A 229,663-nucleotide genomic window follows, 5' to 3' on the forward strand; every position below is an offset into this window, starting at 1 on the left:
TGGCGGGAAGGAGCTGGTTCCAGACAAGCTGGGAGGGAGGGCCAGCAGAGCTCCCTGGTGGACTGCACGTTGGGAGGGGAGGGAACAGGGGAATCGGGGCTGGGCACCTGGGTTGATGGAGGTGCTGTTTACGGATATGGGGAACCAGGTGTGGAGAGAAAATAGACAGTTGGGTTTGGATCACATTGGGCTGGAGGTGCCCATTGGACCTTGGAGTAGAGACGCTGGGTAGGTAGGAGGAAAAGAGTATAGAGTTCGAGGGAGGAAATAGAAAGATGAGGGTCAGGATGGTATTTATAGTTATGGGCTGGAGAGAGCAAGTGACTTGCCCAAGGTCACAGAAAGCCAGTGGTCAGGATTTGAACTGGGGTCTGCTAGGCTCTGAAACCCACAGGGGCTCTTTCCACTGCAGGAGGCGTTCACCCCAGCCAGCTGGGAACAGAGAGGGCTTTGTCCAAGGTACAGGGGGTGCTGCAGGACCCAGGGATGGGGCAAGGAGAAGCCCCTCAGGAAAACACAAATAAAGAAAACACAAATAAAACCAAAATAAAGAAATAAAGTGAATGTAATCCTAATCAAAATCCTGTTGGTCAGGCCAGATGCAGTGGTTCATGCCTGTAATCCCAGCACCTTGGGAGGCTGAAGCAGGAGGATCACTTGAGCCCAGGAGTTCGAGACTAGCCTCAGCAACAAAATGAGGCCCCATTTCTACAAGAAGTTACAAATGAAAAATGAGCTGGGTGTGGTGTTGCGTGCCTGCAGTCCCGGGTGTCGACATGAGATGGGAAGAGCGTGCCCAGGAGTTGAAGGCTGCAGTGGGCTATGATCACACCACTGTGCACCGGTCTTGGTGACAGAGCGGGACACTGTCTCAAAAACAAATAATAAATAAAAAGACAAGTCCCTGAGAATGAATTTGGGAATGACTGAGATCCTTCCAGCCTGGGCTGCCCACCTCCCATCCACAGCCTGGTCAGCTGGAAGAGCCCATGTCAAGCATGAGGTCCTGTCCCCTGCCCATTGTACAGATGGGGAAACTGAGGTCTGAAGGAAGGCAGGGCTGGGGTCTAGGTCTTCTGTCTGCCAACCCTGACTCTTCTGCCAGCCCCTAAGCTGGACTCCTGTCTGAGCCAACTCAATGGCTGGGGTGAAACCTTCCAACTGGGGCATTCCTGAAGGGGGTGAGTGTCTCTCTTGAGGTCCTCCCATAGATGGAACTGGGGCCTGCAGTCTTCCCCTCCTGGGTCTCCCCCAAGGCAGTGTTTGCCCATGCCAGCCTCTGCCCCTGGTCCGGCCCCACCCTGGCCTTCAAGACCCCTCTAGGTCCCTGGCAGGGCAACCCCATGCCTGGCTCTGGTCATGGTTCCTGCCCTGTGGCCAGGACCAAGGCCCCCCCTGGCCCCTGCCCAGACCACCCAGCGCCAAGGCCTGGCGGAGCCCGGGTGGCTGGCGGGCATTACTCCCAGGCTGGCCAGCCATGGTCTGGCCCCGCCTGAGGGGCTGTGGCCTGGGAACCGCCAGCTGTCTCCTTGGGGAAGCGGCTGGGATCTCCAGAACAAACAGGGAAACCACAGGCTCCCCCACCACGCCCCCAAGGAGGGGCACTGCCTCTGGCCTTGCCCGCCAACACCCCACTCTCCAGGCCTGGCTCCCCACTTCTGGGTGAATAGAATGGAGGCCTGGCGGTGAGGAGGTCCCGGAAGGGCCTGATCCCCAGGAGGTGAAATGACACGGAGTTCCCTGGACGGAAGCGCGCAGCACAGGGCACTGCACGTGGGAGGCTCCTGAGAAACAGCAGCCCTGGACTCATCCACCGCTGGCTCAGTGGGAGCCACAGCAATCCTGGGGGATTCCTGGACCTGGCAGGGCAGGCTGGGACAGCCGCCCTAATTCAGACCGGCTGGGGGATGGGGTGCATGTGACTCCACTAAAAGCCGCAATTAGAGCCCAATTGAAAGAAACGCTGTGTTAGTTCCTCCCCGGGTAGATGTGATTACAGGCTCGAAGCTAAACCGTTTCTAACAGGATGACACATGGAGAGGCCCCTTCTGGGGTCTGGCAGGATGCCCAGCCCCCGGCTGCGTGACTGGGGAAATCAAGGCCCGGAATTCGCACTGCAGGTGAAGAGGGGGCGAGGCTTGAGGCTCCATCCCCACCTCTCACTTTTCTCTAAAGGATTTCGTGCCGCATCCAGAAGCCAAGACGTTGACACCCCTTGAAAAGGAGGGCTGGGGACTGAGATGATTGACTCCCCAGGAGGAAGGAAGCAGGCGCTTCCCAGAACGACCTCGGCGTGACCTGGTCATGGAGCCAGGCGACTGCTCCCTGCCCAACCCATGGGGGCCTTGAAATGATTAATAATAATAAAGATAACGGTGCCAGCAGCAGCCGTGCCTCCCTTTGGAAGTGCTCCCCAGGGGCAGGCATCATCTCGCGCATTCTCGCAATCCTGCCAGGGAGCTGCTAGTGTAGCCACATGGCAGGGCTTGGGAAACCAAGGCTCCGAAGGGTCAATGACTTGCCCAGCGTCACGCCAGGAGCCAGTGGTGTGTTCCTGCTGGAATTGGACAAGCTGCTGAGATCCTGAGCAGGGGGCGCAGTTTGGGGGGCGGTTAGGGGGTCATCTCAGTGAATGGCAACGAGTGAGTAAGCGAGCCTGTTAGCAAGTGAATGGATGAATGAACGAATAAAAAGGCTGTTTAAGTAATTCTGCCCCTGGGGAGGCACGAAAGGGCCACAGGTCTCTCCCTAGTTGCCCCCTGCCTTCAGGGAGACCCCTGAGATTAATGGGCCACAGATAAAGGCCCAAGTCTCGCCTGCCCAGAAACAAGGACCCCTCACTTCCCGGGTTCCAGGGAACCCCTGGCTCGTCCAACGGCCTGCTAGGGCACAGGGCACTGCACACGGGAGACCCCTGAGAAACAGCAGTGCCACTGAGCAGTGCCTCTCTGGCCTGTCACCTGCCACCTTCGTCCCAGCCATCCCCCAAATGCCACAAGGGTAGATCACCTGTCCTAGTCCCCACCGCCACCTGCACCCTTGCCCAGGGCGGAATTCCCACACAGAACTGGGGTCTGGGGAGGGACCAAAATAGGGGAAAAGCTGACCTCCTCTCTTCACCCACTTCCTCCTGTCCCCTTTGCAGCTCATACTAGGGAGTCCCCAGGTTGGGGGTGGCGCACACTTGGTTCCTAAGGGCTTGGGCAGTAGGGTGCTAGAGCCCCCTGCTGGCCACACATCCCCCTCCATTCCCCAGATTCTTCATTCAGCAAATATTTATGGAGCCCCTACTGTGTGCAAGGTGCTGGGCTCAGCCATTAGTGCACACACAGACGCTTCCTTCTGATGTCTCTGGTTCCACTAAGAAGACTTTGTGTGTCATGTGCCTCCCCACCACGTTCCTGAGGACTGTCCCCACGCCAACTCCTTGTGGTCTGAAGCTGTGCCTCGCTCATCAGACTGGGATTTCTCCAGAGCATGGCTGACACTGCCATAAGACTGGCCTATGCAACCTGCCTTTCCTGAGAAACCTCCCCCTTCACTCCAAGAGCCTCCCTGGAGAGGGCTGCCAGATAAAATACAGGACGCTCAGTTAAATTTGAATCTCAGACAAACAAATAATAATTTTTTAGTATAAGTATGTCCCAAATATCGCACAAGGTATACTTAAACTAAAAATTCTTCCTTGTTTATCTGAAATTCAAATTTAACTGGGCACCGTGGGTTTCTATTTGCTAAATCTGGCAACCCTAGACCTGGAGCTCTTTCCTCCTGCTGGAAGTGGGCCTGGCCAGATGGCCCAGGTCGTGTCTGGACTTGGCTCCTGCCTGCCCAGTTATAGCTCCTGTTGGTCCCCAGGACTGGTTCCCTCCCTCGCTGGGCCGCACCTGAAACCCCAGCTCCTAGGTGGACACAGCCACCCACCACCCGGTGCACAGAGCCCAGCGCATGGACCCTTAGAAGCACTGTGTCCCACCTCCTGCGTGATGGGTCCAGGGAGAGATGGGGAGAGAGCCACAGCTGCAGAGAGAGACCACGAGTGTCAGAGACAGACAGAGGCAGAGACTCAGAGATAAAGAGACACAGAGACCGAGCACTGGAGACAGAGGGGGGACAGCCCAGAGGGAGACAGACAGAGAGCTTCGGGGCCCCTGCCCAGAGCTGCTTTGGGAGACCAGTGAAGGGGGTGAAGGGTCCTGAAAGCCCACTGGGATTTGCCTGAGTGGACTGGGCAGGAGGAGAGGTGGGGCCCCTGAGCCCCAACATTGGGCTCCAGACTGGCCGGCCCTGAGAGGCAGGGGTGGGAGTCCATTCAGAGGCCGGCCTCAGCCCTGGGGCTCTCCCCTTGCCCTGCCTCCCAGGGGCAAACACAGGGACATTCATGGCTTCCCAGAAGGGCCTATGGGGCAGCCAGAGTGGCTTTTAAAATTAGCCTCGCTAACCAGATCTGGTTATTTCAGGAGGCTCCATCCCTTTGGCAGGGCAGGAGCAGGGAAGAAGGGAGGAACCTCCACATTCCAGGGTCCCTGGCTGAGTACCCCCTGTGGCCTGGGCAGCAGAGAACGTCCAGCTCCCAGTCCCCTGGCGTGGCCAGCCTGGGTCTGTGGTCATCTCCTTGGCAGAGTTGCCCCAGGGTTGGCCATGGATGTCCAGGGACACCCCAGCTGGGGGCGGGCAGGGGAGGACCCCCTTGTACTGGGCATGCGTTCTGTGCCAGCAGCCATCCCGGTACCTTAGAGGCCAAGACAGCCTCTTCAGAGCAATAGGTAGGGGCCTTGTCCTCATTCTCCAAGTAAGGAAACGGAGACTCCGAGAGACAGGAGGCCGCTGCTGTGAGGCAGGGGAGATGGGGGAGGTCAAGTCTTCCAGACACCCAAGTCCGTCCATGGGAGGCCTCTTCCCTCCTGCGTCTGGAGGAACCCCCGGCTGCTGTTTCCACTACGAGAGTAATTTCTAAGCAGAGTCCAGCGCTTCCCGGAGCCTGGTACCCCCCGCCCAAGTCCTAATTCCAGCCTCCAGTCACAGTGTCCCGGCTCGCCCTCCCACCTCAGAGCCCAGGGCGAGCACAGAGCTGGCGCAGGCACAAGAGAAACAGCCCTGGACACTTTGATCCCAGAGGCCCGCTCCGTCGCCAGCCTCCCCTGACCCCACCTCAGAGCTTGGAGGGGTGCGGTGGGGTGAAACTCAGCCCAGAGGCCTTCCTTCCCGCAGACGGTCTGGCACCAGCTGGACAAGGACGGGGCAAAGGCGGGTTCTGCCCACCAAGCTGCCCATTTGCTCTGCCACGGCAGCCCCTACTGCTCCGTCTCAGCTGCAGGATAGAGTGGAGTGGGGGTGCATTGCTAAGTACAGGGAGACAAGCCGGGGACCTCCCCTGCCAGCTCTGTTATGGGAGCATCATGACCCCAGGCAAACCCGGCAAGCTGAGGCCCAGGGAAGCACCTGACGCCTTCCATTCCCAAAGCCTCACATCCAGGCACCTGTGCTGGGCCCAGCAGGTGTGCATCCTCCACGCACAGAGCGGACCCCACGTGTTCTGAATTACGGACGTCATTGATCCCCTCCCCCGGTACGCACACTCTCTTCTTTGAGCCCACCATGTGCTGGGGCTGCACCGAGAACGTTATGAGATGTCACTTCATTTAATCCTCATGCCAGGGTGCCAGCGAGGGCAGGGCTGTCAGCACCCCCACTGCACAGATGAGGAAACTGAGGCCCAGGGAGCCAAAATCATGTCTCCGTGGTCATAGAGTGAGGAGGCGAAGCAGCTCAGAGCTGACTCTGAAGAAGCTCTTAACCGTGGTGCTGAACTGTGGCGGCCGGCCCTGCAGAGGTGGGGCGGGAGGAGAGAGGGCAGAGGACTGCCACAGAGGGGGAACTGAGGGATAAGGAGCAGGGGTGAGGCTGGTGGGTGGGCGATTCACAGGGGACTCACTGGGTCCAGAGCAGCCTAGAGCCAAACCCAGTTGGGTGGGGCTGGGGTTTGGGTGTGAGTCACCACCCATGGGTGGCCTGAGGCATCAGAGGGTCACAGAAGGGCCCTGTCAGGAAAAGTGTGGCACTCCCTGAACAACCCCCTGGGGTGCCTGGGAAGGGGGCAGGGCCAGCAGGGGCTGGGGGGCACTGCCAAGCTGTCAGGGAGGCCAAGGCACGGCTGATCCCTTCGGAGCCCAATTTGGTGCCTGCTCCCAAATGTCCCCAAACCCACCCCGCAGACCTGCTCTCCTCTGTGGTCCTGCCCCAGAGGGAGGAGTCCTCTCATTCACCCAAGTCCCAGTCTGTACCCCCAGGAGCCTCCCGATTCTCCCCTTAGCCCCACAACCCATCAGGCGCTTGGTCCCCCTGCTCAGGCCTGCCTGATGTCCTTCTCAGCGTCCTCCTGGCTACCCTCTTACCCCATCAACAGCCTCGTTGGTCCCCTCCTGCCTCCACTGGTACAGCCTCCACCAGCAACTACCGCTGCTGCCCGGGGCTCCCCCTACCCTTGTCACAGAGCCCTGGCCCCTCCGTCTGGAGTTCAAGGCCACATTGCCTCTGGCCTCATCCCTGCCCATCTCCCTGTCCCCTCCATTGTCACCTTCCCACCATTTGGAGCTGGTTGCCACCTTCCCGGTTCCAGGGGTGCTCTGCCTCCCCGCCTTTTACTCGAGGCCCCCTCCTGCAGGGTCCCTCCTCCCTAGGCCTTCTCAGGAACGGGGAGCAACTCCAGGGACTTTCCCTGACGCCTATTCCCCCAGGCCCTGCTGGTACACACCTCTCCTGTCCCCAGCTGCCCCTCATCACCCATCATCCTACTGTCCCAGCTGTGAGTTCCTGGTAGAGGGATCTTGGACTCATCCCCATCTCCTGGGCCCCCATCGGGTCCCGTAAGTGATCCCTTGGCGCCCCCTTGTGGCCATATAAGGGGATTCACTGAATATGAGAACAGGAGCAGGAAGTAATTAATTGAGCACCTAATGTGTGCCAGACACTGTGTGCTGTATGTTTGATACCCACCAGCTCATTGAATCCTCACAACAAACCCTTGGGAGAAACACTACCACTCCTGTTTTACAAAAGGAAACACTGAGGCTCACAGAAGCTAGTAAGTTTTTCAATGCCACCCACCCAGATGGTGCCAGGACTCAAACCTAGGTCTGCCTGACAGCACAGCCATGTTCTTCCTGCAGTGGGGAAGGGGCCCAGGGTGCAGGGAAGGACAGTACCCCGGGGAGGAAACCACGGGCCGTGCTCACATTGCTGGTGGCTTGGCTTTGGAGGTGTCCCCAGGCCCAGCAACTCTGATAGGGATAGGCTTGCTCCTTGCCACCTTGGCATCCCTGGACGTCTGTCTGGGGTCAATCTGGCCACGGTTCACACAAAGCCAGGCCCAACTCTGGGTACAATAGCGATAAATAGAATTTATTTTATACAACTGTTACCGACATCCACACGGCCACAGGGGCTTCCAAAATGGGTGTTGGGGCTGGGAGGCTGGCCTTTGGCTTGGCGCCTAAAAAGTGTGACCAGACACACAAGGGCTCCCAGCAACTGTGCCTGGCTGCCCCCTCCATGGCGGTCGGGGGAGGCAAGGCCTGGACTCTCGGCCAGCTGAGACTCTTGGCCTAGAGGGCCCAGCATGGGATGGCAGGGGTTAAGCTGGGTGCTGGCTGAGGAGTCAGGTAGGTCCCCATCCCCCATGAGGGGGTCACTTGTCTGTCACATGTAGGCAGTGGACAGGGCATTGGCAGACCTGTGGCAGAACTGGAGGGTCCAGGAGGCACACTGGGCACAGCCAGCTCCCTGCCCCTCAGCCCACCTGGGGTTCCAGGGACCTCAAGAAGCAGGGTAGGGTGACAGGAGGTCCCTGGGAAGAAAATCCCACCTTCTAGGGCAGGTGCATATAATCACAGTCTTCAGTGACCTCTGAAATAATCTTGTCCATTTGTAGCAGAAGCGCCCAGAGAGGGAGAGTGACTTGCCCAGAGTCACACAGCAGAACCCAAATCGGAAACCAGGATCCAGCTCCCATCCCAGTGTTCACTCCCCGACACATCATATCCACCTCGTGCTGCCTCCAGGGGGTAAGCTCTCCGCACGGAACTGTCTCAATCTCTCTCTCCCACCTTGTTCCCTCTGAGTCCAGAGGGATGCTCAGGGGTGATGGAGGCCCTGGGTGGGCCCAAGCCAGGCCCCCAGTCCTGCTTCCACTGAGCAATCCCCGCCCCAGCCCGGACCCCCAGGCTGGGGGTAGGGATGATGCCAGCAGCTTCCCCGATCCCAGGTCTGGACGGCTCTGCCCTGCAGAGATAGCCCAGATGGGTGGACCACAGGGAGGGTGGGGAGGCAGGGGGCAGCCCACAGGCTGGTGTTGGTCTTCAGGGCAGAGGTCCCGTCTGCCTGGGCTTGACACGGCACCTTCCCCTTGTGCTTCTGTGGCCTCATCTGCAGGGCAATGGGGGATGGAGACACCATGAAACATGGCATGGTGGGTGGCTGGCACCAGTGTGCCCCAACTCTGCCAAGTCCCTGCCTCAGGGAACCCCACCCTAGGAGAGGGGCCCACCCTTGGAATTCCAGGCTCTGGGTCTTTCTATCCCATTGGGAACCCCTGAAACTTCTTGCCACCCGGCAACTGCCAAGTCCCCTTCACACTCCCATCAAATCCTCCAACAATAAGGGCAGAGGTCGCAGGGAGGGGCCGTGGCCTGCCCAAGTCACCCAGCAACTGAGTGCCAGGGGCTCAAACCCAGACACATAGCTCCCATCCCAGAGAGGTGACAGAGCAACAGGGAGGAATCACCTCAGCCCCCCACACACCCCCACCCTCTCCCACCAAACACAAGCTGAAGGGCTGGGTCTAACCTGCTCAGCTTCACCTTCAGAGGGGGTGGCCCGGCTAACAGCCCTGCAGACAGCGGTGGTGAGGCAGGCGGCAAGACGGGAGAGGCAACGGGGCGGGAGACACAGGTGTGCAAAGTCACTGGCTGTGTCCAGGCCGGGCGAGCCCCACCCCTCCTGGCCTGGGGGGACCTCTTGGTCCAGCCTCAGCTCCCAGCCTCCCCGCCAGCTCATCCCCTCCCGGGTACGGCTCCCTCAGCACCAGCCCCAGGAGGCTGCACGTACCAGCTGGGGCATGTGCTGCTCAGATGCTTCCAGCTGGATCTTGATCTCGGGACATGCAGGGTCCCCCAACTTGCCGGCGTCTGGGTGGGGTGATCGAGAGGGGCCTGGGGAGGGGGGCAGGAGGGAGCCACCTCACTGGCCGCGGGGAGGCACCAGGGAGACGGGGGCACAGGTGGGCGGTCGGCACCAGTGCGCTCCAACCCCACCCTTAACTTTCTTCCTTGCCATCCCCCATCATCCTCCGAGACCCTTCCAGAAGAAACCAGCCCTCCAATCCGCCCAGCCACCCTAAGCTGGACAATGACCTGCCCGCTGTCCTCCAAGGCAGGGGCAGTCACATCACACACCGACTGTGTGGGGCATGGGACCTGGTACCCAGCCCTGTCCCCCTCCTACCCCAAGGGTAGCCCTGCTTCGTGGGGAAGCTGCCCTGTCCTGGTACCTGGGGAGCTGCCCCCACTAGTGGTGCTGACACTGTCCTCCAGCCACGTGCTATAGATGAAGGAGTCCCGCTTGTGAGGTGTTCCTGAGGACGACACGCTCTCCTGGGGGGAGGGGGTGGAGAGAGGGAGGGAGGTTAGCCCATGCCCTTGGCACTGGCTAGGGCTCCCTCCCAGCCCCTCCCCCTCTCTGCACTCTACAATCCCCCACCTGTACCCCCTGCAAAGAGGACGGGCCTAGCCATGTCTGCCCCAGGGAGATCACAGGAGGAGAGAGTCAGGGCAGGCAAAGACCCGGGCACACACCACCCACTGCCACTCATTCATTCAACCAACATTCACTGATGTTCTCCAGGGCTTGCCACTGACATAAATCAGGCATGGGCCCTGCCCTCAGGAGCCTGGTATCTGGGAGGCAAGGCAGGCTGTGAAGAGACCATTGTAATTCTAGACTCTGTGCCGCAGCGGGCAGGGCCTGGGTCGGCACCGTTTCCAGCTGCACCTGTTGTATCTGGGGCAGTGCTTGGCAAGGAACAGGGGCCCACTGATGGTTTACAGAATGAAGAATGACAAAGGGTGTTCCGGGCAAAGCCCAGGGACTGTGAGAATGCAAAGGGGGTTCCTAACCTACCCTGAGACTAGGAAATCAGGGAAGGCTTTCAAAAGGAGGTGTGTGAGACTCAGTCAAGAAGGATGAGTCAGAGCCAGCCTCGCAAAGAAAGGAGGAGGCGGCAGAAGAGTGTTCCAGACAGAAGAGATGGCACATGTGCAAAGGGCCAGGGGTGCAGTGAGCCTGGGAGGCTTGGGGGGCCACAAGGGAGTCCAGAATGTCTGAAGTGGTGAGAGAGGAGACTAGAGAAGAAGGGAGTGACCAGATCTCCAAGAGCTCCAGAAACTGAGCTTTCTGTGGACAGTGCTGGGGAGCCATGGAAGGCTTCTGAGCAGGGGAGGGTTCGTCTGCACTGCGCCTTTGGGCCGGGTCCCCTGATCACATCTCAGCCACGCCCAGGCTCGTGGTTCTACTCAGGGCATCTCCAGGCAGCAAGGAGCCCCCTTCCAAGCTCCTGTGGAGCCCCCGACCCCCTGAGCCTCTCACCAGGCCTGTGTCCTCTCCATCCACACCCTCCGTCTCCTCCACCACGCTGGCGAAGCTGCTGGCACTGGATGAGGAGCGGGAGAAGTCCTTGAGCGCCTCTGCTCTCTGCGCGGCGGTCTCCGCTCTACCACAGACAGCGCCCCATTAGCCGGTGTCCACCCTGAGCCCCTCCTGGGCCAGGCCCTCACTCCCTTGCCCTCCCCAACCCGGGAGGCCCAGCCTGTAGCAGCCAAGCACCTTTGGGGACCCCTTACAGATCCTTGGGCCTCTGAGCCCCCCAGACTCCCCCTGCAGCCTCCTCCTACCCCCACTGTCCTTCCTAATCCATAAATCTGACCATGTCCCTCCCCTGCTCAAAACCCTCTCCTGGTTCCCCATTTCCCCAGGTAAAGCACAATGTCCTTGGCCTGATGTTCAAAAACAGCAGCGATTAGTGACACTAACGTCATCGGCTGCACGTCCACTCTGCGCTAGGCACTGCTCTACGTGCCTTTACCCGAATTATCTTATCACTATGATTATTATACCCATCTTCCAGATGAGGAGATGCCAGGCATAGAGGGGGCAGGCACACAGCCCAGGGTCACTCAGCACAGGTGGGAGGGCAGTGGATGAGGTCCAGGCAACTCCACAGTCTACTCTCTTAACCCCACAAGGTTTTCATGCTCAGGGCCTCCGCGCCTCCTGCCTGGAGTCTCAGTCCTCTCAAATCCCGAAAAGCAAATGTGCCTTTCAAAAATCAGCCTAGGGCTCCAGCTCCAGGAGTCCTTCTCCGATTCCTCCTCCCAAGGTGAGAATGACCCTCCCCACGCTGGCTCCTGCATACCGTGTCTCCCCTGCCCCTGCCATCCTTTCCTGACTCTCTGTTTGCCTACTCGGCTCTTTAGCCTGGGCTGAGTCCTCTCGATCCCCACAGAACCCAACACAGAGGCAACTCAGGCAACGGACACCAAATGCAGGGACAGCTTCCTCACTGGCCTCTCTGCTTCCATCCCACCCCACTCCAGCCTCTTCTCCAGAGAGCAACCTCGGTCAGCTTCTTGAAGCATCACCCTCATGATTAAAATCCTCCCAAGGCTTCCTGTCACACTTAGGATAAAAGTCAAAGCTCTTAGGCCAGGCGCGGTGGCTCATGCCTGTAATCCCAGCACTTTGGGAGGCCAAGGCAGGCGGATCACAAGGTCAGGAGATCGAGACCATCCTGGCTAACACGGTGAAACCCCGTCTCTACTAAAAATACAAAAATTAGCTGGGCATAGTGGTGGGTGCCCGTAGTCCCAGCTACTCGGGAGGCTGAGGCAGGAGAATGGCAAGAACCCAGGAGGCGGAGCTTGCAGTGAGCTGAGATTATGCCACTGCACTCCAGCCTGGCGACAGAGCGAGACTCTGTCTCAAAAAAAAAAAAAAAGAAAGAAAAGGAAAAAAAAAGGACAAAGCTCTTTTACAGCCTGCTAAGCTATAAGCCAGTGTCTGCCCCCCTCTCCAACCTCCTTCCTGCCACCATCCAGCACAGTGTCACAATGTCTGTCTGGGCCCAGCCCCTCAGGTACTCTTTTTTTTTTTTTTTTTTTTTAAAGTGATAGAGTCTTGCTATGATGTCCAGGCTGGAGTGCAGTTGCAGTAGTTATTCACAAGCATGATCATAGCTCACTGCCGCCTCAAACTCCTGGGCTAAAACCATCCTCCTGCTTCAGCCTCCCAGGTAGGTGGACTCCAGGCATACGCCACCACTCCCGGCCACCCTTCTTTCTGTCCCTGGAGTGTGCCCCAGGCCTCTGCACTGGCCGAGCTCCTCACCTGAATGCTCTTCTCTCTGCCGTGCCAGTCCTAGCAGGGCTGGCTCAATTCCCAATTCAAATGTCACCCCATGGAGGTGTCTCCCCTGAGGACCCATCTAAAGCACCCCTGCCCCCAGTCCTTCTTCATCCCCCCCAACCCTGCTTCGGGTTCCTCCTATCACCATGATCTGGAAACAGCTTATGAGGCCATGTTTTGGTGGACCTGCGGCCGTGAGGCGGGGACCTATGTGCAGGGCACCTCTGTGCCCCAGAGCCGGGCGCGGGGCTGGGCGTGCACAAAGCGTTCGGTGGGTATATGTCAAAGGAGGGCCCCAGAGAATGCCCAGGCCCCCCTGACACCCTGCTGCGGCAGAGTCAAGGCTCCTGGGCTGTCCCGGGCCCAGGCAGGGGAGGGGAAGGACGGTTCACCACTCCCAAGCCCCCAAGCCCCACGTGCCCTGAGCCCCAACCTGTTCTTGGTCGTGGGCATCTCTGGGGAGCTCTGAGTGGATGAGTTCTCCGACTTGGGCTCCTGTGAGACGTGCCCGCTGTCTGGGGTCTTCTGACCAGCCGGAGGGCTCTCCCTGCAGGGCACACGGGGGCAGCGGGGGGATTCAGCTCCGGGCCCGGCATCAGGGGTAGCATGAGGCCCAGGCGGTGAGGGGGGTCACGGTGCCTCCTGCCTCATACCCACACCCCTATCCTCAGGGCCAGCCCTGGAGCAGTCTTGTGGGCTCCCTGGCGAGCCTGGCCAGTGATGGGGTTGGCACTGACAGGGCTGTATGGGACAGGGATGGGACTCCTCCCAGGTCCTCTCCACAGGAGCAGGTACAGCTGTCCCATTATGGATAAGGAACCTGCCCAGGGACGCACAGCTAGGACGTGGCAGTGCCAAGACCTGAACCCAGGACTCACAGCACGTGGAGCTCCGGCAGCAGCAAGGACAATGCCCGCTCCCCTCCTGGAGCCCTCTCAGGGGGCCTGGCCCCGGCCTCACATGCAGCGCCCCAGGTCCCCACAGCAGCCCCATGCCATGGGTTGTGTTCTTGTCCCTTTTCCAGGTTGGGACAGTAAGGCTCAGAGGAGCTCAGTGACTCACCCAAGGTCACACGTGGTTAGTACCACGGAGGCAGTACTCACACCCAGGAGCTAGCCTCGGAATTCCGGGGGCAGCCCTGCTGCTGGCCTGGGCTCACTGCCCTCATGCTGCCCACACTCGCTCACCCCCAGGCCCATCTGTGGCCACCCCAAACATCAGCACTACGCCCTCCCACATGCACTGGGGCCGTGGGAAGAGCATGGGTGCTGGCCCTAGACAGATCAGGGCTCAGATCCCAGCTCTGCCCATCACTGGCTGTGTGACCTGGGCAAGCCCCTTGACCCCTCTGACCTACGGCTTCTTGATCTGCATGTGGCACGTTAGGTGACGTGCTGGCCCTGGTGCCCGACACACAGCAGAGACTTGACCACACAGCTGTCACTAGTGGGGACAGAGAGGCAGAGGGGCGGGCACTCCCTTCTGCCTGCTCTGCTTTGCCACCGAATGGGGATCAGGGATGGGGGTGCAGGGGAACGGGGCACTGTCCCCCCCTCACCCACCTCTTCTCCTGCACCTCCTGTATGTTCTCGATGCCAATGGCGCTGCTGCGGCGGGAGCCGAACGGGCCCGACTTCTTCCTCGTGGGGCTCTTCCCAGGGACAATCAGTGACTGTGGGGAGAGGCCCCAACTCAGTGCCACCTTCCCTGGGAGCCCCAGTGCCCCCCAACATCCCCTCTGGGGACCTTGCTGCCCCAGGCCCTGAAGCAGAGTTGGTGAGCAAGAAAGAACGAGAGAAGATATTCATCCCCAGATAGGCCTCCCAGTTCACAGAAAGGGAAACAGTCCCCAGGAGGGCAAGGGGCTCTCCCAAGCTCACACAGCAGGACCGCCAACACAGGCCCAGGATTAGGGCAGGGTCCTGAGGGGGCTGGGGTGGGAGGAGGCCGAGTCCTCAGAATGGCTACGGCTCCCTGCCCTGCAGGGCTCTGTGGGATCTGCAGCCTAAGGGCGGTGGTCAGAGCGTGGTGTAGCAACCCAAGCCCCACCCCGTGCCAGCTGGGGCCCCTTCCTGGAACCTCCAAATTGGGTGGGGGAGGTTCTGGCCCAGTAGCTGGAAGACCCCCCCCCCCAGCTTCCCACACACTGTGCTGGGATGCCCCAGGCCCCAGAAGCCTGCCCCCAGCTTCTCTGGAGGCAGGAAGGGGTAGGACCCCAGGCCAGTTCGTGGCGGGGAGGAGGAGTCAGGGCAGAGGAGAGGGATGGCGCTCCATGCAGACCGGCGATATTGGGGGACGTGCGGCTGGGTGTAGGGCCTTTGGGTACCGGATCCTGGCAGGGACTGGGCCAGGGTCCCAGGGGCCAAGGCAGGGCCAGAAGCCCCTGGTGAGGGGCACTGGCTCTGGCACAGGTACCAGGCCCCAAAGCAGGTGCTGAGTGCCATCGGAGCTGCCGCCACTCCATCCCGCACGCCCTGGGGCCTGTCCCGGGGGCAGAGGGGCAACGTCCCCAATATGGCCTCCGTCCTGAGAGCGAGCAGAGAACAGCGCGTGCAGGCAGCCTCCAGAGCCGGCGGCCCCGCGGACGACAACCTCTTCCACGGTTCCTATGCCTATGGCACTGCCCCGGCGTCCGAATCTACTCGCACTTTTCCCAGGAATAAGCAATGACTGGCAAGCAGCAGAGGGCGAGGGCAGAGAGAGAGAGACAGAGAAAGAGTCAGAGAGCGAAAGAGATGGTGGGAGGGAGACAAAGAGAGGAGGAGAGGCAGGGAAAGGAGGAAGACAGACAGAAAAAGGACGAGAATGGCGCAGGAGGCAACGGGAGAGATAGGGAGGCAATGGGAGAGATAGGGCCAGGGGAAGGGAAGGCGAGAAGCATAAGGAGAGACAGAGGACAGGTGAGACAGGGAGAGAGATGGACAGATAGACCGTTACCCGGAGACAGGGACACGCGTGAACCAGCGAGGGCACACCAGACAGGCACAGAAGGAAATCCAGAGAGACAAGGACGCAAGGACACAGAGACAGGCCCAGGGAGGGTCAGAGACGGAGAAGGAAGACAGGGGAAGGCCGAAAGGAAAAGGCGAGGGTGAGAAGAGCGGAAAAGGGAAGGAGGAGAGGGAGCAAAAAAGACAGGGGCAAGAAGGAAGGAGAAACAGAGAGCCAAAGGGCAGAGAGGCCACAGGAGGGGGAGAGGGAAGGGAGGAGGGAACAAAAAAACAAGGAGAGAGAGTGGAATGAAAGGAGGAAACACAGAGAGAGGGAGAATTGTGCAAAAACAAAACAGAAATGGGTCCAATTACTGCCATGGTGGGTGCTGCTGGCCTGGTCCTGTCCCTGGGGCCCCTCTCGGCCACCCATAGGAGGCTGGGTCACTCTGGTGGAGAGGAAGGGAGGGGTTGATAAAACTGGGTGGGGGGGGAGGTTGGGCCTGCTTCTCACATGACAGTGTGCTTGGTGACTGCTGGACAGCAGAGGTTGGGAGAATTCCCTCCTGCCACGTGACATAGCCTCACAGCACTGAGCGCAGGGCTTGGCATGCAGTAGACAGTCAATAAAGGATGGATGGATGGATGGATGGATGGAGATGGATGGATGGATGGATGGATGGGTGGATGGATGGAGATGGATGGATGGATGGGTGGATGAGTGAGTGGATGGATGGATGGATGGATGGATGAATGGATGGATGGATGGAGATGGATGGATGGGTGGATGAGTGAGTGGATGGATGGATGGATGGATGGATGGATGGATGGATGGATGGAGATGGATGGATGGATGGGTGGATGGATGGGTGGATGGGTGAGTGGATGGATGAATGGATGGATGGATGGATGGATGGATGGATGGATGAATGGAGATGGATGGATGGATGGATGGATGGATGGATGGGTGGATGAGTGAGTGGATGGATGGATGGATGGATGGATGGATGGATGGATGGATGGGTGCGTGGATGGGTGGGTAGGTGGATGGATGGATGGATGGGTGAAGAGCACAGCAGTGGGTGCAGTGTCCTGGGGTGGCCACTAGGCAGTGGACAGCAGTGAGGCCCACAGCCATAGGCCGTATTCATCCATGTGCCCAGCACTCCCGAGTGTGAGCAGCAGAATCCCAGAACCTGGACAACGGTCAGTGATCACACAGGAGGTGCTCCCTCTGGAGATGCTCACACAGAAGCCAGATTCCTGACACACAATAGGCAGCCACACCACAGAGGCCCTGGCTGCTGCGGACACACAGTAGGAGGTGCTCACAGAAAAAGTACCCACACAATAGCTCACTTCCTGACACACAGTAGGTGTTCACTGACATCTAGGGCTTAGCACACACAATGTGCTCATACAGCAGTCCATTTTCTGACACAGAGTAGGTTCTCACACAGCAGCCCAGGGCTGTGCACACAGTAGGCGCTCACAGAGTCGATGCCCACACAGCAGCCCAGGACCTGACACACAGTGGGTGCTCACAGGTACTCAGGGCCGGGCCCACAGTAGATGCTCACAGAGTGCACGTCCACACAGCAGCCCAGGGCCTGACACACAGTAGGTGCCCACAGAAACCCAAGGCTTGACAGTAGGTGCCCACACAGCAGCCCAGTCCCCAGCAAACAGATAATAGATACTCAATAAGGAATGAGACACAGAGGCTGCCCCAGGGCTGACCTGCGGAAAGTCACACCTCAATGTATCAGGGGCCAGGAGGAGGGGAGGGCCAAGGAGCTTGGGAAGGGGCCGCAGGCTGCAAGCTGTCAGCACCGCAGTGTCCTGGCCTGGGCACTTCACCCCCCTCCCAAGGAAAGCAGTGGCTAGACCAAATCCAGAGCCTAGGATGGGCACGTGGGCAGCAGGGCAACAGAGAGATGGGGGCCAGGCCTCAGGAGGCAGAGGAGAGCTGAGGGCCCCCCTCAGGGAGGGACAGGGGCCTGGGCACGGGGAGGGCACTCACTATTCCAGCTGCCTTGGCCAGGTCGGGGTTGTTGGGCGCGAAGCTCCCGCTGTGGCTGGTGGACACAGTGTTGGGCTTCTTGTTGCTCAGCCCCATGGCATCCATGGACTGGCTGCGGCTCCGGATGACCCTCTGTGAAGCGGGTGGCGGTGGAGGAGGCACAGGATTCCTAAGGGCCGTCCCCTTGGGGAAACCCAGGAGCCCAGGCATCTGGTCCCTCCCCGGCAATGCCACTCTGGGTGAGCCCTGGAAATCCCTTCCCCTGGGCACGTGGACAGCAGGGCAACAGAGGGAGGTGGGGCCAGGCCTCAATTTCCCTGTGCGTCACATGAGAAGCAGGTACATATGGGGCCTGCCTAAGGGTAGCTCAGGTCTTGGCTCTGCCACCAACTTGCCGGGTGGCCTGGGGGACACGACTTCACTTCTCTCAGTCTCTGGGACACACAGGCTGCTCTGTGCTGAGTGTCCTCATGTGGCTGCGTAAGGACTGCAGAAGATACTGAGTGCACAGAGAGCCCTCTTGACACCCGAGTTTCATTCCTGTTGAGGCCTCTTAGAGCTCTCCTGTCTTCTTTGTTTTCTTCCCTCACACCCTCCTTCCCTGTTTTTTTCAGACCAATCTATACCAAATGTTTGCTGTGGGACCAGTGCTTTACAATCACTCTGTCACTGGATCCCCCTGCAAGAAGGGGACTAGCAATCATGCCCATGTCACACATGATGGAACTGAGGCGGGGCGAGCCCAGCATGCCAGGACCCATGCCCTCAACTGTGGACTCTGCTGCTTCTGAGAAATTATTTGACCTAATCTAGGTCCACCGTCCAGCACCTACCAGATGTGGGACCATTGGAGCCCTCCTCAAAGGAGACACCCCAGGTCCATATTGACCCCATCTGTCCTGTCTCCAGTCTCCAAGCCTCTTTCTCAAAGATGATCTATTCCCCTCAGTTCCTGGGCAGGCCTGGGCAGCTGGACTAATTCCCTTATTCCAACCCATATCTCCAGCTGTGTGACCTGCCCTGGGTTGAGGGTGAGGTGTGACCAGCTGGCCAGGCACCTGGAAGATGGGCAGGTGGGTGGAGACGGTGGCAAAAAGGCTACCATCTGGGGCCCTGTAGCCTGGGTGAGTCCAGACCCTGTCCAGGAACTACTCCACTCCCCACACTTCTCATTTCAGACAATAATTGCTGAGGCAGACAGGTAAGGTTTTGCATTTTGCTTTTTTTTTTTTTTTTTTTTTTTGAGACGGAGTCTTGCTCTGTCACCCAGGCTGGAGTGCAGTGGCCGGATCTCAGCTCACTGCAAGCTCCGCCTCCCGGGTTTACGCCATTCTCCTGCCTCAGCCTCCCGAGTAGCTGGGACTACAGGCGCCCGCCACCGCGCCCGGCTAGTTTTTTGTATTTTTAGTAGAGACGGGGTTTCACCGTGTTAGCCAGGATGGTCTCGATCTCCTGACCTCGTGATCCGCCCGCCTCAGCCTCCCAAAGTGCTGGGATTACAGGCTTGAGCCACTGCGCCCGGCCGCATTTTGCTTTTAAACTTATATTGTACTAACCTAACTCTTTTAAAGATAACAATAACTGTATGAGGTAAGTTGCCATTACCCTACTCAACAGATAAAGAAACTGATGCTCACGGAATGCCCAAGCTGGTAAGTAGCAGAGCTGAGATTTGAAGTGTCCCTGCTCTTAAAGTAAGCTAAACCAGGGACAGGAAGGGTGGGTCACACAGGCCAGGTCCCTCTCCAGTGATCATGGTTCACACACCCCTTCTGAGAACTCTATTTCTTTCTCTCAGTCAAGACAGAGCCTCTTCCTCTCTTCTCTGCCTGCTGACCTGGCAGCCTTTGTATCAGCAGCCCTTGCTGTCTCCCAGAATCCTCCAACCTTCAGCAGAATTCCCAGGTGAATTCTCCACCTAGGCCCCACCTCCAACAGTTACTCCTCCTCAAGCCAGGGTCCCACCTTACACGCTGCTCCCTCAAACTCTACTCAAGGCAGACTGTGTCCACAAGTGTAAGCCCATTGTAAAGCCCAAATCCACCTCGAGCCCGGCCCTCCTCCCAGACTAGGGCTTCCTCTAGCCACACCCCCACGCCACGTCCATTAGCCCTGGCTCCTGACTCCACCCCCAGCCACGTCCCCTCCCAGACTCTACACCCATGCGAGCAGCCTCTAGCCATACCTCCACACCATGTCAATGAGCCCCAGTCCGGGACTTCGCTCTAGCAACACCCCCTCTCAAATACCACCTCCAATGCCAACCGCCTCTAGCCACTCCCCAGTCCGGGACTCCACCCCCTAAGCCACGCCCCTTCTGCCAGACTCCACCCCCATGCCGTGTCCATCAGCCTCAGCCTGGGATTCCGCCCTAGCCGCATCACTGCTCCCCGGCCAGTTAGACCTGGGGCCCTTCACCTTGAAAGACTCAAAGAAGCCGCCGCCCCCACTGCCATTCTCCATCTTGTCCTCGTCGCCGCCCAAGCCCATCATGGACTGGCTGTGGATGTGCAGTTCCTCATAGAGTGTCTCCAGGAGGGCTGCGCGCGTCCGCTCCTGTGGGCCAGGCCCGGGCCGTCAGGAAGGACCCCAGGGATCAGCCCTTCGGCCCACAGTTCAAATCCCGGCCACCTTTCTGAGGCACGGGACGCCTTCTCTGAATGAGTGGGGAGTGGGGAGGGCCCCTGCACTGCCTTCCCCCAGGCCACTCCACAGCTCAAGCAGCCCCCAGGGACCCTCATATGAAGGGCCCCTCATAGCCTCTTCAAGGTCTGGCTTCATGTCCCCACCCTCCAGGTTCACCCCCTACCCAGACCCAAGGTGTCCCCCATCAGCCTGCCCGCATCCCAGCATCTCCTGGGCACTCCTCACTATCCCTCCGGCTTCCTCTCCCCAACCTCCTACTCATCCATCAATCCATCCAGCCCCAAGTGTCCCCGCTAAGGCCAGGGTCTGAACATGGCTTTTCCCTTCCCAGAGACAGGACTGAAGTTCTAGGTTGGAAGGTGAGAAGAGGGTGACCCAGCTCTTACAGCCCATCCTCACCTCCAGTTTGGCAAACTTCTCTGCCTTGTAGCAGGCATATTCAGCATTGATCAGCTTTGTCAGCAAAAATTCCTGGAACTCAGGCCCCTGGAAACCCCCAGTGTGGAGGAGATGAGAAACGGAGGTTCAGATGAACACATAAACAAGAGTCTGAACCCCAATGAGGCAGAGGCTGCAGCTCCTGAACCATGCTCTGCTGGGGCCTGGGGTCACCCTCTTCACTCCCAAAAGGGCATCTCCCCGGGTTCAGCTCCCCAGGTACCTTCAAGGGGCCCCAGTGCCCTTCATGGCTGCCCATGCCCTCAGGAGAGCAAACCCCACAGATGTTAGGGTCTGAGTTGGGGCCTCGACCTACTGCTTCAGTCTAGGGTAGCTGAGCTGTGTACAGAGCTGAAGCCCAAGCTTGAAGTGTGCCCCTCCCCAAACATTTTAGAAGAAAGAAGAGATTGGAACTGTCAGAAAGAGAACAGAAATGAGGAAAGGCCAGTCTACTACATGGAAAGTATAAAACAATTGTGTAGTTTATTCTATGACCTTGTGGGGAAAAAAAAAAAAAAGTGTTTTCAAGATGAACAGAAAAGCCAGTCCCCAGTTGCAGTTAGGGGAGCCCAGCTGCCCTGGCACACAATGCAGCTTTGGGACCTCATAAGGCAGAATGTATGTGCACCCCCCAGGCCCCCACCCATTTTGTCCTGCTTTGCCCATGACTAGGGGCTGCCCCTCACCTTTCTGAACACGGCGGGGTCCGGGAGGGGGGGTCCGAAGAAGGGCACATCATCTCTTGCAGTGACAGAGACCTGGAAGGGAGGGCAGCTGTCCGTTCCTGTGGAGTCTGGGGTCTGCTCTGCCCCAGCCTAGCCAGAAACCTCTACTTTGCCTCCCTGGCCTGCCCCTTGGTTGGGGAGGCTCAGTGATTGTGGGCTGGATGAATGTTTCTTCCAGGGATTTCTGCCCTCTATCTTTTGCCCTGAATTTTAGTGGTGGAGAGGGGTGAGGGCTACAGGAATCATCGGGATGGTGAAGGCAGAGGAGGCTATGGGAGGTGGAGGACAGTGACACCAGGCCAGGAGGCAGAGGAGGGAAACTGTCCTCTCTGAGGGGGTGAGCTTTGGGGAAGACAGAGGGCATGGTGTGAACAGTGCACCACTGAAGCCTTCCATGGTCCCCCGTTACAGCTGGAAAAAGTGAGGCTCAGAGAGGCATCCCACGGAGGGCAGAGCTGCAGCCAGGGTCCTTGCTGATGCCCCTGGGAGGCTCCAAGAGCACCCACCTTGTAGAGGGGGCCATCAGGGCCCCCGCCCTCAGCCTGCACCACTACGTAGGCATGCAGGAAGTTGGATGCGATCATGTCGGGCACAAAAGGAGTGTTCTCATCCTGGAAGACCACAGCCACGATGTCGTTCCCGATGTGCCGCTTCCGCTGCAACTGAGCACAAGGCCACGGGCCTTCACGGTCTGGCCACAAGGGGCCCACTGGGGAGAGGGGTGCCCGCAGAGGTTTAGGAGGGTTTGGGGTAGTCAGAGGGCACATCTAAGGACCTGCCTTCCCCAAAATGATGTAGCAAAATAAACTTGTCTTAAAACGATTTTAGTTGAAAAATGGCCTGTTTGGAACAACGTACACTCTTCAGGTGACGAGGGTACACTAATGTCCCAGACCTCACCACTATTCAATTCATCCACGCAATCAAAACCCACTTGTGCCTGGACATCTATTGAAATTACAAGAACAATTCCTGTAGGTTTTTTGGAGTGCTGTGACAGACGATGAAACCAAGGCCGAGAGCAGTGACTTGGAAGGTGCTATAATGAGCTATAATGAGCTTGGGGACTCGAGCCCAGGTCTCTCGGTCCCTAGACCCTACCTCTCAGCCCTTCTCCTATATCAATGCCCCAAACATGGCCCCCGATTGAATAAACAGGCTCTACTTGGTACACATTCATGTTGCTAAAATGAACACAGACCCTCAGTAAAAGAAAATTAAAAGACACTAAAAATAAGGAATAACTATTTCCATTTTTCTCACATTTCCCTTTTATTCCCTTGGGCTGGGGACCTGATTGGGAAGGCAGATAGCCCTGTAGGAGGCTCAGGACAAGGGGACACACTTCTGAGTTTAGTTCCTGGAACATGCTTTGCATGTCCTCGAGTCCAGGCCTTTGCAGAAGCTGTTCTCGACACCTGGAACATTTCCCTGCCTTCTCCCAGCTCCTTCACAGTCTAAAAGTCACTTGCTCTTGAAAGCTCCCACCTCTGCCAAGACTACACGTCCCCACATGACCCCATGATGCTCTCCACTCCCCGTAAAGCACCAGCTCAGATCTGCTAAACTCTTGCAACGTACTATGAACTGTTCTAGTCCCTCTATGCACTCACACATTTATGCTCACCTAGGAGGTGGGTGCCATTCTGACTGTAGAAACCAAGGCTTTCCCAGCATTGAAGCAGCCTGTCTCCCCTGACCCAATGAGAGCCCACAAGTGGGGGCGCTGATCATTTCCATCTCTGTCCCAGGGCCCGCGCTGAGCCTGGCGTGATGGAAGCTGAACGGACAGGTGGAGGGGGAGGACAGGTGGAAGATGGGAGGCAGGTGGGGGTGCCCAGGCTACCTGCTGGGCGTCCCCTTCTGTGTAGGGAAGCTTGGTGGACACGTGAAACATGATCTCCTTGTTGCGGAAGTTGCAGTACACAGATTCGGTCCCCGTCTGCCCGTGGGTCACGTCCAGGCCTCCTCGGAACCTGCCCCCGGGTCCCCCAGGCCATGGCTCAGTCTCCAGCCCCGGCCAGGCCTCCACGGGGCCAGGACAGGGGCTCCCTCCCTGCCCAGGAGCACAGTCAGATTATACTCTGCTCAGCCCACCCTAATACTCACCCCTTAAAGTCCTGCAGTTTGACCTTCTGGCCAAGAAACTCAAGGAACTCCACGAAGGCGGGACTTTCCTCGTTGGTGCTGAAGAGTTCTTCCTCGGAGGTCTGGGAATGAGGGGCCGAGGTCATTGAGCTGGAGTTCCTGAGAAGCCCCTGCCCTCTGTCCCTACTAGGACCCAGAGAGGGCTGGAGGGAGGACCTCTGGCAGCCTCCTGGGCTCCCGAGTCCCTTGGCCGCTGTGCTGCCCTGGAAAAGGTGTCAGGCTCCAGATACGGGGCTGGGTGGGGAGGGGCAGCAGGGAGGAGGAGGTGAGCACACCTGCCCGAGCTTCTGATAAATGACGCCAAACTTGAAGTTATTGCTGATGACATGCTCGTCAAAGGTGACGATGAGCCGGGAAGCCTGCAGGAGAGGACGCCGGGTGAAGAGGCCGCATGTGCAAGCTGCCATTCGACGTGCTCTTCCCCTGTGCCAAGCACTGAGCCAGGCGCTCTACACGCATCACGTCATGTAATTCTCAGAACAAGCCTGGGAGGGAGACAGTCCAGCTGTCCCCTCTGAATCTCAGGTTCAGAGACCTTAAGTGACTCACCTAGGGTCAATGGCTTGCAAGCACGTACAGGCTTGGGATTTGACCCCAGGTCTGTTGGATCCCAAAGCTTAGGCTCATCACTCCTGAATTTGCCGTGAGTCCCAGTCCTGCCATGCCAAGCCCGCCCCTACTCCAGTCTAACTCCCAACTCACTCCTCGGCTTCTCTGTAAACCCACATCATTCTTCCAGAACAGGCCACGTCTCACCAATCTGCTGTGGGCATTGAGCAAGTTCTCCTCCTCACCTTAGGCCTCAGTTTCCTCTCCCATAAGCAGGAGGTGGGCCCTGATTTCTGAAGCCGCTTCAGGATACCTGTCCTGGACCACAGCACCTCTAGAGACCTCACACTGCTCCAGAATTCAGTCAGGGACACAAGGGTTTACCTGTCTGTCCTCTTCCAGGAGGTGCCCCTGGCTCGTCCAAGGCAGAAGCCCCTCCCCCCATCCCCACACTGTCACAGTGCCTAGAGCCCAGCTCCCAGCACCCGGGCAGGAAGTGCCAGGGCTATTCTTTCTCTACAGGTCTCCTCTGTGACAAAAAGGCAGGGCCAGTAGAAAAGACACCCATTCCAGGGGAGGACTGCGGCACAGATTGCTCTCAGGAGGGTCTCCGAACATCACAGAGGTTCCAGATGTTAGCGAGGCCAGCCTCGAAGGCAGACAAACCTAGGCTTAAATGCAGGCCCTCCTTATCTGCTGTGCACCCTGGGGTAAGGCACAGGCCCTTTCGGTGGCTCCTCTTCTGCAAATTGTGGACTTCACAGGGTTATTGTGAGGATTAAATGAGAGAACCTGGGGAAAGTACCTGGCACACAGAAGGTGCTTAATAAATGCTCAGTCTTCCAGTTACTCTCCCACCCTCCTCAGTGAGCTGTGCCCAGATCCAGTCATACCTTGGGGTAGAGCACAGGATAGAACCGATCCACATTGACGTCTTCACACACCAGCTGCAGGAGGAGATAAGGGAGGGGCGTGAGGCCTGGGGCCAGGGAGGAGAGACGGGGCTGCCTGGGCCTCCCTGGTCAAGGTTTGGGGAGGAGCCATGCTGGGAATGGCCAAAGCTAAAGCAGGACTCGGGGTTCACTGTTGCTTAGGGAACGGAGGTCCCCTGAGATCTGAGGGTGCTATAGAGAAAACCAAAAGCACACAGGCAGGGGACGGGGGCCCGGGAGAACACATGGTAGCCCAAGACACGGTGGGAACACGTGAGAGACGGCCTCAGGATAGGGCAGCAGCCCAGGGCAAGGGCCTACGGCTGAAGGGGGCACACGGAGGCAGAGCTGAAGCCCCACAGGTGCCCATCTGCGAGGCCAGCCAGGGAAGCTCAGGGGAGCGGAGGCCTCACCTTTGCCATCTGGACGACATTAGGGAACTCGGTGAGGCAGGAGATGGGGATGACATCATGGTATGTCCGGCACTTGGTCCTGGGAAGAGAAAGTCACATGGTGAAGGCCTAGGAAAGGAAAACAGGAACCCCACCCCCCACAAAGTAAGGCCAGAAGGGGGTGGACCACAGCGAGGACCAGAGGTGATGATGGGTATCAGGCTGACTCGGGTACTAACTTGCTGTGCAATCTCAGGCAAATCCCTGCCCCTCTCTGGGCCTTGATGAAGAGAGTGGGTCAAATGAGATGGGCTCTTAGATTCTAAGGCCTCAGCCCTTCCTGCCATCTCAGGACTCCCCCACCACCCTCACCTGAGCAGCAGCCGCAGGTGCTCTTGGTCCCCGATGACATCGTACTTGAGTGAGAAGACAAGGTGGCCGAGGGCAGTGTCCAGTGAGTAGTAATTGAAATGCTCCTGCAGTGGAGGTGGGGTCCAGGGGAGTGGGTGAGGCTGAGCACGGGGCTTCCTGAAACCAGGCCAGAAAGCCAACCCACTCCCAGATGGGGGGGCGGTCCTTCGCCCATAGCAGGTGTTACGGCTGATAGCAGATCCCACGTCAGACAGACCGGCACTCAAAGCCCCCCTCTGCCACTGACCAGCTGAGCAGCCTGAGGAAGTCACTTGGCCTCTCTGTGCCTTGCTTTCCTAGTCTGCCAAATAGGAGGGAGCCCTGTACTTTGGTGGCGGCCAGGACTGAAAGGGACGAAGTGCCTGGCTCAGTTCAGTGAGGGTGGGTAGTAACACTGGATCTCTGGGTGCTCATCGAGTCGGGACCATATTCGGATCTCCATGCCTGTCTTCAGCCTTGGCCCTTTTCAGGGCTGGGCACCCAGCAGGTGTTCAATGAGCAAAAGTTGATTGCCCAACCTGTGACTCTGTGGCCCCTGAAGCCAGGGCCCGTGAGAAACAGGAAGCGAAACATCTCACAACACACAGGGCGGCTGGCCAGGCAGGTTTCCGCCCTCCTGTCTCACCTGGAAGAGAGGGCGCAGGGTTGGGAAGACACCCGAAGAGTATCAGGGGTGGCTGCTGCAGGGATGGCACCCCTAGAGAGGAGCCCAGGGCTGGCACCTCCAGGTGGGGAAGTCTCAAAGCCGAGGGCTGGAAGTTCAGGGAGACACCACCCAGCCTGGCCCCGGGCTCCCCCTGCCAACCCCAGCCCCAGCCCTAGCCCAAACTCTGGGAGTGGAGCTGGCTGCCTGGCCACACCCGCCCCAGGAATCATCCTAGAAGTAAATCCTGTTCAAACATGAACACCTGTGCTCAGAGGCCAGGAGCAGACAGAGGCAGGGGCCAGCGGACGTGCCCCATGAATCCGTAGCTCAGGGGCATTCTCAATGGACCCGGGGAAGAGTCCCCCAGCCTTGCCTGGGCACAAAGTGGCAGAAACCCCCAAATGCTTGACACCGTCCAGCAGAGAGGGAGTGGCAGGCACTTGATAAGGAGGCACTCGGCCGGGAAGTCCAGGGAGCAGGGAGTTTCCCTGGACACCCCCAAGCCCAGAGGAGCCCCCGGGACACAGTGGGAGAGCAGGCTCAGGGTTGCAGAAAGTCAACGCCCAAAGTCATCATAACCTCCACCATCTGCCAGGATAGGGTCCAGTGTCTGAGCACCTGGCTGCTTCCCCCGTTACCCCACCTAGAGTCAGAAAGGGGCCCTGCCGTTCTGCCAGCCCTGGGGCTTCTCCCCTCAGTACTGCTAATCTGATCCTGGACATGAGACCTCTTCTTTTTTTTTTGAGATAAGAGTTTTGCTCTGTCGCCCAGGCTGGAGTGCAGTGGCACCATCTCAGCTCACTGCAATCTCCACCTCCTGGGTTCAAGCGATCCTCCTGCCTCAGCCTCCTGAGTAACTGGGATTACAGGCGCCCAGCAACATACCTGGCTAATTTTTGTATTTTTAGTAGAGATGGGGTTTTGCCATGTTGCCCAGGCTGGTCTTGAACTCCTGACCTCAAGTGATCTGCCCGCCTCGGCCTCCCAAAGTGCTGTGATTACAGGTATAAGCCACGGCGCCCAGCCACCTCTTCTGACCCTCCAACCTGCACTTCTTCAGATCCTACTGCACTCAAGGTCCACTACCTTCATCTGTTCCTACCTTCATCTGTCACTTGTCACTCCTTCAACAAACTTTTCTGAGTGCCAACCATGTGTCTGGCACACACAGTATCCCCAGATCCAACCACCTGCCAGACCCAGCTGGGAACCTCTGGACAGCAGATGCCTAGGATGCAGGTCTCTCTCCACCTCTAGAGCTCAGCTGGGAAGTGGAATTCCATGCTGGGTTCTGGGTTTGTTCCCAGGCAAAGGCTCCTGAACCTGGCTTGCTGGTTTAGTCTCAGTCACGATGGATCCTCCCCTAACTCCACTGGTTAGCACCAGTGTCTCCCAGAGTCAGGCCAATGCCCAGGCCCAGACTGAGGTCACACAGCTTCCCAATCCCCAAGTAGTCACCCCCTCTTCCCAACACACACACACACACACACACACACACACACACACACACACACACAATGGCTAGGAGCATGATCTCTCCCGTGCATCTTAATGGAAGGTCAGCCAAAGCTGGTTCAATTCCCAGGCTTAGTCATTGTGTGACCTTGACTAAATCATTTACCTATCTGAGCTTCGGTTTCCTCTTCTGCAAAAACAGAATAATCCTGATATCACCAAGTAATTATGAAGACGTGACAACAGCTAACATTAACTGAGTATTTACCATGTGCCAGGCATGGTTCTAGAAGCTTTGCCTGTACTTTTATTATCCCCATTTTCACAGATGAAGAAAGTTAAATAGCTTACCCAAGGTCACACTATCAGTTAATGGAAGAGCCAAGATTCCCACACATGCCATGAGGCTCCAGAGTCCACGACACACTTCCTCATTTTGGCTCTACGCTGACAAAAAGACAGCACCTGGCCTGCAACCTGACACACACGTTCCTGGCACGGGACCTCCCCTCGGCTCCCTCAATACTCTGACAAGTGGTTGCTGGACAGGGTCCCTGCTCTGTGCTGGTGGCGGGGCAGGGGCTGCATCAATCCATGACGTTACTGTTCCCCTAACTCCAAGTTGCCCGAAGGGAGGGGCTGGGTCTATTGTGTTGGCTGCTGTATACCTGGTGCCTAGAACAGGGCCAGGCACACGGCCTGTCCTCATTATTTGCCACCCCTGACTGAGCACTTACTCTGTCCCAGACGCCACTGTAAAGACCTGACAGATAACAGCTCACTGAAGCCTCACAGCAGCCTCATGAGGTGGGTATCATCACCACCAACCACCATTTTCACAGATTAGAAGATGAGGCACAGAGAAGTTAAGCGATTTGCCCGATGTCCTGTGTAGTGGCTGGCAGAGCCAGGATTCAAGCCCTGGCAGAGTCTCTGCCATGAACCACTATGCCATAATGCTGCCTTTGCAATCAATGTTTGTTGAATGAACAAGAGATTCCGCCATGCGAGTTCCCTGGGGACTGGGAGTGTGTGTGGTGGGAGCATGTTTACTCAGGGCTCTAGGACTGTCACCCAGCCCTGGCCCATGGGTTCTGCTCCCTCCCAGGCCTAGCCTCGAGTGGGGCTGAACTGTGACCCACCCCAGCCAGCCCCGCTACACCAGCCGGCCACCCACCTTGCCGAGAAAGTGCTTCCGGTAGATGCGGGCCGTGGGGTTGCACTCGAGCTTCACCTTGGTCGTGGGCGACTGCAGCGGCTCTGTCTCGGGGATGCTGGTGATTTCGTGGTTGGTGCCCTCAATCCAGTAGCCCCCAAACTGGGGCAGCAGGATGAGGGGGAAGGGTCCTTCTCGCCCCAAGACCTGAGGAGGGACTCAGCTGAGAGCCACCCCACACTGTACCCCACTGGGGACCCCGGGACACCCTCCCAACTTAGACCTGGAGCCACTTCTGTCATGGCTGAGGGATATGAGGGGACAGGCCAGAGGCTGTGTGGGCCCCAGGGTTCTGCTCTAGCCCTTTCCCTCAGCCAGACCCAGACAGTGCCGAGACCCAAGTCTCCAAGAGGGGGTGTGGGGGCAGATAGAGCTGGAGCATGACCTTGGCCCAGGAAGCTGGAACATTTGGCTCAGAAGGCCTAAGGTTTCAAATGGGCTCTGAGGTCTTGGGCCTGGAAATTAAGTCTCCAGCCTGCAGCAAGGCCCGCGGGTCAGGCTCCTAAGGAGGAGGACCTGTTTCTAGAAGCCCTGTGTAAGTGCCTCCTGGGCTCGGGTAAGGGTGGACACGGGGGTCTATCGCGTACCTCGTGCACGCTCGGGTAAGGAATGTAGTCCTCCTCTGTCTGCAAAACACAAACAGGGCAAGGGTCTCTCCATCTTTCCATCCTCCAGGCCCCCCAGCGCTCGCCTCTGCTTGGCCAGCCTCAGGGCTCAGGGTGTGGATGGGGCCCTGGCCTCATCGCCTCTTACAGATGGGCACGGGCTGAGGCAGGCTTAGCGTGCTGAGTGCTGGCATCTTCTGGGGTTCTCTTTGCCTGGGGAAAGGAGGGCTCACTGCCTCCCCAGAAGAAACCACTGGACTGCCTGGAGGGCTTGTTAACATGGGTTGCTGCACCCCACCCTAGAGCTTTGGATGCAGCGGTCTGGGCGGGGTCTGAGAATGCACATTTCTCACAGGCTCCCAGGTGGCACTGACTGCTGGTGTGAGGACCTCTGCCCTGAAGACAGCATCAGGCTTACTGCCCATGCACCCTCCTCTAACCCTCACCCTGCAGCCCTGGGCCCACTCTACCAGGCCTGGTCTTCTAGGGTCTCTGGGGTCCCAAGTCACCAAGAACCATATGCTAAGAAAAGTGGGTCAAAACTAAGAGCCTCCCCCTCATCTCCCTGGGTGCCCCGCCTCCGGTCAGTCTCCTCACCAGTGGCTGGGGGGTACCCAGGCCTGCGTCCCTATCACTCCCTCCCCATCCAGACAGCAGCTTCATGGAGCAGGAGCTCATAAGTCTCCTAGGGCCTGGGTTGGAGTCTTCCTGCAACTGCTGGTCATCACTGGTTTCAGGGAAAACATTTGGCAGCAGCTGTCTTTGAGAGATGAGGGCTTTGAGAGATGAGAGTTTGGGGTGGGGACGCCTGGAGAAGCAGGGGGAATCTGCAGCGGTGAAGAAGACAGAGAGGAGGAGCTAGAATAGAGGCCCCAGCCCTCTAGTAAGAGAGGGGTTCTCCTCATCACAGAACTCCTAGAGGGCAGGGGCTGGGTCTACCCCACTCGCGGCTGTGGCCCCCACACCTGGCACACTGTAAGACTACTTCCTGAAAGGGGATGGATTTCCTGCTTGATGGGCAGTGGTGGCAGCACTTCCCAGATCCCCTCCACCCCCTAGAGAGGGAGGCAGACTGCCAGGCCCACCTACTTTGAGGGGCGGCGGGAAGGAGCAGCGTTGTTCATCCATCCTGCTTCCCTGGAAGAGAAGGCAGCACTGTTACACTCTCCTAGGCCCGCCGCCAGGCACTGCCTCCCCTCCCCAGGGCGTGCAAGGGGAAAGCCCTAGGAGGTGGGCCACGAAGATTGGGGTACTCCCAGGGCAGGGTGCTAGCTGGCTGGGGGCCCTGGGCCTCTCTGAAGGGCTGGCTGTCCTGGTAGTGACTGGGGCTGGAGGCTGGCAGCCTCAGGGAGGGCTGCGGACTCTGCGGGAATGCACGTGCCGCTGGGGTGGGGGCAGGGGAGGTGCACACGCCACTGTGTGAGCTGGGGGGGGCTGTTATCTACACAGATATGTGTTGAGGGAGAGAGGGGGAGGGAGAGGCAGAGATGAGACAGAATGACAGAGAACTAGGAGGCATTGGAGAGAGAAGACAGAAAGAGAAACAGGAGGCATCGAAGTTGAGAGAGTATTCAAGGCACTCCCACCCCAGCACCCCCTGCCCACCTCCCAGTGCATACCTATGTGAAAAGCAGATGAGGCTGGGGGGTGGAGGGTGTAGGGGTAATACCTCCCACTCCTGCAGCACAGTCTCTGGCTGACAGGCCCCCAGCGTCTGTCCCCTCCTCCAGCTCCATTCCACCTGGGCCCCCCACCGCAAAGCCTGTGGTGTCTCTCACTGGGTGAGGGGCAGTGTGTGTCTGTGGAGTGGGTTGATGATCTGACCCCAGCCCCGTTGCAGTTCCACACAGGGATGGGAGCTGGGAGCCTAGATGGAGAGGGTTGGGCATCCTCTACCCTGACCTTCAGACAGAGGATCCTGGATAATCAGTAGCCACCATCTTCTACTGGCGTGGCCTGTCCTCAGAGAGGTGAAGGGCTGGAGATGCAGCAAGGGCCCCCCAGCCCCAGCCCAGCCAGCTCTGTGGCTCCCCAGAACAGGCCACAGAGCCATCCTCACCTGCATCTTTTCAATCATCTCAAATAGATCTGTGTTCTGCAACAGACAGAGGAGAGCGAGGTCAGCTGATCCTGCCAAGCCTCAGAGGAGCCTCCACCCACCCCGGCCCTCCGGGTCCCACCAGCTCTGATCAGTGATCGAGGCACCTGTCTGAGCAGCAAGTGGGAGTGGCGGGAGCACTGTGGGAGGGGGCTCTGTGTGGGAGACCCGCGTAGTCTGGTCAACTGCCAAGTGGGGTGAGCCCAGAGCCCAGGGCCCAGGGCCAGGGCCACCCACCCACTCAGTCCTGCTCCCTGACAGGCTGCTACCCTTGGGGAGGGACAGGTAGCCCCAAGTCCCGGCCGCAGAGACGAGCCCATCCTGGATCCCCAGGAGGGGTCTGTGCTTCTCCCCACCTCTCCCGGAAGGGGGCAAGGCTCAGTCAACCAGGCCACAGCCCACTGCTCAGACAGCCCACCCCTCTCCAAGTAGAGTGAGCTGGGGGCGCTTCAGAGGAGAGGACATTGGGATGTCCACCGGCCCAGCATCTGCGCATGAACCAGCTGAACCCTCGCACGCTCGAGCTAGCCTCTCCCGAGGTGAGCCAGGGCACACGCAGAGTTAATCCGGTGTCTGCCAGCTGCGCTTGGCAGCCCTGGCCTCTCCAGGGCCAACTCCCTGTGAGCCTTCCTGGAAGGCGGCATCCCTGCCGGCTGGCCCGGCTCAGGGCTGGGCCTGGGAAGCCCCCAGAGTCTCCAGGATGGTGACCCTCCCCCTGCCCCTCCAAGGCTCAGCTCAGGCGGCTCCTGCTGACACATGTGCTACGGAGTTGTACACCAGGAAGCATGCACACTCTCTCTCTCTCTCTCTCCATCTCTCTCCCTCCCCTCCTGCTCACACACACAGAAGCCTGCACAGCAATATTTAAAGTCCCACTGCAGCCTATACATGTTTCATGTACCAAGAAAACAACACACACAAACACATACAATGGGGACTGTGCACAGTGATTCTTAGAACTATATACTAACACACAAATACACATGTTGGCGTTCTGAGTTACACAGGAGCACACCCACTCACACACATGCAGGTCCAAGTACCAGGAGAGATACACACACAAATGCAAACCCACACCTGCACGGGTCTGCACACCAGTAACTGCACACAAAGCTACAGTAACACCACAAACCACTCTCATGTGTGAGAACAAGAGGCATGACAACACACAGCCACAGAGGCAGGCGGGTGTGTCCAGGCTGACCCAGACGCAGCCCCACTCACAGCTACAAGCCCTGCATGCCTCGGCAGGGTCACATAACAACAGTGAATGAGACTCAAAAGGTATCCAGCAAATGCTGGGGTAGATAATCCCCAAGGATGAGGGACACGGTCTGAACCTCACACAGCCCTCACCTGCACACACACACAGAGCCCTGGGAAAGGTCACAAGATACAAGCCCGTGTAAATCTGCACGCCGTGAGGCCTGCCCATAGAGGCAAGACCCACCTTGTAAAACCCACCACAGGAGTCCATGGGACACCCTGACCCATGGTCCCCTATGGTCACACCCAACACCTCTGCATTTGAAAGCGACAATTCCGCAGGCAGTTACAGCAGAAACCACAGACACACACATGAAGTCCAGGCAGACAAACATGCCCGTCAACACAACACACTGTATGACAGCAACTTTGGCTTCTGTGACCAGGTCAGCCACATAATCTCAGCTGGGCATGGCTCCAAAGGGTCACAGTAATGATGGGTGCATTAATGTCCCCCATTAAGACACCCCACTCAGGGTGACCAAACGTAGCCAGGAACACTCTAATAAGCTTTGTTGCACTGGGAATCAGTCACATAAACACTGACACATGGTCCTGTCACCCAGAGTGTACACACAGCAACAAGCAACACCCACAGCTACAGCCTCACAGGGAGCAGCAGACGCCCTGACACATGCGAGGGCTCTGAGAGATGGGGCCCAGATGGGGGGTGCCCCACATGCCAGCACCACCACAAAGTGGCCCTGGAGCATTCGGAGCCCCCCAAACGGGGCAGGGGCAGGGTAAAGTGGTCCCGACAGTAGCACGCGCCCACACATATCCTGCGGCTGCAGCCCAGAGCTACAGTGCCACTCGGGAGGCCACTGCAAGAGCCCCAGGGTCCGGGACCCCAGGGTAGGGGTGTGCCCCGTGGCCGTTGTCAGCCCAGAAGCTCACACGCCCACCATGATGGAGCCTTGCGCGCCCGCCCTGGCTGGGGCAGAGCCGGCCCGGCTCCTCAGCAGTTGGGGTGACCCAGCCCCGGGGTCCCTCCGCCACGCCGCCCCGCCCGGGTCCTCACCTGCCAGCCGGCCCCCGCGGGCAGCGAGCCCCTCCGCGGACGGCCGGGGGGCGCAGGGGGCCGCGGCTGTGCCATGCTGAGCCCGGCCCGGCCCGGCCCCCGCCCAGGCGGCACTTCTGCTGGCCCGGCCGGCTCCCGGCCCGCGCGCGCCCGGCTCCGTGCCCCACAGCGCCGAACTCCGCGCTCCGGGCTCCCGGCGGCAGCGCTGCCTGCGATGGGCTAGCCCCACGGACGGGCCCGGAGGGGGCGGGACGCCAGGTACGGGCGGCGCGGCGCGGGGCGGGGCGGGGGCGCTGACGCCACGCCCCCCGGGGGCGGCCCGGCCCGCGGCCCGGGGACGCTGCGCCTGCGCGCTCCAGTCGGAGCGCTAGATGCTTTGGGTTCCTCGGACTCCCCGCCGGGGGCCGCCCGCTCGGCTCTCCTCAGCGCGCCCCCACCTCACCTTCTCCATCTTCCCAGGCTCTGGATACCCCGCCTGAGGGCATCAAGGACGGGGTTGGGTTACCTTGCAGACAGAGGGCTTTTCCTGAGCACCTACTTAATGCTGGGTCCTTCGCATGTGTCGTAATCTCGTCACAGCCCGAGAAAGAGGTACAAATGTCATCTCCATTATACAGATGAGAAACCGGTTGCAAGAGGTGAAATAGTTTGCCCGAGACCACGCAGTCAGGAAGAAGTCAAAGTGGAATCCAGATAAAGACCTGGTGCTACTCTTTGGGGTCTCTCCCTTTTCCTCCTCCTCTCCTCCACCCTGCTTCCCATGCCTGACAGTGGCTGGCCTGCCCCGTCCCTTCCCCCGCCCTAGCTGCTCCAGATCCTGGGGTAGATGGCCAAAGCACCTAGGGAGGGGCTGCCAGGCCCGTGGTATGGAGGAAAGGGCCCAGGTAGATTTTGGGACATGTGGATACTAGCTACAACTTGCTGAGTGGCCTTGAGTGAGTCCCTGCCTCCTCTCTGGACCTCAGTTTCCCCATCTGTAAAATATAAGGCCTCTGTAGGCCCTTCCAGCTGACTCTGCACTGTGTCCTTGGCCTGGTATAGCCGTACAGCAGGGACAGGGACAGGGCCTTGCTTCTGCTTCCTCCAGACAGATGTTGGGAACACAGCAAATGCTTCCTGAACTGTGGCCAAGGAGACACAGCTGCTTTGGATGTTGCGGAGGCAGGGCTGCCCACCAGCTCAGAGCCATACCTCTGTTCAGCTTCCTGAAACAGCTGCCAGCAGCTGCCCACCACCCTCCAGCCCCAGAGCCAAGGGCTCCTGGAAGGAAAGCACTGTGCCCTCCCTTTCCCCCTAGCCCTGGCCTTGAATCAGGCTTGGGCCTGGAGAGCCAGCAGGAACTCTGGAGATGTGTGTTCCAGATACGGTGTAGCTTTGGTTTTAATAATTAACAACAGCAAATATTGATTTATGCAGCCACTTCCAGGCCTGAACACTTCCGGGCACCCATTGAAATCCAGCCAGAGAAACATCCATTCCCACACTGCCCCCGGGGGAGGCGAGACCGGCTCACAGCACCAGAGATGGCTGTGTGCCACGTGGTGTGGAAGGTGTGTGCACATATGCGTGCAGCCATGTGTGCGTGCATGTGAGACTCCACAACCGGATGTGGCTGTATATACGTGGGCATACTGTCTTTCTGTGTGTGTATGGGAATGCCTGGGTATGGGAATTTGTGTTTGGACATGTGTGTCTCATGCATGTATACATGTGCAAGTCTCTGAATATATTTACAGACCCCTGGCTGTGGCTGTGTGTTTTGTGTCTGTAACTATGTCCCCATATGTAGGTGTGGGTAGGCTGTGTACATATGTGTGTGAAGGTTTCTGAATCCCCGGGTGGAGAAACCCCCGTAGGGGGGAGGGAAGGAGCGTCCTGGGTAGCTCGATGCCTGTACAAATGTGGGGCCTGAAGGGAGGAGAATGTCCCTTCTGGGTGCCCTGTCCAGCCCTGGGAATGTAATGATAAGAGCTCAACTTCCTAATTTCTACTTTCCAAAGTACTTTCACCCAATTAATTGCAAGCTGGCAAGGTGGGTAGAGAAGAAACTGTCACCTGTTTTACAGATGAGGAAACTGAGGCCAAGAGAGGGGCAGGGATTTGCCCACTGGCAGAGGAAGGCCACCTGCCCTTCAGACAGATGCCATCAATGTTATGAATGTGCACAGAGGTAGGGGCACCGGGCGGGGGAGGATGGAGAAGATATCACAGGCCTGGCTTCCCTCAGCCCAGCATCGGCTTGCTGGAGACCCCAGATGAATCATTCAGTCTCTCTAGCCCCTGGCTTCCTCTCCTGTCAAAGGAGGATGATCCACAGACTCTCTTGATTCTGAGGTGGGGGTGGGCTGTCGGGAAGGGGAGGTTCGGAGCCCACTCTCTGAGCTGTGTTGGCACAAACGGAGGCTTCTAGCCAGACTGGGTGGAAGCCAGGAAGCCTGAGGACAGGCAGCTTTTCAATAATCTGAGAAGGCCAACCCCAGGCTGTCTAGCAGGCAGGGCCCACGGCGATGGCCTGCGCTCTCTCTAGTCTCCTGATGGGAAGACTGAGGCCCAGGGAGGGGAAGCTGTGGCCCAAGGGCACACAGCCGTTGGTGAGAACCCAGGGCTCCTCCTGAGATACTCAGGGGGAGAGGGACTGGGAGCTTCATTCATGAACCCAGCTGTCAAGTGAGGGCTGCCATTGAGCCTCTCCCTTCCTGCCAAGCCCCGGATCCACATGCCCTAGTCTTGGGCTGTTGCCCAGACAGAGAAAACAGGAGTCGGTCTCAGGAACCTCCTTCTGCTGCTCCCAGCAGCCCTACGTGGGACCCCCATGGAGGTGGTGGTCCCACACATGGACACCATTCCTTGGCCATCTGCCCTCCCAGCCTAGGCAAGGTGCCTGGCCTTTATTCCAGGCCAGAGCTCTTGGAGAGGAGCCTGGTGGATCTTGCCTCTGCTATTTTCTGGCTGTGTGACCTTGGGAAGACCACTTTACTTCTCTGAGCTCCTGCATCCTCAACTAGAGAATGCCTACTACCCAAGGTTTACTAAAAGGACCAGGTGGCATGAAGTCTGTGGATGTGCTTTAGAAACTGCAAAAAGTACTGCAAAAGTGAGAACTTATCACCCCTGCATCAGAGAGGCCCTAACACCAGGCCCTCTGGTGAGACAGCTTGCATCCGGTCGTGGCCCCACCACATCCAACCTGAGTTGGGCAAGTGACTGAACCTCTCTGAGCCTCAATTTTCTCATCTGCAAAATGGGACTGATTATAGTAGCTATCACATAATTCAAGGATGAGATGAAATACTGCAAATAAAGCATTAAGTACTCATTTGGCACACAGTAAGTCTCAATAAATATTAGCGGTTATTTCTGCTATTTGATGTTCTGCATACGTTGTTCAGTTATCTGTTGCTTTACTGGACTGTGGCTCCTTGAGAGCAGGATCTGTATCAGATTGGTTTCTGGTCCCTTGGCACCCAGCACATGGCTTGGCATGAAGCAGGCACTGGTCAAACGTTTGATTTTAATGATAATGATAGGGGCTCGTTGACAGGGCTCTCACTCTGTGTCGGATGCTGTGCCCGGGCCGCCCTGTCTGTACTTTGCAGTAATCTTCACAATGACCCTGTGAAGTGGGTCCTCTCATTGCGCCTGGTTTACAGATGAGGAGACTGATGGTGACGTTGATTGTAGAGATGATGAAGATAGCTGGGGGGCTGGTTTATTACCAGCTGTTTTGCTTAGATTTGCCCTAAGCCCTTCCCCACAACAGTCTACAGACCCAGGTTCAACCTTTGCGACTGCACCAGGCTCACCCAGGGCTCAGGAGTGGCAACCCCTTAGGAGCTAAACCCCATCAGCATCTGCCCATTTTACCTTTGCCCAAAAGTCATTCGTGGGCCTTTCCCAGCCCTGGGCATGTGTCGGAGGTAGGGGGCAGACCAGGGGCCGTAGGTATGGAGGGGGACACTTACCTTAGGGTAGAGTGAAGGAGTATAGGAGGGAACTAAGTTCACTCGTGACAGGTCTAGTGCCTGAGGGAAGCGCTGGTTCTGCCCATCACTCCTCCTGGAAGAGAAAGAGTCTGAGGTCAGGGAGAGCCCCAAGCCAGGAAATTTGGGAACTCTGGGAGAGTCACTCTCAGAGCTGGGGGATGTGAGGGGGTTAGATTTCATGGAAGAGAGGGTCATGGGTTCCCCAAAAGGAGGGAGAGGAGGGGCTTCGTGAGCAGGGCTGCCACACAGGCTCTCCTTCCCTGGATATCAAGAGACGTGGACAGGGTCTCTCCCCAAGCTCTCCATTAGGCCTCCAGCCAAGCAGTGACCTACTCTGAAGATGAGTAGACTGAGGCAGGTGTACGGAGGGTTGCTGTGGAGGGTGAGCTTTCTGGACTAAGCAGGGTGCTCCCGCCTCTACAATGGACTCCTCCCTGAGCCTCTGGGAGTAGCCGCCTTGGCACTGAGAGGCTACCGGGGCTACCACTATTATGAATGACAGTGACCATAACTGACACTCATTGGGCCTACTATATGCCAGGCCCTGTGCCGAGCCCTCGTTCCAGGCCTGAGGGCATGGCCTCCTCATCACACTGGTATTCCCACTTTACGGACAGGACCCAGCTGTGCACAGAGGTCACATGGCTGGCCGGCAGCAAAGCTAGCATCTGCGTGAGACCTGCCTGACTCGAAGCCCGGACTCTCTGCCCACACCACACCCTTCCCTGAGGAAAGAAAGCAGGTCTGGTGAGGGTCAAGTCAGCTCCTGTCACCCTAAAAAGCCTGCTGAGGCCACCTCTGGGGCAGGGAGAGGATATGCCCAGTGGTTCCTGGGATCCAGGGGACCTGGGGCTGGGCAAGCAGGCCTGGCTTGTGCTGCTGCCTCGAGCCACCCTGACGTGGCTGCACCTCCACTCAGGTCCCATCAAGAGAGGCTGGTCCCTCAAGGGTGACTCAGATGATCGCTGGTGGCCTACAGCAGGCTTGAGTCAGGCAGAGCCAGGCTGCCACACCCCAAGAGGGGAAGGACCCGAAAAAGTCTGGCCCAGGAAGAAGACCGAGAAAGCTCTGAGCCTCCCTTCTTTTTTTTGTGACGGAGTTTTGCTCTTATTCCCCAGGCTGGTGTGCAAATGGCTTGATCTCAGCTCACCACAACGTCCGCCTCCCAAGTTCGAGTGATTCTCCTGCCTCAGCCTCCTGAGTAGCTGGGATTACAGGCATGCACCACCATGCCCGGCTAATTTTGTATTTTTAGTAGAGACGGGGTTTCTCCATGTTGGTCAGGCTGGTCTTGAACTCCCGACCTCAGGTGATCCGCCCGCCTCAGCCTCCCAAAGTGTTGAGATTACAGGCGTGAGCCACTGTGCCCAGTCTGAGCCTCCCTTCTAATTCCACGCAGCCCAGCTACTCCAGCAGGAGAAATGGTCCAGAGGAACCATCCACAGCCCCACTTATGCACTAGAGGCCTCTCCACCTCCCAGGAGTGATGGCATCTTACAAGAGGGGTCTGCACTGGCCAGTGCTTGACCCAAAAGGAAAGATATGGTGGCAGTGGCATTTCAAGCCTGTGGCATCAGTGTAGGGGAGAAAGTCTCAGGCACTGACTGGCTAGGTGAGCTTGAGTTAGTGACACAGCCTCTCTCAGCCTCAGTTTCCAAAAACATTCATTGCAGAGCCTGGGCAGCTCATGGGAATTCACTCAATAATACTTTCACATCATTTGTTCATGGTAAACTCTGCCCAAGTTTCACTGTTTGTTGAATGACTGGAATGAACTTATGAAGGTTGGGGGGTCACTGAAGGATTGTGAGCAAAGGAATGTCCCTATGCGCAGGTTCCTGCATATTGCAGGGTACATGACATAGGGAGAGTCTGGAGTGGGAGGGTAGGGACTAAAGAGAGGTCCATAGAAATGGTTACAGGCGGGCCGGGTGTGATGGCTCACGCCTGTAATCCCAAAACTTTGGGAGGCCAAGGCAGGCGGATCACCTGAGGTCAGGAGTTCGAGACCAGCCTGGCCAACCATGGCCAGTATGGTGAAACCCCATCTCTACTGAAAAAAAAAAAAAAATACAGGCCGGGTGTGGTGGCTCACGCCTGTAATCCCAGCACTTTGGGAGGCCGATATGGGCAGATCATGAGGTCGAGAGATCGAGACCATCCTGGCCAACATGGTGAAACCCCGTCTCTACTAAAAATACAAAAATTAGCTGGGTGTGATGGCGTGCACCTGTAGTCCCAGCTACATGGGAGGCTGAGGCAGGAGAATCTCTTGAACCCGGGAGGTGGAGGTTGCAGTGAGCCAAGATTGCGCCATTGCACTCCAGCCTGGCGACAGAGCGAGACTCCATCTCAAAAACAAACAAACAAAAAAAACCACAAAAATTAGCTGGGTGCAGTGGTGGGTACCTATAACCCTAGCTACTTGGGAGGCTAAAGCAGAATTGCTTGAACCCAGGAGGCAGAGGTTGCAGTGAGCTGAGATCACACCACTGCACTCCAGCCTGGGCTCCAGAGGGAGACTCCACCTCAGAAAAAAAAAAAAAAAAAAAAAAGGAAGAAAGGAAGGGAGGGAGGGTGGGTTCTAGGCAATTCCACTAAGGCTCCCATGGGGTCTCTTTGGTGAAACCTACTATGTGACTGGGACTGGGTCAAGCATCCTCTCCCCCAACTACTGTGCTAGAAGGTGGGTATTATTTCTCTCCATTTTCACAGATAGAGAAGCTGAAGCTCAGAGAGGCGAAGCCACTTCCTCTAGCGAATGGGGGATGCAGCTGGAATTGAAAGTACATGCCCTTGAGGAACTAGGGATCCTGCAGTGGGGTGGAGGGCAGAGGCTGCCTGGGGGTCAGGAAGTCCTGGGGTAGAAGCAGGTAAAGCTGGCCGCCCCTGCTAGTGCTGGAGTGCTGGGTGTCGCTGTGGCTGCCCAGTGGTGGCTGTTGCTTGTGATCAGGCTAGTCCCGGTGCCCTTCTGTCTTCCCCTAGGCTCATATGATAGCCATGCAGTAGTCCCTGAAAAACCCCCTTCCAGAACCCTCTCTGCCTCAGTCTCCCCATGTGGAGGTGTCCATTTCACTCAGGATTGCTCATGTGGGTGCGGAACCAGAGTGGCCTCTGAAGGCCAGGGTGCTCTGGCTTCCACCTGGGACCCCATCCCAGGGCCCTCGGCTCTCCAGTTCCTGGTTGGCCAGAGTCCTGCTCCCCGAAGGCAACTCCACCTAAAAAGCCACTGCTGAGGTCGTAAGGGGCAGGGGAAGGGAGGGGCTCCAGGATGGGGACATCGAAGGAAACTGGAGGCTCTAGGCACCGCCTATCCATCCATCCCCAGACCTGAAGGGGTAGAAGAGGGACAGGAATGACAAAGCCACGACCTACCGGGCATCTTGCATAATCTAATTTAATCCTCATAGCTCCCCAATGAGGCAGATGTTCAGAAACTGCCTGCTCTCCACACGAGGCTCAGAAAGGTGCGTTAACTTGCCCAAGGTCACACTTGCCCAAGGTCACACAGGCAATGAGGCAGGGCAGGCATTTGGACACAGGTTTGTTGACTTCAGAGCCCAAGATCTGAACTTTATAACATGTATGGCCGATCCTGTGGACCTCCCCACAGAGCCTTACAACTTCCAGCTCAGGAACTCGACCCAGCACCTCAAGTCAAGTTGGAAAGGTAATAGTAACAACAGCAATGGCAGACACAGCTGATACAGAGCTTACTATGTGCGGGCTCTGCTCTACTTTATTGTATTAACTCATTTAATTTGCATTTTTCAAAGGAGGGAACTAAGACACAGAGAGGTTAAGTAACTTGTCCAAGGTCACACACAGTAAATGAAGGTCTGAAGATTTGACCTCCCCCAACATCTGGTTGTGGTACCCTTAACACTACACTATACTGACACTTAGTAAATAGCAGTTGCTCAATAAATACTTTTTTCTTTTTCTTTTTTTTTCTTTTTTTTTTTTTTTTTTTTTTTTTTTTTTGAGACGGAATCTCGCTCTGCCGCCCAGGCTGGAGTGCAGTGGCTGGATCTCAGCTCACTGCAAGCTCCGCCTCCCGGGTTCAGGCCATTCTCCTGCCTCAGCCTCCCGAGTAGCTGGGACTACAGGCGCCCGCCACCTTGCCCGGCTAGTTTTTTGTATTTTTTAGTAGAGACGGGGTTTCACCGGGTTAGCCAGGATGGTCTCGATCTCCTGACCTCGTGATCCGCCCGTCTCGGCCTCCCAAAGTGCTGGGATTACAGGCGTGAGCCACCGCACCCGGCCTCTTTTTTTTTCTGAGACAGGGTCTTCCTGTTGCTGCCCAGGCTGGTGTGCAGTGGCATGATCAAAGCTCACTGCAGCCTTAAATTCCTAGGCTCAAGCCATCCTCCTTCCTCAGCCTCCCAAGTTGCGGGGACTACAGGTACCACCATGCCCAGCTAATTTTAGTAGAGATGAGGTCTCCCTGTGTTACCCAGGCTGGTCTGGAACTCCTGGGCTCAAGTGATCCTCCCACCTTGGCCTCCCAAAACACTAGGATTACAGGAGTAAGCCACTGTACCTGGCCCCAGTAAATACTTTTGAAGCAATGAATGAAAGCCTCTCCTCTCCTCACCAGCCCTCTGCCCTTCTCTGCTTCACATCCTTTCCCGCTCAGCCTTCCTCACCAGCTTGCCCGTCTCTGCCCCACCTTTCCCAGCACCCCTCCAATCCCCTTCTTCCTCTGGCCTCGGCAGACCACCCACAATGTGGTCATTTCCTCCCACTTCATGAATCCGAACCTCTCTGTCCCTCCCCTTCTCTCTCCTATCCCACCCTGGTCTCTTCCTAGTCTTCTCCATTCAGTTCACATCATGGAGGTCCCCCTGGTCTCTATCCCTTCCCTATGTCTCCAAAAACCTCCCTGGCCTGGCTCAGCTTAAAATGCTTTGCATTCCTCCTGGGCGACGGCAGCTGGGAGGAGCCCAGAGCATGCTGGGACATGGGGAGCTCTCCCCTCTCCTCGTTCCCCCTGCCATGACTGTGGTCACATCTGCGCAGCACCCTGGAGCTTACACTGGCATTGTTTCATTCGAGCGCCACAGCAACTTATTAAAAATCCATGGCCGGGCGCGGTGGCTCAAGCCTGTAATCCCAGCACTTTGGGAGGCCGAGACGGGTGGATCACGAGGTCAGGAGATCGAGACCATCCTGGCTAACACAGTGAAACCCCGTCTCTACTAAAAAATACAAAAAAACTAGCCGGGCGAGGTGGCGGGCGCCTGTAGTCCCAGCTACTCGGGAGGCTGAGGCAGGAGAATGGCCTGAACCCGGGAGGCGGAGCTTGCAGTGAGCTGAGATCCGGCCACTGCACTCCAGCAAGGGGGACAGAGTGAGACTCCGTCTCAAAAAAAAAAAAAAAAAAAAAAAAAAAAAAAAAAAAAAAAAAAATCCAGATGAGGCCGTGCACAGTGGCTCACACCTGTAATCCCAGCATTCTCGGGGGATGAGGCGGGTGGGTCACCTGAGGTCAGGAGGTCGAGACCAGCCTGGCCTACATGGTGAAACCCCGTCTCTACTGAAAATACATAAATTAGCTGAGAATAGTGCCACATGCCTGTAATCCTAGCTACTTGGGAGGCTGAGGCAGGAGAATCGCTTGAACCCAGGAGGCAGAAGTTGCAGTGAGCCGAGATCGCGCCACTGCACTCCAGCCTGGGCAACAAGAGCAAAACTCTGTCTCAAAAAAAAAAAAAAAAAATCCAGATGAGATATAAACCTTTTTTCCAGATGAGAAAACTGAGGCTCAGAGAGGTTCAGTGACAAGCCCCAGGTCGCATACCAGGAAAGGGCAGGGCTGAGGTGTGACTCCAGTCCAGTGTCCCTTCCACAGCGTGCATCCCACTGCCCTCAGCCCAGGCCCTCAGTCCCGTCACCTGGCCTCCTGCCCCAGTGACCTCCCATCACGGCCCTGGCTCCTGCAGCCACTGCCAAGCGCCTTCCCTAGGCCCAGCTCCAGCTCTGCCCTCTCTGGCCTGGACACCTGCCCGCTGCTTCCTCTGACACATGAAATGGGAGCAGCCAGAGAGCAGGTGACTCGCCCAAGGTCACATGGAAAGCTGGAGCCAACCTGGAGTCTGGGCCAGGCACATTCCGGGGTCACCTTCAGCCCCTGTGTCTGTGTGGTGGCTATCTCTCCCTCTCGGGGAGAACACGCACCTTTTCCAGGGAAAGGGTGAGGCAGGGGTGTGGGGGAAGGGCCCAGCTCCTGAGTGGGATGGGCCGGGCCGGAAGCCGCTGCTGACAGCTCCCGGGTTTCTTGGCAACTGTCACTGCACCTCCTCCCCCTCCCTTATCTCTGTATCGAGGTAACAATAATAATCGCACCATCGTGAGTGCAGCTCTTTGTACTTTTCAAAAGCCTTCTTTATCTGCTCACTCCTGGGACTCTCACCGGAACTGGAGTGGAGATAAGGCAGTCACTAGGATCCCCAATTCCCAGAAGGGCAAACTGAGGCTTAGAGAGGTGAAAACATGACCTCAAAGTCAGCCAGTAAGGCCTTGGGCAGCAGATCAGGGATAAGATCACAGGCCTTCCACCAGTCCAGGGCGGGCAGATCTCAAGGGAGTTCCACACTGCAAAACAGCAGGGTCAGCCCAGGCTCCATGGTTCATGCCTGCAATCCCAGCACTTTGGTAGGCTGAGGTAGGCCATCTTTACAAACAAATTAAAAAACCAGCCCCCTGCAGTGGCTCACACCTGTAGTCCCAGGCACTCAGGTGGCTGAGGTGGGAGGATCACTTGAGCCAGAAGTTCCAGGCTACAGTGAGCCATGATGGTGCCACTGCATTCCAGCCCAGGTGACAGAGCAAGACCCTGTCTCTACAATGGAAACAAACCAACAAAACATCACGGTCAGACCCAGAAATGGTGGGGAAGAGGGGAATACCAAGCACGGGTGGCCAGACGCCTCTCTGGGGTGCTTCTCACATGTTAACCAGCTGGAGGGGTGGTGACAGGCTCCTTTTTCTCTCATCTGCAAAATGAGAGATAATGTACCCCCTTCATAGAGCTGCTGTAAAGTGCTTGTAACTATTATTATTGGCCACTCTTCCGGAGAGCCCAACCCTTTCAGGGCACCAGAAGTGTGGTGGGGCTGTCCTGGGTGGTGGGCTTGGCCCTTTGGCCCTTTGACCCCCCAGAGATAGCTGCCCTGGATGGTGGTCTCCCAGTGGGTCCAGGCCCTGCTGACTCCCTCCAGCCTCAACCTCATACCTCCCCTTTCCTGTCCTGCCCCAGCCGCCTGTCCTGGCTCTGTCCTAACCTCCCCAGGCTGCAGGCAGCTCTCCTAACCAGCCACACTGTTCACAGGCACTCCCCTCTGCTGGTGGTGCCTTCTGCTTTTCTGCCTAGTGAACCATTGATGCTTTGAAATTCAACTTAACCAGGTGAAACTCTGGTGGCCAGGGCAGGTGGAACAGGACGATCAAGGCAAGAAGGCTAGGACCGGGAGCAGGGGAATGGGGATCTGGACAGGCGACAGTGCCTGGAGCAAGAGCAGGAGGAGCCCACCCTGAGGACAGCCACCCACTGCACGCAGGCTGGGAAACCGGACATGGAAAGAGGGGGTGGTCTGGGAGGGCAGGGGAGGGGTTCAGGGAGCCAATGAACACAGGGCAGAGAAGAATTCGGTGGGGGGCAGCAGCCTGGAACAGGGGCCTGAGGGGTTCCGGCCAGTCCAGCACTGGTCATCAGAAGTCAGGAGGGGGAGGCCTGGGTCCAGTTCCCTGGGGTCTTCCTGGTTTCTAGATCAACCTGGTTCTACCAAGTTCTACCACCCAGGTAGGGTGGAGGATGAGGACAAAGGCACAGACCTCCCAGTGAGAAGGGGGCTGTGGAGGGCAACCCTGAGAGAGGCTCCTCTGGATGGGGGTTGGGGGACTGCCAGAGCCGGGTCTCCTAGCCATGGGCATCAGGTCTGAGGGGACTCGAATCTCCTGAAACCAGAACCAAGTGGCTGCCCCAGAACTGCCCCCTCCCAGGGGGGCACAGAGGCCCATTGTTTTCTGAGCTCAACCAGCCGGCACTGCCCTCCCCTTGGCTTGCCCCTGTCCCTGCCAAGGTGCCAGGGAAGGTGGCGGGGCAGCCAGTTGAGCAGGTTTCCAAAGCTAGGTCCAGGGAACCTGGCCCCCTCCTCCCCAGCCCACCAGGAGCCTAAGCAGCCAGGCATAGACACGGGAGGCTCCTGTGTCGCCTTTCCCTGGGCACCTTCGACCTCTCCCAGGACTCCAGAGGGAGTGTGGGGATGGAGTAGGGCAGGGGCGGGGACTGTTTGCCATGTGGGCACTGTGATGTCATTTAATCCTTATGACAACAACCCTGACCTCAGGCTGCTATCTTCACCCATTTCAGAGATATGGAGGCAGAGGCTTAGTGAGGTTTCATGATGGGCCAAGGGCCTCAACAGCTACCAAGTGACACAGCTGGCAGGGTCCCCCTGGGGGTGTGGGTGGGGGACTCAGGCTCCAATCTGGGCAGAGGGGTGGGCAGGAAGGTGGCACATGGGGCCTCCACCCTCGCCCCATGCTGGCTGTGTGCCGAGACACCCGGATCCCGGAGCTGGGCCAGGCAGAGGCCTCCTGAACAAATAACAGGTTGGCAGCCCAGAGAGGCGGTCACGGGACCGGTCCCTGCCCAGAGCACAGCACCTGGGAACCGGGCCACCCATTTACCTGCTGTCTGTCCAGCGTCTGTCTCCCTTGCCCAGGTGGCCCGAGCCCCACTGTGGCCAAAACCCGACCCTTCCCACCTCCCTGTGGACTTCAGTGAGGACTGACTCCTCCCCTGCACTGGGGTAAGGAGGAGGAGTGACTCTGAGATGACCTGGCCACAGGGCCTCTTCCTGCTGGACAACAACATCTGCTTCCCCAGCCTGGCAAACTGCCTTCGCCATCAACCCTCTCAACAGCCTCCTGAGGAACACACAGCAGTAACGCTATCTCCATTCTGCCCGGAAGAAAACCGGAGCCTGGACGGAGATCGTGACTTCCAAGCTTCCAGCCCGAAGCTCAGCCCCAGCTGCTCTGCCCCTTGCCCACGTCCACGCAGGACAGAGCTCCCAGTGATGGGCAAGGCTGGGCCAGGGCGACCTTCTTAGCACCCATCAGCCCATACGCGGTATTACAGCCGCCTGCGCTTTCTGTCTCTCCTCACTCCCTACATTGTCCCCTCCAGCCTCCGCAGCCCGGGGGGTCTCCCTTCTCTGAGCTCCAGGCATTCCTTCGCTCACTCACCCACTCGGTCATCCACCCACTCCCCATCTGCCCTTCATTCCTCTGCTCAGTCATTCATTCAGAACACATGTCCTGAGGTCTGCTCTGGACCGAACAGTGGTGCCGGGTGTTGGGATCAGAGATGGGGTGAACCAGGCCTCCCCCATCTCAAAGCAGAACCTCAGAGATACCTGCCTGGACTGTTCCTGAGGCACCTCTGGTTTCACTGCCTAGACGGTGAGTCCCGCATTGCTGAGGCCTTGCTTAATCCTTCCCTCCCGCTCTGCACCAGCCCTAGCTGGCGTTGGGGCTGCTGCCTCATAGGCTCCAGGCCAGGCTGGTGAGCAGAAGTCCCTTCCTCTCACAACTTCCCAGGCGGGGTGACTGCCCAGGCCAAGGCGAAACCCCCACGGGGATAGACAAGGTCACCATCTCCTAACCAAAGGTGACATGGAGAAGCCCTCCCTCTGCCCCTAGATCACAGTGTGTGCAAGATTAAGTCACCATAACCTCTCCAAGCTTCAGTTTCTCTACTGAAAATTGGGTCTCAGGCCGGCTCTCCCATCCTACAGAGGGCAAATGGGAGGAAGAGAAACTGGAAACTGAGTCCACCAAGGACTGGTTGGAAGCAGAGCCCTGGAAGAGGGCTTTCCCAGTGGAGAGGACCTTTGACTCTTCTAAGTCACTTCTCTTCTCTGAGTCTCAGTTTCCTCAGCTACAAAATGGGAGAGTAACACCAACTTTGCAGGATTGTTGTGTGGAATAAATTAGGTATTATATGGACAACCTGACTAGCCTAGAGCTGAGGACACAGTAGGTGCTCAATAAATTGCAGGCTCCTGCCTGGAGAGGCAGTGTAGCGTCAGTGTGGGCTCTGGAGCCAGATCCTTCAGTGCAAATCCTAACTCTGCCACATAACAGCTGTGTGACCTTGGACAAGTTACTTAACCACTATGAACCTCAGTTTCCTCATCTATAAAATGGGGACAGCAGTGTTGACCTCTGAGGGTTAAATGAGTGCATGGGTGTAAAGTGCTTAACATTCACCATGAGCATTTCCTGGCCTTCCCTTCTCTTCCTCCCTTTCTTCCTCTGTAGGTGCCTGAGGACTGAGACAAGACTCTGAGGTGGAAGTTGTGAGAAGGTAGAAAAGACGGGACAAACACAGCTGCCCAAGCGTAAAGCAACCTAGACTGGGCCTGGTGGCTCACGCCTGTAATCCCAGCACTCTGGGAGGTCAAGGCAGGCGGATCACCTGAGGTCGGGAGTTTGAGACTAGCCTGACCAACATGGAGAAACCCCATCTCTACTAAAAATACAAAAATTAGCCAGGTGTGGTGGCGCATGCCTGTAATCCCAGTTACTTGGGAGGCTGAGGCAGGAGAATGGCCTGAACCCAGGAGGCGGAAGTTGCAGTGAGCCGAGATCGCGCCATTGCACTCCAGCCTGGGCAACAAGAGCAAAATTCCATCAGAAAGAAGAAAGAAAAGAAAGGGAAATAAAGGGGAAGGGAAGGGAAGGGAAGGGAAAGGGAAGGGAAAGGGAAGGGAAAGGGAAGGGAAAGGAAAGGGAAGGGAAAGGGAAGGGAGGAAGAAGGGAGGGAGGGGAGGAAGGAAGCAGAAAGGAAGAGAGGAAGAAAGGAAGAAAAGGGAAGAAAGGAAGAGGAAAGAAGGAAAGAGAGAAAGAAAGAGAGAGAGAGGGAGGGAGGGAGGGAGGAAGGAAGGGAAAAAAACCAGAGCAACCTGCCGTGTAAGGTGCTGAGCTCCCCATCAAGCAAAGGCAGAGTGAGCTTCTCAGAGGTACAGCCAGGGATATCTCGAGGTGTGGGAATGGGAGGAGTGGTGGGGGGTTTGACTAGAGGACCTCAAGTGCCTCCCACATTTGAAATTATTATTATTATTATTTGGTGGTGGGGGGACAGGGTCTCACTTTATCACCGAGGGTGGAGTGCAGTGGTGAGATCTCAGCTCATTCCAACTTCTGCCTCCTAGGCTCCAGCGATCCTCCCACCTCAGCCTCCCAAGTAGCTGAGACCACAGATGCATGCCACCACATCCGGCTAATTTTTTATTTTATTTTATTTTTTGTAGAGACAGGGTTTCATCATGTTGCCCAGGCTGGTCTGAACTCCTGGACCCAAGTGATCCACCCGCTTCAGCCTTCCAAAGTGCTGGAATTACAGGAGTGAGCCACTGCACCCAGCCCCACATCTGGAATTCTATGCCTCTTGCTGACTCTAGGATCCCTGTGCTGAGGGCAGAAGCAATGGATGAATTCCCAAAAGGGAACAGACTTTCCCAGATCTGCTGGGGGCACAGAGATTGCCACTACTTCTTAGGAGGCCTGTTTCGCCTCCTATTAAAGATTAAAATGTGCATACTCTTTGGTCCAGCAACCCCATTTCTAGGCATTTATTCTCCAGAAATAGTACACAAATGCATAAAGATATATGAACAAAAAACAGTCATGAAGCAGGGTTTGCAACCGCAAACATCTGGACGCCACTTCAATGTCCATTACAAGGAGATTAGTTAAATATATCAAACCATGAAATACTATATAGCAATGACAAAGAAGGTCTTTAGTCTTGATGGAAAAGGGTGTTTGAGGCTTATTGTTAAGTGAATAAAGCGGGTTGCACACAACAGAAATCTCGTTTGTAAACATTTAAAATTACATGTCAAAGTTTACATGGTTAGCTGGTAGTGGTGGTTCATGCCTGTAATCCTAGCACTTTGGGAGGCCAAGGCAGGCGGATCTCTTGAAGCCAGGAGTTCAAGATTCAAGACCATCCTGGGCAACTAGCAAAACCCCACCTCTACAAAAAAAAAAAAAAAAAAAAAAACAAAAAAAATTAGCCAGGCATGGTGATACATGCCTGTAGTCCCAGCTACTCAGGAGGCTGAGGTGGAAAGACCGATTGAGCCTGAGAGGTTGAGGCTGCAGTGAGCCAAGATCACACCACTGTACTTCAGCCTAAGTAACAGAGCAAGATCCTGTTAAAAAAAAAAAAAAAAAAGGCCAGGCGCGGTGGCTCACACCTATAATCCCAGCACTTTAGCACTTTTGCCAAGGTGGGTGGATCACCTGAGGTGGGGAGTTTGAGACCAGCCTGACCAACATGGTGAAACCCCATCTCTATTAAAAATACAAAATTAGCTGGACATGGTAGTGCATGCCTGTAATCCCAGCTACTCAAGAGGCTGAGGCAGGAGAATCGCTTGTACCCAGGAGGCAGAGGTTGCAGTAAACCAAGATTGCACCACTGCACTCCAGCCTGGGCGACAGAGCAAGACTCTGTCTCAAAAAAAAAGAGAGAAAAGGGGTTTACTGCATATGGGATCCTAAGGCCCAACAGCGCTCAGAATTTTGAGTGGGATGAAGCCCAGTTGGGCTATGTCTATCTGTCCATCCTCTCTCTCTTTAAACAAAAACAAAAAGCAAGTTTACATGGCTTATCTCTGAGGAGCAGGACCACTAGGAACTTCTGCCTTCTGTGGCAAATACTTTTGTGCACAGTTTGGATGTTTATCATGAACACTCAGTATTTGTGTAATCAGAAAAAAAATTAAAGATTTTAGAGAGCTGAGCACTCACTCTGACTCAGCTCTCTGAGCACCTGACTGCTTTACCCTTTTCCATCACCTTGAGAGGGAGGTATGACTCACCCCTTATTCCAAGGGGGAGAAGCTGACACGAAAAGAGACTAAACACCATGACCAATGTCCCTGAGCCAGGCATGACAGAGCTGGGTCCATTCTGGCTGGCTCCCAAGCCCACACTCTTTCCACTACGTTAGGCATTAGGCAACCTGCTCCAAGGGTCAGGGAAGAACAGAGGCAGCACAGAAGCGGCCCAGGCAGCTGGACCCAGGGATGTGCCCTGAGACTTCAGCTGGCACGTCCTGCAAGCCAGGCCAGCCAGGTTAGCATGTGTGGGCACAGAGCTGTCTACCTCATTTGTAAATGTAAATGTAGGCTCTGCTCCTAGCACAGGCTCCACGCCCTGAGCTGCCCCAGGCTGGCAGGTGCCCAGCCCCACCCCTGGCACTACCCCCAGAAGCCTCAGGGTCACCAGGCAGGTGGGCACGTGCTGGCCCAGGCCCTTCCCTGGAGCTCTAAATAACTTTCTGTGTTGATCAACCTGTTTGTGGATGGATTTGCCATTGAAGGTCACTTGTCACCTTCTCACTGAGAGCCTGGGAAGGTGACAAGCACACCTGAGTGTGCCTGAGTCTGGATGGGCCACAGAACAAGACCTGGAAGTCAGATGGACCTGAGTTCAAATCCTGCCTGTGCCAAGCTCTAGCTGTGTGGCCTAGGGAGAGTCCCTTCACCTCTCTGAGCCTCTGTTTCCTCGGCTATAAAACGGTGTTGAGAGAATTTCTCCCTGCAGGGCTGCTGAGAGCATTCAATGAGAGAACAAGTGAGAAAGTGCCCCCTAAGCTAGAAGCCACCTTGCACGTGTAGAAGAGTTATGACCTCACCCGTGTGGGGACAGGCAGGGGTCAAGTGCACATCTGCGCCGATGTGGAGTGAGCAAGGATCCACCCTGGCTGGACCAGAGGGCCCTGCCGCACAGACTCAGCCGGTGGGCGGGGCGGCGTCTGACACTTTTCCTGGGAGTCGGCACCGGGTGTTCTGAAGCTCTGCCTGGTGGTGCGAGAGGGTGTGTGTGACTCTGTGGGTGAGAATGGAGATGGGAGGCCCCGGCAGGAGCGTGAATGGGTGTGGGAGGGAAAGCGCTTGTGTCGCATGTTTTGGATCTGATCACGCCACCCACCTGCCTAGAAGGCCCCAATGGCTTCCCGCTGTGAGCAGGATCCAGACGCAACTGCCTCACGTGGCCCACGAGGCCCTGCGTGTCTGCTCCCCATCCCCGGCCCCCCTCCCGCCCGCTCACTGTCTCTGGCTTCATCCAGGGCCTCTTTCCTCCTTCCCCAGACTCCTTTCCGCTCCTCAAACCCGAGGTGCTCCTTCCCACTGCAGGCCTCTGCACACGCTGTGCCCCCTGCCTGTTACCCGCTTCCCGTCCGCCTGGATCACATTTCAGGTGCTATGTCTGTATTCAGTCTTCCAGAGCTCCCTCCCCAGACCAGGAGAAGCTGCTCCCAACCTGACCAGCTTTCCCAGAAGCCCATCCTGGGCCTTCATGGATTTACCTGTTGCGTTTGCACATTTCGTGGTGTGACCATTAGGCTACTGTCCGTCTCTCCCACTAGAAATGGGGTTTCCTCAGGTCATGCCTGGGTCTGTTTGGGTCTGATGTGCTGCATGAATGAATGTGTATGTCTGTGCTTCTATGTTCATGACGTAGCTGTCTCTATGAGGGCCAAGTCTATGGTTGTGAGTAGAGAAATACGTGTGTGTGTACATGTAACGGGTCATCTCAAAGAACCTCTCCTCGGCCTGCAGGCAGGTGGGCTGGGAAAGGCCAAGGCAACCTGCGGCCAGTGCCCAGGCTGGCTGGCGAGAGGGAGAACAAGCACCAGTTCCCTTGCCCCCCCGCTATGCCCCTCCTAAAATAGGTCCAGGGTCTTTGTGCAGGTAGGTCCAGTCAGGTGGGCTCCAGGTTGGCAGCCTGGCTCTGCCCTGCAGCGAGCTCTACCCCTGCCTGCTCCTCCAGGTTGGAGCCCAGCCTCCTGCCTGCACAGCCCAGCTCACTTGAGGCTTGAGCCACACCTGGTCTTCCATGGCTGCCCACGCTCCCCACCACCCCACAGGGCCTGCCTAGTGGGCAGCAGCTCTGGGTTTTGTTTTTTTTTTTTTTTTTTTTTTTTTGAGACGGAATTTTGCTCTGTCAGCCAGGCCAGGCTGGAGTGCAGTGGCATGATCTCGGCTCATGACAATCTCCACCTCCTGGGTTCAAGTGATTCTCCTGCCTCAGTCTCCCGAGTAGCTGGGATCACAAGCGTGCACCACCATGCCCAGCTAATTTTTTTTTTTTTTTTTTGTATTTTTAGTAGAGATAGGGTTTCACCATGTTGGCCAGGCTGGTCTCGAACTCCTGACCTCAGGTGATCTACCCGCCTCGGCCTCCCCAGAGTGCTAGGATTACAGGTATGAATGAGCCACCACACCTGACTGGGCAGCAGTTCCTGATCTGAAAGAAGTGGGCTTCCAGCCTCTCTGCTTTCTCAGCCACCTCCACCTGCTGCCAGGAGATGATCTGGAATGTTCTAGCTTTAGGGCAGGGGAAGGAGTCCTATTCCTGCCCCCAATCCTTTATACTTTCTCTGCCCTCTCCCTGGACTACCTTTTCACAGCCAGCTCCTTCCCATTCAGGCCTCAGAGAGGCCCCTCCCTGATACCCTTGGCAAAACCAGCTCTTACACCCACCCCATCCGTACTACACATTGCCCATCTGAAACTTCCTTTAGCTCTCTGTCTCCTGCACTGGAGGATAATGGGCGTGAAGCAGGGACCATGTCTGTCAGGTTCACTGCTGCATCCTCAATTCTTTAGACTAGTACCTGGCATGTGGTAGGAACTCCGTAAGTATTTGTTGAATTAACAAATGGCTAATGGAAGCCTTGAAAGACCCCATGAGGTGAACATTGCCCATTTGCAGGCATGGAAACTGAGGTTCCAAGAGGTTAAGTCTCTAGCCCAATGTCACAAAGCAAAGAGCTGGACCAGGTCAAACTTAGTGACAAGCTAACTCCACTAGAACCCCAGCACATCAGAGTGCATCACAGCTGATCTTCCCATTTCATAGGTATGAAAATGAGCCTCCGAGAGGGAGGGTGATGTTTCTCTAGGTCACGTGGGTCCGAGGCACGTGTTTCTTCCCTCCTGCAGCATGGGGTCAGAAACAGCTGCATTGTTACACTGGCCGGCCGTTTAAAAGCACCTCCTCACTGCCTCTCACTCACCGTGAGGTCGGGGCCATGAACACCCCCACTGCACAAAGGGACGAGCCAAGGCTCAGCAAGGTGAGAGACTCCTCAAGGTCACTGGCCAGGACCTGGCACCAGGCCTGTCAGACTCCAAAGCCAGTGTTCTCAGGGTCAGTGCCTAGGGCCAGTGCGGAAGGCCAGTGCCCACGGCTGGGGCGTACGGTCACGTGTAGGCAGGCAGGTCACCCCCTGGCAGGCAGCAAGTTTCCAGAGGACAGAGTCTACACACCGAGTGAGATTCCGCACCCACTGCGGGCACAGCAGGTAACCATGACCACGATGATGGCAGTAACCGCAATAGCTGGCATCGATGGAGGACGTGCTCTGTGCCAGGCCCTGGTTTCAGGCCTTGGCACCCATTATCTCATTTAATCCCCACACCAGTCTTCCAGGTAGTACTTTCATTGCCCTCATTTTATAGGTGAGGAAACTGAGATCCAGAGAAATCACCCAGCCAGCTGGTGGCTGAGACAGCATCTGCAGTCCCAGCCCACACTGGCTCCAGGGCTTCCACAGCTCTGCACTAAGGGCGCAGCCAGGGCCTCCCTGAGCTGGGGACTGACTCAGTATCACACAGCAGCTCCTTGGAGCAGGGAGGAGGGTGGGCAACTGGCACCCTAGCAGGCCTCTTCCCATGGTGGCTTAGGGGTTCAGAGCTTTCCAGTGTAGCCCACAGAAGTCCCAGCAGGGCCTGCAGGGACATGACCTGGTAACTATCTCTCTTCTCTTCACCTGTCAGGCCCAACTCAGTCCAGCATGTGCCACCACACGCTTTTCTCCTCCACATTGCTGACCTGCCACCTCCTGTCCCTGGAACATTCTCCTACAGTGTACCTCCCTTCCCCACTACACACACACATACACACACACACACACACACACACACACACACACACACGCTGCCACTTGGCCCACTTCAACTTTTGAGTCACCTCCTCCAGGAAGCCTTCCTTGATTCCCAGATGTGGGCAGGAGTCCCTTCTCTGAGCTCTCAGCAACACTCACATCTCCCTAGTCAGCACATGTCATTCCCATCAAACCACCTCTTTCCTTATGACCCTCTCTAGACTCTGAACCCCAGAAGAAGTGGCCTCATCTACTATCTCCACCATCATGTCACCAGCACCCAGCACAGGATTTGGCCCTAGGAGGGTGTCCCCACACTAAATGTTGAATTAGTTGGCTGAATGAATGAATGTTGGGGAAGAACCTGAACTCAGAAGGCCTTTCCAGAATCTGGGCTATTAGAAAATCCCCTCCTTAATCATCTACTCTGCCTGTGGCCACCACAGTGCCTCAAATTCTATCATTAGAGAACCCCTCTTTGGGTGAATGAGTCTTTCCTCTCAAAATGCAAATGCTTAGTTAGAAGGGAGAACATCCCCCTGAGCATACACTCTGCACTCATTTCATTCGAAGCAATACTGTTTCCATTGTTATGGACAATCTGAGGTTCAGAGAGGCAGAGTAGATGGGGTAAGGCCACGCAGCAAGTAAGTGGAAGTTGAGCTGGGTATTTGAACTCAGGTCTACCTAACAGAACTAAAATATTCCCATGCATCCCAGACAAATAGACCAGAGTTTGAGCACCACCAGGAGGTAGGGGCACACAGGGCCAACCAGACCAGGGACCTCAGGGCTGCAAGAGCCCCCTCTTCATAATGCTGAGGATAGACGTGGGATAGCAGGGTTGTATACAAGTGAGATGGGGACCCACTTCTCAAGATCACACAGCCAAACAGTGGCAGTCCCAGAGCCACAACACATGTGGGGGGGATTTTCTCTTGTCTCCTAAAGCTATAGGGGATCCTTCCTGGAAGAGCTGGGGGGGAGGGTCTCTCTGTCACTAGGTTCATCCCTGCCTCAGAGTCTTTGCACCTGCTGCTCCCTCTGTCTGGGCACTCTGCCAGCTCCCCCATGGCCAGCTCCTCTCATCCTTCAGATTTTGGTTCAAACATCCCCTCTTCAGAAAGGCTTTTCAGGACTCCTTCATTTTCCAGCCATACAGCACGGGATGACAGGCAAACTGGAGCCTGGCTACTTCGGCTCTAATCTCAGCTTTACCAAGGGTTCTTGAACAGGTTACTTAACCTCTCTTTGCCCCAGTTTCCCCAGCCCTAAACCAGGGTTCCTAACAGTCTTGCCTCGCAGTGTTGTTGTGAGGATCAAACCCATGAACGTGTGCAAAGTGCTCTGAAACACAGCCCGGTGCACGCTCAGCTCTTGGCAAGGACCAGCTCTTGTTAGCATGTAGCCTTGCTTTGAAATTCAGTGGACCCAGCCAGGCGCGGTGGCTCACGCCTGTAATCCCAGCACTTTGGGAGGCCAAGGCAGGCGAATCACAAGGTCAGGAGCTCAAGACCAGCCTGGCTAAGATGGTGAAACTCCACCTGTACTAAAAATACAAGAAAAAAAATTTAGCTGGGCGTGGTGGCGGGCACCTGTAATCCCAGCTACTCAGGAGGCTGAGGCAGAGAACTGCTTGAACCCGGGAGGTGGAGGTTGCAGTGAGCCAAAATGGCGCCACTGCACCCCAGCCTGGGCGACAGAGCGAGACTCTGTCTCAAAAAAAAAAAGAAAAAGAAATTCAGCGTACCCATCAGAGGTTATTTCCTTGTCTATTTACTTATAGTCTGCCTCCCCCATTCCCGATTTTACAGATGAGGAAATCCAGGTTCAGAGAGGTGAAGTACTGCCCAAACCAAGCTCTCTGAGGATAGGGGCTAGGCCTGTCTCGTTTTCTGCTGAATCTGCAGTAACTAAAACCATGCCTGGCCTATAGTAGGTGTTCAGTGGTTACTGTGGCTGGATGAATAAATGATGAACAAATGACCACAGCTCTATTGCTCTGACGCTCTGTGCAGCCAGGAGCTTGGGCATTGAAGATTCTATTTCAGCCCACCTCTGCCCACTCTGGTCCCAAATGACCCCCAGCTCAATTGAAGTCTCAGCCTCTCTTAGAAGTGGCTGTTAGTGGCTGGGCACAGTGGCTCATGCCTGTAATCCTAGCACTTTGGGAGGCTGAGGGAGGAGGATCGCTTGAGCCCAGGAGGTCGAGGCTGCAGTGAGCTGAGATTGCCCCACTGCACTCCAGACTGGGTGACAGTGTGAGACCCTGTCTCAAAAAATAAAAATAAAAATAAAAATAAAAATAAAATAAAGAGAAGTGGCTGCTAGGATAGCCAGGCTTATGAGCTGGGGACCAGCATCCATGTCCCTGACCCCAGTAGAACCCCCTTACCCTGGCTGGGCCAAGGGGATGAGGCAGGAGGCCTTGGCATTTGCCTTGGGAGATCCCTGCCCAGAGGTACAGTGGCGGCCATGGGCTCAGGAAGCAGCTGCTAGCTCCCCCATCCCATGCACTGCCAGCTGCCCGCCGGGGGCCTGCCCACCAGATGCATAATAGATGAGGAGGCCCAGCGGGACGTGCCTGCTTGGCATTTCAGAGCCACTAATGAGGCCAGCCTCGTGCTTCCTGCAACAGCACACAGGCCCCAGGGCCTCTGGCTCAGTAATCGCCACAAGGAGCCACCTGAGGACAGGGCCACCCACCCCAGCCTACCACTTAGCACAAGCAGCATCCAGGAGATCAAGGGCTAAAGGCATGGCCTCAGAGTGGCACCACTGTCAGTCTTGGTTTGCCCCTCACTGACTGCATGTCCCTGGGCCACCACTTCCTCTCTCTGAGCCTCAGTTTCCTCATCTGTAAAATGGGGACGGACAGTAGTAAGAGACGGATAGTATTCTGTAAGGCTGGTGTCAGGATGGAATGAAATGATTCAGGGAAGTGCTGGGCCCAGGGCCTGGGATACAGGAAGTGTTCCATATATGGGAGCAACTGGTACCAATTCTGTTAAGAGGAAACATCTCACCAACCAGAAGGGCCTTCCCAGTAGGACACATGGACTGAGCAGTGACTCCTGTTTGGGTAGCACTCAGGGCTACGTCACTCCCCGCTCTTCCCTTGCCTCATATCTAAGACCTTCCCCATTTCTGCAGCTTCACTGTCTCTGACCAACGTCCCTTCCTCAGCAGAAGAAAGAGCTGGATTCAAATCCAGCCCTCACCAGCTGTGACTTTGAGCCAAAGCCTCCACCACTCTCAGCCCTGGTTTGGCCTCTAAACTGGGAACAACAGGCCAAACTGCAGGAGCGATGCCATGATTTTTTTTTTTTTTTTTTTTTTTTTTTTTTTTTTGAGACGGAGTCTCGCTCTGTCGCCCAGGCTGGAGTGCAGTGGCCGGATCTCGGCTCACTGCAAGCTCCGCCTCCCAGGTTCACGCCATTCTCCTGCCTCAGCCTCCCGAGTAGCTGGGACTACAGGCGCCCGCCACCTCGCCCGGCTAGTTTTTTGTATTTTTTAGTAGAGATGGGGTTTCACCGTGTTAGCCAGGATGGTCTCGATCTCCTGACCTCATGATCCACCCGTCTCGGCCTCCCAAACTGCTGGGATTACAGGCTTGAGCCACCACGCCCGGCCGCGATGCCATGATTTAATGAGACCTCCAGAGTAAAATGCCTGGCACACTGTCAGCTCTTAATCCTTGCTGGGTTCTGCGTCCACCTCCCAGGCTCCTAGTTTTAAGGCCAAAGTTGACTCTTCCCTTCCCAGAGGTATTTTTAGAACCCTCCTGCCTTGCGCTAGTTCACTTGGCCATTCCTCTACCTTGACACCGCTCCACCTCCCACCATCCATTTGAATACACTTTAAATGTCCAGCCCCCATTCTAGGACATCTGGGTCCCTTAGGGCTGCAGAATCAGAGTCACCCACTGTCCCACTGGCTCCCAACCCTCACACTGGGCCTCCTTCCTCTTGCATCTGCACACCTACTCTGAGGTCCCCCACTGCAGACAACCTGCTGAGAGGGGTTGGGGGTCCGTAGGGGAACTTAGCCATGATCACATCTGGCCTCTACCAGGACTCACTGCTCCCTTAATCCAAGCTCTAACCTCTTAATCCTGTTTTGTAAAGGGGTGGGGGAAAATCACCTCCTCCAGGAAGCCTTCCCAGACTACTGACAAGGTTTTACTCATTCCCCTCCCTGAACACATTCAATTCAATTCCACAAGCATTAAGCATTTATGGGCATGGTAGTTGTACAAGACCATGTGGAGGACAGAGACATGAGAAAAGTACAGCCTGGCCTTTATGGGAGAAAGTGGGGCTAAGTTGAGCTCAAATGTAACTCAGTGGGATGCCGAGGTGGGAGGATCACTTGAGCTCAGGAGTTCAAGACCAGACTGGCCAACATGGTGAGACCTTGTCTAAAAATACAAAAATAATTACCCAGGAGTGATGGCACACACCTGTGGTCCCAGCTACTCAGGAGGCTGAAGCAAGAGATTCACCTGAACCCAGGAGGTGGAGGTTGCAGTGAGCAGAGATTGCACCACTACACTCCAGCCTGGATGACAGAATGAGACCCTGTCTCCAAAAAAAACAAAAAGTGACTGAAGCACCTCTGCTTTCAAGGAGTTCAGAGCCTGCCCTGCACTGCCGGGTTATATGAACACATGCAGCTCACCTGAAGTCAACTTCCGGAAATGCCCTATTCAACGAGCACATGTTGAGGAGCAAGTGCGGCCCAGAGAGGGAAAATGACTTGCCAAAGTCACACAACTAGAATGTGGCAGAGGCAGATTCCAGCCCACACCTGTCAGACTCTGAAGTCCATGCTCTTCCCCCTACCCCAGGAAGATTCACGAATGCGTGCTCTATAGCAGCAGAGGAGGCATTCTAAAGAGGGAATAGGGGTGTGGGGATCAAGAAAGAAAACACTCAACAAATGGTGACAAAGGTGGGCTGGAGGTGTGGCGAAGGCCTGTGGAAATGGAAGTGGAGGGACATCAAGGGGAGGTGACGCTGACTGGGCCCATGTTCCCGTTGATCAGAAATACAGGGCACGGGAGAAGCAAGCCCCAAACTAGAAAAGGAGGTGGAGACAGGCCTTGAGTGCCGGAAGATCATGATTAATGGTCAAAATGGCCACCACTGACTGAGCACTAACCATATGCCAAGCATGGACTGGAGGTAAGCGATGGCCTTTGGCAGCTGGGAAGGGAGGGCCTACGGTTAGCACCTTGGACGGCGGCTCCAGCTAGGAGGGCACAGGCAAGGCATTTTGGGTAATGGGGCGTGTCCTGGGGGAATGGCCAATCTTTACTTGATAGATGGGTCAACTGAAGCCCAGAGAGGGGATGGGGCTCGCCCAAAGTCACACAGCTGGCCAGTTACAATCAGTCCTGGGCTGTCAACTCTAACTCTTGGCTTAGGGCTCCCTAGAGTGGGCCTTCTGGGTGGCCCCTGTCTTTGAGTCTTCCCTCAAGCGCATCCTTTGTTCAGACCGTCCCAGTGGCCTGGTGGCCCTGGGACAGAGTAGGTGAGGCTCTGGGCTCTGCACAGGGTCTGGAAGATCAAGGTTCAAATCCCAACTGCTTGTGTGACCTTGGGCAACTCATTTCCCCACTCTGGGCTTCATTGTTCTTACCTGTAATTAGAGATAATAGTCCCTAACTCTGAGGTATGGTCAAAGTTACATGAGATAACACATGTCGGGCACCTAGTGCAGTACCCAGTAGATAGCATGTGCCCAACAAGTAGCAGTTGTCAGTGGTGTTATTACTGAACTCCCTGAAGGAAAGGATGGCACCTTCCTCACCTCTGCCTGTATCCCCCACTCAGTCTGCCCCTGCTCTGAGCATAGGACACCATCTTGCAGAAGGAGGGGTACAGATGGACTAGGCACAGCAGCAGGAGACGATGCCCAGAAAGGGAGAGGAAGCGGCCTGAGGTTGCATGGAGAGCATCAAAGGGAAATAGAAAGGCAGGCTGGGAGCTTAGCCGAGGCACCCTGTGTGCCTCCTACCCCAGGCCTGGCTTCCCAAGAGGGCTCTGTGGGGACAATGGTGCCAGATGGGAGTCGCCCAGCAGCTGGGGGGTTCTGCAGGACCCACGGACCCCAGGAAGCCCTGAGCAGGGGCAGGAAGCAGGAGCCAGAGCAGTTGGGGGGCTCTCCTGCTGGAGGTGAAGCAGCAGGAGGAGCAGCCAGCCAGGCCCACATGATGCTGATGCCAGGGAAGCCAGATGCACCCGCCTGCTGGGGCATCAGGGTGCTACAGTGTATCCCGAGGTGAGGCTGCACCTCCACCCATTGCCTCTTGGTGTTGGGAAGCTCCAGACAAGGTTGCCTCATTCCCTCCTCCTCCAAAGAGAGGGCAGCCCCAGACACAGGAAATATGGGGGGCGGGGGGCGGTTCTGAGGGCTGTCACGGGAAGTAACTAGAGGATTCAGGGTCAGTAAAGGCTAAGGGAACCCTGGCCCAGCAAGGAGCCACCTGAGGTGGGAAGAAATAGAGAAGAAAAAAAGGAAGGAAGCATTTAAGCAAAAGGGCCCACAATATGTCAGGTCTAGTTTTTGTTTTTGTTCTTTTTACTTGACACCCTATTAACGGGTATTTTAATCCCCATTTCACAGATGAGAAAACTGAGGTTCAGAGAGGTTAAGGAATTGCTGAAGGTCACACACGCAGTGGCAGAGTGAAGATGTGAACCTGCTTTGCCTGCCTCCAAGGCTCTCTAAAACAGTACTCTGGGGACAGACCTGGTAAGATGGTCTGCCCACCCCCTTGCCCTGAGAGGATGCTTGGAGGCTTGGTGAGGTCTGGCCTGGCATTGCAGGGGTAGGAAGGGATTGGGGGTACCTGCAGGGACCAGTCAAGGCAACCCAGGCCCTCCTGAGAGTCCCCAGTACTCACCATACACTCCGGCGAGGGGTGAAGGACTTGTCCACCCTGAAACACAATAAGAGGGGCCACAGGTGAGGGGACATCCCTTCTCACCAGCTTGGCCCAGCAAATCAGATCCACCTGCACTGCGCCACCCTCCCAGCGAGGCTGGGGAAGCTCCTGTTTCTAAGGATACCTGATGCAGTCACTATCACCCTTAGGCTTGCAGGGGTTTAACTGTCAGATTAGGGACATGGGAAGGCAGGGGAGTTAAAGAGCCAGGAAAGGAGGCAAGACTAGGGGCAGTGGGGCAGGGGGCAGGGCTGTGGGGTGTTAGCAGGGGTAGGGGGACAGGTGGAGTAGGACAGTGACTACAGCAGTTTGGATCATGGCAAGGATGTAGGTGTGCAGCTGGGGCTGGCTTAGAGCCTTTCCAGGCAGGATGGAGCAGTTTGCTGGATGTCTATGGTTTATGGTGGGCAGAAAGAACATCAGCCTCAAGGCCCGCAGCCTGCCTCAATCCTGAAGCTGCTCACTTGTATCTACCCAGGAAGCAAATGTCTGCGAATCTGGGAGGAGATCTAGGAAGAGCTTCCCCCCACCCTCATCCCAACATACATACCCTGCTCCCCAAGACTTCAGGGGCACCCCAGACTTTGTCTCCCCCAAATCCTCCCAGATCCAGCCCCAGAGCACATGTTTGGGTAGCACTCCCGCCCTGCCCTGATTCTCCTACTGCACTCTGAGGGCACCTCGGTGCCGCTGGGGGCAGGGGCTGAGCAGCTGTTGGGACAACAAACAACTCGCCTCCTGCCCAGAGCTAAGAAGGGGACGAGGAGGGAGCCCAGCCCAACTCTGCCAGTGAAGGGCCATCCTCCGAAGGGCAGGGCTGGGGGCTCCCAGGGACAGCTGATGGGGAAGGCCAACTCTGCAGACAGGGAGGTCGGAGAAGCCAGGACTTGCCCAAGGTCATAGAACAGGACCCAGCCTGTGAGCTGCCCCTCGGTGTCGGCTGGCTAGGAAACTCAGGGCGTAGCCCAGCTGTCACCTGACAGCAAGCAAGACCCCAGATGGAGGGGAAGCCTCTGGCCTCCCACCCCACCCCGCCCCTCTGCTGGGGTCACCTCAGAAGTTGAGCGTCCACAAGGGGAAGGCAGTTTGGACACAATCCCCATGGCTCAGAGAGCACTGACCATGCCCACACACAAGCCCCAGCGCTCCACACCCCAAGGTGAGTCCCAGGGTCCCTCTGACCACTGGGAGGCAGGGCCTGGTGAAAGTCATGGAGCCGCTTGTCTGGCTGAGCAGGGGCTCTGAGCCCACTCTGTCTAATCCATCTTCCCTCCAATTTGCCAAATCTCTGCAACAGGCATAAATCCCCATCCCACCTCTGCACCCCTTGACCCCAAGATGAACCTGCTGCCACTCTGATCTCCTCCAGGCCTCCAAGCCCAGGCAGCCAGTGGCACAGGGAGGAGGTGGTTCCCGAGAGCCAGGATGCAAGGAGGGCAGCCTGGTGCCCAGGGTGGGCAGGGCCTGCTAAGGGCTTCTAGAGTCCCTTTATCCAGAGCCTCAGTGAGGCGCCCAGCAGCTGCAGAGGCAAAGTGGGAGGTCCAGCAGAGCCTCCCCCTGACCTGCCTGCCCCTACTCCCACATACCTATACACGTGAGCAGGTACGCACACATGCATGCACACACACATGCACACACACAGGCCCAGAAGCCCCGCAGCCCCAGTCACATACATAAGCGCCACTGTCATGTGCTTAGACACAAACACGGCAATGTCCACCCTGCACTCACCTCCCCCCCAGGCACATGCACACGCAATGGGAACACACAGACACAGAAACACACACACACACACACACACATACACACACACAGGCGCCGCAACATGACAGCTATGCGCGCACTGAGGTCTAACGCTCAGCCCCCATAGCAGTCACAGCTCAGGCCCATCCGCCCGAGCGCGCGCACACCCCGCACGGGCTCCCGCCACGGGCGCACACGCGCGTACGCGCCCCGCCCCGCCCCGCGCCCTACCCGCCGTAGGCCCCGAAGGTGAAGCTGCGCTTCCGGCCGCTCATGGTGCCGCAGCCGCCGCCCGGCCCGGCCCGCGCAAGCTGGAGCCGCCTTCCCGCGCCCAGGTCACCTTGGCAACGCGGCCGCCCCGCCCCCGCCCCCGCCCCAGCTGGGGTCTGTCAGCGCCGGAGCGGGCAGCGGTCCAGCTGCCGGGGGCCGCCGGCGCAGAAAGGGCCGCTTGTTCGCGCCGCCCTGGGCCGGCCGGGCGGGGGCTGCGCGGGACTTTCCGAGCCGGGCCCGGCCGGGTGGGGATTGCGGGGCCCGGGGCAGCCCCTCCCTAACCCCCTTCCCCGCCACCGCCCCCCGCCGTCCAGGCCGCAGACCCTCTGCTAGGGGGACGCCCTCCTCCCGCCCTCTCGAGCCGCCGGGCTCCTCGGCGGATCCGTCCCCATCATCACGAGCTGGGAGCTCCCTCCCAGATGCCTGGGTCTGCACGGCAGGCATGTCCCGCTCCTCCCTGTCCCTCGAATTTCTCATCTCTAAAGTGGGATTCCTGCCGCCGGCCTCCTAGGACCTGGGGATGACGAAATGAGTTCACGCACGTAAAGTGCTGGGCCCAGGTCCTGGCGTACAGTAGATGCTTAATAAATGCCGGGTACAAGAGTTCCGCAGCGAGGTCAGGCGTTCTGCCCTTCCCGCGAACGAATGAGTGAATGAAGAACAGACTCTCCAATAACCCCTCCTTGCCCACCTGTCTCCCCTTCCCCCAGGAGCCCCCTTCCCCTTTGCCCTAGTCAGGAGGAGCAAAGGGGAGGAGTGGAGACGCCGCCTCCTCTCCCCTCTTGAAAAGTCATGCAGCCCAGGTCCCAACCTTGAGAGGACACTGGGCTCTGAGTTCTGCAGCAGGTACTCATTCACTCAACAAACACTCCAAGTCCCTCTTCTGCACCCAGCTCGCCCAGAACGCAGTCCAGTGCTCTTCCTCAGAGTAAGCCGTTTCCCCCACCCAACTGGAGCTGTGTCAGCAGACACCGGGCCACTAGCCCCGACCCCTGAGCACACTGCCCTCCACCCCAACACCCACTCTTCCCCCCATAGAGGGAGAGATCCTTCCCCCAGGCTCTGCACCCAAGGAGGCAGGCTCCCACAGTCTCGAGGTTTTCTACGGGATTTTCTGTTTAAACAAACTGCAGGGCACAGATGCAGCCGGGGATAAGGGAGGAAGGATGGCCAAGGGCACAAGGACAGTGCAGCAGGGATTCTGCAGAAGCCTTTCAGGAGCTGTTCCACCTGGGACCGGGCCTGGACTTGGTGAGCTGCAGCTCCCCTAGGAAATGACGTCTCCACAGTTTGTCTCACCTAGGCAGGGTAGGTGGCGCTGCGGTTTCCCCATTTTAGACACAAAGAAATTGAGATCCTCGCTCACACCAATTACTTCTCTCTTGGGGATCTGCCCTCAGACCCCTCTCAGCTCCCACCTGGGACCTCTTCTCTGCACATTCTGGTGGGTGCAGGGGCCCTCAAGAGCCACTTGCAGGGTTCAGAGCCTGGGCAGAGCAAACATTATTTCCTCATTCCTAGAACTATATCCCTTGGTTTTCAGTCCTCAGAGAAGGGTCTGGCTCCCCCTTGCAAGGTGCTCTGGAGCCTGGACTGGGCCCCTTCTGCTCTGGGCAGCGCTGCAGATTCCTGGGGGGAGGAAGCACTCCAGGGCAGGCTCCTGAGGAGTGGGTCCTGGGAGCACTGAGGTCTGCCTGAAAAGGGAGGAACTTACTTCCTTCCCTCCCTCCCTCCCTCCCTCCCTCCCTCCCTCCCTCCCTCCTTCCTTCCTTCCTTCCTTCCTTCCTTCCTTCCTTCCTTCCTTCCTTCCTTCCTTCCTTCCTTCCTCCCTCCCTGCCTCCCTCCCTCCTTCCTTCCCTCCTTTCTAAGTAGTAGCAGCAACAGCCTCCCTCCTTCCTAAGTAGTAGCAGCAGCAGCAGGGGCTCTCAGAGAGGTGGGAGGCGGTTGGGGTAGAGGACTGAAAAGCTAGGCCTGGGCTATGGGGATGTGCACAGTGCTTGGGCTGGGGCCTGGACTCCAGCCACATCTGGGCTGCTGCATCCCTTTAGACATGGACCTATACCTCACCAGTCTTTTCAGTGGGAATGATCCCTGAGTGGGTTCTGCATGCCCAGTTGGCGGAGTGGCCAAGGGGCCGCCAATGTGCCAAGTTTCCCAGTCAGGCCTGGCCCCCGGGAGGCCCTGCTAGTACTGGGACAGTGGGCCCTTGAGAGAAGCCATGGGGGCCGCAGGGTTCCCACCGAAGACAAAGAGCCCAGTGTGGGCTCTAGCCTCTCTGCTCTGACCAGCTGCAGCTGCCTCATTGGCAAGGGATGGGGGTGGGGGTGGGAGTGGGGGTGGTTAGTGGGGGTCACGTTCCCTTGGCCAGGGTTGCAGCAGGACAGTCCCTGACCAGCTTCTGGTCCCTTGGTGACAGCTGAATTTAAATGCATCCTGTTAACCTACAAGACCACTTCCAAGAATTTACCCCCTGCATCATAGCATGTGAGCCTGGAGATGAATGGCAAGGACAAGGGACATTGAGGCATGTGCTTATATCCTCACCCTTGAAGGCTAAAATCTCAACTCTCCCACTTGTCACCTGTGTGACCTTGGGCAAGTTACTTAAGCTTTCTGTGCCTCAGTTTCTTCATCGGCAAGATGGGATTGATAATGAAAATAACAGTACCTACATCAAAGGGTTTTGCCAAGGATTAAATAAGTTACCAATGATAAAGCATTCAGAATAGTAGAGTATTTGTCACTTAATATGTGTTTGTTAAATAAAACACTTGCTGGCTGAGCTCAGTAGCTCACATCTGTAATCCCAGTACTTTAGGAGGCTGAATAGGGAGGATCACTTGAGACCAGGAGTTGGAGACCAGCCTAGGCAACACAGTGAGACCTCATCTCTATAAAAACTCAAAAAATTAGCCAGGTGTGACAGTGCACATATGTAGTCCCAGTGACTTGAGAGGCTGAGGTGGGAGGATTGCTCAAGCCTGGGAGGTTGAGGCTGCAGTGAGCCCTGACTGCACCACTGCACTCCAGCCTGGGTGACAGAACAAGACCCTGTCTCAAAAAGAAAAGAAAAAAGAAAAAGAAAGACCAGGCGCGGTGGCTCACATCTGTAATCTCAGCACTCTGGGAGGCCAAGTCGGGTGGATCACTTGAAGTCAGGAGTTCAAGACCAGCCTGGCCAACATGGTGAAGCCTCATCTCTACTAAAATACAAAAATCAGCCAGGCATGGTGGTGGGCACCTGTAGTCCCAGCTACTAGGGAGGCTGAGGCAGGAGAATCGCTTGAACCCAGAAGGTGGAGGTTGCAGTGAGCCAAGATCACACCACTGCATTCTACCCTGGGCGACAGAGCAAGACTCTGTCTCAAAGAAAAGAAAAAAAGAAAAAAAATTGTTGTAGCAACATCATTTTTATTAGGCTAAACTATATGAAGTTGCCATTTTTGTAGGGCTAGCAAAGATTTATTCGTAAGAATTCTAAAACTAAATGGCCACCCAGAGGAAATGTGATAAATTATGGTCCATGTATGCCATGCAGTGCCATGCAGCTATGGGACAGACTGGGAGAGTTCTGTGTGTGGGCATGTGGAACAGCCTCCAGGACTGACACACCCACACAGAGGCAGTGTGACAGGGACCAGGGTTGGACCAGGCTCTGATGCTTCCTAGCTGTGTGACGTCAAACACATTAGTAACATCCTATGACACTGGTCTCACTGGCCCACTGTGACGGGGACATCACTGCTCCACAGTCAGCACAGACGGGGTGCCTGCTGCCTGGCACTGGGAAGTCACTGACATCTTTGAAGGAGGTTTAGCCCTCTTCCTCCTTGGCCTCCAGCCTCATACCTAGAAAACGGTGCCAGGCTGCTTTCCAGGGTCCAAGCCCTCCTTCTGAGAGGAAGCCTCCCCTGTGGGCCTCCTAGTTTTGTACCCAAGTTGTTCAAACAGCTGCCAGACTGTAGAGGAAGAGAGAAGAGCACAAGGTGGAGGGTTGCAGAGCTGCCTTTCCAAGTTCACCTCTCACTGAACTCTGGGTATTCCACCCACCTACCTCCAGCTCCCCCTTGCCAGGGAAATGCAAGGGGAGAGGGAGGAGCAAACCCCGGGAAGATCTTAGGTCTGGGCTCTAGGTGGGGGCTGGTGGAGCCAGCTCTTGCCAGGACCCCCAATAGCCTCCTCCCCTCCCCCAATCATACTCATTGAGGATATCTGCCCCAGGCCTTCTGGGCGGGAGAGGAGGCAGTCCTGGGCTTCCTGCCCTGGCCCAGGCAGCCTCCTGTGTGGCTTTGCATTATTAATCAGTTTTCCTCTCTGGGCCTCAGTTTGCTCATCTGTTAAAGCCCTACTCTCACTTTGCTGGGTTAAAGACCTAATAATGGGCTGCGTGCAGTGGCTCACACCTTTAATCCCAGCATTTTTGGAGGCTGAGGAGGGCGGGTCACAAGGTCAGGAGTTTGAGACCAGCCTAACCAACATGGTGAAACCCCATCTCTACTAAAAATACAAAAATCAACTGGGCATGGTGGCACCCAGCTACTCAGGAGGCTGAGGCAGGAGAATCGCTTGAACCTGGGAGGCAGAGGTTGCAGTGAGACAAGATCACACCACTGCACTCCAGCCTGGGTGACAGAGCAAGACTCCATCTAAAAAAAAAAAAAAAAATGGAAAGATGCATTTGCCTTGACAGAAGTCTGCTAGCTCTGGAAGTAAGATTATGCTTACTTTGCCCATGGCCTTTCTAGCCAAGCCACACCCACCCAATCCCAGGAAGCTTCTGGAAAGAGTCTCCTTGGGGTTCCCCAGCCCCTGGGAAGGGACGGAAAGTGGGTGTGACTTGGCTCACAGCCCTTCCCTAGGCAGCTGGCCAGTGAGGTCACTGAACCAGCCTCTGCCCTGGCTCTGAGACTCCTGCTCTGTTCAATGGGTTTCTGAGACCCCTGCCTACTTAAAGGGACCCCGTCACGGACCAGGAAAATCTGGCCTGACCAGAATACCTAACCCCACTCAGGCCCTACCCCTGAGGATATGTTTCTCATCTCCATGCAGATCATGTGCCTTGAAAGGCCCTGGGAAGCAAAGCCCTTCTGGAGACAGCACCCAGGTGTATATTCTTTCATTCCTTCCCCCAATCATTCAGCAAGTGTGTATCAAGCACCCACCGTGTGGCTGACACTGTATTGAGCACCCACTGTGCGGCTGACACTGTTCAGACACTGGTGATAGAGTCTGAACAAGACAGACAAGGTCTCTGGTAGACCTGTGTGCACACTTGCACACAAACTTTCCCAGGTCACACATGCACTTGGTCTAGTACTGTGCCATGCACATGCAAAGGGACATCTAACTCATGCCCGTAGAGATCACGTCAACATCAAATGCATGCGAACAGGCTTACATGAACCTATGCTGCAAACCCACAAGCACATGCACATGCAAAGGTCAACTCCAGCTCCCACCCTCATGTCCCCAGTCAGTGCACACGCACCTGCTGACTCCGGCTGGGTTTGTACATGCATGTAAACACACACCAACGACAGCAGATACAGGCACAGGAATCTCAGGCCCACACAGCCTTACTCAAATCACGTTCTGTTCATACAACATACACAGACAGATGTGTACACACCTCACATACACGCATGGAGCATCCAGCTAACTACTGGGAAGAAATAAAGGTAGGAGACAGAATGGCTCTTTGGGGGTCAGAGAAGGGTGCAACTGCTGCATCTCCAAGGATTATAGAGTGGAGGCCAAGACTCCTCTTATGCATTACAGGCTGGTGTCTAGCCAGCCGGCCCTCCTCTCCTACCTCCACTGCTAAGGGGGTGGCCCTCCCAGCCCATTTTCAGGGGCAGTTGGACAAAGCTGGGAGACTGCTTGAGGCCCAGAGCTGCCCTCAGGAAGCTGGGCTGGCAGAGCCCTGACGTGGGGAGACCTGCCTGTGGCCGCAGCTCTGCTGGCAACCCATCGTTTCTCACCACAAGTGCCTTCTCACTTCTGGCCTTTGCTGGTTCATCTATAATGTGGGGAGAGGGTTTCCCAACAGTTCCTTATGATGCCACCCTCCCAGGAGGCCAACCAGTCTGGGGCTCTGAGAACCCCTCTCCACCCCAACGAGTCCCTCACTGAGGCAGTGGCTCTCAACAAGGGTGGCTCTGCCCCTCAGAGGGCACCAGGGTGGTTTCAGTCCTCAGAAATGATGGAGTCGCCGCTGTCATTCAGTGGGTGGGGGACAGGAAAGCTACGCTAGCCAGAATTCCACTTCAGATTTGTTGTTCATCAGCTATTCTCCTAGATATTCAGGTAGGTAAAAAGCCCGGGTAACCCATCCTAGAACCTAACTCTGGTTTACAAATGAGTATTTTTTGGTGTGGCTTTAATCCATAAAACATTTTTCAAAGGTGCAACTACTGAAGTCATTCTGAACTAGAGGTCAGGTACAGCAACATGACTTTCTGCTCTTAAATCTAAGGGTAGGCCAGGCTCAGTGGCTCACATCTGTAATCCCAGCACTTTGGGAGGCTGAGGCGGATGGATCACCTGAGGCCAGGAGTTTGAGACCAGCCTGACCAATATGCTGAAACCCTGTCTCTACTAAAAATACAAAAATTAGCCAGGCGTGGTGGCATGCGCATGTAGTCCCAGCTACTCAGGAGGTTGAGATAGAATTGCGTGAACCCAGGGGGCGGAGGTTGCAGTGAGCTGAGATCATACCAGTACACTCCAGCCTGGGCAACAGAGTGAGACTCTGTACCAAAAAAAAAAAAAAAAATCTAAGGGTAGGCTGGGCGAGGTGGCTCACACCTGTAATCCCAGCACCTTGGGAGGCTGAGGTGAGAGTACTGCTTGAGCCCAGGAGTTCGAGACCAGCCTGGGTAACAAAGCAAGACTCCATCTCTATTAAAATAATTTTATTTTTTAAAAAACCTAAGGGTATATTTTTAATAAATAGGTGCTCAAGGCTGGTTACTTCATTAGTTCTTGTGGTGTGGTCATGCCACAGCATTCACGTAGGGAGGTGGAGGGCCTTTTTCATCTCTTATGCCAGTATATAGTTGGTTTTTGAAGTCAGGTGTCTAGGCAGGCTTATTACCTAGGAATATCGTAACAGGAAAATGAAGAAGGCCTTTTTTTTTTTTTTGTCTTTGGAGACGGAGTTTCACTCTTGTCGCCCAGGTTGGAGTGCAATGGCGCGATCTCGGCTCACCGGAACCTTCGCCTCCTGGGTTCAAGCGATTCTCCTGCCTCAGTCTCCCAAGTAGCTGGGATTACAGGCATGCACCATCGGGCCCAGCTAATTTTTGTATTTTCAGTAGAGTCGGGGTTTCTCCATGTTGGTCAGGCTGGTCTCGAATTCCCGACCTCAGGTGATGCGCCCGCCTCTGCTTTCCGAAGTGTTGGTATTACAGGCGTGAGCCACCTCCCCCTGCCGAAAAACGCTTTTTAAAACATGTTCTCTAATGGGTCCGGGAGTCCGCCGCGGTCTCGGGCGCCACCAACTGGCCTTCACGAGAACTGCAGGCGAGGGCCGGCCGGGCTCCAGGACCAGGGACAGCGCCCCGAGTGCCTTTCCGAGAATGGTGGGGACCCGGAGCCGCCCGGACAGCGCCCAGAGTCGCCAACCGCGCGCTCGCCGCCCCCGACACTTCCTCACCCCTCCCTTACACGGAGGCGGCTCCAGCGCCCGTCCTCGCCCTCTCCCGGCGCCAGGCGCCGCACGTCTCCCAGCTCACAAGGGCGCACCTGCACCCGCCCACCGCCCCCTCCCGCGGGACCCGTTCTCTCGGTGCGCAGATCACGGGGCCGCACCTACGCGTTCTGGGATCTCTGTGATCCTGACAACAGCCCCGTGAGGCCGATCATGCAAGAGTTACATGTCTACCATGGCTAACGGGGGAAATTGAGGTGTGCAAACAGAGCAGATCCAGCTCTTCCGAGCTCCTCGGGACCTCAGTCCCTATCACCCGTGCACTGCGGCTCAATGGCACAGCCCCTTTTAGTTCCCGAGGCCCTGTGCCAAGCGCTTTCATCCAGTCCTTAAATCCACCCTGTAAATTAGGTACAATCATCTTCCCCATTTCACAGAGCAGAAAGCCAGGGTCCCAGAGACCTAATGACTTGCCTAAGGATCAGTGGATGCAGATATGGCTACAAAATCTCTCTGAGGTCTTCACACTGTTCTGAGTCACTGTGAGGGACGCTCCTGCCAGGAAGAAAGTCCTTCCCACAGCACTCGCTGCCCTGCCCTGGCTGCTCTGTCCTGGCATCCTCAGGGGCTTGAATGCCTTCTGGGGTAGGATGGGGGGCATGCAGCCTCGAGATCTCTCACAGAGGAACCCAATCTCCCCATCCTCACAAGCTTTAGCCTCACAAAGCGCCTCCCCAAGACACACAGTAGGTGCTTAATAAACCTGTTGCTTGGCTGAAGGCCTTCTTTCCAGGAACCAGGGCTCTAAATGCATCACTACACAGCCCAGATACCGAGCAGGGCAGAGTGAGCCAGTGAGGAAGGGCATAGGCTCGAGAGCTGGACAAAGTGGTTCCAACTCAGCCTTTTTTTTTTTTTTTTTTTTTTTTTTGTGAGACAGAGTCTCGCTCTGTCGCCCAGGCTGGAGTGCAATGTTACAATCTTGGCTCACTGCAAGCCTCCAGGGTTCAAGCGATTCTCTTGCCTCAGCCTCCTGTGTAGCCTGGGCTGCAGGCGCCCACCACCATGCCTGGTTGATTTTTGTATTTGTAGTAGAGATGGGGTTTCTCCATGCTGGCCAGGCTGGTCTCGAGCTCCCAACCTCAAGTGATCCTCCTGCCTCAGCCTCCCAAAGTGCCGGGATTACAGGCAAGAGCCACTGCACCCAGCCCCAACTCAGTCTTGAGCTGTGACTGTCAGCCTTAGTTTCCAATCTGGAGAATGGAGATGATACTAGCTCTTAGCTCACAGGTGATGGTGTGTTAAACAAGGTGATGTACACAGACACCTTCGCATAGTGCCTTGTGCTCACAAGCGGCTTGCACGGTGGTGGCTGTTAACACCGTTGCCAGTAGGGTCTTCTTTGGGATATACAAAGCCCAGGAGCCCTAGCTGAGTCATGCCCTCATTTACCTCAAGGGTAAAACAGGTGGGCAGGAGGATCAGAGGAAGATGCTGCAAATGTAGTCAGGCTGGGGTGGGGACAGAAGGAGGAGGGAGATGGCTGGGGCACGGTGCCTCATGTTTGTAATAATCCCAGCATTTTGAGAGACCGAGGCAGGTGGATCGCCTGAGGTCAGGAGTTCGAGAACAGCCTGGCCAATATGGCGAAACCCCATCTCTACTAAAAATACAAAAATTACCTGGGCATGGTGGTGCATGCCTGTAGTCCTGGCTACTCAGGAGGCTGAGGCATGAGAATCACTTGAACCCAAGAGGCCGAGGTTGCAGTGAGCTGAGATTGCACCACTGTGCTCCGGTCTGGGCAACAAAGCAAGACTCTCCAAAAAAAAGGAGGGAGAGGCAGCCATCCTTGGTGGAGGCAGAGAGCCTAGCAGTGTCTGAGACCCCCTGCCTCATGACGTAATCTCTGAGCCTCAACCCTGATCAGCCCTATAGTCTTCTTGTTTTAGTGAGGACTCCATAAATGTTCAACGAATGAATGATGTCCTACATTGACTATGAACAAAAAGAAACAGAAAGTCAACTTTAGTCCTATCATAATATATACAAGACCTGGCATCAGTATGGGTTTGGAATCACATGGACCTGTGCTTAAATTCCTGCTCTGCCACTTCCTGGCTTGTGACTTTGGGCCATTTTCATAACCTCTCAAAGCCTCAGTTTCTTCATCTGTAAAAAGGGATGGTAATGATAATAAAAGTACTTACCACATAGGATTGTTCTTAGAATTCAGTGTAAAGAGCTCACCCCTGGCACATAGTAGGCACACAATAAATGGGGACTGTCTTTAGTACTGCTACTGGACACATGCAAGGACAGTTATGAGCTGAGCCAGGAAAGCTGAGTTCTAAGCCCAGTGCCACCACTGGCTCACAGTGTGACTGTGGGCAGCTCCCCAGTTTCCTTCTCTAAATAATGAGGCCCCTCCAAGGGCCCTTCTCAATCTGATTTTCTGGGGCAGCATAGCCCCTATTTGCATGGTGGGCAGAGAAGTCTCTTGGAAACAGCTCTGCCCACCAGTCTGTCTCTTCAGACCACGCCACTGAAGGGGGTGGTGTTCCCATGACAGGGAGGTAGGCAGGCATCACTGGGAGTCTCAGAGCCTCATCTGATAACTGCCGTGGCCCCATACAGACCTCTTAGGACCCGCCCCACTCCAATGCAGGGTGCAGCCCCAGAGCCCCATCACATAGGCACCGGGTTTCAGAAGGGAGAGACCTGTACCAAGGTCAACTGTGTGCCCCTAGGTCCATCTCTTTGCCTCTATGAACCTCAGTTTCCTCACCCACAAAATGTGGATGAGTCTTGCTGGCCCCAAGGACTCCGGCACACCCAGCAGCAACCCAGATGTGAAAGTCCTTTGTGAATTGCTCCCATCAGGCATAATCATGATAATTACCGTCTGTCAAACGAGGGGGTTGGACCAGCTGATCTCTGTGGGCTTCTTCCCAGCTCTGAAGCTGGGGATTTCTTGGGGTTCTGAGTTGGGAATTCACACAGACATAGGGGGCCAGGAGAAGTCAGGGTCTGCAGGATTGTGTGTCCAAGGGAACCCCTGAAAAGTCATCCCCATTCATCCTTTTCCCCAAGCCAGCCTGGGGCACTGGGCCCCAGGGATAGGCCATGGGGAGAGGGAGCTGGAAGCTTCAGGGCCAAGTCCTGCAGGTGTGAGCCTCCGAGTCTGAGCCTCACCCCTGCCCCTGCCCAGAACTGCTCCCATTACCCAGAGCACAGACTCTGTGTGGTGCCCTCCCCAACCCCTTCTCATTCTGCATGCAATACACAGAAAGGGCTAAAAGTAGAGTCACACAACCCTCAATTCAAATCTCAGGCCCAGCCACTCACCAGCTGGGTGACCTGGGGCAGGCTATTTAACCTCTCTGAGCCTTTGAGGGTTGCTCTGAGGATTAAATGAAATAGATTCATGAAAAGTGCTTACACAGGGCCCAGCAAGTGCTCAATGAATGCCCCCACCTGCATCCAATTGCTCAGGCCCCATCCTGCCTCCCCGCAACCAGCATCTTCCTAGAATTCCTGAGCTACCTGCCCAGTTCCCACCCTGACTGCCATGGGTGGGCCCAGCGTTGTAGAGTTTGGGCAGGTCCCAGGCTTCTCTGCCCATCGGAGGACTACAGAGCCCACACCTCTCCAGCCAGGGAGGGCTGTGGGCTTTGGGGACTGGGACAAGTGAGGTCTTTGTCCCAGCGGCTCTGCCCAGTCCTGTTTCTAGAGGCCGGGAGCCCTGGGAGAGGGGCTATATGGGCAACCGTCTATCCCTGGCAGAGCTCCCACACCTCAAGTGAAAGGCAAGTGGTGAATGAGGCAAGGCTAGAGCCTTCAGCCCCATGGTGTCCTGAGCCTGCTGCCTGGGTGGGCACAGTGCCTACAGCAGTCTGCCAGGGGGTGGATGACCTCTCTCTGGACCTCCAAGATAGGGTAAGACGCAAGAGGCTGGTGATGGTGACATCAGCTCAGGCCTTGTCCTGGCAGCCTCTCGAGGGTCCCTGACACTGCCAACTTTTGAGCGAGAAGAATCAGGGCTGCCCTGGAAATTCTGGCACCAAACCTGCAGGCAGGAAGAAGTTCCCAAGGTCACCCTCCATCAGCCACCTCCACCCTACCCCTCGAGCCCTAAATCAAGGAGTGGGGCCTTGGAGAGGGCTGTCCTCTGAGCGGGGTACTGAGATGGCTTTCCCTCGCAGAACTGGGGCCCGGAGTTCAGGAGCCAAGCAGAGGGTTGGACCCATCTGCCCCACCTCCACCTTCCCTCTGCTGCCCCCACAGCCTGGCTGCGGCAGACACATGGCTCCTGTGGCCTTGAAAAGGTCACAGCCTCTGAGGTGCTCAGGCGTCTGATCCTCACCCACTGCCCCCCAACCCCAGCCTTGCCAGCAGATCCACATTCTCAGGGGAGCCTGAGGAACAGGTACTGTAGTTTCAAGAAATATTGCAAGTCCCCCAGAGACATACACTTGAGGCTCACACAACACAGTCAACCAGCTTCAATTCATGGGAGCTGTATTGCAAAGAGAGAAACCACATCCTCCCATTCCACAGATGGAAAGGGAAGCTCAAAGAGGCTGGGCGGCTTGCCTGAGCTCACCCAGCTAGTGGGGTGGGGCCAGCAGGGGAACACAAGGTTCCTGACTTCCTGAACCAATGACAGCTCCTGGCTCCCCGGCTTTCATGGCAACCTAGCTCTTGGGTGGCTTGGTGCCTTGATCCTCTTGCCTGCCCCTGGGATGGAAGAGGCTGGAATCCTCTCCTTTGCACACTGGGAGAAAAGGAGGTCCAGGGAAACAGGTGAGGGGGCAATCCTTACACAGCAGTGGCAGGGCAGAGAACTGTGCCAGGTGGTTCCTCATTCCAGGCTAGTGGGCTCAGCCCGCCCCTCCCGTGTATCCCGCATTGATTTTGGGGAAATGCAAACTCCTCAGCCTGCCATTCAAGGCCCTTAATAGACTGACCCTGATTTGTTCCTACATATGCCTTCCATGAATCCAACCCAGTGTCCACATTGCCACCTCCCGCCCTTGCCCACGCTGTAGCTGGTCTCGCCTCCAGGAGCGCCTCCACTCCTGCTCTTGCTGTGCAACTCGTAATTCTACCACTAACATTATCATTTACTGAACAGCTAATATGTGCCAGGCAAGGACTCCTCAAGGAGGAAACTTACCCAGTTCACCTGGTGATAGCCATACCAACTACCTTGGAAATGTGAAGTTTCCAAGGTAGTTTTCCAAGGGAATAAGAAAAAATTCTTACTACCCTCAAAACACTGAAGAAAAGGCTTATTTTTTTCTGGCTGTGGAGAAATATTTGATGTTTTTAGAAAAGATTTTTCTCCAGATTTTTCTGGTGTTTGCCTTTCCTTCAGTGTGTCTCTGTGTGTTTTTCTGAGTGCGGCTTTATATTTTTCAAAGCAGCTCCCAGCCAGTATGTCTGGCCCCACAAACAACATCCCCAGGGAGGCAGGCAAATAAAAGCTCGTCATCCCTGTTCTAGGGAGAAAGAAATGAGGCACAGAGAAGGCAGGTGACTTGTCCAAAGTCACACAGCAGAGACTGGACTTGGCATCCTGAGGACTCCCAATCTATGCCCTTTTTAGACCCAGCAGAATGCCTAGGATAAGCTTGGCACTGCCCTCAGTGTTTGCTCGCATTCGCCTTCTTATCCCTTGAAACATACCCATCAGGCAGGCGCTATGATCCCCACTTCCTAGATCAAGAAACAGACTCAGAGGGAGAGAGGAACTCACCAAAAGTTGTATGGCTGCTCAGTGGCAATGCCAGAATTCGAACTTGGGTCTGCTTCCTCCAAATGGGGGCCTGAGGGAGGGTGGCCTCGGTTGGCAGAGGTATTAACCAGTAGAGTGGGCAAGTCACTTTCTGTCTTTGAGCCTCACCTCCTCATCTGAGACAAGGCACCTGGCTGTGGCAGGGACCGCAGGACCCAGCTCATCTCTGTGTCCCAGTGCCTGTCACGGTTCCCGAAATCTACTACATGCTCATTAAATGCTTAGTGGGTAGGCACACGAGGCAGCTCTCACTGTGCTGGTGCAAAGCAGGAGTGTCACGTTCCTTTCTTCCAGTAGGAAAGGCTGGAATCCCAGTGGGACCTTTCTGTTTTGGGGTGCCTCCCCACCAGCACCCCTCTGCCTCTTTTTCCTTCTTCCTCTCTGAGTCACCACCTGCCTGCCAGTGCCGGACTTTAGCCCTAAATACAGAGCACATTTTGAGGCATAAAATGTCCACAAAGGTGAGCGACAGCTGCAGCCCCCTACCCCTGTGTCCCCTCCTCCTAGGCTGACCCCAGGTGGCCACCCCAGGAAGCCCCGAGACTGGCCACCCCTGCTTGGCCCTAGTGTGGATCCAGAGGCTGCACTCTGCAGACAGTCCTCAGCCTGGGGCCCCATGTGCCCACACTGCCACCAGAGCTAAACTTCCTTTCCTCATTGGCACAGGGCTGCCACCTCACACCTCTGACTTTCCTCATCCCCCAGCCAGGCTGAGTTGCCTCCCAGAGCTGGAGCTGGGCCCAGAGAGCGAAAATGACTCGTCCGGGCCACACAGCCAGCAAGAGGCAGGGCCAGGATTGGACAGGGAATCAGCACTGTGGCAGGCTTGGCGTGAGTGCTGAGGGAGCGTGCTGGAGCTGGGAGCCACTCACCGCTCCCCATCTAGCATGCCTGCCCTCACCTAAGGCCTCACCTAAGCCCACAGAAGCATCTCTCCACAGCGCCAGTCTCTCAGAGGCACAGGGTGCCAGGGCCAGCCTGGCAGAGGTCCTGCCATGCAAGGAGGTGAGCAGAGAGTGCTGAGGACTCCCTTCCCTTCACACCAGCTGGCCCCTAGCCTTGCTGGGAGGACAAAGCAGAAACTGGGGCCTGGTAATGCCTCTAGCAAAAGTGGAAAGGAAAGGGAACCCCAGAGCCACTTGGAGCCTGCGCTGGGGCCTGTCCTGTCTTGGGAAGGACCTGCAGAACAACACCTTCAGGGGCAGCAAAGGAGCAGCCTGGGGAGAGGCTCCCCTGGTAACCCGGTGGGTGTGTGCACAGAGGGGCGGCAGGAGAGGAGGTGCTTCCCACTGAGCGGGAAGCACCAGGCAGTTTCCCTGGATTCTTAGGGTCAGCCAAGATGGGTCCACATGAATCAGAAAAGAGGGAGGAAGGGGAGGCTTTGCTGGGGATGGTTGGGGGCCTCCACTCCCCTCCCCGGGTGATGAAGCGTTCACATCCCACACGCAGGAAGCTGATGTAATGCATGCGTGTGTGCACCCATGATGGCCTGGGTGTGGGTGGGTGCGTGTGCATGTCTGCCAGGTTCATTTTTAAGGGCGTAGGGCGTCCTCGTGTTCTTCCTGCGTGCGCGTGTACCATGTGTGCACCCTGGAGGAGATAATGGAGGCAGGCAACAGCAGACGAGGGCTTCTGAAGAGGCTCTTCTCCTTGCTGACAACCTCCATCTCTCTGTGTGTACACACATGCCAGCATCTGGATGGTGTGTCTCTCAGTGTTTGTGTGTCAGGCAGAGTTGGGGGCAGGGGTCTTGGCCTGGGTGTGCCCGTGTGTTCCTGTGTCTGGGTCTCAGGGTATCTGTCAGTCAAACTGTATTTGCGTTTGTGTCTGGCCGTGCTCAGGTCTGGGTTGTTTGCACAGCACGTGCGGCTGCTCAGCAGCCTCTGACAACCAGGACAAAGGCCTCTGCAGACAGACGGCAGCATGGAGGACAGATCTGCCCGAGGAGTCCTCAAAAGGCCTCTTGGCCCCAGAACTTGACAGCAGGGCAGGGGCAGGGCCAGGTGAGAGAGGCGGAGGCCCCGCTGTGGGAGCCTGTGGCCTGAGCGCCAGAGACCTCTCTCCCTGCTGCCCTCCAAGAGGCCAAAGGAAGAATCCTTTTGTCTCCTAAGGGTGGAGGGTAGTCAGAGCCAGGAGAGGGGTCTCCTGAGACCCCTGCCAGGCAGGCATCTTGGGAAGAAGAGGAGAGGGTTTTGCCCAAGGAAGCTGGGAAGGTGCCAGGGTGAAAGCACCATTATGGTGCTCCATGGGACAACCCTCCCTCCATGGGAGGGGGTGGCAAGGTGAGCCTAGGACTCTGGACCCTCTCCTCAACCTGACCCAGCTTCTGGCCACAGGCACCTTCCCCTCCTGGCAGCAAAGGGGAACAGGTCCACATGGAGCACTCTACCACGGCGTTCCCCTTTCCCCCACCCCAACACTGTGGAGATCTGCTCCCATCAAGAGTCAGAGAACCACGATTCTAGACCTTGCGGAAGGTGACTAGGTGACCTCAGGCAGTTCATTTAGCCTCTCTGAGCCTCAGTTTCCTCATCTGTGCAATGGAGGCTTCAGCCCCTGCCTTGAAATATTGCTGTGAAGGGGGAAATTGCTCGTGCCACCTGAGGATTAATCATTACCCTGGAATCCTTCCCAAGGCCATCCAGGAACACTCACCCCTTGCCAGACCCTCCGGCTGCTGGGGGCTCTCAGAGTGAGGCTGAGGTCCTGGAGGGGGCCCCCATGGCCAGCTGGACCTGACCACTGCCTCCCCACTCAGCCACAGCCCTCAGGGCCCTGTGCCAGTCCAGAAGCCCATTCAGGGACACCTTTGGCCAATGTTCTGTTTCATCTGCGAGGCAACCTTCCCCAGTGCCCCCACCATAGCGTTTTTCCCCAAACACCCCCAGGAAGGAGGCACCACTACCTGTGCAAAGGCGCCAGGAGCCTCCTGGGAGCCTCCTGTGGAGAGGAAGTGATACCGTCTCACCCCATTGCCTTTCTCTCCTACTTCCACCTGGCCAGCTTCCCTCAGTGTCCCTTCCCTCAGTGCCCCTCCTGCCTCAGTGCCCCTTCCCTCAGTGTCCCTCCTGCTTGCCGCCCCAGGGGCCTGACCTCTGGCTTGGCAGGAAGGGGAATGGAGCCCAGGGACAGAGGCCAATGCGCCCTGTGAGCGGTGGATGTTCTTCCCGACCCCACCACCAGGCCTGTGCTAACAAGGACTCCGAGGGCAGGCACAGGCTGGGGTCTAACTGTCAGGGTAGGGAGGGGGCCGCTCACCTCCGGAGACTGTGTGCGCGCGGGTGTGTGTACACAGGGTTTCTTCCCCAAGCCCAGGCGCCCCGCAGCTGGCACCAAACCCTGCAGGGCACGGAAACCGCCCGTGAATTCCCACCGAGTCCTCAGATCCTGCCGAACCAGGGGAGGCGACGAGGGGGCGCCCAACTGCGTGACGCGTGTGCCCCGCTCTGCCGCGGGTCAGGGACAGGGGAATTCGCCCTGTCTCTGGGGATGCAAGGACATCACCGCCCTCCCCGCTCAGGGTCGTTGATCTGAGGCCCCCCGCTTCCCTTCTTTGAGAACAGGAGCGCCTCCTCTTGAAGAGCGCTAGGGCTTGGGCCCCTCCCCAGGGATGGAGGAAACGCGCCCACTTTCTACAGTCCCTCCTCTAAACCCCAGGCGCTCCCACCTCAGGGTGGGCGGAAAACCGGACTCCCCACCCACCCAGGGGGGTGGGACCAAAGCCCCCTGGCCGCGGCCTGGACCAAGTCCCGCAGGCTAGGGGTTCAGCCGGCTCAGCCCAGGCCTTCCCCGACTTCTCCAGCCACCGTTAAGCCCGGGCTGTGCGACTCCAGCTGCGCCCACCCCTCGCCCCTTAAGACCCGGGTCCTCCGCGCGTTCGCCCCCACCCTCCCTCCCCGCCCGCCCGCGCGGGGTCTTGGCTGCGGTCCGACGGGAGCCCGGACACCTCCGTCCCCTTCCCCTTTCCAGGGCCGCAGCCCCGGCGGGGCGCACTCACCCGCGGGCCTGGGCCGGGGGCGTCCTGGGCTCGGCACTCCGGTGCCCGCGGCCGCCGCTGCAGCTCTGCTCAGACGCGGCCGGCGCTCGCCGCCGCCGCAGTTCGGGGAGGGGGACGTCACATGACCGCGGAGCGCTCCTTCCCCGGCGCCGCTCCCCCTTCACTGCGGAGCCCGAACCGCGGGCGCGGGAGCGGCGGGGAGGCCCCCGCCTTGCAGCCCCGCCCCGCCGCAGGTCCCGGAGGAGGGCTCTGGGTGCCCCCATTTTACAGGTGGGGAAACTGAGGACCAGAGAGGGGCAGGAACTGGCTTAGGGTTACACAGCTAGACAGTGTGGTAGGACCTGGGCGAGAGCCCAGCGGTCCAGGCAACAGCTCATGCTCCAAGGAGACTGGGACAACTTCTGGAACAAGTGGAGACGTCGGGATAGGTGGGGGCCACGGCCCCCATGGGCTCCTCTTGTCTGCAGGGGCGGGAGGAAGGCGCACAGGCTTCGCTGGGCGAGGAAGCTGCTGCGCCCTGGCTGACGCCCTCCTCGCCCGGGCGCTTGGTGCGCTTCCTGGCAGAGGCCACGCGGTTGACCCTCGCCATCCCATTCGCGGTTCTTGGACTTTCTGGACTGGGCAGCTCGCCCCCGCCCCAACCTAACCCGGGCCCAGGGCGGGTATGGGGAGGGGAGCCGTAGGCCACGGAGAAGTGGAAGCACCGGGAGGAGAGTGGGATCAGGATAAGATGCGAAAACCCAGGCAGGAAGGGGGCGCAGAGATCACCCCAGCCTCAATTCCAAAGCCCAGGGAGAGTTAGAGACTTGCCCAACGTCCACAGCAAGTGAGCGGCCTGCCCACTCGAGTCCCTTCTTTGATGGTCAACAGAGCCTGAGGCTCCTGTGCCCCACTCCCCACCAAGGGGGAGCCCACACCCACACCTCTTTCTGTTCTCCACGGAGCTCCCTCCCCAGGGGACAGCCCACATGAAGCAAAGAAACTCGCAGTGGGTCTGCAAGGCCAGAACTGCAGGGGACAAGGGGTGAGGGTATGGTTGGTGGCTCCAAGGTCATGAACTCGTGGCAGAACACTCGTGTTCCAGGGAGATCTCTGGGATCTCTGGATCTCACCCCAATGTTCTAAGAACTGGGAAAACAGGCTGCAAAAGGCGTAAAGACAAACCTCTGTCTCAACCATTTGGAATTGGTGGCTCAAGCCACCTCCAAGGTCAGCAAGTCCAATAGGCCCGCTTCACAGATAATATTTAGGGAGGGGAAAGTCCAAGTCATGTACTCAATATATTTCTTGAGCATCTACTGTGTGCTTAAAACCACAACTGTCACTTCCAGCTCCCACTATTTTCCTGGCCACATGGGCTCCTTTTCACAAAAGAAAAGATCCGAGGTCTTCAGCAACCCTTACATCAGCCTCTGGAGGATCTGAGACATGCAAGCCTCCGGGTTTTCAGTCCCACAGGGGCTGGGGACCAGAGCCATGTTTCCCAGTCAAGACTCTCACCCCCGTGGATAAGAGGTAAGGGGGAACAGCAGGAAATGCCCCACCGTCACCCCACCCATCCACCCACCTGTGAAAGGGCAGAGGGGAAGGTAGGAGATCAGGCACTTGTTCTTTTCAGTCCTGTGTGGATTTCTCCCTCCAGCAAGCTTCCCCAGCTGCATATGGGAAAGAGACCCCAGCCCAGGGGGGTTTCTCAAACTTCTAACAGCACAGGAGCGGTCTGTAGACGCAGATTGAGATTCAGTGGACCTGGAGCCTGAGCTCCTGCATTTATAATGAAGCTTCGTGGCACTGCTGGCGCTGCCGGGCTGCAGACATCCTGAGCAGCACTGGTAGAACAAGGCAAGTTGTCAGGGCGGGAGGAAGACTCCTGCAGTATCACATGCTCACTCACAGCCCACCTGATCCCAGGGGCCCTTTGATCTCCGGCCTAGGAATACACCAGGACTATAGAGTTGGCTCAAACACTGTAATAAAAAGGCAAGAAGTTGAATGAGGCTGGCCAAGGCGCTTCTGGGGATGGTGAGGAAGGGGCTATGGGGGGTAGCAACTGCCCTAGACAGGTATGTCCTGAGGGCTCTGGTCCTGGGAGATGCTTGGTGAAATACATCCTATTTATGAAATGCCAACGGAATGCCTATAGACCTTCAAGGGCAGCATGTACTGGGGCTGGCTCATCTTCAGCAGGGGCGGGGCTCACAGATCTCAGAAGTACATGAATTCCAGGATCCTTTTAAGCACCATGTCTCCGCCCATCCTTTGGCTTTTTTATGCATTGCTCCTTGAATTCAATTCTGAGCACAATCTCCATGCTTCTTGCTTCCCTAACTCCTGTTCCAAAAGGGCCCCTTTCTCCACCATGCTGTAAGACAGACCCTTAATTCTGGCCAGGCATTGCTGATGGTACATCCCAGAGTGCTGAGTGGAGACAAAGGTGTGCCACCTGAGCTGGAGGGAGGGGGCAGATGGAGGCACTGGAGATGCAGAAATGCAGCAAGCCAAGGAGTACAGCTCTGTGACCTCCTTCATGGTCCCATAACCTTCTGGAGTCTGGACCTGCAGACTCCAAGGTCCCTAAGAGCCCAAGAGCCTATTAGCATGGGGGTACTGAATGTCCCCGACCCTGGCTGAGTAGACCAAAGAACGAAGGCTCTCCTGTGCCAGGCGTCTCTATTTCTTCTTTATAATCAAGGAGCTTTTCAATTACCGCCCTTTCCTCTTTACAGAAGACCTCCCTCAATGTAAGAGGCTTATAATCTCCCATGTGTCCTAGGGGGCACCATTCTGAGACTGTCAGGGTCCCTGGTGAGGAGGCAGCACGTGCCGTAGGGGGCTGGGCACAGAGCTTGGCATGGAGCCTAGCTACTGAGGGGGAAGATTGGACAAAGGCCCCAGAGCTTTGCTTTCCCTGTCCTATTTCAATCCAAACCACTCAGGACTGACCACTCACGCATGGCTGCCTCTGGGCACAAGCCTTGTCTCAGACACTTAATATGTTGCGACTCAGCCACCATCTCTGTGGTCCCGATCACTGAGAAATGAAAGCTGGCTTTAAAAATCTGGCATCCGAGAAGGCCAGAGAACGAAAACATGGGTGGCACCACAGTAAACTCCAAATAATGCACGAGACTGCGGGTGGGGGAGGGAGGAAGAGTCCTAAAAATGGGAATGACGCCTCTTGGAAAGAACTCCCCGTCTCTGCCCACCCACTCTTTCCCAGTCAGATCAAATGGAAGAAAAACTGAGATAGGGCCTGCCCACCAGAGCAAGCAGAAGAAAACCCCAAAGCAGCAAGTCCTCAAGGTGTGCTGTCCACAGAGCAGCAGGTAAGGTCTAGGAAAGGCCGGCAAGGAGGGTGGGCTTCAGGGGTGGCTTGGAGCAGAGGACAGTTCCACTGTAAGCAGAGCAAGGCAGGATGAAGAGTGGCAGTAGGTGCCAGGGCACATGCATCAGGGAAGGGCCAGAGGCCCCCGTCTGGGCGGGAGGCTGCCAAGCCGGTGCAGCAGACATGGCAGAGACTACTGGGGGACCCATCCTGGGGTTAGAGGTTTTTGGATCATGAATGTGAAGAAGTCCCTGTTTTGAGGACAAAGAAGCCTGAAGGTGGGGACAGTACAGGTCAAACCAAAGTAATAAAAAGAGCTCTCCCCCAAGGGGCCATGGGAAAACTTCTAGCAGATTCCGAAGTAGCTGTTCTTTTTTCCTTACTGAGGATGTACCATGTGGGCCACTGTGGGACACAGTGGTAAGATGGCCAGAGCCCTGCTCTCAGGGAGCTACAACAGTCTAGCACTAATTAGGTTGATTCATTTGTGGGGGATGGGGTGGTTTTAGGTGCAGACATAAAATCCTGCCCGGCCCTAACTCTGGCTTCCAGTACAGGAAATAAACAGTACACTCTAGTTCTAGTACTCAGTCTAGTACGACTTGGAGCCTCCTTCATCCAGAGAACCAGAGACATGCTGTGGATGAGTGAGAAGATGCTACAAAAACTCCAGACAAACCAACCAAAGAGGCAGCTCAGAGACTAATAAAACAAGAAAAGTCCTGAGAGGTAGTCCTGTTTGGTGGCTTTCCAAATGTACTGCCTGGAGCTTCCTCAAGGGAGTAGGTGGGTGTGGGAGGAGGCCCCACTATCTCCTTCCACGGAGTTCATGTTTGACAACTTCTACACATCCCACTTCCTTTCAGAGAGAACGCTGAGGCTCAAAGGGGAACAGACTTGTCCAGGATCATAAAAGGAACTGGTTGCAGTTTAGCATTCCCTTGGTTACAAAACACCAGAGCACCAGGGAAAGGAAAACCCAGATAGAACTGTGCGGAGGCCAGTGTGCCAGCAGGCAACAATCCAACCCAGGCAGTGGCTGCGTCGGCCTCCTGGCCTCCCTGGAGTGCATGCCCCACTTCCTGTGGCTGAGGGCCTGCCTTGCCTGGCAGCACTAATGCAGATTTGGAATTCAAGCAGCCATTCCAGCTGCTGTTATAAGGCTGGCTTCCTCCCTGTCCGAGAGCAATTTCACTTCAAAGGCCCTCCAAGTCCTTGAAAGCAGGGTGTTTTTTTTTATTTCAGCATGTTGGGGAGAAACAGATGATGCCCTCTATTTGAGATCAATACAGTAATTATGTTGGACAAGCTCTTAGGGCTAACTTGAGGGGGAATTCATAGCCTCATGAATGAGGAGTGTGAAAGCACACGGAATGAGAAGGGCCAGCCTGCCACCCGCGCTTCGCTTGTGGGATGCAGCCCATTACACGGTAGGATCCCCTTCTGCAGCAACCTTGGTCTGGCCTCTGCTGGGTGAGACACAGCAGAGGCTCAATCAACTACAAGCTGGTGCAGGTCTCAATTCTAAAGTCAAACTAGGCCAGGCACAGTGGCTCACTCCTGTAATCCCAGTACTTTGGGAGGCCAAGGCGGGCAGATCACTTAAGGTCAGGAGTTTGAGACCAGCCTGACCAACATGGTAAAACCCCATGTCTACTAAAAATACAAAAATACTGGGTGCAGTGGCTCATGCCTGCAATCCCAGCACTTTGGGAGGCCGAGGAGGGCGGATCACAAGGTCAAGAGATCGACACCATCCTGGCCAACATGGTGGAAACCCTGTCTCTACTAAAAATACAAAAATGAGCTGGGCATGGTGGCATGTGCCGGAAGTCCCAGCTACTGGGGTGGCTGAGGCAGGAGAATCACTTGAACCCTGGAGGCAGAGGTTGCAGCACTGCACTCCAGCCTGGTGATAGAGCAAGACCTCACCTCAAAAAAAAAAAAAAATTAGCCAGGCGTGGCGGCAGACATCTGTAATCCCAGCTACTCGGGAGGCTGAGGCACAAGAATCGCTTGGACCCAGGAGGCAGAGGTTGCACTGAGCCAAGACCGTGCCACTGTACTCCAGCCTGGGCAAGAGAACAAGACTCAGTCTCAAAAAATAAAATAAAATAAAATAAAATAAAGTTAAACCAATGTCACTTTGAAGAGGTCATATAACTCCTGGCAAGCCACAATTCTGCAACCTCCTCCTTCCTCATATCTAGTGAGTCTCAAGAGAGACTTAAAACCTTACCATATGCAGGTATCTCACATGGTTAGTATCATGTATTTATTTGGTAACTGGTTCTATCATTTGTTGGGGGAGCCTGTTTCGCGTACTCTACCCTTGAACGATATTATTCACTAAGTGTCACCAGGTAAATAAATAATGAAAAACACAATTCTCGGACCAGGAAGTGACCTCTGAGCACCAGCCACAGGCCTCCACATGGCTTTGCTTCCCGGTGCCCGCAGAGCCCTGCCTCGGCAGCTCGAGACATCTGTTCCTGATATTCTTGGCAATGACGATCAAAACAACTGAAGCTGCCCCTTTGGGGCAGAAACTGCCCATCACTGAGACACAAATCTTCAACATGCATTCTAAGCGTGTTTCAAATACCTTTCAACATGACCCTGCAAGATAAACACCGAATCGAGAAGCCTTGCAGTTTGGCCATTGGCTTCATTATCCTTATGGGACAGAAGGAAAGATTATGCACCAGGATGGTAGAACACCTGTCTAGCTATCATTTTAGCTGGAAGGGCTTGAAGTAAAACGTAGTTTCTAAAGTTCTCAGAGAAGATGCTCCAGGTAGCCTGGCTATGTGGTTACAAGACCTCCTTTTGAAGACTTGCAGAAGAGATTCCAACAGCATTTCCTCAGAAAGGCAACTGTTTTTCTAAATACAAAGAAAAATCCAAAGCCTTTTGCCTCAACAATATTATTGCTTAATCCTCTGAGTGTAGTAAACAAAAATGGCAAATACTGTTACTTTTAGAGATGAAGAAATTAAGGTAAAGCAAGATTAAGTCACTTTTCTTAGTTACAAGGTAAATGGTGACATTATCTGTAACACAGGTGGTCCAACTTCTACAACTCCACACTTTCAACACCTGCCTGTATGTTTATGTGCTATCTGGATAGCTAGTGGACTTCATAGCCCAATTAACGTCAGAAGGGGGAAAAAAAATCCAAGGTTTGGGATATATGGGATGGAGAAGTGGTTTTTGTCTTCCAATGAGACTGTCTACCTGGCACACAGGACCTGACACAGAAATGTTGCTCAGGGAAATCAACAAAGTGCTATTTTACGAATGTTTATAATTTATACTTTAATGAAAAATAGAGGGTTCCAATAATGTTGATAATCAAATCCCCAGCCAGTATTTCTGCCCATAGAATGTCTAGGAGATGGGTGTGTGGGGGGGGGGGGGGGTGTGTGGGGGGGAGAGTGATGCCAGCTTTCAGAATGAGAAATGTTGTTGACAAAACCCTGTACTCTGGGGTGGGGGTGGGAGTATGGGACGTTATCATAGATGTGCACTTTTTTTTTTTTTTTGTGACAGGGTCTTACTCTGTCGCCCAAGCTGAGTGCAGTGGTGTGATCACAGCTCACCGCAGCCTCGACCTCCTGGGGTCAAGCAATTATCTTGCCTCGGTCTCCTGAGTAGCTGGGGCCACTGGCGTACCTGGCTAGTTTTTGTTTGATTATAGAGATGAAGTCTCACTATGTTGCTCAGGCTGGGAAAATCTTCGTAAAATGCAAACGCTGGCTTTTCATCTGCATGCACTGTGTTCGCAGTCCCCTGCAACACTGAACGAGCTGAGGACTAAAGTGCCCGAGAGAAAGGATATGATTCTGCCCCACGATTCTGTAACAGGAAAGACAGGCTTTCCTGCTCATTTCGCTTCAGCAGTTTGTTTAGACAGAGATAAATCATCGCCTGGGTTTTTAAAACAGGTTATTCAACCTGAGCATTAGATTCCAATATTAACCAGAGTCTGATGAGCAGATCTATGACCACACGGACCAACCAAAAGGACATTTAAAATAACTGAAAAATTCACTCTGGATTATGATTCCACAGAAATAAAAGGACATTCATATCTTTTTAATTTGGCCGGAAGGTTAACAGTAATTCTAAACAATAGAGTTCATAAATACACAGAAAGATACTTACTCCCCAGGAAATGAAGACACCCAAATGCAGCCTATTTCAGTTCGTGGTGACAATCTGTACCAGTGTAGTATGTTGTACACATCCGTTTGAGATTAAAGAATGGTCAGAAATATAAAAGGGAAAAGACCCAAGCTTCATTATACCTTGTACAGGAGACTAATCTAATATAAAAAGGTACACATGCACAGCATTAGAACCCCAACACAAAGAGTCTCTGAACTTTTCACAGTCCAGAAGGCAAATGGACTCCATCTATTCGTAATTACAGAAACGAGAACCGGGCTTTAGATTATACCCTTTACCTGTACAGGGAAGTACAAAGTGAGAAGGGTGGCAATGCAAAGCCATTCAATACAAGCATACGTGTCTTTGCAACTCTGCCTACTATGGGTGGGAGAGGCCCCAGTCCAGGATTTCTAAGAGCACAGGAGTGGCCTGTGGATGCAGATTCCGATTCAGTGGGTCTAGGGCCTGATCTCCTGCCTTTGTAATAAAGCTTCATAGTGTCGCTGGAGCCGCTGGGCTGCAGTTACTTTGAGCAGTGCCGGCAGAACAAGGCAAGTTGTCAGAGCAGGAGGAAGACGACCCTGAGCTACTCACTTGGGGTCTACCCCACCCCTTGGCAGAGGTAATAAAGAAGCCAGTACTCAAGAGCAGGTACCAGCCTGAAAGATTTACAAAAGGCTGTTATTTTGTAGCACTGCAGGAGGAAAAAATACCCAAGTAACAAATTTCAAAACTGTTATCAACAGCAAATTGGGGAAAATGTATCAGATTTCTGGGGGCTACTAACATGTTTATGTCAATCCCCAAAAAGAACGTTCTCTGGCCAACAAGCTTCTTTGTAAGGAAAAGGAAGCCGCTTCATCAAGCATTATGTGAACTTGTATAAAAGTCTTTACCTTGAGAAAGAAGAAGTTTGTGTTATACTTTTAGGCTCCTGCATTCATTTCTTTGGAGCTAATAAAACAATGAGATCTAAAAATCAGGATCCATCAGCTCAAGTTCAAGTCCTTCACCTGTGCCAACCGCAAGACCAGAACAGCTGGTCTCTTGGTTCCGCTCCTAGGATGGCTTCTGAGGGGGGCTATGTGCAGCTCTCACCTTCTCCCACAGGCTCATTAGAGACCCCCTGCCTCCTCAGAGGGCACAGACTGAATACATTAGAAACACAGAGGGGAAACACAAACACGAAGTTAGAATTTTACTAAACAACCATAATTACTCTGACAAAAGGAGCTATTCAAAAGGGATGCTGCCAAGGTTATTGGGTCTCAAACCACAATCTGCCTTCCCCATCCATTATCTGAGTTCAAATTTTCATGAAAGGGGGAAAACGCCTTGCACAAACCCAAGGCCAAGAAAAGTGTTAACAAGAGAGATGCCTAAGCTAGCATCTCAGCCACAAACTTATACATATGTACTCAACAGGAAAACTTTTTTTTTTTAAAAGGAAAAACTCCAGACTTAAGTTCAATTAAAAAAACCCTTCAATATTCTTAAGAATATTGCTTCGGTTACGTGTTGCTAAGAATGACAATCCTGAGTTGGATGGACAGCACATCCCCATCCATATACTCTTTTCCTTTTTTAAACAATAGGATCTAAGATATCCTCTCAGGGCATTTTGGAAGAATGCTTTCAAAAAGGGAACTGAGGTCCAAGAAACAGTGACATGGAGGACAGGAAGAACAAGTTTTATAGAAACCTTGTGTTATCCAAATGTACTTCAGTCTGATTTATGCTTCTGATAGGTAGGCAGATTTTTTATTTTCAAACGTGCCAGGTAAAATTCCCACTTTTGAATAACAGCAAAACCGGAAAAAGATGCTTTCACACGTAATAAATATTCTCCATCCTTTCTGAAATGCACCAAAGCAAAAAGCCTCTGAAGTCAAAAAATGAGACATAATTCCTTGCTCACTGCAGGAGACACGCAAGTGCCCCTCCTTTACCCAACACCAAGAGACCGACGGCCGGGCAGTGTAAGGCGGGTGGCGCTACAGCTGACATGGAGGAGAGTCTAAATCTGAAGACACTTTTCCACACTTAGGACAAGTTCTTCACTTTCATGCTTTATTGAAAGTAGAATATGAATCAAAGACAGGCATTGGTAAGCAGGTTATGTCTCTAAAATTACTTTTCGTTCAGAGCAGAATGTTGTCTCATCTACTTGATACAATCCTTTATGGACCAACGCATCTGGTATGAAACTCGAGCAAGGAAATATAACAGAACTTTATTCCCTCCCACGACTATAAATCTCATATGTAAACATGATTTACTATTACTGCTACTAAACTTGTTCCGTCTTTACTTGCCCCCTCCCACCCACCACCCCCCTTAAATATAAAATTGGAAACATTTCCTTCAAGTCTGATGTCCATCAGTGCAATCTGCTTTATTTGACATAAGGCATTTGGGACAGTCACGTTTGAATCGATTTCTGCCTTTTGGAAGGGGCATGTAATGGTTTAATTCTTAAATCCACCTTTGCTTTAATGCCCTAACATGTCAAACTCCTCTTCCCCTCTGGTCATTTCTTAGCAGTCAGCAAGTATTCAAAGATTAATGTCCAAGAAGACCAGTACCTGGGAAAAGAAACACACGTGGAGGGATAGTTGTGAACTACAGATTAAAAGGTCATGGATTCCATTTACCAAGAACACATCATCAACAGGGAACATCCAATTTAATAAATGGACACAGCAGCACCTTGGTGTGGGAGGATAAGACAAAATACCAGCAGACTCCAGGCTCTACGCTAAATCACATTTCTGTTGAAAGCCATGTGCTTCCTAAGTTTATCTTCACACAAACTAACCAGATTTTATTGATGCTTTCATTTAATGACCGTTTTTCTTTTTTGAGACAGTTTCACTCTTGTTGCCCAGGCTAGAGTGCAATGGTGCAATCTTGGCTCACTGCAACCTTCACCTCCCAGGTTCAAGCAATTCTCCTGTCTCAGCCTCCCAAGTCGCTGGGATTACAGGTGCATGCCACCACGCCTGGCTAATTTTTGTATTTTTAGTAGAGATGGGGTTTCACCATGTTGGCCAGACTGGTCTCGAACTCCTGACCTCAAGTGACCCACCTGACTCGACCTCCCAAAGTGCTGGGATTACAGGCGTGAGCCACCATGCCCAGCCAGTGACCATTTTTCATAAAGACATTTTTTGCTTTGTTTTGACCCATCAGGAGTCCCTTTGTAGTGGTAACATGCAGACAACAAAGCTGCAGCAAGAGGAAGACTTTATTTCGGCCAGTAGATTTGTCTCTTATTTGCTTTAGCAAGGAATACCTGGTATGTGATTCAAAGTCATTCCTTAGCAAAATCACAGCCTGCCATGGGCTTCTGGAGTAACCGGCAAAGAATCAAGACAGCAACAGGAAAATCCTAAAACGTCAAAGGTCTGTATCTGATGACTTCTTGAATATTATCGGTGTGCACAACTACATGGCCCAGATGTAGTACGAGCACCACCGTGTCTCCTCTTGAAGTAATAATACAACAAATGCCTTAATGCTAAGTGATTAAATCTTTTCACTGAACCTGATAAAATCTGACAAATTCTTGTACCACTAATTCTTAATAGTTACACACAAACTGTTTTGCTCTAGGAGGGGACTTGATAGGAAGAACTGGGAAAAGGTTAAAAATAAATCTCGAAATGCCACTAGCTAATTTCCCAACCTCCCATAAAATGAGAAAGGGAAGGCCAAATGGACATCTGGCAAGAAACAGTTCTCACACACAGGCCCCAGCTGAGGCCCCATCTGAGGCTTGAGTGTTGAAAAAGATAATGAAGAAGCTTGAATAAGAAATGCATTTAACTAAAATTAATTTTAGTCATGAGACTCAGATTGGATTAAAATTTAAAAATCAAATTATAGCCTTTGCTTTAATAGAAAATTACAGGATGACTCTGACATTCATGAACAAAACATGACAAATGTAACTTACCTTTAAACCCTTCTTCTGGCATACAAACTGAAAAAAAGAAAAAAAGTAATTCTAAATTGAAAAGATTGTCGTGACAGACAGTAATAAGATCACTTCAATGCTTAAAGACAAAGTTTAAAATAACTTTTGATTATCTTAGTCACCTGTAATAATCATCTTTGAAGTTATGGATGTTATTAATCTCAGAACAATCTTTGTTTCTGTTTTTATCAAAGCAATACATATGCATCATTTAAAAAGTAAATACTGACAGGACAAGGTTTGTAACTGGGGCACACCTTGTGCACGACTCTAGGAGTGGCCTGGGGGGAAGCCACGTAGATGACTCCTCCAGACTTGTGTCTCTCGGCCTCCTCCTCCCATTCCCAAGTTCTGGAAGGAGTCACTTTTGACTCTCATAGCAGCTTCTTCTGGTGTTTAGCCTATTTCTAAATAACATGCTTTTCATAATTTTATTTATTTACTCTTTTTTTTTTTTTTGAGAGGGAATCTAGCTCTGTCGCCCAGGCTGGAGTGCAGCGGCATGATCTCAGCTCACTGCAACCAGTGCTTCCTCGGTTCAAGCAATTCTCCTGCCTCAGCCTCCCAAGTAGCTGGGATTACAGGCACCTGCTACCATGCCTGGCTAAATTTTGTATTTTTAGTAGAGACAGGGTTTCACCATGTTGGCCAAGCCGGTCTTGAACTCTTGACCTCAAGTGATCCACCCGCCTCGGCCTCCCAAAGTGATTACAGGAGTGGGCCATCATGCCCGGCCTACTTCACAATTTTAGATAAAATCTAATAAATTCTTCAGTGAATGATACAAACAGCTGTTTCACCGCTTACATAGCACCTGCCCCTGACCCAGCCTCCTGATGACGTGGTGTTTGTTGTTGTTAAGCCAGTCTCCAGAGCTGGCATTACTTTTTACTCCATTAATACTGGTCACAGTAGAATGCCTTCGTGCACCTTGGTTTTATTTCCTATGTGGTATGACTTGGTCTTTCTGGGCTTAGTAACTACTGAATTACTGATGTGTTTCATTTTCTCTGTATTTATCTCCAATTCACATGTAAATTCTTAAAGACTTGTAACCTCTTGAAGACAGTCATCATCACTTCTACTTTTCCTTGTGGCATCCCTTCCTGAAGCTCGCGTCCCACCACTCCAATATGGATCAGGTGGTCTTCGCTGCCTGCTGAAGAACAGCAGTTCTGAGACTTCCCTCACCATCTTCTAGGGCATCTTATCCTAGGCTGATCCCCTATTTACTGGGTCCACTGTTGATTTCTTTCTTGATTTAATGTTTAAGAAAAAGAACACATCCTCACACAGTATCTTCGCAGATGGTGCATGACAGATCAATCTTTTGAGGCCTTATATATGTTCAAGTGGCTATCAGGTGTGAGAGTTACAGAATTCTAGATTGGAACTCGCTTTCCCTCAGATCTCGTGGGCACTGCTCCATTATCTCGTCTTCCTGACTTCATCCTGTGAATTCGACTGGCTTTCCCTCCTACTTCTAGATGCTTTCCTGACCGTCTTACCCTTAGTTTTTTACTTACTGTATCAAACCCAGGGTGCAATCATTTTTTACATTTCCATGAACTCTTTTCTATGCTCCAAATGTTCCTTTTATATAGTTCCTCTTCCTATTGTTTGCTTTTTTTTTTTTTTTTGGCCATTATTTATAGGTTATTTTCCAGCTTTCTTATGCTTCCTATGCTATTTCCTCGACAAATTTTGGTCCCAGGCTTTCATTCCTCAACTATCTGGCTGCTCATATCTACCTAAGTATGAGGTACTAAAAAGATTTCTGGGCCAGGTGCAGTGGTTCACGCCTGTCATCTCAGCAAATTGGGAGGCTGAGGCAGGCAGATCATGAGGTCAGGAGTTCTAGAGCAGCCTGGACAACATAGTGAAACCCTGTCCCTACTAAAAATACAAAAATTAGCTGGGCATGGTGGCAGGCGCCTGTAGTCCCAGCTACTCGGGAGGCTGAGGCAGAAGAATCGCTTGAACCCAGGAGGGGGAGATTGCAGTGAGCTGAGATCGCGCCACTGCATTCCAGCTTGGGCAACAGTGAGATTCCATCTTGGGGGGAAAAAAAAAGATGTCTGAAATCTCTGTTCAGTGGGCAATGGTGGGATTGACTAAAGGGTGCCTGGGACATGAACCAGCTTTAAAAAAAATACAAACAAGGCCAGGTTCAATAGCTCATATCTGTAATCCCAGCACTCTGGGATGCCGAGATGGGCGGATCATCTGAGGACAGAAATTTGAGACCAGCCTGGCCAATATAGTGAAACCCCGTCTCTACCAAAAATACAAGTTAGCCAGGCATGGTGGCACATGCCTATAGCCCCAGCTACCCAGGAGGCTGAGCTAGGAGAATCACTTGAACCCCGGAGGCAGTGTGAGCCATACTGCACTCTAGCCTGGGTGACAGAACGAGGCTCCATCTCAAAAAAATAAAAAATAAAAACCAAACATAATATTTGTACATATTTATGGGGAACAGGTGATATTTTGACATATGCATACAATGTATAATGATCACATCAGGGTATTTAGTATATCCATCACCTTGAATATTATTTCGTCTTTTTTCAGACAGGGTCTCAATCTGTCACCCAGGCTTAAGTGTAGTGGCATGATTACAGCCCACTGCAGCCTCCAACTCCTGGGCTCAAGCAATCCACCCACCTCAGCCTCCCAAGTATCTGAGACCACAGGTGCAAGCCACCATGCCTGGCTTTTTAAAATTTGTAGTAGAGACAGGGTCTCACTATGTTGCCCAGGCTGGTCTTGAACTCTTGGGGCTCAAGTGATCCACTGCGCCCGGCCTATCATTTCTTTGTGTTGGGAACATTGCACTATCTTTTCTTCTAGCTCTTTTGAAATATACAACATATCACCCTACTGTGCTATCGAACACCAGAACTTATTCCTTCTATCAAATTCTATGTTTGTACCCATTAACAAACCTCCCTTCATACAGCCCCTTTCCCACCCACTCATAACTATCATTCTACAGCCACAAGATCAGCTTTTTTAGCTCCTACGTATGAGAAAATATAGTATTGTCTTTCTGAGCCTGGCTTATTTCACTTAACATAATTTCCTCCAGTTTCATCCATGTTGCTGCAAATGACAGGATTTCATTTTTTTAATCGCTGAGTAATAGTATCCCATTGTATGTGTACATATAAATATAACATATCTTATCATTGCATCTACTGATGGACATGTAGGTTGATTCCATACCTTGGCTGTTGTGAACAGTGCTGCAATAAACATGAGACTGCAGATATCCTTTTGATACGCTGATTTCTTTTCCTTTGGATAAATACCACTAGTGGGATTGCTGGATCATATGGCAGTTATATTTTTAGTTTTCTGAGAAACTTCCATACTGTTTTCCATAATGGCTGTACTAATTTACATTCCCACCAACAGTGTATAAGAGTTCCCTTTTCTCTGCATCCTAGTTACATGTTATTGTCTTTTTGATAACAGCCATGCTAACTGGGATAAGGTGGTATCTCACTGTGATTCTGATTTGAATTTCCCTGATGATTAGTGATGCTGAGCATCTTTCATACACCTATTGGCCATGTTTATGTCTTCTTTTGAGAAACATCTATTCAGGTCCATTGCCTACTTTTTAATGAGATTATATTTTCTCCCATTCTACAGGTTGTCTCCTCAACTCTGCTGATTATTTCCTTTGCTGTGCAGAAGCTTTTTAGTTTAATATAGTCCATCTCGTTATTTTTGGTTTTGTTCCCTGTGCTTTGAGGTCTCAGCTAAAATCTCTGTCTAGATCAATGTTTGACAGCATTTCCCCCATATTGAATTCTAGCAATTTCATAGTTTCAAGTCTTACATTTAAGTCTTTAATCCATTTTTAGTTGATTTTAACATATAGTGAGAGACGGAGGTCTGGTCTCATTTTTCTGCATATGGATATCCAGTTTTCCCAGCAAAATTTATTGAAGAGGGTGCCCTTTCCCCAAGGTATGTTCTTGGTGCTGTTGTCATGAATTAGTTGGCTGTAAATACATGAATTTATGTTTGGATTCTTTATTCTGTTCCACTGTCCTATGTTTTTATACCAACACCATGCTGTTTAGGTTACCATAGCTTTGTAGTATATTTTGAAACCAGGTAGCATGATGCCTCCAGCTTTGTTCTTTTTGTTGAGGATTAAGATTTGGCTATTCAGGGTCTTTTGTGCTTCCATATGAATTTTAGGATTGTGTTTTTCTATTTCTGTGAGGAATTGGTATTTTGATAGGGACTGCATTTAATCTGTAGATTACTTTGGGTAATATGGTTAATTTTAACAATATTAATTTTTCTGATCCATGAGCACAGGATGTCTTTCCATTTGTTTGTGTCTTTCAATTTCTTACATTAGTGTTTTGTAGTTTTCCTTGTAGAAGTGTTTCACATTCTTGGTTAAATTTATTCCTAGGTATTTAATCTTAATTTTTTTGTAGCTATTATTATTGGAATTGCTTTCTTTTTTTTTTTTTTTTGAGATGGAGTCTCTCTGTCATCCAGGCTAGAGAGTGCAGTGGTGTGATCTTGGCTCACTGCAACTTCCACCCGCTGGGTTCAAGCAATTCTCCTGCCTCAGCCTCCTTAATAACTGGGATTACAGGCATGCGCTACCATGCCTGGTTAATTTTTGTAATTTCAGTAGAGAAGGGGTTTCACCATGTTGGCAGGGTGGTCACGAACTCCTGACTTCAACTGATCCACTTGCCTCGCTCTCCCAAAGTGCTGGGATTACAGGCATGAGCCACTGCACCCAGCCGCTCTCTTGATTTCTTTTTCAGCTAGTTCTTATTGGTGTATAGTAATGCTGCTATAATTTTTGTATGTTGATTTTTGTTAGGTGAACATGATAATCACTACACTATAGAAACTCACTTTGTACACTGATTTTTGTATCCTGCAATTTTACTGAATGTTTATCAGTTGTTGTAAGTATTTTCATGGCATCTTTAGGTTTTTCTACATATATAACTTAATGTCGGCCTGGCACGGTGGCTCATGCCTGTAATCCTACCATTCTGGGAGGCCCAGGTGGCCGGATCACAGGGGGTCAGGAGTTCGAGATCAGCCTGGCCAATATGGGAAATCCTCATCTCTAGTAAAAATACAAAAATTAGCTGGGTGTCATGGCACATGCCTGTAGTCCCATCTACTCAGGAGTCTGAGGCACAAAAATTACTTGAACCCAGGAGGTGGTGGTTGCAGTGAGCTAAGATCGTGCCACTGTACTCCAGCCTGGGCAACAGAGACAGACTCTATTTAAAAAAAAGAAAAAAAAGCATGTCATCTGCCAAGAGGGACCATTTAATTTTCTCTTTTCCAATTTTGCATGCTTTTTATTTATTTCTCTTGCCTAATTGCTTTTGCTAGGACTTCCAATACTATGTTGAATAAGAGTGGTGAAAATGGCTCTCCTTGTCTATTGCAGTTCTTAGAGGAAAGGCTTTAAGCTTTTCGCCATTAAGTATGATGTCAGCTGTGGGTTTCTCACATATGGCCTTTATTATATTGAGGTATGTTCCTTCTGTACTTAATTTGTTGAGAGTTTTACCATGAAGGGATGCTGAATTTTATCAAATGCTTTTTCTTTGTCTATTAAGATGATCATATGATTTTTGTCCTTCATTCTGCTGATGTGATGTATTGATTTGCATATGTTGAACCATCTTTGCATCCCTGGGAGAAATCCCACTTGATCATACAGAACCAGACTTTTTACATCCATTGGTTATTTTTTTGACTAGTTTCCCTGGAGAGAAATCCCTTCCCACCCGGGGGAAGGTAAGTAATGGGCTGCCCGAATTTGAGCAAAGGGCTAGGAGATAGTCTCCTATTTGGTATAGGCTTTGTTCCCACCTTTCTAGTTTAATTTTTCCAAGTGTGGAAACACATAATTCTGGGTGCCCATCTGAGGTCCAGGTGGGGTGGGGAAGTGAAAAGGATGTGAAGGGCAGGGAGTTGTCTAACTGCTTCTTATACAGTTTTCCAAACAAGTATCGTGTTATCTTGTTTTTAGGCTCACAATTCATTCCCACCTTCAGAGGCACCTGGGCCTCTAATTTGTGTGTGCCTGTCTGGGGCACTGCAATTTGACTTAGCTTTGCTTCTTGTTGACCTCCTCCATCGGCAGAGCTCACATTTATTTCAGTTTCCTCAGGTTAGCTTTTCAAGTTTTTGTAGATACCTTTCTCTCCTTTCTATGATCTTTTAAGACAAACAATGTATTCTACTGTAATAACTTGTGGAAGCTTTTTTCGAGGTGCAAAGTAAAAGCATTGTACACTAAAGCTTCAATATCTAAAATCCCACCTCCATTTAACACCTAATCAGCAGATTCCTAAAACAAATTCATCTTTACCTTGCATGACATCATCCATTGCAGCATAATCTGCAATTGGTTCATCAGCCTAGAAAACAAATGAAGACAATTCAAAACCACAAGGGAGTAGGAATCTGAAATCTGAAGTATGGCCCATGATTCAACTAGTGATATTGCTACAAGACACAAAAACACACTGTCCAGTAGAGAACTCAGTTTGAGCCACAGCCAGCGGTGTCCAGGTTTAACAGTGGATGCCCTGGTGGCTATGGGTCTAGAGTCAACACCTCAGAAATGGTACACTGTGTGTGTGAAGAGGAAAGGCAGAGGGGACTATTTTCCCACTCTTAAAGACACTTTTAGACATGGAAATGTTTAGACACCCTGGGGTTACTAAAGACTGATGTAACCAATGTGAGCTAAGATACTGGTAGTGGTAGTGAGGGGTACAAATAAAAAGTTAGACTGGTCCTCTCAGAATACCAATTAGGTTAAAATTATACTTTTGTCCCACGTCACCAGCAAGAACAAGATACCCATTTCCTTTTCAGGAGGAAGCTTATGATGTCTGAGCTTATGACGAGGTTAGCTGCAAGGATAATGAGGCCAATGAACAGTACAGACTCTAGCTGCTCATGTGAAGTACAAACCATTCAACAATACAGGCTGTTTCTAGGACGTTAGACAGGATCATCAGGATCTAGCAACTCAAGTGTGTTTTCAAAACCATTTCACAGAGCCTATAGTTCCAGGAAATGCAGAATGTTAAACAGAGAGAGGGGTTAGGTGGTGGGATGAGGGGTGTGTGTGCATGGATGGGGTAGATATGGGTCTGCCTCATCATTCCAGGGCCTAACTTTATCACACCAGAACTGGGGCTCCAAGGTTTGAAAAGCATACATTTCACAGTTCAAAATAAAAAACCTGAACAATGATTCTACCACATGATGTGGTGGTATTTGGAACAGTAGGGATTCTTTTGGCCAAGAAACAAAAGAGGCAATGGGAAGCGACTAAATCAGGCCCTTAGGGAGGGTAGAATTGGGCAAATGAGGCTGGTTCAGTGACTTTTCTATTTCTTTCTTTTGAGACAGAGTCTCCCTCTGTTGCCCAGGCTGGAGTGCAGTGGCGTGATCTTGGCTCACTGCAACCTCCACCTCCCAAGCTCATGCCATTCTCCTGTCTCAGCCTCCCGAGTAGCTGGGATCACAGGCGCCCACCACCACGCCTGGCTAATTTTCTTGCATTTTTGGTACAGATGGGGTTTCACCATGCTGGCCAGGCTGGTCTCGAACTCCTGACCTCATGATCCGCCTGCTTCAACCTCCCAAAGTGTGGGGATTACAGGTGTGAGCCACCATGCCCAGTGAAAGTAGGGGCTTCTAAGACACTGTCAAAGAAAAGTCACTGAGGCCGGGCGCAGTGGCTCACACCTGTAACCCCAGCACTTCGTGAGGCGAGGCGGGCAGATCACCTGAGGTCAGGAGTTTGAGACCAGCTTGGCCAACATGGTGAAACCCTGACTCTACTAAAAATACAAAAAATTGGCCAGGAGTGGTGGCACATGCCTGTAATCCCAGGTATTCGGGAGGCTAAGGCAAGATAACTGCTTAAACCTGGGAGACGGAGCTTGCAGTGAGCTGAGATCGTGCCACTGCACTCCAGCCTGGGCGACACAGTGAGACTCCATCTCAAAAAAAAAAAAAAAAAAAAAAAAGGAAGTCCCTACTTTCTATATCTGCTAAATCCAAAACCAATTTCCATGCCCTGGACAGAATCCCATTAAGTTGTGTATGTGACTGTTGTGACAGAACCTTGTGTTTTTACCCTTGTTTCCTAGCTTGGCTGGCTAGTACTTTTGAACCAAAAGGAAAAGAGGAGATACTTTAATACTATGAAGTATGGTTAAGTAATTCTGCTGAACCGGAAGTTAGGGAAAAGCTTACGGAGGAGGCTGAATCTACTTTTAACTATGAAAAACTATGAAAATCTCAGCAGAGATATATTTTAAAGTATAAAATAAGTTACTATTTGCACTGGTCACAAGTCTATCTTCTACCCATCTTTTGCTTTTTTTTTTTGTGGGGGCAGCATTTCAAATTAAGTTGCAGACATCAGTATCATTAGTGTGGTTTTAAGAACAGATCCATCCAGTCCAAAAAAGGAAAAAAAAAAAAAAAAAAGCAGGGGTGGGGATTGGAGGGCATTGGGGAGGGGACATCCCAGAAACTTTGTGACCTGAGACTAGATTATTCAGCTTTCCTCTTTGGAATGACAGTCAATCCTCAAGTGTTCAGAGGGCCACAACCCAGTATCACTCCCTTCCTCCCAGTGTGAGAGGAATGAAAACTAGATCTGTATCTGGAGAAGAATGGGGGCCCTTGTGACAGAAAATCAAACGGGAAAAATGAGGCGTGAAGCTTAGCAGTTGGGCAGGTGGAATTTATACCACTGCCCTGCCCTACCAGGGAAAAGGAAAGTAATGATGTACCCTGATCCCACCAAGGCATAGAAATTGATCCAGGTGATCCAGGAAAGGCCAAGGAAAGCCTTCACTTTCACCTTCTCAGGGTACCAGCAGTTGCTGATGCTGTGGCATAACAGCACCTACTGTAACACACAAGAACAAGATATGATGATGTCCTGACCTCCTCTAAGTCTCTTGGGGCTCAGTCAGAGCTAGGCTGAGCCGCAAAAACTCACAGCATTCATTTACCACTGCCCTCTGCTAAAGACTCAATGCATCCTTTAACCACCATTTCACACAGTTTACACATAGTTATGTAACATGTAAAACCTTGAGTTCTTTAGCTAAGGAGCTGTTTACTTACCTTTAATAAAATGACAGATTCAGGAATGACGCCAAGGGTGCCTAGGGTGGCACAGTCATCACTTAAAATCTTTCCATCAATCGACAAATTCTGGTCAAAAGGAGCAACTGAAAATGCATGCATGATCTGTGCCAATATAAAAGAGACAAAGTCCGTATAATGCAAAACACTAAGACTTATACCCTATTTAAATAAATTACGTATGGATTCTTAAAAAAACAAAAAGGCTTCAGAGTACAAAACCACTGTTGCTTACAGTCAGCCTACTTGTTATACTCCTATTGAGGCTATCGTCCCTATATATCCGGGAACATCCTTAGGAGGTCTGGTAGAGTATTAGGAAACAATTACACACACAGATGCATTTGTTCCTTACCTTACCAGCTTCCCAAGGATGGAGGTGTGGGGAAATAAAACGAGTAAAAAGTGGCGCTGGGCCGATGGCTACTCTGAGGCTTGGGCAAGGTCATCACTGTCACCCCACCATTCCCAGGCCCCATATCCTTTCATCAACAAGTCAAGTCCAAATTCTTTCTTCTTTCTTTTTTTTTTTTTTTTTTTTTTTTTGGTGTGTGCTGAGACAGGGTCTCACTCTGTCACCCAGGCTGGAGTGCAGTGGCGCGATTATGGTTCACTGCAGCCTTGAACTCCCAGGCTCAAGGGATCCTCCCACCTAAGCCTTCTGAGTAGCTGAGACTACAGATGTGTGCCACCATGTCTGGCTGATTTTTAATTTTTTTTGTAGACACGAGGTCTTGCTATGTTGACCAGGCTGGTCTCGAACTCTTAGACTCAAGCAATCCTCCCATTTCAGTCTCCTGAAGTGCAGAGATTACAGGCATGAGCCACTGCACCTGGCCCACAATTCTTTCTTAAAACCATCTTTAAATTCTCTCTTTTGTTCTTATTCCTTCAGCAAATGGCTTGGGGTATATAATTCAGCCCTTGGAACTGTCACATATTCTTAGACTGAGTCTTGCCTCTAGGAAGCAAAATATGAATTTCTGAAGGGTAGGGACCATATGCCCCACCCCAGTTCTGGCCAAGTGTTAAAAATTAAATATGGTGGGGTGCAGTGGCTCACGCCTGTAATCCCAACACTTTGGGAGGCCGAGGTGGATGGGTCACCTGAGGTCAGGAGTTTGAGACCAGCCTGACCAATATGGCAACACCCCGTCTCTACTAAAAATACAAAATTAGCTGGGTGTGGTGGCACATGCCTGTAATCTCAGCTACTCGGGAGGCTGAGGTCGGAGAATTGCCTGAATCCAGGAGATGGAGGTTGTGGTGAGCCGAGATCATGCCATTGCACTCCAGCCTGCACATCAAGAGCAAAACTCCATCTCAAAAAAAAAAAAAAAGTAAATACATTCCAGATGAGTGTGGTGGCTTATGCTTGTGATCCCAGCACTTTGGGAGGCTGAGGCAGGTGGATCACCTGAGGTCAGGAGTTCGAAACCATCCTGGCCAACATGGCAAAACCCTATCTCTACTAAAAATACAAAAATTAGCTGGGAGTAGTGCCACATGCCTGTAATCCTAGCTACTCGGGAGGCTGAGGCAGAAGAATCACTTGAACCCAGGAAGCAGAGGTTGCAGTGAGCCGAGATTGCACCACTGCATTCCAGCCTGGGCGAAAGAGCAAGACACTGTCTCAAAAATACATACATACATTCCAAAATAATGGTATTCATAATATTTAGATGTTTTTACAAATTCAGAAAGGTTTTTTAAATTTTATCATTTCTGGGTCATGTTTACCTCTGGAGGGCAAGCAGAAGTTGGGCTCAGAGAGGCAAACACAGGTAACCTTCAATGACACCTTTAATTCTTAACTCGGTAGACAAGTCCAAGAATATTCACTTTAGTATGCTTTTTAACTTACCCATAAAATGTATGCTATTACATGTATCTTATATTACGCCACCATCCATGATGTCATGGGAAAACCATTCTGCCCTTTCCTGTACTCTATTCTTTGGATGTGGAAAGACAAAACGAGCCTCACAAATCAACCCTGAACTGCGTGTGTAACAGGGCCCAAGAGCTTGACAGGCCAGCGTGATGGGGACCAGAAAAGTGATTTTAATAATGGCACCAAAGACAAATAAGAACAAAGATATAACAGCACTGGCCTCCTCCCTAACTGCTGGGACAGAATCTTACCTGGATTTTTCAAAAGAACATTAGCACCCAAAAAGCAGGCAGGGAGAACTAACATTGTGGCTAGCAATGAAAAGTGCACTGGCATCATCAATGGTCTTCATGAAGCAATAAGCAGGAAGTACTGATAGGACAGTTCTACCCAAGCCAGCTCAGCATGCAAACATCAAGCAGAGGCATATCCAGCCCTACACCAGCAAATGTTCTGGAACCATGAAGATCGAGCGGAGCTACGGTGGATGTGTGCGATGCTAACTTAACATGGATAACGTCACAGCTGCTGGACTGCAGAAATGCTTGTTCATGCCCCTAAATGCTAAGTGTTTTTGTACTACCCTATGAAACTGGACAAATAGCAGATACCTCTAGACACAAGTGCCACAACGGAGGGGCTGACGTTCACACATTATATTCTGAGAATGGACAAGGACACTGAGGTGCTGTCAACAACTAATGAAGCATTTATTAAGAAGCTACCATGTGTCAAGTACTGTTCTAGGTGCTGATAATATAAAAGTGAATAATCCCGCCCTGGAGGGGTTCCCAGGAGTGACGTCAAAACAAAGTTGTGAGGATGGTAGCAGAAGGTATGTGCAGGATCTAGTGAGCACAGCGGGACAGTCAGTTCCATGAAAGGGGCCAAGACAGGTTTCACAGACGAGTCACCATGAAAGATGAACACATGCTACTAGTGAGGAGAAGATGGAACAGGCCAACCAAGGCAGGGAGGCCTACGGTAATAATCCTTAAACTCTAAGTGCTAGGAAAATGCCTGAGTATAAAGAACATGATAGAGGTCTGCTTAACGAGTAGGTGCGGTATTCCTGGTCTGTGGAGCTAACAGGAACCATGAAAACCCTGTTGCTATCAGGGAGTGGCTCTCCTCTGCTTGTGATGGTGTGTGGGGCTGAAAAAAGAAAATACAGAAGCAATCGCCTCAGCTGCCAGGCATTTCACCTCTGTGCCAAAATATTCTACTTTCTCAGGCAGGCAATACCACCCACCCACTAAAGATCTATCTTTGGGAAAATGAAATAATACAATTAAACACTGAACATCTTTTGAGAAAGGAGATGAACAAATTGTACTTCATTAACTTCATGGGATCAAAGGTGGATGAATTACTGATTAGACACAGCAAGCTTTGTAAGGTTTCAAGCAACTGTATATGGTAGATATGTCTAGAAACAAACATTTACAGATTTGCAATGGTTGTCATCCTATTAACTTAGAAATGCAGTATCCCCAGAGGAAAGGCTCCATCAATCACTAAAACACAAATTATATGCCTTAAGAAAATCACCCACCACCACCAGCTGCGGATCACGCACATGCCCACCACAAACTCTGATGCTATCCACGCTACCAGGCAAATAGGCTCATATCTAGTTGAAGCATCACAAGCTCCCACCACTATGTAGTGAGGGGAAAGACCTTTCACTGCCCTTTCTTTGACTCTGTTTGGCCCGCGGTAGTCCCTGAAGCAAGAGTGGGAGATGAGAGAGCCATTCAGGAAGAACACCTCTGAGGGCTGTGTGAACAGCTGCCATGTTCTAGCAGCTCATTCGGGCAGGTAACATGCTCTCAGACGGAAGGGTTATTTCTGCTGACTTCTGGTTTATTCTTCAAAAATTGTAGTCCATAATAAAAGCAGCATAGGCTTTAAAAAATGTCTTTATGCACAGGGGCTCTTTCTGTAATTTAAAGGTTTTGAATGTTCGAGGTTTCCCAATGACAGGCAGAAAGTCAGTGATAGAAACAAGGTTTCTTAGATGTAAAAGGTACAATAACAGAGTGAAGATATTATGCCAACACACTTATTTTCAGAGCCATGGGTTCAACCAAGGGAAATACTGTTGTCAGGACAATCTGGAACACATAACACTCTCAAAGGAAGCCTGTACTTTTGCCTCGATTACAATGATAAATATCAGCAACAAGAAAAATGTGTAACCAGTAAACTATGCCACATAAAAGTAGCAAAGGAGGAAATTTGGTCAACTTTTTGGATATCTATCAGTGACTGAAACAGATTAGAGGCCAGATTTTTTCATGGACATCTTGAATTTATCAGTTCCTTCTGCCTAGGGTTTGAGATTTACCACTGGAATGCTTATTTATGGTATGTCAGTATTGATACCAAGAAATAACAGTATCATGAAACCATTTCATAATGCCTGCACTATAGCAGTGGAACTGATTTGTAAAGCAATGCATGCTTTGGTGGGGGAATGGAGAGGGCATATCTAAAATAAATCTATATAACAATTTGGAGAACATCACTGCATAAAGAAAGGTAAAGATAATTTTGAAACTCTATCAAGGCCGGGCGTGGTGGCTCATGCCTGTAATCCCAGCAGTTTGGGAGGCCGAGGCGGGTAGATAGCGAGGTAAGGAGTTCAAGACCAGTCTGGCCAAGATGGTGAAACCCTGCCTCTACTAAAAATACAAAAATTAGCCAGGTGTGGTGGCATGTACCTGTAATGCCAGCTACTCGGGAGGCTGAGGCAGAGAACTGCTTGAACCCGGGAGGTGGAGGTTGCAGTGAGCCGAGATGGCACCACTGCACTCCAACCTGGCTGACAGAGTGAGGCTCTGTCACACACACACAAAACAACTCTATCAAATAGATTTATCTGCCACCAAAAATACTGTGACAGCCTAGTGAATAAGCAATCACTAATCGCTAATAATAAGCTGCCTTTTATCTCCCATTAAATTTCACAGCAGTTCCTGGTAACAGGCTCCAATACCTATTAAGTGGTCAAAGAAAAGCACAGAGCACAATAAAGTGAGAGAACAGTTATCCCGGCACAACCTCGACATGTGACAAATTAAGTGGTTCCCAATGTTTCTCATTATTAGAAAGCTATTGCAGAACCAGCCCAAGTTTCCAGAACCCAAAATTCACTTTCATCTTCACAAAAAGATTTTTGGCTATTTTGAAAACTTTTAAGTCTTTTGGAAAAAAACACAGATACATACATATATGTAAATACAGGTGGAAAGCAGGAATTCATGAAGGCCCTCTTAAGTCCAGAGCAAACCTGAACAAACATCTTCCTCACCTGAATTTTCAATTCTTTTAACGTCTGATTAGCAGAAACGAGAAGTGCTTTCTCACCACGAACTTTTCTATGTCGCATACTTCGGCGAATAACTTGCTTTTGATAGGCTATATAATTTTGATGGGATATCTTTTGCCGCTTTGTTCCACCATTGCTCTATAATGAAGATTGGAAATGAAGAAAGCACTGAAATTAACCACAATGTGACCCTTGCTCATGAAGTTTTCAGGCAAACAAAAGCTGTTTCCTTATTGGTCCCTTAACCATTTGAAATTCAATGTAAACAATGAGTAGTGACTAACGAGACTTTCTTAGCAAGCTCACATATAATTGATAGAAGAAAAGAATGAGTAATACACACCTCTAACTGCATGTAAGCAGTTCAAATGTTTGTTACAAGAGAAATTTAAAGTTTGGTGAGGGGGCTCACACCTATAATCCCAGGAGTTCAAGACCAGCCTAGGCAACATATTAAGACCCATCTCCACCAAAAATTAGCCAGGCATGGTGGCATGAGCCTGTAGTCCCAGCTACTTGGAGGGTAAGGCAGGAGGATCATCTGAGCCCAGTAGTTCCAGGCTGCAGTGAGCTACAATTGCACCACTGTACTCCAGTCTGGTGACAGAGATTCCATCTCTTTTATGAAAAAGAAAAAAGAGAAAGATGACATTTAAAATCAAAATGATTAAGTCTGACCTTACATCAGAAAAACATAACAAATTGAAAAACTTCAATGAACAACCTGAATTTAAAACATTTTCTTCTCTTCTTGAGAATGACATAGAAACTAAGTATAAACTGCCGTGAATTTAAAAATAAAATATAGAACCTTAATTTAAAAAAAAAACAATTTGACTAAAAATAAGACTGTACCACTTTTTCTAATGGCAAAATATACAGCCTCACTCATAAAATATTCTTGCAAAAATGTTATACCAGAATGTAATCAAACATTTACGCCCACCTTTCAATTTATAGAAATTGGAATATAGGGGATATATAAATAAAATAAGTAACATAAGGAAACAATCAGCCAAATACAGAACATGGAACAATCTAAAAGAAATCAAACTGGTCCAAGCTCAACGTCAAGAAGGGAAAGAGCCAGGCATGGTGGCTCATGCCTATAATCCCAACACTCTGGGAGGCTGAGGCGGGCGGATCAACCTGAGGTCGGGAGTTCGAGACCAGCCTAACATGGAGAAACCCCATCCCTACTAAAAATGTAACATTAGCCGGGTGTGGTGGCTCATGCCTGTAATCCCAGCTACTAGGGAGGCTAAGGCAGGAGAATTGCTTGAACCCGGGAGGCGGAGGTTGCGGTGAGCTGAGATTGCGCCACTGCACTCCAGCCTGGGCAACAAGAGCAAAACTCCGTCTCAAAAAAAGAAGGGAGAGAAAGGGGGTCCGGAGGCAGAGTAACTGTTCCAAATTCTAAGTCTAAAGTGATACAAACAACACATATCCTGATTACATACTGGTTTGAGAGGAAAAAACTGTTCAAGACATATCTGAGTATGGGTATTAGAGGACATTAGGGAGTTTTCGTTAGTTTTCTTATTTATAAGCACATTATTAGTATTATGTAGACACTGTCTTTATTTTTAGAGGGGAAATGTCATCATGGCCATGACTACCTAAAGGTGCTATAAAAAGGATGCCCATGGGTATGCATGATATATACGGTACTAGTCAAGAAAAAAATAATAGATGAGGACCAAATGTCCTCTAAAGTACTCCTATAAATCCCTCATCAAGAGGTTAACGATCAAGATTCTTCTGCTTTTTGTACCAAAGGTGGTGGTGGTGGTGGCCGGTGAGGGGGTGGGTGAGAAGCACACGGGAGATTCTTCTGCCAACCAGGCCAGGGAATAAAAGCAGCAGGATTTTTAAGAAAATCTTTTCCTCTGGTTTAATTAAATCTGGATGAGGTAACCTCAAGGCCCTGGCTCTGGTTTCCACAGTTGTCAATGAGCGTCAGCTGTGCATAAGCAGAGCGGTTTAGTGGTCATTATGGACACAGATGCCACGTATTCATTACTCACGAGCTCCACAGTTTGCAAAGCAGAAGGTGATCAAGACCCGAACACAGAAGAGCATTTGTTCAGGGTGCCTACCACTGGCTAGACACGCCTGAGGCTAGTTCAGCTCTAGCCCTGAATCTACATAGGCAATTGGGTGATTCTAAGATTCACGAGAAAAAGTTAAATGCACATATGGGTTAAAAAAAAAATACAATGAAAGCTGATGAAACATTTTTCTCAATCTCAACTGTTGAAAGTAAAGATCAAATTGAACCCAAATTCTACAATCAGGAATATAAAGAAAAATAACTACATTAACATATAATTTTATTTTAGAAGTACAAAACAACCAAAAAACAAAACTCTGAGCATCAAGCAAGACAGATTTTTTTAATAACTCTGATTTTAAATGGGTCTAAAGGCTTTTCCTGGAATTATTTCTTTCTTAATCTGGAGAATTTAAATCCAACTTAACTGACAAAAAAACCAGCCCACTGGTTTTAGAAGGTTTTCAATTACCTAAGTGATACCCAATACCGAGTATTAACCTAAATTTAGATGAACCTAAATTTTTAGATGAAGTCAAAGGAGTTAGGTTTATCTAGCTTAGAGAAAAGAGGAAAGGGGATTTGTTTATCTCCACTAAGGACAAGCAGAAACACATCATTTTTTATTTCAGGGATTTAAAGCAGCAATTACAGAAGCTATCTATGTACTGAGATATGTGATGAAGAGGGTGACATTTTGAAAATGCTGAACATTTTTCAGGGACTATCTATTCTTTTCCAAAGAGGAAGGTTACACTTGAGATTTTTTGTGAGCCAAAAATTTTCTGTGAGAAAGCAAAATGTAAAATATTCTAGAGTATTACAACATCCAAACAAGGAAAAGGAAGACAGAAGAAAATTATGAAGTATAAAAAATAATTATAGTATAAAAAGCAATGTTCCCCAACATTCTCTATCATATTTATAAACGTGAAATCTGTTGTCGTCCACAACTAAGTAGAGTGATTCCACATCCACTTTGAAAAATTGCTGTGGTCATGACCACAATGAATAAAACTAGATAATCAAAAAAAGTTAGCTTTCTAAAATCTAAACCACTTGAAAATGTAGATGGTTTTTCTAAACAACTCTTAGGGTGAAAAGCAAAGCTTAAAATAACAGAAACTAAAGACAGTAAGAACATCATGTCAAGTTTAACAAACTAATTTACAAAGTTAACCAGAGAACAGAGAATTAGTGACAACAGGCAATAAAAGATTTGATTCCCCCATCCTGGCTAACACAGTGAAACCCCGTCTCTACTTTAAAAAAAAAAAAAAAAAAAATTAGCTGGGCATGGTGGCGGGTGTCTGTAGTCCCAGTTACTGGGGAGGCTGAGGCAGAAGAATGGCATGAACCTGGGAGGTGGAGCTTGTAGTGAGCCAAGATCACACCACTGTACTCCGGCCTGGACAACAGAGTGAGACTCAGTCTCAAAAAAAAAAAAAAAAAGGTTCCCAACTGATGATTAAACCATAATACCAAGTGATAATAACTAAAACATACAGTACTGCCAGACAAAAGAGAATGCAGTCCTGAATCGAGATGGATATGTACATACATACACATTTTTTTTTAAGGCAGAGTCTTGCTCTGTCGCCCAAGCTGGAGTGCAGTGACGTGATCTTGGCTCACTGTAACCTCCACAATTCTCCTGCCCTGCCTCAGCCTCCTCAGTACCTGGGATAACAGGCCCATGCCACCACACCAAATTTTTGTAATTTTTGTAGAGATGGGGTTTCACTATGTTGGCCAGGCTGGTGTCAAACTCTTGACCTCAAGTGATCCACCCGCCTCAGCCTCCCAAAGTGCTGGAATTACAGGCGAGAGCCACTGCGCCCGGCCATACACACACACTTTTAATATATCAACTAAAAAGCACACAATCGAGTTTGTACAAAATGTGGCTTGAAAGATGGCTTGTATAGACCACAGAGATGTCCCCACCACAGAGACGGGGACATGAAAACAGAGCTGACAACAGGGTAACGGGCAGCAAAGTCATGTCTGCAAACGCTTGTGGAGACATATTAGTACCGAGTCAACTAATACGTCTCAACAAGCATTTGCAGACATGACTTTGCTGCCCTTCTTTACCTTGTTTCTTATACCAAGGAACACAAGATGTATATATGCACACAGAGTTTAATAAGGGCATCACTTACTATAGAAAAATATCCCCTTTAAACTGAAAACCTGCATTCTCATCAAGTGTACAGATTTGGTTAGCACTGAAGCAAAGGGCCCTCCAGTGTTGACTGACTGAAATACAGATTAGGAAGGACAACTTAAAGAGTGGCTGATCACTGTCACAAACTGCATGATTTTGCTTCTTCACAGGTGTTTTGAGGTTATTTTATGAGCTCCAATAAGCCATGGAAAACAAATGGTGACATCCCTTTATACCAGTTTGGAAACCACAAGTAACATTTATTTTGGGCACACCAAGATTCAAATAAAGAGGGCTTTTCAGACTCTCTCAATCAATGTTAAAAATGAAGTAACAGTATCAACGTGCAGACAGGACAACAAGCCCAGATACCTCTGCTCTGTCACAGATACCGCAGATGGCTATTTTAACACTTTCATTCTTTCAGGGAGAACGCTAACTATAATTTCACTACACTATTTTAGCAGTAAAGAAAGAAAACAAACATCTCATCTGTTAAAAATAAAACTCTAAGTAGAGTAGAATATCCGTGAGTTTAAAGTACAAAATATCCTCCAATGTGGGGGTCTGACTTTTTGAGAAGCTGAAACTTATCTCCACCAACATCAACCATAGTCCCACCATCTCCTATTCTCAAAAGACAATTTACGGGCCAGGTGTGGTGGCTCACGCCTGTAATCCCAGCACTTTGGAAGGCCAAGGCAGGAGGATCATGAGGTCAGGAGTTCGAGACCAGCCTGGTTGAAACGCCGTCTCTATTAAAGATACAAAAAATTGGCCAGGCGTGGTAGCGCATGCCTGTAATCGCAGCTACTCGGAGGCTGAGGCAGGAGAATCACTTGAACCTGGGAGGCAGGGGTTGCAGTGAGCTGAGATCACACCACTGCACTCCAGCTGGGCAATAAGAGCAAAACTCTGTCTCAAAAAAAAAAAAAAAAAAGGAAGAAAGTCCTAACAAAACAGTCCAGAAAACTTATTTAAATTTATTTTTCTGAGACAGGGTCTCTCATTCTGTTGCCCAGGCTGGAGTACAGTGGCACAATCATAGCTCGCTGCAGCCTGGAACTCCTAGGCCCAAGCAATCCTCTCACCTCAGCCTCCTGAGTAGCTGGGACTGCACACATGTGCCACCATGCCCAGCTAATTTTTTATTTCTTGTAGAGATGGGATCTTGCTCTATTGCCCAGACTGGCCTCAAACTCCTGGTCTCAAGTGATCCTCCTGCCTCAGCCTCCTGAAGGGCTGCAATCACAGGTGCGAGACACTGCATCCAGCCCAGAAAACAGTCCATCTTAACGCAAGAATTTAAAGTGTGCTACAATGAAAAATGAAAGACTAACACATCAGCTGATCTGATCGCTTGATTAACATCTTAATTAGAGACTTCATATACTCCATTATTAAGGTTATTGTTTGTAATGAGAAAATCAGAGTTAAATAATTTTTTCATAAAGATTCTGATTGAGCCGGAAACCAAGATATGTGTCGTTTTAGTCTTCTTTCTCAGCTAAAAATTTAATCATCACATTACATTTTAGCCTTTCTTACTTAATAGCAAGAAATATATTCATTCTGGAATCATGTGGTTCATGGCTTTTCATGAGAAATCAGGACGGCTGTAGCATGCCACCAAAACTAAGGAAAGACAAGGATGGGAGCTAAGAACCAATATCCTGGCCGGGTGCAGTGGCTCATGCCTGTAATCTCAGCACTTTGGGAGGCTGAGGTGGGCGGATCACGAGGTTAGGAGTTTGAGACCAGGCTGACCAACACAGTGAAACCCTGTCTCTACTAAAAACACAAAAAATTAGCCCTGTGTGGTGATGGGCGCCTATAATCCCAGCTACTCAGGAGGCTGGGGCAGGAGAATCATTTAAACCTGCGAGGCGGAGGTTGCGGTGAGCTGAGATCCGTGCCATTGCACTCCAGCACAGGCAACAGTGTGAGACTCTGTATCAAAAAAAAAAAAAAAGGAAAGAAAAGAACCAATAGCCCATATAGGGTACAGAGAGATGGCCAGGGGCTTCGAGTGGCTGCTCTCGAAGAGAGAAGAGCAGAAAGTATAACAATGAAAAGCAGCTTCAACACGTACTTGATTAAAATCTGGATCTTTTTCTCCATCTGGTTTAGCTTCTTCCTTGTCCTCCTCTGTTTCAGAACTACTCACATTCAGCTCTGGAGCTGAATCCTTCATCACCTGAATGTGCCAGGACAACAAAGAGAAGTAGGTCAGACCCTAGGAAGGCAGGCTATGGAAGATGTAGGGGCTGGGACCGGCAACCTTTATCAAGAGGAGGAACACCTTTATCATGGTGGGATTATAGACTGGAAAGTGGATCAAGAATCAAGCCTTCTCGGTTTTCTATGCTCTTTTAACATGTTGGTTTTTTGCCCTATGACTTATTCTTGTAGTATTTAATGTGCTCACCATACATTTAAGAGGTCTCTGCAGAGCAGTTATTACTATCAGTCTTGTACAATGATGTTATTTTGCAGAAGTTCGAAGGTGCTTGACACCTTCCCCAGCACACTGATTGTTCAAGCCTTTTCAAGTTCTCAAACTATTCAAGCGGCAGGAGTCACATGCTCTTTAAGAATTGAGAAAATGAAAGATGGAAGAAGCGTTCTCTTGCAGAACACTATGAAATGCTCGTATTAAACTGAACAATGAAACTACAGCTAAATTGGATAGTATTTTATACTAGAGAACTAGAGATTTAAGAAAATTCTACAGGGAGAACAGAGACATTTATACTCATTAACTTCATTTTCTCGGCAACTTAGGAAATGAAGGCCTTAGTTTATTTAACTTGTAAAGCAGAACCCTTGGCCTCCAGAGCATAATTTGTAAGTTACCCTTCTAAAAAATGTGTTTGGAAACGAGCATCAAATAAAACGTATTCCATTTTGTCTTTAATCCTAGAAACCGTGGAATTAAATAAATAAGATATCTAGAGATCTGGGTCAGGATCTACCCAAGAGCCATCCCTAATATAATAAAAATGCTTGGAAATCCAATCCAAGCAAGTATTAACACCTCCACTTCCCAAATATATCCAATCGATTTCACCTGTCCTTGCAGGTCAATGCAAAAGGCTCTAACTGGCCTCTCTTATTCCTGTTACGCCCTCACAGCAATTCCAAACACTATAGCCAGGGTGATTTTTTTTTAAACTATAAATCAGATCATATCATGGCCTTGCTTGAAACTCTGCAGGGGCTTATAGCTACACTGGGAAAAAACCCAATAAACCCGGTCTTGATAAAGGTATGATGTATAAAACCTGATAGTCTATGGTCGCTCATTCCGTATCATGATCCCTTCTTGGAATACATTTCATTCTAGATCAGCAATAGCCACTAGGGTAGCCATTAGCCACATGCAGCTATTTAATTTTAAATCAACTACTAAATTCCTCAGTCACACTAGCCACGTCGAATGCTCCACAGCCACACGTGGCCAGTGACTACTGAAGTGCGCCGTACAGATACAGAACCTAGAACCTGTCCATCACCACAGAAAGCTCTACTGGACAGCGCTGTTCTAGGTGCAATGGTTTTCACTCTGTTGCATAAGCACATCAGGCTTATCCTTTTGACCTTTGTTTCCTTTGCCTGGAAAACACTTCCCAGGCTGCATCCCTGACAGTGAGGGTTTGGGTACAAACAACTTCTCCAAGATGCCTCTCCTGTTACTCCCTGTCTCACGCTAACCTCCACTTTACCCTGCTAAATTTCCTTCAAAACAGTCATTTCTGTGTGAAGTCATATGAATTTATAGTTTATTCCTGATCTTTCTCACTAGGTCCCTATAATTTTGAAAGCAGGTATTATACCTGCCTTCTTTATCACTGTATCCTCAGCACCGGGACCATTCCTGGAACACAGCTGACATTCAATAAATATCTATGTATCAATTAATAACAAACTAAATTCTCATACAATCACATAACTGTTCATTTTCAATTACTGTCCAATTTCAATTCTGATGCCAAACAGCTCTGAAGGAACAAAAATGCAGTCCTAGGCAGACCCTCAGTGCAAATACAACAGCAAATCAAGTCAAAGAGCACGCTTGATCATTACTAGTCATCACCACAAGAGGGACCAGTACCTTTTTATTATCCACAACTTTATGGACATAGATGGTGGCTTGAGTGTATTCACGCAGGTCCCTCTGCTGCTGACACAATAAGCCTTCTCTGCATTCTGGACAGAGTTCTTTGGAAAAAAAAAAAAAAAAAGGGGAAAACAGAAGTGGCTGAGGAATCATTGTTAAAGAATCAAAGATCTAAAAACATATATCAAAGTTACTAGTGAATATTCATTAAACTCTTAGTAACATTTTCTTGTTTTGAGACAAGGTTTTGCTGTGTCACCCAGGCTGGGGTACAGTGGTATGAACATAGCTCACTGTAGCCTCAAACTTCTGGGCTCAAGCCATGCTCCTGACTCAGACTCTCAGCAAGTAGCTCAGACTACAGACATGTGCTACATTTTTATTATTTTGTAGAGAGAAGGTCTTGCTATGTTGCTCAGGCTGATCTGAAACTCCTGGCCTTAAGCAATCCTTCCATCTTAGTCTCTCAAAGTATTAGGATTATAGGTGTGAGCTAGTGTCCTGGCCCAAACTCTTAATAATATTTTCTATTACATGCAAATGATAAGGAAATCCATTTACTGTCCATAAAGAAACGTACAAATAATGAGATGATTATAATGAGAGTTTCCACCTAGGGAGTTGGGACCGCCACACGATCTTTAAGCAGACAACACTGACACACCCATTCTTTTTAAAATGTCAGCTCTTAACTACAGAAACCAAAAGCAATATGAAAACTTACTAGGCTCAGAAATATACTGTGTTTCTGAAGGGTTTACATCTCCCACTTCAATTCTCATGATTTTAATTACATGATCCACAACAAAGAGCTTTTGTATCATTTGCCACTCACTGGGCCATATGAGAGCTATACTGTGCAAAAAAAAACACAACATGCCTTAAGACACATGGAAATTAAGAGAATTAACATAATCCATTAGTCTGCTAAACCAAAACCATCAACACTAACATTTAATCCAAAGGAATTAGAGGGAAAAGATACATATCATCAACAAAGAATAGTTTTTTATACAAAGGAATGTTACCACAGCAGCGAAACTAAATGGACTGAAATTACATGAATCAACATGGTTAGATCTCAAAAACATAATTGAGTAAAATAAGTTAGTTGCAGAAGTATAAATACAGTATGATGCCATTTATATAAAAAGTTTTAAATATGCAAGACATTATGTGCATGTATTTTTTTTTTTAACAGAATACTTTCTGAGACAGATAAACTCTATAAATTCACGACAGTGGTTCCTGCGAGAGGAAGGGTGGGAGACAGAGAGAGAAGTAGCAACAGAAGGATAAGCACTGTGGGGCCTTTAATCATACTTGAACCATTTAACTTTTAAACTGACTGGTAACACACATTTGCTTCTTGGTATATTTTCCTGAAGTCTGACATTTGCAGTAATAACAATGACAGGAAGAAAGGGAGGGAGGAAACAGAAGAGAGATGCAGAGCAAGAGAGAGTAACAGGGAAGGAGGGATGCAGAGAGTGAGGGAGAAAAAGAGGTAGGGAGAAAATGTAGAGAATATATAAACTTTCAAGTCCCTTCAATGGTGTTAAAGTACTGAAATATGAATAATAAAACTCTAGCTTAACCCCAACGGCATTTTTATTTATGTGTTCCAATTTCCTTTTCCTGATTTTTCTGACAATGTTGGAAGCATTCTACCTTCTCGCATATATGATTTTTGGTAAAATCAGGGGAGAAATTCACAGATGAACACCTCTGGAAGTACTTAAAGCATGGAATAAAATTTTGGTTCTAAGACCCTAGAATTCCAGATGACCAGTGCAGTGGCTTTGCTCTGCCACCGTGCTATCTTCCTCCTTTAATTGTCTGAAGCCTGGCAGTGGCACAACGAAACCTACAACCAAGACCATGTTGATTCTGTGATTCTGGAAGAGGTCACAGCGCTGGTCACCAGCAGCGGGGGGAGGAGAAAGGGTGGCTGTGTTGTCTCCAAGAGGGACAAGGAAGGAGCAAAAAGACAAATAGCCTTGGCAGCCTCTTGTCTTTCCTGGAGAAGTAGTCTTTCTTTTCTTTTAAAAGCGGGGGGAAACCCACAATTCAGCAAAGGACTAAATTCTTAAAATAGACTATGTCAGATGAGAAATTTCCTAAACACACTTTATTAATCATCAGAAAGAGAAAAGAAAAAAAATCACATAAAGAAAAGGAACTCACAGTTTAGAATCTTCTTTGGTCATGGAAGCAAATGTAAACATGAGGCCCCCATGGGGACACAAAAGAGCGCTGTTCCCAACTGATGACACAGGGCTGCATCTTGTCGGCTTTCTACTCAAATAAGACAAGGAGGAGAAATATACCTAATTACTGCATGACGAAAGAGAAGATTTTAAAATAAGTATTTCAAAATCAGAGATATATTTAAGAAAATATTAGTAATTAAATGTGTTTCTTAGGCTTATTCATTTAACTTAATAGAAAAGAAAGCTTTCAGTGTGTGCTGGTGAAAGTAACCATGAAGGGTACAACAAACAGAATCCATGAAATCTTAAAAAATACCAGAGTCAAACCGAGTCATAATAACAATAAAGGAAATAAAACATATTTTGTTTCTACCTAACAAATTTCCGCCACTCTTCGACAAAGAACTGAGACACGATGTAGAGGACATCCGTATCCTAGAACACAAAAATCACAAAACAGTATCCGTCAATTTACCGCCTGCTTAAGACAAATTCCTTATAATATACTTTGGTTGTCCTTATTCAAGTTTTATAAATAAAATGAAAACACAGTCCTCTACCAAAAAATAGCAGGCTGGAGTAAATCCCCTGGTTAGATAACTAAACAAATGAGAATAGGAGAAGTTCTGGGTTGTTCTGAAATAGCTCACTGGGAACTTGGCATGGGCCTTAAAAAGTAAAGATGCATTCTTTCCTTTGTGGGAGTCATTATACCTCTGGCCAGTTACTGAGACACGGTCTGTTTTTATCCTGGAACAAATTTGGGAGAGAAGTCTTTTGCTCGTTTGCAATCATCTTATGTAAGGCTTCATTTTCTTCCCCTTCTCTTTCTAAAATCTGAAAGAGAATGAAGCAATCAACTGTCTCCTGCTGACAGCACATGACTTGCCTCCTCCCTACACCCCCGTCAGAAGTACAATGTTAATTTCCCTGGGAAGTCAACCCAGGAGGTGGCATGCCATTTCCCCAGATGTCAGTAGCATTCAGTACCTTGCACTGTGAACAGCACTCTTTGTAACTTGGAAACTCAGGAGCCTTTGGAAAGTACTGCTGCAGTTTGCTCCAAGCCTCTTTAGAAACAAGCCTTCTTTCATTTTCAGATATGCATAACTCACCTGAGTTTAAAAAAAAAATTGGAAAAAAAAAAAGCTGAAAAAAAGTCAATATCTATTTCCTATTTCTTAAACTTAAGAAAAATCCATAGGTGCACTTTTCTTGCTTTGCTAAAGTGTGGTATTTCTAGCTCTCTTTTGTTTTCAAAAACTTCTGAATTTCCAATTTCATTTTAATTCTAAAGGAGGTAGCCATTAACCTCAATTTTATGTCCTTAATCTAGGTCCGTGGTTGAAAAAAAATCATGAGATAAAAACAAATGTACAAAGCTAAAACCGTGCATTTTCTTTCTCCCTGCAAGGAAGGAAGTAGTCAAAAATGGGATTCCAGGAGTCCTGGGACCTCTGTGCCATGGCAGGGGCTGCTTAACAAAATCACGTGTTCTCCCACACTCAAAGGTTATCATTTCCTGCAGACTTTATTGTCTCCCATTTGACTAATCCTGAAATCACACTGCATTAAAATAATATTTTGACAGCTGCGTCCAACCATCACAGGACCATTACCTTAAGTTATCAATTCAAACAAGATAAAGCAATCTACTGTTCAATCTGAAAACCATCTCCAGTCAAGCACCAACTTGTTTGCTATTTGCAATTTATTCTAAAGATCCCCTTCAATCTTCAAAAATCCCAGAAGACATTAAAAAAAAAAAAAAAATACTAGTCACTGCCACTCTGCCAGGACCATTCTCCTCTGGCTCTACTTGTGGTTATATTTAGTATTGTTTCAGCTGTTTCAAAGCGGTAAGTTAGTGAACTTCACTTATCTACCCATATCGGTCATTACTCAGAAAACGATCTTTAAATTTCTAACGTCATATGTTTGTTTCTGCACCCATTGGCAAGGTACTTGTAGATTTATTAAGAGTAATAAAGCCAGGAACTTTCTAAATACATACTACACTTTCCATAATAAATGAATTTAGAAAGATGAATATAACCAGGCCGAGTACAGCTAGCAAGTAATAAAGCTGGGATACGAAACCAGGTCTATAGGCCAGGCACAGTGGCTTGCTCCTGTAATCCCAGCACTTTGGGAGGCCTAGGCAGGTGGATCACTTGTCAGGAGTTTGAGATCAGCCTGGCCAACATGACGAAACCCTGCCTCTACTAAAAATACCAACATTAGCTGGGTATAGTGGTGCTCGCCTGTAGTCCCAGCTACTCTGGAGGCTGAGGCAAGAGGACTGCTTGAGTCTGAGAGGCAGAGATTGCAGTGGACTGGGCAACAGAGAGAGACTCCATCTCAAAAACACAAAACAAAACAAAACAAAACAAAACAAACAAAACAACAAAACCAGGTCTAAGGCCGGGTTTGGTGGTTCACACTTGTAATCCTAGCACTTTGGGAGGCCAAGGCGAGCGGATCACGAGATCAGGAGTTCGAGACCAGCCTGGCCAACATGGCGAAACCCTGTCTCTACTCAAAATACAAAAATTAGCCAGGCATGGTGGCAGGCACCTGTAATCCCAGCTACTCAGGAGGCTGAGGCAGAAGAATTGCTTGAATGAGGAAGGCGGAGGTTGCAGTGAGCCAAGATTGTGCCATTCCACTCCAGCCTGGGCGAGAAGCAAGACTCTGTCTCAAAAAACAAACAAACAAACCCAGGTCTATAGCTCATTCAAACCCCATAATATATTTTAAAATGTATTTTTTTATTTAATAGGAAATAGGCCAGGGGCAGTGGCTCACGCCTGTAATCCCAGCACTTTGGGAGGTTGAGGTGAGAGGATCACAAGGTCAGTAGTTAAAGACCGGCCTGACCAAAATGGTGAAACCCCATCTCTACTAAAAATACGAAAAAAAATTGGCTGGGAGTGGTGGTGCACGCCTGTAATTGCAGCTACGTGGGAGGCTGAGGCGGGAGAAGCACTTGAACCCGGGAGGCAGAGGTTGCAGTGAGCTGGGATCGCACCATTGCACTCTAGTCTGGGTGACAGAGCAAAACTCCGTCTCAAAAAAAAAAACAGAGTCTCATTCTGTCGCTCAGGCTGGAGTACAGTGGCACGATCATAGCTCACTGGTGCCTCCACCTCCTGGGCTCAAGCAATCCTCCTGCCTTAGCCTCCTGAGTAGCTTGGATAACAGGCACGAGCCACCATGCCTGACTAACGTTTTATTTTGTAGAGAGGGAGTCTCTTGAATTTCTGGTTTTAAACAACCCTCCTACCTCAGCCTCCAAAAATGCTGGATTATAAGCATGAGCCACTATGCCTGGTCCCTATAATTTATAATACCTCAAAATGCAACTTAACTTCTACCCCTCACCTCTTCTGGATCTCTGAATAATCCTCAAAAAATTATTTTGCTTTAATAAACTTGTTACCAGAGAAATGAGGTCACAAAGTAAACATGTACATTTTCTTTCTGGGTGGGCTGTTAATTTAAATTTCCCGCAAGTCTATGAAAACTTACTCTAACATGCCCATCCTCAGACACAATTAGGGAATTTATTTTTTAAAAACGAAAGAAAAAGATTAATTGGATTATCAAACCTTAACTTAGTAAGTCCTTATGGTGAAGTATAATGTAACTATAAAAAAGATTAAGGTAGACTTCCATGACCTGATTTGGAAAGAACTCCATGGCAATTATAATATTTAAATGGTTTCTTTTTTATGCTTTAAAAAAAAAAAAGAGATTCTTTGTGTGTGGTATAACTCCATGTGGTTATGAGGAAACATAATGGGAATGTGCACACACACTTTACTATTAAATGAGCAGAGGAGACCACAGACACTGTGGGTGCGCGGCTTCATTCTGATATCGGGGTACTTTTAGGTAGTGACTGGCTTTTATGTGGGATGAGTGTTTCTCATATGATTAGGAAAGAACAACCAAAATTCATTTCTGAGATCAGAATAATAGTAAATAATCATTTTACTATAGTCTAGTTGGTAATAAATATATATAGTCCTTCACTCTACTTCTTAGCTGAGTTTCTAAATTTAATTTCCTATTATTCTAATAATTACTACCACAGTAGTTGCTAATATGTAATATTAACTATGAATATTAATACAATTAATGTAATTAATAATGAAATAAATATACTTGAATATTGTCTATGACCTCAAAATAGTTAAATAAATTTGGGTTGCTCTTTTCACTGTGACATATAAATTGTTAGAAATTAAACTTGTATCCTGCAATGAATCATGTTATTTCTTAAATTTTAAGAGAAAGCCAATCAACTAAATCCATTCTATGAGCAATATCTCCCAAAACAAGATCAAAGCAGTCAAGAGAGATTCAATTCACTAAACATAACTGGATATTCTAAAACTCAAAGATTCTTCTGATAAAAAGAGAAATCTAGTTAACAATGAATTTAGAGATACTGGATAAATGACCCTCAACCCCTCATCCTAAATCTAGTTCAAACTGCATATAATACTTTGGGCTTTGGGACATCTCAAGAAGTACTCTCAAAATAACAAAACACAACACAGCCCATCATCTAAGCAAACTAGGTGTAATAAACAAGGTAAGCTATAGGAAGGTTATTCACTTAAAGGAATACAAAGTAAAATGGATAAGAAAACTTGATACATATAATATCTGTATTATAAAGCTTCTTATATAATATCTGCAACAAATACTGAACTCTAGGATAGTAAATCTTCCAATGGAATATAATCCAATGATTAATTCACACAAAATCTATGATATATTAAATACATATAATACATTAGAAATATACAGGAATTTTGTTATAAAAATATCAAAATTTAAGTCAAGGACTTTCCAGGTTAAAATGATGTTTAAAACTGCATTTACTTTAAGAGCCTCATGAAACATCATTAAATCACAATAAAAAATAAAAAATAAACTTTTATTTTTAGAGACGGGATATCACTCTATCACCCAGGCTGGAGTTCAGTGGTGTGATCATAGCTCACTGTAACCACGATCTAATGGGCTCCAGCAATGCTCCTGCCTCCGTTTCCTGGGTATCTAGGACTACAGCCATGTGCCACTTTGCCTGGCTAATTTTTACTTTATTTCTTAATAGAGATGTGGTCTCACTATGTTGCCCAGGCTGCTCTCAAATGCCTCAGCCTCTTAAAGTGCTGTGATTATAGATGTGAACCACCACACCAAAGGATTTATATTTACAAAAAAAGACATACAGCTATAAAGATGAAAACAACAGAGGGAACAACAGGGATAAAAATTATAAGGGTTTAAAAGAAGGTGAATGAGACACAATAAAAATTAACTCTAAGTTGGCAAAAGTCAAGAAGTAGCCAGATTTGCTACACTGCAGTACTGTCCCCACAGACGCAAGAACTGAGGGCTCATGAAGTAAAGGTAGGGATTTACAAAAAATGAGAGAAGGGATGGAAAGTCTACTTAAGAGGTATGTAGTCAGATGCTCAGTCCCCTTCTCTGCCCTTGAGATCACTGTCCCCTCTAGCCACCAAAGACTACATGCTTATTTTCAGACAACAAAACCTAACCTGCACAGGGGACACAAAACACAGAGACAAATGAAGCGACAAGCTGAGACAGGGAGAATTAAACCTTTCCACTCTTGAATGCGGGGACTCCGAAGTCCTTTTCTTTCTACAGCTTCTGAAGAGTGACAGCAGATCTGAATTTTCTAGGCAGGCGAATGAAAGATACTTATGGAAAAACCTTGGTGGCCCAATAGCAGACAGCGCCATTGGGAATTTCCCAGTGAAACAAGCCGGCTGGGGCACCGAACTAGTGAAGTTCAGTCACCAAGCCCCTCCAAGACACACGTGGCTTCCACAGAGTGCCTAGCATAATAAATGAACCCGTACAACACTGGGGACAAAGATCTTACGAGCCTACCAGAAATTGAAGTGGAGAAAAATTACCTACAAACAATGGCTTTGGACTTCTGAATGGTACGTTCAAACCACTATCACAAGTCTCTTTAGTTTTCACGGAAAAAATATTTCCAACAGACAGTTAAATACCTAGGCAAAACTATCCATTGCAGTGTGGTGATCCTAGACAGGTGACTCTTGCCTCTCTGTGCCTCAGTTTACTTACTCATCAGTAGAATGGATGCGATAATATACTGATAGCACAGGGTTGTTAGATTAAGTGAGTTGGCCAGGCATGGTAGCTGACGCCTGTAATCCCAGCACTTTGGGAGGCCAAGATAGGCAGATCAACTGAGGTCAGGAGTTCAAGACCAGTCTGGCCAACATGGCAAAACCCCATCTCTACTAAAAACCAAAAATTAACTGGGAGTGGTGGCACATGCCTATAGTTCCATGTACTCAGGAAGCTGAGGCAGGAGAATCATTTGAACCTGGAAGGTGGAGGTTGCAGTGAGCCGAGATCGCACCACTGCGCTCCAACCTGGGCGAGACAGTGAGACTCCATCTCAAAAAAACAAAAACAAAAAACAAAAAACCAGATTAAGTGAGTTAATATTTATAAATGTGGAAAACTACAGGCAAATGGTAAACATTCAATAATTGCCCACTATAATCTCCTCCTACCAGCATCATCAGCACACCTCCAGAAAGAGGTTTCAACAGAAACTTAATGAGTAAAGTGGATTTCTAAGTAAGGCTAGGTATCCTATACCAGAAAAATTTTACCCTGGACACATGGTACGTTGACAGATAACATAACACAAAAACAACGGTAGAAAACTATCCTTCTTTTTTTTTTTTTTTTTTTTTTTTTTTGAGACAGGGTCTCACTCTATTGCCCAGACTGGAGTGCAATGGTGCCATCTTGGCTCACTGCAACCTCCGCCTCCTGGGTTCAAGCAATTCTCCTGGGTCAGCCTCCCGAGTAGTTGGGATTACCGGTGCCCGCCATGGTTTTTGTATTTTTGCCCCAAATAATTACAAATTTTGTAAATCTGCCCAGCTAATTTTTGTATTTTTGTAGAGATGGGGTTTCACCATGTTAGCCAGGCTGGTCTCAAACTCCTGACCTCAAGTGATCCGCCCGCCTCAGCCTCCCAAAGTGCTGGGATTACAGGCATGAGCCATCATGCCCGGCCAAACTATCCTTTAAAATATTAGAGAACAAAGTATGGCACCAAAACACTAGAGTTACAGATCAAGATAACGGCCTTAAAAAATCACCCTTGTATACAATTTCTTCCTCCCTCCCTCCCTCCCTTCCTTTCTTTCTCTTTCTCACTCTCTCGGTTTTGTTTTGTTTTGAGACAAGGTCTTGCTTGGTCGCCCAGGCTGGAGTACAGTGGCACGTGAATATGGCTCACTGAAGCCTCGACCTCCTGGGCTCAGGTAATCCTCTCAATGTAGCCTCTCATGTAGCTGGGAACACAGGTGCACACCATCACCACCCCTGGCTAATTTCTTGATGTTTCTGTAGAGATGGGGTCTTGCCATGATGCCCAGGATAGTCTCGAACTCTTGGACTCAAGTGATCCTCCCGCCTTGGCTTCCCAAAGTGCTGGGATTACAGGTGTGAGCCACCACCCCCGGCCTCTTATGTACAATTTCTGATAGGCTAGGGAGTGGAGTATGTGTCCTGAAATGACATTCAGCTTTGCCATGCTTTGTAGTCAAAACTGTCAGTACTGAAATGACATGATAAAAGGTGGGAAGGCAGAACAAAGGTCAGTGAGCTAAGGAGCACGAGGACAATCTAAGTCCCAGCACTGTTTCAAGTGGTAGCACCAAGCATGAAACAATATTCTGCCACGGATGCTTCAACTCTCAATATGGAGACACCAATCCCATGTGTCCACAACTATGCTGTGAAGGTTAGAAAAGGTGATAAGAGAGCATCACTGGAAAAATAGACCTCCTTCTGGCTATTCACCCGAACTTCCTACCCCTGTTTATTTCTTCATGCTATTCAGCACTCATGAGGTCAGCTCACCTGCTTCTGCTGTGCACCTGTAGTGTAAAAGACCAACCAGTAGACAGATAGGGTGATACGATGGAAAGAACAGAGGAATTTGGGACTCACAGAGACCAAGACCCAAACACACACCCCAGGATGGCTGCTTGCTAGTTGTGTGGCCTGTAAATGGGAATGCCACTCACCTAGTGGCCTAAAGTGCAGTGAGATAATCCAGAATGGTAGTACCACTCTAGTGACAAACACCATCACTAGTGTCATCAACGGCACTTCATATAAAAGTGCCAGCGTGCATCAGGGATAAAAGTGAGACATTATCCACTGGTTCACAGTCAACTGATGAAACAAGAACTATAGTTAAGAATTTATTAGGATCAACAGGAATCCGAAATATTAGCAATAAATTAGCACATAACAAGAAACGCATGAACATGGGTTAACAAAACAAACCACTGACAAGCCAACTTTTCTGTGTCAAATTTATTGTCCTATTTATTTTATTTTAATGAGATGGGGTAACGCGCTGTTGTCCAGGCTGGAGTGCAGCATCGTGATCATAGCTCACTCTAGCCTCAGACTCCTGGGTCAAGTGATCCTCTCACCCTCCTGAGAAACTGGGACTGCAGGCACACACCACCAAACCCACTTAACATTTTTTTAGAGACAGGGTCTTGCTGTGTTGCCCAGACTAGTCTCAAACTCCTGGGCTCAAGCAATCCTCCTACCTGATCCTTCCTAGTAGCTGGGATTATAGGTGCAAGCTACGGCACTCCAGTGCTCAGACTTTTTGAAGGTGGGAAGGGGAACTTATGAAGTAGAAAGCTTTGAGAAACAGACACCTGCTTGACTTTCAGAGTGCTATTAGAATAGAAAATTGTGTCTAATATATGATGAATCCCTTGCACAATCATCTTGTAAAAGCTACTTATCAGAAGTAAGCATTCACCAAGACCAAGTAAACAAATACATGAACAAATACATAGGATTAAATGAGGATTTAGAATTTGGCTTTTTAAAAAACTATCTAGCACATAGTACACAGCAGCTGGTCAATACACAAACAAGAAACTAAACCAAGTCAAGACCAGTGGCTCGTGCCTATAATCTCACCACTATGGGAGGTAAAGGTGGGAAGCAAATTTAAAAATTAGCTGGGTGTGATGGTGCATGCCTACGGTCCCAGCTACTCAGGAGGCTAAGGCAGAAGGATCACTTGAGCCTAGGATGTTGATGCTGCACTAAGCTAGGACAGCGATAGAGACAGATCATGTTGCAGATAAAATAAATAAATAAAAAACCACAGATAGCCCTAACAAGATGAAGAAGAAGAAACATATGAGCAGTATTCTCAAAGTGTTTAACTTGGACAATGACAGTCATGGGAAACAACTGAAATTCAATACTTCAAATTCAAAAGCACGTCAATGGGACAAGTGACAAGAAGTTTCTTTTCCAATGATTTCCTCTAAATATGGGGAAATTCTACTTAAAAAAAATTTTTTCTCCCAGGTAAGATGTGAGAGACACTGGCATGAAAGCCAGGCAGTAGAAGCTAAAAGTAAAAAAGGATAATAAAACAGAACTCATTTATGCTTCTAGCTTACCATGTGGACACAGAATATCTTCATTAAAATTTAATTCCTCCTCTTCTTTTCTTTCTTCCTTTGATTCATCTAATCAAAAGAAATACAAATGATATCTGCTGTGGTTATTGTGTACTTAAAGTTCAAAGTAGCAGATATACTACTCTGCACAATTTGGAACAAAGAAAACTTTAAAACTCTGAAAATTAGACCCATGTGATTCCTACACAGTTCTGCTAAAAAGTGTTATATTTCTTTCCCTTAAAAGGAAAGAGGAACATCTCAATGACAGTTAACTTTTAAAGATTTAGGTTATGCAAGAAAATGTGCCTTTTTAAATTGAAAAAATGGAATTCTTCTATTAATTCTAGTCAAGGTATTGAGAATACTATGTCATGAACCAAGTTAATCACCTACATTGTCATGTCATGGCATGTCATTTTCACCTACCTACACTTTTTGGGGATGAACACAAAGCATTAAAGACAAATGAAATAAGGACTTAACCTTTACCATCAAACATAGTCGTCCCCACTGATCCGTCCAGGGATATGTTCCAAGACCCTCCATAGATGCCTAAAACCTCATATACTACCGAACTCCATAAACATCCATTGGCATATTTCTGTTCAAGTCTTCCACCCACAAATTTAATGCTTTTTCCCTCTTAACTCACACTGTGACCATAACTTGTAGCTTGTAGTGTGACAGCAAAACTAGCATGAATTTTTTTCCTTCTTAATTTCACAGATAGATTTGTTCCTACAGATCTTAGCAAGCTCACCATACAATTTTTTTTCTTTCCTTATTTCAATCAAGAACTTACTTCCACCTTTCCACTTAAAGGAAGCACTTTGTGGCTTCTTTTTGACATACCTGAATTACCAACATTACCACTCTTCCACTTTGAGACCATTAAAGTAAAATAAGGGTGACTTGAACACTGGCACTCCTACAGTCAATCTGAGCACCAAGAAGATTGCTAGGTGACCAGTGGGTAGCATGTATAGCATGGATAAGTTGGACACAGGGAAAACTCACGTCGCAGGCCAACCAACCAACCAACCAAAAAAACCCCCCACAAAAATCAAGTAAAAAAATGGGCAAAGGAAGGATATGACCAGATAATTCTGTCTCCTCTTTTTCTCTCTGTCACACATACAAATAACTTCTCAAGCCCAAGAAGATGGTCAACCTCAATGACATTTTGAAAAACGTTAAGCCTCAACACTGCTAAGTCTAACTTCCTGTATTGGGCTGATAAAAATTGATGTGACTGCCAGACATGGTGGCTCATGCCTGTAATCCCAGCACTTTGGAAGGCTGAGGCGGGCAGATTAAGGTCAGGAGTTCAAGACCAGCCTGGTCAACATGGCAAAACCCCCTCTCTGCTAAAAATACAAAAATTAGCCCGGCGTGCTGGTGCGTGCCTGTAATCCCAGCTACTCCGGAGGCTGAGGCAAGAGAATCACTTGAGCCTGGGAGGTGGAGGTGGGAGTGAGCCAAGATTGCACCACTGCACTCCAGACTGGGCGACAGAGGGAGACTCCATCTCAAAAAAACAAAACAAGAAAAAACAAAACTGATGTGAATGATGTATTCTTTATGTTGACAAAAGCAAGCAAAATGAACCCCCTAATATGAATATATTGAAGAAAATTTACCAATATGTCAGTATGTGGCAATTATAAATATTTGTAATTCTCTGATCCAGAGATTTCTAGGATTTCTCAGAAATAATCTGAAAATTTTGTAATGATGTAAGTACAGGACACAAAAGGACCCTCACTGCATCTGTGTATACATACGTAAAAAATTAAAATAGAATCAGATAAACATAATGGATCCACAAAACAAAATGCAATCAATCAATAAAAAGGGCTGAATGTTTTGACATTCAGTAAGTCATATGTACAACTGTGCCCAAATGAGTTGCATTATAAAAAGCCACTATTTACAGTGATTGTATCTGGTAGGAAGGCTTTAAAGTTCTACTTTGTCACATTTGTGCTGCTTGAAGCTTTTGAAATTTTTTAATGGGGGAAGGAAAATAGAGGCATATTACTCTGAAAGCAACATGAAAAATACTTTTAAGCTATGCCAACATGAAGGCACTTTCTACTACGGCATCCAATTTTACTAAAAATGAAGGGACACTGATATATAAAAAGGCTTTTTTTTTTTTTTGGAGACGGAGTGATGCTCTGTCTCCCAGGCTGGAGTGCAGTGGCACGATCTCGGTTCACTGCAACCTCCTCCTCCTGGGTTCAAATGATTCTCCTGCCTCAGCCTCCTGAGTAGCTGGGATTACAGGTGCATGCCAACACGCCTGGCTGATTTTTGTATTTTTAGTAGAGACAGGGTTTCACCATGTTGGTCAGGCTGGTCTCGAACTCATCACCTCGTGATCCGCCCACCTCGGCCTCCCAAAATAAAGAGGTTTTAAAAAGCAGTAAATAAATACTTAACACTAAGTCACATGTTATCACTAAAATTATAGTATGTTTTTTCAAATGACAGGATAATAAAACTCAAATTGATGTTAAGTTCATGAATTATATAGCACAATAAAATATTTTAATCAAAAGTAAAAACTCGGCTGGGTGCAGTGGCTCACATCTGTAATCCTAGCACTTTGGGAGGCCAAGGTGGGCGGATCACTTGAGCTCAGGAATTCAAGACCAGCTGGCCAACATGGTGAAACCCCATCTCTACTAAAATACAAAAATTAGCCGGGCATGGTGGCGCATGTGTAATGCCAGCTACTCAGGAGGCTGAGGCGGGAAAGTCACTTGAACGGGGGGTGGTGGGGAATGTTGGCAGAGGTTGCAGTGAGCCAAAATCACGCCACTGCACTCTAGCCTGGGGGACAGAGTGAGATTCCGTCTCAAAAAAGTAAAAAAAAAAAGTCTCAAAAAAAGTAAAACCTCTTCAAGTTTGAAAATATTAATCACAGCTCAAGGAGTTTAAAATACTGGGTTGGTTTTCTCAAAAAGTAAGGTGGTGAGATGGGAAGATCAATACCAAATAAAATAAATATAATATAAAGTGATAGAAATGGCCCAGCCTCAGTGGTTCACATCTATAATCCCTGCACTTTGGGAAGCCAAGGTGGGAGGATCGGTTGAGCACAAGAGGGAGACCAGCCTGGGCAACAAAGTGAAGCCGTATCTCTAGAATTCAAAAGAAATAAAAACTGGTCAGGTGCGATGGCTAATGCCTGTAATCCCAACATTTTGGGAGGCTGAGGCAGGTGGATTACTGGAGGTCAGAAGTTCAAGACCAGCCTGGCCAACATGGTGAAACCCTGTCTCTTCTAAAAATACAAAATTAGCTGGGCATGGTGGTGTGCACCTGTAGTCCCAGCTACTCGGGAGGCTGAGGCAGGAGAGCCGCTTGAACCTGGGAGGCAGAGGTTGCAGGGAGCCAAGATCGCGTCATTGCACTCCAGCCTGGGCAAAAAGAGCGAAACTCCATCTCAAATAAACAAATAAATTAAATTAAAACTTAAAAAATAAAATAATGATATAAATGATATGAAATGCTTGAATGCAGAAAATACAGAATATTTCAATAAAGGTCAAGAACATTAAAGTAATAAATTTCCTTGACATCTTATGAAGCACTGATTATAAAATTAAATTTAGTATTTGATTTACAATAACATAATTTCTGATTTGAAAGCATATGAAACTCAGAAGAATTTACAAGCAGAAAGCTATTTAAAAGCTGCCCTCTCTACTTGATGAAAGATTAAGAAGTACAAGCTCATTTACTTGACAAAGGAAGTGTGGCAGATAATCTAAAACCAAAATGTACTGAGCATACAATATATTATGCCAATTTGCAGTAGACTTAACCTTTCTTTAAACTCTTAGCCTAGAACAGAATTAATATTAATTTTGCATGTGATTAACTAGAGAGAGCTTGAGCCCAAAGCATGATAGGTTATACAGGAAAATTTCACGTGAGTCCTTGCTGAATTTCAATAGCTTAAAAATCTTTTATTTGCTCTGAGCTACTTGTGAGAGCTTGCAGTATTTTATTTTATTTTATTTTAATTTAATTTAATTTTTTTGAGATGGAGTCTCGCTCTGTCGTCCAGGCTGGAGTGCAGTGGTGCGATCTCGGCTCACTGCAACCTCCGCCTCCCGGGTTCATGCCATTCTCCTGCCTCAGCCTTCCAAGTAGCTGGGACTACAGGCGCCCGCCACCTCACCTGACTAATTTTTGTATTTTTAGTAGAGACAGGGTTTCACTGTGTCAGCCAGGATGGTCTTGATCTCCTGACCTCGTGATCCACCCGTCTCAGCCTCCCAAAGTGCTGGGACTACAGGCGTGAGCCACTGTGCCCAGTCAAGAGCTTGTAAAGTTGTCTTTAAAATTACATGGATGGGTATGAAACCAATTTTACGAATTTTTGGGTTTTGTTGTTTTTTAAGAGACAGAGTCTCGCTCTGTCACCCAGGCTGGAGTGTAGTGGCGCAATCTTGGGTCATGGTAACCTGCGACTCCTGAGTTCAATCGATTCTACTATTTCAGCCTCTTGATTAGCTGGGACCACAGGCGTGCAGCACCACTCCTGGCTAATTATTTTTGTATTTTTAGTAGAGACGGGGTTTCACCATGTTGCTCAGGCTGGTCTTAAACTCCTGACCTCAAGTGATCAACCTGCCTCGGCCTCCCAAAATGCTGGGATTACAGGCATGAACCATCGCACCCGGCCTAAAATTGTTTTTTAGAGAAACAGGGTCTCACTCTGTTACCCAGACTGGAGTGCAGTGGGGCTGGCATAACCGCTGGGCTCAAGTGATCTGCCCGTCTGAGCCTCCCAAGTAGCTGGGACTATAGGAATGAGCCACTGTGCCCAGCCCACTTGTATTTTCATGGTATAATTTCACATATAGGTTTAAATTATTACCTTTATTTAAGGTGCTACCATTCATCTTTCCGTTGCTTTGTTCTGCATCACCATCTTGCTCATCTAGCTGTTCAAGAGCTAGCTGGCGCCAGCTCCGCAAGGAGGACTTCCCCACCCAAAATCCATCATTGCTGTGGAACAGAGAGAATGTTAAATCATACAAGTAATATTTCCAAACACTGTCCTCCCTTCTTTGCCTGTAAAAACAACTAAAGTGAATTACAAACACTCAACATCAGCTACTGTACATGTAATTGTTTTTAACCTACTTCCTAATTTTGGTCATTTTCTCTGTCCACTATTGAACTGCAGGGATCTAATATTTTGTTTCCATTCTAAATATTATCCTGCTTTTCCTACCTTCATGCCAATCACACCAATCAAATGGTAGGATGGAATACAGTGGCAAAGGCTATCTGACTCAGCAGCTTTCTTTATCATTGCCACAGGGGCGGTCGTTGCAAAATTTACTTTTGATCTGGCTCTGCCATTCACTTTATCACCCTTCTTCTAAACATCCCAACTTCCTATTTTCAATAAATAACGAGCTGCTTGGTTATGACCTCTTGAAAATTTCTTAGTTTATCATAAACAATGTACGCTGTGCAACATACCCCTTTACTGCTGCTTTCAGCAGATTATTAACAGTTTTATAATCTTCATTTAGTTGGTTCTTCAGACGCAATACGCGACAACGTTCTACTACACATTCCTTACACAGGGCTTTCACTACAGGCAAGAAAGAATGAAAGGAAATATATTTCATTCAAACAGACTTCCTGTTAGGAAAATGTTTTTAGCACTTCACAAACAGACACATTCTAAACCAAAGTCACAAATGTTGGCAATGTGGCAAACTGATATATACCCTAAATTATTTTACTAAGACAATTAGATACCAAGACAGCAATACTGTTATCTGAATAAAGAAAGAAAAATGAAAGAGAAAATGTTATATTATGTTAAAAGTATCTAAATACAGTATCTGACAAGGCTTACATGTACTTTTTATAAGATGATAATCAAATAACTGAGGTTCTAAGGTGGAGGGGTTAAATATAGCTGATAATTATAAATAATGATCTTCACGTGAAAGTGACCTTCAAAGCACACTAAAAGGAAAAGCAAAACGAAGGGTCTGGTTTAAAACACAAAGAAGTTTTAGGAATCATCTAAAATGTGAACGCTTTTCCCACTGCATGGTTTACTCATTGTGAATTAAGAACAGTGGCAGGTATAGTGGCTCATACCACCAAGAGCTTTGAGAAGCCAGGCAGGGAGGATAGCTTGAGGACAGGAGTTTGAGACCAGCCTGGGCAACACAGTGAGACCCTGTCGCTACAAAAAAATGTAAAAATTAGCAAGGCATGGTGGTGTGTGCCTGTAGTCCTAGCTACTTGGGAAGCTGAGTGGGAGGACTGCTTAAGCCTACAAGTTCAAGGCTGCAGTGCACTATGATTCCACCACTGTACTCCAGCTGGGGTAACAGAATAAGATTCTGTCTCAGAAAAAAAAAAAAACGGGCCACATATGGTGGCCCATTCTTGTAATCCCAGCACTTTGGGAGGCCGAGGCAGGTCGATTACTTGAGCCCAGGAGTTTGAGACCAGTCTGGGCAATATGATGAAACACCATCTCTACAAAAAATACAAAACTTAACCAGGCATGGTGGTGCATGCCTGTGGTCCCAGCTACTTGCAAGATTGAGATGGGAGCCTGAGGAGGTCAAAGCTGCAGTGAGCTGTGATTGCACCACTGCACTCTGGCCTGGGCAACAGAGTGAGACACTGTCTCAAAAAAACAAAAACAAAAAATTCCCAGAAATTTAGGAAACAAAACTCCAGTGGTGTTTAACAGAAGGCCTGCAGCATGTAGTTAAATATCTGGTTTATGCAGTAAGTTGTATACCATTAGAAAACAGCACTTAATTTCAGAAATAGTGTATTGGGGAGGGAGGTGTCATGTAATTTCCTACAGTCTCATCTGAAAATTGGAGGGGGGATTATGTTGGTAGCTACTCATGTAAAAAGAAAAATGTTTCAAGGAGGCAGAACAGAAAGGCAGCCAGAACAAAATAAAACCATGGGTACAATGTGGTCACATATATAGGTCTATATTGAAGGTAGAATCAAGCAGCTTCCATTCATAAACTAAGTAACCATCTACAGCTCAGACACTGGTAGCAGTCACCACAGGCGGGCGTGGTTGCTCCTGCCTGTAATCCCAGAACTTCGGGAGGGAAAGATAAGTGGATCACTTGAGCCCAGAAGTTTTGAGACCAGCCTGGCCAACACATTGAAACCCCGTCTCTACTAAAAATACAAAAATTAGCTGGGTGTGGTGGTGTGCGCTTGTAATCCCAGCTACTCGGGAGGCTCTAGAATCACTTGAACCCAGGAGGCGGAGGTTGCAGCGAGCTGAGATTGAGCCACTGCACTCCAGCCTGAGTAACAGAGCAAGACTCCATCTCAAAAAAAAAAAAAAAAAAAGTCACCATAACATGGAGGCACAAACTTGTAATTAACCAGACAAGGCCTCAAGTACCAGACAGTTTTCTCAAAAGGGTCTTATTTTGTCTGCTTTGAGAGGGGTTAAAAACAAAACAAATCGAAAAATGAACCAAAAAAACCCAACCAACCCTCTATGAATAGCATCAGTTGCTTCACTTCTACTTTATTTAGCAAATTCTTTTTGCAAAGTGTAAGGAATATTTGGTCTAGCATAGTTTGGGTCAAATCATCATAAGCCACACTCATAAAGACCATAAGATGAAGATTTAATGAGCTGCTCTTTTTTAAACAGAGAGGACATCTTGAATTACCAGTTAGTCTTGGACCTCCTCCATATCTACTATAGAAAATGTCAGCTGCATATTCAGATATCCTCTTCATAATTGATATTTTATCCGGGTGAAGCTTGTCATGGGAACACAGGCAAGCGTGATTATCAATAGGTTTGGTAGGTGTTGATTCATCCAACCACTTTTGCAGCCATTCCAGAGAGACAAACTCATAGGGCTCTGAGAAAGCAAGCATCGGAAAGAGCCTATGTATTTTTACAGTTTTTGGACTAAGTGATACATTCATTTTTTTCAAAAGACAATGCAAACTCTGTCCAGAGTTAGCAGAATCAGAAGAATCATTGTCTGGGGGAAGATGTTTTTACGACACAAAGCTCCAGTTAAGTGCCACTCCTCTGAGTTCAAGGAGCTCTGCACAGTAATGCTGAGTCTGCACAGTGCCCTATGAGATCGGCTGGTATTATTAACCACATTCTACAAGAGGCATCCACATAGAGTCTTGCCTAATAGCACAGCAGAGTTTTGATCAAGACACCCATGTTTGCTGACTACAAGTCATGCTCCATTGCTGCCTCACAAATAACACAACCTCATGCCCTACTATGTTTATTTCATAAATTATTTTTGTCATTACTTTTCACATGTATGTGATATACATCTGAAAATTAAAATGAGAAGCCAAACTGAACTCTAAGTTAGAAACTAACCTCACCAACTATGACCACACTTCAGAAGACCCTTTTAACTACTGAACTTTCTTTATCCAAGATGACACTGATGGCAATTTTGAAAAGGTATTTAATTCCCCCACCCAAATCCAAGTCATCATCTATTCATTATATTATTATTTATTTCAAGAAACTAACCTATTTTAAACAAGTTCCAGGATAAAGTACACTAGAACTGAGTCGTCATCAATTTTGAAGTTGCAAAAATTAAAAGACAAAACCAAACACCTCAAAATGAGTTTTAATTTGGGGAAAGGAAGTCCCTAGAATTCCCTAAAAGCCAAAATCAAAGATAAAGGGCCAGCTTTGATTACTTACAAAGATCTCCAGTGAGTCCCAGCATAAAACATAGAAGAAAACATACAGAGGTTGAATTTATATTTTTGTATTATATACTCCTTCTGATGAGATCTGAGGGACAGATACTTCAACGAAGCCCATTGTGACCAGTTTTATACTCCCCAGAGAGTTACATGTCTAGAAAACTAACTCCCATTTTAATTTTACAGCGAACCATTTCAATTTTTATGAAAACAAAATTTGGCACTGTACATCATCGACTAAGAGTCTTCTGACTGGTCAAATCGAAAGTGACTCCAGAGGAAGAGCACAGGACTGTGAGTCGAGGTCACGGTCTAATCCAAGTTCTGCCACCAAGAAAATGAACCTGAGCGAGTCACTTAAACTCTCTCTGTTTCCGGTCTTTTATTTGTAAAATGAAGGTAATAATACCTGCCTTCTACCTACCTCATGGGGATGTTGTTGAGTATAAAAGATAAGCTATGTGAAGCATTTTGAGCTTTTTGGAAGAAAAGAGATATGGAAAAGTTAATGACACATTTACATAACCTTATTATATAAAAGAGGAGAGCTTGGCTGGGCAAGGTGGCTCACGCCTGTAATCCTAGCACTTCGGGAGGCTGAGGCGGGCGGATCACCTGAGGTGTGGAGTTCGAGACCAGCCTGACCAACAGGGAGAAGCCCCGTCTCTACTAAAAATACAAAAAATTAGCTGGGCATGGTGGCGCATGACTGTAATCCCAGCTACTTGGGAGGCTGAGACAGAAGAATCACTTGAACCCGGGAGGTAGAGGTTGTGGGGAGCTGAGATTGCACCATTGCACTCCAGCCTGGGCAACGAGAGTAAAACTCCATCTCAAAAAAAAAAAAAGGAGGAGACCTTAAGACGCAGTATATGTAACACAGCTGCAGCACTTTACAGTATATCATTGTAAGGCTAATTGCATTCAAAATGCCTCCCGACTTTATTTGCCATTTGTCAAGCTTAATCTGCCAAGGATAGAGTACGCTGGGTATCTGGGGAATGCAAAGATAAATGATCCCTTTCCGAGAGCAAAATAAAGGGCTTAGCATACTCTAATCTTTTCCCAAGGACAGTCAATTAGATTAAAATGGTAAGTAATACAAAGGCTATCAGAGGAGAAAAAACAGGATTGTGATAAAGAGCAACCTTCAAGAATAAGTCACTAGGCATTCTAGTCTCCCCAGCAGCTGGGGAGGAGCGGACAGACAGCAGTATCTGTTACTGCCAACTGAAGAAAACACCCTAAGAATCCCGGCCCTCACAATGAAAGGAATCTAGGAAAGCTCAAAATGCACAAAGCCCTCCTTGCCAGGGTACGTCTGCAGGAATTCAAAGCCTAGGGTGACTGTGGCCTGACTGTCCAGCAACAACGTGGCTCAAAGGAAAGACAACATTTTCCAATCTCCCAGAAAACTTCCGAGGAAAGCTTGTTGTTTTGGTTTTTGAATCGTTCAATATAAATTTAATGAAAGATATAATAATTAGAAGAACGATGTATGGTTTTATAGTAAGAGGAGGAAGACAGAAAGCAGAGAACAGGCCTATAATTCTAATCTAATACCATGCTTATTACTAACTGAGCAAGTTTTCCAGATTTCACTTTAGTGCGCTGTGGGCTCCATGAGGGAAGAGTGACTATGCTCACAGAAGTCTTTCTTTCCATTCTCAGTCTCTATCATCATAAAGAGTTGCACTGACCTCTGCCAAGAGCTTGCCTGAGAATACAAGTGGAGCACAAGTCTCATGGTTAAGGCAGATTCTGCTGGTGGCAAAGTTTTTACACTACAGATGTTTCTGCACTAGAAAAAGACTCTGAGTGGGCCCCTCAAATATATTCCCTAGTATTTGTGATTCAGTAAACTACAAGGCCATGGATATAATCAACTCCAAATGAGGGAGAACTCTCCCATTATCAAGCTGGAGATACTGGACTGTATGAAACCTCAGCATTTGATGAGGAAAGCAAAATATTAAAATATTTACCACAGGGAAATATACATTTTGGTTTAAAGTTCTTAAAAAAAAAAAAAGCCAACAAAAAACAAACAAACAAAAAAAAACACCTGGATTTTGAACATGACACATTTTCTTAGGAAAGTTATATGGTCTAGAACAATTACAGCATTAAAAACATCTGAAACACTTTACCTAGAGATAAATTTAAGTATATTTCAATGGAAATAAAAAGGGCCAAAAGCATGTTCCTACTGAGGCTTAAATTTTAGGGTAAGTGATCTTTCTTTAAATATGTTCACACACAAAAATAAGATTTAGAAAATGCATAACGAAAGATTTCTCTTGCCAGCACAAAACCATGCTCATTAACTTTGAGATTCTACATAATTTTACAATGTGGAATTTCTACAATATAAGTTTACTGCAAATGGAAAATAATTATATAGCTCATAATTGGTAAAAGTATAAATAACACAGAGAAATATTCTAAGAACATAAGCATATTCTAAGAACATAAGGTGCCTGTACGCTGAATGAAAACAGCCAAAGGAAGCACAGTGCTAACTTGACACATAACATCTTTGAACTCCATAGTTCTAAAGAGTGGTTCAAATGAGTATTTCGCTTTAGACCCAGTTAAGTCCCTTTCTCTTGTCCAGTGGACACAGGAAACCATGAATAAAGTTTGGAAAATAGATTTCTAGGTCCCGACACCTTTGAACAAAGACTTATAAATTTAGAGATTTGAATCATGGGTTCATTCCCAAATCATTTCCAGTTAAATTAAGGTCAGTTTAATTCTTTAGGATAATCCCAACCCTTGGACATAGTTGAAGTAACAGATTACAAAGAAGGGTCAGAATCAAATTAAAATTCAGTTAAAATCTATTCTTACAGACTTAGCAATTTTTGTTTACATTTTGTTTAAAGTTATACTAGTAATGGAAAATTAAGATATTAAAAAGACAAACCACAAGTACAATTATGCTTAAGTATTTATTTTCTAAAGTGAGGACTAAATTGTCTCTCTTCCTTAAGTAGGAATTAGGCTTGGGAAATTCATGTCTTTGAAATGACAGATAATTTAATACAAATGGCACATCAGCCTTTAAAAAGGCTTAATTTGGTTTCATTTTGAGACACCAGGTAAACCTGAATAAACATATACAGAAAAGGGATAAGCTGGATTATGTAGGATATTTCTAAGAAATCAGGGGTCAGCAGAAAGCTTTTCTCCTCTTAGCATAATATTTGGTATTAAACTTCAAGTTAATCTAATAGCATAAAAAAAAAACTACTCATATAATAGAATGTCTGTTAAAACTGTCAGGTCACAAAGTATGCAAAGAAACAGAACAGGCAAGTTGCTTTTTCCATAGTAATCCAATCGGATTTTTCTTAAACAAGTTAATATCTCACAAAATATAAATATCTACAATACTCATGGATGCAAAGTGCTGACCTAAATGTTATAATTTATTAACAGCTTCCCATTTTTAGAAGTACAACGTAATGAAATAATATGGAATGCTACACATCAAGTTATTGTCGGTTTACAAAGCACTTTTAGAGTGTTTAAGCTGGCTTTAGTGGGTTATTAGAAAGAGTAAGTTTGAGAAAGTTTCTTCATATACATTTGTGAACATAAAAAAACAAGGCACTTAATGGCAACAGTGCTGTCCCAGAATATCTTACAGACCAGCTCCAGCAGGTAACCTTTGGTACAGCTCCTTAACCTCTTCGTGTTTTGCTTTTCCTTTATCCACACTTTGCTTACGCATCTCAGCCATTTCAATACACCACTCCTCAAATTTGGAATTATCCCGATCTACCAGCTCTTGAAGAAAGGCTATTCAAAACAGAAAGTCAAAAAACAACTTTATCCTTGTTTTCAAATATAGTGAACCATGCTAATCTCTAAATCATATCAAATACTGATTAAAACATTGTCAGAAATTCCAACTATGGTCTCCCTGTCTGCTAGAAACCTTCAATCTGAAGGTAGAAGTAAAACTGAAGACAGACACTGGAATAATACTAAGTTGATTCCCCCCACTTAGCTCTCCATGACATCATCAGCCTCCCAGAACAACTGAATGGCTCAAAATCACCACTTTAGAAAGATGATGCCAGGCGGGGCGCAGTAGCTCATGCCTGTAATCCCAGCACTTTGGAAGGCCGAGGCGGGTAGATCATGAGGTCAGAAGTTCAAGACCAGCCTGGCCAAGATGGTGAAACCCCGTCTCTACTAAAAATACAAAAATTAGCTGGGCGTTGTGGCATGCACCTGTAATCCCAGCTACCCAGAGGCTGACGCACAGAACTGCTTAAACCTGGGAGGCAGAGGTTGCAGTGAGCCAAGACTGCACCACTGCACTCCAGTCCGGGTGGTAGAGTGAGACTCTGTCTCAAAAAAATATAAATAAATAAAAAACAATAGATGATGCCACCAAACTTAGAAAAGTGCTGAGTAAAATGACTAAGACTGTCTTCAGGGCAGCAGCAACTCTACCTTTTATATTATGAAGTCTAGGAAATCTACAGATAAATGAATAAAATTCACAAATACTCTATAAACTGAACAAACTAAAACCAAATTATACTTTAAATACATGTTTTGATTACTTCCTGATTTTTTAATAATTGCATTGCTTTATTTCAGAAGCTCACTTTTTAAAAGTAAATTTGCAATTGATATTTACTTTCACCAACATTCAGCTTAAGAAATCAATTCATCATAATAACTAAAAGCAATCCACTAGTTATCATTCATCTTTGAGTATGGCATTCTAAAACATTTGCCTGATATAATCCTGGAAAACTGCTTTACCTGGAACTTGAACAGCAGTGTTGGGCTTTTCTTGAGTTTGCAGTCTATAAACCAACATATATGCATTTCGAGAGCAGTGAGTTCCTTTGCCACACTTGGGTTTACGTGTCTGAGACTTAGAAGGTTCTGCTGAGATAGAGAAATCAAAAGGTACCTTAAGTGCCTAGAGTTTGTTTATTCTTTAGCAGGGCTATAGAAAACAATTTCCAAAACATACACCTAAGAGACATTAACACCAATCTAAAACATTCGAATGCCATAGAAATTTGGCAGGCTCTTTAGCTTCTAATATTTAAAGAAGTTTACTACCGCTACTGCCAACCACATTACATTTTTAAAAGGTAAAAAGAAAATACGTTTTTCTGGGGAACAAACCTGGAACAACAACAAAAAAAATCACTATTGCCATAAGCTGATTTTTATGTTAGTCTTAAATTACAAAACTTAACTGAAGCCAGGCACAGTGGCTCATGCTTGTAATCATAGCACTCTAGGAGGCCAAGATGGGCGGATCACTTGAAGCCAGAAGTTCAAGACCAGCCTGGCCAACATGGAGAAACCCTGTCTCTACAAATAATACAAAAAGTAGGTGGGCGTGGTGGTGCGCACCTGCAGTCCACCTACTTGAGAGGCTGATGCAAGTGAATTGATTGAACACAGGAGGCGGAGGTTGCAGTGAGCCAAGATCACACCACTGCACTTCAGCCTGGGTGACAGAGCGAGACTCTGTCTCAGGAAAAAGAAAAAGTTAAATTAAATTAAATTAAATTAAAAAATCAAAATAGGCCAGGCGCGGTGGCTCACACCTGGCCAACATGGTGAAAACCGTCTCTCTAAAAACACCGCACCCAGCTAATTTTTGTATTTTTAGTAGAGACAGGGTTTCACTATGTTGGCCAGTGTGGTCTCGATCTACTGACCTCACGACCTGCCAGCCTCAGCCTCCCAAAGTGCTGAGATTACAGGCGTGAGCCACTGCACCTGGCCGAAATATTTTTATTCTTAATGATTGCTTGGTACACAAGTATTTGTTTTAATGTTGTGTGTGTGTGGTTTTTTTGTTTTTTGGTTTTTTTTTGAGATGGAGTCTCGTTCTGTCGCCCAGGCTAAAGTCCAGTGCCTCAATCTCGGCTCACTGCAAGATCCGCCTCTCAGGTTCACGGCATTCTCCTGCCTCGGGCTCCTGAGTAGCTGGGACTACAGACCTGCCACCACGCCCGGCTAATTTTTTGTATTTCTAGTAGAGACAGGGTTTCACTGTGTTAGCCAGGATGGTCTCAATCATCTGACCTCATGATCTGTCCACCTCGGCCTAATGTTGTTTTTTAATAAAAGCAAATATAAAATGTATATGTACAGTTTGAAAAATAAAAATTAGCTCAGTAATCATTTTAGTAAACAGATTTTCTTCAATTTAGTCAAAATAATACAAATAAATCTAGACTTGATTTAATTGCCCAAAGAAATAAAATAGCATATTTTCTTTTCTTGAGACAGAATTTCACTCGTCTCCCAGGCTGGAGTGGAATGGCACGGTCTCGGTGTACTGCAACCTCTGCCTCCCAGTTCAAGTGATTCTCCTGCCTCAGCCTCCCCAGTAGCTAGGATTACAGGCATGTGTCACCACGCCCAGCTAATTTTTGCATTTTTAGTAGAGACGAGAATTTACCATGTTGGCCAGGCTAGTCTCAAACTCCTGACCTCAGGTGATCCTCCCTCCTCGGCTTCCCAAAGTGCTGGGATTACAGGCGTGAGCTACCCCACCCAGCCTAAAATAGCATCATTTTAAAAAATGAAATGGGCCAGGTGCGGTGGCTCACGCCTGTAATCCCAGCACTTTGGGAGGCCGGGGCAGGTGGATTACCAGAGGTCAGGAGTTCGAGGCCAGCCTGGCCAACATGGTAAAAGCCCATATCTACTAAAACTACAAAAATTAGCCTGGGATCTGTAATCCCAGCTACTCAGGAGGCTGAGGCAGCAGAATCACTTGAATCCAGGAGGCAGAGGTTGCAGTGAGCCAAGATCACACCACTGCACTGCAGCCTGGGTGACAGAGTAAGACTAAGTCTCAAAAAAGAAAAAACAAAAGGAATGAAATGCTAACAACCAGAAACATTAGCCACTAATCTCTATAAAATAAACAGCAAGTGGAAAACATGAAGTGTTTCAGATGGCAACTACAGCACATGAAAACGATTTTCAAATTGGGTTTCAGTGTTCCAGGTAACTTTCTGAGAGGTAAGAGGTTATGGCGGCAGATCATTTGAGATCAGGAATTCGAAACAGCCTGGTCAATGTGGTGAAACCCCGTCTCTACTAAAAATACAAATAATTAGCCAGGCATGGTGATGTGCACCTATAATCCTAGCTACTTGGGAGGCTGAGGCAGGAGAACTACTTGAACTCAGGAGGCAGAGGTTGTGGTGGGCCAAGACAGCACCACTGCAATCCAGCCTGGGCGACAGAGTGAGACTCCGTCTCAAAAAGAACAAAAAAGGTTATGGGCAGTTCTAAGGAAATCCAGTTACCAGATCCTCAATTCACCATGTGCTTTTCTAAAATGGATCTGTCTCAACACTGAGGTCCCATGATGGTTTCTACCTTTCTTTTCACAATCATTTGACTCCCATGTCACAAAAGAAAGATATAACCTCTCAGCCAGTGACAGAAAAAGGACTCATCTATCACATTAAGATATATTTACCAAAAAAAAAAAACATTTACAGAGAAGTTTTACTGTTTAATAAAATTTATAATATACTTTTATGAGTTTTATCAATTATGTAGTAATAGTCATAATTTTAAAAACAGCACTCTATCCAGAAGTACTTTTTAAGTATTCAGAGCTTTATAGTCACAAAAAACTTACTATATTCCATTAGAATAAAATTCTGTAGGGTAAATGTAATGGAAATAGTAGTACAGAAGAAAACTGAATTGTTAAAAATGCCTACTATAAAATAAGACCTGTTCAGTTATCCTTGAAAAGGATGTTGGTGGACATAAAATCTCTATGGTATTTAATGTCATCTGGACATTAATAAAAGAGTGATGTTACAATTTAAGTTTTGGTGTTTATTATGTCATAAATTACAGCATTTGGAGCTGCTTAAAATTTATGATGAAATTTGTTAGATTTTAAAATGTGCAAAGAAAAAAAAAGTTCAATTTTTTTTTGTTTTCCCTTGCACCCATGCTTGGATGTTCAACAGTCTTACAGACAACATGTGAACAAAAAAGGTTGGAAGATCACTGTACTGTCATAGGGAATTAAAATACCAGTAACATGTACAGGTAAGAGAAGATTAGTCATCCATTCCTAATTAAGAGTAACAGGCTGGGCGCGGTGGCTCACGCCTGTAATCCCAGCACTTTGGGAGGCCAAGGCAGGCGGATCCCTTGAGGTCAGGAGTTTGAAACCAGTCTGGCCAACATGGTGAAACCCCGTCTCTACTAAAAATACAAAAAATTGATCAGGCGTGGTGGCATGCGCCTGTAATCCTAGGTACTCAGGAGGCTGAAGCAAGAGAATCGTTTGAACCCGGGAGGTGGAGATTGCAGTAAGCTGAGATCGTGCCATTGCACTCCAGCCTGGCTGACAGAGGGAGACTCCATCTCAAAAAAAAAGTACCCAAGATTTAAGATGTTCATGATTTTGTATAAGATGGAATATAAAATGATTCATAAAACTTCAGGATACAACATAACAATGAATGTCTAATGAAATTTAAAAATATTTTCTATTTTTGATTTAAAAGATGAAAGCTAAATTATATGCTGCATAAAATAATGAGTTATGAAAACACTGGAATGAGATGCCAATGGGTGTTTAGTGTTTTCTTGAACTGTTTCAAAATTTAGGACTACCCATATTTAAGACAGCCTTAACAATGCTTTTAATCCTAGAATGTAGACAGATTTTAAAAAAAAAAGAAAAAAAAAAAACAATAAAAAACAGTCAAAACCAAGACATAACTTTTCACAATTTAAAGTTCTTTTTTTTTTTTCTTCCAGACAAGGTCTCACTCCGTGGCCCAGGCTGCAGTGCAGTGGTGCAATCATGGCTCACTGAAGCCTTGATCTCCTGGGCTCAAGCATCCTCCTATCTCAGCCTCTTAAAAGTGCTAGGATTACAGGTGTAAGCCACCTCGCTCAACCCAATTAATGTGCTATCTCAATTCTGTTCCTAGTAGGAATGTCATAATGAAAACACATACTGTATAAGCAAATGTTTAGAATTTGAGTTTTACTTAGGTAAAATGGGAGTGAGATTGCTGAAATTCTATAAACACAGAAATATTATTTAAAAGTAGAAAACAGGTTGGGCACGGAAGCTCATGCCTGTAATGCCAACACTTTTGGGAGGCCAAGTGGGAGGATTGTCTGAGGGCAGGAATTCAAAAGCAACCTGGGCAACCCGGGGAGACCCTGTCTCTATAAAAAAAAAAAATCATAATATTAGCCAGGTGTGGTGGATCACACCTGTGGTCTCAGTTACTCGGGAAGCTGAGGCAGGAGGATTATTTGAGCCTAGGAGTTCCAGGCTCCAGTGAGCCATGTTCATGCCGCAGTACTCCAGCCTGGGCAACAAAGCAAGACTCTGTCTCAAAAAATATATATCAATAAAAGTAAAGAAAATAAAATTTAAAAGTGAAAGAATGACTTCTCCAAGCTACATGAATGGAGTTAACAATCTATTATCTGTAGAGATGATGCATGTGTCTTGAAAGCAAATCTCAACTGCTACGCTCCTGCCTACTGCACACCTTGAATAAATGTCTCTGACCCACTAAGAAAAAACAATGGCAGGAGACACACACACACTTACTCCCATTTCTTTTCTCTGATTCAGATACCATAGTCTGAACCTCATCCAAAGCTGTTTAGCACTTTCTTGTGAAATGATGACCACAGTTGTGAGTCTGCATGTGTCATCTCACTATGCTGTGTGTTGGATTTCCAGAACAAAGCCTGTGCCCTTGGACAATTGCCTATACCTGTCTGACAGACAATGGGAAGAAAGTGATAAACAGCTCAGGAGAGGGCTCCAGGTAGAAAAACTGTCCATTCCTTTGGAAAATAAATGGGTACTTAGGCCCAAGACAACTGAGGTGATGAAAGTATATACTAGGATACTATTTCAAGAAGTACTCTTTATGGCAGACCTCACCACTATTTCAAGAAGTACTCTTTATGGGAGACCTCACCACTACACAGTAGCAACCAGCTCATTCTCCACAGAAGCACTGCTCAAGGATTTGGGTAAGATACTTAAAGGAAGGAAAAACAAAGTTTACCTGCTACAGTTAGTTCCCCAAAATAAATTTCCTGACCCAAGGAAAACAACTACTAATCCTACTACATTAAATCTACTATTCATCATCATTAACTTAATACCTATGATCCTCCCCTACCCACTTAAATAAGCCTGGTAATTAAAAACTGATCATTGGCCTTCAAGCTTTACTGAAAACATGACACTATGAAAACCATCTCTGGAACAAAATAATTGTAAACTTTTTTAACTAAAATTTTAAAAAGCAAGCATTGTTGGCTGGGCATGGTGGCTCATGCCTTATAATCCCAACACTTTGGGAGGCCAAGGCAGGAGGATTGTTAAACTCAGGAGTTCGAGACTAGCCTGGGCAACCAGGTGAGACCCCGTCTCTACAAAAAAATTGTTTTAAACATTTTTTCCAGGTTGGCAGGGCATGGTGGTTCACGCCTGTAATCCCAGCCCTTTGGGAGTTCAAGGTGGGCAGATCACTGGAGGCCAGGAACTCAAGACCAGCGTGGCCAACACAGTGAAGCCCCATCTCTACTAAAAATAGAAAAAATTAAGGCCAGGTGCAGTAGCTTATGCCTGTAATCCCAGCACCTTAGGGGGCCGAGGCAGGCGGGTCACCTGAGGTCAGGAGTTCAAGACCAGCCTGACCAACATAGGGAAACCGTGTCCCTATTAAAAATACAAAATTAGCCAGGCGTGGTGACACATGCCTGTAATCCCAGCCACTTGGGAGGCTGAGGCAGGAGAATCTCTTGAACTCGAAAGGTAGAGGTTACAGTGAGCCGAGATCTTCCCATTGCACTCCAGCCTGGACAAGAAGGCAGCAAGAGTTAAAAAAAAAAAAAAAAAAAGAGAAGGCAGCAAGAGTGACCAAAAAAAACAGGAAAGAAAAGGAAAAGGAAAAAGAATTAGCTGAGCATTGTGGCACATGCCTGTAATCCCAGCTACTCAGGGGGCTGAGTCATGAGAACTGCTTGAACCCAGGAGGCAGAGGTTGCAGAGAGCCAAGATGGTGTTATTGCACTCCAGCCTTAATGACAGAGTAAGACTCTGTCACAAAAAAAAACAAAATTTTGCCAGGTGTAGTGGCACAAATCTGCAGGCCCAGCTACTAGGAAGGCTGAGGTGGGAAGATCACTTGAGCCTAGGAGGTTTAGGCTGCAGTCAACCATGATTGTACCACTGTATTCCAGCCTGGGCAACAGAGTAAGACACGGACTCGAAAAGAACACAAAACTGAAAAACAAGCATTGCTAATACAAGATGTTCAGTGATTTCACATGTGTTTAAGAAATGCAAATATCCTTGAGAGTCTGTAACATAATAATCTTGAGCCATAATAATTTATCACAAATATTTCTACTAAATAAATTTATATTTTAAAAGGGCACTCACAACTTAAAGGTTTTACCTAGATCTTCCTCAATCCCTAGTTGCAATTTCTTCCCCTCCATCTTTTCTATGTCTTCATCATTAAACTTATACCATTCACCAGACTGTGGATCTTTCACATGGGCGATGTAGTGGCCAGAATAAGCACTCACTCCTCTGTGTATGAGGACTGCACTGAGTTCATACACATAGGACCCACCTGGAGAGAAAGGGAGAAAGTAAAAGAAACATTGGATAACAGTATTTCTTATATCCTGAGCCTGAATTGTAATGTTTACGAATCTTTATACATGCGGTGTAACTAAAAACATGTCACCTAAAATTTTTACAAATTACTTTTACAAAATAATGTATATTTACACTCCCTTAACTCTCTTAAACACACTCTAAGCACACTGTATTAACTCTCCAAGCCTCTGCAAAATACATGGATTTTTGAAAAACTATGGCCTCCTGGGCACTCAGGGAGTATAAGCTACTCTACTACATACTGTGCTCTTCAGCACAGACTAGCGAGGCCACACGCGTCCCAAGAATCGGCTGTTCATACTCTCTGATGTGTTACAAAAATTAAAACTTACACAAACCAGGGAGGCACGAATGTCAAATGAAAAGGCTATTGTTTATAGAAGAGAAGATAAATGCTTTGGCAAAAACTGACGGCAAGTCATGAAAACTTATACTTTGGGACCTAGGGGTAAAAATCAAAAACCAAAAGGAAATCTCCATTACAACTTCATAAGAAGCCAGCCCTCAAAAAGATTTCTTTACTATGAATTCACACTGCCTATGAAGTCAGAAAAACCCCAAGCCAAGAGTTGTGTTTGATGTGGTCCTGGGACGAGTGATAGTCCTAAGAAATGAGTTCCGTCAACACACACACACGTCACATAACACAAGTCACTCTAACTGCGAGGTAGCAAACAGCAGCAAAATCAAACTGATGAAGATTTTCACCTCAGTCAGTGGAAACAGCAAATACATAAATAAAATTTTAAGTATATTTAAAGAAATAAATGATGAGATTAAGAGGAATAGAGACTATAGAAAATGAAAATCAAATGATAAAGAACCAAATCAAACTCCAAGAAATGGAAATCATAGTCACCAACAGTCAAAACTCTATAAAATGGTTTAACCTCAGATCAGGTTCACCTGAACAGGGAATGAATAAAGTGTAAGGTGGAGCTTAAGAAATTATGCAGAATGCAGGACAAAGCAATGAAGAGTTGGGCGTCGTGCAGCATAGAGTAAGAAAATCTAACACATATCTAACTGGCATTCCAGAAGGAAAGGGAAAAGAGAAAAAGCATTCAGAGGTAATAGTTGGAAAATTTTCAGATGCCCTAGGTGAGAAGAATAAATCAATTAAAAATCAAACCAAGTGTTAACAGCTCTTTTAGAATTTGTCTAGCAGGCTTTCCTACTAGAAAACCAGATTTTTAAAGAATCAAAATTAAAAAACAAACCAAAATTGGTCACAGTGACACTGCAAGCCACCAAAACCAAAGAAGAGGTCTTAAAATTAGACAAAATAAAACAGGCCTCTTGTAGAAACAAGAATTAGACTGCAACCAACTTTTCAACAGCAACAACGGATGCCCCAAGGCAACAGAATGCTATCTTCTTCAATGATATCTTCAATGAGTAAAAGTAACCATTCATGATTAGAGAAAATGAATTCCCCAAGGACAAAATAGACACTTTCAGACAATAATATGTGAAAAGAATCTTTCACCCATAGACCCTTACTAAAAGAATTTTATAAGCTCTAATTCAGTATTTTAAAACTCTTCCAGATGGAAGGTCCAGAATGCAAAGAATGATAAACAAAGGAGGTGGGTCAACACCAGGATTCCTATACAAGATAGTCTGTAAGTTTCTTTTTTAAAAAAGGTAGAACTAAAATACATATGAAAAATAGGCCAGGTGTGGTGGTTCATGCCTGTAATCCCGGGACTTTGTGAGCCAAGGCAAGAGGATTGCTTAAGGCCGTAAGTTCAAAACCAGCCTGGGCAACATAGAGAGACCCAGTCTATAAAAACTTAAAAAAAATCAACCAGGCATGGTACTATACACCTGTGGTCCCAGCTACTCAGGAGGCTGAGGTGGGAGGATCGCTTGAGTCTGAGAGGTCAAGGCTGCAGTGAGCCGTGATCGTGCCACACTGCACTCCAGCCTGGATGACAGAGCAAGACCATCTTAAAAATAATTTAGGGGAGTGTCGATTGCTTAATGTTTTGAGATCGTTGAGGGTAAAGATGTTATCTGGAGAGTTAAGAATACATGTTATATTTTCTAGGTTAATTATTAGTATTAGCTGGCCCAGGCTGCCTTAGGGGGCATTTTCATACTCCAATTTTAGGGCTTACCTGGAATCACCCCCCACTGTTCTTTCTACTGCATGCACTCTCCCCATTACTTCATGTGAAGGTGAGCCAGAAAAAGCCTATCTTCCTAACCTCAGGGAACCATAAGAACTCCTGACTGGGCACAGTGGCTCATTTGTGCCTGTAATCCCAGCACTTTCGGAGGCCGAGACAGGTGGATCACCTGAGGTCAGGAGTTCCAGACCAGACTGGCCAACACGGTGAAACCTTGTCTCTACTAAAAATACAAAAATTAGCCATGCATGGGTGGTGCACACCTGTAATCCCAGCTACTCGAGAGGCTGAGGCATGAGAATCGCTTGAACCCAGGAGGCGGAGGTTGAGGTGAGCCAAGATTGCACAACTGCACTCCAGCCTGGGTGACGGAGCGAGACTCTGTCTCCAAAAAAAAAAGAAAAAAGAAAAAAAGAAAGAAAAACTCCTGAGTCCTGAACAGAGCAGCAGAAATAAAAAGGAGGGGGAAATGTCATGGTGTTAGATTGCCCATACCAAGTTCTTCCAGTCTGTGTAAGCCAGGGAACCTCAAGCCTTGAACTCTGTGATCATACCTAACCAGCAGAGGCCCCAAATGCCTGACAGAAATAAACCTAAGGGCTTTGCAGAGGAGATGGCATGTATCCTACCCCTAGGGGAATCCCCATAAATAATTCTCTATGTGCAATAAGCAGCATGCAGTCAAAGACAACCACGGACAGAAGAAACAAAACAACACTGCAACAACCAACTCAGGTAGAGAGATCATCCTGAACAATATTCCAACACTGTCAGTAATGGATTATAAAAACTGGGTGTTTTTAATGTTTAAAGTGGTTAAAAAAATTTTTTTTAATATTCTGGATACCTTTAATACATTTGTGAACAAATATTGATGACAACTCACTTTAAATAGATCAGTAACTGAGAACGGTGATACATTTCTTTTTGTGGCTCTATTGACCCTAATTGGTCAAAAGCACCTCGTTTTGCAAGACAATGGGTAAGGAAGAGAGGAAGAGAAAAGAAAAGGAGGCTGAAGAGGAGCCAAAGCCCAGGATTCTCTAAAAATGCATCAGCCTCCAGAGTATGGGAGTACATTGGGTTCCAGAAACCTCAGCGGGACCTAGTTCTCACAAACACAAGAGTGTCCAACGGATGAAACCTCAGCTGAAAACACAGAAGGTAGCAGTGTCCAAAGACATTGCAGGGTCTGGGAGGAACAAAGTTTGATAAGGTTGTTAACTATCACAGACTCAGCAGGATCTGGAGGAGTCACCAGTGGGGTTCTTCTCCCAGGTAAAGAAGCAGGGGCAGCACAGTAAGATTTAATTATGGGTTATGCTATGGCTGGCAATATCCCAGGAGAAAAAAGAGTAAGCTATGTTTAGGGATGCATGCTATAGTAAAATGCTAAAGAAGAAAAAAATAAAAGAAGCGTTCCACATGAAAGTCAGATAAATGGTTACACTTAAGGGAAGGAAGGTGGTTTTAACTGTGCAACTGGGAGGGGCACAAAAGGAGGCTTCTGGGGTTCCAGAAATGTTCTTCTTTCTTGATCTGGGGAGTACGCATAATTCATAATTCACTAAGCCATGCATTTTTGCATTTTGAACTTTTAGGAATATGATATATTTCAAATTTTGAAAAGAAAAAACTAAAATATACTGAGATACATGAAATTTCAACTATAGAAGGACAAGGCAAGGTAAGGCACTGAGTAAGGGCCGAACAAGGGTGGAATGCAAGATCACTGAAAAAGAGAAGTTGCTATTGGGTCAGCTGGAAGGAGCGTATACAAAGGAATCTTAATAATATTCCCTATATCATTAATGAAGACAGTAATCCACAGGTATTAGCAGTAGCTGTAACTTTATTACCAACAGACAGCATTAAAAATTTTGACATTTTAATTCTTGCAGATAACCTGGATTTATATTCATCAATTCATTAAACTCATCAACTTTAAAATGAAGGCCAGGCGTGGTGGCTCACACCTGTAATTCCACCACTTTGGGAGGCCAAGGCAGGCAGATCACCTGAGGCTGGGAGTTCTCGAGACCAGCCTGGCCAATATGGTGAATCCCGTCTCTAGTAAAAATACAAAAATTAGCTGAGTATGACGGCGGGCACCTGTAATCCCAGCTTACTCGGGAGATTGAGACAGGGAGAATTGCTTGAACCTAGGAGGTGGAGGTTGCAGTGAGTCGAAATCGCACCTCTGTACTCCAGCCTGGGTGACGCAAGACTCTGCCTCAAAAAAAAAAGAAAAAAAGAAAAAGGAAAAAAGAAAAAGAAAAACTTCAGAATTAACATAGTTTTTAGGCCAGGGGCGGTGGGTCACGCCTATAATCCCAGCACTTTGGGAGGCCAAGGCAGGCAGATCACTTAAGGTCAGGAGTTCGAGACAAGTCTGGCCAACATAATGAAACCCCGTCTCTACTGAAAATATAAAAAATTAGCCAGGCATGGTGGCAGGCGTCTGTAATCCTAGCTACTAGGGAAGCTGAGGCAGGAGAATTGCTTGAACCCAGGAGATGGAGGGTGCAGTGAGCCGAGATCATGCCACTGCACTGCAGCCTGGGCAATAGAGTGAAACTCTATCTCAAAATTGAAAAAAAAAAAAAGGTAAGTTTTTAAATCCCCAAGGAACATGGCAAGACTTGAGTCGGAGAGTCAGGGGCTAATGTTTGAAAATGAGAATCCCTCATTCTACAGATGTCTGCATATCTGCAGGCTCACCATTTAAATAAACAGGTGGATTCTCCTTTTAACAATAGATCATCTTTTAGATCCATCTTCTGATCTTTGTGTAGCTATGTGTGTACAGCTTTGTGTGGTTATATGTGGGTATGGAAAAATATAAATACTAATTATCTGGATGACAGAATTACACATGGTTTGTATTTCTTTTTTTTTTTTTGAGACAGAGTCTCGCTCTGTCGCCCAGGCTGGAGTGCAGTGGTGGAATCTCAGCTCACTGCAAGCTCCGCCTCCCGGGTTCACACCATTCTCCTGCCTCAGCCTCCCGAGTAGCTGAGACTACAGGTGCCCGCCACCTCGCCCGGCTAGTTTTTTGTATTTTTTTAGTAGAGACGGGGTTTCACCCTGTTAGCCAGGATGGTCTCGATCTCCTGACCTCGTGATCCGCCCGTCTCGGCCTCCCAAAGTGCTGGGATTACAGGCTTGAGCCACCGCGCCCGGCCATGGTTTGTATTTCTTTATGCTTTCTGAATCTCCCAAATTATCTAGAACAAACTCCAAGCAATTAACAAAAGTTAACTGTTTTTAGTTTTCTACCTATATAAGGCAGAGCAAGTATTACAACAGCATGTAAAAGACAAGCCTATAACTATAAACCACTAGATTGCTTTTACCAGCCCTAATTAACAATTCTAAAATGAGAAGATAATACTTATTTATTTACTTATTTATTCAAAAATTAAGGAGACAAACATGGTGGCTCATGCCTGTAATCCCAGCACTTTCGGGAGGTTGAGGTAGGAGGATCACTAGAGCCGAGTTCAAGACCCTGTCTCTAAAAAAAAAATTAAAAATTAGCTGGGCATGGTGGAATATGCCTGTTGTTCCAGGTTAAGCCCAGGAGGCTGAGTCTGTGATGAGCAGTGATCACATCACTGCAAATTAGCCTGGGTGACAGGGCCAGACCCCATCTCGAAAACAAATTAATAAAAAATAAAAAGCACTATATTTAGTAAACCAACATACCAAAATTAAATATTTCCACAGGTTTTGATCTAACACGTCCTTTTGATAAATATTTTCTTTATAGCATAAACTGGACAACTATATAATAAACTTAATAACTATTAATAGTAACAATTCAAACTCATCCAGTTGAGTCAAGCAAAGTGCTCATTTCACATCTCCTAAGTTTCTGGACTGGGAAGCCACTAACCCATTAGATTTTCCTCAATTTCAATTACCTGAACAAAGGAGGCAAGCAGCAAACTACTAAATAAAGTAAAATAGAGCTAAGTTTATTTATTCAACAAAATATAACAATCTAACATTGAAGTCCAAAAGCAAAGTTGAAAACAGTTTCCTTGTTCCCTAGAGATACAAATTTTAAAGTATAGTACTGAAGAGTATCATACATTTGAAAGCTTACGTATCTATTTAGCACTTTCCTCCTCAACCTTCCCAATCATGTCTCTTAAAGGTTTTTACAGCTTGCTTCCATTGTAAGCTGCCTCTAGAAATTTTTTCTTTCTTTGGAAAGAGACAGAGTTTATAAAATTATTTCTACATTAAAAATTTGAGGCTGGGGCAGTGGCTCACGCCTGTAATCCCAGCACTTAGGGAGGTCGGGGCAGGTGTACCACTTGAGGCCACGAGTTTGAGACCAGCCTGGCCAACACGGCAAAACCCTAAAGTGCAAAAATTAGCTGGGCCTGGTGGCACACACCTGTAATCCCAGCTACAAGGGAGGCTGAGGGTACAGTGAGCCAAGATCGTGCCACTGCACTCCAGCCTAGGCAACAGAGCAAGACTCTGTCTCAAAAATACATACACACATACATACATACATAATATTTCATAAGTACTATAATCAACCTTAAAGGGAAGTGAAACAGTTCTTTCTCTAGTAAGACTCATCCTGTTTGGTAGGATGAAGACTACCAAAAGAAAAAAGCAGTACTTATTTCTTGTTAAAACAATGATAGCATCCTAGGGCATACCAGTGGTTGCAGATATGAAAAATGAAAGCATAAATACTGGAATTACGCCACCTAATGTTTCCGGGACAACATTTTTTAAAAAGTGAATAGAGGCAACTTGGAGACTGTTAGTTTTGAGAAATGACAAATAATAGTATTGAAACTAAGGTGGCAAGTGTGGGTTCAGAAACAGTATTCATTTTTTACAAATTATTTTTATACCCTTAATTCTGTACATATCCATGAACCACCTCATCTTTGCTATGTACCTACTCTCACAAAATGGAATTAACATCTTGGCTCTCCTAAAAAAGTCTTTGTTCCTAGACAGAAATTCCCAGAGATTAGCAAACAAAAATTGGCAATTGACTGCTATTCTATATTCATCACAAGCCGATCACAAGTTAGAGTCTCTGAGCATTATAATGTTTACTTCTCAGTAAAAATATTACCTTTATGTTCCACATAAGGCTCCATATCCAAAATTTCTGAGAAGCCAATGTAGGTATTCAGCTTTTTCTTATGTCCAGTTTGCCTAACCAAGAGGAAAGCTGATTATATTTACATTTAAAACAATCATAACATATAAGCTCTATTAGTTATTTTAATAAACTCAACAGTAGGTAGCTTTCACTTAACAATCTTCCTCCAAAACATGTACAATTAGAAGTAAACAGAATTATTACTTTATAGCTGGACAAATAATAGGTTAAAAAATGTGAATTCAAAGTGCTGATTCCAAGCACAGCTTATTTTCCAGAAGTTTCAGCTTAATCACAAAAGAAAAACAGATTATCCTGCTTTACAGAAGACATGCAGACATGCACATGTGCCAACATTGCCTTGATTTTAATTATAAAATGAAAAATACGTTCCCATGGCGGGGGTGTAATGAGTACAAAATTTATTCTATTTAAAATATCGGATAATACTGAAGATCAGGGTAATTCACTTACTTACAGTTTTTCTTTTTTCTTTTTTTTTTTCCCCAAGACAAAGTTTCACTCTTGTTGCCCAGGCTGGAGTGCAATGGTGCAATCTCAGCTCACTGCAACCTCCGTCTCCTGGGTTCAAGTGATTCTCCTGCCTCAGCCTCCCCAGTAGCTAGGATTACAGGCATGCACCACCATGCCCGGCTAATTTTTGTATTTTTAGTACAGATGGGGTTTCACCATGTTGGCCAGGCTGATCTCAAACTCCTGACCTCAGGTGATCTACCCGCCTCAGCCTCCCAAAGTGCTGGGACTACAGGCGTGAGCCACCGCACCCGGCCCTTGCAGTTTTTTTTTTTTTTTGAGGTGGAGTCTCGCTCTGTTGCCCAGGCTGGAGTGCAGTGGCGCGATCTCGGCTCACTGCAAGCTCCACCTCCCGGGTTCACACCATTCTCCTGCCTCAGCCTCCTGAGTAGCTGGGACTACAGGTGCCCGCCACCACACCCGGCTAATTTTTTTGTATTTTTAGTAGAGACGGGGTTTCACTGTGTTAGCCAGGATGGTCTCGATCTCCTGACCTCGTGATCCGCCCACCTTGGCCTCCCAAAGTGCTGGAATTACAGGCGTGAGCCACCGCGCCCGGCCTACAGTTTTTAATACTTTCTTAGAATAAAAAAAGTAAGGATTTTTTACTTTTCTAGTTATCAATTATATATGGTTGGCTTCTTTAAAATTTTTATGATAATCAAATCATGAAATACTGACATTTCAAAATGACAGGCTCCATCTATAACTTTCATCCTCAAATCTAGAGTTTCAAATTACAATCATTTTATCATCTCATCTATCTATGGTAAAGTCTGTACATAGTACCACAATGAACAACAAATACTACTATTTGCACACATTTACCTGTCAAAGACAAAACGCATTAGCTGCAAGTTCAGAGTGCAAGGAAGGCTAAGAAGTCGAATCTTTCTTGTTGCATTCTGTTTGCTTTGACAGTTCTCACAAAAATAGCGATTGTCTCCTTCTAATTTTTCTTCCTGATCAAGAATAAGACATATTAATTTTAAAAAGAAGATGGGTTTAAAACAAGTGATAAAACCCTGGATGTAAAGTATAATTTCATTTTAGTTAACAGCTCTCACGCTATTTAAAAACAGCTACTATAAATAATGGACACACAAAGTAATGGGAACTGTTCAGCAGTGACATTATCAAGTTGTATACACTGATATTTAAAACTGATGTGCCTATTTCCCAAATGTATGATATTAAAAATACTTGTTTTAGGTTCTTTGTCCTGGTAATCCCACTTCTGGGAATTCTAAAGTAAGTTTTAAAAAGAAATGTCACATGTATTTTGATGCAACATTCATTTAAAAACAGCAAAAAGGCTGGGCAGCATGGGTCATGCCTGTAATCCCAGTAATTTGGGAGGCCGAGGTGGGTGGATCACTTGAGGCCAGGAATTCAAGACCAGCCTGGCTGCCCTGGTGAAACCCCGTCTCTACTAAAAATACAAAAATTAACCAGGCATGGTGGTACACACCTGTGGTCCCAGCTACTCAGGAGGCTGAGACACGAGAATTACTTGAACCCGGGAGGTGGAGCTTGCAGTGAGCTGAGATCACACCTCTGCGCTCCAGCCTGGAAACAAAGCGAGACTCTGTCTCAAAAAAATGAAGAAAAAAAAAGGAGGGAGTGTAAAAACTACATATGGGCACCAGAATACAAAATTATATACATATTTGGTTAAAATTACTGAAACATATTCATGAGAAAAAGCTAAAAAGAGACGTGTAGAAAAATCAAACATTTTAGCTGATAGTGGTTTCTTTTTAAAATTTGCCTTTATATTTCTATAAAGCTAATTGCAGCCAATCATAGCTAACTGAAGACTCAAACTCCTGAGCTCAAGCTTTTTGTGCCGTATTATCGTAAGTAATGCAATACTGGTACCATCATCTCTTCACTTGGCTTCCAGGATACCACACTCACCAACTTTCCTCCTAATTCACTGGCATTCCTCCAAGCCTCCTGTGCCAGCTGCTCCTACCTCCCTGATCCCTAAAATTTGAATGTCCCAGGCCTCAGTCCTTGGGGATTTTATCCAGCCACAACTTCTTCCTGGAACTATACCTCTCAAATGTAACATGCTCAAAGCCAAACTCCTAATTCCTCTCAATCCTGCTCCTCTCAGGTCCTCCCCATCTCAGTTAGAGCAACTTCATTCTTTCAGTTGATCAGGCCAAAAATCTTAGTAATCTTTGACTCCCCTCTTACTCTCCCACATCCAGTCTGCAAATTTAAAAAAAAAAAAATCTTTTTTTTTAAATTTTTTTATTTTTACAGATGGGGTCTTGCTCTGTCACCAAGGTTGGGGTGCAGTGGTGCAATCATAGCTAGCAACTACAGCCTCAAACTCTTGAGCTCAGGCAATTCTCCCGCCTCAGCCTCCTGAGTAGCTGGGAGTATGGCTGTTCAACACCATGCCTGGTTAATTTTTTTATCTTTTGCAAAGACAGTCTATCATTATGTTGCCTAGGCTGGTCTCAAACTCCTGTTCTCAAATGATCCTACTGTCTCAGCCTCGTAAAGTGCTGGGATTACAGACATGAGCCACCACATCCGGCCCCGGCCTGCAAATTTTATCTGCTCTTAGACAATATATCTAAAAGCCAATTGGTGCTTATCACCTCTTCAGTTAACCCATGGTCCAAGCCACCATGCACTCCCATCTGCCCTCAACCCATCTTCAGCCTATTCTCAGCACCCAGTTACCCTTTAAAACAGACTGTATCACTCCTATGCGTATGACCCTGATGACATCTCAATCTCACACAGAGTAGAAGTCAAACTTCTGACAAAGGTTTACTAGGCCCTCTCTGATATGGCCCTTGTGTCATCTCTATGACTTTATCTTCTATCACTTACTCACTTCAGCCACACTAACTGCCCCCCTCCCAGGATGTTCCTCAATCCACCAGGCAAGGCACATTCTCATTTTGGGCTCTGCACTTGCTATTTCATCTACCTAGAACACTCTTCTCCTTGATTCTAACAGGGCTCACCCCTTCACCTTCAATCACTTTATTTCAAACTCCACCCACTCCACCCTACTCCCTAGCACATTGCCCAGCGCCACCCTCCCTGCTTTATTTTTCTCCAAAGCCCTTATTATAGTTGACCCACTATCTATTCTAACTTTATTTTACTGTCCCTCCCTGGTGCCTATACCACTACTTTATAGGCTCCATAAAGGCTAATTAATCCCCAACAGCTGAAAGTATCTGACACAGTGAGCACTCAATAAATATTCAGTGGCCAGGCGCAGTGGTTAATGCCTGTATTCCCAGCACTTTGGGAGGCCGAGGTGGGCGGATCACCTGAGGTCAGGAGTTCGAGACCAGCCTGACCAATATGGTAAAACCCCATTTCTACTAAAAATCAAAAAAAAAAAAAATAGCCAGGCATGGTGGCCCACACCTGTAATCCCAGCTACTTGGGAGGCTGAGGCAGGATAATCACTTGAATCCAGGAGGTGGAGGTTGCAATGAGCCGATATTGTGCCATAGCACTCCAGCCTGGGCAACAAGAGAGAAACTCCATCTCAAAAAAAAAATTCAGCGAAATGAATTCAATGACTACTTTAGGCATGCTCATGGATGAGCTGAGGAAGTAAGAAAGCACAAAATATATCTGAAGACAGCTAGCTAGCTAGCTAGCTAGATAATAAGCTTGTCTATTACGCTATGTATACACTCATGCTTGACAACAAACGGTTCCTCTTAGCAGTTTTCCACTCAGAACAGAATCACTGAATTATCTCCACATGAATCTAAATATACAGAAAGCAGAATGGCCTGATCAATGTAAAAAAGTTTCATATTTAACACATTCTAGTTTTCACTGCATGACAAGGTAAATTACCTTTATGATAACCGAGCATAGAGCTCTTTCAATACCCCACTACCCACTCACAGAATAGTATCTTCTCACACATACATAACTTTACATACAAAATAACTTGAAATAAGCAAAATTATTTTTAAGACACAGCCTGCTTTGGTACTTCATAAAGTTTCTTCTGAATCATTACACAAACAGAGACGCTTCTTATATAGAAAAAGCTGACACAATAAAAGCTCTAGTCACTAAATCAAAACAGAATAGCATTCAGCATACCATTTAACTGTTAATGGGCAGGAACAATACATACACCAAAATGTGAATACCTTCAAAAATTCCGAGATACAATCTGTTAACTGTTTGTGGCCTTGGATATTTAACTCCAGTTCGTAAAATTTTGACAAAAGCTTTGACTCTCTGCCACACTGGTTGCAACTATAATAAAATAGAATGACAAAATTCAAATCAGAGTGTGGAAAGCAACAAAGTTAAATTGTATTACATCCTAGAAAGATGGAAAAAAGCATTTATAACCTTCATTAGTTCTCTTTCACAGAAATTATGTATACTAAAAATGAAATATAATTCCAGCATTTTGGGAGGCCAAGGCGGGCAGATCACAAGGTCAGGAATTCGAGACCAGCCTGACCAACATGGTGAAACCCCGTCTCTACTAAAAATACAAAAATTAGCCAGGTGTGGTGGCACACACCTGTAATCTCAGCTACTCAGGAGGCTGAGGCAGGAGAATCACTTGAACCTGGGAGGTGGAGGTTGCAGTGAGCCAAGATCACGCCACTGCACTCAGCCTGGGCAACAGAGCGAGACTCCATCTCAAAAAAAAAAAGAAAAAGAAAAGAAAAGAAAAACAGAAAGTGACTGGTAAAGCTAAGCATTCACTGAGAAATTTGCTTAAAATAAATGTTAAGAGGTACAAATGCAGTTTTGTTACATGAACATATCGCACAGTGGCAAAGTCTAGGTTTCAGTGTTACCATCACCCAAATGCTGTACATTGTACTCATGCGAATTTTTTAACAGGCATTTTACATTTACTTTTAGTATTCTAGCCAGTTCCAATCTTCCTCTTTAACTCATACCACACAGCCATAAAGCAAGAGCAGATTGCAAGAGCTCACCCAGACACCATTCTGAACACCTGGATGGGTTCAACTGCAATTACCAAGTCACTTGTTTATGTGTTCCCATGGAAATGTATTACCATAAATATTTCAAGTCCCATGATAACCCACTAAAGCTATAACCTGGAACTGCACTGAAAAATAGTTAACATATGAGCAACTGTCTTAGAACAAAATGTATCATGAAAAAGTTGAAACAGACTTACACAGTTACATAGGCATATTCTCCACAGAACTGCTGTTGAACAATGTTCCGCACATCTGGATTCTTTTGTTTAGACAAAGTATCTTCCAATAGAGACATAAAGAGCTTTGAAAATTCTTGAGCATCCTACAAGTTTAGGTTATTGAAAAGAAAAATCATATCTTGCTTTTCAACTTCTACTACAAATAGCAATATATTCAACATTCCAGAATCTACCTATACTTTCAACTTAACATTTTCAAAAAGGGGCTACAGCTATGTTCAATCAGTTTTTGCCCACATATGAATTTCCATAAATGGAATCAAGTATAATGTGTAAAATATTTGACAGTAAATAAAGGCTTTCACTCAAAATAGAAAAAATTTAATTTTAAAAAGCATTCTATTTCATCTCCCTTTATAAACATTCTAAGGAATGCTTGGGTACCTCTGAATACTAAAAAAAAAAAAAAAAAAAATTCAGTTCTTACCTGCTGTTGTCCAGTGTCTAGGCCCAAGGCTTTAACAAATCCCGATGGATCAATGTATCGCCTATTGCTGTTTTGCAACAAGGCAAACAAGTACTGGAGATGCTCACAAATTGTTTGAGGCTCATAATCTATTAAAACAAAAATATAAATTTGGGTTTTCTTAAGTTGCTACTTTTCTTTTCAGAAAATGGTACTTCCTCTTCACATGAGAACATAAACACCCCTACATCCAAACTAGATTAATACTTTATTATCAGTTTAAAACTTTAAAAGAAAAAGGTTGAGAGCGGTGGCTCATGACTGTAATCCCAGCACTTTGTGAGGCCAAAGCAGGGACCAGAAGCTTAAAACAAGCCTGGCCAACATGGAGAAATCCCATCTCCACTAAAAAAAACACAAAAATTAGCTGGATGTGGTGGTACACACATGTAATCCCAGCTACTTGGGAGGCTGAGACACGAGCATCTATTGAGCCCAGGAGGAAGAGGCTGCAGTGAGCCGAGATTGTGCTACTGCACTCCAGCCTGAGCAACAGAGCGAGACTGTCTCAAAAACAAAAAACAAAGCTGGGCACGGTGGCTCACACTTGTAATCCCAGCACTTTGGGAGGCCGAGGCAGGAGAATTAACTGAGGTCAGGAGTTCAAGACCAGCCTGGTCAACATGGTAAAACCCCACCTCTACTAAAAATACAAAAATTAGCCGGGTGTGGTGGTGAGCACCTGTAATCCCTGCTACTCGGGAGGCTGGGGTACAAGGATAGCTTGAGCTGAGGCGGCAGAGGTTGCAGCGAGCAGAAATCATGCCACTGCACTCCAGCCTGGGTGACAGAGCGAGACTCTCTAAAAAACAACAACAACAACAAAAAAACAACTTTAAAAGACACGGCGGGCATAGTGGCTCAAGGCGGGGTGTGGTGGTTCACGCCTGTAATCCCAGCACTTTTGGAGGCCGTGGTGGGCGGTTCACAAGGTCGGGAGTTCAAGACCAGCCTGGCCAACATGGTGAAACCCCGTCTGTCTCTACTAAAAATACAAAAATTAGCCGGGCATGGGAGAACACGCCTGTAATCCCAGCTACTCGGGAGGCTGAGGCAGGAGAATCACTTGAACCCAGCAGATGGAGGCTGCAGTTAGCTGAGATCGTGTCACTGCACTCCAGCCTGGGCAACAGAGTGAGACTCCGTCTGGGAGGAAAAAAAAAAAGAAATAGAATTAGCAACCGTGTTTTGTGGACGTCATGAGGCAGCCAGGACTGTCCACATACACTCCCCAAAGGCAAGAGCCTACCTGTATTAAAGCAACAACAGCAATCATGACTAGTGTCTAGTCATGATTTTTTAAAGTCCAGTTAATGTGGACTTGGGATCTCAAGCACAGCAATTTACACTCAAGTGAAGAATACAAAACCCTAGAATTTCAGAGTTGAAAGTTTTAATGAGCTAGTGCAGGGGATGGAACAGAAAGCATGGATGTTAAGAGCCCAGAAGACCAAAGTCTTATCTTCTTTAAGTTATTAACCTATTGCTTCTCAGCTCCAAATCCACCCTTCTTTGCTTGCTCAGTGATGAGAGATGGGCTCTGCAAATACTTGTCCTTTGCCAGTTATCAAGAAGGTAAGGCTTATCAGTGAAGGGCACTGCAGGGTTTAGTTGTGCCTCCTCACCAGCCTGCTGCAGGTCAGCTTCCTCCAGGGCTCCAGGTTCCTGCACCTAACAGTGGTCAGCAGCTTCCCCAGCACCTCTTTTAATAGCTTCACAGTACAGTGCCTCCAGTGAGGCACTTCCTCTCGAACGACCACCCTGTGAACGGCCTCCCAGACACTCTTTCAGGTGATTCTGTAGGGGGTTCCAAGGCCCAGCACCTTCTCATGGACAGTTTCCAGTAGGGATGCCCAGGGAGGCATCCCAGCAGTGTCCAAAGAGGTCTGGACCTCAAGCCTGGGCCATGGGGGTGGCAGACTGTCCGTTGGATGTTCTCTTTCAGCCCAGGGATACAGGTTGCTCCCTGTATCTGCTGTCCTTGTATTCTTTAAAATCCTCTTTAACTTTTATCAACCAATTCCTCATTTCTCTAATTTCCTGTTATTAATTCTCAACTTTCCCTTTTCAAATTATTCTATCTTCTAATTGGACTCTAAATATTTATCTCTTTACTGCCAACTGTGGCTTTCAGCAAGTCAATACATCATCTTCAAAATAAAGATAAAATATTACTCCTTGGGCTGCAAAAGCACTGCAGGCCAGTAAAAGCTATTTAAGGCCAGGAGCTGTGGCTCATGCCTTCCCAGAACTTTGGGAGACCAAGGAAGGTGGATCGATTGAACCCAGGAGTTTGAGACCAGCCTGGGCAACATGGTAAAACGCTGCCTCCAAAAAAAAATACAAAAATTAGCAAGAGGTGGTGGTGCACGCCTGTAGTTCCAACTACTTGGGGGGCTCTGGCAGGAGGATTGCTTTAGCCTGGGAGGTTGACGCTGCAGTGAGCTGTGTTTGCACCAGCCTGGGCGAAAAAGTGAGACCCTGTCTCAAAAAACAAACAACTAACAAAAGAAAACCTTTTCTGTTCAAATTATTGTGTGGCTTCTGTCTTCTAATCAGACTGAATATTTATATCCTTACTACCAACTGTGGCTTTCAGCAAGTCAATATATCATCTGTAAAATAAAGATAAAATGTTACTCCTTGGGGTGGAAAGGCTTTGCAGGCTGGTAAAAGCTATTCAAGGCATGGCACCATGGTTCATGTCTGTAATCCAGCACTTTTGGAGACTGAGACAGGAGGATTGATTGAGGCCAGAAGTTCAAGACCAGCCTGGGCAACAGAGAAGACTGTCTCTATAAAAAAAATAAGTTTAAGCTAGGCACGGTGGCTCACGTCTGTAATCCCAACACTTTGGGAAGCTGAGGCGGGCGGATCACCTGAGGTTGGGAGTTCCAGACCAGCCTGACCAACATCGAGAAACCCCGTCTCTACTAAAAATAGAAAATTAGCCGGGCGCGGTGGTGCATGCCTGTAATCCCAGCTACTCAGGAGGCTGTGGCAGGAGAATTGCTTGAACCTGAAAGGTGGAGGTTGCGGTGAACCGAGATTGTGCCATTGCACTCCAGCCTGGGCAACAAGAGTGAAACTGTCTTAACAAAAAAAAAAATTAAGTTTAGGCCAGACACAGTGGCTCACACCTGTAGTCCCAGCACTTTGGAAGGCCGAGGCAGCCAGATCACTTGAGGTCAGGAGTTCGAGACTAGCCTGGCCAACATAGTAAAACCCTGTCTCTACTAAAAATACAAAAATTAGCCGGGCGTGTGGGCGGGCGCCCATAATCCCAGCTACTCGAGAGGCTGAGGCAGGAGAATCGCTTCAGCGCAGGAGGCAGAGGCTGCAGTGAGCCAAGATGGCGCCACTGCACTCCAGCTTGGGAAACAGAGTAAGACTCAATTCAGGAAGAGAGCTCTCCCCCACCCCTTTCACCCACCTTTTTCTTCTTGGATGCCGTCTCCCAACACGTAGTCACTACAAGTGCTCGGACATAAGTAGAGTGCCTGCCGAAGCTCCAAGTTGAGAAACCACACCTGAAGAAATGTGTTGACGTAACAAGTGGCTCCGAGGTTAGTCAGGCCCACAAACGAGTTCTACAAAATACAAAATTTATCATTATAAAATCCACTGTCCTTTAAACAACACATTTCTAAGCATTATTCTTAAATTTTCAGATTAAAAATTTGTAAGACCGTCACAACCAACATGGTATAGCCACCTTAAGTTTCTCTTGGCTGGAAGTAGGGCATAATTTTCATGAAAGCCCCATTTTGGGTTGACCACAGGAGTGAAAAAGACTTCGGACAGCATCACTGCTCATCTCTAGCATATCGTCTTCTCCAGCCACTTAAATCTAAAATTAGAACAGTGGATTCTAGAAAAGATCGGTTTTGAAAAAGCGTACATAGGTTTTATGTTTGCTGTATATCTAAACTGCCAGCATTCAGTAGAATGACCAAGTAAAACTTATGCAGAAAACTTCCTTTATATTCTAGAGATTTTCAAGATTGGGGGTGGTAGAGGGAACTGGCTGCAACTTTTTCCAAAGATAAGGTTGGGAATTCCTGACCTTACAAAGAATTATTCTTTTATTAAAATATCTATACAACAAACTTGGCTATTTCGTGAACGCTAAGCTTTATGTTTAGAAAATTTAATGTATATTTTTAAAAAGCAAAATTATATATAAAATACAAGCCCTAGAAAGCAAAATGCTATCATCGTGAGTTTGTTCCCTTGAATTACCATCTCCTTTAAAGAGGCTTTAAGATTTCGAAATAAAACATGCAATGTTAAAGCAAACATAGAATCAGCATTCAAACTAAAACTATTATTTAAAGGCTTACTGAATTACGCAGCTGCCTGTTCTAAAGCATATCATTAAGAAGTGTTCCAATTCAAGTGGCTTAGAGCCTTAAGTTCTACTACTTATCTTAAAGCTGCACAGGTTACCTGAAATCAGTAGAGCTTTCTGATCACAGGCCCAAAACAAAAGCAAAAACAAAAACAAAAAAATAGCATAATAGCAATCGCTTAAAAAAATGATGGTTTACCTTTTTTCTCCTCTCACAGTTGGGATCATCGATGTTATGAAAACTATTTTCATCTATTTCTCCTAACCAAATATGCTCACCAATACCAACCAAGCAATTCGGATTTCCTTTGCAGTTTCGTCTAAGGAAAAAAAAAAAAAGTTTAACTTTTAAAAGACCATAGTTTCATGAGAGACAAACAAATTAAAACTACAATGAGATACCACTTCTCACCTATAAATTAGCAAAACTGAGAAAGTATAAGACACTCATTTTTTGAGGCTGTCGAGAAGCAAGCATGCATATCCTGCTGGAAGAAATGCACTTGCTGACAAAACTACATAGACAACTACCTTTAGACCTAGCAATCTCATTTCTGAGGATTTATCCTTCCTTAGGCTATACCTCCAACAACGCAAAATCTCATGCATAAGGTTATTTATTACAGCACTGTCTGTTAATCACAAAATATTGGAAGCCACTGAAATGCCCAAACACAGACGATATGGTACATCTATATGGCAGAGTACTATGCAACTGTAAAACACACACACACGCAAAAAAAAACATACACACACAGCATGAAAAAGATCTCTATGAACAGATATGAAGTAATTTATAAATCCAGGACACATTATTAAGTAAAAAAAGCAAAATGCAAAGGAGTATCTGTAGTATACTGTTATATGTAAGAAATATATAAGAAAATACATGTGCACATATATTGGCTTATTTTGAACAAAAAGAAACACAGAAAGGAAAAACCAGAGACTAATGAAACTGGTTACCTACAGAGCATGAGTGGGAATAAGGTTAAAAAAAAAATGTACCTTTTTGGCCGGAGGCACGGTGGCTCACACCTGTAATCCCAGCACTTTGGGAGGCCAAAGCAGGTGGATAACAAGGTCAGGAGTTCGAGACCAGCCTGAAACCCTGTCTCTACTAAAAATACAGAAATTAGCCAGGTGTGGCGGTGCGGGCCTGTAATCCAGCTACTTGGGAGGTTGAGGCAGGAGAATCGCTTGAACCCGGGACACGGAGGTTGCAGGGAGCCAAGACTGCACCACTACACCCTGGCATGAGCGACAGAACAAGACTCTGTCTCGGAAAAAATGAATGAATGAACGAATGAAAAGGAAATGTACCTTTTCGTATAATGCACAATTTGGGACCATGTGAGTGTTTCTCATACTACTTCACGCACGCACACAAACGAAAATAAATCAACTGGCTAGGCATGGTGGCCCACGCCTGTAATCCCAGTCCTTTGGGAGGCCAAGGCAAGAGGATCACTTGAGGTCAGGAGTTTGAGACCAGCCTGGCCAACATGGTGAAACCCTGTCTCTACTAGAAATACAAAAATTAGCCAGGCATGGTGGTACACGTCTGTAATTCCAGCTACAGGCTGAAGACTGGAGGTTGATGCAGGAGAATTGCTTGAACCCAGGAGGTGGAGGTTGCAGTGAGCCGAGATCGCGCCACTGTACTCCAGCATGGGCAACAGAGCGAGACTCTGTCTCAAAAAAAAAAAAAATCAACAAGGATGTCAGGAACCCTAACTAAATTCAAAACAGAAAACATATTTCAACTAACTAAAAGATCCAAACTGAAGGGAAGGCAGGAGTGGGGGAGGGGTAGGGAGGGGTGTGACTGACCAAAGTAACTTGAACAGTCATCAAGCTCATTTAGTAGTACCCTCTGGCTAAAGACAAAAGGAACAAATATCCAGCTCTAATTAGTAGGCTTCTTTTCCATAGAGACATGGGTTAATAATTCTGAAACACAGATCCTGACTTCTAAATATTATCCAGTAAAAGAATCCAGTGCTCCTTGGAGAAATAAATGGCTGATTCCAAGGCCAGGGCAGTCAGTGAAATTAGAAAATGAACCTACAACATCTTACCCTGTCCTAAAAGGATGTACTGAAAGAGTGATGGAGACATGTTAAAAGAACACAAGAGTTGGCTGGAAGGGGAGGTCCCACTGGTCAAATTTGGCAACAAAATTTAGCAACAAAATAAGCAATAGTATAAAGTAAGAATCCATCACTTCATGGTGAGATGGATGGAAGAAAAATCTCTTCCTTTTAGGAAAAAACCAACTACCAAAGTGGAAGGAACGACAGAATTAAAAATCTCCATTTGACATACATCAGATTCAGAAAAGAAAAAGAATCAGGCAAGAATCATCACGGATGCTAAAGTAGGCAAGTTGGAGAAATAACAACATTTACAATGTCTCAAAGTATCTCAGCACAAGTTAATTACAAAGGGAAAGATAGTAACGTTCAGTGGAGAAACCTGGCAGACACCACCTTAACCAAATACTTAAATTTAACACACCCAGTAATGAATCTAATTGACACCACACACCTTCTGGTATAATGCACAGCACAGAATCCCTTCTGTGATGTTCTGGCCAAAAATGCACGGCCTTAATTGAATCATGAGGAAACATTAGACCAAACCAACTCAAGGGACTTTCTACAAAATAAGTCACTGTCATGAAATACAAAGAAAGATCCACTAACCGTTCCAGATTAAAGGAAACCGAAGAGACACAACTGAATGTAACATACGCTTAGCTTTTCTTTTGCTATAATGGAACATTACAGGACAAAGTTCTGCGCATCTCTGTAGGATGCCCACTAAAGGATTACCGGTAACAGTAAAAGACTGGAAATTCATATGGAAGTAATAAAATAAATTACAATATAACCAAACAATTAAAAACTACTGCTGTCATAAAATAAAAAGGTAGGCCGGGCACAGTGGCTCATGCCTGTAATCCCAGCATTCTGGAAGGCCCAGGCGGGTGGATCACAAGGTCAGGAGTTCGAGACCAGCCTGGCCACCATGGTAAAACCTCATCTCTATTAAAAATACAAAAATTAGCCAGGTGTGGTGGAGGGCGCCTGTAATCCCAGCTACCCAGGAGGCTGAGGCAGGAGAAATCACTTGAAACTGGAAGGTGGAGGCTACAGTGAGCTGAGATCATGCCACTGCACTCCAGCCTGGGAAACAAGAGCGAAACTCCATCTCAAAAAAAATAAAAATAATAATTAATAAATAAAAAGGTAGGGAAAGTTTTTAATGTTGTGATATATAATGGTATCATTAGTTGAAAAAAGGAAGGTGGGCCAGGCATGGTGCATCCCAGCACTTTGGGAGGCTGAGGCAGGTGGATAAACTGAGGTCAGGATTTCAAGACCAGCCTGACCAACATGGAGAAACCCTGTTTCTACTAAAAATACAAAATCAGCCGGGCATGGCGGCGCATGCCTGTTAATCCCAGCTAGTCGAGAGGCTGAGGCAGGAGAATTGCTTGAGCCTGGGAGGTGGACGTTGTGGTGAGATCATGCCACCGCACGCCAGCCTGGGCAACAAGCGTGAAACTTTGTCTTAAAAAAAAAAAAGGAAGGTACAAAATGTTGCCATTTTTAAAAATTTACAAATGGGGTAAACACACCTGTTTGTTTAGATAGAAAAGTGTGCTATAAAGTGGAAACAACTTTATCGGCAAATATTATCTCTGTACTTGCCAGATGTAAGTCAGAAGTAAACAACACTCTGAACTTCCTTTTTTTTTTTTTTTTTTTTTTTTTTGAGACTCCCACACTGAAGTGGCACATTCATGGCTCATTGCAGCCTCTACATCCTGGACTTAAATGATCCTCCAGCCTCAGCCTCTGGAGTAGCTGGGACCACAGGTGCATGCCACCATTCCTGGATAATTTTTTAATATTTTTTTGTAGAGGCAGGGTCTCACCATGTTGCCCAGGCTGACCCCATCCCTTTTATATCTTTCAGGCTTTGAACAATAAAATGTACTACATATTCCAAAAATAAGTAAATAATTGTTTTAATGTTCTGTTTAAACATACTGTCTTCTAAAATATAAAAATGAAGCTGGGTGTTGTGGCACACGCTTAAAATGCCAGCTATTCAGGAGGCTCAGGCAGAAGATGGCCTAAGCCCAGGAGTTGGAGGCTACAATGAACTATGATTGCACCTGTGAACAGCCACTGCACTACAGCCTGGGCAACAAAGTGAGACCCTGTCTCTATTTTAAAACTTTTGAAATAATAAAAATGAAAACTGAAGTTTGACCAATTTAAGAACAGTCTTGTCAGCTTATGTCAAAGCCAGGAGGGAAAAAAGCTTATTAATGAAATAAAAGTAGAACCCATCCACTGTGGGGAGAAGCAGCTAGGGTTTTTAGTGCTTATAACTTACCTCTAATGGGAAAGGTCTACTATAAAAGAGTTAAAGAAACAAAACTGACCAGGCACGGTGGCTCCTGCCTGTAATCCCAGCACTTTGGGAGGCCAAGGTGGGCAGATCACTTGAGGTCAGGAGTTTAAGACCAGCCCGGCCAACATGGCAAAACCCCGTCTCTACTAAAAATACAAAAATTTGCCAAGCGTGGTGGTGTATGCGTGTAATACCAGCTACTCAGAAGGCTGAGGTGAGAGAATCGCTTGAACCAGGGAGCTGTGATCGCACCACTGCATTCCAGTCAGGCTGGGCAACAGAGCGAGACTCTGTCTCAAAAAAAAAGAAAGAAAAGAAAAAAGAAAAGAAAAGAACGCTGATTCTGGGACTGAGAAAAGTAACATAAAATCTTTCCTGGGAACAGTGACAAGGATATATTAGGAAGGTTCTTTTGAAAGAAAACTACAGCTAGTGGCAATGGACTCTCTCAAGGGTCTTTGGGAGATAGGAAAAAACAGTGTCAGTAACCATGGTGAAAACACACCTCTAAAACAAAGTAGGCACTTATTTTATCAATTCTTTCAACTCTGCTTTTCAAAGGTGTAACATCAAGTCTTGTTTGTTCACTCCCTCCTCTTGGACAAGTGGGTGGTAAACATGTTTCGCATGACTTGGCTGGGGAGGCAGACACTCCCATGGGTCAAACACATACATGATTCTCAGAAAATAGTTCCAGTGGATCTGGTCAGATTTTAGTTTTCAGTTCCTGATAGCAAAATAATTCAGACAATGAACAAAAGGTAGGCTCTCCCTGGCCTCACCTCTACCACTCCCCACCCAAAAATCACGCATACTTAACTGGTTCTAAAGCTGGCATCAAAAGGCAAACACAACCTATGGCCTAAATATTACCACAATAAGACTTTCAAAAGCTACTATGAGAAGCTGGGAGCAATCTGTATTATTAGGCCCCAGAACACTGGCGTTGTTCTTTTTAAATTTTCTTAATTGCTTGCTAGGTATTACTGAGCAAGTCTTCAGTTGGCTAGAACACCATCACAGCAGAATGCCAAGTGCAGGTGACCTGTGATAGCCTACCACCCCCGGCTAAACCTATGGCTTCCGAGCCTCTATGGCCACACTTCAGGTGGGAACCAAAAAGCCAAAGGCGGTGCTTTCCATTAAAAAGGCTTGGACTTTCTAAATGTCTAAATTGTTGCTAAGCCTTTCATACACAGCCCAATATGAGGCGGGGCGGGGGGAGGGGGGGTGGTGTTGTGTTTGTTCTCTTACTTGGAGAGGTAAAGAATCTACTTAACACACACAAATAACAGCCGGGCGCAGTGGCTCACGCCTATAATCCCAACACTTTGGGAAGCCAAAGCGGGCGGATCACTGAGGTCAGGAGTTTGAGCCCAGCCTGACCAACATGGAGAAACCCCGTCACTACTAAATATACAAAAAATTAGCCGGGCATGGCGGCACATTCCTGTAATCCCAGCTACTCAGGAGGCTGAGGCAGGAGAATCGCTTGAACCCGGGAGGCGGAGGTTGCAGTGAGCCGAGATCACGCCACTGCACTCCAGCCTGGTCAACTAGAGAGAAACTCTGCGTCAGAAAAGAAAAGAAAAGGACAGACACAAATCACAGTTCTAATTATAAGCTGTTATTTCTAAAGCCAGCCTTAGCAGAACAGCAGAATGACAACTACAGAGGGCTGTAGCCTCTCCCATTCGTCATTCTCCAATGCCCCTAACTCCATTTTATCCCTCATTAGAGTAGGCCCCAGGTGTCAAGGATCATTTATCATCATGTGTATGTATGCCAATTTCCTTACAGTAGAAAAATAGTTTTGTGTACTTGTGTCTATCAACTATAAAGACAGATCAAGGAGGCTGAGTGTTTCACAAAATATAAGACAGTGTCAGGGAGCAGTGGTTCACACCTGTAGTCCCAGCATTTCGAGAGGCTGAGGCAGGCAGATCACTTGAGGCCAGGAATTTGTCACCAGCCAGGCCAACATGGCAAAAAACCGTCTTTACTAAAAATACAAAAAATTAGCCGGGCGTGGTGGCACATGCCTGTAGTCCCAGCTGCTCAAGAAGCTGAGATAAGAGAATTGTTTGAACTCCGGAGGCAGAGGTTGCAGTGAGCTGAAATCACACCACTGCACTCCAGCCTGGGCATCAGAGAGAGACCCTATCTCCAAAAAAAAATTTTAAAAAGCCCGGGCCCAGTGGCTCATGCCTGTAATCCCAGCACTTTGGGAGGCCGAGGCTGGTGGATCATGAGGTCAGGAGTTCAAGACAAACCTGGCCAAGATGGTGAAACCCTGACTCTACTAAAAATACAAAACTTAGCCGGGCATGGTGGCAGGCGCTTGTAATCTCAGCTACTTTGGAGACTGAGGCAGAGAATTGCTTGAACCCGGGAGGCGGAGGTGGCAGTGAGCCGAGATCATGCCACTGCACACCAGCCTGGGCAACAGAGTGACACTCTGTCTCAAAATAAAAAATAAAAAAAAAAAAGAAAAGACTTGATTACACAGGCATGACTGATTGAATCACTGGCCACCGGAGATCAACAACCTTTAGCTCCTCTCCCCTCCCAGAGGTCAGAATAAAAGTTCTAACCCTCTCATCAAGTGGTTGGTTCTCCTGGCAACCAGCCTCTCTGTCTGGAGGCTACTAAGAGCTCCCAGCCATCAGTCATTTCATTAGCATACAAAAAGACACTTAGTCACTTTGGAGATTCCAAAGGTTTTAGGAGCTGTGCCAGAAGTAGTACAAAGACTAAGCATATATTTCTTATAAATCAAAATATCATATAACCCTGCAGAGAAAATACCTAAAGAAAATATCCCAAAAATGTTAAATGACACCAACGTTTTTGTTTCAATAATTCTACTTCTGGGCACATGTCCACAAAACTTGAGTAATAACAGCACATTGGCAATGCCACAGCACAATAAGGAATTCAGATAACCCTAATGGGTACTTTGTTCCAAGACTGCACTAGATGAGAACAGGAAAGTGTTAGGCAGAGGATAGGCTCCAAAAGGTTTGGTTATGATGTGCTAGGCAGACATCTGCTGTGATTTTAGGCCAGAGATACACTTTGGCAGCACTAAAAAGGACAGACCGGGCCCGGCGCGGTGACTCACGTCTGTAATCCCAGCATTTTGGGAAGCTGAGGCAGGCGGATCGCTTGAGGTCAGGAGTTCGAGACCAGCCTGGCCAATATGGTGAAATCCTGTCTCTACTAAAAATTCAAACATTAGCCAGGCATGGTGGCGTGCGACTATAGTACCACCTACTTCAGAGACTGAGGCAGAAGACTCGCTTGAACCCAGGAGGCGGAGGTTGCAGTGAGCCGAGATCACACCACTGCATTCAAGTCTGAGTGACAGAGCAAGACTCTGTCTCAAAAAATAATAATAATAGTAATAATGACAGCCTGAAGCTGAACAAGGCATGAGACATAACCCCAAAGCTAAACAAGGTGTGAGACATAACTAACAATTTTTCTCGTGGAAGATGAGGTCTTAAAAAGCCAATTCAGGCAGGGGGCGGCGGCTCATGCCTGTAATCCTAGCCCTTGGAAGGCTGAGGTGGGCGGATCACCTGAGACAGAAGAATCGTTTGAAACCAGGAAGCCAAGGTTGCAGTTAGCCGAGATCCCACTGCACTCCAGCCTGGGCGACAAAGTGAGACTCCATCTCCAAAAAAAAAGCCAATTCAGTGGGAATAGGAACGGAGGAAGTTCAAGCATATTGATGGGAATAAATCAATAGAACCTGGGGACTAATAAGATGTGACAGGCAAGAAAGAAAAGGAGAAATCTGGAATGATGCCCAAAATTGTAACAAAACGATTTTCCAGGCTGGATGCAGTGGCTCACACCCATAGTCTCAGCACTTTGAAAGGCTGAGGGGGGAGGGTCACTTGAGGCCATGAGCTCAAGACCAGCCGGGCCAACATGGCAAAACCCTACTAAACTTCTACTAAAAATATAAAAATTAGCTGGGTGTGGAGGCGAATGCCTGTAATCCCAGCTACTCCAGAAGCTGTCACGAGAATCACTTGAACCCGGGAGGCAGAGGTTGCAGTGAGCCGAGATTATGGTACTGCACCCTAGCCTGGGTGACACAGCAAAAAAAAAAAACAATTTTCCACAAATCAAAATTTGTGTTCGGAGAGTAGAAAAGTAGTAGGCTAGGTATCAAAGGGTATGAAAGAGTAAGTTTCTTCTATAATATATTGACTATAGGTAGGAGATACACTTTCAGTTCTGTTTTGGTAGATCTCCAAGGATCTGTCATTTAAGAGTATGCACGATGAGTGGAAAATTTATAATCAAAGATTTCACAGTGGCTATGCAGTTCAAAGATTCATCCTTTGAATGGGAAAGGGGGTAGGGATTTCACTCCAAGTGGTCGTTTACAGATGTTCTGCTTCTTCTTCCTCATCACCTCTTAGTTTCTTAGTTTTTATTTATTTATTTATGAGATGGAGTCTCATTCCATTGCCCAGGCTGGAGTGCACTGCGACCTCTACCTAACTGGTTCAAGAGATTCTCCTGCCCCAGCCTCTTGAGACTCATGCCTGTAATCCTGGCACTTTGGGAAGCTGAGATGGGTGGATCACTTGAGGTCAGGACTTCGAGACCAGCCTGGCCAACATGGCAAAACCTTGTCTCTACTACAAATACAAAAATTAGCCGGCGTGGTGGCAGAAATCTATAATCCCAGCTACTTGAGAGGCTGAGGCAGGAGAATCGCTTGAACCCGGGAGGTGGAGGTTGCAGTGAGTCAAGATCGTGCCACTGCACTCCAGCCTGGGTGACAGAGCAAGACTCTGTCTCAAGAAAAAACAAAAAACAAAAGAAAATCCATGGCCTCCTGGGCACTCAGGGTGTATAATACTCTACTCCCAGGCTCAGGTGATCTTCCCACCTCAGTCTTCCCAACAGCTGGGACCACAGGCATACCACTGCACCTAGCTAATTTTTTTTATTTTTTTGTATTATTTGTAGCGATGGGGTTTACCCTCATTGCGCAAGCTGGGCTAGAATTCCTTGACTCAAGTGATCCACCCACCTCAGCCTCCCGAAGTCCTGGGATTATAGGCGTGAGCCACTGTGCCTGGGACCTTTTTTTTTTTTGAGATGGAGTCTCGCCCTGTTGCCCAGGCTAGAGTGCAGTGGTGCAGTGGCTCAATCTCAGCTCACTGCAACCTCTGCCTCCCGTTTTCAAGCGATTCTCCTGCCTCAGCCTCCCAAGTAGCTGGGACGACAGGCACACCCCACCGTGCCCGGCTAATTTTTGTATTTTTAGTAGAGATGGGGTTTCACTATGTTGGCCAGGCTGGTCTCGATCTCCTGACCTCGTGATCTGTCCACCTTGGCCTCCCAAAGTGCTTAAAACACTGAAGTACAGATTTTCCTGAAAGCGAAAATAAAGGAGAACCAAGATAATATAAATTCTAGGTTCTAGTTACTAAAAACTTTACAGTGATTTTCATGTAATGCCTCATGGCATTACTGTATCAAGGTCTCATAAATTAAGACATGCGAGAAATAAGCAAATCTAAAAACAGGTCACGCATGGTGGCTCATGCCTGTAATCCCAGCACTTTTGGAGGCCAAGGCAGAAGGATTGCTTGAGCCCAGGAGTTCAAGGCCATCCTGGGCAACATGGTGAGACCCTATCTCTACAAAGAAAAAAATTTTTTTAATGAGCCAGGTGGAGTGGCACATGTGGGTGGTCCCAGCTATTGGGGAGGCTAAGACAGGAGGACCTGTTTGAGCCCAGGAGGTCGAGGCTACAGTGAGCTGCTCATGTCAGCCAGCTCTAGCTTGGATGACAGAACAAGGCTCTCTCAAAAAAACAAATAAACAATAAAAACAAAGCAACCACAAAGAGGTCACTTAGCACTTACGTACTATTTTCCTAGAACTCCTCTGCCATATATGTATAGAGAAGTCGGGCATAAAAGGTTTGGGAAGCAACTGACAAAGCAAAATAAAACTCAACACCAAAGTTACATAAAACATCAAAGATGGAAAGCTTCTTAAATTGTTAGCAATCCTTTAAATAGTATAGTCAGTACTCAAAAAAAACCTAAATATATATATATATATATATTTTTTTTTTTTTTGAGATGGAGTCTCACTCTCTTGACCAGGCTGGGGTGCAGTGGCATGATCTCGGCTCACCGCAACCTCCACCTCTCAAGTTCAAGCAGTTCTCCTGCTTCAGCTTCCCGAGTAGCTGGGATTACAAATGTGCACCACCACGCTCAGCTAATTTTTGTATTTTTAGTGGAGATAGGGTTTCACCAGGTTGGCCAGGCTGGTCTCAAACTCCTGACCTGAAGTGATCCACCCACCTCAGCCTCTCAAAATGCTGAGATTACAGGCGTGACCCACTGCACCTGGCTTAAATATATTTTAAAGCTTAAGAATCCAATCAACCTAGCAAACATGAAATAACTTAATTTTTTCCAAGCCTCCAAAGTTAGGGCCCACTAAACTGGGATTCAAACACTACAGAAAAAGGAGAACCAGTAAAGCAAAAATGATTTTTAAGGTGAGCCTACTTGGAAACACTAGAAATCTACTTTCTTTTTAAGAGACAGGGTCTTGCTGTGTTGCACAGGCTGGACTCAAATTCTTGGGCTCCAGCAATTCTCCCACCTCAGCCTCCCGAATAGCTGAGACTGCAGGTGTGTACCACCATGCCCAGTCTATAATCTTTCTAAAACACTACCTCCCAAATTGGTATTAAAGGGAAAACGTTCAGGACAGGAGAGAACTAACTGGCAAGTCAAAAGGAGGTGCCCAGTCTAAAGAGGATTATTTAGCTATTCAAACTGTAACGATTTTTTTTTTCTTACAGTGGGACTTCTTGGTTCTCCAAGGATGATTTGAAATGTTTCTCAAGCTTTATACGATTTGGGAAACACTGGCCAAGCACTTGGGAAAAAAAAAAAACACACACACACACAGAGTATCTTTCAATTTTACTGGAAATCAAGATACCATTATTTACTTATAAATTTTCTTTTTTTCTTTTTTTTTTTGAGAAGGAATCCCCCTCTGTTGACCAGGCTGGAGTGCAGTGGTGTGATCCCGGCTCACTACAACCTCCGCCTCCCGGGTTCAAGCGATTCTCCTCCCTCAGCCTCCTGGGTAGCTGGGATTACAGGCATGCGCCACCACGCCCAGCTAATTTTTGTATTTTTAGTACAGATGGAGTTTCACCATATTGGTCAAGCTGGTCTCGATCTCCTGACCTTGTGATCCGCCTGCCTCGGCCTCCCAAAGTGCTGGGATTACAGGCGTGAGCCACCGCACCCAGCCAAAAAGAGTTCAATTTAATACTCTGATGGCAAGAACACAAAGACAGGAACGTTCATATACTGCACACAGCTGGAAGGAGAAAACCCTGCAAAGGTCATGTATATCAAAAGCCTTTTCGACACACATTATGTTCATGCTATTTTCGCAATGTTTTTCTAAGAAAATAATTAGATGGGCAGATAATATTTATTTATAAGATGTTCTCAATATTAAAAAAAGAGCCTCCCTCCCTTACAAAAAGGAAGAGGAAGTGGAGGAGGGGCAAGGAACACAACAAGAAGACAAAGGCAGGTAGACAAATGCCCAACAGCAAACAGTTAAATGGTTCTTTAGGGTATGTAAAATGGAGTATTGCACAATGATTCCACCTTTCTGGGGGAGGATGGATGCGGTGGCTCACAGCTGTAATCCCAGCACTTTGGGAGGCTAAGGAGGGAGCATTCCTGGAGCCTAGGAGTTCAAGGCAGCAGTGAGCTATGATCATCCCACTGCACTCCAGGCTGGGCAACAGAGTGAGACTGTCTCATAAACAAACAAACAAACAAACAAACAAAGTTTTTCAAACACACAGAAAACATAAGAATGTTTAGATCCAATATGAAGCTTTTCTTCTACTGTACTTCTTTTTTACATTGTCCCAAATGCAAGGCTAATTTTTTCTTAATGATTAGATCGCTACCTCAGGAAGCCAAGGGAAATGAATGAGGTATAAAAAGTTTGCAAAATACAAAAAAGTCTCAGCAGGTACCTCACTCAACTCCAACATGGAAAAAATCTCCAGCCCTACAGAGACTGAGCATCGCATCAAGTTCCTGATCGCTGTTTTCCAGGAGGATGCTGGAAAGGATGCCACAACCACAAACTCTCCAAAAGGGGAGCCCCTCAGTTTTGTGAATACAGAACTGGCTGCCCTCACGCAGAACCACAAGGACCCTGGTGTCCTTGACCACATGATGAAGAAACTACACCTCAACTGTGACAGGCAGTTAAGATTTCCAAAAATGGCTTAATCTTTTTTGTTTCCCTCACCTCAGACTGAAAAATTTCTTAATCTTATGGGCAGCATGGCCCTAGTTCACCATAAGCCATGACTGCTTTATCATGGCTACCTATTCCTAGAAGCAAATCTAAGGAACCCTTGGGTCTTGCCTTTAAGCCCCGCCCCTGTCAAGCCCCACCCCCTCTTTCCTTCAAGGCTCTCAGTCACCATCTCCTCCTCATGGCTCCCACACACCCTAAACCCAGCATACCCACTACCCATGCAGGACACTGCTGCTAGTAGTAATAAAACAGTATTGTTTTGGTTTTGGTTTGTGTTTTGAGGCAGGGTTTTGCTCTATTGGCCAGGCTGTAGTGCAGCAGTAAAATCATAACTCAGTGCAGCCTGGTCTTCCTGGCCTCAAGTTATCCTCCCGTCTTTGCCTCCCAAACTGCTGGGATTACTAGCATAAGCCACCGCACGTGGCCCAATATCATTTTTTAAAACACACACACAGTCTTGTCATGTATTTAATTTTAAGTAATTGTATTTGTTTTCCCCATGTATGTCTTCCTTTTGCTTAGAGTTGTTGCTTTTGCTAACATCAGATTCGCAGTCATTCAATCCTCTGCTACTTTGCTAAAGTCATAGAGATCAAGTAACCTCAAATTATTCCATGATCTTACTTCCCAACTGATGAGGAGTCAACTCCAGGTCTAAACATGAAAGATAAAGCAGGCCAGGCACGGTGGCTCACGCCTGTAATTCCAGCACTTTGGGAGGCCAAGGCAGGCGGATCATGAGGTCAGGAGATCAAGACCATCCTGGCTAACATGGTGAAACCCCGTCTCTACTAAAAACACACAAAAAAATTAGCCAGGTGTTGTGGTGGGCGCCTATAGTCCCAGCTACTCTGGAGGCTGAGCCAGGAGAATGGCGTGAACCCAGGAGGCAGAGCCTGCAGTGAGCTGAGATTGTGCCACTGCACTCCAGCCTGGGTGACAGAGGGAGACTCAGAGAAAGAAAGAAAGAAAGAGAGAGAGAGAGAGAGAGAGAGAAAGAGAGAAAGAGAGAGAGAAAGAGAGAAAGAGAAAGAGAGAAAGAAAGAGAGAAAGAAAGAAAGAGAAAGAAAGAGAGAAAGAGAGAGAGAGAGAAAGAAAGAAAGAAAGAAAGAAAGAAAGAGAAAGAAAGAGCAATACAACTTACAGAAAATAACACAGGAGAATATTTAGGACCCTAAGGATGATAAATCTTTAAATCTTTATCTCATGGGAGCTACATGATGAGAACTTTGAACACAAAGAAGAGAACAACAGACATTGGGGTCTTACTTGGGGGTGGAAGGTGGGAGGAGGGAGGGGAGCAGAAAAGATTTTTTTTTTGAGACAGGGTCTCGCTGTCACCCAGGCTAGAGTGCAGTGCCAAGATCTCAGCTCACTGCAACCTCTACCTCCTAGGTTCAAGCAATTCTCCCACCTCAGCTTCCCAAGTAGCTGGGATTACAGGCATGCACCACCATATCTGGCTAATTTTTGTATATTTGTAGAGACAGGTTTTCGCCATGTTCCCCAGGCTGGTCTCAAACTCCTGGCCTCAAGCGATCCACCTACCTCAGCCTCCCAAAATGCTGGGATTAAAGGCATAAGCCACTGTGTCAGGCCTACAAAAAATTTTTGAATTAGCCAAGCATGGTGGTGAGTGTCTGTAGTCTCAGCTACTGGGGAAGCTGAAGTGGGAGGACCACCTAGACAGACCACAGAGGTCGAGGCTGCAGTGAGCTGTGATCACACCATGTACTCCAGCCTGGGTGATGAAGTGAAATCCTGTTATCAAAAAAAAAAAAAAAAAAAAGACACTAAAATATATATGCAGAATGTTCACTGCAGCTTTATTCATAATGACCAAATACACAAAAAAGTCAAAATGACCATCACTAGTAGAAAGGAATATAATATATAGTATATACTCACACACTGAAACAACGTACAGCACTGCTGGTCCCATTGGCTCATGCTTATAATCCCTTCACTTTCGGAGGCCGAAGTGGGCAGATTGCTTGAGCCCAGGAGTTCCAGACCAGCCTGGGCAACATATTGAGACCTCATCCCCCACCAAAAAAAAAAAATTGTACAGCACTAAAAGTGAACACACTACTGCTTACACATAAATTAATCTTATAAAGTTGAGTGAAAGAAAACAGAAGCAGAGGGAATGACAATGTATTTATATACATAAAGTTCAACATAGGCAAAATAATCTGCTGAATTCAAAGTAAAGGTAAGTGGTTCCCTTCAAGGAAGAGAGGTAGTAGTAACTGGTAGGAGAAAAATGGAAGATAAGGGTGTCTTGAAGTGTTAGTAATGTTTCGATCTTGGTGGTAGATACATGACAGATAAATTTGTTTTGTGATAATTAGTCAATCAAATGTTACTCTTTTTATTTTTTTTTCTGAGACAGAGCTCACTCTGTCGCCCAGGCTGGAGTGCAGTGGCATGATCTCGGCTCACTGCAACCTCTGCCTCCCAGGTTCAAGCAGTTCTCCTGCCTCAGCCTTCTGAGTAGCTGGGACTACAGGCGCGCACCACCATGTCCTGCTAATTTTTTGTATTTTTAGTAGAGATGGGGTTTCACCATATTGGCCAGACTTGTCTCAAACTCCTGACCTCAGGTGATTCGCATGCTTCGGCCTCCCTAAGCCTTGAGATTACAGGGATGAGCCACTGCACCCAGCCAATCAAGTGTTATTCTTATGATTTGTGTGCTTTTTGTTTGTAAAAAAATAAATTTTCAAGCTGGGTACAGTGCCTCACTCCTGTAATCCCAGCACTACGGGACACTGAGGCAGATCACTTGAGGCCCGGAGTTGAAGACCAGCCTGGCCAAGATGGTGAAACCCCATCTCTACTAAACAATACAAAAAAATTAGCCAGGCACGGTGGCACATCCAAGCTACTCAGGTGGCTGAGGCACAAGAATCACTTGAACCCAGGAGGGGGAGGGTACAGTGAGCTAAGATCATGGCACTGCACTCCAGCTCAGGTGACAAAGCAAGACTGTCTCAAAAAACAATTAAAATACAAATAATTGTTTAAATACATTTTCGAAATCGAGACCATCCTGGCCAATATAGTGAAACCCCATCTCTACTGAAAATACAAAAAATAGCTGGGCGTGGTGGCACGCGCCTGTAGTTCCAGCTACTTGGGAGGCTGAGGCAGGAGAATCACCTGAAACCGGGAGGTGGAGGCTGAAGGGAGCGAAGATCATGCCACTGCAATCCAGCCTGGGCGATAGAGCGAGACTCCGTCTCAAAAAATAAATAAACTAGGCCGGGCGCGGTGGCTCAAGCCTGTAATCCCAGCACTTTGGGAGGCCGAGACGGGCGGATCACGAGGTCAGGAGATCGAGACCATCCTGGCTAACACGGTGAAACCCCGTCTCTACTAAAAATACAAGAAAATTAGCTGGGCGAGGTGGCGGGCGCCTGTAGTCCCAGCTACTCGGGAGGCTGAGGCAGGAGAATGGCGTGAACCCAGGGAGGCGGAGCTTGTAGTGAGCCGAGATCGCGCCACTGCACTCCAGCCTGGGGCACAGAGCAAGACTCCGTCTCAAAAAATAAATAAATAAATAAATAAATTATTAGTAATTATTAATATATTAATTATAAATTTTATAATTCATAATTATAATTATGATTTTATAAGTATAAATTATAGTTAATATAATAATTATAAATTATTTATTTTTCATGAGAACCATGAGAGAAATTCTAAAAGGAATTTAGGTCTCACCTTATCAAATAGTTTTTAAATATTATAAAATAACTAGAATTGTGGCATCAGTACAGTTATTCAATGAAATTAATCAATGGCAAAAAAAATGGGGTTGAGAGGCTGGGCGCGGTGGCTCACACCTATAATCCCAACATTTTGGGAGGCCAAAGCAGGCCGATCACCTGAGGTCGAGAGGTCAAGAACAGTCTGACCAACACAGAGAAACCCCGTCTCTACTAAAAATACAAAATCAGCCAGGCGTGGTGGCACATGCCTGTAATCCCAGCTACTCAGGAGGATGAGACAGGAGAATCGCTTGAACCCAGGAGGTGGAAGATGCGGTGAGCCGAGATTGCGCCATTGCGCTCCAGCCTGGGCAATAAAAGCAAAACTCTGCCTCAAAAAAAAAAAAATAGGGCTGAGAAATAAACCCAAGTAAATAGGGAATTTGCCATGTAATAAAGGTGGCTTTTTAACTGGTGAGGGAAAAGACTGAATTGTTCAATAAACGGTTTAAAACAATTGAGTAGCCATTTGGTAAAAAGTAAAATTAAAATACTGATGGATCCCTACCCCAATCCATAAATCAAATTAAATTATAAAAACATAAAGGTTGCATAAAAGTAAACCATCAGTACTAAAACAAAACATGAGTGAATATTTTTATAACCTCAGAATTGGGAAATCCAGAAACGATTAAAAAAAAGCATTCACAAATTTTACCACATAAAAAAATCAAAAACTAATGTACCAAAAGGAAAAAAAGCCCACAAAGTCCAAAAATACCACAGAAAATATCTTCGACAGAAATAGTCAATAAACTAGGCCGGGCGTGGTGGCTCACGCCTATAATCCCAGCACTTTGGGAGGCCAAGGCAGGTGGATCATCTGAAGTAAGGAATTCAAGACCAGCCTGGCCAACGTGGTGAAACCGTCTCTACTGAAAATACAAACATTAGCCAGGAGTGGTGGCGCGCACCTGTAATCCCAGCTACTTGGAAGGCTGAAGTAAAGAATAGCTCGAACCTGGGAGGCAGAGGTTGCAGTGAGCTGAAATCGCACCATGGCACTCCAGCCTGGGAAACAGAGCGAGACTCCGTCTCAAAAAAGGAGAAAAAAGGAAAAAGAAAGAAATATTCAGCCAGGCACGGTGGCTCACGCCTATAATCCAGCATTTTGGGAGGCTGAGGCGGGCAGATCACATGGACAGGAGTTCAAGACCAGCCTGGCCAACATAGTGAAACCCCGTCTCTACAAAAATACAAAAATTAGTCAGGCATAGTGGTGGGCACCTGTAGTCTCAACTACTTGGGAGGCTGAGGCAGGAGAATCGCTTGAACCCACGAGGCACAGGCTGCAGCGAGCTGAAATCACAACAGTGCACTCCAGCCTGGGTGACACCCTGAGACTCCGTCTCAAAAAAAAAAAAAAAAAAAAAAAAAAAAGAAATATTCAATAAGCTCTTGAAAATCAGTAAGAAAATGACCAACAATGCAGATCACACAATTCACAGGAGAAATACAAATGGCAAGTAAATATAAAAAGGAGATGGGACGCAGTGGTTCATGCCTGTAACCCCAGCACTTTGGGAAGCCAAAGCTGAGGATTGCTTGGGCCCAGGAGTTCAAGACTGTCCTGGGCAACACGAGATCCTATCTCTATAAAAATAAAAAATAAAATTAAAAAGATGCTCAATGTCACCAGCAAAAAAATGGCAAATGAAAACAAGATGCTATTTTTCGCCAATCAAATGGAAGTTGGGAATAGGAATGCTTTGAATAAGGTAATAGGCACACTCACTCTAGAGGACCAGGATAAATGGTATGAACTTTTGGCATCTATCAAAATTCTGAACAGTCCCTTTACCTCAGCAATTTCTCATTTAGCAACCTAAGTGAAAACACTCACTCAACACTCAAGATCAATGCAGAGGGCTGGCTAGGGCAGCATGGGTTGTAATATCAAAACCCAGAAACCCTAAAGTCCATCAACAGGAAATTGGTCAAATAAATTATAACGCAGGTTAGGCACAGTGATTGTAATATCAAAACCCAGAAACCCCAAAGTCCATCAACAGGAAACTGGTCAAATAAATTAAAACGCAGGTTAGGCACAGTGGCTCACACCTGTAATCCCAGCACTTTGGGAGGGCAAGGTGGAAGGACTGCTTGAAATCAGGAAGTCAAGACCAGTCAGGGCAGCATAGCAACACCCCATCTCTATTTTTAAATAAACTATATAACTGGCTGGGTGTGGTGGCTCTACTAAAAATACAAAAATTAGGCGGGTGTGGTGGCGGGTGCCTGTGATCCCAGCTACTCGGGAGGCTGAGGCAGGAGGATCGCTTGAACCCGGGAGGTGGAGGTTGCAGTGAGCCAAGATTGCCCCGTTGTACTCCAGCCTGGGCAACAAGAGCAAAACTCCATCTAAAATAACAATAATAATAATAATAATAATAATGAGGCAGATATGCATTTGGGGCTCCTGCTAAATGAGATTTTAGCTTCTCTTGTCACACACAAAATTTGTAACTGTGAAATAGATGTCAATCTGCTTCACTACAGTTACCATTTTACCATCTGTTAATGTATCCTATGTTATATACCATAAACACAGTATCCTATGTTATATACCATAAACACACATAAAAATATTTTTTAAAAAAAGAATAGGACCGGGTGCGGTGGCTCATGCCTGTAATCCCAGCACTTTGGGAGGCTGAGGCAGGCGGAGTGCGAGGTCAGGAGATCAAGACCATCCTGGCCAACGCAGTGAAACCACATCTCTACTAAAAATACAAATATTAGCCGGGTGTGGTGGTGCGCTCCTGTAGTCCCAGCTACTCGGGAGGTTGAGGCAGGAGAATCGCTTGAATCTGGGAGGCGGAGGTTGCAGTGAGACAAGACCGCGCCATTGCACTCCAGCCTGGCGACTGAGCAAGATTCTGTCTCAAAACAAACAAACAAACGAAAAAAGAATATCCGGGTGTGGCGGCTCACGCCTGTAATCCCACCACTTTGGGAGGCTGAGGCGAGCGGATCACCTGAAGTCAGGAGTTAGAGACCAGCCTGGCCAACAGGGTGAAACCCCATCTCTACTAAACTACAAAAATTAGCCAAGCATGGTGGCCCATGCCTGTAGTCCCAGCTACTCTGGAGGCTGAGGCTCCAAGAATCACTTGAATCCAGGAGGCTGAGGTTGCAGTGAGCCAAAATCACGCATTGCACTCCAGCCTGGGCAACAAAGCAAGACTCTCTCAAAAATAAATAAATAAATAAATAAATAAATAAATAAATAAATAAGGCAGATTTACATGCATGAATAATAGAAACAAGTTGCAACAAAGTATGTATTGTGACTCCTCTTTTTTCTTTTTCCTTTTTTTTGAGACAGGGTCTTGTTCTGTCACCCAAGCTGGAGTGCAGCAGCATGATCTTGGCTCACTGCAACCTCCACCTCGCAGGCTCAAGCCACCCTCCCACCTCAGCCTCCAGCATAGCTGGGACTATGGGTCTTCATTAGGGTTATTTTGTTTGGTTGGTTGTTTTTTATTGAGACAGAGTCTCATTCTGTCACCCAGGTTGGAGTGCAGTGGCTCAATCTTGGCTCACTGCAACCTACACCTCCTGGGTTCAAGTGATTCTCGTGCCTCAGCCTCCTGAGTAGCTGGAATTACAGGTGTATACCGCCACCATGCCCAGCTAATTTAGTAGAAATGGGTTTTTGCCATGTTGACCAGACTGGTCTCAAACTCCTGACCTCAAGTAATCCTCCCACCTCGGCCTAACAAAGTGTTGGGATTACAGGCGTGAGCCACCGCACATGACCCTCATTAGGGTTTTGGACTAGAGCTACAAAGCCACTGATGCAAGGTGGCATGACACTGGCTTTCTAGAGTGCTTCACACATTTCTGTAATGTTTTAATTTGGTAATAGTCATATGATGTTTCCCTAATGAGAACAAGACATTGTACTCCTATACATGGCTGGAAATATAAGTAAATTCTGTCTTTGAAAATTCGTATCAAGGCTGGGCATGGTGACATGCACTTGTAATCCCAGCTACTCAGGAAGCTGAGGAAGGAAGATAGCTTCAGCCCAGGAGTTTGAGATCAGCCTAAGCAACATAGTAAGACCCCCCTCTCAAAAACAAAACAAAACAAATTTCACATCAAAAAACTGTAACAAAAAGAAACTGTAACAAAAGAAATAACGTATTAAACATATGACACCCTTTGCACTAGATCGAAAGGTGTGACTAACACATTATGTGGGTGAGGGCATGATATATATGTAAGATACTCACACATTGACAGGGAAACGTAGAGAAATCCTCATTCTGAGGGGCAATTTAGCAATATGGATCAAAATGAAAAACATACATCCCATACCAAACAATTTTACTTCCAGGAACTTACTTGACCACTGACCTCACTGTGAGCAAACAAGTCTGCCCTCAAAACATACAATATTTGCAGAATTCTGTGGACAGAGGATTTAGTACACACTGCTTTCATTCTGTGATTGTCCTAAGTACTTTCAGAAATGTAAACAGTCCTGACACATGTGGTCTTTGAATGTGGTCAAACACCTCATTCTTCAGCTTTGGTTATCTCATAACAAATCGTTGCATAAAGTATGAAAAATACATATTGGTGATACTATTTATTTATTTAATCTCTTCTTGCAAAGAGAAAAAATAAACAAAAGGAGAAAGGCTCATGCCTGGAATCCCAGCAATTTAGGAGGCTGAGGAGGGAGGACTGCTAGAGCCCAAGAATTTGAGACCAGCCTGGACAACGTGGTAACACTGTCTCCATAAAAAAGGAGAAAGTGAATAGTGTCTTGTCTCAAAAACGAAGAAAGTGAGTAGAAAGAGAGCTTTTTGGATATCTAAATAAAAGCTGACAGGGCCAGGCACAGGGGCTCACGCCTGTAATCCCAGCACTTTGGGAAGCCAAGGCAGGGGGATCCCTGAGGTCAGGAGTTCGAGACCAGCCTGACCAACAGGGCAGAACCCCATCTCTACTAAAAATACAAAAATTAGCCGGGCATGGTGGTGGGTGCCTGCAATCCCAGCTACTCAGGAAGCTAAGGCAGGAAAACTGCTTGAACCCGGGAGGCGGAGGTTGCAGTGAGCCAAGATTGCACCACTACACTCAGCCTGGACAACAGAGTGAGACTCCATCTGAAAAAAAAAAAAAAAAAAACACCAAAAATTAGCCGAGTGTGGTGAAGCATGCTTCTAGTCACAGCTACTTGGGAGGCTGAGGTAGGAGGATGGCTGAAACCCCTGCAAGGCAGAGGTTGCACTGGGCTAAGACTGCACCACTGTACTCCAGTCTGGGCAACAGAGCCAGACTTTGTCTCATAAAATTAACTAATTCATTAATTAAAACTGCTCAAACCTTGGGTGAGGTGTGGCTTCTTACAAGACCAAAAGTATCAAAGAAATAGTACAATGTTGGGGCCAGGTAGTTCACACCTGTAATCTCAGTACTCTGGGAAGCTGAAGCAGGACTGCTTGAGGCTAAAGGTTCAAGGTCAGCCTGGGTAACATAGCAAGACCCCAACTCTACAAAAAATACCAAAAAAATTAGCTGGGTGTGGTGGTACAACCTGCAGTTGTACCTACTGGGGATGTTGAGGCAAAAAGATCACTTGAGCCCAGGAGTTTAAGGGTACAGTGAGCTATGATCACACCACTGCTCTCAAGGCTGGGCAACAAGGACCCTGCTTCGTTAATAAGAATAAAAAGATGGAGAAGAAAAAGAAATTGGACTATATCAACATTAAAAGCTTTTGTACTGAAAATGATACCACCAATAAAATTCAAAGCCACAGAAATTAGAAAAAATATTTCCAAATCATGTATCTAATAAGGGACTTATATGCAGTATATATAAAGAACACAACTCAGCCGCATGCAGTGGCTCACGCCTGTAATTCTAGCACTTTGGGAGGCTGAGGTGGGCGTATCATAAGGTCAGGAGTTAGAGACCAACCTGGCTAGCATGGTGAAACCCTGTCTCCACTAAATATACCAAAAAAAAATTAGCTAGGCGTGGTGGTGTGAGCCTGTAGTCCCAGCTATTCGGGAGGCTGACGCAGGAGAATCACTTGAACCTGGGAGGCAGTGGTTGCAGTGAGCTGAGATGGCACCACTGCACTCCAGCCTGGGTGACAGAGCAAGACTCCGTCTCAAAAAAAAACCAAAACAAAAACAAGACCAAAACAAGATCACAACTCAATAATAAAAAGGCAACTCAATTTAAAAGCATGCAAAGGATTTCAACAGACATTTCTCCAAAAAAGATGTATGCATGGCCAATAAGTACACAAAAAGATGTTTAATATGATTAGTCATCAATGAAACACAAATGAAAACATAAAAGACACCACTTCACACCCACTAGGATGGCTAAAAGAAAAAAGGCAGTAACAAGTACAGGGACATGCAGCAATTGGAATCCTCATACACTGCTTGTGAATATGGAAAATAGTAGCCACTCTGGAAAGCAACCTGATAATTCCTCAAAATATTAAACACAGGCATGGTAGTTCGTGTCTGTAGTCCCAGCTACCAGAGAAGCTGAGGCAGGAGGATCGACTGAGCCCAGGAGTTCAAGGACAGCCTGCACAATACAGCAAGACACTCATATTTTAAAAAAAGAAAAAAAAAAGCCAAAAAAAAAGCCAAAAAAAGGCCATGAACTCATGCAAGTACAGCATTTTAGGGGGCCAAGGCAGGAGGATCACTTGAAGCAAGGAGTTCAAGATCAGCCTGGGCACTAAAGTGGGACTCCATTTCCACACAAAAAAATTTTTTTTTTTTTTTTTTTTTTTTTTTTTTTGAGACAGAGTCTCACTCTGTCACCCAGGCTGGAGGGGTGCAGTGATGCAATCTCGGCTCACTGCAAGCTCCGCCTCCCAGGTTCACGCCATTCTCCTGCCTCAGCCTCCTGAGTAGCTGGGACTAAAGGCATCCGCCACCATGCCTGGCTAATTTTTTGTATTTTTAGTAGAGACAGGGTTTCACCATGTTGGCCAGGATGGCCTCGATCTCCTGACCTCGTGATCCACCTGCATCGGCCTCCCAACGTGCTGGGATTACAGGCTACCGCACCTGGCAAAAAAAATTTTTTTAATTAGCCACGTGTTGCGGCATGCGCCTGTAGTGGCAGGAGGCTGAGGTGGGAGGATTCCTTGAGCCCAGGAGTTCAAGGCTGCAGTGAGCCATAATTGCACTGCAATCCAATCTGGGTTACAGAGTGAGACCTCATTTTAAAAAATAAATAAATAAAAGTTAAAAGTGCTGGGTGAGGTGGCTCAAGCCTGTAATCCCAGCACTCTGGGAGGCTGAGGTGGGTGGATCACCCGAGATCAGGAGTTCAAGACCAGCCTGGCCAACTTGGCGAAACCCAGTCTCTACTAAAAAATACAAAAAATTAGCCAGGTGTGGTGGTGGGCACCTGTAAGCCTAGCGACTGGGAGGCTGAGGCACGAGAATCGCTTAAACCTAGGAGGCGGAGGTTGCAGTGAGCCGAGATGGCACCACTACACTCCAGCCTGGGCAACAGAGAGAGACTCTGTCTCAAAAAATAATAATAATAATAATAAAGTTAAAAGTTACCACACAACCCAACAATCCCACTTCCAGTTCTATAACCAAGAGAAATAAAAACAAATGCCCACATAAAAACTACTACACAAACGTTCATAGCAACATTATTCATAATAACCAAAAAGTAGAAACAACTCAAATGTCTATTAGCAGATGAATGCAAATAAAAAAGGCGGTAGATACAGAGATATGATGGCATATTATTATTACTTTTTTTTTTTTTGAGACAGAGTCCTGCTCTGTCGCCCAGGCTAGAGTGCAGTGGCGCAATCCGGCTCACTGCAAGCTCCGCCTCCTGGGTTCACACCATTCTCCTGCCCCAGCCTCCCGAGTAGCTGGGACTACAGGCACTCGCCACCACACCCGGCTAATTTTTTGTATTCTTTAGTGGAGACGGGGTTTCACTGTGTTAGCCAGGATGGTCTCGATCTCCTGACCTCGTAACCTGCCCGCCTCAGCTTCCCGAAGTGCTGGGATTACAGGTGTAAGCCACCGCGCCCGGCCAATGGCATATTATTGATCAATAAAAAGAAAAGAGGCAACAAGCACATGAAAAGACGCTGAACTCATTAGCCACTAGGAAAATGTAAATCAAAACCACAAAGATGTATCACTTCACACCCAACTAGGAGGGCCTAATCAGAAAAACAGAAAATAGTACGTGTTTATGAGGATGATGAGGCAGTTGAACCCTCATACATCACTGGTGGGAACGTAAATCGGTACAACCACTGTGGAAAAGTTTCACGGTTCAGTAAGTTAAACACAGAATTGACTGTGTATGACCCAGTAATTCCACTCCCAGGTAAAGAACTGAAATCGGACGTTCAAACCAAAACTTGCATGCAAATATTCAGAGAAGTCCTACTCAAAATAACCAAAAGTTGGAAGTTATCAAAATGTCCCTCAACTGATGAATACATATATAAAATGTGGCATTATCCATAAAATGGAATACTACTCAGCCGTAAGGAATAAAGTACTGACACATGTGCAGGAGGGATAACCCTTGGAAACATTATGCTAAGTGAAAGCAGACACAAATGGCCACGTACTGTATAACTCCATTGCTGTAATATTCCATGGAAATATCAATAGAGAAATCCAGAGACAGAAAGTAGATTAGCAGTTGCCAGGGGCTGGGGGAGGGGGAAAAGTGGGACGTGACTAACAGATGCTGTTTCCTTTTAGGATAATGAAAAGTTCTGGAACCAGACAGTGGTGATGGTTGTACAACACTATAAAGGTATTGAAACTCACCGAATTGTGCACTTTAAGATGGTAAACACTGTTATATGTATTTCCCAGGTATTTTTTTAATGAAGTGCTGAAACATGCTACAACATGGATGACCCTTAAATACATGATAAGTAAAGGAAATCAGTCACAAACGTCCACGTATTTTAGGATTCCATTTATATAAAATGTCCAGAATAGGGAAATTTAGAGACAGAACATGCAGAGAATACAGAGGCCAAGATAAGATAATTTTTTTTTTTTTTTGAGACAAAGTCTGGCCCTGTTGCCCAGGCTGGAGTGCAGTGGCACCATCTTGGCTCACTGCAACCTCCACCTCCCGGGTTCAAGCGATTCTCCTGCCTCAGTCACCCCAGTAGCTGGGATTACAGGCGCCCGCCACCACGCCCGGCTAATTTTTGTATTTTTAGTAGAGACGGGGTTTCACCACGCTGGGCAGGCTGGTCTCAGCCTCCCAAAGTGCTGGGCTTACAGGCATGAGCCACTACACCGGGTCTATTCTTTTTTTCTTTTAAAAACTGTGTGGCTCACGCCTGTATTCCCAGCACTCTGGGAGGCCGAGGCGGGCAGATTACGAGGTCAGGAGATCGAGACCATCCTGGCTAACACGACGAAACCCCGTCTCTACTAAAAACACACAAAATATTTTTTTAATGTATTCTTTTTTAAAATTTTTCCAGCGTCTCATGATGCTGTCTCGGAAAAAAAAAAAAAAAAGAAAAAGTATCAGCCAGGTGGGCAGTGGCTCACACCTGTAATCCCAGCACTTTCGAAGGCCAAGGCAGGCAAATTACCTGAGGTCAGGAGTTCGAGGCCAGCCTGACCAACATGGAGAAACCCTGTCTCTACTAAAAATACCAAAAAAAAAAAAAAAAAAAAAAAAAAATTAGCCGGACATGATGGTGCATGCCTGTAATCCCAGCTATTCAGGAGGCTGAGGCAGGAGAATTGCTTGAACCAGAGAGGCGGAGGTTGCAGTGAGCTGAGATCGCGCCATTGCACTCCAGCCTGAGCAACAAGAGCGAAACACCGTCTCAATAAATAAATAAATATATATATATATCTCTCGGAACTATTGGCCCAGCACGGTGGCTCACGCCTGTAATCCCAGAGGAGGTGGGCAGATCGCTTAAGCCCAGAGCTCGAGACCAGCCTGGCCAACATGGCGAAAACCCGTCTCTACTAAAAATACAAAATTGAGTCGGGCGTGGTGGCCCATGCCTCTCATCCCAGCTACTCGGGAGGCTGAGGTGGGAGGATCGCTTGGGCCAGGGAAGTGGAGGTTGCAGTGAGCCGAGCTTGTGCCACTGTACTTCAGCCTGGGTGACAGAGTGAGACCCTGGCTCACAAACAACCAGAACTATTAAGAGTTTACATTATTTGGTTAGTCTGGAAACTGACTGAAGCTTGATTATTTCTACTATACACAGACTACAGTCATTCCAGAACTTACTGTTAAAGTCAGATTTACCCTCCTTGTGAGACAGACGCCCAGAGCTTGGACTTACTCGTTTGCTTTACAGAAACTCTCTAACTTATTTCACGTCTCAGACTAGACTTTAAGCTCCAAAGCCAGAGACCATACTTCCATTCCTTCAGGATCCCCCAGCGGAATGTAAAAACTGCAGAAAGCATTTCCTAAATGCCTGCCGAAAGACGGCTACTGAGCATGTCCGGCTTGGCCAAGTCAATTTCAACAACATTCTGAAACGAAAACTACAGTTCCCGCGTTACAAGGTGGAAAAAAAGGAACAAACGGGAGCAAAGCCTAAGGATTCAATCTACAAGAGGGGGTTAAGGAAAGGGAAGGTTCAAGGGCGGGGCAGACGTGAAGGACAGCACTATCACAGCTCAAACTTGGTACTCGGTAAAGTGGTGTCGAACCAGAACGACCAAAGAAATGCTAAAAAAAAAAAAAAATACATTAACGAGTGAGGGAAGGTCAACGGGGGTGCAGGGTATCGATGACGTAGGCTGACCACAGTTTTTTCTAAAGCTGCCCTCTCCAAAATAATACTAAGATGATCAGGCCTTCGGTGTCAACACCAACAAGATACACTGTGATGAAGCTCACTTTCAAAGTTCCTTTTCATAAACGAAAGAGCCGTGATGTGGCCAAGATACCCCAGTCATCAACGCTTGCTAAGCTCTCGGCTCCTGCCTTCATCTCCACCGCCATCTTCTGGATGGGAACCCAAACCTTCCTAAAGTGCTTTGGCCAGCATCACCTCCGCGCACAGCCTGGGAAGGCTGCGTTTCCCAGGTCGCGCAGACGGCGCAAAAGGAGAAACTCCACCTCGCTCGGCTCCGCGCCTCCCAAATGCACGCAAAGGGCTGGCCGTCTTCCTTCCCCCAACCCCGCCCCGGCTTTCCAAGGTCCGGCGCAAGGGGCCCGCGAGGCGCGGTGCGCGGGCCTCACCTGCACACGCCGCGAATGCAGGGCTCCAGCCAGATGCGGTAAGCGGTCTCGATGTGCTCCTGCGACACCTCCTCGGGCCGCACCGTCTCCGCCCAGCGCCAGGCCGCCTTCTCCAGCTGCAGCCGCGGGGCCATGGCCTTGGCCCCAGGAACGCCTCCCGAGCCAGACCGCCGCCGCCGCCGCCGCGGTCTGCACCGCCGCCCCAATGGGCTCCGCCACCTGCCAGCGAGGAGGACCCGGCGCTCCCTCAGGCAGCTGGCCAGTCAATCACCTGTGCGCGCCACTACCGCCGCGCCCGCCCGCGCCCGACCCGCACGACCGGCCGCAAAGCGCCGCCGTCGACACCCGACACACCCCGCGCCCGCGGACGTTAAAGGTGGACTCCCCACCGCGCTAGGCGCATGCGCGTTCCCAGCAGCCTCTGCGCCTCCCGCGCCCCTAACCCGACGGGCTGAGGAAGAGGAAGCGTACGCCCGAGGCAGTCTTGCCACGTCCTCACTGGCGCTGCTGAAAAAGCAGCGTCTCAGCCCCCGTTTAGGGCGGCACCCTACGTACCACTACTCTAACAAACCAGTGTCTCGAAAACTATTTCTTGGCTCCAGTACTTCCCTTTTAACCATGAAGTTTTCACGCTACAGGCTACTCGGCACACACCATAAGCCCGCCCAGACTGTGGAGCGGGACCTGTTTAGAGTCAAAATCGAGTCGCCAAAGAAACCAGGGTCGGCTCTTTAGAGGGAGATTTAACTTGAGCCTGGACCGGTTCCGAACCCCTTTCCCGAGCCCTCCTGACGTCATAGGACGTTCTAACCTTTTCCTGTGCTAGGGTGGGACTACGTGTCCCGGCATGCCCTGCGTTCTGTCACTCACTGTGAGGCATGCTGGGATTGGTAGTCTTCGAGGTGGGAGGGCTCGGTGCGCCGCAGACTGTGCGGGCGGGGATCCGAGGTGCCAGGGTGGAGTTTCTCTGGTGAGCAAGGTCGTGCTTGCTGTTGGCTCCTTTCTCAAAAGTGTTATCTCTATGCCGGGATTTTCTCGTTCCTCTCTAGCTCCTGGTTTAAAATATTTCCTTTCTGCGACTCCTGCCTGCCCCAGGACATAAAGAGTAGCTGTATGAGAATTGTTTTGCAAACTGTAAAGAACTCTACTAAAGTGAGGCCATTTAAGAATTTTGCATTTGAATCAGAGCCCTACCAGAATCTAAGCGCTAATTTCTGACTCAACTGCTTGCCCGCTGGAAAACGTTAGGCTGAATTCTTCAGATAAACATTCATTGGGCAGGGCACTGGGGCTCACGCCTGTAATCCCACCACTTTGGAGGCCGAGGTGGGCGGATCACCTGAGGTTAGGAGTTCGAGACCAGCATGACCAACATGGAGAAACCCCGTCTCTACTAAAAAGACAAAATTAGCCGGGCGTGTCGCTTAGGCTTGTAATCCCAGCTACTCGGGAGGCTGAGGCAGGAGAATCGCTTGAACCCGGGAGACGGAGGTTGCGGTTAGCCGAGATCACGCCATTGCACTCCAACCTGGGCAACGAGAGTAAAACTCCGTCTCAAAAAAAAAAAAATTTTTTTTTTCACTGAAAGCAGGAAGAAAGTAAGATGTGGTCCCTGCCCCTGGAGGTGGGTTAGGGAGTGAGCAGTAGAAATACAAAGATCCCCATCCCAGTCTTGGGAGGCTTTGGGGTACTTGAGTAAAGGCTTCCCAGAGGCCGGGCGCGGTGGCTCAAGCCTGTAATCCCAGCACTTTGGGAGGCCGAGACGGGCGGATCACGAGGTCAGGAGATCGAGACCATCCTGGCGAACACGGTGTTCGCCAGGAGCCCCGTCTCTACTAAAAAGTACAAAAAGGCCGGGCGCGGTGGCTCAAGCCTGTAATCCCAGCACTTTGGGAGGCCGAGACGGGCGGATCACGAGGTCAGGAGATCGAGACCATCCTGGGTGAAACCCCGTCTCTACTAAAAAATACAAAAAACTAGCCGGGCGAGGTGGCGGGCGCCTGTAGTCCCAGCTACTCGGGAGGCTGAGGCAGGAGAATGGCCTGAACCCGGGAGGCGGAGCTTGCAGTGAGCTGAGATCCGGCCACTGCACTCCCGCCTGGGCGACAGAGTGAGACTCCGTCTCAAAAAAAAAAAAAGGGGGGCTTCCCAGAAGTAATCCCGAAGCCCACCTTTAATGAGTTGGACTTAGCCAGGACAGACGAAAGACACCATTTCAGAAAAACCACAAGGTGCAAAGGCACAGAAGAGAAAAGCTTGGCGTGAGAGGGCCACAATTTCTGAGACAGGGACAGGTGAGAGTTATGGCTTGAAAGGAAGACCTTGCCTTTATTCAAGGTACCCACTGAAGATGTAAAGCTATTGAGTGCTATAATGGAGATTCGCATTTTGTGTAGTGAGGCAGAGAAGAGTCTTTTTGTGTGTGTGTGTGTGAGAGATGGAGTTTTGCTCTTGCTGCCCAGGCTGGAGTGCAATGGTGTGGTCTGGGCTCACTGCAACCTCCGCCTCCCAGGTTCAAGCAATTCTCCTGCCTCAACCTCACAAGTAGCTAGGATTACAGGCTTTTGCCACGACACCCGGCTAATTTTTTTTCTATTTTTTAGTAGAGACGGGGTTTCACTGTGTTGGCCAGGCTGGTCTCAAGCAATTGTCCTGCCTCAGCCTCCTGAGTAGCTGGATTACAGGTGCCCACCACCACGCCCGGCTAATTTTTGTATTTTTAGTAGAGACAGGGTTTCACTATGTTGGCCAGGCTGGTCTCAAACTCCCGACCTCGGGTGATCTGCCCACCTCGGCCTCTCAAAGTGCTGGAATTACAGGTGTGAGCCACTGCGCCTGGCCTCCTCCCCTTTTTAGACCATATAGGGTAACTTCCTGATGCTGCCATGGCATTTGTAAACTGTCATGCACTGGTGGGCATGTCTTTTAGCATGCTAATGTATAATAATTAGCATATGATAAGCAGTGAGGATGACCAGAGGTCACTCTCATGGCCATCTTGGTTTGGTGGGTTTTGACCAACTTCTTTTGTAGCAGGACAAGATGCAGACAAAACGCCTCAGAAACCGAGTTAAAGAACAAAGGGGTTTATTCAGCCAGGGGCACCGGCAAGACTCCTGTCTCGAGAGCCGAGCTCCCCCGAGTGAGCAATTCCTGTCCCTTTTAGGGCTCACAACTCTAAGGGGATGCGTGTGAGAGGGTCGTGATTGATTGAGCAAGCAGGGGGTATGTGACTGGGGGCTGTTTGCACTGGTAATTAGATCGGAACGAAATAAGATAGGGATTTTCTTTTTTTGTTGTTGTTGAGACGGAGTCTCGCTCTGTCGCCCAGGCTGGAGTGCTGTGGCTGGATCTCAGCTCACTGCAAGCTCCGCCTCCCGGGTTTACACCATTCTCCTGCCTCAGCCTCCTGAGTAGCTGAGACTACAGGCGCCCGCCACCTCGCCCGGCTAGTTTTTTGTATTTTTTTTAGTAGAGACGGGGTTTCACTGTGTTCGCCAGGATGGTCTCGATCTCCTGACCTCGTGATCCTCCCATCTCGGCCTCCCAAAGTGCTGGGATTACAGGCTTCAGCCACCGCTCCCGGCCAAGATAGGGATTTTCACAGTGCATTTCTGTACAATGTCTGTAATCCATAGATAACAGAACCAATTAGGTCAGAGGTCGATCTTTAACTACTAGGCCCAGCATGCGGCGCCGGGCTGTCTGCCTGTGGATTTCATTTCTGCCTTTTAGTTTTTACTTCTTTCTTTGGAGGCAGAAATTGGGCATAAGACAATATGAGGGGTGGTCTCCTCCCTTACTTTTACTGCATTCTGTTTTATCAGCAACGTCTTTATGACCTGTATCTTGTGCAGACCTCCTATCTCATCCTGTGTCTAAGAATGCCTTAGGCCAGGCATGGTGGCTCACGCCTGTAATCCCAGCACTTTGGGAGGCCAAGGTGGGCAGATCACCTGAGGTCAGGAGTTTGAGACTAGCCTGGCCAACATAGTGAAACCCTGGCTCTACTAAAAATATAAAAATTAGCCAGGCGTGGTGGCACCTGTAATCCCAGTTACTCAGGAGGCTGATGCAGGACAATCGCTTGAACCCAGGAGGCGGAGGTTACAGTGAGCCGAGATTGCGGCATTGCACTGCATCCCAGGCAACGGTGGGAGACTCAGTCTGAAAAAAAAAAAAAAAAAAAAAATGCCTTAACCTCCTGGAAATGCAGCCCAGTAGGTCTCAGCCTTATTTTACCCAGCCCCCATTCAAGATAGAGTCACTCTGGTTCAAACACCTCGGACAGAATGAGGACTTGCTGTAGCTTGATGATGTTGACTTGTCTGGTATCTCTTCACCTTTCTGATATTTGACCTTCAAGTCTGGTCACACCCCTTTCCTCGGTACCTACAGCTCCCTGTGTAATCCCTTCCTTCACTTAGTACATAATGAAATTGTGACTATCATTCACCGTGAAGACACTACTATATGGCAGTTATCTAAATAGGATAATTAAGTAAAATTTCTACCAAATGAGATAGCAACACCAAAGAAGGAGCAGATTTAGAAAGAAGATGATTTCGGCCAGGCGTGGTGGCTCACGCCTGTAATCCAGCACTTTGGGAGGCTGAGATGGGCAGATCACCTGAGGTCAGAAGTTCGAGACCAGACTGGCAAACATGAGGAAACCCCGTCTCTACTAAAATTACAAAAATTAGCCGGGCGTGGTGGCAGGCACCTGTAATCCCAGTGGCTTGGGAGGCTGAGGCAGGAGATGAAGGTTGCAGTGAGCCGAGATAGTGCCATCACACTCCAGCCTGGGTCACAAGAGCGAAACTCTGTCTCAGAAAAAAAAAAGAAGGAAGGTAATTTCAGTTTTGAATATATTGCGTTTCCGGTAAGTCAGGGACATCCATGTCAGGAAAGCAGGTGTGAGTCTGAGTCTCGAGGGGATATGTTGCTTCTGCATCATGAGTTTTTCGGTCTCTACTGGATCATTCTCATTAGCATTCACTTATGCTATAATTTGGCCAGGCACGGTCGCTCAGACCTGTAAAATAATGCCAGAATTCTGAGAGGCTGAGGCAGGCAGATCACTTGAGCTCAGGAGTTTGAGACCAGCTTGGGCAACATGGTGAAACCCTGTCCCTACAAAAATACAAAAATTAGTCAGATGTGGTGGTATGCACCTGTAGTCCCAGCTACTCAGAAGGCTAAAGTGGAGGGATTGCTTGAGCCCAGGAGGTCGAGGCTGTAGTGAGCAGAGATTGTGCCACTGCACTTCAGTCTGGGCAACAGAGGGAGACCCTATTTCAAAAACAAACAAACAAAGCCCAAATGTGCTAATTTGCTATACTTTCTCTTAAGTTTAACAAACCCTCTCTTGACTCCCACATCCCCTTCCAGCTATTGTCCAATTTCTCTTTTTCCCTTTATAGCAAAATCCTGGAAAGCATTTTCTGTACTCTTCTCCAGTTCTCCTCCTATTCCTCCTTAAACCTCCCAAATCAGGTTCTTGCCTCTATCACCCCCAAAACTGCTCATATGAAGATCACCAATGGCCTCCACCTTGTTAAATGCGATGGTAAACTCATACTCTATTTATTTTACTAGACCTGTTAGCAGCAATTGACGCAGTTATTCACTCTTTCCTCTTAGAAACACTTTCTTTTCTTAGATCACAGGGCGCCACACTCTCCTGATTTTCTCATTACTACTGGCCATCCCTTTCAGCGTCTTTCGCAGGTTCTTTCTCCTCTAACCTGGAAACTTGAATGGCCTAGGGTTCAGTCCTTTGGACCTCTCCCTTAACTTTGTTTACTCCCTGGGTGATCTTGTTAGAATGCTTGTTCCCCAGTGCCCTAAAGAAATAGCATTTGGGGGCCGGGCGCGGTGGCTCAAGCCTGTAATCCCAGCACTTTGGGAGGCCGAGACGGGCGGATCACGAGGTCAGGAGATCGAGACCATCCTGGCTGACATGGTGAAACCCCGTCTCTACTTTAAAAATACAAAAAACTAGCCGGGCGAGGTGGCGGGCGCCTATAGTCCCAGCTACTCGGGAGGCTGAGGCAGGAGAATGGCGTGAACCCGGGAGGCGGAGCTTGCAGTGAGCTGAGATCCGGCCACTGCACTCCAGCCTGGGTGGCACAGCGAGACTCTGTCTCAACAAAAAAAAAAAAAAAAAGAAATAGCATTTGAGGCCGGGCGTGGTGGCTCACACCTGTAATCCCAGCACTTTGGGAGGCTGAGGTGAGCGGATCACAAGGTCAGGAGATCGAGACCATCCTGGCTAATACGGTGAAACCCCATCTCTACTAAAAAATAGAAAAAATTACCTGGGCGTGGTGGCGGGCGCCTGTAGTCCCAGCTACTCGGGAGGCTGAGGCAGGAAAATGGCGTGAACCCGGGAGGCGGAGCTTGCAGTGAGCCGAGATGGCACCACTGCACTCCAGCCTGGGCAACAGTGTGAGACTCCTCCTCAAAAAAAAAAAAAAGAAGAAGAAGAAGAAATAGCACTTGAGGCCGGGCGTGGTGGCTCATGTCTGTAATCCCAGCACTTTGGGAGGCTGAGGCAGGTGGATCACGAGATCAAGAGATCAAGACCATCCTGGCTAACATGGTGAAACCCCATCTCTGCTAAAAATACAAAAAATTAGCTGGGCATGGTGGCACACGCCTGTAGTCCCAGCTACTCAGGAGGCTGAGGCAGGAGAATCACTTGATCCTGTGACGTGGAGGTTGCACTGAGCCAAGATTGTACCACTGCACTCCAGCCTAGCGACAGAGCAAGACTTCATCTCAAAAAAAAGAAAAGAAAAAGAAGAAATAGCACTTGAACATACATTTAATTTCCTCAGCAAGGCCATTTTTACTTTCTGCAGAAAGGGTACACTCACCAGCAGTTTTGCCATGAGAGTACACCAAACAAAGGGGACAGGGTCATTTATAACCTGACGTGTCCATCCTACTGCTGTGTCGGGTTTCCATTGGCTGGAACGGGACCTCACATTCTATATTTGTCCCGATTGGCTACCAATTTAGAACTTTTTAAAAGAGGCAAAGGCTGGCCGGGCGTGGTGGCTCACACCTGTAATCCCAGCACTTTGGGAGGCTGAGGTGGGCAGATCATCTGAGGTCGGGAGTTCGAGACCAGCCTGACCAACATGGAGAAACCCCGCCTCTACTAAAAATGCCAAAAAAAAAAAAAAAAAAGCTGGGCGTGGTGGCACATGTCTGTAATCCCAGCTACTGCCCAGACTGAGGCAGGAGAATGGCTTGAATACGGGAGGTGGAGGCTGCAGTGAGCCGAGTTCCTGCATTGCACTCCAGCCTGCACAACAAGAACGAAATTCCATCTCAAAAAAAAAAAAAAAGAAGAAGCAAAGGCAGAGGAGAACAAAGGAAGGAGGAAGTAACGTGTGGAATGCTGAGAAAGGTAAAAACACCTTCAAATAAGGAAGAGGAACAGGCTATGAGCTAATGCTTGCTTGGACCAGTATAAGCATGCCACGGCAAATATTTAGGCTAAATTGTGGGAGCTAAGAACCTAAAACGTACATTGATTTCTTTATCACGGCTAGCAGATATTTAAGAATGTTAGCACAGGTCTTTGAATAAATTTTGCTTCTCAGAGAAGTTACTGGTTTTTTTTTTTTGAGACAGAGTTTTGCTCTTGTTGCCCAGGCTGGAGTGCAATGGCAAGATCTCTGCTCACCGCAACTTCCGCCTCCCGGGTTCAAGCGATTCTCCTGCCTCAGCCTCCCTAGTAGCTGGGATTACAGGCATGCGCCACCACGCCCGGCCAATTTTGTATTTTTTTAGTAGAGACGGAGTTTCTCCATGTTGGTCAGGCTGGTCTCACACTCCTGACCTCAGATGATCCGCCGACCTCAGCCTCCCAAAGTGCTGGGATTACAGGTGTGAGCCACCGCGCCTGGCTGAGAAGTTACTATTTATTCCCAATTAGATGGGGAGGAAAGTCTCCTTGAAGAGGAAACTACTTTTTACAATCTCATCTCCTCCTGCTATGTGTGGATGACTTCCAAATTCACATCTCCAGACCTGACCTAACTTCTAAAACGCTAGATTTATATATCCTGTTGCTTGTTGGCATCTCCAATGTGCAATAGATATCTCACATGTTACAAGGCCAAAAGGTATTCCTATTCCACCCCAACCTCCCCTCTCTTCACATATCCTTCCTTCCAAAAGACAGTAATCTTTCCATCTTGGTAGGTGTCAACTTCATCCTACCAGAAATCTTGCAGGTCGACTTCTCTCTTTCCCTTACATCCCCATCCAGCCCTGCAAAACCGGTCAGCTGTGCCTTCACAATATATGTAGAGGCCGGACACGGTGGCTTACGCCTGTAATCCCAGCACTTTTGGAGGCCGAGGCATGCCACCACGCCTGGCTAATTTTTGTTTTTTTTTTTTTTTGTTTTTTTTTTTTTTTTTTTTTTTTTTTGAGACAGAGTCTGGCTCTGTCACCCAGGCTGGAGTGCAGTGGCGCGATCTCGGCTCACTGCAAGCTCCGCCTCCCGGGTTTACGCCATTCTCCTGCCTCAGCCTCCCGAGTAGCTGGGACTACAGGCGCCCGCCACCTCGCCTGGCTAGTTTTTTGTATTTTTTAGTAGAGACGGGGTTTCACCGTGTTAGCCAGGATGGTCTCGATCTCCTGACCTCGTGATCCGCCGGTCTCGGCCTCCCAAAGTGCTGGGATTACAGGCTTGAGCCACCGCGCCCGGCAATTTTTGTATTTTTGTAGAGTGATCTACAGATCACTTGAGGTCAGGAGTTCAAGACCAGCCTGGCGAACATGGCAAAAACCCGCCTCCACTAAAAATACAAAAAAAAAATTAGCTAGATGTGCCAGGCGCGGTGGCTCACGCCTGTAATCCCAGCACTTTGGGAGGCCAGGGCGGGTGGATCACGAGGTCAGGAGATCGAGACCATCCTGGCTAACACAGTGAAACCCCATCTCTACTAAAGAATACAAAAAATTAGCCGGGCGTGGTGGCAAGTGCCTGTAGTTCCAGCTACTCGGGAGGCTGAGGCAGGAGAATGGCATGAACCCAGTAGGCGGAGCTTGCAGTGAGCCGAGATTGCACCACTGCACTCCAGCCTGGGGGACAGAGCGAGACTCCGTCTCAAACAAACAGAAAACAAAATATATGTAGAGTGCCATCACTTTCCTGTTACCATTATCACTCTGGTCTCACCCAGATTATTGCAAAAGCTTCCTAACTGGTGTAAACCAAAAATAAAATGTAAAGGTGTGGGCTGGGCGCAGTGGCTCACACCTGTAATCCCAGCACTTTAGGAGGCTGAGGCAGGTGGATCACCTGAGGTCAGGAGTTCGAGACCAGCCATGGCTAACATCATGAAACCCCGTTTCTACTAAAAATACAAAAAAGTTACCCGGGCATGGTGGCGCGTGCCTGTAATCCCAGCTACTCAGGAGGTTGATGCAGGAGGATCGCTTGAACCCAGGAGGCAGAGATTACGGTGAGCCAAGATCGCGCCACTGCACTTCAGCTTGGGCAACCAGAGCGAAACTCCGTCTAAAAAAAAAAAAATTCAAAAGTCTCCCAACCACCTAAACGGACTCCCTCCTCGGCCAGGATACCCAAAAGTTAACCTGAAAGACTGGTTCAGGCCTTAATAGGAAGTGGGGTCAGCCATGACTCATTATGCCCTCCTTCCTTTTGGAGTTCAGGGAAAGTGACCAGCATTTAACGTAAACACAGACCTTAAGTCTTTTTATTTATTTTTATTTTTTTTAGTGGAGTCTCACTCTGTCACCCAGGCTGAAGTGCAGTGGCGCGATCTCAGCTCACCGCAAGCTCTGCCTCTCGGGCTCACACCGTTCTCCTGCCTCAGCCTCCCTAGTAGCTGGGACTACAGGCTCCCATCACAATGCCCGGCTAATTTTTTTTGTATTTTTGGTAGAGATAGGGTTTCACTGTGTTAGCCAGGATGCTCTCCATCTCCTGACCTCGTGATCCACCCGCCTCGGCCTCCCAAAGTGCTGGGATTACAGGCGTGAGCCACTGTGCCTGGCCAACTACTTTTTATTTTATTTATTTATTTATTTATTTTTTTTTGAGAGGGAGTCTGGCTCTGTCGCCCAGGCTGGAGTGCAGTGGCCGGATCTCAGCTCACTGCAAGCTCCGCCTCCCGGGTTTACGCCATTCTCCTGCCTCAGCCTCCTGAGTAGTTGGGACTACAGGCGCCCGCCACCTCGCCCGGGTAGTTTTTTTTGTATTTTTTAGTAGAGATGGGGTTTCACCGTGTTAGCCAGGATGCTCTCGATCTCCTGACCTCGTGATCCACCCGCCTCGGCCTCCCAAAGTGCTGGGATTACAAGCGTGAGCCACTGTGCCTGGCCAACTACTTTTTAAAAAGTCCAAAGAAACAAGTAAAATTCATTTAATAATATATTTAAATTAACCGGTCATGGTGGTACATGCCTGCAGTCCCAGCTACTCAGGAGGCTGAGGCAGAACAATCACTTGAACCTGGGTGGCAGAGTTTGCAGTGACCTGAGATTGTGCCACTGCACTCCACCCTGGGTGACAGAGTGAGACTTTGTCTCGAAAAATAAAAATTAAAAAAAAAATATCTTTAACTTGGTGGCTCGTGCCTGTAATCCTAGCACTGTGGGAGGCCAAGGCAGGTGGATTGCTCGAGCCGTTCAAGGCAACATGGCAAAACCCTGTCTCTCTACAAGAAATACAAAAGTTACCTGGTTGTGGTGGCGTGCACCTATAGTCCCAGTTACTCAGGAGGCTGAGGTGGGAAGATCACTTGAGCCCAGGAGGCAGAGGTTGCAGTGAGCTAAGATCACACCACTGCACTCCAACCTGAGTGACAGAGTGAGACCTTGTCTCAAAAAAAAAAAAAAAAAAATCTTTAGTATATTCAGAATATTTATATTTCCACATGTAATCAATATTTTTCAGTGTTATACAAAGACTAATGGATATTCTACATTCTTTTTTCCACACTAAATTTTGGAACTCTGGTGTGTATTTTACACTTACAGATCATCTCAGTTCACAGGAGCCACATTTCAAGTGCTCAATAGCCACATATGGCAAGTGGTTACCCTAGTAGATGGCACAGGTCTACACCCTTTTGGCTTCCTCATCTGCTATGTACTCATCAACCAACTCTAGTTTGGCCTATGACCTTGTCACTCCTCTACAGCTCATTTATCAAGGTTACCATGACTTCCATGTTACCAAATTCAGTGGTCTTCTCTCTGGCCTCAGTTCTCTGCAGTCACCAGCACGGATGACCACTCCTGCCATCTTGAAATGTCCCTCTTGATTCTCCACCTCCTTCAGTGGCTGCTCCTTCTGACACACGATTTTTCTCAGCCACTTTTGCCAGTCAGAGACCTCTGGCTGGCGATGCCCCTGCCTGGGCCTTGCTTGGCCCCAGACCTGCCACAGGAGGCGTCCACCCATTTGGCCTACTGGGCCATACCTGGCTTGTGCTTGGGCTTGTGCACAGGACTAACCCCAGCCCAACTGTGTTATAGCTTGTACCTGTGTTTGGTGGTTTTTGAGCTCTTGTCCCACATCCAAGAAGAATGAGGATACACTGATAAGTGAAGGATCAGGAGGGAGGAGAATAATATTATTGAATGATGAAATAGCTCTCAGTGGAGATGGGAAGAGAGAGTGGTCAACCACTTGGAGTGGGGTGGTTTCTCCCCCAGTGAGGCTGAGTCCAGGGCTTTTATGGGCTCAGAATAGGGGAGTGCATGCTGATTGGTTTGTAAGTATGTAAAAAAAGGTTAAAACAAAGGCATCAGTCAGGCGTGGTGGCTCACGCCTGTAATCCCAGCACTTTGGGAGGCCAAGGTGGGTGGATCACAAGGTCAGGAGTTTGAGACCAGCCTGACCAACATGGTGAAACCCTGTCTCTACTAAAAATACAAAAATTAGCCGGGCATGGTGGCATGCGCCTGTAATCCCAGCTACTCGGGAGGCTGAGGCAGGAGAATAACTTTAACCCAGGAGGTGGAGGTTGCAGTGAGCCAACATCATGCCACTGCACTCCAGCCTGGGTGACAGATTGAGACTCCATCTGGAAAAAAAAAAAAAAGACACCAGTCAAAAGTGGGCATTACAGGGTAAAAAACCAATTAGGGAAGGGTAGGTATATGTGAAACAGGTGAAGGGTAGGGATCAATCAGAGAAAACCATGCCAAACGGGAAGACAGGCTCTCAATCCAGTCTGTGGTTTTGACTTATAGCTTGACTTTCAGCCTTTAAACTGTCTTTGACTTGGAGGTGGGGTTTCAATGGGGACCCGCCCCTATCTGCCTGGGCTTTCATCTGCCTCCTGCCTCTATCACTCTCAACTCTCTTTAGTGCTTCCTCCTATACTGGTTTTAGAAATGCTGGAGCTTTTCTAGCCTTTGTCCTGGGCCCTCTTTTGTATCAGTCAATTTTTATTTTATGTATGTATGTATTTATTTATTTATTTTTGAGATGGAGTCTTGCTCTGTTGCACAGGCTGGATTGCAATGGTGCAATCTCAGCTCACTGCAACCTCCACCTCCCATTTTCAAGAGATCCTTCTGTCTCAGCCTCCAGAGTAGCTGGGATTACAGGCGCCCACCACCATGCCTGGTTAATTTTTGTATTTTTAGTAGAGACAAGGTTTCATCACATTGGCCAGGCTGGTCTCAAACTCCTGACCTCAGGTGATCCACCCACCTCAGCCTCCCAAAGTGCTGGGATTATAGGTGTGAGCCACCACACCTGGCTTATATAAGTCCATTTTTAAAAAGAGGCCAGGTGTGGTGGCTCACACCTGTAATACCAGCACTTTGGGAGGCCAAGGCAGGCGGATCACCTGAAGTCAGGAGTTCGAGACCAGCCTGGCCAACGTGGTGAAACCCTGTCTCTACTAAAAATACAAAATTAGCCGGATGAGTTGGTGCATGCCTGTAATCCCAGCTACTTGGGAGGCTGAGGCAGGAGAATTGCTTGAACTCAGGACGTGGAGGTTGCAGGGAGCCGAGATCATGCCATTGCCCTCCAGCCTGGGCAACAAGAGCGAAACTCTGTCTCAATAAATAAATAAATAAATAAAGTATTTGATAGTGTCTCGATGTGTCTAATCACTGAGATCATATCAAGACTCTCATAGGCCGGGTGCGGTGGTTCACAGCTGCAGCCTCAGCACTTTAGGAGGCTGAGGCGGGCACGTTGCTTGAGCCCTAGAGTTTGAGACCAGCCTGGGCAACATGCCGAAACCTTACCTCTACCATATAAAAAATACAAAAAATTAGCAGGGTGTGAAGGTGTGTGCCTGTAGTCTCAGCCACTCAGGAGGGACACAAGGTCTATGTCTGGTAATCTGATTGATTGTTACTGATCGATTGAGCCCAGGAGGTCGAGGCTGCAGTGAGCTGTGATGGGGCTATTACACTCCAACCTGGGTAACAGAATGAGACCCTGTCTCAAAAAAACCCAAAAAGTAGTCCTATAAATACCCATGGCACATAATCTTGCAACCCCAGGAAGAGATATAACTCCCTCCACTGCATCTTTATTATAATTGTTCCATGTACCTGTTCAGGTCACTGTGCTCAGTGTCTATGACCATTTGTGATATCCTCTCTCAAGTCTGTTCTGTTTTCTCTTCTTCCTTCCTTTCTTTTTTTTTTTATTGAGATGGAGTCTCACTCTGTCACCCAGGCTGGAGTGCAGTGGCACAATCTCTGCTCACTGCAACTTCCACCTCCCGGGTTCAAGTGATTCTCCTGCCTCAGGGTCCTGAGTGGCTGGGACTACAGTCACGTGCCACCACGCCCAGCTAATTTTTGTATTTTTAGTAGAGACAGGGTTTCACTGTGTTGGTCAGGCTGATCTCAAACTCCTGGCCTCAAGTGATCCACCTGCCTCGGCCTCCCAAAGTGCTGGGATTACAGGCCTGAGCCACTACGTCCAACCTATTTTCCCTTCTTCCTAATGGCCTTCACATTCTTTGATGATGATGATGTTATAAGTCTCCATCTTTTTTTTTTTTTTTGAGATAGAGTCTTGCCCTGTCGCCCAGGCTGGAGTGCAGTAGCGCAATCTCTGCTCACTGCAAGCTCCGCCTCCCGGGATCACGCCATTCTCCTAACTCAGCCTCCCGAGTAGCTGGGACTACAGGCGCCCGCCACTATACCCAGCTAATTTTTTGTATTTGTAGTAGAGGCAGGGTTTCACCGTGTTAACCAAGATGGTCTTGATCTCCTGATCTCGTGATCCACCTGCCTCAGCCTCCCAAAGTGCTGAGATTACAGGCATGAGCCACCGTGCCCGGCCAAGTCTTCTCCATCTTTTAGTTCACTTGTTTTCCTCTAGGAAGGCATTAGCATTCCTGTTGGATCTACTCTTAGTAGGTGCCACTGAGATGAAGGTCTACGTATAGGCTGAGGCCCACAAAGTCCACATCTGATGCTCTGTTGTTACTGACATCTCTCTGATAAGGTCAATATCCCCATTCAGAATCCCTGGACTGAGTTACATTGACCTCAGCCAGGCCATCTGAAGTGTCATCCGGCTTTCTTTCCTTTTTTCTTGAGACAGGGTCTCTCACTTTTGCCCAGGCTGTAGTGCAGTGGTGCAATCATGGCACACTGTAATCTCAACCTCCTGGCTCAAGGGATCCTCTGGCCTCAGCCTCCTGAGTAGCTGGGACTACAGGCGTGCACCACCACAACTGGCTAATTTTTGTATTATTTATAGAGACAGAGTTTCTCCATGTTGCTCAGGCTGGTCTTGAACTCCTGAAACCAAATGATCCATTCGCCTTAGCCTCCCAAAGTGTTGGGATTACAGGTGTGAGCTTCTGTGCCCAGCTCACTTTCTTTCCTTTCATGTGAAACTGGACCATTGCTCTTTCTTTTTTTTTTTTTTTTTGAGATGGAGTCTCACTCTGTTGCCCAGGCTGGAGTGCAGTGGCACCATCTCGGCTCACTGCAACCTCCACCTCCCGGGTTCAGGCGATTCTCCTGTCCCAGCCTCTCAAGTAGCTGGGATTACAGGCGTGCACCACCACATCTGGCTAATTTTTGTATTTTTAGTAGAGACAGGGTTTCACCATGTTGACCAGGCTGGTCTTGAACTCCTGACCACAGGTGATCCACCCGCCTCAGCCTCCTAAAGTGCTGGGATTACAAATGTGAGCCACCTCACCCAGCCCCATTGCTGTCTTTCTCGTGACAGTTGTAGTTGGGCTCGTAGGATGTAGTTCAGTTATTGTAAAATGTCCATAGATCTGTGCCTAATGGTGGTTTGGTCCAGAGTGGTATTCATACACTTGGCAATCAGGTTGTGAGGTCAACCAGTTGGGTTATAGCCCATCTGTTTACAGGAAAAATGAGTGCATAGTGTCATGATTAGGATGTTTGTATTAAAGCAGCAGAGGATTGTCATTATAAATGCTTTTTTTCTTTTTTGATACAGAGTATCGCTCTGTCACCTAGGCTGGAGTGCAGTGGTGCAATCTTGGTTCACTACAGCTGCCATCCCCTCCTCCCACTCCCCCAGTCTCCCAAGTAGCTGGGACCACAGGTGTGTGCCACCACACCCGATTTATTTTTATTTTTATTTTTTAGTAGAGATGAGGTTCCACCACATTGGCCAGGCTGGTCTCGAACTCCTGACCTTAAGAGATCTTCCCTGGCCGGGCGCGGCGGCTCAAGCCTGTAATCCCAGCACTTTGGGAGGCCGAGACGGGCGGATCACGAGGTCAGGAGATCGAGACCATCCTGGCTAACACGGTGAAACCCCGTCCCTACTAAAAAATACAAAAAACTAGCCGGGTGTGGTGGCGGCGCCTGTAATCCCAGCTACTCGGGAGGCTGAGGCAGGAGAATGGCGTCAACCCGGGAGGCGGAGCTTGCAGTGAGCTGAGATCTGGCCACTGCACTCCAGCCTGGGCGACAGAGCCAGACTCCGTCTCAAAAAAAAAAAAATTAAAAATTAATTAAGAGATCTTCCCATCTCGTCCTCCCAAAGTGTTGGGATTACAGGCATGAGCCATAAATGCTTTTTTATTCTTAAAGAGATAATACAAGGGGTTTTTTTTTGAGATGGGGTCTTACTCTGTCACCCAGGCTGGAGTGCAGCAGCATGATCTTGGCTTACTGCAAGCTCTGCCTCCCAGGTTCAAGGGATTCTCACGCCTCAGCCTCTTGAGCAGCTGAAATTACAGGCATGTGCCACCACACCCAGCTAATTTTTGTGTTTTTAGTAGAGATGAGGTTTCACCATGTTGCCCAGGTTGGTCTTGAACTCCTGGCCTCAAATGCTCCACCTGCCTCCTCCTCACAAAGTGTTAGGATTACAGGTGTGAGCCACTGCACCTGGCCAGTTGAACATTTTTGATGTTGTACTTCTGGTTAATTTATCTACTTCCTTTTTTTTTTCTTTTCTTTTCTTTTCTTTCTTTCTTTCTTTCTTTCTTTCTTTCTTTCTTTCTTTCTTTCTTTTTTTTTTTTTTTTTTTTTTGAGGAATTTTGCTCTCGTTGCCCAGGCTGGAGTGCAATGGCGTGATCTCAGCTCACTGCAACCTCTGCCTCCGGGGTTTAAGCAATTCTCCTGACTCAGACCCCTAAGTAGCTGGGATTACAGGCGCCTGCCACCACGCCTGGCTAATTTTTGTATTTTTAGTAGAGAAGGGGTTTCACTATGTTGGTCAGGCTGGTCTCAAATCCCTGACCTCAGGTGATCCACCCACCTTGGCCTTCCAAAGTGCTGGGATTACAGGCATGAGTCACTGAGCCCTGCCAATTTATCTACCTTCTAATTTTATTTTGCTTCAAAAAGTTTTACCTTTCTGGGGCTGAAACATGGTCTCCTGAATGTGAGACTGTGTAATTGGATGTATATACTCCCCTACGGGTTTTCTCCATACTGAATGTTTGTTAGACAATTATTTTCCACTTTGAGCACCAAATTATCAGGCCCTTAGCTACCACCCATGGATCAGACTGGGACGCTTTTTCTGTAAGTTATGACTTATTGACAATTGCATTGATTTTTTTTTTTTTTTTTTTTTTTTTGAGACGGAGTCCCCCTCTGTTGCTCAGACTGGAGTGCAGTGGCATGATCTCGGCTCACTGGAACCTCTGCCTCTGAAGCTCAAACGATTCTCCTGCCTTAGCCTCCCAAGTAGCTAGGATTACAGGTGCCTGCACCACACCCATCTAATTTTTGTATTTTTAGTAGAGAAGTGGTTTCACATTGTTGGCCAGGTTGGTCCTGAACTCCTGACCTCAGGTTATCCACCCGCCTCTGCCTCCCAAAGTGCTGGGATTACAGGCATGAGCCACCATGCCTGGCCTCATTGATTGTAATTCATTATATTATGACTTTTCTGTCCCTGCACTTGCCAGGGTTTCCCCTATGATGAATTTAGGGCTGCTGCTGCTTTCTGCTTGATTCCTATGGTGTGAGTGAGGCATTTGCATTCATGAATCACCCACATCACCTGTGCCCCAGTGCCAGTTCAGACAGGAGGAAACAGCTGTCTCCAGGGGTGGTGGTCAAGGTGTTTCCTGTTCTCTCTGCTCATGGAGCAAGTCTAGCAACAGCTGAGACACTACCTCCTCATGCACCTTTTTTTTTTTTTTTTTTTTTTTTTTTTGAGACAAGGTCTACTGGCTCTGTCCCCCAGGTGGGAGTGCAATGGCGCCATTTCGGCTCACCTGCAACCTCTGCCTCCCAGGCTCAAGAAATCCTCCCACCTCAGCCTCCTAAGCAGCTAGGACTACAGGTGCATGCCACCACACCCAGTTAATTTTTTTTCTACAGAGATAAGTTTTCACCATGTTGCCCAGGCTGGTCTCGAACTCCTGAGTTCAAGCAATCCACCCGCCTCAGTCTCTCAAAGTGCTGGAATTACAGGACTGAGCCATCGCACCTGGCCCCTCATGCACCTTTGATGTATCATTGGGACCCTGCGTTGTCCTTTCCGTTATGTTCCATTTCCATTCTAGGTGGGTAATACTTGGGCTACTCCCTTTGTCTGATCAGAACTGAGTCTAGCTCATGATAGGATGAGTAACTTTGTTCTTATTTTGGGGCTACCAACAGTTCCTCTGCATCCTGTAATGCAAGGATGTCACCAGTGCCTTTTTTCTCCATGGGGCTAGTTTTATTTATTTATTTATTTATTTATTTATTTATTTATTTTCCATTCTTGTTGCCCAGGCTGGAGTGCAATGGTACAGTCTTGGTTCACTGCAACCTCCACCTCCCCGGTTCAAGTGATTCTCCTGCCTCAGCCTCCTAAGTAGCTGGGATTACAGGCAACTGCCACCATGCCCAGATAGTTTTTGTATTTTTAGTAGAGACGGGGTTTCACCATGTTGGCCAGGTCGTTGTTGAACTCTTTACCTCAAGTGATCCGCCCGCCTTGGCCTCCCAAAATGCTGGGATTACAGGTGTGAGCCACCACACCCGGCTGGCGTCCAGTTTTCTGTATCAGAAATTTCTTTGTCCAGTAGGCTGACAAAGAAATGATCCTATGCCTGACCTTCAAAGTCTGACTCAGAGTGGTCAATCAGCATGTTCATGAGTCATTGAAATCTTTGTTTCCGTTATTAGTATAGGTCCTCAGGGTAAAATGTCTTGCTACCTCCTTCAGTCCATTGAAGGATGTCTGATCCTCAAGGAAATTTGTGGATTTTTTTCCTGGTGATTTGATATATGGTAAAAGAATATTCAACTTAGTATACATTTTCTCTATTAGCCAAATAATACCATTAATTATAGAAGCTTTTTTTTTTGAGTCTCAATCTGTCACCCAGGCTGGAGTGCAGTGGTACCATCTTGACTCAATGCAACCTCTGCCTCTCGGGTTCAAGCGATTCTCCTGCCTCAGCCTCCCAAGTAGCTGGGATTACAGGCATGCGCCACCATGCCTGGCTACTTTTTGTATTTTTAGTAGAGACGAGGTTTCACCATGTTGGTCAGGCTGGTCTCAAACTCCTGACCTCAGGTGATTCACTTGCCTCGGCCTCCCAAAGTGCTGGGATTACAGGCATGAGTCACCACGCCTGGCCCTGTCCATCTTCTCCATCTTATTTATTTATTTGATATGACATCTTGCTGTGTCACCCAGGCTGGAGTGCAGTGGCACTATCTCGAATCACTGCAACCTCCGCCTCATGGATTCAAGCGATTCTCCTGCCTCAGCCTCCTGAGTAGCTAGGATTACAGGCATCTGCCACCACGCCCGGCTAATTTTTTGTTGTTGTTGTTGTTGAGACAGAGTCTCACTTTGTCGCCCAGGCTGGAGTGCAGTGGCCGGATCTCAGCTCACTGCAAGCTCCGCCTCCCGGGTTCACGCCATTCCTCCGCCTCCCGGGTTCACGCCATTCTCCTGCCTCAGCCTCCCAAGTAGCTGGGACTATAGGAGCCCGCCACCTCGCCCGGCTAGGTTTTTGTATTTTTTAGTAGAGATGGGGTTTCACCCTGTTAGCCAGGATGGTCTCGATCTCCTGACCTCGTGATCTGCCCGTCTTGGCCTCCCAAAGTGCTGGGATTACAGGCTTGAGCCATTGCGCCCAACCCCATCTTCTTTTCATTTTGTTTCTTTTTGAGACAGGGTCTTGCTCTGTCGCCCAGGCTGGAGCACTGTCATCTTGGTGTGGTGTGATCTTGGATCACTGCAACCTCCACCTCCCGGGTTCAAGTGACTCTCATCCCTCAGTCTCCTAAGTAGCTGGGACAACAGGTGCACGAAACCATGCCCGGCTAATTTTTATATTTTCGGTAGAGACAGGGTTTTGCCATGTTGGCCAGGCTGGTCTTGAACTCCTGGCCTCAAGCGATCTGCCTGCCTCGGCCTCCCAAAGTGCTGGGATTATAGGCATAAGCCACTGTGCCTGGCCCATATTCTTAATTTTAAACATTTAACGATTTTATTTATTTATTTATTTATTTATTTATTTATTTATTAAGACAGGGTCTCACTCTGTTGCCCAGGCTGGAATGCAGTGGTGCGATCTCAGCTCATAGCAACTTCTGCCTCCATGGCTCAAGTGATCCTCACACTTTAAGCCTCCCGAGTAGCTGGGACTACAGGCATGCGTTCCCATGATCAGCTAATTTTTGTGTTATTTGCAGAGACAGGGTTTTGCCGTGTTGCCCAGGCTGGTCTTGAACTCAAGCTATTCTCCCCACTTGTCCTCCTAAAGTGCTGGGATTACCGGTGTGAGCCACAGCACTCAGCCAACATTTAATGATTTTACCTGTTCAAGTTATTTTATGTTTTCTACCTGTTCCTCTAATCATGATACCATCCATGCAACAATGTGTAGGGAAATTTAACATCCTCAAATTCCTGCAAGTACTAGGCTGTTCATACTTCCCTAGAATAGCTTCTAAAATATAATATGTATCATTTTCCTTGCCATGTAAATGCAAATGGGCAGGGTGATCTGGTAGATCTGGTGATCTGGAGGTATTGGTATTATAAAACAAACAAACAAAAAAACATGTTACTGGGATATATGGTAGACATGTATTTTCTTGGATATGTGGAGGTCCTTTCTGTTATTTTATTTTATTTATTTATTTATTTTTGTGAGACAGGGTCTTGCTCTGTCACCCAGGCCAAAGTACAGTGGAGCCATCATGGCTCACTGTAGCCTCAACCTCCTGGGCTCACGTGGTCCTCCCAACTCAGCCTCCCAAGTAGCTGGAACTACAGGGATGTACCATCACATCCAGCTAATTTTTCTTTTTAGACGGAGTCTCGCTCTGTGACCCAGATGGAGTGCAGTGGCGCAATCTCGGCTCACCGCAACCTCCGCCTCCCGGGTTCAAGTGATTCTCCTGCCTCAGCCTCCCGAGTAGCTGGGACTACAGGCGTGCGGCACCACACCCGGCTAATTTTTGTACTTTTAGTAGAGACGGGGTTTCACCGTGTTGGCCAGAATGGTCTGGATCTCTTGACCCTGTGATCCACCTGCCTCGGCCTCCCAAAGTGCTGGGATTACAGGCGTGAGTTACCGTGCCCAGCCCACACCCAGCTACTTTTTTTTTTTTTTTTTGAGACAGAGTCTTGCTCTGTCGCCCAGGCTGGGGTGCAGTGGCCAGATCTCAGCTCACTGCAAGCTCCGCCTCCCGGGTTTAGACCATTCTCCTGCCTCAGCCTCCCGAGTAGCTGGGACTACAGGCGCCCGCCACCTCGCCCGGCTAGTTTTTTGTATTTTTTAGTAGAGACGGGGTTTCACCGTGTTAGCCAGGATGGTCTTGATCTCCTGACCTCGTGATCCGCCCGTCTCGGCCTCCCAAAGTGCTGGGATTACAGGCTTGAGCCACCGCGCCCGGCCCCAGCTACTTTTTTAAACTTTTTTTTTTTTTGAAGACAGAGTCTCACTCTGTCACCAGGCTGGAGTGCAGTGGCGCCATCTTGGCTCACTGCAGCCTCTGCCTCCCAGGTTCAAGCAATTCTCCTGCCTCAGCCTTCTGAGTAGCTGGGACTACAGGTGTGTGCCGCCACGCTCGGCAAATTTTTGCATTTTTAGCAGAGGCGGGGTTTCACCATGTCGGCCAGGATGGTCTTGATCTCCTGAACTGGTGATCCGCCCACCTTGGCTCCCAAAGTGCTGGGGATTACAGGCGTGAGCCACCGCCCCCAGCCTTTTGGGTAGAGACGGGGTCTCACTATGTTGCCTGGACTAATCTCAAACTGGGGCTCAAGTGATCCCGCCTTGGCCTTCCAAAGTGCTGGGATTATGTGCATGAGCTACAGCACCTGACCCTTTCTGTGATTTCTAATGTGTTAGATAAGAACTTACTACATTTTTTGTTTTGCACATTATTTTGTTTTACACATTATATTTTTATTTTTTGTTGTCTGTTGTCAATTTCCATTTTCCTTCTGGCCACACTAGTGACATGTAGGGACATAGGTTTGCCTAATGATGCCTTCTTTTTCTAATCCAGTAAAAATTTCTGTGATCTCATTATTTCATCCTTGAATTATGTATTGTGAGAGTATTAACAACTTCTGTCAGTATATGGCTGACATGTAGTGGCTCACGTCTGTAATCCCAGCACTTTGGGAGGCCAAGGTTGGCAGATCATTTGAGGTCAGGATTTTGAGACCAGGCTGGCCAACATGGTGAAACCCCATCTCTACTAAAAATACAAAAATAGCTGGGCATGGTGGCACATGCCTGCAATCGCAGCTACTCGGGAGGCTGAGGTGGGAGAATTGCTTGAACCTGGGAGGCAGAGGCTGCAGTGAGCCGAGATCATGACACTGCACTCCAGCCTGGGCGACAGAGTGAGGCTCTGTCTCAAAAAACCCGAAAAACAAAAACCCAGAAACATATGGGTAACAGAAAGGGAAGAACTCTCTCCCCACATGACTCAATACTGAGAAAACTTACTTGATATGGTTGTCATGGATTTGGAAGTCAGACAGCCCCTGAGTTCAAATCCTGGCTCTGTCCCTTCCACTGTGGGCTGAACCGAAACACTTGATTGGCGTGTGTGGGATATGAGCCCAGTGTGGCCGGAAGAAGGTGCTTTCTCTGGTTGCTGCATAAAAGCCAACAAAGCCAGGCTCTCCCCGGCCTTCTAGGTTTTGCATGTGATTCTCCTTCTGCCTGGAACACTGTTGATTCCCCATTTCCTCCTTACATAATATTTCTGCACTTAACATTGTGCCTCAGCTTCTTCCTCTGCAAAATGGAGATGATAATAGTACCTACTATGGCACTACTGTGAAGAATAAATCAGCTTAAATTAGCCGTCTGGCCAAGGTGCCTGTAATCCCAGCACTTTGGGAGGCCAAATTGGGAGGATCGCTTGAGCCTAGGAGTTCAAGGCCAGCCTGGGCAACATGGCAAAACCCCATCTCTACAAAAAATACAAAACAATTAGCCAGGGGTGGTGGCACATGCCTGTAGTCCCAGCTGCTTGAGAGGCTGAGGTGGGAGGATCACCTGAACCCGGGAAGTAGAGGCTGCAGTGAGCTGTGATCGTGTCACAGCAATGTAGCCTGGGCAACAGGGCAAGACTCTGTCTCAAAAAATATATAAATAGCTGACCAACATGGTGAAACTCCGTCTCTACTAAAAATACAAAAAAAAAAAAAAAAAATTAGCTGGGCATTGTGGTGCATGCTTGTAATCCCAGCTACTTGGGAGGCTGAGGCAGGAGAATTTCTTGAACCTGGGAGGTGGAGGTTGCAGTGAGCCAAGATCATGCCATGCACTCCAGTCCAGGCAACACAGTAAGACTGTGTCTCAAAAAAAAAAATAAAATTAAATCTATCTATCTATCTATCTATGTATCTATATACAGATATATATATATATATATATATATATGCCAATACATGAAAACAATCTTTACCAAATAGTAAGTACTCAAGTGCAGTGGGCGATCTTGGCTCACTGCGACTTCCATCTCCAGGGTTCAAGTAATTCTCCTGCCTCAGCCTTCCTAGTAGCTGGGATTACAAGTACCCACCACTATGCCTGGCTACTTTTTTGTATTTTTAGTAGACAGGATTTCACCATGTTGGTCAGGCTGTTCTCAAATTCCTGACCTCCAGTGATCCACCTGCTTCAGCCTCCCAAAGTGCTGGGATTACAGGCATGAGCCACTGAGCTCGGCCAGCCTAGTCTCTTATAATGCTGAGTACTTTTGTTTTGCTTGTCTGCTGAGCGCTGACCTGCTTAAAGGCAGGAGCATGACTTTTCTCATTCCCCCGCAGCTCTGAGTGCAGGGCCAGACTCTTTAGCACTCAAGGTCAAAGTGGGATAATAGAAAATGAATGGGGTCTGGCGCCACCCCGAAGTGGGCAGTCCTAGCCCTGCCTCCCATTTCTTGGGTTATCTGAAAGAAGTACCTCATCTCTCTGGACTTTGGTTTCCTCATCTACATATAATAAGTGATAATTTTACTTGCCTCATAGCTTTTCTTGAGTGAGAGTATTCAAAGCAAGCAGGCTTGGAATTGGTGTCAATGAATAGTTATTTACTACTGGCTTATCAAATGTAATGAGGTTTTTGTTTTGTTTTGTTTTGTTTTTTGAGATGGAGTCTCGCTGTGTCGCCCAGGCTGGAGTGAAGTGGCGCGATCTCGGCTCACTGCAACCTCTGCTTCCTGGGTTCAAGCCATTCTCCTGCCTCAGCCTCCCAAGTAGTTGGGATACAGGCACGAACCACCATGCCTGGGTAATTTTTGTATTTTTGGTAGAGACAGGGTTTACCTGAAACTCCTGACCTCAGGTGATCACCAACCTCGGCCTCCCAAGTGCTGGGATTACAGGTGTGAGCCACAGTGTCCTTCCTCAAACGTAATGTTGCATGAAAGAATGTGACATGATGGCCGGGTGTGGTGGCTCACTCCTGTAATCCCAGCACTTTGGGAGGCCGAGGCGGGCGGATCACCTGAGGTTGGGAGTTCAAGGCTAGCCTGACCAACATGGAGAAACCCCGTCTCTACTAAAAATACAAAAAAAATCAGCCGGGTGTGGTGGCGCATGCCTGTAATCCCAGCTACTCGGGAAGCTGAGGCAGGAGAATCGCTTGTACCCAGGAGATGGAGGTTGTGGTGAGCCGAGATTGTGCCATTGTACTCCAGCCTGGGCAACAAGAGTGAAACTCTGACTCAAAAAAAAAAAAAAAGAATGTGACATGAGACGTGATATCCTCAATGCACAAACATCAGCCCATATCTAAGCCCCTTAGAGATAAAACCATCTTGCTTGAGGTCCTATTTTTTTTTTTTTTCAGACAGGGTCTTACTCTGTCGCCCAGGGTGGAGTGCAGTGGCACGATCTCAGTGATTCTTGTGCCTCAGCCTCCTGAGTAGCTGGGATTACAGATGTGCACCACCACGCTGGGCTGATTTTTGTATTTTTTGTAGAGACGGGGTTTTGTCATGTTGGTTAAGCTGGTCTTGAACTCCTAGCCTCATGTGATCCGCCTGCCTCGGCCTCCCAAAGTGTTGGATTACAGGCATGAGTCACCGCACCTGGCCTTGAGGTCCTTATTCTATAGAATGGTAAGGGCGTGTCGGGCAAGCAGGGCAGTTGTCCTTCTCTACAGTGGCCAAAACATAGAGGGAAGAGACCGAGGCCTCAGTCCTGCGATGCTGAGAACTTGGCTTCTTGGTAGAGCTGCCACCCTCCCCTGCCTCTAAACTGGGAGGCATCCTCCAGCCTCCAGGGAGCTGTTGCTGGGATGCAGGGCTGTGTTCCCATTCTTTGATTTGCTTTGACTGCCCTCTACGGGGCATTTTGCTCCAGAACCATGGGTACCAGTAGGATTCCACAGGAGAAGGGTTAGGATAGGACCAAGCCCCTCTCCCTTCGGCTTATGCCCGTGGCATTACATCTCATCCATGTGTGAAGCACTCCCAAAATTATATCCCCAGTGCACACTTCCCCCATCCCCAACTCCAGACTTGGAGATCCAACTGCCATTGTCCTCTCTCTCCACCGGGATGTCCAGCAGTCATCTCAGTCTAGATGTGTCCAAAACTGAGCTCCTCATCCTCCCGAAGCCGGCTCCTCTCAGTCCCCGCCATCTCAGTTATGCAGCTCCATCCTTCCAGATGCCTACTTTGGAATCCTGGGTGCCAACCTTGGTGCCTCTGTTTCCTGCACTACCCAAGTCCAATCCTTCAGCAAATCCTATTGGCTATACCTTCAAAGTATGTCCAGAATTTGAACACTTCTAGCTACCTTGGTCCAGGCCATCATCACCTCTAGACTTCTTATTCAAATAGTTTCCTATCTGGTCCTGCAGCATCTGGCCTTACCCAGTAGTTCTCATCTCAGTTGGAGAAAAAGGCAGTCTTTTCTTTTTTTTTTTTTTTGAGATGGAGTCTCACCCTGTCACCCAGGCTAGAGTGCAGTGGGGCAATCTCGGCCCACTGCAACCTCTCCCTCCTGGGTTCAAGTGACTCTCCTGCCTCAGCCTCCTGAGTAGCTGGGACTACAGGTGCCCACCACCATGCCCAGCTAATTTTTGTATTTTTAGTAGAGACGGGGTTTCACCACGTTGGCCAGGCTGGTCTCAAACTCCTGACCTCAGGTGATCCACCAGCTGTGGGCTCCCAAAGTGCTGGGATTACAGGCATGAGCCCTCGTGCCCAGTGGAAAAAGCCAACGTCTTTATAATGACCTCTAGGGCCCGACGTTATCTGACTCATCTTTATCACTCTTTGCATCTCTGCCTTTGTTCCGCACATATTGCTTGTGCCAGGCACATTCCTGCCTCAGAGCCTTTGCACTTGCTATTGCCTCTGCCTAGGATGTTCTTTCTCCAAATAACTGCATGACTGGCCCCCTTGCTTCTTTCTGGTCTCTACTCAAAAGACCCCTCTCAGTGTGACTTTCCCTGGCTGTCCCATCAAAATGTCAACACCCCTCTGATATGCCTGCCAACCATGCTTTATGTTTTTTCTCTTTAGTATTTATCACTGTTCAATATATCAAACATCTTACTCATCTATCCTCCACTGGAATGTAAGTTCCGCAACATTAGAAAAATTTTATTTTGTTTTTTTCAAGGTCTCGCTCTGTCACCCAGGCTGGAGTTCAGTGGCACAATCATAGTTCACTGTAGCCTTGAACTTCTGAGTTTAAGCATTCCTCCTGCCCTTCCAAAGTGCTGGGATTACAGACATGAGCCACAATGCCTGGCCCAGAAATTTTGTTTATTTTGTTCCCTGAAATTTCTTCAATGCTTAAAACAGAGGTTAGTGAAATTTGAAAAATGAATGTATATGTATTTTTTTTCCATTTTAATCTTCCCCATAAGATACTTCAATATTGTCTCCACTTTGTAGATTAAAAACCTGAGGCACAGAGCAATCAGGTCGCTTGCCTAAGGGTCATACGGCTGGGAAGTGTGGCCCAGGGGAAGACTCTACCCCCTTACCTCAGATTTCTCATCATTTAAATGAGGTTCCTAAAAGAATGCCCTCTTTGCAGGGTCATTGTGACATATTGTGAAGATTATGTGTGATAGAGCATATGACAAACTTAAAGCCAGTGCTTGGCATGCTGTAATCACTCAAGAAGTAATCTCTGGCCGAGTGAGGTGGCACATGCCTGTAATTCCAGCTACTTGGGAGGCTGAGGTGGGAGGATCAGCCGATCTTGGGAGGCAGAGGTTGCAGTGAGCTAAGATCGAACCACTGCACTACAGCCTGGTTAACAGAGTGAGACTCCATCTCAAAAAAAACAAAACAAAACAAAACAAAAAAACAGAAGTAGTCTCTAGAAATATGTAAGGATGTACGAGGTGTTTGTTCCTAGTCATGAAAGGTAGGAATATCTCAGCACAGAGGCTGATCAAGGGGCCAGGAAGTTACTATTATTGTTTTTGCTTTTGAGACGGAGTCTCACTCTGTCGCCCAGGTTGGAGTGCAGGGGTGCGATCTCGGCTCACTGCAACCTCCACCTCCCGGGTTCAAGCAATTCTCTGTCTCAGCCCCCCGAGTAGCTGGGATTACAGGCACCTGCCATCACACCTGGCTAATTTTTGTATTTTTAGTATAGACAGGGTTTCACCATCTTGGCCAGGCTTGTCTTGAACTCCTGACCTCGTGATCCATCCGCCTCGGCCTCCCAAAGTGCTGGGATTATAGGTGTGAGCCACCGTGCCCGGGCTTGTTTTGTTCTTGAGACAAGGTCTCCCTCTATTGCCCAGGCTGGAGTACAGTGGCATGATCTTGGCTCACTTGGCCTATTATCGTTAATATTGTTGTCGTTTCTCTCCTCTTTTCTGTGCAGCAGGGTTTAGCCATACCAGCCTGTTCCCAGAATAGCTCCTCTGTGACCATGACACATACTGGGTCCTCTGCACAGTTTCTGCACAGAAACTCATATGCATCCTTTAAGCAGAAACAATTTGGGGGCCCTCTTTAAAATATGAAATTATTAACAGAAGTCAGGTTTGAGGCCGGGCGCGGTGGCTCAAGCCTGTAATCCCAGCACTTTGGGAGGCCGAGGCGGGCGGATCACGAGGTCAGGAGATCGAGACCATCCTGGCTAACATGGTGAAACCCCGTCTCTACTAAAAAATACAAAAAACTAGCCGGGCGAGGTGGCGGGCGCCTGTAGTCCCAGCTACTCGGGAGGCTGAGGCAGGAGAATGGCGTGAACCCGGGAGACGGAGCTTGCAGTGAGCTGAGATCCGGCCACTGCACTCCAGCCTGGACGACAGAGCGAGACTCCGTCTCAAAAAAAAAAAAAAAAAAAAGAAGTCAGGTTTGAGGCCAGATGTGCTGGCCTATTCCTGTAATCCCAGCACTTTGGGAGGCTGAGGCGGGGGGATCACCTGAGGTCAGGAGTTCGAGACCAGCCTGATCAATATGGTGAAACCCTATCTCTACAAAAAATACAAAAATTAGCCGGGTGTGGTGATGAGCAGCTGTAGTCCCAGCTCCTTGGGAGTCTGAGACAGGAAAATTCATTGAACCAGGGAGGCAGAGGCTGGAGTGAGCCGAGATTGCACCACTACACTCCAGCCTGGGCAACAGAGTGAGATTCCATCTAAAAAAAAAAAAAAAAAATCAGGTTTGAAAGTGAATATTGCCGGGCGCGGTGGCTCAAGCCTGTAATCCCAGCACTTTGGGAGGCCGAGACGGGCGGATCACAAGGTCAGGAGATCGAGACCATCCTGGCTAACACAGTGAAACCCCGTCTCTACTAAAAAATACAAAAACCTAGCCGGGCGAGGTGGCGGGCGTCTGTAGTCCCAGCTACTCGGGAGGCTGAGGCAGGAGAATGGCGTGAACCCGGGAGGCGGAGCTTGCAGTGAGCTGAGATCCGGCCACTGCACTCCAGTCTGGGCGACAAAGCGAGACTCTGTCTCAACAAAAAAAACAAAAAAAACAAAAAAAACAAAAAAAAAAAAAAAAGAAAGTGAATATTTATTTAGAATGAGACAAAAACCCAACAAGTCTTTTTTTTTTTTTTTTTTTTTGAGACGGAGTCTCGCTCTGTCACCCGGGCTAGAGTGCAGTGGCCGGATCTCAGCTCACTGCAAGCTCCGCCTCCCGGGTTTACGCCATTCTCCTGCCTCAGCCTCCCGTGTAGCTGGGACTACAGGCGCCCGCCACCATGCCCGGCTAATTTTTTTTTTGTATTTTTAGTAGGGACGGGGTTTCACTGTGTTAGCCAGGATGGTCTCGATCTCCTGACCTCGTGATCCGCCCGTCTTGGCCTCCCAAAAGTGCTAGGATTACAGGCTTGAGCCACCGCGCCCAGCCCAACAAGTCTTGAAATGTAAAAAGCTGACAAATAAGACAAATAATATAAAATCCAAAATAATAACAAATTTTTGTTAACTGCTTAACATTCTTCTATAATACCTTTTTTTTTTTTTTTTTCAAATAGAGACAGGGTCTCACAGTGCTGCCCAGGCTGATCTTGAACTCCTGGGCTCAAGCAATCCTCCCACCTCAGCCTCCCAAAATGCTGAGATTGCAGGTGTGAGCCTCAGCACCTGGCCTTTTTTGCTTACTTTTTTTTTTTGGCTGCACACTTTTTGATTCTTTATGTGATAGCAACTGTATGATATTTTCTCTATTTTTTTTTTTTGCCAGATGGAGTCTTGCTGTGTTGCCCAGGGTGGAGTGCAGTGGAATGATCATAGCTCACTGCAGCCTTGAACTCCAGGGCTCAAGCAATTTTCCTGCTGCAGCCTCCCAAGTAGCTGGGACTACAGATGCATGCCTCCACGCCTGTTAATTTTTATGCTTTTTGTAGTGATGGGGTTTGGTCAGTATGTTGCCCAGGCTGGTGCCGAACTCCTAGCCTCAAGCGATCCTCCCACTTCCACCTCCCAAAGTGCTGGGATTACAAGCATGAACCACTGTGCCTGGGCAGTAGGATTTTTTGTTTTTGAGAGGGAGTCTCGCCCTGTTGCCCAGGCTGGAGTGTAATGGTACGATCTTGGCTCACGGCAACTTCAGTCTCCTAGGTTCAAACGATTCTCCTGCCCCAGATTCCTGAGTTGCTGGGATTACAGGCGCCTGCCACTATGCCCAGCTATTTTTTTGTACTTTTAGTAGAGATGGGGTTTCATCCTGTTGGCTAGACTGGTCTCAAACTCCTGACCTCGCGATCTGCCCGCCTCGGCCTCCCAAAGGCCTGGGATTATAGGTGTGAGCCACTGCCCCTGGCCAGGATATTTTTATTTTTATTTATTTATTTTTTTTGGAGACAGAGTCTCGCTCTGTCGCCCAGGCTGGGGTGCAGTGGCCGGATCTCAGCTCACTGCAAGCTCCACCTCCCGGGTTTATGCCATTCTCCTGCCTCAGCCTCCCGAGTAGCTGGGACTACAGACGCCAGCCACCTCACCCGGCCAGTTTTTTGTATTTTTTAGTAGAGACGGGGTTTCACCGTGTTAGCCAGGCTGGTCTCGATCTCCTGACCTCGTGATCCGCCCGTCTTGGCCTCCCAAAGTGCTGGGATTACAGGCTTGAGCCACCGCGCCCGGCCTGGCCAGGATATTTTTATAGCAGGACTGGAAAGATAATTCAGCCTTTCCTCTACCATGATTGATCAAAATTAGTTTTTTATTAGTGATAGTTTAGGAATTATTTTCTTTTTCTTTTTTTTTTTTTTGAGACTGAGTCTGGCTCTGTCGCCCAGGCTGGAGTGCAGTGGCCGGATCTCAGCTCACTGCAAGCTCCGCCTCCCGGGTTTACGCCATTCTCCTGCCTCAGCCTCCGGAGTAGCTGGGACCACAGGCGCCCGCCACCTCGCCCGGCTAGTTTTTTGTATTTTTTTTAGTAGAGACGGGGTTTCACCGTGTTAGCCAGGATGGTCTCGATCTCCTGACCTTGTGATCCGCCCGTCTCAGCCTCCCAAAGTGCTGGGATTACAGGCTTGAGCCACCGCGCCCAGCAGGAATTATTTTCCTTCAGCTTTGCAATTCATCGTTGGTAAGATTATTTAACTCTTAATGATTGTTGTTACATTTGGAGCAACTGCTATAAAATATCTTACATATGTGAGCTGTGTATTTGGAAGGATTTTCCACACACTATTTCTGGCTTCCTGCATTTCAGATTTTATTTCTCTTACAATGCCCTTGTACTCCTGGGGCTGGGCATCATATCATCTCTGATTCAGCACCTTCAGAGCACAACACTCAGGAAGACAGCACAGTGGCATTAGGAATATTCCCGAATGCCACTTGGAGCACCTAGCAATAATATAACTGTACTCGCAAGGGGCCAGAATCCCATAAATATACTGACCCCCAGCCCTAAACCCAAATCAGCCTCTCCCCAGCCGGATTTCAAAACACCTGTGGCCATCTGCTATAAAGTGAGGTGTGATGAAGGACAGTTTGGGAGTGGAAAGAGAAAAAAAGTCTGAACTAACTATGGTTAAAATATCTTATGTTTACAAAATTTTTATTTTAATATTTTATTTTATTTTAATTAACTTATTTTTATTTTTTTGAGACGGAGTCTCACTCTGTCACCCAGGCTGGAGTGCAATGGCGCAACCTTGGCTCACTGCAACCTCTGCCTCCTGGGTTCAATTCTCCTGCCTTCAAGCAATTCTCCTGCCTCAGCCTCCCAAGTAGCTGGGAATCCACACGCACACCCCTACACCTGCTAATTTTTGTATTTTTAGTAGAGATGGGGTTTTACCACGTTGGCCAGGCTTGTCTCAAACTCCTGACCTCAGGTGATCTGCTTGTCTCGGCCTCCCAAAGTGCTGGGTTTACACGCGTGAGCCACCGCACATGGCCTATTTTTATTTAAAAAATTTTTTTTTTTTTTTGAGACGGAGTCTCACTCTGTCACCCAGGCTGGAGTGCAATGGCGCTATCTTGGCTCACTGCAACCTCCGCCTCCTGGGTTCAAGTGATTCTCCTGCCTCAGCCTCCCAAGTAGCTGGGATTACAGGCACCTGCCACCACACCCAGTTACAATTTTTTTTTTTTTTTGAGATGGAGTCTCATTCTATCACCCAGGTTGGAGTGCAATGGCCCAGTCTCAGCTCACTGCAACCTCCGCCTCCCAGGTTCAAGCAATTCTCCTGCCTCAGCCTCCCAAGTAGCTGGGATTACAGGCGCCCACCACCATGCCTGGCTAATTTTTGTATTTTTAGTAGAGACAAGGTTTCATCATGTTGGTCAGGCTGGTCTCGAACTCCTGATCTCAGGCAATCTGCCTGCCTTGGCTTCCCAAAGTTCTGGGATTACAGGCGTGAGCCACCGTGCCCGGCCATGCCCAGCTGATTTTTGTATTTTTAGTAGAGATGCGGTTTCACCAGGTTGGCCAGGCTGGTCTTGAATTCCTGACCTCAAGTGATCCACCCACTTTGGCCTCCCTAAAGTCCTGGGATTACAGGAGTGAGCCACCACTCCTGACCCTATTTTTATTTTTAAAAAATTTTAATTGGCTTGAGGCACAGTATCAAGAGGTCCTGAGAACATGTACCCCTTATTTTTGCAAAATTTTAAAAAATTATGGCAAGAAAATACATAACAAAACTTAACTATCTGAACCATTTTTTTTGAGATAGGGTCTGCTCTGTTGCCTAGGTTGGAGTGCAGTGTCATGATCATAGCTCACTGTAACCTCAAGCTTCTGGGCTCAAGTGATCCTTCTGCCTTAGCCTCCTGACTAACTATAGTACAGCTAGGAGTATAGGTACCACCTAATTTTTAAATTTTAACTTTAATGTTTTGTAGAGACGGGGTTTTGCTATGTTGCCGCGGTTGGTCTTTTTTTGTTTTTGTTTTTGAGATGGAGTCTCACTCTGTTGCCCAGGCTGGAGTGCAGTGGCTCGATCTTGGCTCACTGCAACCTCTGCCTCCTGGGTTCAAGGAATTCTCCTGCCTCAGCCTCCTGAGTAGCTGGGATTACAGCCGGGCACGGTGGCTCACGCCTGTAATCCCAGCACTTTGGGAGGCCAAGGCGGACGGATCACGAAGTCAGGAGATCGAGACCATCCTGGCTAACACGGTGAAACCCCGTCTCTACTAAAAATACAAAAAATTAGCCGGGCATGGTGGTGCGTGCCTGTAGTCCCAGCTACTCGGAGGCTGAGGCAGGAGAATGGCGTGAACCCAGGAGGCAGAGCTTGCAGTGAGCCGAGATGGTGCCACTGCACTCCAGCCTGGGCGACAAAGCGAGACTCCGTCTCAAAAAAAAAAAAAAAAAAAAAAAAAAAGCTGGGATTACAGGCCCAGGTTGGTCTTGAACTCCTGGTTTCAAGTGATCCTCTCGCCTCAGGCTCCCAAGGTGTTGAGATTAAAGGTGTGAGCCTTGCACCTGGCTTGTCTTAGCCATTCTAAGTGTACAGTTCAGTAGTGTTAAGTATTTTCACATTACTGTGCAACAGATCTCTAAAACATTTTCATCTTGCAAAACCGAAAGTTTATAACCATTCTTACTTTTGCAAATTTTTTTTTTTTTTTTTTGAGACGGAGTCTCGCTCTGTCACCCAGGCTGGAGCGCAGTGGCAGGATCTCAGCTCACTGCAAGCTCCGCCTCCCGAGTTGACGCCATTCTCCTGCCTCAGCCTCCCGAGTAGCTGGGACTACAGGCGCCTGCCTCCTCGCCCAGCTAGTTTTTTTTTTTTTTTTTTTTGTATTTTTTAGTAGAGACGGGGTTTCACCGTGTAGGCCAGGATGGTCTCGATCTCCTGAGCTCGTGATCCGCCCGTCTCGGCCTCCCAAATGCTGGGATTACAGGCTTGAGCCACTGCGCCCGGCCACTTTTGCAAATTTTATAAAAACATATAATCCCGGCCAGGCGTGGTGGCTCACTCCTGTAATCCCAGCACTCCGGGACGCCGAGGTGGGCGAATCATCTGAGGTCCGGAGTTCGAGACCAGCCTGACCAACATGATGAAACCCCGTCTCTACTAAAAATAAAAAATTAGCTGGGTGTGGTGGCGCACGCCTGTACTCCCAGCTACTCAGGAAGCTGAGGCAGGAGAATCTCTTGAACCCGGGAAGCGGAGGTTGCAGTGAGCTGATACTGTGCCACCGCACTCTAGCCTGGGACGTAGGAGTGAGCTGATATCACACCACTGCACTCCAGCCTGGGAGGCTGAAGTGAGCTGAGATCATGCCACTGCATTCCAGCCTGGGTGACAGAGTGAGACTCCATCTCAAAAAACAAACAAACAAACAAACAAAACATATAATCCCATGCAAGTGATGAGTTCTAAAGTTTAAACTTCAGTGGGCTTCATGATAAGTTCATTCTTGCTGAGGGAAGATTTGAGTCTTCTCGGAGTCCCCCAGGGGCACAGATTTGGACATCATGCACCGTAGGAAATCAAGGTTGCATCAAATGACCGCTCCAGGAGGGAGAGCTGTTAGGGAATAATAGGTCCAGAGGTGGTTTTTTTTTTTTTCCTTTATTGCCCAGGCTGGAGTGCAGTGGTGCAATCTCGGCTCACCACAACCTCCGCCTCCTGGGTTCAAGCGATTCTTGTGCCTCAGCCTCCTGAGTAGCTAGGATTACTGGCATGTGCCACAACACCCGGCTGATATTTGTATTTATAGTAGCGATGGGGTTTCACCATGTTGGCTAGGCTGGTCTCGAATTCCCAACCTCAGGTGATCCGCCTGCCTTGGCCTCCCAAAGTGATGGGATTATGGGTGTGAGCCACTGTGCCCGGCCAGGTCCAGAGGTTTTAACCTTCTCATGGATTCCTGGGATTTTGAGGTGGTGTCTCAGGCACTGCCAATTTGGGCTGCTTAGCTCCTCCCCTCGCCCACACTTGAAACCTCTGTTTAAATAATAATGATGACATTAATGATCATCATTCAAGCTGACATACATTGAATACTTTACTACATGATAGACACTATCCCAAGTACCCAACTTGTATTAAGTTACTTAATTCTTTTTTTTTTTTTTTTTTTTTTTTTTTTGAGACGGAGTCTCGCTCTGTTGCCCAGGCTGGAGTGCAGTGGCCGGATCTCAGCTCACTGCAAGCTCCGCCTCCCGGGTTCACGCCATTCTCCTGCCTCAGCCTCCCGAGTAGCTGGGACTACAGGCGCCCGCCACCTCGCCCGGCTAGTTTTTTTGTATTTTGTAGTAGAGACGGGGTTTCACCGTGTTAGCCAGGATGGTCTCGATCTCCTGACCTCGTGATCCGCCCGTCTCGGCCTCCCAAATGCTGGGATTACAGGCTTGAGCCACCGCGCCCGGCCAATTCTTTTTTTTTTTTTTGAGATGAAGTCTCACTCTGTTGCCCAAGCTGGAGTGCAATGGCACAATCTCGGCTCACTGCAACCTCTGCCTCCCGGATTCAAGCGATTCTCCTGCCTCAGCCTCCCGAGTAGCTGGGACTACAGGCATGTGCCACCATGCCCAGCTAATTTTTTTTGTATTTTTAGTAGAGATGGGGTTTCACTATGTTGGCCAGGCTGGCCTTGAACTCCTGACCTTGTGATCCACCCACCTCGGCCTCCCAAAGTGCTGGGATTACAGACATGAGCCACCACGCTGGGCCAAGTTACTTAATTCTTACAATGTAAGTATGTGGTTGGAATTGTCATTATCCCATTTTCCAGAGAAGGATGCCAGGGCTCGAAAAGCTTCAGTTTTTAGATTAAGGTTCCTTGTAAGATACCTTTTGAAAAAAAATTGTTCTACTAATAACACGTTTTGAAAAAGTCTGAATTAGTCCAGGGTATTAATTTTACACATGGGGAAGTAAAATCCAGAAAAAAGGGTCATTTGTTTAATGTCACACACTTATTCCTTCATTATTTCCTAGGTGCCTGCTTTGTGCCAGTGGTTGTGCTATGACATAGGGGTTCAGAGGTAAACAAGATACTCATGGAATATAATTTTAGTGGAGGCCAGTGGGCAATATATACAACAAGAAATGAATAAGCAAAATAATTCCAGAGAGTGCTGGGATGATACATTTGAGATGTGACTGAGTGACAAGGAGAGAGAGAGTGTTAATTTAGATGGAGAGGTGGTCAGGAGAGTGTGGTCTGTGGAGGTGTCATATGAGCCACAACCTGATGACCTGAAGAAGTCAACCGTGCACTGCTATGGGGGGAAAACACTCCAGACAGAGGGATCTATGAGTGCAAAGGCCCTGAGGCAGGAATGGCTTGTTGGTAATAGAGCAGACTCCTGGTCCAGTACTCCTTTGCTGCCTGCTGCTCTCTAGGCCCTCGGAGAGGCTCCTTTGGTGTCCTGGAC

The 229,663-nt window shown here is 48.4% G+C and overlaps 2 protein-coding genes and 1 pseudogene across 26 annotated transcripts; 1 reads left to right on the forward strand and 2 right to left on the reverse strand.

Annotated features, from left to right (window-relative positions):
* Nucleotides 1-7,380: 7,380 nt before the first annotated feature.
* RAP1GAP (RAP1 GTPase activating protein) lies at nt 7,381-81,527 on the reverse strand. 21 transcript variants are annotated; one of them, XR_007725747.1, is made up of 27 exons: nt 81,332-81,526; nt 80,593-80,673; nt 61,829-61,864; nt 37,920-38,013; nt 31,632-31,667; nt 30,662-30,709; nt 29,555-29,593; nt 28,929-29,114; nt 25,612-25,715; nt 25,261-25,339; nt 24,809-24,862; nt 23,642-23,725; nt 23,328-23,428; nt 23,065-23,194; nt 21,725-21,880; nt 21,180-21,251; nt 20,455-20,541; nt 19,828-19,965; nt 17,410-17,541; nt 15,049-15,126; nt 14,019-14,128; nt 12,890-13,003; nt 10,642-10,765; nt 9,548-9,650; nt 9,106-9,240; nt 8,845-8,887; nt 7,381-8,424 (listed from the first exon to the last, which is right to left on the reverse strand). XR_007725747.1 is itself a non-coding variant. In XM_050790864.1 (26 exons), the coding sequence occupies exons 4-25, from the start codon at nt 31,647-31,649 to the stop codon at nt 8,879-8,881; spliced, it is 2,046 nt and encodes a 681-aa protein (XP_050646821.1). In that variant the 5' UTR covers nt 31,650-31,667; nt 37,920-38,013; nt 61,829-61,864; nt 81,332-81,435; the 3' UTR covers nt 7,381-8,424; nt 8,845-8,878. The 21 variants fall into 21 exon arrangements, 14 of the variants coding, with proteins under 14 accessions (XP_050646821.1, XP_050646801.1, XP_050646851.1 ...); XR_007725748.1 differs by lacking the exon at nt 61,829-61,864 and having other exon boundaries at nt 81,332-81,527; XR_007725750.1 differs by lacking the exon at nt 80,593-80,673 and having other exon boundaries at nt 81,332-81,523.
* Nucleotides 81,528-91,187: 9,660 nt separating this feature from the next.
* Nucleotides 91,188-193,919, reverse strand: USP48 (ubiquitin specific peptidase 48). 5 transcript variants are annotated; one of them, XM_050790358.1, is made up of 27 exons: nt 193,465-193,919; nt 165,858-165,978; nt 164,741-164,897; nt 161,269-161,396; nt 160,800-160,924; nt 159,778-159,886; nt 156,449-156,582; nt 155,057-155,139; nt 147,579-147,758; nt 140,881-141,006; nt 139,750-139,899; nt 135,063-135,260; nt 132,856-132,970; nt 132,242-132,372; nt 127,342-127,410; nt 118,781-118,905; nt 118,505-118,627; nt 118,164-118,225; nt 117,765-117,875; nt 116,302-116,432; nt 115,572-115,678; nt 113,550-113,654; nt 107,217-107,372; nt 101,986-102,111; nt 99,194-99,242; nt 92,788-92,814; nt 91,188-91,414 (listed from the first exon to the last, which is right to left on the reverse strand). In XM_050790358.1, exons 1-27 carry the CDS (start codon nt 193,596-193,598, stop codon nt 91,392-91,394), a joined length of 3,105 nt encoding a protein of 1,034 aa, XP_050646315.1. In that variant the 5' UTR covers nt 193,599-193,919; the 3' UTR covers nt 91,188-91,391. The 5 variants fall into 5 exon arrangements, with proteins under 5 accessions (XP_050646315.1, XP_050646305.1, XP_050646295.1 ...); XM_050790348.1 differs by having other exon boundaries at nt 140,881-141,009; XM_050790338.1 differs by lacking the exon at nt 91,188-91,414 and adding an exon at nt 91,680-92,220.
* LOC126945013 (uncharacterized) lies at nt 148,942-148,998 on the forward strand (annotated as a pseudogene).
* Nucleotides 193,920-229,663: the final 35,744 nt, after the last annotated feature.

The sequence above is a fragment of the Macaca thibetana genome, chromosome 1 (assembly GCF_024542745.1).
Source record: "Macaca thibetana thibetana isolate TM-01 chromosome 1, ASM2454274v1, whole genome shotgun sequence".
NCBI classification, from domain to species: Eukaryota; Metazoa; Chordata; class Mammalia; order Primates; family Cercopithecidae; genus Macaca; species Macaca thibetana.

What these genes read in the sequence shown, in the direction of transcription:
- RAP1GAP (XM_050790936.1), bottom strand. Translation starts at nt 63,888, where the DNA reads ATGAGCGGCCGGAAGCGCAGCTTCACCTTCGGGGCCTACGGCGG. An exon ending in CAGAAGGGGACGCCCAGCAG is followed by an intron (nt 21,881 to 23,064) that starts GTAGCCTGGGCA and finishes CCTTGTGCTCAG; the next exon opens with TTGCAGCGGAAGCGGCACAT. An exon ending in ATGCCCACGACCAAGAACAG is followed by an intron (nt 10,766 to 12,889) that starts GTTGGGGCTCAG and finishes TGTCTGTGGTAG; the next exon opens with AGCGGAGACCGCCGCGCAGA.
- USP48 (XM_050790329.1), bottom strand. Translation starts at nt 193,598, where the DNA reads ATGGCCCCGCGGCTGCAGCTGGAGAAGGCGGCCTGGCGCTGGGCGGAG. An exon ending in TGGTAGCACCTTAAATAAAG is followed by an intron (nt 127,411 to 132,241) that starts GTAATAATTTAA and finishes TCTTTTGATTAG; the next exon opens with ATGAATCAAAGGAAGAAAGA. An exon ending in TAAAAGAATTGAAAATTCAG is followed by an intron (nt 102,112 to 107,216) that starts GTGAGGAAGATG and finishes ATATTGGCACAG; the next exon opens with ATCATGCATGCATTTTCAGT.